Source organism: Rousettus aegyptiacus, unplaced genomic scaffold (genome assembly GCF_014176215.1).
Source record: "Rousettus aegyptiacus isolate mRouAeg1 unplaced genomic scaffold, mRouAeg1.p scaffold_m13_p_8, whole genome shotgun sequence".
NCBI classification, from domain to species: domain Eukaryota; kingdom Metazoa; phylum Chordata; class Mammalia; order Chiroptera; family Pteropodidae; genus Rousettus; species Rousettus aegyptiacus.
In genome coordinates, this window is record NW_023416311.1 from 1271058 (window position 1) to 1531387 (window position 260330).

The window sequence follows — 260330 nt, forward strand, 5'->3', positions numbered from 1 at the left end:
GCGTTTTCATCGCCCTGAATGAAAAGCCTCACACCAGGAAGCAGTCCAGACCGCCCGCTGCCCCTCGCCCGCGAATCTGCTTGCTGTGTCGATGGGTTCCCCCACGCAGGACACCCCCGCTCGGGACGCCTCCCACGAACGGAGTGCTCCAACGTGCGGCCCCTCCCGTGCGCCTCCTTCCGCCCAGCATCTCACGCTTTGTTTATCTGTTCGTCGGCAGACGTCGGAGTGGCTTCCACTTCTCGGCTACTGCGAACGATGCTGCCGGGAACCCTGCGGCACGAGTTATTGTTTGAAGGACCCGTTTGCGGCTCCGGGAGGGGCCCCACGGGGTCACGGGGCAAGCCCACGTTTCAAATTGCTGAGGAACTGCCACACCCTGCCCTGTTCTGCCCCCTCAGGCATCCTCTGAGGAGCAGCCAAAGTGACTTCTTTAAAACAGATCATGTCACGGCCCCTCTTAAACCTGTCCCATGACTCCCCATGTCTCTTGTGGTGAAACCCAAACTCCCCCCCACGGAATACGACCCCAGCTCCTCCTTCCAGGTACACCCTACCTGTGTCCCCACTGGCCTCTCTTTCTGTTCCTGCCTCAGGACCTTTGTCCTTGCTCTCGGTCCGGCTGGCGTGCCCTTCCCCCTGACCTTTCCATCGCTGGCTTAGCTAGCCCCCTGGAGCCTCGCCCCCTTAAAGAGGCCCTCCCCGCCCCCGGCCCCGCAGCCACTGCCTAGACAATCGCCTGCTTTGTTTCTTTATAGCGTTTATCTTTATTTGCACTTAACCTTTTTTATATAATTATTTGTTGCAGCTTCCGCCTCCCTCTCTGAAATGCTCACTCTGCGACTGTGGGACTGTTTATGTTGCTAATCCCTGTGACACTTTCGGCTCAGTGCCTGGCATGTCAGGGACTTAATAAATATCGATAATTAATTAAGTAATCATTTGCTCAAAACCGACTCTGAAAATATCACTCAGAGTCGGGAAAGGGGTCGGTAGGGGTTTCAAAGAGAAGTCAGTGGTCTGAGTGTCAAATAACTTTTATGAATTACTTGGGTGCCAGGGAGTGACAAATGGGCCTCTTAAACATCGAATGAGTTTACACAAGTATAATTATGGGAATTCATATATAAAATCAGAGGAAAGTTGGAAAGAATGTTTCATTAAAACGGACATGATGGGACTGGCAAACAGCCATTGCTCACCGGTCGGAACGGCTCAGTGGTTCCGAGCGAGCACTGTGGACTCCTCCACTTAGCGGGAGCAGGACATTGAGACTGTCTCTAACATCCATAACGTGGGGTTAATACGAAAAACGTACCTAACCCGCAGGTTGCCTGTCAGAATTAAGCGAGGGCTTAGCTCAGCGAGAAGCAGCCATCGCTGCTGCATCTTCACAGCCACGACGTAGAAGCAGACGTGGAGTCAGGAGGGCAGAGGTTAGGGGGAAGAGGCGGGGGTGCAGGGTCGGCCAGAGATTCTTGGGCCGCCATGCGGGTCTGGCTAAGTTTCAGCCAGCCCGACGGGCACTTCTGGAACATAGTGTCCCAGTTAAGAGGTCCCGAGAAGGAGGGATATTGGCCGGACCCTTGCGCCTTGCTCGGTCCTTGGCTGGGGCTGTCTGAGAAGCGTGGCCTCAGCTTGGGGGCTGGGACAGACTCCGAAGGGGTCAAGGGGAATCTTGACCTGAAGGTCAAGTATCTTATTGAAGAGAGCCACCCTGCAATCTGTTTGTGCGCCCATAATTGTTCTCTTAGGATAAATTCCTAGAAGTGAGAGTTCTGGGTCCACGAGCTGCGGCCACGCTGAAGGCTTCTGATACAGAAAGCCAGACCGAGCCTCAGAAGGATCGTGGCTTTACTTAGAACCGAACCAGCACCGAACATTTTTGTCTGCTTTCGGACGTTTATGTATGTATATATTTTAAAAATGCCTCACCTGTGTCTTTGCCCATGTGATGTTCCCTTTTCCTAATGGATTTCAAAGAGCTGTTTGTATGTAGAAGGCTTTAACCCTTTGTCTGGTGCACATAACGCAAACTGTTCTCTCGCTTCCCTTTGTCTTAAAATGTCTGAATGTTGCTTTGGACGTGCAGAAAACCTTTTCCTTTATACAGTAAACACTTGATATTTTCCTCGATTTCTTTAGGAAAGCCTTGGGCACCTTGAGATTACATTAATGTTCAGCTTCATCTTATTTCTAAACCGTTGGCCTGAGTCATCCGCCTCACCCACGGGGACACTCCCGGGCCCCGGGGGACGCCCGAAACCCCGCACGGTGCCGAGCCGGACGCGGGCCACGTCGCCCTCTGCGCACACATCCCTGGGACGGAGTTTCCCCCGCAACCTGGGCAGTAAGGGGCGGACGGCAGCAACTCGGGAACGCAGCACCACACAGCGCAGCGCGACGGGAGCTGCGCGAACGACGCTCCCCCGATGCCGACCACACCGCGCTGTGCTCCCGTCCACGCCGCACGGTCCTCCCGTCCACGCCGCCCCGTCCTCCCGTCCACCCCGCACGGTCCTCCCGTCCCCGCCGCACGGTCCTCCCGTCCACGCCGCACGGTCCTCCCGTCCACGCCGCACGGTCCTCCCGTCCACCCCGCCCCGTCCTCCCGCCCACCCCGCACGGTCCTCCCGTCCACGCCGCACGGTCCTCCCGTCCACCCCGCACGGTCCTCCCGTCCACGCCGCACGGTCCTCCCGTCCACGCCGCACGGTCCTCCCGTCCACGCCGCACGGTCCTCCCGTCCACCCCGCCCCGTCCTCCCGTCCACCCCGCACGGTCCTCCCGTCCACGCCGCCCCGTCCTCCCGCCCACGCCGCACGGTCCTCCCGTCCACGCCGCCCCGTCCTCCCGTCCACGCCGCCCCGTCCTCCCGTCCACGCCGCACGGTCCTCCCGTCCACGCCGCACGGTCCTCCCGTCCACGCCGCCCCGTCCTCCCGTCCACGCCGCACGGTCCTCCCGCCCACGCCGCACGGTCCTCCCGTCCACGCCGCACGGTCCTCCCGCCACCGCCGCACGGTCCTCCCGTCCACGACGCACGGTCCTCCCGTCCACCCCGCCAGGGTCCTCCCGGCCCACCCGCAAGGTCCTCCCGCCCACCCCGCACGGTCCTCCCGCCCACCCCGCACGGTTCCTCCCGACCACGCCGCACGGGTACTCCCGTCCACCCCGCACGGTCTCCCGACCACGCCGCCGGCGTCCTCCCGCCCACGCCGCCGCGGGTACACTTACCGACCACGACGCGGCGGTTCTCCCCCCCACGCAGCGCGGGTCCTCACCGTCCACGCCGCGCGGTCCTCCCGTCCACCGCGCGTTCTCCTCAGTCACGCCGCGCGGTCTCCTCAGTCAACGAGCGCGGTCCGTCCCGTCCACCACGCAGCAGCGGGTTCCTCCCGTCCTACGCCGCCGCCGGGTCCTCCCGTCCAAGCCCCGCACGGTCCTTACCGTCACCACCGCAGGGTCTCCGTCCACGCCGCACGCCGTCCTCCCGGCCCACGCCGCACGGTCCTCCAGCCCCCACGCGCACGAGTCCTCCCGTCCACGCCGCCTCCCGTCCTCCCGCCACGCCGCGCGCACGGTCATCCCGGACCCCACCCCGCGCTGTGCTCACCTTCAGCTTGTGCCGATGGTCGCTGAGGGCCACACCGTCCCCACCTCCGTGTGGCCTCCCTGACAGGCAGCGCGTGGCCGGGTCCTGCACGTCCCGGGTCCCTGGCCGAGGTCCCCGCGGGGGCTGGGTGCCACCCGTGGTCACACAACGTCTGAGGTTGGATAAGGAGCAAAAGGGAGAAACGCACCCTTCTTTACAGGGCCGGGTACGGGGTGGTTAGTAACCCGCCTTACGGCACGTGGGGAAGGCGGGCGGGGACGAGGTGGCAGCGGGGGGCCCCGCGGTCTCCCCTCTGGGGCTGGTGCCTGTGGGGAGGTCTGGGAAGGAAGACCACGCCGACATTTCAGAGGTGTGTCAGAGGCATGAGGACAGGGAACAGGGCTCGCTGAAGGTTACGCTCGACCTTCGCTGAGGAAGCCCTGGGCCTGAAACCCATTTGCCATCGTGGCCTGCCCAGTTAGGAATTTGCAATCCGACCATCCCATGTGGGCACTTTGGGTTAGCGAGGCCTGCCATGCTGGCCGCTCCTGAGCTTGTCCAGTGTGTGGCCTCTTTTTTGTTCACAATAAAGTCTGAAATGTCAGATAGTCATTTTTCCAGCCTCTCTGACGACGGGAGGCCTTCTTGCTCTGACCAACGAGAAGTAAAGCGTGGTCTGCGATGGGGGCTACACTCCTGGCGGACACGTTCCTCGATGATCACAACCGAGGGCCATAAAAGGAGCGATCCCTGGTTGCCCTGGCCACCCATGCAGACACCTGTTCCAGAAACTGTTCCCACAGGGCTGTGATGGCGGGAGCAACGGAAGCCACCCTGTAACTGTGAGTCAGCAATTGAAAAGCCACTGTGCTAAGCCATAAATATGAAAAAGATCTTGGATCCTTAACAAAAGGGTCGAGCCACTCAAGTGTAGGACTGCTTACCACCAGAAACAGAATGTGAGAGAATTGTCTTAATTGTTTCCAGTGGCCCCTAAGCTTTCTGGCCCCAGGGCCCGGGGCTCCTATGAGCACCTCAGGCCTGATGGTCTGAGGCGGGGCTGAGGCGGTGATGCTGGCGCTGGGGGCGGCGGCAGACACAGACGAAGCTTCGCTTGCTGGCCCGCCACTCACCTCCTGCTGTGCGGCCCAGTTCCTAACAGGCCACAGACTGGTACTGGTCCACAGCCCAGGAGTGAAGCCACTGTTAATTGGTGATTCTGTTATTTGTAGCCCAAACCAAACTAACTGATACATAGTTATCTGCAGATTTTGCCTGTCCTGCACAATACACACACACACACACACACACACACACACACACACGCCACATTGGGTTTAAGTGAGGTTGCACACTCCAGTCCCGGGGGAGCGCGTGACCGGGTCTAGTCAGTCAGAGCAGTACATCCCCCTGGCCACGGCGAGGAGGCCGAGGCTCGCGTCTGTGGGTTTTGGCTCTCCTGTCATCGGGATTGTGACTTAAGAAGCAGGAATGAAGCCAGGGAGCATTCGAGATACTGCTCTTCAGCATACGTCGTCAGTTTGGCTCAAATAAACGCTTAGAAAAAAAGAAAAAAGAAAAGAAAGAAGGAAGAGAAGGTGGGAGGGAAGGAAGAGAGAGAGAGAGAAAGAGAGAAGGGAGGGAGGACGGGAGGGAGGGAGGGAGGGAGGGAGGGAGAGAGAGAGGGAGACGCCAGCACAGGGCAAAGCGGAGTCGAGCTGGAACGGACCCATTTCCGACGACATCGTGGAGCTCCGGGCACTGGAATCCACCTGGTCTACCTTTGGACTTTTCTTTCAGTTATATGAACCAATAAATTTTTATTCTTCCATAAGCCAGTTAACAAGAGCAAAATCCCTGACGATCACAGAGCAGAGTCCTCATTTACCGATAAAGCCGAGAGGCCCCGGCTGAAGCCAGGCGGGGCCGGGGTGGGGGTAGGGGGGAGGACAGGGGGACAGCTCCGTCAGGTGGCTGCCGTTATTGTCCATCTCTTTCCCAGGTCACAGCGGCCGAGACACTGAAGGGCAAAGTGCCTTACCCGAGGCTGCCGGGTCAGCCACCCGCACTGTCCCCTCCGAGCCTCACCGACCCTCACGGGAGGTCTACGCCAGGACCGGGTCTGGACAGAGAGCTTTACCGGTGTTGGCTGGGAGGGGCTGAGGCCGGCCCAGAGCCTCCTTGCAAGTGAGAGTCGAGTTCGGAATTCTGAACTGCTTCCCGATGGCAGCCAAGGTCAGGTCTGCCCAATGCCACTCACCATCACCACCAGCCCCCAGGGCTCCCTACGCGCACTGTCCCCTCGGCGAGGAGAGGCTTCCTCCGGAACGCGCATCTTCGGGATGTGTAGATGGCTCGTCCAGAAACTCCAGGTCAGCGAAGGCCTTCCCAGCAGCCCTGTGGAAAAGGCTGGACAGCGCCGTGCCCCTCCCACACTGCTCCGGAAGCCCCTCAGGTGCCGAGAGCACCTGCCCCTCCCCTGAGACCTTAGTCCAGCGTGGCGGCAGGGACTCAGGCCCCAAGTCCACGCTCACAGTCGTGCCGGGGCCGGAGGCAGACGGCAGCAGAGGGCTGTCGCGGCCAGCACCTCCAGCCCCTTCATAAAGAATCGCCCCGACACCCTGCCGCTTGTCCCCGGGCCGGCCTTGGCGAGCGGACCCCGTTTCAGGGGTTGACCTCTGCAGACCCCGTCTGACCAGCAGCCGGCCTGGGCATGGGGTGTCCAGCCCACTCACAGCTGCATTCAAATGGCCCCCGCAGGAGAGAGGGTCCCCCCTGAACCACTTCCCACAGCCCCCGTGAACCGGTGATCACCCCACTCACACCCCCACGACGATTCTCGGCGGGAGCCCACGGCTTCGAATCTCAGAGGAAAGACTGTCCCCTCTCGATTTCTTTCCTCCTTCGGACCTCCGAAGACGAGCTCTGTTCAGGGCAGCTTGCTTTTAACAAGTCCGGCACGTGCTAACCTCTCTCTCGGCATTTTCGGGTGTGTCTGTGTATGTGGCATATCTGTGTGGTTATTCTATTTACGGTAGTTGGGGCTGGTTTCTAATCTATGGGAAGCTGTTCAATTTCCTTCATAAGCTCTAACAGATACATGTTAAACGAGATCATTCATAGGTGAATGACAGGTAAGTCATGGCGCAGATCATAGGAGCTGTGTGGCCACTCCTGCTCACGGCACAGGGACTCCCCACCGGGGCCACGAGGCCCCCGCGAACAAATCCACAAGTGACTCTGGCTGATTCCAAGAGGGTGAGGTTCAGACAGCTCATGCCGCGGCCCTGGGGCTGGTGGTCCTTCCCGCAATGCCATGCATGGTCTCCGACCTCCCCGGTCCCAGCAGGACCGGGGGACCTCCGTGCTAAAGAGGGGTAGGAACAGTTTGCTCCCCCGTCCACCAGAACAGCAAGAAAAGTCCTGGGGGATCCCTCAGCCCCAAAAAACTGTCAGGAGGACAGGAGCACTGGTCATTGTCACAGTGGACAGGAGCAGCCGGGAGGCCTCCCCCGAGAGGCCGAGGGCCAGGTCCTGCTCTGCGCTTCGTGGACGGTGGACAACCTTCTGTAAACAGCTGTCACCAGGAGCCCAGCCACAAGGTCTGTCTAGGTCACTGTTTCTAAAAGGTGGGTCCTTGCGCCTCCAACAACAGCATCACTTATTTAAAATAAAGACTTCCCTGGAGACTCAGATACCGGAACTCTCAAATGGGCCAAAGCATCTGAACTTTGTAATTATGATTTTGACCATCAATGCAATATTTGAGAAACGTTCTAATGGAAAAAAAGACCAGTCGTAAAGAAATCCCGCTTCTCTCCTTCTCCCTCTCCCCTCTCCCCCCCCACCCCAACTTCTTCTATTTCTATGTACAAGTCTCCCCCAATGGTACCTGAAAAAAAAAACAGCCATTTAGTGAGTTTTATACCCCGTTTTTAATAGACCCCACGACTAAACAAACATTTCCCAGTCGTCAGGTCTTGGTTCATGTGACAATCCTCTGACAAAAATCACAAAACCCCCCCAGAAACCAAACACCTTCTTTGCCTCCCTCCATCGACTGTGAGACCAGCTGTCAGAATCCCACCGCGATCAAACACGCGGAAGAGAGAACGGGGTCGATGTTCCACCCAGACGGTCCCCCGTTGCAGGACCCCCAAACGCGTGGTCTTTACACGACCTCACGCCCCTTCGAGTCGGCCAGGGCCAGGAGCCGGACAGTCACCTGACACGGTGCTCCCTCAACGCGGCCCTCCAGGGGCCCACAAGCGCGAGGCGCGTGAGCTGCGATCTGGAAGGCCCACGGGCCGGGCTTCTCCAGAAAACACCAGAGACGAGGATTTGGGAGCAGGTTGTTTATTGGGGGAGGGGGGGTGGCCCAGGGAGCTCCGACAGGGGTGGAAAACTGAGACAGGGACGAAAGGAGCAGGAACGGGGGGTGGGGGGTGCCGTCGCCAGCTGGTTACAGCCGTGGGCCGCAGCTGCTGTGGACGTCGGAGCAGGACGAGGACGTTGCCCATGTGAGGGGTCAGGAAACAGGGTCGGCTTCCAGTTTCCGGCCGTCACCGGTCATTAGCTCGCCGGCACCTCGGCCGGGCCCTCGCCCAGGCTGAGTGCGGGTTCGCGCCAGGCAAAGCCCTCAGGCCGGCACCTGCCACCAGCGCTTATAGGAAGAAGCCAAAATTTCCCCCCAAATGGAAACAGAACCACCGCGAGATCCAGCAATCCCACTCCTCGCCTCCATCAGAGAAACGAAATTCACTCTCTCAGAGAGACGGCTTCACTCCCACGCTCACCGTAGCGTTATCCACGGTCGCCAAGACACGGCCCGACCCAAACGTCCGTCACCAGGTACATGCACGACGGAGCATCGTTCTGCTTCCAGAAAGAGGAAAATCCTACCAGTCGTGACACCCAGGTGGACGCGTTATGCTGAGAGAAATGAGTCGGTCGCGGGAAGAACCATGGCAAGATCGTGCTCACGTGAGACGTCTAAGAACCGTCCGAGGCATAGAGGGGGACAGAGGAACTCTGGCTACGGGGCGGGGGAGGGGCGCGGGGCTGCCGCCCCATCTGGCACAAAGTCACAGTTACGGCACAAAGTCACAGTTACGCAAGGCCGGTTCCGGGGCTCGGGAATTGTACACTCGAAACTTTGTTACGCAGGTAGACCTCACGGTAAGTGTTCTTACCACGCAGATACCAAAAAAAAAAAAAAAAATCCTAAAAAAACAAAGGGGTGCAAGGACATTTTTGGAGATGATGGATGTGTTTATCACCTCGTTTATGTTCAAATGCATCCCACTTACGCATTAACGACATGCAGTTTTTGTTTGTTTGTTTTGTTTTTTTTAGGAGAGGCAACCCTCGGTTGACCTCACGGATGGCAAGGACCTTGTCGGCTTACAATCCCTTATTTTTTATATTTTATGCCTACAGCACCCAGTCTTCCTGGGTGGTCTCCCATCCAAGGACTAACCAGGCCCGACCCTGCCTAGCTCCCGAGGTTGGATGGGGTCGGGCGTGTTCAGGGTGGCGTGGCCGCAGACCACGTGGTTTTCTGCACACCTCAGGCGAGCTGTGGGGGAAGCCCCCGGCGACGGGCTGAGCGCCGGGCTCCCCTGAGCGGACAGGCCTGGCCTCTTGCGTCTCTGGCTTATTTGTTCCCACCGCAGCCAGTTTCGAGCATCTCTCACGTGTTCATGGCAGACGACTCGGGCTCGGCCCCGGGAGGGGACATGGGCAGGGCTCCGACGGCACCCCCAGAGGGAGCGCCGGACGCTTTGCTGCGGACCTAGACCCTCGTGATTTTACGTGACATTCACGCTCTTGTTATGACATGTCGACGCTCGAACATCTTAACATTTGTAAAAAATAGAATTACTCTGCAAACCTTCGAATCACGTCCTGCTCCAAGACGGCGTGTCTCGCCGAGGCTTTTCTCGTCACCACCGCGCCCCACTTCCTCCCCGTCACACTGTCGTGCACCCGTGGGACCAGCGGAAGCCCGCCTGCAAAGCCAGACTTCACGGCTCTGTCGGGGGGACCTCGCAGTAACGAAAGCTGTTTCGCCTGCCAGGCGCCAATTCCCCTTCTCCTGCCAATAGCATCGTCCTTTAAGCCGCCAGCCCTGACCCCGTCCTGAGTCCTCAGGCCCCATTTCCTGGCGCCAGCAGTTAGCACAGGAACACTTACCGACTGGAACGTTCCAGTCCCCTAGAGAAGGGACAAATCCCAGTTGAGAGGATGACACTCCTTTCTTGAAAGTATTGAAAAAGAAGTCCTGTCCCACTGGATTACGGGGCTAAGGGGATGGAAGCCCGGCCCTGCTGGAGGCCACTGTCCACCCCGAGGTGCGAGCCCCCGAGGACGAAGCCAGCGCAGGGGGAATCTGGGCCCGGCGACGCGGAGTGGCTGAGCCCAGGCAGCACCCTCCGCCCGAGGACCCAGCCCCGCATGAAGACACTTGTCCGGTATTCTGAAGACACTTCCAGACTTTATCATTACGTGAGCCCATAAAATCCCTTTTTGAAGCCAAGTCCCTATGATTTGGGGTTTCAGTCACTCACAACCAGAAGATCGTTGGCCGATTCATGGATCTGAGGTCAAATGAGCGAGTCTCCCCCCCACCCCCGTCTCCATCTGGCTTTCTCTCCTTGGCCCCGACCAGGGCTGGGCGAGCGCAGGGTTTCTGGGCTGTGTGTCTCCTGGGGGCTGAGGCTGAAGCCCAGGCAGCCCTGGGCAGGAAGGTCACTTCAGGATCCGAATGCTCATTTTCTGCTCGATGTCCATCTTCTCCAAGGACTGGGGGAGACGGGTGCTGGTCAAGGGGACTTGAAGTCTCCGACCCCCTGAGCTTCCAGCCTCCTCTCCGGCCTCCAAGGCCCTGCCGTTCCCTGGGGTCCCTCCTGCTCTGCCTCCCTCCTCCCGGCTTCGCGCCCCCGTCCATCTGTGCTGGGGTCTCCTGCCCTCAACGCCCCAGGCCCTGAGGATGCTCTGACCTTGGCAAACTCCAGGAAGGACACAGCCCCGTCGCCGTCTTCATCGGCCTCCTGCACCGTGCGGTCGGCAATGCTCTCCAACTGCTCCTCAGTCACCTGGACCCCGACCATCAGCCTGAGTACCTGGGAGGTGGGGGAGGGGACGGCCGGAAAGAGGAGGCACAGGGCCCAGGGGCGTCATCCCCGGACCTGGCCAGCATCACCCCCAAAGCTATTCCTAGTTTCACAACCCATCCTTCATCCGTTTTTGAGCCCATTCTCATCACCTGCCGATAATTCCCCCCCTCGCCTCTCTGTCTGAACCCCCGTCTGTCTGGCCCTGTCCCACACGCACCCCAACAATGTGCCCAGGCTCATCGCTCAACCGCGGTCTTAGGGCCTGACCTCCATCTGTCCCCTGCCCCCGGCCCCACCTCGCTCCCCAGCTGCCCTCGAACCCGCCCCCTCTTCTCATCTGTCCCAGAGCCCCTCCGTCTCAGCACCGTGGACCCTCGGGGCAGGGGGAGGGGACTGTCCTGCGTATCCTGAGACGTTTCCCAGCATTCCTCACCTTCGCCCACTGAGGGCCAGCTGTGCCGGCCCCTCCCCAGTGGTGACAACTAAAAATGTCTCCAGATAGTGCCATTCAGCGAGCAAAATCACCCCCAGGAGGGGGCCCCAATCTCCTCCCAATCTCATACCCAACTGGTCCCTGCCCCATCTCCCAGCGAACCCACACTCCAGCCCCCCCATCGCTTTTGCCCGCCCGACACCCCAATCACCAGCCAAGGCCCCCCCCCGCCCCCAACCACCGTCATCTCTGCTGCCCGTCCAACCTGCAGCATCTCCTGTTGCGAGATCTTCCCATCCCTGTCCAGGTCGTAGAGCTGAAATGCAACTGGGAGGGGAAGAAGGCAGGCGGGTCTCCCCGGCTCCCCCCTCCCCAGGCAGAAGGCCACCCGGAGGAGTAGGGAGGCCCTCCACAGGCTCACAGGGGGTGGGAGTTGCCTGGGGCCTCTCACTGGTGTGCTAACTCTGGGGTCTCGCTTGGGGGAACCCCACAAGCTTACAGCGAAGTTTGTTCATTCTGCTGTTGAAGGGTTCGGGCTCATCGGGGCCCCGGGTTCTGGCGCCCTCCTCATCTACAGGTCGGAAGTGTGCCAGGACCCTGACGAAGCCTGGGAAGTCCACGGTCAGATTCCTGGGGGTGGGGGGAGGCAGTGGTCACCCGGGCCCTCCCTCTGCCTTGGGCCCCAGCCTCTCCCCTCCCCCCCGGCTTTCCCCTCTGTCTTCTGTCCCAGCCTGCCCCGCCTGCAACACCTCACCCTTCAGGGAAAAAGCTGTCTATGATGCGGTCCCCTAGGGGGTTCACGGCCAGCGCCCCGATCCGCTGCAGATCCACGCGTCTGGAAAGGAAATTCAAAGCAGATGGGGCGAAGGGGGGCCACGCAGAATCAACACAGGGGAGGGGGAGGCGAGGTCAGAGAGACGGAGGGGTGCTCAGGGGCGGGGCCCCCACCTCAGGTAGCCCTTCTGGCTGCTGTCCAGGTTCTGAAATCGGCGGTAGAGGCGCAGCAGACAGGCCTGCGAGACTGGGGGGGAGGCAGAGGGTGATGCCGAGGGTCGGGGCGTCCGCTGGGGGCGCGGCCAGCTGGATGCTGGAGGGGCTGAGGAGGCTTTCCCCGCCCCCAGCTCCTCTCTGAGAAATTGGGGGACCAAATCCGATCTCCTCCATCTGAACTTGGGGATCCCCAAGCCCGGGAACCCGGCCCCGCCTCAAACCTGGACTCTGGGCGCCCCATCCCGTGACCACTCTCGGATCTCGGGGGCTCGCCTGCCCACCCCTCCGCCCTGCCCCCTGCTCCCGGCCCCTCGTGCCCCGCTCACAGCCCGTCTCCCGTCGCAGGCTGTCGGCGTCGGGGATCTCGCTGGAGCTGCCAGAGCCCATGGCCGCGCTGTTGACCAGATCTGCACACCCCTCCACCCCCGCACTGGGGCGCGGCCGCGAACGCCCCGGGGCCAAGGCCAGATGCTTGGCAGGGAGCCCGCCTCCGAACAGGGGCCAAGGGCAGGAAGCGACGCCCCAGGCAGGCGGCGGGGCCAGAGGGGGCGCGGACAAGCAGCCGGTGCGCCCCGAGGTCCTGAGGTCGAGGTAGGCGCGGGGGAGGCTGGCCGAGACAGGTCGCATCCCGGTTCCCACACTCCACCAGGCGCCCCGCCCCCAGACTCCCAGGCGGGGCTCTCCCAGTGCCTGCGAGTGAGGCTGGGGCCCCAGACCTTCTTCCTCTGCAGACGGAATCCAGGTCTCTCTGGAAAGGGGGTGGTGGGTGGAAAGGGGGCTGCACCCCTTGCTCCCGGTCTGGAATTGCCCCGGCCTGGACACCCACCCTAGGCGGGAGGGAGAAGGTAGAGGGGCCCCCAAGAAGGGGTGCGGTGGGGAGGGTCCTGAGGCACTGACTCCATCCCTAAGCCTTGGGCTGGAGCTCCAGCCATGAGGTGAGCTCAGGGGCCAGCTCCCCACCAGCCCCTGTGTCCTGGTTCTGACTCTTTTCTTGGGTTGTTGTTTGAGCCAACAATGCTTACACATCAAGACCGAACCGAACATTCGGATTCCTGGCTCCGCCTGAGAGGTGAGAAGCCAGCCCCACGGGGCCCGGGCGCGGTGGGCAGTCAGGGTCCTGGTCCCCACCCGGCTCCGCTCTGTCCCCGTGAGCCCTGCATTGGCTCACACACCTCCTAGCACCAGCTTTGCTGCCTTCTTCCTGTCCCCTCCCCCCGCGAGGCTGGCAGGGGGCCAGGGTGGGCTATTATTACAAAGCCTGTATCCTCAGTGGGGACCACATGGCCCCCAAGGGGGCAAAACTCGTATCCTTCTGATGGATAAAGCACAGGTGCACATTCGGTACATGAACAGACAAACCAGCGGTATTAAAATTTCATAAGAGAGGGGTGATGGGGGTTAGGGGGAAGTGTCAACATCCTCCTCGGGTGGGGGTGATGATGACAAGGGGTGAGAAACTCAGCAACAAAGGAACAAGCACCCCAGGTGTCCAGTCGTGAATCTAGGTTTCCTCCACTTCCCCCATCATAATCTCACATATACACAAATTTCCCAGGGGGGCGGGGGGGCCATGCAAGGCATTCATTACAAAGGTTCAAGTTCATCTCCACCCTGGAGAGAGAGAGAAGGGAGAGACACAGTTGATTCTCCTGCCCCAGGCCAAGGCTTGCATCAGACAAGGCTTGAAACTATTGATCTAAGAAGTGCTTGCTTCTCTTTCAGACGCCTCCCCAAGGACAAAAATAAAGCTCACAGAAGAGCAAGCTGCTCTCTAATGAAGCCAGGCAGCACCCCAGTTCATAGCTGGGGGCCAGGCTATGGGTGCGGTGCAGGTTGAGCTCTGAAACCAGTGGACCGTGGGTCCCATGCATGGTACAGTCATCACTCAGGCCGATGTGGGAGGCTGATCTTGGAAAGAGCATCCCCAGCCTTAATCTCTGAGTCAGCGCTGCTCAGAGTGACCCAGGCCAGAGCGTATGAAGTTCGCCCAGTCACACGCCATCACCGGCCGCAGGAACATGTTGTGCTGGGACCCGCTCCAGCTCCACGCACATGGGCGGGGTCTAAATCAGCTCTGCGTACGTGGCCACGCCCACGGAAAAGGAGATGCTTCGTGAAGAGTTTCATCTGCAGAATCCGATGAACTGGATCCAGGATGAACATTTGTTTCTGTTTTGTCTTTTGCTTTTGAGCCACATAAAAATTGGTAGCCATTCTCAAGGGAGCTCAACAATTCAATAACAAGACAAATAACTGCTTTTCAAATGTTTTCATTGTTTTATTTTTTTACCATACTGGTCTGCTTGAAACTTTGTAAATGTTACAATTTAATGCAAGGCAACATTGTTTCATTTTTTATGATACTGGTCCACTTGAAACTTTGCAAATGTTACAATTTAATGCAAGGCAAATTATATAAATTTCAACTATTAGCTAAGCAAACATTAACCTATGTCTCTCAAAAAGAACTTGAAAGCTTTAAAGAGTTTTGGAGCTCCTTTAAAGTTTTTCATTTCCAGCAGTATAGCAAAATAAACATTCCTACTTAATGTTTATTAAGAGTTTGGCTGAAGTGTGAAATGTTCATTGTGTAGTAAAATGGATCGAAGAGCTGGGAACCAAGGTCATATGACTTTGTTTTCCAACGGGGTGACAAATGATGTCAGTGAGGAAAAATATAAATTATGTAAATTATCGAGTGCCTTACGATATACATATTTACCTAGCTCTTGCTTGGTACGTTATAAGATGGCACATTCCAAAAATTATTATTGGTAGAGAGCAAGCCCTTTCTACGCCTTTATGTCCTTCTGTTCCCAGGGGTGGCATATTAACGTGTCATCTGCCTTGAGCTCAGTCGAGGTACGGCATGCCTTTGACGTGAATCCTTCACTGTCCTGTAAGGTCGCGGCATAACCGATTTAATGTAGAACAGGTAGGATGCCTTTTTCCAGACACCTGCTGGGGAAGGACATGGGCTGTGCATACAGGGGATGCGTGGTGCCCAGTTTCGGTCACGCAGTCCCATAAGACCTGTGAACGGCATGACTTAAAAACCCGTCCCCTGGGACGTCGCCACCTGGACATCGGAGAGCTACTTCCTCCGCCGTTACAGGAGGTTCTTCAGGTAAATCGGGAAGCCCCCGAGAGGGCTGCTCAAGGTGGCGACACCGTGGTTCAAGGCTGGGGTGAGCTCCGTCTCCTTGCTGCCTCTCCGCCTGACGTTTCAAACAACGTCCGACTCTCGATTTCAAGCACCGAACCGTCATCACCCCCAGTTTCTGACCACCGCTTGACTTCCGGGTTTCACCTGTCACCTGCTAAAAGCACTTCTCCAGGCTTCCTGTTTCATTGCCAGGTGAGGCTTTAAACAGTCTCTCTGTATCCGCTGCCCCTTTCGCTCAGGGCCTCTCGCTGTCTTCTCACAGGCTTTTTGCCTTTTCTCCTTCTTCTCTGCTTCTTTCAGAGAAGCCGGGGAAACTCTAAACGAGCTAAGCCATGAAGTAGTCACAGAAATAATTAAAGCAAGAAGCAAACAGTAAGAACGCCAACCACATGGCAAAATCGTTGTTTTTAATTCCTAGATCCGGATCCCACGTCGGAGCTCCAGACGCAAGAGAGACAAATGCCAGCCACCCCACGGGACGCCGCCATGGTGGCGGAAGCTCCGTGTCCGGGAGGAAGGAACTCGATTTCCCAATGAGCCAAGAAACTTGAGCAGACATTTCTCCGAACACAGACAAATGGCCAATAAGCACACAGACACGCTCGGGAAAAGAAATAAATAAATAAAAGGCGCCCAACATCATTAGTCACCAGGAAAACACAAACAAAACCACGCCGAGATGTCACTTCACACCCACTAGTCTGGCTGGAAATGAAAAACAAAACAAACGAAAAAGAACAATGGAAAGTAAGTCTTGGCCCGCGCGTGGAGAACGCGGAGCCCCAACGCGCTGCTGGCAGGACCGTGAAATGCGCGGCCGCTGGGGGAAGCGGATTGGTCAGTCCGCGGCGCGTCCAACCGAACCGTCGTCGGACGAGCAACCCCGGGCGACCCCGCTCCCAGGTCAAGACCCGAAAGGGCGGAAAACGGGTGCCCCAAAAACACTCGCCCGTGCGCGTGCGCAGCGGCTGCCAGGTGGGCCGCCCACATGTCCGCTGGTGGAGGAGTCAACCAAGCGCGGTGCGTCCAGACACTGGGGCTTTCTCCGGCCATGAAAAGGGACGAGGTACTGACGCGCCCCACGACCTGGGGGAGCCTTGGGAGCACACACCTCGCTACGGAAAATAAACCAGTCACCAAAGGCCACGTGTTTCCCGATTCCATTTATCATGAAAAGTCCACAAGAGGCAAGTCTGTAGAGAGGAGAGTGGAGGAGGGGTTGTCAGGGGCTGCGCGACCGGGCGGAAAGGGGGTGTCACAGCTAAAGGGTACGAGGTTTATTTTTGAAGTGGTGAAAATGTCCTGACATTGACTGGTGACAGCTGTGGGGATATTAAATCTATTGAATTCTACACTTTAAAAGGTAAATTAATTGTACACTGCGTGAATTACGTCTTAATAAAGTTGTCGTTGGTTTTTAATTAAAATGAGAATTGCCCGGATAATTCCGGAAAGTAAAAGTACTGAGAGTGAACCGGTTCTAGCAGGTTTTTAAATATATTATAAAGGTACAATAAGATATGTGGTAATAACACAGGAATATACAGACAGACAAGAAACAGACAAGAAAGTCAGAAATAGACCCAAATACATATGGGAATTTGGCATGTGATAAAAGTCACTTTTCAAATCAGTGGGGGAAATGTGGATTGCTCAATAAATAACATTTGGGACATCTGTCTTTTGGGAGAAAAAATAAAGCTGTACCCCCTACCTTCTTATACCAAAATTAATCCCAGATAAAATAAAGGCTTAAATGCAAATGAAACCATACAATACAAGAGGAAAGATAGATTTTGTTATAATCTTGAGCTGGAGGAGGCCTTTCCGAGCATGAAATAGAGCAAAGAAACTGTGGGGAAAAGATTGGCAAATTCGACTGTGTGAAAATTAAAATGTCTGGATGGATGGATATTTATACATATATATTTGAAGCCAAAAAGACAAATTAGGAAACATTCACGGTCTATATAAAAGATAAAAGATCATTTCCTTAAAATATAAAGATCCCTTAAAAATCAAAAAGACAATGACAGAACAACAAAACAAAAACACAGATTAGGAAAAATGGGATAAAAGGTGTAATAGAAACAGTAAAAAAAAAAAAAGCATAAAGAGATGCTCAACTTCACCAAGGTTACAAATACAAATTAAAGGAGACATTATTTTCATCTCTGATGGCGAGGACAGAGATCGCGAACTTCAAGTAGGCAGGGTCTTGCAGAGTCTTTAAGGAGTCTTATTTTATTCATTTTATTTTAGGACGCAGTCGTAGGGTTTTAAGCTGGAGAGTGAGATAACTCAATTTCTGTTTTAATAGCATCACAAGATTCACTCTGGCCATTATCCGGAGACTTAACTGGGGCAACGCGGAAGCTGGGAGACTGTTGTAAGAATTCAAGTGAAAGATCACGGTGGATCAAGATGCCGGCCGCGGAGCTCGTGCAAAGGTCCCTTTGGAAGAGGCGTCTATGAGATTTGCTGACGCGTTGGATGTAAGGTGTGAGAGAGAGAGAGAGAGGCCCCAAGGACAAGTCCCAGATGCCGGCACTAAACATCTGGAAGGCACCATTAGCTGAGATGGTGAAGACGGAAAGGAACACATTTCCAAAGGAGAAATTGTGCAAGTCCCTGAGCTTCTTGCTAAACTTCCTGATAAAGAGTAGTCAGCTGGATGTGGGAGCTGGGATTTCGAGAGAGACACTGGGACCCTCTGACACTTAGAAGTGGGGTGAGGAGCTGGAGGGGTTGGCCACGGGAGTGGAGAGGAGCACCCAGTGACGTAGAAGGAAAATCAGGAGCGTGGTTGTCCAGCCAAGTGGAGACAATGAGTCTGGTAATGAGAATCGATACGGCATTGAGAAGCGAAAGGTCACGGCTCCCACGTGGACGGTCGCAGCTCAGTGTGGGACTCCCGGGTCTGCTATGCGTTTCAAACCGAGAAGCGAAAACCACCACCTCCCCTCGTGCTGACTCACGCCAGGCCAGCGGGGAACGAGCTCTACCGAGGCTGGCACGCGTCTTCCGTGACGGGCTGGGCAGCAAACACGCGAGGCCTGGAGCAGCCCGTGGCTCTGTCACAGCTACATGGCCCCGCCGCTGGGCAGCGGAACCGGCCGCAGACGACTCAGCAACACACAGACATGGCCGCGTGCCAACTCGCCTCGACTCAGGAGCGTGCGAACTTGAAACCTGCATCGTTTCCATGTGTCACGAAATATTACTCCCCCCCACCCCACAACCAGCCAAAAATGTCAACGCTACTTTTAGCTTATGGGCCGTATTAAAACAGGCAGCAGGCTGGGTTCCGCCCAGAGGCGACTCTGCTCTAGGCTGTAACTTCCGCCTTCTCTACAGACCTGTGTTCGGAAGAAGACTGAGATGCTTTCTCCTCCCCCAGAGAAACTAAAATCCGGCATGAGGACCGGCATAAACCGGCTTGCACCCAGAAGCACAAGCCATGGTTTCGATTGACCCGTAGGACAATTTTGCCCATCTGGGGAAGGGATCACAGAACTAACATCGAACCGTTTTTTTGTTTTTGTTTTTGTTTTTTTTTGCGGGGGGGGGGTTGAATCAGGTTTGGAAAGGGTCATAAAACAGGACAGTTTTGGACAGCGTGACAGCGGTAATCGTCACAAAACAGTGCAACAATGACCTGACTGTCCCCGAAGGTATCTGCAAAGTATACCTGATGAATAGGTAAATAAAATGGCTCTATGAAAAAAAATTAAAAGGGACACTTCCTCCAAGCCAATATGGAGAGATCGCCGAGATAGTTTAAGTTAAAAAAAAAATGCAAGTTGTAGAACGGTGTGAAAACTCGTACGCTTTGTAAGCTTGGGCGAATTACTTAATGCCTATGAAAGTTAGTTTGCCCACCTGTAGAATGGGGACCTTGAAACCTTCGCAAGTCAGTCAGCAGATTGAGGAAGGTAATATGCATGAGGCAAGGAGAGGGTCTTACGTATTTTTTTTTTCAGCACTCACTACTTTCAGGCCCAAAGGGTGAAGGGAAGACCGTGAAGGCATTCTGATGGGCTGACATGCTCCGAGCGCATGGGGATTAAAATCGCTCTTGGGCGAGGGCTCATGCACACTAACGCATTCACACTCACCACAGAGACAGCCACTTCTGCATAAATGGATGGACACGCGATGATACTTTGTTGAATGGCAATTTTTTTAAATCTTTTTTTCTTCTTTGCTGCGTTTACCCCTTCTACCAGTCTACCGTAGTCTGTTTGCCATTATAAACCTTTTAAAATAGATATTGTATATGTTAAGACATATTTTTACGTAAAGATGTTTTATTTTTATGGAAATGGTCCCTAAGTGTGGGTTTTCCAGGTCGAAGGGGGCGTTTGCGTGTTTGGTTTTAAACAACTTCTCAGATTGCATTCAAAAACGTCTGTGAGATTGACATTTTCACCGGCTTCATATGAAAGTGTGCTCTTCACCCAACGCCTGGCAGCCATAGGCTCGGTGCTTGTCTGTTTGTTCAAAGGTGGTTTTTTTTTTTTTATATTATAAACATTTCCAAACGTTTTGAACGGAGATGGAGTAGTATAATGAGCCCCCCAATACTCACAACTCAGCCTCGGCAATCATCAACATCTCACCATTACTGGACCATTTTTTTTACTTTTTGAACACTTACAGGCATATATATGCGATATATACTTGCTACTTTTTTTAAAACTTGTTTAAAATTTTCTCTGACCGCTAGTGGTTTTGGACGCACTTTCTTGATGTCCGGCATTGTTCTGACACTAGGCGCCCGTTCGCAGCCTTTGCATGCTTCTTGTTCGTTTTTTTCTTGTCGATTCGTAGCTGCAGTTTGTATGTTATAAACGTTCGTCTTCATTTATCTTCCTCGTTGCCCGTATTTTCCTAATCAGGTGTGTGTTTAGGGTGCTGTTTCCCCTCTAACACTTTTGATTTTTTATATGTGGTCAAATATATCTTTTTAAAATCTTATATAGCTTCTACATCTTCCGCTTTGCATAAAAAACAACCCACCATCACCACCACGATAAGCTGGTACACGCACTTTGGAGAATCTCCTAAGCCTCCTGGAGTTGAACCTACACGTGCTCCATGACCCTAAATATGCACGCGACAGAAGCCGGGTGCGAGAATGTTCCGAGCACTCTTCACGACAGCCCAAACCCCAAATGCCCGTCGCCTTTGAGACGGACGCGTAAATTGCGGGATATTCACACCGCGTGATGAGAGTGAACGCGGCTGCACGCGATGGCACGTGAAGCCACGAACAAGCTCGTAAAAATAACGCGGAAAAGAGAAGCCAGGCGTCGCAGAGGACGCGCCGTGTGCTTCCATTCAAGTACCTATCCAAAATGACCAAAAACTCACTAACCAGCGGCGTGAGAAGTCGACGTAGCAGTTGCTCTTAGAATAGGGTCCAGGGCACTTTCGGGGTGGCTGGTCAGGTTCTGTTTCTTGATCTGTGCACAGGTTACGTGGTTGTGGTCACTATGTGACCTATGATTTGTACACTTTCCTGTAGGTGTGACATAAACCTGTAGGTGGATGTTTGTCGTAGCTTTACTCATAACTGCCAAGACTTGGAAGCAACCAGAACGTTCTTCGTTCTTCGGTGGGTGAAGAGACAAATGCGCTGTGGTCTCCCCCATACAATGGAACGTTATTCAGCGCCAAAAAGAAACGAGCTGTCAAAGAGGGAGGCTTTCGATCGTGTTGGTGGGGCAGGAAGCACTGTGCGCACCTCCTCCCAGACACATCAGAATTACAACTAAACTACAGAACGACCGTCCTTGGGAAACACCTGTAGTCTAGCTGAACAGAAGTCCTACAACTAAGGACACGGAGAAGCAGCCACGTCGAGACTGGTAGGAGGGGAAGAGCTGCAGAATGGGCTGGTCTGCCCCCACGTGGGGCAGTTAAGAATCGGGAGCAATATCTCAGCTGCGGAGGACCCCCCGGCATTGCACGCCGGATCCCCAGCCCCGGGTTCCAGTGCTGGGGAGAGAAGTCCCCACAACCTCTGGCCGTGCAAACCGGGGGAGATTCTGTCTGAGGGAGACGGAGGGCAGCTGGAGAGCCGGCAATCCTGGTAAAGGGCCCGTGCTCATGGACTTACTTGTTGACGGACTCTCTTGCTCTGAACTCCAGCAAGCTCAAATGGCACAGGGGACAGCTGGGGTGGGGGAGGACTGAATTGTCTGGCTTCAGGGCGAGGGCCGAAGGGGTGGCTTCTTCCTGAGAGAGGTGCCGGCAGTACCCACGGTTCCTGTGTGGAGCCCGCCCCCTTCCGGATGCGGGCAGGTGCCCTGAGTCTCCAGCAACCTGACCAACACTCATGGCCCCGCCCCGGTGATCCCCTGAGACCCCACCCCGGTGATCCCCTGAGACCCCACCCCGCCCAATGTGTGGGCCCACCCAAGCCACTTCCAGTGGCCTTTCCATACAAAAGATCTGTCTGGGCTCATGCTGTGGACTTTCCTAAAGTCTGTCGAATATTCTCAAACTCCAAACAAGCAGCATCTGGCCTTGGTGGGCCCCGCACCTCTTGCTAAGCAGCCCCCAGCCCAGCCCTAGCGCCAGCTGGCCTCCGCTCGCAGCTGCTCAGCCTCTCCCAGGCACCTCCGAGCCCAGCTCAAGTGGTGACATCTGCAGATCACTTTGTAGCTCATAACAAGTAGCCCCGGGCAGGCCACAGGCAGCAGCCAGACTTGACCTGCAACAAGCCCCTCCCAAGAGGCCCCAGGACCAACACAGCTGGAGGCCAGTTTCAGGCCACGCCAGAGCCCCACCCAACCACCTCCACAAACAACACGCCCAAAGGGCAGACTGGCAGGCACCAGAGCCCCGGTAAAGCGAAGCCCACTCCATAGGGTCAGCCTCTGCCCAACAGCTCCTCCCTGTGGTCACCAGCCAGTCCTTAAAAACATATCAGCCTGAGGGGCCATCCGTACTGCTGAGGGGCTCTAAGAACCAAAATCTATTTTTCAGAAGAGAAGGGTTTACTTTCCTTCTGATGGATAATGATGCCAAGGCGTTTATTAAATTTTCCAGTGAGTTAAAATATCATCTTTGTTATTTATTAAATTCTCACAAATGCTGATATATATTTCTGGATTCTCTGTTGGGTCCAACAGATCTATTTCTCTATTTGCCAGTTCCTGTGCTGAGACTATACTGACATTGTGGCTTTATAGCATATTCTGATACCTGGTAAGAGAAGCCTCTTCTCATTAATTATTCTTTATGTGCACACTTCTTTGGTCTGCTCTCGGGCGTTAATTCTCACTTGTAATTTTTATTTTGGCCAAATCTCGAAAACCGTGGGTTCATAGAATTCCATTATACTTATAATTTGATTCGCAGAGAATGGACATTTTAATTGCATTAGTGACTCTGCCCACACAGGGCCATAGCTTTTCATTGGCCGACATTTCGTTTTACGTCCCTCGTAAGATTTTATAGTTTTCTTCACATGGGTCTCGAGCCTTTCTAGTTACATTTGTTTCCAAGCCTCTTCTTTTCGCTGCTGTCATGACCGGAATACTTTTCCCGCGGGCGCGTCTGCTTCCTCCTTCCTGTGCTAGGATGGAGGAAGGCTATGGGTTCATGCGTCCGCACGCAGGAGCAGGGCACCCACGGGCTCGAACTGCGCTGAGAAGAACACACGTCACTTTCTTTCTTTGCAATTCGGTTTCACTTTCTATAGCAAGCTCCCTTTGTGCCGAGCACGAGGAACGCAGGTCCCATCTTGCTCCTCGAAGCCTTTCTGCGTGGAGTTCACAGAGTCCCGGGAGGCCGAAGGGCGCCGAGTCCCCGTTGTCGTCTGTTACAGACGGCGGCCGCCGGGGTGCCCCGGCTTCCCTGGTCTCTGCTCTATGCCCCTCTTCGCTTTCTGAAATCTCTCTCTCTCTCTCTCTCTCTGCCCCCTGCATGTAAAAAGCGTTCACTCACCTCCATATCACACCTCCCCATCCTCCCGCCCCCCGCCCCCGCCCAGACGGAGCGTGCAGCTCCTCCGGGTGGGCTGCCCCCGCCCCAGGCTCTACCCAGGAAGCCAGACACGGGGCCCTTCTGCCCTTCAACCCCGCAAACCTACACGGGGTCCTGTCTTTCTCAGGGACCTGCTGTGCCTTCTCACCCCTTGTCCCTCCTCACCCCTCCTCCGGTCCGGCGCTGAGGTCTGTGCGACTCCATATTCATGCTCTCAAGTCGGGGCCCACGCCCGAGTTCCTCGAACACGCGAAGCTGACAGGAACTGCACGTCCTGTCTTTCCGCCGCCTCATCCCTCTCGGGAGGAAATAAATTCAGAGCAGCCTGGATAGGAGAAGGGCTGTGTGGGGGAGGGGGACATTTATAAATGAGTAGATTACAATTATCTATTCACGTCTAAAGAGAGAGGGTCACTGTGTCCCATGAACATGGGGAGATAAGGCTCTGGAAGCTTCTGTCTGGGGAGGGAAGGTGCAGGGATGTGAGGGGCATCACACGTGACGGGCTCACTTCAGTCAGGAAGGTAGGAGGACTTGCCGGTGCCGTCATGAGTCTGGAGGGGACGTGGCCTCTAAGGGAACTGAGAGAGCGAAGAGGAAGATGACCGAGCGGGGGACTCACGAAGTGACCGATGGGTGGACTGGGCTGCGGACCCTGGGACTGGAGCAAAGCAGGTTGGCAGCATCTTTCCGGGTCAGGATTTTGTCGGCGGGAGAGGCAGAGCCAGGGACCTGGGGTTGCTGATCGTCCTGGACGCTGCCGCGGACTGTCCAGGTCCCCTCAGAGAGCCGGGCGCCCCTCCCCGAGTCGCTGAGACTGTTCGCCTCTAAGGGCTCAAATAGACCCCATTCTGCAAACACTCACCCTCAGCCAGCAGGCGCTGTTTGCCTGGGAGATCGCAGCCAGACCAGGGAGGGACCAGCGGCCAGCGGTTGGCAGACCAGGAGCACAGAGGGCCGGCCCCGCCCCCCATGACACCGGACTGAAGTGCGACTCCAGCTGAGACCCCTCCTCTGCCCCACCCTTCTCTAGAGAGCGTGACCTCATCAGTCACTTCCACGAAAAGCCCCTGCCGGGCTCTGCTCCTAGGAAACCCAGGTTAAGACCACGGCAGAGTCCAGGTGGTTGGCCGGGCCCGGGATGGGGCGAGAGACCGAGGCCCGAGGCATCGCTGAGGCATCACACGGGAGGATGGAGGGAGGGGGCGGCCGCGAGCACGGGAAGCTGTCGCCGGAGCAGGAGCTGAAGGAGGGAACGTGTGTGACGAGGTCCAAGTGTGGCCGCGCAGTGGGCGGCGTGGCCATTAAGTCACTTGCGAGGCGCAGTCCTCCACCCGAGAGGCTGGACTGTCCCCGGCGAGTCCCCGGAGCGTCCAGGACTCGGGGTGGAGGCGAAGGCTGGGGCCGGCTAGCGAAGCCTTCCGTGGCTGCGGGTGCGACGAGGAAGGGCCAGAATGGCAAAGGGGAGTCGGGGTTCGCGGTCCTCAAACCGCCAGAGGTTTGCACACACGGATGGAGGAGAAATGCGTGGGGGCAAACTCGGAAGCTGGCGGGACCCCGCAGGCCCTCCCGAGCCGGGCCAGTGAGGTCTGCCTGCCGCAAGGACTGTCACGGCCAAAGCCAGGCCTCGCCGGCCGCTGTACTGTCCAACACTCAACACACAGGGACACTGTACCGTCCAACCCGCAGTGGACAGGGGTGTGTGAGCCCGACGGGCTCAGTGACTACAGCCCTCCCGCCGCCCAGAGACGGCAAATATTTACCGAGCAGGTAACTGAGTCAGCCCATCAGCCTTGGGCAGAGGCCCCTGGCTCGGTGACAGAGCCAGCCCTGAGGGGGACGCGGGAGCCTGACTTGCAGGTCTGAGCGCAAGGGAGCTAAGGCCGGCACAGCACCTGTCCTTAAGGGCCTGGCTGGCGAATCCCTCCCCCGGGCAAGCCCAGAGCTCTCCTTGCGGGGAGACTGGGGGATGGGCTCCACAGTGTGACAGGAGAGGTGGGAAGGGGGAGGAGGTCGCGCGCCGGCCTCTGCCCAGGCCAGTGCGGGGTCTCCTCAGGGCTGGACGGCCCGCGCTGTCCCCTGGAGGCACCGAGGGACCCGGCCGGCGCCGCGCACGCACTTTGCTATGGAGAACGCGGCCCGGGGATCCGGCCGGTGGCCACCGCTCCCGCTCCGGCTCCGGCTGCAGCTGGCGGCGCTGCTGGGGGCGCTCGCGCCGCAGGTGAGGTTCCCGGCGGACGCGCGGCGCAAAGGGCTGAGACGCAGGGCGGGCAGCAGGGGCGCTTCGCCGCGCCTCACCCCCCCTGCGAGCAGGGGTGGCCCCCAGTTGGCCCCTGGCGAGCGGAAACCTCCCAGCTTTGGGGCGTGGCCAGTCGCCCCCAAGAACCCCCAGCTGGAGAGATGCGCCAGCCTGGAGGGGCAAAGGGGACCCGACGCCTGCCCCGCCTGCAGCTGGGGCACGTAGCGACGCCAGGCCGGGGCGGGGGAGGGGGGGTCGGCCCTGGCTCTCCTGCAGGGCCTCGTGCGCCCTCTGGGACCCCCGCTGCCTCAGCAAATGCCTCAGTTTAAGGGTCCCTGGGAAATGCGCCCACGCGCCCAGTTCCACAGACAAACCAGGAGGCTCGCAACACGCCCCTTACCCACCACCCCACGCAGGGATAAGTGAGGGGGGGGGCGCATGGGGCAGGGCCGGGGAGCGGGAGGGTCCAGACACAGATGCCGCCGGAAGGCAAAAGCCGCGCCTTCGGCCCCTCCCCCCACCCCCGGCCTGGATGGAGTCTCCCCTGCTGAGCGGCTGAGCAGTCCAGTCCGGAGCCTGCTGAACCGTTATGGGTACCAAGCAGAGCCAGGCACCCCCACACCCCGGATTCCGGCTCTGAGCTCACCCCGCGTTTGCCAAGTAGACGTGTGAGTCCAGTGTGGTGACAGAAGGAAGAGCACTAGAAATGAGGAAAATTAGACATCCAGGTTTTTTCAAGCCAAGTCTTTCCAATGTTGTAATTGGCCGTTAATTCCACGCGAAATTTTAAACACCGTTTTGGTCAAACAAACCTCGGCTGCCGGCTCGGGCAGCGCGCGGCTGGCTTCTTTCCTGCCGCGTTGCAGGTCACAAAGGTCACAAAGCCGCCAGGGGAGCCAGAGGGGCTGGGGGTGGTTTCCTGATTCTCTCCCCAGACCTGAGGGTCCTGAGCCCCGGGGTGGCCTCTGCAGGGGTGTGGCTGGGCCACCCGGATGTGAAGCTTCCTGCCAGGAGCTCTGGCCGCACCCTGTTTGCTCAAGGAGGGACCGGAGCTGGGGAGTTAGCCCCACGGGGCCCAGATGCGAGGGCAGCTCCAGCCCCCGCCCCCCTCGGCCACCCCGGCCTCGGCCCAGGGTCCCACTGGGGCCTGGCACGGGAAGCAGCCAGGCTGGTTTGGGGAGGCCGAAGGGCGTCTCCGGAGAGGCGGAGAGGCGGACCCTGTGGGGAAGGAGGAAGGGAGAGGGGGCTGGAGTCTCGAAGAGGGGGGCCCAGCCCCGGTCTGCTGGTCTGCCGTTTGCCACCTGTGTGGCGTGAGGCCCGACCACCCTATCCCTCTCAGCCGCCGTCTCCCTCACCTGCCCCAAGGTGAGGACACAGCAGGGGTCTCCCAGGCAGGCTGCGAGGGCCAGCGCCAGTGACCTCATTCCTCCTCGGGAAACCAGAGGCCCTGGGGCGGGGGCGGGGTGGGACTTGGGACGCAGAGGCAGCCGGGGGAGGGCTTCCCCCATCGTCCTTCCTCCTTCCTCTGTCCTGCGGCGATGGGGGGCGGGTCCCTGGCCTCTCAGGGTTCGGGACCGTTTCCCGCCGCAGGCCCAGACGCTCAGGCCCGAGAGCCTCCTGCTGGTATCCACCCTGGACGGAAGTCTCCACGCTCTGAGCAAGCAGACGGGTGACCTGAAGTGGACGCTGAGGGACGGTGAGCAGGGGGGTCACCGCTCGGCCCCCGAGTTGGAGTGGTGTCAGCGTGTCATAGAGGGCGAGGACAAGGGGTCTGGAATCCCACAGGCCAGGTCTGCAGGCGACTTCAGCGCGTAGCGGCTGTGCGGCCTGGGGACAGTCGCTCTGCCTCTCTGAGCCTCAGTGTCTCCACTCGTCAAATGAAGCCACGGGTAACGGCCCCGCCTCCCGGAGCTGCTGGGAGGGTCACAGTCTATGCGCGTCGGGTGCTTGGCGTGGGGTCTGGTGCACGATACGCGCTCAGGCCCCGTGCCCCTGTCCTTACAGATCCCGCCGTCCAAGGCCCTACATACGTTACAGAGTAAGTGAGCCTGTGGCCCTCGTTGGGGGGCCGCTGGGGGCCAGGGGGCCCTCACTGTCTGGAGGGTGTTCGTGGATGGGGATGAGGGGGCATGTTCGAAGTATGGGAGCAGAGCTGGGCCTGCCAAGGTGCTTCCCACTAGCTGGGGAGTGGAGAGAAAGGGGCCTTCGTGAAAGCGGGGGGCGTGCACCCAACCCCCCGCCCCCCGCCCCTCTCTGCTTCACAGAACGGCCTTTCTCTCAGACCCCGCCGATGGCAGCCTGTACATCTTGGGGAGCCAGAAACAACAGGGACTCATGGTGCGTTTCCGGCGTGCGTGGGGTGGGAGAGGGCCGGGCTTCCGTGAGGCAGACCATGAGGGTCGAAGGGGCTTTGCCAGGACTGTGAGGGTTTTAAGGGGAAAACCTATGATTCTGTTACTTTTTGCTGAGTAGCAAATCACCCCACACTCAGTGGCTTAAAACCCAGACAGTGTATTGAACTCACAGCTTTGCAGGGTGACCGTTTGGGCTGGGGCGTCTTGCCTGAGCTTGTTCAAGCATCTGTGGTCGGCCACCCGGCAGCTAGACGGCTTCATGTCTGCAAGCTGGTGGGTGGCGGCGGCTTTTGACAGAGGTCACTGGGCCGTGCGTCTTGTCCTGCAGCGGGCAAACCCGGGCCCGTTCCCATGGCGCCAACCAGGGGGCCGGAAGCGCGAGCACTTTTCGAGCTTCGCTTGTGCCGCTTGCGAGGGCCTCGTCAGAGACGTCATGCGGCCAGGCTCAGAGGGCGAGGAGGAATGGGTGGCCGCGTTCTCTCGTCTTCCACGCCAGGGCTGTCGAACACGACTCCGGATTCCTCACGGGGAATGGGGTGGGGTCAGAGTTCAGCCGGGAAGGCCCGGAGTGTGCAGTTTAGGGGCGAAATTCATGAGAAATTTAAGGTCCCAGGGCAAACAGCCAGCACAATGAAAGAGGCTAACTTGAAGAGGTCCTGCTAAAGGGGTCGCTTAGCAAGGCGGGGGCGGAGTGTGGGAGATGAGTCAGGTGGCCCATCACAGTGGGGGCCGTTATCTGCCCTAAGCTGGGGGGAGCAGTAACCACAATCGGGCACCAGAGGGAGCCTGTGAGAGGGTCACCTGCCGGGAGCCAAGGCCTTGTGGGCGGGAAATGGCCAATCCATGAAGACCCTGCAGAGAGGCGATGGGGAGCACATGGCCCATCTCACCCCCTCCCCACCATCCCAACCTGACTGGAAGTCAGAGCTCGGGCACCCACTGACGTCCTCCGAACAAGCATGTCCCTGCGAGAGCAGGGCGTGGAGGGGGGGTCATCAGCAGGGCTTTAGTGTGGCATGTGTGGTGGTCAGCCACATCGCCCCCACTGCACCTGGGATAAAGCCCAGACCTGCTCTCCGATAGATGATGGATGGATGATAGATGAATGATAGATAGATACATCGATGCTAGATAGAGATAGATAGATAAATAGATAGATAGACAGACAGATACATACATACATACATACATACATACATACATAGATGATGGATAAATGCTAGATTATGGACAGATGGATGGGTGATGGATGGATGGATAGATAAATAGCTGATAGGTGATAGATGATAGATGGATGATAGATGGACAGATAATAGATAGAATACGAAAGATATTACATATATATTATGTAATTACATATATATATATAATTTCTTCTTCTGAGACCTTCGAGAGTGAGTTGCAGCCAGCGTACCCTTTACTCCTGAAGCATCATCACGTATTTCTAAGAACAAAGACTTTCTCCCACATAGTTGAATATAAATGATCAGACCCAGGAAATTTAACATTGATGCAGTAGCGTTAACCTAACCCACAGCCCATATTAACATCGTCAAGTACCTCAGTCGTATCCTTGATGGTTTTCCTAGTCCAGGACCCACACCAGGACCGCCGCTGCCCTTGGCCAGCGTGCCCGTCGGGTGTCTTTAAAGCCGGCACCGTCCCCAGCTTCTCTGAGACACAGCCCAGCGTCTCGGGAAGTGTTGCAATTACACCCAATGCGCAGCCTGCACGGGGCTCCGCTGAGACGTGCCCCTCTCCGCAGAAACTGCCCTTCACCATCCCGGAGCTGGTCCACGCCTCCCCGTGCCGCAGCTCGGACGGCGTCTTCTACACCGGTAAACGTCTCTCCCGCCGGCGGGGCCAGGTCCGGCCAGGAGGGACTGGGACCCAGGTCACGATGGGCCAGCCGGGCACCGGACAGAGGAGCGGCACCGCCCCCTCCCAGGCCACTGAGGGGCGGGCACGCTTTCCTCCCTGCAGGCCGGAAGCAGGACGCCTGGTTTGTGGTGGACCCTGAGTCGGGGGAGACGCAGATGGCACTGGCCACAGAGAGCCCCTCCACCCCCCGCCTCTACATCGGCCGAACACGTGAGCTCTGGGCAGCCCCCCTCTTTGCTCTGCCTAGACCTGGCAATTACTGTCCAAGCCGAAACAGCCCGTCAAACTGTCAGTCAGTAGACATGTCCCTGAGCACTGAACGAAGAGCCGGGGACAGAGCAGTAACCTGGATTCTGCCCTCGTGATGCTCATGGCTCCACCCCCAGGGCTGGGTGCTGGCGGCCCCCACCCCCACAAGACGCCAGCCCCTGGGATGGGGAGGGGCGGGCCACCAGGCGGGTGTGGCCGCTAACCCGCTTCTGGGCGTCCCCAGAGTACACGGTCACCATGCATGACCCCCGGGCCCCTGCCCTGCGCTGGAACACCACCTACCGCCGCTACTCAGCACCCCACATGGATGGCCCGCCTGGGAAATGTGAGTGCCACCCTCCTCTGGCCCTGCCCCGGAGAAACTGCCGAACTCGGGGGACCCCGAGTGCCATCCATGACCAGGCCCACTGCACTCTGGCCTGCTGACCTCCTCAGAGACCCCACATGCTCAATGACACACCCTCGATGGACAGCCCTACATGACCCCCTCAACACCCTCCTGCACCCTGAGCAGCCCTGACGTCCTCCATACTCCACGTGAGCCCCAACCAGGTCACCCTGGGTGACTCCCTACATCCTAGGTGACCCCGAGCAACCCCCACACACTGAGTGGTCCCCATACGTCTTAATTAACCCGCACTGTTGAATGACCCCTGACAAATGACCCTAAGCGACCTCCCCCCCAGGTAACCCTGACCACTTCTTGGAATTGAGTATTCTACCAACGGCCTGAGTGGCCTCACAGTGCCCCTAAGCGGTCCCTGGTACCCCGACTCCATCATCCCACATGAGAACCCGCACAGGTGACCCTGACCCATCACGAGTGACACCTCCACGGCCCCGACTCACCCCTTCGCACTCCCGAGTGACCCACGTGCCTCTGGAGCAGCCTGGGTGGCCATCGGCACATGAGCGACTACCCCACACCCTAAGTGACCTCTCTCAAGGGACGGGGACTGATTCTCACACCTGAGTCACCTTTGGATGACCCTGCCTCACCTCTACATCCTACGGAGCTCCCAGGTGACCCTGACTGGTCAAAGGGACGCAATGAACTCAGACTGATGTTCTCATGTCCTGCTAACTCTCCAGGTGCTCTCACCTGACCTCCACACACCTGAGTGGCCCTCCTGATGGCCCATACTCCGAGCAGCTCCCCCACACCCCAAGACACAGTGAGGCGCCTCGCGTCAGACCTCCCCGACTGCGTCTCCCCAGCCATTTTTCTTGGCAGACACGAGCCACCTGGCATCCTGTGGGATGGGCCTGCTGCTGACTGTGGACCCGGGCAGCGGGGCGGTGCTGTGGACGCAGGACCTGGGCGTGCCTGTGATGGGCATCTACGCCTGGCACCAGGACGGCCTGCGCCAGCTGCCGCACCTCACCCTGGCTCGGGACACCCTGCACTTCCTCGCCTTGCGCTGGGGCCACATCCGGCTGCCTGCCTTGGGCCCGCAGGACGCACCCGAACGCTTCTCCGCCTTGGACGTCCAGCTGCTGTAGGTGCCGACGCCTGGGAACTGGAGAGGCCCCTCTGGAAGTGTGGTAGCCCGAGTCCCAGGGGCAGGCGTGGCGTCTGACCATAACACTAGCACCGCTGAACCAGGGGTTGGTCAAAGTATTTCAAGCTGGTCATTTATCAAACTGGTTGGTAAATAACCAGTGCCCTGCACTCCCCATGTGATCCCAGGACCCCCTAGATCGCCCCACTGCTCAACGATTGATGGGCTAAAGTCTGGCCTAGGAGGGGTGCCCCCAGGTGTCTGCTCCCATGCTCCGGCTGACACCTGTTCTGCTCAGTAGCCTTACTGGTTGTTAAAGGCCACCCTTCCTTACAGCACTGAAAACCTGAGTCACCATCTCGGGGGACCAAGAGATAGATGGGGAAAATTGGGGACTATCCATTCCTTCGGTTTGTTCCACAAATGTTAAATGAGCATTTACTATGTATTAGTCACTGTTAGGCCCAGTGTTCCTACCTACAGGAATCTGAGAGTCTAGTAGAGGAGACAGGTGTGTAAAGAGGCAATTAGGGTATGATAAAGGCTGAGACACAGAGAATACATTTGCTGTGGGAATGTATAGGAGATGTACCTACACTGAAGACAGGTGGCAGGAGCCAAATCATAGAAAGCTTCCTGGAGGAAGGGACATCTAAGTTGAAACCTAAAGGATTAGTGGGGGAGAGGGGAGGGAGGAAGGGGAGAGAAAGAGAAACAGAGGAAGGAGAGAGAGAGAGAGAGAGAGAGAGAGAGAGAGAGAGAGAATATGACATCGAGGTAACAGAAAAAATTAAGTAGGTTGGAGCATTAATCCGAGCAAGAAATAAGGCCTGAGGTTAAGTTAAGTGGGGATCTTGTGGCAAAGTGTTCATGGAGAAGTCGTTGGAGGGTTTTAAGCAAAGAAGTGATTCGATGATGTTTTCTTTTCGTAAAAATAGGGGGCTGCAGTGTGAAGAGTATCTCAGTGGTATGGGGGAGGAAGCATGCACTTACGAAGCATTGCACTAGCTCAGGCAAGAGAGGAAGACACTTTGGACTAGGGCAGAAACACTAGAGATGGAAATAAATGGCAGGGAAGAGGTATTAAGGAAAACACAGTAAGATTTGGTGATGAGGGAGTTCGGTGATTGCGAGCAAGGAGTCAAGCATCATGCTCGGGTCTCTAGAAGTGCATGGGTTCTGTCGTTTTCAGAGGTAGGGAGCATTACGGGAGGAGGAGGAGGCAAGGAATGCAGTGGTGAGTTCAGAATTAGAAAGCAGCTCTCGAAAGAGGTCTGGGCTAGGCATAGATTCAGACACAGTGCCTATGGAGTTTGTTGGTTAGCTTCTGCTGTATAACGAACCACCTCCCGAAACTTAAGAGCTTCAAAACAACAAACATTTATTATTTTTCAATATTCTGTGGGTCAGCTGGGTGGTTTTCTGGGCTGGGCACTCTTGGCTAATACGTGCAGTCAGCTGATAACTTGGATGATCTAGGATGGTCTGGTTCACCTGTCTCATAGTCAGTGGCCTGTTTGGCCTGGAGAGTGTCAGATAAGGTCTGTCATGGTCCCAGCAGGCTAGGCTGGGTCTCCTCCCATACTGGTCTTGGGGTTCCAAAGGACAATACAAGAGGACGAACTCCAGTGCATAAGAATTTCTCAAGCTTCTCCTTGTATCACATTTGCCATCATCTCAATGTCCAAAGCAAGTCACGCGGCCAAGCCCAGAGTCGACGTGGAAAGGGACGATGAGAGAACATGGGAGCAGTGGTAACTGAAACTACCCACCACCATCGCTCATCCTTCTCCCCCTTTCCTGTCCCCCACTAGGACGACGCTGTACGTGGGGAAGGGTGAAGCTGGCTTCTATGTTTCCAAAGCACTGGTTCACACAGGGACGGCCCTGGTGGTGAGAAGGGGTCTCTGAGGGGCTGGAAAGAGGGGATGGAGCCGGGGGGAGCCTCCCTCATGCGTGATTCTCCTCCTGCTGTAGCCTCGGGGACTGACCCTGGCCCCCATGGATGGCCCCACCACAGACGAGGTGACACTCCAAGTCTCAGGAGAGCGCGAGGGCTCACCTAGCACAGCTGTCAGATACCCCTCAGGCAGTGTGGCCCTCCCTAGCCAGTGGCTGCTCATCGGTGAGACCCTCTAGCTCAAATTTGGAACAGACGAAGATGAAGGACCTGGGGTCCTGGCTTCCGAGCCATAAGGCTGAAGTCGCCTTCAGCCCGCTGACTCGTTCTGTGTCCCTCAGGACACCATGAGCCACCCCCGGTCCTGCACACCACCATGCTGAGAGTCCATCCCCCCCCAGGGAGTGGGACTCCTGAGACCAGACCTTCAGGGAGTACGCAGCCCCCAGCCCCCTTCCCGGAGGTCAGTGCTAGAAGGGCAGAGGGCTTGGGGGGCAGACTTGGAAGATGGGCGGGCAGCCGCTGGAGCTTTACTACAGGCTTCTGTGAATAACGCTTGGAGGTGGGTCAGTTGACATCACACAGTACCCCTTTTTTTGTTGTTATTGTTGCCAGAAACTTGTTAGACATGTCGACATGATATTGGCTATCTAAATTGTGAAACACGAGTTGGTTTCCTTTACTCTTCTTCGATGTAAAAGTCACAAAATGTTTATCGATGGAGGAAATGAAAGCAAAGAAGAACTATAAAAGCATGTCCTCCTGGGCGAGGGCTGGACAAGCATCTCTCGGTTACAAAGGAACAGCCCTGCCCTGGAGCAATAATCCTTAAATCTGATTGCTCATTAGAAATACGTGGATAGCACTCTAGCCCCACTGAATTCAGAATCTCCGGAGGTGGCTATCTGCACTTTTTTGCTGATGCCCCAAGAGCACCTGTAATTTTTAGTGACGTCCCAGGAGATGCTGGCCATTAGCTAGGTTTGGAAGACCAATCTCCTGAGGCGCCACGATGTTTCAGCACCACGGAGAGCGCACACCATCCGCACCATAGACCACACACTCGCTCCTTCGGCACCATGGAGAGCACCGGGGGGGGGGGGTGAGATGTCCCACCCCACACACCCCCGCTCGGCGCCCCTTCAGCACCATGGAAAGCGCCACCCCGCACAGACCACACTCGCTCCTTCAGCACCACGGAGAGCGCCACAGCCCCGCCAAGACCCCCGCTCACTGAGCCCTTCAGCACCACGGAAAGAGCCACGCTCCACACCACAAAGACCACACACTCGCTCCGTCAGCACCACGGAGAGCGCCACGTCCCACCCACAGACCGCACCCACCCAGTTAGCCCAGCCCTGTACTGGGTGATAAAGAAGAGTTAGGGGGAAAGTTGCTAAGAGTGAAAGCCCGTTTTTCCCCAGCTCCTGAGCCAGAACCAACCTTGGGCCCTGGAGCCACATCCTGAAGAGAAAGCCCCAGACTTGTATCCAGGGCTGGGACCTCAAGACCTGCTGGCAGCCAGCCTCACAGCTGTCCTCCTGGGAGGGTGGATTCTCTTTTTGATGAGGCAGGTAAGCCCACCACCCCAACCTCAGGACCATTTTAGGGTGTCCTAGAGGGAACTCTGTTCCGCCTCTCCAAGACCACCCCGCTCCGATTCGGCCCTTTCCCTCCCGGCAGCTCCCCAAGCCCTTGCTACTGTGTGTGCTCTGTGTTCCTGGTCCAGCGCCAGCCCCCCTCGGGCACAGCTGCTAGGCCCACCATGGGACAGGGCCTGGCAGGGGCTGGGCTCTTAGGCCGTCATGTTTTAGCAGCAGCAGCAGCAGCTGGCAGAGAAGCAGCAGGCTCCCCCAGCACCTGCGCACCCTCCTCTCACCGCACAGAATGTTCTGTCCCAGCCCGCGGGGGCCACCCCGCAGGACAAGAAGAGGCTGCAAAGCCCCTCGGAGCCAACTGAAGACCCCGAAGGTGAGCTGAGGTGAACAGGAAGGGGCGGAGTCAGGGACAGAGGAAAGAAAGGGCATGGTTTAGCTTCGGTCGGTTTGTTAGAAGACAAACCTTGGGATAGTGAAGCCTAAATGAGTTTAGAGTATTTTGAATAGTGCCTGCTATGTAGTTCAGCATTCTGGAAATTTCTGCCATCCTTTTCTATTGTCATTAATTTCCAGGACTCTGGATGCAGAAAGAACCGGATATAGATGTAATTCCACAGTTCGTTAACTTTGATGCATTGCTCACTCCCCTGAGCCTCAGTATTCTCATTTGTCATATGAGAATAGTAATGCCCGCTTGGTTATATCGCCTCGTGGGGAGAGGTCACCACCATCTTTATTATTAAATCATATTGAGGGGTTATTAACACATGAACTAAAATAGCGTATGTGGTAAATTACCCAGGTGCCACTTGGGACCTTTCCCCCTCTTTAGAGGTTTTTATTTTTAAAACATTTCTCTCTTCTTTTCTCAATTCGCTCCCATAAACATGCCCTTCAAGCCTCCTTCGGTATCTGTGGGATGCCCCTGGGAGATCCTACGTGTCTTCACTAGTCAGTCCAGGCTGTGGGCTGGGCCGGCCTTTGGTCCTTTGCGGGAACTGTTGCTGGCAACCCCTGGCCACTGCTCAAACCACGACCTCGTGCCCTGGAGCCACTCTGCTGTCACCTTAACTAGGGCTGAAGCCCGCCCCACATGTGACTCGATGCTCTAATATGGCCACCTGTGTTCACCTTCATGTTTGCCGTGCCTCTGCTGGGGGAGCAGCTCCCCTCCTCAGGGGTCGACCCCCACTGCGGGGTTGCCTGAGCCCTGAGTGTTGCAGTTCATGCCACGTTACTGGCTCTGGGGGATACCACTGCACCCCAAAACAATCATCTCCTTGGACTCCTGACTTGAGCCAAGTCTGGCTTATTTTACCCCAGACTCCATCTTTTCCCAGGTAGTCCTGCAGTTGGCCCTCACCACCACTGTCCCTTAGACCTGTCACTGAGGTGACACGATTCCTTCCCCAGACACCTCACTTCCCTTATGCGTCAGTAGATGCCAATAATCCTTGGAGGAGAAAAGAGGGTGTTAAACCCCAGCCCTGGCTCAGCCAGGGCACCTCATTATAGAAAACACCTAAACTTCTTTACCCACCCTAAGGAATCAAAGCGATATCAATGCTTCGGGACAAGAGCCCCAGAAAATAAAGCACCCAGACGGAGCATGGGACCGCTCCTAAAACCCAGTGACAACAGTCTCTATGTAACACTGAGTTGCTCCTGTGTTTAAAGGCGCACTTTGCCATCTTCATGACCTCTAGGCAGAGCCTAAGAGGGTCCGGGCAGGTTTTGGGCAGTGTGATAAATGCTGTCTCATGGGGGGCTGTGCGAACAGAAGTGTCCTGGAGTAGATGGGTAAGCTGCGCCCCCAAGCATGAGAAGGAATTACCCGAGTGACCAGAGGGGAAGTAGAGCGGGAGCATCCAGGCGGCACCAACAGCCCAGGCAAAGGTTCTGAGGAGAGAGGAAACGGGGGGTACATTTCGGAAGCCGACGGGAAGGCCGCACACTCACGCCCGTGGATAAAGTAAATGAGCGAAGCAGGCGTGTGGGAGAGTAGGGAGTGATGGGGACTGTGGCAAATTGGAGAACAGGTGCCTTGTCTGCACTGCTTTACGGATGGGAAAATGCAGGGCGTGGCAGTTAAAAAACGTGCCCAAACACGCACACAGAGCAGTACCAGGCTTGGGACCCGGGCAGCCTGGCGCCAGGCCGGGCAGGGCAGTGTGGGCGTCTGGAGGAAGGGGGCGGCGGTGGCTCCTGACACCCACCGTTTCTCCGCCTAGCTGAGCAGCTCACTGTGGTCGGCAAGATTTCCTTCAACCCCAGGGACGTGCTGGGCCGCGGGGCAGGGGGCACCTTCGTGTTCCGGTGAGTGGCAGCCAGGAGCCGGGCTGGACATGTGGCTCTCACAGCCCTTTCGGCCACTGTCCTCCAGAGAGCCATTCTTTCAAAGAATCCCCGAGGCGGGTGCAGGCTTCAACCCCTTCCTCTGTCTGCCCTCTCTGAACCTCACCCCCCGCCTCCCAGGGGACGGTTTGAGGGGCGGGCGGTGGCTGTCAAGCGGCTCCTCCGTGAATGCTTCGGCCTGGTTCGGCGGGAGGTCGAGCTGCTGCAAGAGTCGGACCGGCACCCCAACGTGCTCCGCTACTTCTGTACCGAGCGGGGACCCCAGTTCCACTACATCGCCCTGGAGCTCTGCCAGGCCTCCTTGCGGGAGGTGAGCCGGGGCCAGGGGTTGGGGGCGGGGCGGGGCGCGTGCCGGCCTGGAGGGGCCAGTTGCAGAGTGACGCTTGGCCCCTCGCTGCTCCTCAGTACGTGGAAAACCCAGAGCCGGACCGCTGGGGCCTGGAGCCCGTGACGGCGCTGCGGCAGCTCACGTCCGGCCTGGCGCACCTGCATGCCCTGCACATAGGTACCGCCCGCCTCCTCCTCTCCCCGCCCGCCCGCCCTGCCCCGCCCGCCTCGCTCTCACCGGCTCTCCGCCCTCACAGTGCACCGGGACCTGAAGCCCGCCAACGTCCTCGTCTCGGGGCCCGACAGCCAGGGCCGAGGCAGGGTGGTCCTCTCCGACTTCGGCCTCTGCAAGAAGCTGCCTGCCGGTCGCTGCAGCTTCAGCCTGTGCTCGGGCGTCCCCGGCACGGAGGGCTGGATGGCGCCCGAGCTCCTGCAGCCGCAGCCCCCGGAGAGCCCTGTGAGTCCTCCCGCCGCCCCGGCCCAGGGCCTCGGCCGCCAGGCGCTGGGGCACCTGCCGCGCGAGCCTGAGCCACGCCCCCCCCGCCTGTTCCTTCCTCTGCAAAGTGGGATGATGGATCCCTTCCTTGAGCAGGGGCTTCCTCCAGGCACTATTTCGCCGCCCGGGGGACACTGGCCCATGTCTGGAGACACGCTGGGGTTGTCATGCTTGGCGGGGCGGGGTCGCTACTGGCTTCTGGTGGGCGGAGGCCAGGGCTGCCACCCCACGTCCTGCCACGCCCAGGACAGGCCCCGCAACGAAGAATCACCAGGCCCAAACCGTCTGCCGCCTGACGCTGAGGAACCCTGAGCGCTAAGTGTGTTCAGCGGTCACCGTGCTGCGGAGTCACCGGGCACTTAAAAGAAAGCCGCTGCCCGGGCCCACGGCCAGCGATTCTAACCTGACGAGCTGGGCCAGGGCCTGGGGGGATGTTGATGCGTAGCCGGGGCGGAGGGTTTGGGGCGCATCGGATGAGCTAACACAGTCTAAGCACAGAGTGGAATCTGACCCCCCCCTGCCCCAGATGCTTACCTTTGGGGCCCCGGGGCTGTAGATGTTTTTTTTTTTTTGTCAGCGAGTGGGTAGAAGCTGGTCATGGGCGTGGATGAGAGTAATAGGAAAGGTCAGTCACTAGGCAAATCCGCCTGTGCCTCGGAAGTCTAGAGGAAGCCGGAGCGGCCCCCCTAGGCCCGAGGACCGCAGGCGCCGTGCGAGGCCTGTTCGGGTTTTGTTTTCTCAATTAGTGGCCAATATTTTAACTTTGGGGAAGTTGCACAAGGAAATCTGGATTTCTGGGTTCTTGGGAAATGGAACTCTGCCACGCCAAGAGGGTGGCCCGGAGGCAACCAGCAGAGCCAGGTGCCAGGTGCTGCCCGTGCCAGAGCGTGCGGTCCTCGCCGCCGCCTCACTGCCACCTGCCCAGCTAGCTTCGCACCTGGAGGAGTGACAGTTGGAACCCTGAACTAGCTCAGCGGGGCCAGAGATTCTGGATGAAAACCACGGGCCCCTTTCAATGGCACAAAGGGGAGGCCGGGTGGCTCGGCCCGGGGGGAGGCCACTCAGGAAGTGGCCTTGGGTTCCGCTCCGGCCCAAACCCGCACAGGAGAACTCAGCCAGGCAGACTTCCCGGAGGCGGCGACCTCCTCCTCACGCTCTTCTCCCTGGCCCCAGACCAGCGCAGTGGACATCTTCTCCGCGGGCTGCGTGTTCTACTATGTGCTCTCTGGAGGTGGCCACCCCTTCGGAGAGAGTCTGTATCGCCAGGCCAACATCCTTGCGGGGGCTCCCCGTCTGGCCCACCTGGAGGAGGAGGCCCATGGTGAGGGGACCTGGCCCAGCAGACTTCGGGGAGCCGGGCACGAGGCCGGGCGGGCCTGAAGCCACCCCGTTTCCCTCCAGACCAGGTGGTGGCCCGGAGCCTGGTGGAGGCCATGCTGAGCCGGCTGCCGCAGGCGCGCCCCTCTGCCCCCGAGGTGCTGGCCCACCCCTTCTTCTGGAGCAGAGCCAAGCAGCTCCAGTTCTTCCAGGTCAGGGGGGGACCACGGGACCAGCCCCAGAACGTCCCAAGTTTGGGTTCTGTGCAACTTCCCCAGGGAGAGGGGAAGCCGGGCGGGGACTTGCCTCCTGGGCCAGGTGGCCTGGCCCCTTATTTCAGATCGGACAGAGCGTGAAGCCTCGTCGGGGCTGCCTCGGCACCGTGGCCTGCTCGATACGCTCCTGGCCCAGCTGCCCGTCCCTCTCGGCCCCCGTGGCTCACGCCGTGCCTGTGAGCCCGCTCAGACTTGTGCGACCTTGAGCAGTGGCTTCGTGCTGGGGGCTCGGTTTGCTCATCTGTGAGCAGGGGCGACAGCACCTCCTTCGTGGGCCAGGGAGGACTGGGAGGGACACCGCAGGGTGGGCGCTTGGCCTTGTGGCCTCTGAAGCCAGGCACAGGCTCAGGAGTGCTCTGGGGTCCCAGGACGTCAGCGACTGGCTGGAGAAGGAGTCCGAGCAGGCGCCCCTGGTGATGGGGCTGGAGGCGGGGGGCTCCATGGTGGTCCGTGGCGACTGGTACAAGCACATCTCAGTGCCACTGCAGACAGGTACCGGCCAGGCACGGGCGGGCAGGAGAGGGGGGGCGAGGGGACCCGGCAGGGCAGCCCCGCCCACACCTCCCATGCCCACAGACCTGAGGAGGTTCCGGACCTATCAGGGGACGTCGGTGCGAGACCTACTGCGGGCCGTGAGGAACAAGGTGCGTTCCAGGGCCGGGGTCGTGGGGGCCCTCGAGGGGCCGGGCTGCCGCTGAGCCCCACCTGCCCTCCGCTCTGACCCCTGCAGAGGCACCACTACAGGGAGCTGCCGGCCGAGCTGCGGCAGGCGCTGGGCCACGTGCCCGACGGCTTCGTCCAGTACTTCACCGCCCGCTTCCCGCGGCTGCTCCTGCACACGCACCAGGCCATGAGCGGCTGCGCCTCCGAGAGCCTCTTCCGGCCCTACTACCCGCCGGCCGCGGGCGCCGCAGGGAGCTGAGGCCGGCCTCGGCGTCGGGAAGGACCCAGAGGCCTGGCAGCCGGGGGACGGACGCTGGGGCGGAGCCGTGCCCAGGGAACACGAGAGGACAAAGATTCACGTGTGTTTAATGTATATAAAGAAAGGCAAGGAGAGGACAGTCCCGAATCCAATCACAATGTTCTGTACAATTCACGTGGTGGGGCCGGGGAAAAGGAGGGGCCACAGAACCCACACCTGAGCATGTACAACCATAACTTACACAGCAGCCCCCACCTGTGAGGGTGACAGCGCCGTCCCCAGCCCCCAGGGCCGGGGACACGCTATGAAAACCGACACCGTGGGCGCGGAGCAGAGGGGCCCCGGCCCGGGGCGGCCTACGAGGAGGCCTTGAGGCGGGTGGAGGCCGAGCGCGAGCCCAGCAGCTTGTCCACCATGGTGCGGGCGTAGCGCAGCCGGCTGGCCAGCTCCCGGGAGCAGCCGTGCTCCTCCAGCAGGCTCAGGCGGTACGTGCGGAAGTCCCGCTTCTCGTTGATGTAGGTCACGGCGGCCATCAGGGGGCACAGGATGAGCTTGGTGTGGTCCTGGCGGGCAGGCGGAGGGTGGTTAGCGCAGGCAGGCGGGGCAGGGCGTGCAGGCGGGGCGACATCCAGCCGGGAGGCGGCCCCGCCCCACAGCCCCCGCGCCCCGCCGCCCGCGCCCCCCGCAACCCCCGCGCCCCGCCCCCCGCAGTCCCCGCAGCCCCCACCTGGAAGAAGTTGACCTGCACGCAGCCGTTGCTCAGGTGCAGGACGATGGCGCTGCGCGTGCGGAACCAGGTGCGCAGGTACGGCAGCCGCGCCAGCTCGTCGCCCTCCCGCGGCGTGATGTTGGCCCCCGCCTTCAGCAGGTGCTCGCTCATGTAGTTCCGGAAATACTTGAGGAGGGTGATCTGGTCGTGGGGGGGGAGAAGGGGCTCAGTCAGAGGCCGGCGGCGCCCCGCGCCCCACGGCAGGCCTGGCGCGGCCGGCACTCACCTTCTTCATCAGGGCGCTGGGGTGTGAGTTCACAGTGAGGTAGGACTCGGTGCCGTCGCGCTCGATGTACTGCAGGCTGACGCCGTCGTTGTAGAGGATGAGGCGTGTGGAGTCGTTGAAGAGCACCCCCACGCTGTTGTCACACAGCTGGTACCCTGGCGGCGGAGAGAGACCTCAGGAAGCGGGCGGGGAGCGGGGGGCCCTGGGGGCCTGGGCTGGAGACAGCAGAGTGGAGGGTGCGCGGGCCAGGGGCTCACGCGGCCACGCCTGGGCCACCTGCCCGCCTGGCAGAGACCTACCGAGGCCGTACTTGTCCGAATAGTCCACCCACTTGCTGACCCAGAAGATGGGGATGCAGGCGGGGTCCTCTGCCTCCTCTGGAATGGAAACAGACACACGACCGGTCAGCACCAGCCTCGCCCCTTGGGCGGCCCGTGCCACAACGCCCCGCCTGCTCCGCCAAGCGGCCCGTGCCGCCGCCGGGCTCAGCCGAGCGGCTGTGCCAAGTGCCACTCGCTCGCTCCGCTGACTCAGCTAATCAGAGGCTGACCGTGTGCCACACCCTGTCACCGGTACAGGGAGCAGTGACAGAGACCCAGCCTCCACGGTGCGCATTCTGGTGACAAGGACAGAGCTCATAAATAAACGTGGACAAAATATACAGAAGCTGCTTCCATCACGGGGAGAGTCAGCAGCTGACAGGTCACCGTTTTCCAGGTCTGAGCAATTAAAAACTGGTGAGAAGATGAGCGATTCCAAACGTTACGCTCAGGGTCTGCAATAACCGCTTCTTCTAAGACAGGAAACCAACAGGAAAACTTAGACCGCGTCAGGCGAGGAGCGGGGGCCAGGGGGCTGCGCGGGGAGGGGACATGGGGACAGACACTCGAGGGCGGCAAGAGCGCGAGCCTCGCAGGCAGCTGGAGGGGGGACGGTGCGAGCCAAGCCCTGAGGCGTCTGCGTCTGTCACTCCAGCTGTCTTGGTGGCTAACCAGAAACTCATCGGACACGAGAGAGGGTGTGTGCAAGTGCCCAAAGGCGGCAAGCTGAGCAGGGCACTCGGGGAGACGAGGGACGGGTCAGGGGAGGGGAAGCGCCAGACCACAGAGCGCCTGGGTGTCAGGCTAACTCAGTGGGGTTTCCCCCTGTGAGAAGTGGAGGAACTAGGCCCGTGGACGCGGGCCCGGCCAGGCCGGCACGCCCTGCTGGGGGGCTTCCCCCCCCTCCCCGGACCCCTCCCCCGCCCCCAGACCGCCGCCGTGCCCACCTTGCCTCACCAGCCCCCGCTCCGAGGGCTTGGAGGCGTTGACGCTGTGGAGCTGCTGCAGCATGTCGCCGAGGTGGCAGTCGGCCGCCTCGCTGGTCTCCCGAACCGCTGGCTCCTCTTTCTCCCGGGGCCGCTCAGGCACGGGGTTCTCGGTGCCTGGGAAGAAGGTGGACGTGGTCATTAGCTGGGCACAAACGCGGCAGGTTGGGAGGGGCACGGGACCCCACGCCACGGCTGGTACTCGCCCAGGAAAAGAACTCTTTTAGCAGCCACTGCTCTGGGTAAACTGAGTCAGCGCCTGGTTATCAGCGTGCATGCTCCAAGGACAGGCACATGGCACCCCCTGGCACCTCTGGGACCAGGCTAAGCCCCTCAGGACACACAGTATCAGAGACCCAGGCCTCTGACCCTGCAGGACTCCACCGGTCACTCAGGGAGACACCAGCAGCTCGGAGCTGCCCACTCTAAGCCAAGAATTAAAAATGTCTTTGGTAGTCAAAGTTCAGTAAATTAGACCAGCAGGATGAGTTAGGCAGGCATTCAACAAAAACGTAAGAGAGTTTCCCACCCTAAAATTTGCTTTATCTGCTCATGTGACCAGAGAGAGAGCCTGCAGAGACCCACGGTGAAACTTCAGCACGGGTCACGGCTAACGGCAGAGGCGTGGATTTTCGTTTTCTTTACGCTTAAATGTTTATTCTTTCCCCACCAACGTGTGCTCATCCTCCTTGCGTGATATGAAGTTCTTCTTAAATATATGTAAAGATCAGTTTTCGATTTTGAAAAACTAGGCTACGGTAAGAGCTTGAGTATGAGTAATATTTGAGATTTGCTCTTAAAACTCTACCCAGAAAAGGGGGAGGAGGTGGCGTAGATAAAAATGTGGGCAAAGGTTGCTGACTATATTGAAAAATGCTGACTTCATGGGGGATCATCACAGAGTTCGCACGACTTTCGATTAAATCTGAAAATTTCCAGCATAAGAAGCTTTTTAAAAATGTTTTCTATCCAAAAATTAAAACCATAAGGGAAAAAAAAAGCAATCCTTAAAATATCGATATGGCATGATATAGCCCAAAGAATAAACAACCAAATACGCAACCCCGTGGGAGAGAAGCGACCGCCCTCCCTTTAATAAACAAGACTCTGGTTAATAAAGGCGGGGGGAGCGAGGGAGACCCCACCGTCAGCAAGTGCTGCAGGTGACTCCCGCCATAGGGGCTGGAGTCGCTGGGCAGAGGTCCGGGGAGGCACTGGGCCGTCTGAGTAGCCCCCAGAGAGGCACGTATAATTGCAAAGGGGAAAAAGCCCCTCCACATCAGCGATGCCCACCAGACACCACCGCGAGCAGGTGACCAAGACCAGCATCGCCACGAAAAGAGATGTCGAAAATTAATGCCAAAACAAGGTAATCCTTAAAACAGCAGTCTTAAATCACGACTGAAACAAACGAACGTATGTAGTAAATTGGTGTGTATTAAATGGGTGCTTATAGCCACACAGAGGAAAAAAAAGCATTTCAAGTGATCTTGTTGTTTAAAACTATATATCTTTGGTGAAATATATTCCAAGGTCAAATAGAACTGTAAGAAAACAAAACATCATTTAGAACTAGTTTACACATGCTGAAAAACATGAATGTTAATGTAAGGAAATAAGGTTTTCAGCTTAAAAAAAAAAAACACGAATGTAAAATCAGAGAAGTAAAAATCCTATCATCATATTTGAATCAGATACTCAGATCACCAAAAGGAGTGATGTCGCAGCGGAGAGGACCACGGTAGCACGGGGTGAGCCGGGTCGACTTCCTGAGCCTGACCGCCGTGCGCCGTGCCGCGCTGGTGTAGAGGAATCTTTGTTTTTAGGAAATATAGATTGAGGTGCTAAGTTTTAAAGGACAGGATGTACACAATTGACTCTGAAGTAGTGTGGGAGGAAGGAAGAGAGGGAAGAAGGGAGGAGGGAGGGGAGGGAGGGAGGGAGGGAGGGATAAACTGGAGCAAATGTGGGAAAAAACGTTCATTGTGGATCTGGGTAAAGTGGATATCGCAGACGCATATCTATTCTCATACCTTTTCACGAGTTTAAAATAACCACAAAAAAAAAAATGTTGAAAATCATGAATTGGAAACATCACCATAAACTCAGTGGCCGCCCCTCCTAATTCTGTCCTCTTAAGAGACCTGGACACGATGACAATCTCATCGACACGTGGTTTTGTAGTACAACGTCCACCCTTTTAAAGACACGCACACTGAGGCTCGCAGGGGTCAAATGGCCAGACGTGTGGGATGAGCTCTGAAGGAACGAAGAGGAGGGACAAACCAACGGGACAGTCCTGACAGCGGCCGCGTCTGGCAGCTGTGTGGGAGCCCGCCGCCCTGTGCTCTGTGTGTGTATTTGAACATTTTCACAGTTTTTCAAAGGACCATAAAGGTGTGTTAGGAACTTTTTTGACTGATAAGGACTTTCCAGGTGTGGAGTATGGTCCACTCTCTTTTTGGGCCTGACGGGTCTGATTCGGCCACGGTGAGGTCTGTCTTTCCCAGGAGGCCGAGGGGAAGGGCATTTCCCGCGGGAGGACCGGGGCCTGTCCCACTGCTCAGCGGGCTCTGGGGGCCACGCACCCACGGGTGAGGCCGAGGCCCTCCCTGGGGCCTGCTGTTGCCCAGGGCCCCATTTTACCTTTGTTGAGGATGGAGAGAGGCTTCCGGCTGCTGGGGTCCAGGCTGCTGGGGGCGAGGGAAAACCTGGGCGGGACGGTGAGGCAGGTGATGGGCAGCCGGGCGGGGATGTAGCCGGAAGTGAAGAACTCCTCGTTCAGCAGCTCGTGAATGGTGGGGCGGGCGGCGGGGTCTGTCTGGAGCATCTTCTGGATGAGGGAGGCGGCCACGGGGTTGATGTGCTGGGGCAGAGGGCGGGAGAGCCGTCAGACCCGGGCCGGAGTGCAGACCGCCACATGCCGCACAGTCTCGACTATGCCCCCGTCGGCGACTGAGAACAACGCCGAACTCCCCATGGTCGGCTTCACGCAGCTGTGAGGAGGGCTGTCTGCCCCTCCCGGAACCTCAGATGGATGTGAGGGCGTTTTGCCCTGAGCGTGCTCGGGCATAATTCGAGCTGCTCACCACCAGAGTGCCGCGTGAGACACAGGCTTTGAGGCCCCAGAGACAAGGAGCCAGCTTTCTAGGGCCTCTATGTCTTCACCTATGAAATGGGGACACGGCACCATGCCTGGAGCCCTCGTGAGGACACAGCCCAGCACAGCCACACGCCTCGTAAGAGCCTAGCCTCAACTCTGCACTCACTGCACACCAGGAGGGAAGTCCAGGCACGTCACATGTGTGAGTGCACACAGAAATGCTTCTGGGGTGGAGACCTGACAGCTCCTGCAGACGAGGAAACTGAGGCAGGGTGCGGCCGAGCCCACGCCCACAGCGACACCGTGCAGGCGGCTCCAGCGCCCACGAACCCCGCCACGCCGCGTCCGTCTGACAGCCAGCCAGGCTTCCGTAGGAACGGGCCCGCCCCTCGATGCATTCAGGCTGCGGGTTGTGGAAACCGCTCACGCTGCCCACGACTCAGCGCTCACCGCGTGCGAGGCACTCCGCCAGGAGCCACGGGCAGGGCTCACGTTACAGATGAGGCCACGGCTCAGAAGGGCCGGGCCACCTGCCGCTGGAATCCAGACAGTCACTTCCGGAGCTTAGGCAGCACAGAGGTAGTCCTGCCTCGTGTGTGTGTGTGTGTGTGTGTGTGTGTGTGTGTGTGCGTGCTCGACATCTTTTGGGTTATCTGCCCAACCTCTGAGAATCTGCACTCTCTCTCCACCCTGGAAGAACTGCCTTTGTGCACACGTGTCTGGTTCTGCATGCCAGTTCAGACGAGCCACCCGAGGGGTGCAGCGGACCTGTCTCTGTCCCCAGGGTCTAGCTGGGCTCAGGAAACAGCTTTTGGGGGGAAAAAAGAATGAAATAAATTTCAACTACAAGTGCTTTAGTCACCTTAGGAATACTGTACTCATTCTTCTTGATCCGGAGGTAGGTCTCTTTTAGGCAAGATGTCTCAAAAGGTGGTTTGCCCACTAACAAAGTATACCTGTAAGCACAAGGTGGGACTGGGCTCAGACGCAGGGGGAAGCAGCTCAGGGCCAGAACGGAGGCCAGGCATCCTCTGGACCCTCACTCTGACACTGAGGATAGTCCCCAAGCCCACTGAGCAACCCCCGGAACCAGGACCCTGGTGGGAGAGCCCCCAGGGGAACACAGGCCCTGAGACCAGGGCGCTCATAGGCCGGCACCCCTCTTGGGCTGAGGGGCCGCCAGCCAGAACGAGGCAGGTCAGAGTGGGTGGGCGGCGTGTTCCTGTGATGGCAGCCCATGTATGACAGCTCTGCGCCTACGGCCTGGAGCTGCCACGCGTGAAAAGTCCACTGGAGATAAGTGTGAAAGCCGCCGCCACGCTCACCCTAACTCCGTACCCGGACGACCATGAAGGCGACAGCTGAGAAGGGCCCCTGCCCACCACCCGCCTCTGTCGGCCTTGACCCAGACAGACCACAGGCACCTCCCCCCGCCAGCCGCAACCCCGATTCCTCCCGCCCGATGCTGCTTTCTACATCGGCGGTTCTGAAAGCTTATTGTATGCGAGAATCAGCCAGGGGTCGGGTTGAAACCCAGGTTCTGATCCAGCAGCCTGGGTCCAAGGCCCTCACGTCTAACAGGTTCCTAGATGACGGTGCTGCTGGCCTATGGGCCACACCTTGAGTAGCAAGGGGCCAGAGCACGTGTGGGGAGACCCCCCCTTCCCCTTCCCAGACTGGCCCGGGCTGCAGGAAGCCCACAGGACACGCCGGTGACAGGAAACAGATGGACATTAGGCTCTGTTTGGGGCGCTCTGCTCTCCGGAGTGGCCTTCCCACAGGCAGGTGGGCTCACAGGTGGCACATCCACGAGGGCACCTGCTGCGGCCCGGTGGGGCCCGAGTCAGCCCCAACTTACATGATGCACCCGATGGACCACACGTCCACCTCGAAGCTGTGCCCCTTCTTGCTCAGCACCTCAGGGGCTATGTAATTCGGGGTCCCGCACAGGGTCTTCTTCCGCTCTCCGTCATATTCGACTTTGGTTGCCAGTCCGAAATCCCCTAGGACCGAGGGGAAGAGGTGCTCAGAGGCCGGCACGTCACGTCGGTGCAGACAGCTGGTCCAGGCCTGGGCGCCGAGAGCCAGGGTCCTCTGACCCCTCAGGCCTCGGGCCTGGGACACAGATGGCCTTGCCCAGGCGTCCCCCCACCAAGCAGGTCCCAGGAGGGGCCTCCCGGCGACCATCCTGTCCCCCTGGAAAGGAGGGCCAAGCGTCTAGGAAGGAACTCAATCGCCTTCCGGGACCCACCGAGCAAGCAAACTTCACGACTGCTGCTAGGCCAGTCTGTGAGGATAAGGGCGAGGGGTGGGGACGTGGGGGGTCTAAGGGGACAGCGGCTGCCCCGCCCGCAGAGCCGCCCCAAGCGAATGCTGCCCGGTGCTGCTGGAGCCCCCAACGGGTCGAAAGGCACTCCGAGGCAAAAATTCTGTGCCAGGCCTCCTGATTTAAAACGTGGGCAGGAATTCAAATTCTTTTTTTTTTTTTTTTTTTTTAAAAAAAAGACTGTGTAAGAAATAACAAGTGCTAGTGAGGATCTGGAGAAAAGGGGACCCTCGCACGCTGCTGGCAGGGACGGAACTGGCTGCAGGCTCCGTGGACACCCAGACAGAGGGGCCTCAAAATATCAAGACCAGAGCTACCGGACGACCCAGCAATTCCACTTCTGGGGCTCTTCCTGCCAAATCTGAAAACACTTGAAGACGTCCGCACCCTGATGCTCACTGCAGCTACATTCGCATTGGGCGACACTGGAAACAACCCAGGTGTCCCTAGATGAGGAACGGATGAGGAAGGGGTGGCGCACGTCGCAAGGGAATACTACTCGGCCGTTAAAAAGATGAATGCTGCCGTTTGGGGCGGCGCGGACGGATCCTGAGAGCGTCACGCTGAGGGGAGTCGTCCGATGGAAAAGAGCTGGGACCATGTGATTCTCCTCACACGTGGGACACAGAACAGAGAGCAACGAACGAAAGCAAAGCAGCTCGGAGACACCGGACAACAGCAAGGGGTGGGCGGCCAGGGAGGCAGAGGGTCACGGGGGTCAAACGCGGTGGCGGTGGCGGGAGGAAAGCACAGGCCGCCGGCATGGATGCATTTCAGCCTAGAGAACCCATGACAGCCCTGGGCTCCTGCCTCCCCCGCCCCCCGCCGCCCCCCGCCGCCCTCCCCTTCCCACTGCTCCGCAGCATCAGCGCCCGCAGGCCCAGCGCCTCACCTATTTTCACCTCCAGGTCCTCGTTCAGGAAGAGGTTGCCCAGCTTCAGGTCCCGGTGGATGACGCGGTTCCGGTGCAGGTACTGGCAGCCCAGGACGATCTGCCGCAGGTAGTAGCGGGCCTCGGGCTCCGTGAGCGCTTTCCTGCGCTTGTGCAGCTCCAGGAGCGACTGGGGGGGCAGGGGAGGGGAGGAGGAGCGGGTGGGTGCTGAGATCCACGGGTGGGGCGGACCATTTGGGGGAGGCAGCCCAGGACCCCCGCCGTTTCTTCTCCAGGACCCGGACCCTCCCCTAAGCCCAGCCACCACTGTCCACAGCACCCCTTTTCCTGCTAGCTGCCCCCCAGCCCCTGACCCGGGGTCCCTATGCCAGCCCCATTGCGTAAGCGCAGAGTCCGCAGCAGCCCCTCCCCCGCCGCTCTGCAGCAGCGGACTCCCTTCCTGCACCTCGGGGTTCTGGCCCCACCAGTCTCCCTGCCCCAACGCCACTCTGGAGGCTGCAGGTCCGCGGCGCCCCTGCCCGGGCTTAACCCCACCCTTAACCGGTTACTGCCCGCGCCGCGCCCCGCCCTCCGCCCCACGCCCGGCGTGCGGGAGGCTCCTTCCCTAGCAGCGGCGTGCCTCCGCTCGGCTCAGCCGGGACCCCTCCCCCAGCGGCTCCGAGCGCGGCCCCAGATCTCCCCACGCCTAGTTCGAGGGGCCCAGCAGCTCCTCCCTAGCAGCTCCGAGCCCCCGGCGCCCCTCCTCCGCAGCTGCGGGGCCAGGCGCTCCAACCCCGGCCCCGGGGCAGCTCCGGCCCCCCCAGCAGCGACACTCACCCTCCGCCGGCAGAGCTCCAGCACCACGAACACGAAGTCGTTGTCCTCGAAAAAGCCGTGGAAGCCCACGACATGCTGGTGTGCGAGGCTGCGGTGAATGGAGATCTCCATGGACATCTTCTCCTTCTGGTGCGGCTTGAGCAGCAGCGACTTGGGCACGATCTTGCCCGCGAACACCTCCTTAGTGTCGGCGTCCGAGATTTCGAAGCACTTGGCAAAGCCCCCCTTGCCCAGGAAGCGGCCCCGCAGGTAGCGCCGCCGACTGCGCGGGTCCACTAGGACCTCCGGGATCTCCTTCGCCGGCGGGGCGGCCGCCGGGGCCCCGGGCGCTGCAGCTGCGGGGCCCCCGGCCTTCCCGGGCTCACCTGGCGCCCGCGCCAGCTTCCCTGCTGTGGCCGCGGCACTCATGCTCCCGGAATTGCTCGGCGGACCTAGCAGGGTCTGGGCAGAGGTTTGACACCGTTCGGCTCCTCCTCGAATTCAAACGCGGCGCCGGGAACGTTACAAAAGCCTGCGCGCCACTGATTGGCCGCGGGGATTTAAAATCCAAACCCGCCCGCCGCGCGGCACTCTGGGAGCGCTGCGCTCCGCAGCCGCCTTTAAACCTCACCCAGCCGGGGTGCGGGGGAGAGAAGCAAACTTGATTGACAGCCACTCACGTACAGCCGACACGTGGGGGGCCTGGGAAAGCAGCCCGAGCAGAGCGGGAGTTCAGGGTTTCTCCCCTTCTCCGTTCCGGAAAGCTCCGGCAGTTCCCGTGCACGCCGGGAGGTCTTTCCTAAGACCTTCCCCTGCCCCTGCCGCCTTACAGAATAAACTCAGGTTAGAGCTCATTAATAAGCCTGCCAAGAGACAGCTTGGGAGAGCCTCAGCACCCGCCTCCCATGTCATCAGCTCTCTTCCCAGAAGCCCCAAATAAACTAAAACCTAAGTAAAAACAGGACGCTTGCCAGGAACTCGCACCTTCGTGGCAAGGCTCCGACTCTCAGGCTCATAGCTGCTGCTGGGCCCCTCAGCTTACAGAGCAACTAACTCGACGCAAACTGGTCCAGGGACGCCAGCATCTCCATCACCTGGGAGCTTGTTAGAAAGGTAATGCTCCAGCCTCCCGCAGGCCTCCCAGGCAGAAATCTGCCTTTCAACACGCCTGCCCAATTGAGCCCTACACACACTGAAGTCTGAGGGGCACCGGGCTTCCCCCCACTGTACGAGCAAGTCCGGCCTGCTCACTGCTGCAGTTACCATGCCCAAAACACTGGACCCTCGGTGACTGGTCTGAGGGAGACCCCATCGGTTGGCTGAGTACCTGGCGAACCTGAAGGCCAAGGCAAGATCTGGCCTGCGGGGGTGGTTTGGCCCCGTTTTTTAAAAATTGGACGCATTTTTAGCTCTTAAAAATCAAGAGAGCTCACATAAATTCAGATCTGTGGTTTTTCCTAAAAACAAACAAACAAAAACTAGCAGCTCTGGCAACTCTATGCCTAGTACCTTCCCAGCCTGCCTGTTCCCAGCTCTCCCCGCTCTGCCCAGTCGCCTGTCTGGCCACCACAGATCGGTGAGCGGCAGCCCTGGAATGGCAAAATGCTCAAGGCAGAGGCCCTTTCTGTGCGCCCCTAGCGCCCTGCGATGTCTGACAGAATCCGCAAACGTGGACCGCACACAGTGTCTCTTCGCCTGCCTACCAATAACCTGCAGCAATGACATGCTTCCCGCCGTATCCCAAGCCCCCAGGGCAACGCCTGGTAAAAAGGGGTGACAAGTTTGCTAGAGAAAACAGAGTTTGAAAAAAGTTATTACTTTTTATCCTGTGGTGTACAGTCTTTTTATTGAAGTTGATGCTATTTACAGAGACAGTACATTTCACAATGGTGCCGCTCCGTGAATTTTCACAAACTGAACACACCCCATGTGAACAGCACCCAGACTCAGCAAGAGTGCACTGCTGACGCCCTAGCAGCACTGTGCATTGCGCTGGGGTCCCCAAGACCGCCCCCCAGCTCGATGGTGCACTAGGAGGCGCAGGTGCTCTGCACACAGCCCGCTCTGGGCCGGCCAGGCTCCGCTCCAGCGGAAGGCTGCGAAGCCAGATCAGCCAGGGGGCAGGCGCGCAGAGCAGAGTCCGGACGACCCCAGGGCCCAGCTTCCCAGCGCCCTCGCACTGGACACGCTTTACTCTTCCAGCAGGACGCTGTGGCCACGCGTGCGACAGCTCTCCTGGGGGCTGCTGGCGCAGCGCCCTCGGCCGCGCACACGCTGCCCTCCAGACTCCTGGAGCGACAGCGGGTGTTCGGCAAAACCACGCTGCTGGCACAAATGGCTCGGGCAGAGTGAGGGAAGGACGCGAAGCCAAGTGCAAGCTCCCCGTCGCCAGCCCGGGGCCACCTCTGCGTGCAGGCCTTGCCAAGCAGAGCGGGCGCAGGCCTGCGCTGTCGACGTTCTTGGGCACGGCTCCCCCCTTGGCCCTGGGCCCAGGCTGCTGGACACCAAAATCGTCAGAGGGCCGCGCACACAGGGGTGCGGCCACCCTGCAGGCCTGCTCTCACCCACTGTTAGGGGCCCTGGACCTAGCCAGTTAAAATGAAATGGCTCCATTAACCCCGCGAGTCTGTCGGGGAGCCAGGCGGCCTCCCCGTTTCCATCCGGCTCACTTGTGCCTGGCCCGCGGCATGGGTACAGCGCGGCTGTGGCCAGAGAGTTCAAGCCGACCTGCAGTCTTCCAGGGCGGGGCTGGTGTGGTGACGGGCACCTCCGGTCCCCCTGGAAGCAGGTTCACGACGTTAGGGCACCCCGGGCAGGACACACGCCAGTAGGCCCAGCGTAGCCGCCGCCCATGGGCCTCCCGCCCCGGCGCCTCCAGACCAACGTGAGAAGTTGCTCCAGTCCTCGGTGTCCGGGACTGCCAAGGCCCCCGAGGAGTCGGCTCCAAAGTGCTGCTTGTCCGTGGCACCCGTCTGGCCACCTCATGAGTGGGGACGGCACTGGCCGTGTCCTGCCAGGAGGGTGCAGCGCCCACCCCCACCCCGTGGTCACAGTTGGCCCTGCCAGGCAGCACTGGAGAGGCTTCCAGAGGTTTCCATCACGAAGACATAAAGCATCCAGGAATAGTTCTGGACAGCAAAGCCCAGAAAGCTCCTCCCCTGCCCAGGGCGCCCCGGGTGCCAGATGCTCGTGTTTGCTCCCCGGCCACCACGCTGGCACGCCCCGCCCACCAGCAATCCGACTTTTCAGTCCCCTCCCCCCATCCAGACCTCTCACCTGGAAGGACAGCACACAAAAGGCCTAAAGGCGCTCAGCCAGTAAGACCTGCTCAGGAACCGGTTGAGTCACAGACTGAACTGTCCAACCCCCAAAGCCACGTGCTGAAGCCCTCACCCTCTGCTCCCGGCCCTCAGCACACAGCTGTATCAGGAGAGGGCCCTTAGAGAGGTGACTGAGGTAAAAGGTGGCCATTAGGGTGGGTCCTGATCCAGTATGACAGACGTCCTTAGAGGAGGAGAGCAAGACACAGACAACACAGAGGGGTGACCACGCGAGGACAGCCAGAGGGCGGCCATCTGCACGCCAAGGGGAGAGTCGGGAGAAAGCCGCCCACACCTTGATTCTGGCTTCCGGTCTGGCACTGTGAGAGGAGACCTCTCTGTTGCTTAGGTGACCCGTCTGTGTGTCTGCGATGGCGGTCCTGGCAGACTAACAGAGAATGAAATCCCAAATTTTCAGAAACTGCACAATGGGTCTGCATAAGCCCCTACCCCTTACCCAGAAGGCAGCCTAAAGGGGACCACCCCTTCCTAGAGACAGGGAGGTCTGAGGGATGGGCCTACCTTAGCACGGTGAAGGTGAGGAGGCCGTGTCTGGCTGTCAGCACACCGGCGAGTGCGCCTCATCCAGAAACTGGTGAGTCAGAGGCCCAGAGGCTGATCTGTCAAAAGCTGCAGGAGGGGTCCCAGTCCCTGGGATGTGGCCTCCCCTGCCTGGCAGCGCTTGGCGGGGATCGGCAGTCAGGATGCAGTCAGCTCTGCATCAGAGCAGAGCCGGCCAGCTGCGTGGAGAGCAGGCCCTGCGCTGCAGGCTCCCGACGGACCCCAGGTGGTCCAGCCAGCACCCGCAACGCGTGTTTTCATAATTCAGATGGGCCTAGTCCGCGGTGGTCCCAGGGCCTGGTCCGGGGCACGGCGGCCAGTCTGTTTTCAGCTTGAGGTCAGGCCCCAGCAGCAGGATGAGTGCATCTGGGGATCCGAATGAGCCAGCTGCTCGCCTCCGGCAGAGCCAGCCAGCCGTGGACCAAGTCCAAGTGACGAGCCAGGCTTCCTTTGTATCTTGCCCATCTTAGAGTCCAAACTGTCCCACTCAAAAATAAGACGCCAGCCTGGGCGTTCATCAGCCAACGTGGGTCAGACATTTGATGTCGGTAAGGGCTCATCAGCAATTTAACTGCTTTTCACACTCCAAGTGTGCATTTCCACAGGGCACTCGGCTCTCGCTCGTGCTGTCTCCGTCTCTCCAGGGACCCGACAGACACAGATCACAGCAGAAACCCCCAGTTACGGAGACTGGTTCTGGTTCCAGGACCCGAAGAGTTTAAATCCTAGTTTACTGGTAGCGAAACGCAAGGAAGCTATATCCCACCAACATCGGCTCGATTTTATTTTGCTGCATCTTTCTTTGATTGGGATGAAACCCCCCCTAGCATTTACGAAATTGTAAGCATGTTAAGTTAACTTTATCATATGTCCAAATACGATAGCCACGAAATACAAAGCCATCTTTAAAAACGCCCCCCTTTGCTCACTGCAAACTCACGCACACCCCAGCAGTGAATTCAGCATTTACAGGGTTACGATCTTGCAGGCCCTCAGCATTACCTCCTTCCTGCACAGGCCCCTCCAGGAACCAGCCCCCACACATCCACTGTGCATCCGCTGTTGTAGGGCCAGATCTAAGCAAGGGCCTCGACCAAAAACGTTTTCATCCACACATCTGAACGAGACTGAATGCCTGAGGGAAGAGTGACCACCTTCAAAAGACTTATTTCGTGTGTCGGTTTTTTAATTTGCAACATAAAAAACAATGACGAACCAAACAGTTTTATAAACTGAATCGCATAGCGAGAACTATGTTAGCTGATTCTGCAAACCTCACAGCTGGGTATCAAGTCGAGAAACTCTTGCTCGACCTTGGCCTTCAAGGCTGCACCAAGGAATCAGACCTAAGCAAGGCCAGCCTTCTTGCACCTTTGCTTCTAAGGCCTCCTCCTAAGCCAAGAGGTCAGAGCAGGGCCAAGATGGGTTATGCTGTCCCCCAGAGTACGGCACGAGTGGCCCTGGCAACTCGCTGCTCGTGGCTCCATGCCCACAGAACGGTTCCAAGAGGCCGCCATGTGGACATGTGACTGGGCCCAAGCGCAGACACCCAGTCCGGACAGTGAGGGTTACAGCAGACGTGGGCGGGCGACAGCAGGTTCAGGGCCCAGGAACAAGATCACGCTTTGTCTTCAGTGAAATCAGTGAGACAAGGCGCGTCCTGCGACCCCAAATGCCTGAGGCAAGGAGAGGCGGCCAGACCAGCCATCCGCATGGGAGCCTCAAACCTAGGACTTCGCAAAATCAAAAACTGGGTGCTGAGGGTCCCCCTTTCAGTAAACACCGAAGGCCCTAGAACAGAACAGAATGCTACAAAGTCTCCTCTGAGTCCCCTTGGTTAAATGACAGTTACGGTCCCTCGGGGAAGAGGAGAGATACTAACCACCCCTCCCCTTCATGGTTCAGTAACCAAATGAAGCTGGGCTCTAAAAAGCCGCACCCCCCCCCCCCCAAGATTGTGAGCAACTGTGGCAACTGACCAAATGTGCCAGTGGCAGGGAAGCTGAGCGTGAGCCTGGCGCGTGGCGCTGGCAGCGGGGAGCGGATGGGTGGCGTGAGCAGCATGGCAGCCGCGTGCCCGCCCCACGGGGCAGGGCGCTCTGCTCTGCGGCCTGTTCAGGCAGGGCCCAGCCACCCGCAGGACCGAGGGCGGGAGTGCTGGGCACAGATGACTTTGTCCCACAGATCATGGTGTGACACGACCGCCAAAAGAGACACCGGAAGCACCGCGTCTGGAGACAACCCGACATTCTTTTGTGAAAATCTGAAGAGCTCAGGGCCTGAGAACCCTAAGGAATCAGAAAGACGGCGACGGCGACAAAGGCAGGCAGGAGTCAACGACACGGAGCTCAGCCACCGCGGACCGGCTCGCTTTGTCCCCGAGTTCGTCTTAGAGCTCGCGCGAACTCAGGGCGTGAGGCAGAGACATCAGACCTGCGTCAAGGGCAGGAACTTCTGGTAGTAGCTCTTGGTGACGTCGATCATCAGCTCCTGCGTGCATTCGGGGAGCTCCCCGGAGAAGAGTCCTGCGGAAAGACGGACCCGGTCAGCGCGAGGCCGGGCGGAGTACTTCCACTGACCACGTCTCCTAGGTGACGTGGGGGACACAGAGCCCCGCTCCCAAGGTGCGGCCCCTTGCAGGGGAGAGGTGGGCACGGCGCTGCACGGCCTGAGCAGGTTAAGGCGTCTCTGCCCACAGCAGACAGCGTCCGGCAAGGACTGGGCCACGCCTTGGGCTCTGCTGTGGCGCCTGCTGGGCGAGCCCTGGTGGGCGCCCAAGGTAAGAAGCTGTCCTGCTGTTCACCGCGAGACCGAACCCCACGCCGCACGTGCCAGATACAGGCCCATGACGGCGGGAGCAGGACAGAACCGCCCGACGGGGATGGGCCAGCGAACCGAAGAACCGCAACACTAACGACGGCTCTCGAGCGCAGCGCAGTGCGCCTAGCGGAGCCTTCACGAGCTCACGTCCTGGGACCTGACGATTCAGCGTCTAAGGCCCTGTTCCACAGATAACGTCGCCCAGTCGTGACGCATGGACAGGAGCGTCAGTGCGGCAGTTTCTGATCGTGACAAACCAGGTGTCATGCAACTTCTAACGACCCTCTATACTAGGGCACCGACTGGCTGCACTGTGGGACTCTTACGCAGCGGAAAGCACACGACCATTAGGAGGAGCCAGGTGACTCTGCCTGCCGGCAAGGAAGAAGGCGAGCTCCCGAACAGTGTGACGCAGGTACAATCTCACGTATCTGTATCAACACACAAATCTACACACTCATATACACACAAACACACGCGAATCCGCTTGTACGCATATATAGAGAAAATCACAAGTAGAATAGAAAAAATGGTGTAAAAACACAAAATTCTCATATGCACCTTTTGCAAATTGGCAGTCCATGTTAGATTTGCAAACATGTTTAGGCTGCTGTATTTAATCTTCCTTAAAAACCAGTAGCAAACATTTGAAAATTCCGATCTTCCTCTCTCACGCAATACCAGAAGCGCTTGTGACACCGGGCTTGCACCCCTGAACAGCTACGACAGGCCATCCAGCCATTCGCACGACCTGCCTGGCTCCCGGGGCCTGAGGTTTGGGTTCCCGGCCCAGACTCTTTCTGGATGGTTCGCCCTTCAGTCCGGTCCGTTCCCTGACGTAGCTGCGTGCCATGGGGCTTCCTGCAACCCAGAGCCTCTCTGTTAAAGATGGACACGGCCAACGGCCGCCTCTAGACGGTGAGCACTTGTGGAACCACATGAACAGACGCGGGGCGTGTCCTCACAGGGCCAAGAGGACTAGACTCCACGTGAGGGGTCTCAAAGGCCCCCTCGCTGAGCGGCTCTGACGCCCTGGGCAACCCACCTTCTCTGCGCCTGCTTTCTCACTTACGCGACGGTCGCTAAGGCGAGTCCTTCGCCAGAGCCGCCGAGCCCGGTGTCCGTGGGGGCTGGAGGCGCGTGGCAGTGCTGCCCTGCCCTCCGCTGTCAGCGCGCAGTCAGCGCGAGCCGGCTGTAAGGACCGTCCGTAGCGTAGGAAAGATTAAGACGGTCCTCCAGCCACGCACCTGTCGCCTCAGGTCACACTGACCATCTGACCTCGCACTCGCTAAGAAGAATGATGCTTTCTTGTGGCGGGGACCCAAGACGGGGAGACTTACTGAATAAGCCTCTTCCTGCTCTGCAGACACAGAGGCGCAAGAAACGGCAGAACGGCCCGTTCCTCCCAGGGGACCTGAGAGGACGATGCTGTACGCCTCTGAGACTCACACCCAACGATCTGAGTAAGGAGATATTTTTTAACTGGAAAAACAATTAAACCACCCAGTGGTAGGCATTGCAGTCTGTGGCTCTCTCTTCGTATGACCCTCCACGTGAATCTGGGACGTGCCTCTGAGTGCGCCACGTGACTCCAACTGTGTGGAACGGCGTGTGAAGAGGCTCTCCCAGGGTGAGGTGGGGTGGGGTGGGGTGGGAGGTCCTGGTCCTCCTTCGATCTTCAGTGTTTCCTCACATGCTGTATCACTGGGGACTCCGAGCTCACGAGGGGCTAGACCCAAGGGCACTCTGCCAGCCAAGGTCCAAAAGCGACATGTGAGCTACTCTCACGTGGCCCAGAACATCGCAGCTCACGTTCTGTTAACCCTGAGACGCGGGCGTTCTTGGGCAGGGTGGGAAGTACAGGCTCAAACCCCAGCCACCGAGAGGGTCGGGCCGTACTCAGAACTACCTGGAGGCCTTCTTTTCCCTCCCAGAGCCCAGGCCAGCAGAGGCGGGCTTCCCAGTGCTCTCCCTGCGCCGGGGGCGGGCCTGTTCTATGTCACCTACTGGGCATAACCCTTCGAGGGGGTCTCTGCCGTGTGTGGGCGCACGGTGTTCTCTCAGCCCCGCACGACATCGACCCCTGAGCCACTCTACACTGGGGACGGCATCGGCCCACGCACCCTCACAGCGTCCAGTTAGTCAGCTCTTTGCTTCCTACCCTTGACGATTTCCTCATCCCGTTAACGCATTTAAAACGATACTTGTCGTGTTTTGGAGAGTACTCCCAGGTACTCTGTAACAGAAGCTTTAAGTTAGCTGGACACACTTACACTGTCAGAGCCAGAAATTGCATGCATTACTTTTGTGAAGGAAAATGAACTTGAGCAGTAACATCACCACCCAAGGTTACCTGGGCAGCCTGAGAAGACGGTGAACGGGGGGACCACAGTCTCTGGGGGTAATACTGTGTTGTCGAGAATTCTGCAGCAGTCTTTCAGCACGCACCGGCGCCCCTGAAATTAAAACGTTGTTACTAGGGTGTAGATAAGGGAACGGAAGTGAAGTTGTCTCGTCTGCCGTGTGGAAGGCCATTTTATACTTTCTCCATTCACGGTATCATGTAATAGCCAGGAACAGTGACAAGAGAAGTGGCCACAATTCTCTACTTCAGATGGGACCTGCCAAGCAGGAGGAGGTGGTGTGTGTGTGTGTGTGTGCGCGCGCGCGCGCATGCGTGCACGCTCCTGATGCAGCCTGCTTAGCATCCCTGAGCCTTGGCTTCCGCATCCGTGAAACAAGCCGTTAAACCAAAGGGCAGGGGCGCTGCCAGGGCCGCACGGCCCACGTGCACGCGGCACACGACGGCAGGGCCCACCGCGACGGCCTGCAGCCCGGGCCCCCCGCGGCCCCGGCTCACGGGTCCGCCGTCACGCAGACAGAGGCGTCGGCTGCCCGCCACGCAGGATGCTGCGGGAGGATCTCCGTGTCACGGGGCCGCGAGCTCCGAGGAAGGACCTTTCTCCCGAGACGACCGGGGAATCTGTAAAGGCTCAGGAACCAAGGACCAATACTGAGCGTCGATGTCGCGAGTCAATGGCGAGGGGCACAGGTGACAGGACTAGAGCTCCCCAAGCTCGGGGACAGCACGTGGGTGTTAACCCTTCGGGCTCCCCGCTCGGGGAGTGAGTGCGGCTCTGTGGTGTGCCTGCTGAGCTGAGGGAATCCTCGGAACAACGCCGCTGTGGCGTGGAAAGCCAGCCCTGTCCCCCTTCCGCACGGCGGGCCCTGCCGAACACCTTTGGTCTCGAGTACGTACTCAGGGCCTGAGGGGACACTGGCAGGACGGCCACGGGTCGGGCTGCAACGTTTTCGCAGCACGTGGCCCCGTGGCTCCTGCAGCGCCACCTGCGGGTCTCTGGGTACTTCAGGGTCCGAGTCGTACTCAGAGCAGGCAGCTGGCTCCTCGCCCCCACCGGCCTGGGAGCTCCCTGGGGTACGGCCACGGGGAGGCCAGACCGCAGCACGGCCATTAGCACCGCCTGGCTGCAAATCCCAGCTCTACCGCCTCAGAGCCCCGTCAAGTCCCCTAACACCTAAGGTCTCCGGCCTTGTCCTCTGCAGGGAGGGTAACAACAGCAATCGCAACCCTGGTTGTGAGGTCGACGGATGCGAAGAGTAAATGAGAAAAATCAGAGGGAAGTGTTCGCCATCGTGTGGAAGACATTCGATAAAGATGAGCTACGATTACCGATGCCAGGAAGACGCTCAAAACCCAGTAATTCCAGTAGGCCAAACACTACTTCTACCCTGCCTACCCGCGGAAGCGGAGGCCCTCTGCTGTGGGGGACGGGAGCTGGGTGGGAAGTGAGGCCACTTGGCCAGCCGAGCTGCCATACTCACAATTACACAGTTCTTGCCGACGTGAACGTAAGAGCCGATCTGAGCTGCGTTGACCACACAATCCTCCTCAATGAAGACGTGGTCCCCGATGTGCAAAGGGAAGAACGCGACACTACGGGAAGATGAACAAGGGAGGTCAAGGCCGGATGCCTGGTCAGGACACGCAGAACTGCAGGCTGTGATCCGGACCGCGGCACCCTGTCTCAGTAAGTCTGTTCCCAGCAGGAAAGAATCCTCAGGCTAGAGAGAGGCTATGATGTAGGAGATGCGAGGGACTATGAGCTCAAAATCAGAAACGTCAGACCAAGAAATGTGCAAGGAAACAGCAAGGCAGAGGGGCAAGACTTTCAAAGCTAAAAGAACCGGTGCCAAGTAGAAATGAATGAGCGTTTGCTCACTCCTGCTCCGCTGCGCACGCTCACAGGTCAGCTTTGGTGATCTGCTCTAGAATGTGTCAGGGGACTGACGTCAGGTTCATGGGCTACGGATTCAAGCACCCGACGTTCTGAAAACGTAAGTATTCACCGTTCTCCCTGGGTGCCTGCAATATGCCACATGCTCTGCTAGGACCTGGGGCTGTGACGGCAACTAACGGGATGCGACCCTGGCGGGGGGCCACAGTCGGGACTGGATGAGAGCACCAATGATCACTCAGGAATTAGCTGCATCCGTGACAGCACCGCACAGGAAGAGCACGTCGTGTGAGCACGTGACAAGGGGACCATGCGGCCCGCAGGCTGGGGGAGCCTTCGCTGAAGGCGGCACGCAGGCCAAGACCTGAAGGATGAGCAGGGGTCAGCAGGCTTCTTCCAGACTTCTGACGCGGTCCCGACGTGCAGGACCCCTCAAATGCGGCAACGTTTACAGGAGACTTCAGCACCGTGGACAGACGCTATCCGGCCTGGGACGCGTGCGTGCACAGCAGCTGGGTGCTCCCTGGCTCTGTCCCGAGCGTTCTGTCAGAGACGCCGCCTGCCCTCCTGGTCTGCGGTTTCCCTACGCCGGCCCTAATGCACCCGGGTCTGCGGCCTGAGCTCCGTGCGTGGCAGTGGAGTCCTCGCGCCCCTCACGGTCTACGGCGGGACTGCCAGTTCTCCACTTCGCATCGCAGCTCCCGACTTGGTGCCGCGGCGTGGCTCTGGCACGGGAACCCGCGCGGGGAAGCCCACGCCCCCCTCTGCTCAGGGGGCGCGCCCCGTACCTTCCTGCTTCTGTGTGACCTCGACACATCCCTCCACCGCCGACAACCGCGCTTTTCCTGGACCGCGTCTAGCCCAGCGGTGCCTTTATCAGAAGGTGGGGTCGACACCTCGCGCAGAGTATGGGTCACTCCGTGAAACCAGGAGCCTCGGACCCAGTGAGCGCACGCTCCCCGTGAACGACCTCCGGCGGCTCCCGGAGCCGAGCCCGGCGTGCCAGGGGACCCCTGGAGCCCAGCGTGGCTATGGGAGACGCGGGACTATGCCTGCACAATACCTCTAGTAGTAGCTGTTGGAAACTAAATGAAGAAGCGATATACATGAGGGGCTAAGGCAGCATGGCTGGCCCACGAGGAAACGGGGAAGATACAGCCGACCTGGGAGAGAAGAGAGGGAAGTGGAAGTGCAGAGAGACAGACAGACAGACAGCGTAATCGGAGACAGGGAGTGGCAGGCAGACGGAACAGGTGTCTCGATTCGGGATGGCCGCCCAGTTCCAGGGTTTGGCCCTGGTGGAGCTGGGCCCCTTTCTCTACCTGTAGATTCCACCGGACATGCACGTGTCTGTTTAATCAGAACCCCTTTACTTTTGCCAGCGTAGTGGATTCTGTCTCTGCAACCAACTGGACCAAGAGTATCACCACCAGGGGTGTGTTCGTTACGGTGAAACCAACGTCCCAAACAACAGCACAGGCCTGCTCCTTATACCACGACCCAACACTGAGAAAACATGTGTTATCTACACCAGGAGCGGCAGCCCCCCAAGACTGAAACGAGATAATCCAATTACATACCCTTTGCTGAATTTCTTGAACGGTGGCCTTATGACACTCCGACTTTTCACAACGCAATGACGTCCAACCCGGACATTCGCCAGATCCCCCCGGATGATGCAGTCGTTCATCACGACGGTCTGTGAACGAGGCACACTCAGAAGCTGCCGGCACAGCCGACGCTCAGCACAACGGAGCAGGGGGCGAGACGCCGAGAGGGAGTCACGCGGGGACCTAGGAGTCACGTTCTGTCAGATGGCGTAACTTGTGATTGGACAGCCAGTTTGGATCCTGATTTGAACCAACCAACCATAAAAACATCTTGAGATGCTGGAAGGGCTGAACATGAACTGAGGATGAGAGGACTCTAGGGAAATACAGGCCTATAATCTCACATGGCAGCGCCCGGCTTGGGTGGCGCGCATCCTCCCCTTCACTAGGCCCACGACTTTACACTCATTTGACCTGTCTCCCCCTGCAGGTGCTGTGACACCTGATAGGGCTCAGAAAAACAGAAACGTCAAAGTCCTGAAAGGGACAGGGGCTGGAAACACACATATATTGTTCATAATAGCAAAAAATTAGACACAAAATACCTATCCACTGACAGGAGTTGTACACAGCTGTGCAAACACACACGCCACAATGAATCTTAAAAACAGATAGTGTGATACACATTTTTTTGTTGTTATTGTTATAATAATTGTGTATAAAAAAATTAAGTCTTAGAAAACCAAGTAAAGCTAAACATGTATTATCCAGGGATACATTAGTACGCAGCAAAACTTTTTTTCAAAGGAATAATTTCCAAGACAAAAGATTCAGGGTGGTGGTTTCCTCCTGGATGGAGGCAAAGGAAGGGACAGGGGAGGCACACAAAGGTGGCACTGAATGACCTCGCGTTAAGTTCCAGCTCCGTGCTGGGTTCATGGTGTTGACTTCGTTTTTATGCTGCATAATACATGTGTCATATGTTAATTACTCTTTTGTATACGCCAAATACTGCCAAATAAAACATCTTTTTAAAAAGAAACGGACGGAGGGCCTGAACAACCAAAACAATTTTGAAAAAGAACAAAGGTGGAAGATTCGAAAGCTACTACGAAGCTACAGTAACCGAAACAGTGCACTGCTGACATGAGAACAGATGTAACGACCAATGGAACAGAACTGAGGGTCCACGAATGAGCGCACACATCTATGCCAACTGATTTTCTGCGATGGGGCCAAGAACATCCGATGGGGAAGGAGCAGTCTCTTTAACAAATGGTACTGGAAAAACTAAACTTCCAATTAATTAAGGCCCCCTACGCCGCACTATATATGTAAATTAACTCAAAATGAATCAATGACCTAAATATAAGCACTAAAACCATAAAGCAGAAAAATAGGAGTAAATCTTCGTGGCCTTGGGTTTGGCAATGGTTGCTTAGATATGACAACAAAAACTTGAGCGACAAAAGAAAAAATAGATATGTTTGGCTTCATCCAAATTAAAACCTTTTGTGCATCAAAGGACATTATCAGGAAAATGAAAAAACTACAGAATGGTAGAAAGTATACACAATCAGATGTCTCATAAAGACGTAAAATCCAGAACATGTAGAGAACTCCCGCGAGTCAACAACAAAAACACAATTTAAAAATGGGCAACGGACTGAACAGACATTTCTCCAAGGAAGGATACAAATGGCCAATAAGCACATGAACAGATGTTCATCATTAGTCACTGGGGAAATGCAAATCAGAACCGCAATGAGATTTCCTTTCATATCCACATCCAAAAAAAAGAAAATGACAAGGGTTGGGGAGGATTCGGAGAAGCTGGGACTCTCCTGCATGGCAGTTGGGATGTAAAATGGTTCAGCCCTTGTGGAAACCAACTGCAAAGTCACAAAGGCAAACAAAGAACTATCACTCCTAGGTCTATACTCGAAGGAACTGAAAACTGACTCAAACGGAGACTCCAACACCATGTTCATTACAGTGTTGCCCACAACCGCCACGAGGCAGAAACCACCCATCCATCTACCAACAGATGAATGGATAAACAAAGTGAGACAAAGTGCGATCTATACCTGCAACAATATCGCCAAGCCATGAAAAAAACCCATAACTCTGATATACGTTACATGGATGAATCTTGAAAACATTACACCAAGTGAAATAAGCCGGACCAAGGAAAGTAAAACATAGTATGATTCCACTTAAATAAAATATCTAGAACAGACAAACTTACAAAAACAGAAGGAAGACTGAGGTGACCAGGGCCTGGGGGAGATGGGAATGAGAGTTATTCCTTAACAGGTACAGAGTTTCTGTCTGGGTAACGGAAGAATTTTGGAGAAAGAGTGGTGATGGTTGTACAACACTGACTATAATTAAAGCCAATGAACTGCGCACTTAAAATGGTTAAAACGACAAACTGTGTCATAGATATGTTACCACAGTAAAAATAAAATCTTCTCTGCCAAATCACAGAGAATGTTTTGGAATTGAGGAGTAAGATGGAGTTAACTGAACTTCCTAATTCTGTGCAAAAGAGTGCTTATAATTCCTAATCATACCTAAGTCTGAACTATATGTCTTTTCCATCAAATCTCATGATGTTAGGGGCTAATGGAGGCGGAGACTGAGTCTCACCTGAAAAGACCTGTGACCTTCTGATTATGGTGTGACTCTTTTCCCTCTGGAGGTTATTCCGCATGGTAGGAAAAAAACAGACTCTCGTGTTATCAAAAGCAAATATGTCTCGATATTTTCTCTGGTTCTGAAATGTTCTAATATTATTCCTAAGGTTATATTCATCTATTTCAATTTATTCAGACTACAAGATTCTGAGCCTTCCATATTCCATTTTGCAAATCTGCCTCATATTGTAGTAACTTTCCAAATTCTCCCCTTAATTTTAAGAGTTTCAGTTAATACAAAATCATCATTAAACAGATAATGATATTAGTACTACCATAGTTTCTGCACTAAAATATTTTGTTACCTATTTGTGTTTTGTGTCCGGTAGTTTAGGGCACACTATGATACTGTAAAGCAATTTCAGTTTTGGGTACCACTGTATTTTGTTTCCGGCAAAAAAGGAAAAAGGCTTTCTGTTGCCTCCTTTCATTAATTTTTTTTTGTATTCAGTAAAGCCAACTTGGAGAATGAAAAAAAAAAAAGATGATTTTTTTAAATGCGCAGCAATAAACAGGAGACCTGACAAGATTCTATCTGCCCTACTCATGTGCTAATTTATGGAAAGAAAGGAAAGGTACGCATCCTGGCACTGGCTTCGCCCCTTACCTTGCCATTGAGAACGATGTTCTGACTTCCACACAGCACTGACTGGCGGCTAACTTTGTTCCCAGACGCCTGAAAGGAAGAAACAGCAGCAAAGAAGGCTGAGCAAACTGAGTGCGTTCTGGGCTGCAGGTCTGCATCAAGAGAGCTCATATTGGAAAGAAAAGTACTTGAAATGGGGTGTAGTCTTCAATAGAATGAGTCCGGGATATCGAAAAATCAGGGATGGATCAGGAAACTAGAGATTCAAGGACTGCACCCAGAATTTGGAAGTGCTGGGTCTGTCTACAGCCCAAGGCCGTCAGAGACATCGATCCAGGTCCCAATTCTATACCTGGGTTTTACAGCCCTGAACCCAGGAGAACAACTTTACCAATATCATAAAATTATGAGAATTCAGTGAAAAACTAAATAATAGTAGTAGCGCTGATTGAGCACCTTACACACAACATATGTTGATTATAAAGAGCGTAACACTCTTCAGAACATAGTGATAAACTGCGACAGGTTAGTTCTCAAAAATAGGTATTAGAAGCCCTGGAGCTGTCATTGATAGTAGATGGATGAGGCTTGTGCTGCGGTCTGGAGGGCGTTGTAATTTGCGAGGAAATCACGAAAGAATAGAAAAGCCTAACTGGCCACGCAAGGGAGAAAATAACAAAGCCAGACCATCCGTCCACGCCCATCACGCCCAGGGACCCGCCGCGGTGGGGCTGGGGACAGGACCGCCCTCCGCGGGACACAGGCCTGGAAAGCGGGGGACACACGCACCGTCTCGATGTACTCGGACTTGTTGTAGAGCAGCTCGCCCAACTCCATGGCCCCCAAGCCCCGGCCGCGGCCCCGGCGGCTGTCAAAGCCTGTCAGCGGGTCTGCGGGTCGGCGACGACGAGCACTTCCGGCGGCCCCCGCACTTCCGCTCCCAGGAGGCCTCGGGCCTCGTCCGCGGCTCGGCGGCCCCGCCCCGTCGCGCGGCGGGCCCGACTGCGCGTGCGCAGGCCGCGCGCTGCGTGTCAGGCCGGGTGGACGGCGCGCGCTGCCGGCCGGAAGCGCGGTGCGCACGTCCCCGGTGTCCGGTCCCTTCGCGGGGCACCTCCCGCGCCCGGGGTGGGCAGCGGCAGCCCCGGGGCCGGCGGCGGCTGCTCTTCTCGTTCGGCCGCCGGCCCGATGGAAGAGGCTCCCGGAAAGCCCCTCAGCTGTGAGGAGAAGGAAAAGGTGCCGGGGGCGCGGGGCGGGCTGGCGCGGAGCTCCGACCTCCTTCCCGGGGTTCTAGGCCGGCGCGTGACCCCGGCCGGCCGGGGTGCCTCTGACCTCTGACCTTTGCCCTGCGGCCCGAGCGTCCCGGGGAGAGCTGGGGTGGAAGCGCAGCTGCATCCGGCACCGATGCCGACGGCCCCGTTGGCACCCTCCCCACCCCACCCTGGCCTCTCCCCTCGCACCCCTTAAGTCTCCTCACGTCTGGTCCTGCAGATCCGTTCGGGGGTGCGGAGTGGTGCGGTTGCCTTCTCTAGCCCCCGGAAGTAACATGTGTCTCGTCACGGGGTTTGGTGTGGGGGGCCCTGCAGCGTCCCCCCCTCCCCTTGTCCTCCGACATCCGTGTTAGGACTTGTTTGCCTACCGTTTTTTTAAAGTTCTGTACAGCAGCCTGGAGTGTGGCGGCGGCATCGTTTCTGGACGTCTTACTCTGCTCGAGAGGCTAAGCTCGTCCCGGCTTTGGCTTCCACGACAGTGCCAGTCTTTCTCCAACCGCCCCTGTCCCTGCCACCTTGTGCTTGGGCGGGTGACGGTGGTGTGAACTCCTGTGTGCCGGCTGCTGCAGGCCGTGCGGTCTCCCCTGCTGCGCATGGACTGATCAGCCCTCTTACCCCAGTCTGCCTTCCAGTGGGGGTGAGAAAGGGCACTTACCAGGCAATGTCACTGCCAGATGCCGACATTCGTGGTGCCGAATAGGACACGCGAGAGCAGTCGAGCAGATTGCTTAAAAGCACGGACTGCAGCAGCACTGCGTGGGTTAGAGTCACCCCGTCCGTGAACTGTGTGGTCTCGGACAAACCGCTTTGCCTCTGATCTTCCCTCGCCAGCTCCTTCCTCCTCTGGGTCTGGGTTCAGTGGGTGGGCCTCAGCAACATCTCCTTGGCCACCCTACCCAAGGGAGCCCACTCCCACGATGCGGGGCTCTCACATCGCCCTGGTTATCCAAGTATCGGTAACCATGTGGGATCATCTCATTTGTTTTCTTGTTGTCCATGTCATTCACCACATGCAGCTGTGTCTCTAGCACCTGGAACAGCAACTGGTACATGGGGGGGGGGGTCGTCTGTTTCCAGGTGCTAGAGATACCTGGGCCAATAACTTGACAGCTCCCGCTACCTTCCAGGAACTCGCGGTGTGGGCGGCAAACAAGTAAACAGACAGCTTGGTATAATAAGTACTGTGATAAAGGAAGCACAGGGGAGAACTGGGGTGTCATTCTTGGATTTGGAGAAGGACTTAGAAATCTACTCCAGGGAAATGGGCGTCTAAACTGAGGCTTGAGGAGTCGGTAGGCACGAGCAGCGTGAGCTGGGAGGCAATGCCGTCAGTGACAGGCACGGCCTGCACGGAGGATCCGAGACGGCAGAGGGCCGGCTGCTTTGTGAGAACTGGGGGCAGGACGGGCCGGTGCTGCTCCCTCCGCTGCCTCATGCTGAGGGGCTCACGGAGCACGGCACCCTCACGTCTGGCAGGCTCTGCACCCTGTCCTCCGACGTCTGCCCACCTGCTCAGTACTGTCTGGTGTTTTTCTTCTTCCAGTTGAAGGAAAAATTAGCATTCTTGAAAAGGGAATACAGCAAGACGTTGGCCCGCCTTCAGGTAAGTCGGTCTTATTCTCCGATGTGGTGGTGGTGTAGTACCAACTGTATACAAACAATTCTTCATAATGAAGCTTTAAAAAACTTTTTTCCCCCTTAAATTTATTCCGTGAGCTGTGTTTGCTTTCTCTAGCGTGCCCAAAGAGCTGAGAAGGTCAAGAATTCTATTCAGAAAACAGTGCAAGAACAAGACTGCTTGGTCCAGCAGGAAGCCTCGCCACAGCTAAACCACTCAGGTAAAGCTAGCCCGTCCGCTTACGCTTGCTTTTGGATTCATTTCCCTGGTATGTGTGGCTGCGGTTCTTCTTCTCACGGTTAGGAGAGAAGGATGGAGTAGACTCTTTAAGATGTGCAATTTGATGGTTCTTTGTATAGGCACAAGATTGTGCAATCATCATCACTGTCTAATTCCGGAATATTTTCACCACCCCCAAAGAAATCCCGTACCCATCCCGCCGCTAACCCCTGGCCACCACTAGTCTACTTTCTGTTTCCGTGCATTAACCTGTTCTGGCCATCTTACTGTATAAGAGGAAGCACACAGTGGGTTCCCTTGGCATAGTGTTCTCAGCGGTCCCCCGCGAGCATCATCCAGGCATGCACCAGCTCTCATTCCGTCTTGCGGCCGAACGACGGTCCGCTGTGCAGGTGTTCCGTACGTAAGTCTTCCGGTCCTCAGGTGATGGGCATTTGGGTTGTTTCTGCGTTTCGGCTCTTATGAATTTGGGCCGTCAAGCTGCAGTGAACATTCACGCGTAGGCATTTGTGTAGACGCGTTTTCGTTTCCTAGGGGCATGCGGCTGGGGCTGGACTTGCTGGGTCGTGTGGGAATCGTTTCACTTGCTGCCGCAGCTGCGCTCCGTGCTTTCCCACCGCGGCACGGAAGGGCCCTGGTTTCTCTGCATCCTCGTCCGTACTCGAGATTTGCCATTGCACATCCTGGCGGACGCGAAGCGGCGTCTCACTGTGGTTTTGATCTGCATTTCCTAGTGACTAATGATGTCGAGCATCTTTTCGCGTGCTTAGAGGCCATTTTTATATCTTCTTTGGAGAAATGTCTATTCGAGCCCTTTGTCAGTATTTTAATTAGGCCATTCGTCTTTTTATTCCGGGGTCTAAAGGTTCTTCATGTATTATTGTAGCTATTCAGCCCTTATCAGATACATGGTTCGTGAACACTTCCCATTCTGGGAACAATAAACCATACTTTTCGTTGCATCATTTATATGGGTGCTCTTTTCTTGCTTAATCATTGGAAAGGTTTTTTTTTTTTAAATTTAATTTCTACATATGGACAGAGAAACATGTCTGACTGGAAATACTCTGAAAAACTGGTCTTTTCTCATTGATACTTAGGTAATTTGTAATCATAAAATTGGAGGCTGTTGAAATAGAAAAGAGATATTAAAATTATTTAAGCAAAAAAAAAGACGTGAAATCAAAAATAAGATGAAATATGGAGGAAATAGGAGGATGTTGGTCAAAGGGTTCAGAGTTTCACTTACTCTGAGTAAGTTCTGGAGATCTGATATATACCAATTATAGAGATGACAGGTAACACTATGTGTGTATTGTGTATACTTGAAATTTGCTCAGAGGATTTAAGTGTTCACACCACACACACAAAAAAGTATGCGAAACCGAAGGATATGTAATTACCTTGATTGTGGTGACATTTCACAGTATATTTATATATCAGAACATCGCATTGTAAACCTGAACCTTATACAATTTTTATTTGTCGATTGTACCTTAATAAAGCTGGGGAAAAAACTAAAAGATCATCGCAATAAAGAGTAGATAGCCTTTTTGTTTAAAAAATCATTTTTTTCTAGCACAATCGTATTTGTTCACATTTACTTAAAATTATTAGTTTATCAGATTGCTCAGAACTTGAATTTTGCTCTGCCTGAATGAAATACTATTGACTGTTTCTTAAGTAAATGTTTGGTAATATTTATATTTATCATTTTAAAATAAACACGGAGTACTTTGGTTTCAAAAGAGAAATAGTAATCCCATAATTTTTTCTCCTCAGAGCACAAAACTAAAATATCTTCATGTGACACGTTACACATCGACACCCACCTCAGTGGAGAAATTGCAGACGCTGAGCCTGAGTGTTCAGACGCTGGACTCAGCCCAGTGGAAGGGCTCCAGGGACAGAGAAGAGATGACACCCAGGAACTCCCAGCCCACGGGCTCCATGGCCCCGACGGTGAGAAAAGGCAGAGGAAGCTGCCGGCGAGAAGGCGGCAGCAGGAGGGAACATTCGTTTCCCAAGAGGGAGACTCTCGATTTGCCTCCGATTCGCACGTGTCTGCCAAACGACTAAAAGAGCAAGAAGAGGTCAAGAGAGGGGACCCCGGGACCCCTGGAACCGGAATCAGAAGTGGCCTTCCAAGGCCTGCGTCTGATGTTCCGGATTCTCGAGCACTGGTTACAGAAACGAGCGGAGGGAGTGTGTTAACGCCCCCACCTGCCAAACCGCAGGGCGACGTGGATGCCCCTGTGACAGGAAGTCACTGCTCCCCGGCGGCTTTGCTTCCTTGGCCCGCCCCAGCAGAGAGCGGTCACACTCAGCACCTTCAACATCAGCCTCCTAAAGCTGCCTCTGAACTTACTGCTCACGGTTTAGAAAACATTAGCCCTACCTCACCTATATCCATAGAGGCACGCTACAAAAAAGAGGCTGTCTCTACAGGTAACCCAGAGATAAATAAAGCTTCAGGTGCAAGCAGCCAGCTGCTTAGAAGTCCTAACTTACAGGCAGATAATGCACGTCCTATGGATGAACTCTCTTGTGATACCTTACTGGCAAATGACGACCAAAACCTAAAAGAACAGAACTTCACAGAGAAGTGTCCAGAATCCTCCAGTAATGCTCCTGACGGCAGAACTGAAAGTCTTCAGGAAGACGAGGGTCTCAGTCGAGCTGAGAGTCTTGGCCTAGAAGGAATCTCTCCTATTCCTACAGAAAACCAAACACATTCTTGCACAGCGCTCGAGGGCCTTCTTTTCCCAGCAGAATACTATGTTAGAACAACACGACGCATGTCAAGTTGCCAGAGGAAGAGAGCCGTGGAGGCTGTCATTCAGAGTCATTTGGGTGTCAGAAAGAAAGGGTTTAAAAATTCAAATAAGGAAGCTGCTACAAATGTGAACCTTTCCGATGGAGAAGCTAACCAAAGCGAAGTTAGGATGTCTGATCCATCCCCACGACGGCCAAGTTCAAGAAGTCCTTTTCAGAAACTTCTCTCGGCAGCTGAGGTCAGCTCTCCCCCTGGGCCGCCTAAAAATGACTTCTTTGAGAAGGCGGTTACCCAGCCATCTGGTAGGAGACGCAGAGGAAAAAAGAAGTCAGTCCGCACCCCTGCATTAGATCATCAGGGACCACTTTTGCACTCTCCTGGGACATCAGGTGCTAATAGGCCCAAGCAAGATGTCGCTGCGCACAAAGACCAGGATGAAAAAGCAGCTGTCCACAGTAAAAAGAGGGTCACAGGTAAATTGGGGCGTTGGGGGTGATGGGGACCATGATCGCAGCAAACACTTCCTATGTGCCTGGCACTTTCTAAATGTACAGATGCTTGTCAAATCCTCACAGCAACCCTACGTCAAGTAGCCTGTTTTCATCCTCACTGTGCAGACGAGGAAACTGAGGCACAAAGAGAGTGACGTGCTGTCATTGGTGTGTCAGAGCCGGGATTCAAACCTGGCTGCGTGGTGCCAGCGTTCACTAACGCGGCTGAAAAATTTGACACTGAGATGGAAAACGTATTGGCCGTTTACCTAAAGTTAGTATTTGTTCAGGTACAACATAATCTTTATCCGTGGTTAGAAGCTTTATAACTGATACAGGAAGTGTTTTGAAGTAAAATGAAACACGTGTCAGAGCCAGAGGTCACTGACAAACTCAGGAATGATCACAAAATACAATAGGACTGAGCAGGTTTTTTTAGATAAAATATCTAATATAGTCTCTCTAAGGTGTGTGGGACACAAGGTTTTGGAGGATAGCTAAGTGACACGTTGTAATTTAAACTTTTATTCGTTTACTCAGGAGTTATCTGATCCACTAAGCATAAAAACTACACAGTTCACACTGGTTTTACGCTAAAGACCAGCAAACTTTCTGTAGGAGGCCAGATGGTGAATAGCATCTTTGTGCGCTGTCACAGCTACTCAGTAGTGCGCAAGTAGCCACAGATGACATGTAAATGTGACAGTGCCCCAATAAAAGCTTTATTTATAAAAACAGGTAGCCAGCTGCTCTCTGCCCATGGACACAGGCTCTGCTCTGTGACCTGCAGTTAACTAGAGTCATCCAGTAATAGGCCAGAGACATTCTTTTACGTACTTTAAAGTCATCTGCCATTTTAATAACCTGCAGCCACAGTAAAAAAATTTTCATCTTGAGGTAGCCTTCCCGTAGCATAGCATTAACCAGTTTAAGTTAAGTGAACAATTCAGTGACATTTAGTACATTCGGAATGCTCACTCGTGATCCGACCTGGTTCCCAGACATTTTTGTCACCCCAAACGGGAACCCCAAACCCATGAAGCACTTGCTCCCCTTTCCTCTCCCTCCAGCCCCTGTAACCGCCAGTTGGTACCGTTTGTGGATTTACATACGTGGGATACTTCGTATCGGTTGGATCATGCGACGTGCGACCTTTGGTGTCGTAGCTGGTAGCTCATATCAGTGCTCCGTTCTTTGATGGCTGAGCACTGTCGCGTCGTAGAGACGTGCCACAGTTTGGCCGTTTATTAGGTGATGGCTGCAGCTACATTTTGAAGTGGGTAGAAGTCCAGTTGTTTTAAGGGTAGTGAATAACTGCTTGGAAAGGGGCTGAGCCCTCTTCAGTGAGACGAGCCAGCATCTTGTAGGCTGTCCTCTTGTAGCCTGTTGGAATCAGATGGAGAGCAGAAAGCACTTTAGAGACTTTTAGTCCAGTTCCCTTAGGAGACACGAGGGGACAGGAAGAGAGTTGACTGGTGCCAGGTGACAGCAAACCAGTGGCTGAGCTGCTACCCGACCCCCGTCTCTCGTCCCCCAGCCGATGCTGGCGGTACCATGTGGGGTCGGGTGCTGCAGAGGGCGCGGCTGGCCCCCCGCCCGCCCGCGGCTGAGCTCTGCGCTGTTCACCGAGGCTGCAGCGCGGCGGGTGGGAGAAGTAAGGAGCACGCTGCTCTCTGCCGGGGTTCGGGACTCACTCCTTGCTGGGCGTTCACGTCCCCCGCTGGGTATTATTTGTTGTTGCTTTCTATTTTAGGAAAGGAAATTCGCCGTCAGAAAGGGGACCCCCTTCCTTCCAGCGGCCATGCTGCATCGGCTTCGGATGGTGACGACTTCGGTGTTCTGTCCCCTAAGGATAAAGTGTTAATGTCGAAGCGGCTGTTGTCTTTCCTGAAAATCACAGACTTTCAGTTACCCGAAGAGGACTTTGGACCTCTTAAACTCGAAAAGCTGCGGTGCTGCTCAGAGCGGCAGGTCGTGCATCTGCAGTCCAGGCCGGCCTCAGGGCGGCGGCGCAGGGCGGGCCGGTGTGCGGGCGCTGCGGGGCCGGCACCTGTTTGTGTCGGTCTGGACGTGGGGCGCTGGGAGGAGGGCCCGGCTGCCCTGCCGGGACAAGCGCACCCTGAAGTGCCAGGGCGTGCACGCCAGGCTCAGGAGGGCCTGTCCCCGTCCATGGTACTGCTCACGCCCGGTGAGGACGACAGGCCGGCGGCGGACCCGTGCTCGCCCGCCTTCCCCGTCTTGGGCACTACCCCAGTGCCTGGCTCCCAGGCACGCTGTGCCAGAGCGTCAGCGGCCGTGGCCGGGAACTCGCACTCCACACCCCCGCTTTCCCACTCGAGAGCCACAGTCGGCCTCGCCGGTGACCGTAGACAGTGCGACACTCGCAGCAGCCCACGGAAATCGGAGAGCAGCCCGCGCGCGGCAGGACGGCCTTCCCGTGACTGCGCTCCTGGGCCCCGGGCGACGCCGCCGCCCACCGAGTCGCTCGCTCTCAGAGGCAGTCAGTGCTCCGGACTCGCGCGCCTGGACCCGCGGCGGAGTCCCGTCCAGCAGGTATAACCCGCTTCCTTCGTGACGTGCCCTCTGAAGGAACGGAGCCCCTTAGCGAACGCGGACGGCCCGACGCCCTCGCAGTGGCTCCTCGGGGTTCGTTTTAACGTCTCCTCGATGCGATTTTACTGTGAGCATTAAATTCATTCTGGGAAGTTCAGATGAATTAAAAAATATATTTTTAAAATGGGGGGGGTCCTCCTCTCTTTGTTCTCAGCGAAGCAGTGTGCCACGTAAAATAGACAACGCGATAACACACGTGAGAAAATAAAGCGCGAACGACATCGCGGCGCAGGAAGCGTAGACTAACGGTGCGACTTTTGTCCCCACAGCCTGGGATGGCAGACGCGCCTGCCTGTGACAGCTTCGTCCCGGGCGACCTGCGGCTGGTTTCGAGGTTAAAGGTCAGGCGCTTTCCTCACACCGCATCTCGCATCCCATGTGAAGGACGTAGTGGACTGAGGGGGGCGTTGCGAAGAATTTAGTGAGACGGCTTCTCATTCTTAACAGAAAACTGTTCAATGAACTTGGTCGAACAGATTCAGAATACAGATTTAGAGCCTTTGTTTTTCGCAGTATTTACCTGGACTTGTGTTTTGAGGTCATGCCCTGAAGAAATTTATAGTTGGGCCATCGTCTGAGTGTCTGCCGTTCTTTTGTGCATGTGCGCTCAGTGAAGCCTCCCTCCTGCACCCCCTGTTCCTAAAAACAGTTCTTTCCTACACCAGACCTGAGAGGTTCGCCCCTTCTGTTGGTCTTCTAGAAAAACGACGTTTTGGTTGTATTGATAATTGAGGTTTTCTTATTTCTCACTTTGTTTATTTCTGGTTTTGTCCTTACTAACGCCTTCTGTTTTTCATCGTGTGTCTTTCATTGTTCTTTCACTCACTTTATTGAGCTGCTCGCTTTGCTCGGTCTTTCTTGCTTTTCGATAAATGCCGTTACGACAACGCATTTTGGGGGAACCTCGCTTTGGCCACGCACTGTGTGGTGTTCGAGTGCCTGGCACTCTCCTTGCTGTTTGCGTAGACAGTATGTTGTTTCAACCCACGGGCGGTTCCCTGGGAGGTTTAATTTCTAAACGGGTTTTTATGGGCCGTCCGTTGTGCTTAAATCTGAATCTATTCCATTCTGGAGCTGTGCTTTTAAATTACATCGTAATGTGAATGTGTGTGGCCAGTGACAAGACCCACAGAGCCCTTTATTTCGACCTGCGTAACACTTTAATTACGTTTACTTGGTATTTCTTCTAACCCACATAATCCACCGCTCTCCACATTCTTTTTACGAAACGGACCCCGAGTGCCCGTCCCGCGTAACCGTTGTCACTGTTCTGTGTCAGGACCCATCGGCTCCCTGTGCCGTGGACGTGAGTGCCCTGTGGTGGGACGTGGCCGGTCTCAAGGAGCCGTGTATCGTAACTGCTTGCGAATACGCAGTTTCTCTCTGGAAACCTCTGGATACTTGGCAGTGGGAAAAAATCTATTCCTGGGACTTCACGGAGGTGAGTCCAAACCTGAGCACCGGAAGAGGCCATTGCAGTCCTTTGGGTGATGATGTAGGTGGGCAGCTCACCACAAACGGGATCTGTGACCATGGGAGACGGGACAGACAGATGACGCCTCCCAGCATTTTATTATGAAAATTTTCACACGTACAGAAAGTCGTACAGTGAGTCTCTGTACACTCGCTAGCTTTATTAAGGCTATAACAGACAAAATTGTGAAGTATCTAAAGCATACACTGTGATCATTCGATACACATACATGTTGTGAAGACTCCCACGATGAAGTCCATCAACACATCGAGCCTCTCGCAGTTACCTGTTTTTCTTAACGTTTGGCGAGAACACTTACGATCTACTGTGTTCGCAGATTTCGGTCTCGCTCTCCAGCACACCGCCACTCTGGCTCTGCTCTGCGTGGTGCCACTCAGGTGCTTGGTCGGGGGACAGGCTTATTTTAAATGGCTGCGTAGCGTTCCGTTCATCCACCTCCCAGGATCTGCTCGCGCCCCTGTCGCTGCGGGGGGGAGGCCGCACGGAATAAATTGCGCAGCAAACGCTCATTTAGGTTGAGGGTTCGTCGAGGGGGCGTGTGTCCGGACGTGGGAAACCACCCTGGGACGGCGGGGGTAGAAGGGGTGCAGCCGACTCCGGGAAATGTAGATGGACTGAAAACGGAACAAGCGAACCCGTTCGTGGCCCTCGTTCCATCCAGGTTCCAGTGCTGCAGATCGTGCCCCTGCCCGACGTTCGCGACCTCGTGTGTGTGGCTTTGGGGAATCTGGAAATCCAAGAAATCAGGTGTGCAATTCCCGAGGACTGGTGCTTCCTTTTGCCTTTGTCTCTGGCGGCCTGTTCTGAGTGCCAGTTACAGCGTGGACTTGGGTCTTGAGAGAATGTCACTTTACGTCTAAAAAGAGGTTTGTTGTTTTAAAAAAACTGTCGTTAGGATGACTTCCCGGACTGAAGTTTCCGCGTAAGCTCGAACCCTGCCCTTCCCCGTTGAGGGCTCACTCCCGCTTCTCCGCACTTCTCCTTGTGTTGGCTTCAGGGCGCTACTTTGTCCCTCGGACGGTGAAGCTGGAAAGCAGGTGCTCCTGAGCTCGGGGCACATCCAGGCCGTGCTTGGCTTGACCAAGAGGAGGCTCGCCAGCAGCCGCGGGACGCTGTGCGATCAGCAGGTCGAAGTCGTGACGTTGGCGGAGAGCGGAGGGTGAGGAAACCCTGGTCGCCCCTGCCGTCAGAGGAGAGCGGTTTTCCCCCAGGGTGCTGCTCCGTCGGCTCCACAGCGGCTTGGCGTCTGTGCTGTCAGTGGAGCTGGGCGCAGCTGGGAGAAACGGGGGTTGGGGGGGGGGGACCCCGCAGCTGGCAGGGCGTGTCCTTCTGGCTGAATCTCTCTGTGCCCGTTGCTGGTTCCCCGGCCTTAGCACAGGCTTGGTTTCCGTTCATTCGGTCGCCATCTAGCGGCTGGCTGCTGGAACATGCGTGTCTGGCTCCCAGCCCTTCCTCGGCCTCGAGACCTGAAGGCTGACTTAGTAGACCTCCTGCGGTTCCCCCCAATCCAGCACGTGGAAAACAGAACCCTTAGCGTCCTCGGTGCCTGCCGTATACGCATTACACTTCGCTACACAGATCGCTTCCCTGTCTTTCTGAACAACCGAGGGCCTGGACCTTGTTTGCCTTATTCACGACCTGTCACAGTCATCCAGACAAGAGACAGAACTGTTTGCTTAGATTGGGAAAGTGTTAGTGAAGATGGGGAGAGGCCAGCTGACCTGAGGGAGAGGGCATGCTGAAATCGCCAGGACCCGGTGGCTGAGTGCTTAGGGAAGGAGATAGAGACAGGGTCCAGGTTTCTGCACTGGTCACCGGAGTCGATGGTGGTGCACTCCGTTGAGCTTGGAATGCAGAAACAAACACGGGGCTTCGGGGGAGCTGGCGGGCGTAATTTTGCTTGGATGAATTTGAGGCGCTTGCACTATATCCAGACAGATGATGTTAAAGTAGTATCTGTTCATTGGAGAAAGTTCAATTAGGCTACGTGTTTTCTGGTGGACACTTTTCTCTGGTATTAGGCTTATTACACAGAGTTCAGTAATACGTAGAAGGGCTACTTAGTAACCGCTTTGGTACAAAGTGCTGATTTTCAATACTGTTTTAAATGCAGAAGCAAAGAAAAACGGCTTCTGATGCCCCCTGAAGAGACTGTTCTAACTTTCGCCGAGGTTCAGGGAATGCAGGACGCCCTGCTCGCCAGCACCGCAGCGAACAGCATTGTCATTTGGTGAGTTCCCTCTCAGGGCCTTGGTTCCCTCATCCAAAACGTAAGACGTGCCTCTCACGTCACAGGGCTGTGAAGATCGAAGCAGAGACTCTAAGTCCGATTGTATTTTTGTGGGTTTACTGTCAGGTGTCACATACTTGTCTTAACGAGAGCGTCACATTAATTCAGACATCGTGAAAAAGATTAGTCTGAGTAGGCCATTTTAAAATAGATGTGGTTTTGTTGTCAAAAACTGTTCTGTTTCTGGTTAATGACTGAGCAGCTTCTATCAGACCAGCTGTCCTACCTCAAATAACTATAAACTCTGGACAAAATGCTAAAAAGCAAGCATCGGAAGGCACTGGAGAGGGAGTAAAGGGGAAAGGTACTGGGGTTCAGCACCGGGCGAGTCCCCCGACCTTACACGTCTAGTCGGAGGGCAGGCCCCGTCTGCACGCGGGGTGGCCAACATGGTGATTGACCGCCTCTGGCCTCCTGGCTCAGAGAGCCGGTGGACAGAGTTCAAGGTGACCGCAGCAGCCAGGAGAGGGAGGCGGCCCCCACCAAGTGGAGCTGGAGGAGAGCCGACCGCCGGCCGTGGTCTCTGCCTAAATGCCCGGCCAGCTCTCAGACTCCTTCACAGGTCTCACGAAGTCCGGGTGGCGGGAATCTGGACAGGTCCTTGGAGTGCAGAGAAAGGTGCTAACCCTGGGCTCCCTCCCATGAGGAGACCCTCGTGAGAGTTTAGCTCATCTTCAGCCTTGTACACGGTACCTGGGCCGTAGAAAGTTCAGATGTATTGTTGAGTGAATGTCTCACACCCTGTTGAGTTTATAGCAAATAAGACTTGAGGCACGGGGCAGTACCTGTGGTGTTGGACGTGAGATTTGACCGGGCGGACGGGGCAGCAGGGAATCTCGCATGGGCTCGTGCAGCTGGGAGGGGGCGGGATGTGATCCGGGCCGTAAGGAACGGGTGGGCACTGGTCAGCGGGGGCGAGAAAGGGCGGTGATGTGGAGGGCAGGGGTGGCTGGAACAAGGCACGCGCCAGGGACATGCCCAGCACCCTGTGCGGGCAGCGAGAGCCCAACTCCGGGAGCCCCGAGTGATCGTGTTGCAGCCGCGTTCCTGAGGGTTGGCGTGCCGTGAAAAGTAACTCAGACTTTCTCTGTGGCCAGCGGGAGCCCACGGGACGCTTCATCAGAGAGCCTGTGACAGAGCAGTTGTCAGTGCCGCGAGCCCTCGGCCAAGCGCAGGCGCGGGTCCGACACGCTCCGTGTTCCTCTTGCGCGTTCGCCCCCTGCTGCCCCCTCTGCCTTTGCCCACTGCTCGCCCCGGCGCCGTCTTCCCTTCTCTCCCATCACCCGGGCCCGGCTCTGGCGGGGGCGCACGCGATGGAGACGTGATCACACGCGTCTCAGGCGGCGTCTCCCGCCTGGCCGAGCTCGGTTTCCCGAGCATCGTCCTCCGTGGAAAAGTTAGGCATGACCAGGATCGTGACAAACTCGTGGTGACAGCCGGACCACGTGCCTAATTTCAGTGCCAAGTAAAACGAGAGCGTGGAAACCTTTTCTCCCGGAACGTGGGCCGATTTCCCCCCCAGGGCATAGCAGGTTCGCTCTGAAGCTGCACTGCCGCAGTAAACCCCCGGCACAGTTAAACAGCTCTGTCTTCAGCTCTGTCCGTGACTAAACACAACGAGGGCCCTCCGCCCCTTCGCCTGTCCCCTGGGTCCCCTCCTAAAGGACGCCGTGATGAACGCGAGAACGTTAGTGGGAGCCGGGCCGCCGGGAGAGTGCTCCCAGCTTATTGATTTTTGGTGTCTCAGGAATTTAAAAACGGGCCAGCTCCTGAGAAAGGTGCACATTGGCGATTCCTACCAGGCGTCCGTCTGTCACAAAGCCTATTCGGAAATGGTAAGTGCCGATCCGGGGCACCTGTGTGTCCTGCGGGTGCCCCTCGTGGGTGAGCACGATAGCTCGGTGGGCGGGGTAAGCTCACTCCCTCTGCCCCCCCCACACCCGGTTCCTTATTTTTTCAAAATTAGATAGCACCGTTCGTCCTTTCTATAAATGTATGGGTGAAAGTAAGTGTTAATACAGGGTGATTGCTTGGTAGGGTCGCTGGCCGCGTCACCTGGGGGCAGACATTTATTTCTAGCTGTGAATTTGCACCGAGGAACGTCGTGCCCATTTTCAGAGCCGGCTCCCAACCACCTTGCCATTTGAGATGTGAATGAATAACGCGGAAAGGTTATTGTCTGAGAGGTTTCACTGGCACAGAGACAAAAAAGGTTATTCAGACAAGAACCTTTGCCATCGGCCTGAGGGCGGATGACGCCGTGGTCCTGGACGTGTTTTCCCGTGAGGCTTTAGTGTTCTAGAGCAGGTACCCGGCCGGTTAGGGGCCGGGCCGCGCAGCAGCAAGTGGGCGGCGGGCCGGCGGGCGAAGCTGCATCTGTATCTGAGTCCGCAGCTGCCTCCAGCGCCGGCATCGCCGCCTCAGCCCCGCCTCAGATCCTCAGGCGTGAGATGCTCATGGGGGCACTGGGCCCTGGTGCCACAAAGGTTGGGGACCGCTGCCTAGAGAAATGAACCTGGCGTCTCAGCCCGTGTAACGAGGCCGGTGTCCAGTCTGGCCCGTGGACAGGGTGGGGCAGTTGTCCGGGCAGCAGAGATGACTGCCCAGGTGTCCACTGCTGAACCAGGAGCAGAGGCAGTGGTGGCCAGCTCAGCACTGTGGACATCGGCTCCCAGAGGCTCTGGACACAAAAGGTGCATCTCTCCCAGCCCGGCAGCATCTGCGGGGTGAACTCAAAGGTTGTGTGGTCACAGGTAACTGTCACCTGGTCTCGAGGCGCTTTTCATCCGAAAACGAGGGGGTCGAATTCATCTCTGGAAGTGTTAAATCTACCTAGTAGGCTGCATTTAAATAACTTATCTCTTCGTTATTGCAACGTTAACACCTATTTGCTTTTCGAACATTTAACACTGAAATGGATAAGTTAAGTAAAAGTTCCCCGTGAAGCCAATCTCCAGAAATGACCGTTCACAGTGTAGTGCGGGATCGGCCAACGTTCTCTGTAAAGGGCCAGCTGGTAAATGCTTTCAGCCTGGCGGGCCACGGGGTCTGCTGCGCCTCGTCCACTCTGCTGGTGTCGCCCAGAGGTGATAATGACCAGTGGTGTGGCTCCGTGCCCGTGCAACCTTCCAGACAGGGCCCTTTCCCCAGAACTTCCTGAAACTTGAGTTTCACGTGACTTTCATACATCACGTTATATCTTTCCTCTCTCTTTTTTTCTAACCATTTCGAAATGCAAAAACCATTCATGGCTCATGGGCCGTACAGGAATAAGTGTTGAGCCAGCTTTGACTCGGGCCACAGTTCGCTGACCCCTACATACCAGTTTTTTGATTCTTAGCTGTTTTCTAGTTATAAAGGCAGCCTGTTCTCATTGTAAAAATTCAGTCATTCTGGAAAAGTATAAAGGAGAAATGATCGTTATTAATCCTAAGATGGCCGTGTATATAATTTTCCCCCCAAAGATAATTATTTTTAACACGTAACGTACAGGTAGACGCATGTATATAGATGTGCGACATATATCTTCATACAGCAATGTTTTTAGAGCATGTAATTTAAAAGCTGGAAGAGATCGTAACACATTTTCCGACAGAAACAACCATTCGTGATGACATCCCTTTTTGGTCACTCTTACTCTACAAATGTAAATAAATAACCTACTGTGGACCAGCCTGAAATTCCGTCACCGCTTGTAAGATCGCTTTTACGTGAAAGCGGGTTCTGAATGACAAGCGATCGTGTCTGGTTTGAGGACTCCCTGTGCCGGCATGGCCCGAGGGGGTGGCGCGAGGTTCGCACTGAGGAGGGGGCCGCTGATGCAGCCGCTGGCGTCACGCCCGCCAAGGCCGCTGACAGATCGTCGGGAGCCCCGGGCCACGCCTGAGAAACGGGGCCGGCGAGGGAGCCCGGCTTCCCACGCGCTGCCACCCCGTGGGCCTTCAGCCCGTTCTTCCCAGCGTCCTCTTGGTGATTTCTCACCTGTTACCTTTTCTCCTGAATCAGGGGCTCCTGTTTGTCGTCCTGAGTCATCCCTGTGCCAAAGAGAGTGAGCCGGCGGGGAGCCCTGTGTTTCGGCTGATCGCGATGAACCCGAAGACGACCCTGAGTGCGGGCGTGGCGCTCTGCTGTCTTCCCCGGGGGCAGCCTGGCAGGCGAGTGCGCGACCCCGGCCAGCCAGGGTGCCGTCTTGACAGCACCTGTGCAGACCTGAAGACCATGAGTTTCTGCGTCGCTCCCAGGAGTGGAAACAAGACACACGGGAGGTGGTGGTGAGGGGGGTCAGGAGGTGGGGTGAAGGGCAGCGTCGAGTGGATCTCAGTCGCACCTCAGGCTCCCTGTGTCCAGAGCCTCACCCGGCCCGTGGTGGACAGGCGTCTTACGTGTATTCGAGCCATGCTTTTTCCCATAACGAAAACATTTTAAATACAAACAGTAATTAGTGTGTTCTACAAAAACAAAAAAAAGCCCTTATACTTTTTGTTCTTCCGGTTAAGTTCCGAGTGTACTTCAGGAAGGCGTCTTTACTGTGGCGTCTAAGTGGCCTCCATCGCATGGGCAGTCCCTGCCTGCCGGCTGCGAGGAGGCCCATCTGTCAGCGGCGCTGTGCGGGGCGCTGGAGAGCGGGCCGGAGGGGTGACACCTCATGCTCATCGGTCCCTTCCTGTGTGTCACGTGCTGTGCTACCGCAGGGAACCCCTCAGCCCTGGGACGTGGGCGCTCGCATCACCGCACCCCTGTTCTACGGGTGGAGTTAAACAGCCTGCCCAGAGCCACACGGCTCTTACTCTGTTGGCATCCGGAGCCACGTGGCCAACGGCAGAGCCGCCGTCTTAAAACGCGACCAGATTTCTTTCTCGTTACGTGTTCGTGGGAGATGCCTACCAAGCGTGGGGGCGGGGTCGTCTCAGACAGTGCGGGGTGCAGGAGGGGAAACAGGGCGGTGGCCGCGGGAGCAGAACATGTGTGTGCGCGGCCCCGGGGCGGTGGTTGGCTGTGGCCCTCTGCACTCTGCCGAGGTGCAGGCCTGCGCGAGCACGGAGGCCCAGCCGTGCCGAGACCTGGGCTGAGAGCCTGCCAAGGGGAGGGACTGGCAGAGCGAGGACACCGAGGGGGCCTGAGCCTGGCGACTTCGGGGAGCGGAAGGCAGGCCCCGGGGGGCTGGGCCGCGGGGACCGCGTGCAGTTCTGCCCCAGACTGCGGCCCGGGGGCGCAAGCAGGCGCTCGTAGTTGCGGGAGTTTTTGTTCTGTGGCCTCGGGGAGCATGGTTCTGGCCTACCAAAAAGCATTTTTTTTTTCCCGAACATGTGATTTGAACCGTCTTTCTGTGCTCCACGCCAGGTTCCTGGAAGGCGACGTGAAGGGGAACTTGGCCGCGGCGGTGCTGACGTCTGGAACGGTCGCCGTCTGGAACCTCCTTCTGGGTCGCCCCGCCGCTCTCCTCCCGCCCGCCTCCGGCCAGAGTTGGTCTTTCGTAAAATGGTCAGGGACACATTCTCATTTGCTGGCTGGACAAAAAGATGGAAGTATATTTGTGTATTTGATCGGTTAGGGCGAGGCGGAAACACGGCGTTCTGGACGTGGTTGGCCGCCTGGCGCTTCCTGGAGCTGTAGCGATACGGGAAGCTCTCTGCCTGACATCAGAATAATTGCTTGTGCTCATTAATCAGGCCTTTCATTCTGCTGGTGGCGGCACTTCTGATCTTTCACGGTATCTGCTCTTGGGGGAAGGGCTTTAGGGTGATTTTTGTAATTCATCTGCACATTCGCTTTTAAAGGTGTACATAAAGCTTCAAATATGAATAAATATTTATTTTGCTACATTCTGCTTGGCATATTATTTTTCCACATCCTATTAAGATCATCTTCAGAAACAAGAACTAACTTTTACAACTAGAATAGTTGACGTTTCCAGCGTAAGTGTGTTTTTTAGCTAACTTGCTCTACTAATGTGCAATCTGTTATTCTGCTGTTCGCAATGCTTTATTTTCACACACCCACTGAAAGCAATACAGGGGCTGTGGAAACATGCCAGTTTAGAAACGCGCTTTTTCCTTCTCACGCGCATCTGTGGCCCAAGTGGCAGCCTTATCACTCGTCTCTCTGAGTCGGCGGCACGTTCGTCCTGAGTCCATCATCTTCACCGTTGCCTCGGTGACTTGAGAGACGGGTTTTGAAAGTCCTAATCTGGTGGCAGCTCTGGAAATTTTATCCCCAGCTACAAGGATTTATTTGCCTAACATTCTTATTGAGAGTATATGTTCACGAGCCGTATGATATAACTATTTGCTCTATATTCTGTTAAGTACATCCTTTTATGATGTTTACTGGTTTTTGCTAACTTCATTATTACCCTCTGATATATTTACGTAAAAGACTTAACTTTCCTATACTAATTCCGTCCCCACAAATGACATCCTGATGTCACATTAGATAATTTGCTAGCACATCATGGATAACAGCTTTTCACAAAGACTTAAGAATCCTGAGGGACACACATTATCTTGATTTAAGGGCTAGGAACACTGAGCAGGGCAAAGCCCTAATGCAGTTAGTTCAGTAACGGCCGGACAAATGCCGGGCACAGACCTGTTGACGTGGTGGGTGCGAAGGTGGTGGCCATGAGGCCACTGCTGTTCAGGAAGACAGTGATGAGGACAGCCATACAGAGCAATGTCAACTCTGTGTGTTGGATTAACATGGCATGCAGGGTGCTGCTGTGGGAGCCGCAAGGACGGGCAGCTGGCACAACACGGGGAGCTCCAGAGACGCCCCACAAAGCGAGCCTTGCGGAGTGCGTGGGCCAGAGCAGGCGCAGAGGGTGGTCCAGGCGGAAAGGGCGGCATGCTGTGCACCGCAAACAGGCCGATGCCCCAGGAGGTGCCGCGCAGAGTGGGGCGGGAAGCTGGAAAAGTGGCGGGCGGGCTCGGGGGGCGTGTGAACCACGCTGGGCTTTATCCTGCAGGTGGGCGGTGGAGGAGGAGGAGGAAGCAGATGCGTGATGAGAGGGAAGGAGGAGTCTCGCGTGTCTGCCTTTGTGGGTGTTGGTGTCAGAAACAGGACGTGGGGGAAAGAGCTCACTTGAGTGCTTACAGGTCGTGTGGTACCAGACAGTTGGGCACAGGGCTGTGAATCTCGGAGAAGATGCCGGAGCCAGGGGCAGGTAGGAATTAAAACCTCTGCAGTGAGGGAACCAGTTTCGAAAAATGTATTTTTAAAGTCAAGCCTGGGCCGAGGCACTCAGGGCCAGTGTCTAAATGATGAGTGGGAGAGATGAGGGCCACGAGCAAGGCAGGAAAGGACGGGCCAGAAAGGCATATCCATCGGACGTGGCCACCTAAGATGCAGCGGTGAGCTGTACGACAGGCTTCGCTGGTTGCCGAGGTCGGGGTCTAGTAGAATCCAGGTTCGGGTGCATTAGCAGGTGACTAGGGAGTGGGGAATTAAAGACTGAACGTGTAGATTATTTTTCCAAGAAGCTTGACTGACAGGAAGGACTGGTAGTGTTGGAGGTGCAGAGGCCAGTGGACGAGGCCCGTGCAGGAGAAACCGGCATGTTTATGGACTCGAATGAGAGGAAAGAGAGGGTGAAGATGGCGGTGCATGGTCCCAGGGGAACGCGACAGGCAGGGTCCACAGTGACAACGGGCTGGAAGTCGGGAGGGACGGCTGCCGGGTCGGGGGGGGTGACGTGCGCAGTCAGCCGACGTGTTCATGCTTGCACAGCCTTTGACGGGCCGCTGGGGACAACACCAGTGTCCTCTCGAATCTTCCCCGCCTGCTGAGGACTCGGCTCAGTCTTAATGTCGAACTTTCTACCTCGGTGACCAGGGCGGGCCGGCATTTGCTCTGCTGAAGGGAAAGCTAGCTCCCTCAAACTAGTCATTTAAGTAAGAGGTGATTTATTATGTTTGACTAAAAGGATGAAATGGAACACGGAAATACAGATAGATCAGGGGAAGGGGGTTCCTCAGGCTCCTCCCGAGTCCTCCCGCTAATGCTGAACACTGCCATCATCGCTCTGTGCCAAGGCTCCGCCCTGAAGATGGCCGGGAAGTTATGATCGGAGAGGCTGGTGTGTCGCTGGGGCCTTAGATCTGACGGGCCCCGATCCACTTAGATCTCAGATGCCAATCAGTTTTCTGCCGCACAGAGTGGAGTTGGCCACTTACTCACTGACCGCTCTGACTAGGTGGCACCTCTTCCAGCCCTGAGGTGGTGGCCCGGTGCCGATGGAGCCCGGGGGTGACCGCCAGCACTGCCCTGAGACCCCGGTGGCCTCACCAGAGCGGGGGATTCCTGAGGTGGCTTCCTTCCCCGCTGATGAAATCAAATATACGTCCTAAGCGAGGCCTGCATTCAGGGCCCACCGTGTCCAAAACGACACACCTGCGCTCCCTCCCTGTCCCCTTCCCTGCTTAATTGTTCGTCATTGTGGTTATCGCTACTTCCTGGAGTTTTTTTTGGGGGGGGGCACGGGGTACATTTTGTTTGTCCATCATCTCTCTTCCCGCTGGAATGTAGACTACGGGAACGGTTTTGCCTGGCTGGCTCGCTGCTGTGGCCTGGACCACTGGCACAGGGTGGATCCGAGAGTGTTCAGTGAACACGTGGAAACAATTTTACTGCAGAGGCGCACAATGTGCATCCTCTTTTTAAAAGAGAGGCACTGCGCTTTAAATTTAACAAAAATGAAAGCAAGCAAAACTGAAGGTATCGTTGGGATGGTTCAGAGTTCGGAGTCGTTTTCCTGTTTGGGTTTCAGTAAGTAGCCTTGGGCTCCCTGCTAAGAAATGTGGGCGAATTAGCACACACACTGACCCTGCACCCCCAGCCCGTTCTTGTCAGCTACGCTTTATACGTCGTCAGCTTTTAAAACATGCATGTGGTTTTTTATCGCGGTGCCCAGAGTCACATGGTTAAACAGGCTCGTGTTCACATTCTTATTTTATGCTGTTTTTTGACCTCTTAAGTAATTGTATTACCCATGGAAGAATCGCGGTATCAGCACGTGTAAATAAACGTATTTGAGGACGTTCACGGCGTAGATGAACTAAGATCCTCTCTCGTGTCAGCGACGGTGTCTAGGGAAGGACAGCCCCGCGCGGCGTTGGCCTTGGCCGCAGCCGCCGCGCTCCCGCGCCCGGGGCGCAGTGCCGCCAGGGGCCGCCAGGGGCCGCCAGCGCCCGGGCCGCGGCGCCGTCCGCGCGCCGCGCGGGGGCCGACGGGCGCGCGCAGTGCACGCTGGGTCGGCGTAGCCATGGCGGCTCGTGTCCTTTCAGCCTGTGTCCGCCGCCTGCCCGCGGCCTTCGCGTCGCTGCCCCGGGTCCCCTCGCTGGCCGCGGCCCGGCCGCTCAGCAGCACGCTGTGCCCCGCGGGGACCCAGACGAGGCCCGGGGCTCCGCAGCCGGCCTCCGCGCTCGCGCAGGTGACTCGCGGTGACTTTGCTGGAGCTTGACAGGGGTCAGGGCACGGGCCCGCCCGGGGTGGGGGCGGGGCAGGCCGCGGGCCGCGCCGGCGCGGGCGGGGTCGCCGGGGCCGTGTGGCCGAGCGCGGCTCGGATGACCCCTGACCCGGGGCTGCGCGACCTAGTGGGCGCCGACGCCCCTGGGTCCGCGTGCCCGCTGCCGCTCCCCGAAGCCTCGTGCAAGGCGCATCCCCGCACGGGGAGCCGGGGCGCCGGCCGCTGCCGTGGGCGGTGCAGGCGGTGCGGGCGGTGCAGGCGGTGCAGCGGAGCCCGGGCCGGTGCAGCGCCCGGGGCCGCTGAGCGGGTTTGCGGAGTTGGTCGCCGCCAGCCGTAGTGGCAGGGCGCAGAGAGGAAGCCACGCGGGCCACAGCCTTCTCCGGAGCGGCCCTCGCAGTACTGCAGCCCCCTTTCGCCTGTTCCTGGCCCTCCAGGAAGTAAGGACAGGAAACACCGTCCCCGGCTTTTGTTAGGGACCGCAGCTCTCCCTTAGGGCAGTGATTGCCAAGCCTAGTGCACATTCAGGTCACCTGGGGAGCGTCCAAGAGAGAGAAAAGTGAGTCTTCCTGTGCCCCGCCCTTCCAGTTCCAATTTTCTCTCTGGGGTGAGGCCCTGGTTCCCACGAGGCTTTGAGGTGCACCAAGATTAAGAGCTGCTGTCCTAAGGTGGGTTAGACTCCCAAGGTCAAGTTGAGAAACCCCCTTTTCAAACTCAGAGACAGCACTGTAATTGTGGTTTCAGACTCGACTAACATGTTGGAATAAAAACCAAGGATGCCCGGGGCCAGATCAGTCCAAGTCTGTAGAGCGGGGCCCGGATGCCTGGGTGTCGGTTCTGACAAGTCACCGGGTGCTGCTTTGTGCAGCAGGTGTTGAGATTAACTGACAGCGTTGTGGAGTCACGTATAGGGCACTGTCCCGTTGCCTGAATCAAAGGTTAAAAGCCACCTTGGAGTTAAGGAGCAGTCAGTACTGCAGCCCCCGAGCATCTCGTTCCTGATTCTGACTTAGGCGTGAGGCTGAGTAGGGGACTGTCCCTGTTAGAGCTTTGCTCCTCAGAGCTGACGGTGCAATCGCCTGGGTCAACCCAGAGCGTCTTGGAGGGGGCCTCGGCGCCTGCATGACAAAGGGCTTCCAGGAGCCCCCGCTGCTGTGTGCCCCTGGACTGTGCCTTGCACGGCGGGGGCACCGTCTCAGACGTGCTCAGTGGCTGTGACTCGGTGCTCCCATGTCACCACCATGTGCCCTCTGAATCAGAGATGCTGAAGGACCCTGCGTGCCAGGGCTCATGCTGGCTGCTGCGGGATGCAGAGGCGGCCGCATTGGGCGCGTTGCAGCCGTGACGGTCAAGTGGCCAGTCCGTTCCCCGCTGCTCCATCTTCCCGAGGCTGTTCTCATGCTCTTTTCCCTGGGCTTGTCATCCTTCTCTCTGAACCTTTGTGGGCACTTGCTCTGCCTGATCCTTAAATGTGGCTCAGCTCCAGCTCTCCCACACCTTCCCTGGACTGTCCTCCCTCCTGATTTCCGGCAGTGGCTATACGCCAGGCACCCCAGACCTCCGCCTCGGGCCCGCGCTCATCTCATGCCGGCGGCTCACTCCGCCATTCCCTCAAATCCATCCACTGTGCCGGCCCCAGGGCAAGTAGTTGCTCATTTATAGCCTAAGTTTTCCCCCCAAAAGGGGCTAAAGCAGTTTTTCCTGGGTATAAAAATTTAACAAGACTGTAAAAATAGAAGATCAGAGAAACAAGGGCAGTGGTCTACAGTCAGCCCGAATCTGAACAGTCTGGCAACCAGACCACCAAGAGCATTTCCAGAGAGTTCTGTGGGACGCGGTGCCCGGATGAAGACGAGGCGCGTGTGCACGGAGGGCTGGACGGTTCCAGCCCTGGAGCCAGGCGGCACGCACGGCAGCGATGGGCGCGGGCTGCGTCGGTCACAGACCTCGTCTCGCTCTGCGGCCTCACAGCCCCGCGGAGCACCACCCGCCCTTAGACCCCCGGCGACGCCAGCTCACTGCTCCCCACGCGGACACACTGCGCTTCACGGCCCCTTTCCTTGCTCAGCCTGTCCCTCCCTAAAAAGATCTGTCGCTGTCTTCCTGGCTGACCTCCCCGCTTCCCCGGGCGGCACGTCCCTCATGTTCCCCACGCAGCCCATACACACCTTGGTCGTGGCTCGGCTCCGTTTTCATCACAACCGAAGCGGCATGTTGGGGTCGGGCTGTTCTGGTAGAGTGTGGCTTCTCTGAGGGGACAGGTCCCGCCTTATCCTTGTGGTCCCAGCCCATAGCACGGTGTGTGGCACCCAGGTCGGGCTCCGGGCTGCCGAGACGGTCATGGCAGTGGAAGCAGGCCGTTGCCACGCAGGACAGGTGTGTGTGCTGTGCAGCAGCAGGAGGGACTCACCTGATCCCCGTGAGCAGGGACTTTGCAGGCTGCGTTTTGGGGCCCGGGGGCCGCAGCAGGCACGCTGTGAAGGGGTGTGGGCGTTCTCTGTCTAGGCCGCAGGGCGTGGACCTTGAACAAGGCCCGTGGGGGTTGAAACCTGGCCTCCCGGGCGGCGGGCTGCTGGCCAGGCCAACACGGCGGTGAGCGTGGCAGTGTGGTGGGGGCCCGAGCGTCCGGCCAGGGCCCCAGGTGGCGCAGGAGGGTTAGAGGCCGGGGGGCAGGTGAGCGGCTTGTTCCCAGTGGCGTCCAGGGCAGCTTGTGGGGGCCTTTAAAGCCTCCCCTTCGGTGCCCCTGGGCACCCCACAGTCAGGCACAGGCAGAAGGCAGGCCCTGAGGGCAGAGTCCGGCTTGGGTGGTCTCCCCTCACCCAGAGGCTTCGGCCTCCCTGTGACAGCGCCTCCCAGGGCCTGTGGGGACGGTTTGTCGCCGTGGTTAAGCGCAGACCCTGGGGAAAACCAGCGGGCGCAGCTGGACGACCGTGACTTTCTCAGGCAGGACAGCAGGCAGGAGGCAGAAGGCCTCCAGGTGCCGGTCCGCCTGTTCCCCCTGGGAAACAGGGTACAGCGCTGCCTGCCCCACGGCGGGTCAGAGGTGACAGAGGTGGTGTCTGGAGGGGCTGCGCAGCTGGGGCGGGAGAGCAGGGGCGGCCCCGGCCCGTGGGCATGCCAGGCCGCGGGCTCAGCCCTCGCGCCTGAGCCTCCCGCAGCCAGCCTGCCCGCCGGCTGTTTCTGCCTCGCTGATGGGTCTGCAGACGGAGGCACAGGAGGGCCCGTGAGCGCGCCGGAGCCGGCACCAGCGGTAGCCTCGTCCCGATCTGAGCTCGTGCCAGCCTGCAGCAGTCGGGCGGAGCCCCCTCCTGTGATTGCTCGGTGCCCCCCGGCCTCCAGGCTGCCGGGGCAGTGTCGTGGACCACGCGAGTAGCCGGGCCGGGCCTCCCCTGGGGCTCTGCGCGCAGCCCTCTGCCCCACAGCACGGGCCCTGGGCGCCCAGGGGTCCTCCCCATTCCCTCACTTCATGTGTGGCTTGGAACCTCCAGCCGTTGGTAAGGGGCCCGGCTTTCTCAATGTGGAGGTCTCCTTGGCCCGCACTGTCCCCGACAGGAAAGGGGACAGCAACCCTAGACAGCGGAGCCTGTGCCAGGAGCCCCCCCACCCCCCGGAACTCCGTGAGTCCCTGGGCAGTGTTCTCATTGCGATGCCCACAGGCCTCTGAGTCTTGGTGACCTGAGCCCAACAAGCAAAACCTGCTTCCTGTGGGAAATGCCCTCAGGACTGTGGCCGCAGGTGAGCCCCACTGCGGAAGGTGGCCGGGCCCGTCCAGGCCGGGGACCTGTAGGAGCAGGACCGTGACCGCCACTGTGCCCTCTTGCTCCGCACCTTGCTGTCCCTGGCATTGAGCGCTGACTTGGGAGTGGAGCCCTCGCCACCCCGGAAGGGACTGTTGGGACCCGAGACCCAGCTGAACATCAGGCGGGCAAACGTCAGAGATTCGAGACTGTCCCCATCATGGCAGAGCTCTGGCTAGTGGCAGGGAGGCAGGCCTAGCGGGGACAGACTGGACCGGGATGACAGCCAGCCCCGTCACCTTCCCCTGTGGCTGGCATCCGCGGGGGCCGGTCAGGCCCCCCCAGTGCGTGGCCCTCTGCGGGCTGGCCGTGTTCCCTCGGGCCGGCCGTGCGCTGGAGGGGCTGCCGCAGGAGCCACCAGCAGATGTGGGCTCCTCTGCGGGCCCCGGACGACTCGAGTCTCCCTGGGGCCTGCACAGAGGAGTCGGAGGGGAGGAGGCGTCCACGCTGCCAGACTGCTGTGCTCGAGATGCCCAGCACTGTGCCCCTGGAGCCTGGTGGCCACGGTTCCAGTCACATGAGGCCCTGTCTCTGGGGCCCTGAAGGCTTTGTGGAAGATGGCCCCGGGCACTGTCCTCGCGTCCATTCCGTGCTCACCGCCTGTCCCCGTCCGTGCCGCAGGTCCCCGGCCGGGTCACACAGCCGTGCCGCCTGTACAGCGACGCTCCCCCCCTGACCTTGGAGGGCATCAAGGACCGGGTCCTTTACGTCCTGAAGCTCTACGACAAGATCGACCCGGAGAAGGTACTGGGCGCCGTCTGAACGTTCTTTAAATGAGCGTCCGATCACCAGTGCGGAGTTCAGAGGGTCCAAGCAGACGTTCCGCAGTCTCCCTGTGCCGGCCGCCCAGGCCCCTCTGGGAGGCGGCATGGAGCCTGCGTCTTGTGCCTTCCGGCTTCAGGGTGCAGACGCAAGGACAGGCACACGTGCACCCCAAGCGCCGTGCGCCGGGCAGGCGGTGGCACGCAGGGCTTGCACTGTGTTCTAGTGGCACGGGAACCCCTTATTCGGTGGTCGACTCTGCCGGGTGGGTTTTCGGTTTGTTTTTTTGAGGTGTAAGCGACATACGTCAGCTTCGGGTGTGCGACCCGGGATGGGACGCTTGCGCGTATTGTGACTTGATCACGGTAAGCCTGGGCGCACCAAGCCCCGTGCAGTTACGGACGTTTTTCCTTGTGACGGACTTTTACGGCCCAGTGTCTCGGCGATGCTGGAACGCGCAGCACAGTGCAGGCCCCGTGCTGCCCCCTGCACCCCCGTGCGCGCTGGCGCTGACGGGGGTCCCGACAGGCCGGAACTAGTGTGGCGGCAAGCGCCGCCCGCCGCTCGTGGGGCAGAGGGCTGTCGCCTCTGCGGGGTGGAGTCTTGTCGATAAGGCAGCAAGAGAGCCCGGACTCCGATGCCGTTCAGAGCAGTGGGCAGAGGTCTGCGTAAGGTGTGTAAAGCGAAATCCATCGCTGGGTTTTCACTAACCCCTTCAGACCAGGGTTAGCGAGTCGCCACACAGAGCACACCAAGCACCTGCCTGCGTGGGTGGCGCTCGGGCTCCTCTGCTTGTCACTCCAGGCAACGATTGGGTCACCCTGGGAGCGAAGCGCTCACGGAATCTCGTGTTCGCTGCCTTTTCTTGCAGCTCTCGGTAAACTCGCATTTCATGAAGGACCTGGGTTTAGACAGCTTGGACCAAGTGGAGATTATCATGGCCATGGAGGACGAGTTCGGTAATGCGCGCGGAGCCCCGGGGTGCAGCACGCTCCTGGTTTAGGGGGATTGGCGTGACAGGGATGCTGGGAGTGAGCTGGGATCCGCATTGGATACGTGAACGGGAGCCCCGCACACGCACACGCACGCACACACGCACACGCGCCTTGGTTGCCTGCAGTGTCCTGCGCACGCTCCCAGTCAGCCACGTTCTGCAAATACCTTTCAAGGCTCCACACCTCATGTTTTTGGGTGGTTGTGCCAGCCTCCTGAGCCGTCCTGAGTTAGAATCCCTCGCGGTATGCTAGCTGGGGGGTGATCTGTTAGGGGAGGGGCGGGAACGGGATTTACGGTGAGGGTCGCACCACCTTGTTAATGCACCAGAAACCAGGACTACAGCTCACGTGGGAGCGTTTTCTGTTACGTGAGCTACACGTTAAAGGGACCAGGTGTTTACCCAGGACGATGCACGTGTCGTCCAGAGCGTGACTGGCTCGCAGCTAGATGGGCTTCGGCGTTGTTAGAGGTCGGGTGCTTTCAAGTCTGAAGCATCTGCTGTTTCTGTGCTCAAGTACTGTTCAAAATGTTACTTTCTAGGATTTGAAATTCCTGACATAGATGCGGAGAAGTTGATGTGTCCACAGGAAATTGTAGATTACATTGCAGATAAGAAAGATGTGTACGAATAAAGTATCAGGTAAGCAATCCGACTGCGGAACGATACTCCCCCATACAGTCGGTCTCTCTAGGGTTCTTCAGCAAAGTAAGACGTGGGAAGAAAGGAAAGATGGGGATACTTGACAGAGTGGCCCTCGGGGGGCGGGGCCGCCTCAGGGACTGTTGTTCTCAGGAGGGGCTCAGCGGTTCAGGCCTGGACAGGGCCCTCACGAAGCTGCCTTGTGGAGAATCATGAGCACGCAGCCCCGCAGCAGAGACTCGTCTCCGTCTGCCACCCCAGGGCCGGCCCCGCTGCTGTACAGTCAGGCGGGACGGCCTGGTGCTCACTCAGGCTGCAGGGGCAGGAGGACGCTGGAGTCAGACACCTGCTCGCCTGTCCCAGCTCCGCCACGTCCCGCAAGCCCGGCGACCTCGGGCAGGCCGCCTGGCCTCTGTGAGCGCCAGGCCCCTCACCCGTAAACCCGAGATGGAGGTGGAACCCAGCAGTGCAGGCAGCCACTACTGCCAGCGCCTGGCGGGAGGGGCCTGCCAGGAAGGTGTCGCTGCGGGGATCGAGGGAAGGCGTGAGACGGAACGCTGCCCGCGCGCCTGGCACCGGTCACTCCGGGGGCAGCACCTCGGACAGCGCCACCGAGAGCCCATGGCTGCGCCGGCTGACCTGACCTTGCTGTGTCTTTGCTGTGTCTTCGCCAGGCCCCGTTCTCGCCGGAGAGGACGCGGAAGAGAGAGGCGCGAGTCCGGCAGCGGGGACGCGGCCGGCGGCGTCGCCGACGGGGCTGGGCTGGTTCTGTGTAGACTTGTATTTAAGTTGTCTATGTTTTCGCCCTTTGAAAATAAATCTATAAAATCAACACCTCTCAGTCTTCAGTTCTCAGTGATGTTTGCAAAGTGCTTTTTAGACTGACTTTGCACATGTTTTTAAAGCTGTCACGGGTAGTCCCGTAGGTCAAATGCGTGACTGCCAGCAGTGCATCTGAATTAAGTTTCTCCCCCGTCGCCTTCAGGGCAAGGCACGGACGTGCTAGTGAGAAAAAGGCTTTGCCTCAGACCTTTTCCTCCATCAGTCCATGGCTTCTCAGAGGCTGCGTTTTCACCCCTGTCCTAAGGCTCTTTCCTCCGCGTTAACAGAATTTAATCGTTTTAGAGGACAGAACATTCTGTGTCCGGGAAGGTCAGCGCGGCGCGGTGTGCCCCGTCAGGCGTCAGCAGTGGCAGCTCGCCCCTCACCCGCAGCACCGTGGTGGGCCTGCTCGGCGGGGTGCACCTGACGGGGCGCACCTCAGCCGTCACAACACAGCTGCCCAGCTGAGGGCAGCAGCTGGGGCCTGCGGGGGGCGGGGCCTGACGTGCGCCCCGCCCCGTCCGTGTGGCTGACGGGTGTCCCCGGCAGGAAGGGCGTGGGCGGCTGGGCCTGGGGTTCCAGACGTGGCTGGGACCTCAGTCTGTTGTTGGCGGTGGGGGCGAGTTTTCTGCAGGGGAGATGGAGGGTCGGATGGCGTGTGCTCAGCTGCCGGTGGCCGTGCAGACGGCCAGCGGGGATAAAGGTGGGGGCTGTGGCCAGAGCCCACCAGGGGATGCGGGGGCGCTGGGCGGACGGTCGGAATAAAATGGCGCCATGAGAAGGGCGCAAGGCGAGGACATCTCCCCGGCGGGGCGGGGGGGGGGCGGCCTGGAGCCGGGCTGGAGGGAGTCCTCCCCGAGCAGGCGCCTCGTGCCTCCGTCCATCGGTGACAGGCCTGGCCCGGCTAAGCCACTTCTCTGATGAGTGAAGTGGGGGTGACGAGGGACGTGGTGGGGTGCCGAGAGCGTAATGCAGACGCCTCCGACTCTCTGGATGGGGGTCGGCCGGCACGTGCCGCCACGAGCGTCGCGTCTGTGTGGAGGGCAGGGGTGACGAGCCCACGAGGGCCCGGCTGGTTCCTGCCTGGGACGCGTCGGGGGGAAAACTCCCTTCCCCTGGGGTCGCTAGTCGGGTGGGGTTCAGCCCAAGGGTTAGGTGCCCGAAGGCCGCCAGGAGCACCTGCCCTGGGCCAGGCTGACGGGACTCAGCCGAGTCACGCGGACTGGCTCGTCACTGAGAACAGGAGTCCTGCGTCACGGGCCCCTGGAGTCTGTGAGCCCCGACCTGGGTGAGCCCCGAGAGGACTGCCTTCGAGGACCGCAGCCGCAGCTGGGCACGGGGAACCCGCGACGAGTAACACTCGGGACGAGGAGGGAGGGGACCGACCAGGCTCGACGGGGAGACGCCCGGCAGGGAGGGGCAGAGCCACGACTCGGCCCGCCGGGAGCGTGGGAAAGGCGCGAGGCTGGGTGCGAGACAGCCGGCGGACCGAGCGGGGAAAGGCGCCCGAGGTACTTCGGTCTCGGCGTCGGGGGACGGCACTGAGCCGACCCTGCCCTCACAGGAGGCGTCCGCTGTGCTAGGTCTGCGCGTCCTCGTGCGTGGACGACGGGCGGAGCGCCACGGCGTCCCCCTGGGCTGCCGGACGCTTCAGCGACCCGCAGTGCACGGGGCTGGAGAGGGGGCAGAAGGGGGGGCAGGTGCGGCCGCTCCGCGAGGACCGGAGAGCCCCGGCCGAGGGGTGAGGTTGCTGTGGCCTGCTTCAGCTTTCTGTAGGCTCGAACATTTTCCAGCGCAGGAGAGGGAAACGACGAGGTGTTCGTGAGCAGGGGGAGGGGCGCAGACGAGCAGGAGAGCTGGAGGTTATAAAGTGGGTGCGCAGCAGGGAAGGCGTACCCCGAGAACAGAGGCCAGCAAGGCCCGCACACACACGGCCGTGACGAGGCAGGGAGGGCGGCTTAGTCCCGGCTGGGAGCACCCGGTGGCGGTGGCTCAGGGGTCCTGGGCAGGAAGCCTCTCCTGCCCCCACGCCACGGGCTGGACACGCCGCCTCCGGCGAAAGCAGAAGTCGTTGCTTCTCGCCCCGACGACTGGCTCACCGGGTCCCTGCTGCCGAAAAGGCTACTACCCACGGCTGGAAAGCGCCAGCCCCCGCCCCAGAGGCTCTGCTAAGACCTTCAGACTGGGGTTTATGTCACATGCCACTGCGCGCCCTGTGCGCTGAGGGGGACGGCGCCCGGAGCAGCGGCTGACAGCTGGGACCACAGCCAGACGCCCTGTGTGCAGACAGACGAGGCGGGCGTGGCTGCTGCCCGTTCCCCGCCCCGTCCCTCTCTGTCAGTCTGACCCTTGAGCTGAGAGCCCGGCCACGGGGTCAGGAGGCTGCAGAAGGGCAGGAAGGGGCGGGCAGCCCAGACCCTGCAGGAAGGCTCGCCATGCACGGAGGACCAGGGCCCGCGGGAGTGGCGCTGGCCAGACCGGAAGTGACAAGCTGCAAGCGCGTCTCCGTGCCCAGAGCACCGGGCCTCCCCTCCCTCCGGGGTCTCTGGGGCTCGTGGCTTAGAGCTTGAGCTCCGTTGCAGTATGTGAGTGAATGTGTCCTCTGAAGCTAAAGGGCTGGGTGTCGTCACACGAGGCACGGGGACTGGAGGCCAGAGCAGGTGGAGGGGGGCCGTCCTGACGAGCGCGGCCTGGGCCACGACTAAGAGGGAGGAACCCGAATCCTGAATCAAGTGTTTTCCGCAGGATACACTCAAAGCCAAGTAAGCAGGACAGCAAAGCGGCTGACCCCAGCAGGCAGAAACATGGCTCCGGCCAGCGTCGGTCAAGCCCCAGCCCCGATCAGGCGCAGGAAGAAATTGAAAAGGAGACACGATTCGTTACCAAATTTTAATTCATAGACTAATCTTACAGGACAAACAATAAGACAGCTAGTCAAGGTTACACTTCAAAAAGTCCAGCAGCACAAACCTAACAGACTACACGTGCTCATCTCCCCAACGGGCATCTGCTTCAACACACACCAGGACAGAGCGCGGCCCAAGGGGACACGGACCTTCGTGCACGGCTGGTCAGCCCTGCAGAGCTCCGAGGGGTACAGAGGCTCCGAGCAGCCTGGCAGGAAGCCGCCAGGCCCCGCTGAGGAGACAGGCACCCGTCCTGGCTGAGGGTGACTGTCACGAAGGCCTAAGACAAAGCGACCGTTCTGTCCCCAGACAACAGGCAGGAGCAGGCGCGAGGGGCGAGAAGGTGCGCCTCGGAAGACGGGGGGCAGCGGGCTGGCCCTGGCACGCCGCGCGCCCACTGGGGTGGGGGGCACGTGCCCCCCCGCGGAATGGGGCGGCTTCTCAGCCCCGAGGCTGAGCTCGGGCCCTCGTAAGCACAAGCAGTGGGGAAGAGCAGAGTGTGCCCGCGCCCGGCTGCCCTGCCGCCGCCCTCCACGCGGCCGCTGCGGGGCCGTGAGGCCGTGAGCAGACCCCGGCCCTGCCGGCTCCTCCGCTCACCACGGGGCCTCCGCGGGAACAGCCTGCCCTGACGCTGAAGGCTGCACGGGAGCCATGCCGAGGGACGGTCCCAGGACGCCACCTAACGGGGCGCGCTCCAGCCTGCAACAGACCTGGTACGTTCCGGAAGAGACCGCACACAGGACCAGGAGACACGAGCCCACACCGCTGGGACCCAGATGGTCTATGTCAGAGGCCAGGTCCCCACGCAGCCTGGGGCAGGAGCCAGCACTCGGGGTGGTCCCACGGACCGGGGTGCCCTGGGCCACGCGGGGCCCGAGCAGCTCTGTCTGGAGAGACGTCACTTACGCTGCTCTTTATACATAGCATCTCGAAGGAAAGAAGCACCATTTTACTTAGAAGTGATAACAGAAAAAGGCTCACACAGGCTTTGGTCCTGTCTCGAGATGGCACCAGCCTCAGGGAGAAGCAGTTTGGCCCCTGGGGAGCGGAGGGTGGGGGGGGGGGTGCGACGGGACACACACAGTCACTGGGAGAAGGGACGTCACAGGGCAGGCACGGGCGGCCAGGCGGGCGGGGCAGGCCTCAGCGAGCAGCGCCACCCGGACAAGCGTCCAGGACGGGGACGCTGGCCAGGCCAAGAGGACGCCGTGCTGGCCGCGTGATGAGGCCGTCTCCCTTCAGGCCTGGCCGGGCAGGAGACCCGCCCCCTCCGCAGAGCTTCCGGGGCGCTGCGCCCCACAGCTGGGCCGGATGTCCCCCCAGCTGCGTCAGCCGGCACTGCCCACTCCGGAAGCGTGAGCCTGTCTACGCGGCTGGGCTCCTAACGGGCAGCTCAGGGGAAGGGGGGCGCAGTGTCCTCACGAACGGGCTCACGGGGACAGTCACCAGCGGCAAACACATGCTCAAACGTGTCACAGGGCGAAGGGGACACCGAGAACTCAGCACGCATTCCGGAAACCTCTCGCCAACCTCACCGCGCGGCCGGCCGCCAGCGAGGCGGCTGCACGAGGAGGCCGCTCGCCGAGGGGCGTTCCGGAGCCGAGGGGACAACGGAGCTCGCGTGCGTGAGCGCCGGGCGCCAGGCCCGGGGCCGGCATTCCCGCCCTCGCCACGCTCGGCCGCCTCGGCCCACCCGCGCGGGGCAGTGACCCCGGGAGAAGCGCAGCGCCTCCGAGGCTGGGATGGACACGTGAACACAACGCACGAGCAGAGGGGCCACACGGAGACGCACAGTCAGAACACGCGCTGGGCTGCTCACGAGTTTCTTGAAACTTCCAAAAAAAAAGGGTCTGGGCCGCGGCTCCACGGCGGCGTGAGCCGTCTTCCGCCTGACCCCACTCCGCCCGGGGCCCCTGCAGCCCCGAGCCGGTCTGGGCGTCAAGGCCAAGGGCAGAGGCTGCAGACACACGGCCCGCAGGGCGAGGCGCTCAGACAGGAGTCACCGCGGGGCACACGGCTGCTCGCCAGACGCCCTGGCAAGCGAGGCAGCCCCCCGAGCGAGACCCGCCACGCCTCCCCCCCCCCGCCACACACACCAGCAGCAGCGTGGCAGGCGGGAAGCCGGGAGGGGCAGCGATGATGAGGTACGAAAGGAGGAACCGACATCTTTGGGTTTTCAAAACAAAAACTCAAATCAAGGAAGTGAGAGAAAAAAAAAGGCAAAGAAATTGGAATCAATGGACAGAAAAATATGGCTTACTAACCCGCCCACTTTGCATACAATTTCATATGAAAAACACCCCAATTCATCACAACACAGTCCAAATGTTTGCAACCAAAGATTTATGAAAATATTTCAGTTGAAATCACTTAAAAAAAAAACCCAGAAAGCTTTTGATCATTCCTTTCTAAACACACTGGCAGGCCTACTCTCGAACACACGCTAAGAGTATTCCACACATGTTCGGAATTCAGATTTATTGATTCCCCCCGTACTGACTTAAAAATGATATGAAGCTGACTGCAAGAAAGGGAACCGGTGGTTTAAGTTAAAATTAAGCTAATGGTGAAAGAACATCACCTCTGGCTTCGGTCACCACATCGCCTTAGATTGGATATAGACTGTTTTTTTGAACAAAGTTCCAGAACTCTGAAATCCAGGGATGCTGCAGGCCTCTCCCGGCAATGTCCTTCCCTTTGGGTCAGTCTCCTGGGCCAGAGGTGAAAGTGCTTTCAAAAATACTGCCACTTCCCCAGCACAGTGTCTTTGATTGCGTCCACATATTGAGTTGGAACCCAGTACACCCAGTAGTAAGAGGCTTCCGTGGGGCCCAACTGAAACGCCTGGAAGGGAGAGAGGAAAACCAAGCGACACTTCAGAGGCGGGCGGCTGGGTGGCCGGCGACGCACGCGGGCAGGCGGAGCCGCGCGGGCCCCGGGGGCGTCGGGGCAGACGGCGCCGCTCTGAGCTTCCGGGCCGGGGCCCGAGGGTCTGCGCCCCGCCGAGGTCCCGGGGGCTCCGACGCCGCTGACCCGGACGCCGGGTCGGAACCGCTGCCCCGGAGGATGGCCGCACGTGCACAAGGACGCGGGGGGGGGACCGTCGGGAACGGCGAGCGCCTGGGAACGGCCTCCACGCCCACCGGCGAGCGGGCGAAAATTAAAAGTGCCACAGCCAATTCACGGGAATCCTGGGTCGCTTAAAAGGCGTGAACTGGATCTATGGTAATTACAGACACAGCGAAAACGATAGCATGACGTGGAGGGTACGAACCATGACACCACTCGGGACACGAGCAAACCCGCGCCGGGGCCGGGCCAGGGCGGGGTGTGCGTGCCGAGAGGCGCCGGGGACGTGCCCGGCGCTGGGAAACTTCCCTCGCTATTTAAAGGAAGTCGCAGGCTCTCTGCAGCGGTCGCTTCTCGGCGGTGAACACGAGGCGCCGCCGGGCGCCCTGTTCTTCCCGGTCTCCGAGACTTCCCTGACGACAGAGCGCGGCCACCCCCAGGGTGACTCCGGCGCACCAGCCCAGCCGCGGGCTGGCGTCTGGAGAGGGCACAGCGCCCCGTCCCCAGACGAGGCGAGGGTGCTGAATGGCACTCGGAGGAGAGGGGCGAGCGGGGCCGCCCGCTGCGGGGAGCGACTCGGGGAAGAAACGAGCTCGGGAGCCGGCCCCGCGGCGAGCCCCCGCCACACCGGCCCCTCCGCGCGGCTCCACGTGGCCCGGCCGCCTGAAAACCTGGGCTGCAAACCCCACAGGGCCGGACTGGGAGGCAGTGACGGCCCCGGTCGGAAAGATTAACGCCCAGCTCTCAAAAGCAAAAACAGAACAGCTGAGCGGCCAAAGCCATCCACCTGCGTCCCTGGGACAGAGACGTGGTGGCAGGGCCGCGGGGGGCGGGGAGGGGCCCGCACACCGTCCGCCCCACTGCCAGAGGCTCGACCGGCTCTGCGTCCTGACCGGGCGGCGCCCCGGACGGGCCGGGGGTGGAACAGCTCCCCCGGAGCCTGGGGATCCACCACACGTCTGGGAGCCCGGCCCCGCACCGCCTCTGCCGTGGACCGGGCCACCCCGGCCTCCCCGGCCCCCGGGGACGAGGACCGCGCTGACACGGCTGCGGCCCTGCTGGCTGGCCGCTGGAGAGCTGCCTGCCCCTCAGACGGAGAATGGCAGAGGGGCGCCTCGCCCCGTCGCAGCGGCTTCGGGGTGTGGGCGCCTAAGCTTCGTTTGTAAAGAGCCTGGGAGGCGGGAGGGGCGCCCTTGCTCTGCGGCCTGGGCACTGCCTCCTGCCTTCCGCCTCGGGACACAAGCTCTGAGACAGACCCCGTGGGGTCCTGGGAGAGGCGACAGGGACCCAGAGGGGCAGCGCCTGGCGCCCCGCACGCCCGGGCTCGGGGGAGCTGCTCTACGCAAGACAGAAGTTAAAATGAAACCCACAAGCCGTTCCTCCTCTTCACGTTTATTTTCCTGGTCTAAAAACAGGTCGGTACAAAGGGGAGGGAGGCCGAGGTCTGGCAGCTCTTACGCTGCGGGAAGGCGGGCTCAAGAGCCCGGGGCTCGCCCCCCGCCACGCTGCGCCGCGAGCCCCCTGCTCGGCACTCACCATCATGTGGTAGTCCTCGTGTCCCTCGATGGGCTCGCTGACCACGTTCTTGATGGAGCCCATGGGCAGCTTCTCCGTCCGCTCTGAGGCGAGAGGAGTGACACTCGTCATTCAGAGCCCACCCGCTGTCCCCGTGACCCAGGTGCCTCACGCCCTCGCGGGGACAGGACGTGGCGATGGCGCAGGCAAGGTCTGAGGACAGAGACGCCTCCTTCCTGGTGGTTTCGGAAGCGGACAAGTGACGGATGCCCGAGCCACCCCACTGCACCCCCACTGCCCGCGCCGGCGGTGGGCAGGTCCCTGGTGCCAGGACAGTGAGGGGGATGACGGACAAAGGGGCAGGGGGTCCACGACCGGCCTCGCCCCGATCCTGCGCACGCGCCCCTCCCTCCCTGACCCCCACCCCCCACACACTCTAAGTTCTCATGAAGCGTCTGTAACCTCTTCCGGGGCCAGGAGACATGCTGCGAGTTTAAGGGTGGCAGGTGGGGGGGCGGCAGCGAGGGAGGGGTCTGCTGGGGGTGCACGGGGCGGCAGGAGACGGCGGGGCGCCTGCGCCACAGGGAGCCACCACCCAGCAGCAGCAGACGCCTCGGGGACGGTTAAGATTCTCAGCAAATACAAACCAAGCTCAAACAAGCAAACATTAAAGCCTCTGCAGGGAGAATGTCTGGAAATGGCAGAATCTTAACACAGAAAACCTGACCAGACAGACCGGAAACTCAGAACCAGGGTTCTAGCCTAGGTGGTGACTTGAGACGTTTCGTTTCTGTCCTGCGGGCCTCAGTCTCAAAAACAGGGATGGGACCCGCAGATACTCATCAGGTTTCGACTTTCAGCGGCTGTAAACCAGTGACCACAGGCAGGACCTGTCCGGCAGGTATTGTTATGATGAAACATCTTAAAATACCAGCCATCTGGAGACATCCAGAGTTTTCACACAAAAATAAGGGCTTCTGGCTTCTCTTGAAAATGCGAAGCATGTAACAGTCACGGACACACCCTCCTGAGGGGCGATCGGCTAGATGAGAGGCGACTCCCCCGCCATGCGCCCCTCCTGGAGCTGTCCTCCGTGGGGCCCGCGGCCGAGTCCTGCCCTGCGCACAAGGTGCCACAGAGTTTACACCAAACAGGAGCCCCTGGCGTGACTCCGGAAAGCACCATGGAAAAGGCGGCCAGCCCGCCGGGGGGGGGGGGGGGGGTCCGCACGGCGTCTCGCTCGCAGGAGGATGACAACGAGCTGCCCTCCAGCACTCGGGCGGCAGGGTCCCCGGGCAGGCGACGGGGTGCCCAAGGCGTGTGGAGCGGGGCTCTGGTGGGGCGAGGCCAGCCCTGACACGTGGGCACTTCACGCCCACACTGGCCAGTGAGAGGCTCTCACGGTGACACCCAACACACCAGCATCCTTCTAGAACCCTCCTCAGGCCGCGGCAGGAGGTTCTCGTTTACCCTGCCGTCATGGCGTGGCGCCCACACTGGTCCCTAACCAGAGACTTCCGTGGAACCCACGGGCCTCAGATTGGCTCTCGTGACCGGCTGCACCTACCCGCCGGGCCTCAGATTGGCTCTCGTGACCGGCTGCACCTACCCGCCGGGACACCAGAGTGTCTCTGGTCGGCCTCGGCCACTGCCTCCCATTGGGCTGCCGAAGCGACAGTCTCTGGAGAGGCAGAGCCTCGGTGAGGCCACGACAGGGGACGGAGCCCAGCCAACTGCCAACAGGAAGGGAGGCGCTGACTGCAGACGCTCCAGGCAGGGGACGACGGAGCGGCTGGGCGGAGGCCGGCGACCCAGGGGGCGGGCTGGAGGGCCCTGAAGAGCCGGGGGCCCTGGAGTTTGCACAGTGCACTCTGGCCATGTGCTCAAGTCACACTTGAGACGAGGAATGTAGCAGGTCATCACACAACTGCTAGAAAACTCAAGTGTTTTTGCCATTACAGTCTTTGTTTTAAGGACCACGATAGGATCAAAAACGAAACGTTTTTTCCGCATCTTAGATGATAAAAGTCTTACTCTCCATCACCCCGACCTAGCTATTTTAAGACTTTGGTGCCATCTGAAGCAGAATCACACTAATGGCCTGGCCCTGGAACCAGCTGACCCCCGAGGCCGGAGTCCCCTGAACTTCTCTTTAGCGTTTACCTCACACGCTGAACACCTGCAGTACTGGCCAGACGCCAGGAGTGTTTTTTTTTTTCAGGCGAGGCGACCTTTGGTTGACCTAACAGATTGCAAGAACCTCATCAGCTTACAATCCCTTATATTTTTACTTTTTATGCCTATGGCGCCTGGTCTTCCGAGGTGGTCTCCCACCCAAGGACTAACCAGGCCCGACCCTGCTCAGCTTCTGAGATCAGACGGGATCGGGCGCGTTCAGGGCGGCGTGGCCGCAAAGACACCCGGAGTCATAAGCGGCACGATGGAGTGGTGAAGAGACAGGCGGTTCTGGAGTGGAGGGGACAGAACCCTGACCCACCTGGGGAAGGGCGAGGGAGGAGACCGGCTTCCCGCAAACAGCAAGCTGGACCCGCTGTGCACGGGCGCGGAGGGCAGGGCCCAGTACTAGAGGGGTGCACGGGGCAAACTGACCCACAGTGGCCAGGCAGGTGACCCTGACACTACGTGTTAGACAAAGGGACAGCAGGCCCTCGCCTGGCCCATCTGAAAGCATGGCGCGGCGGCAGCCGACACCCGCTGAGGATGCAGGTCCCAGGCGGCTTTCAGAAGCCAAAAAATTCCGATCAAGTAAAATCTCCTGATTTTTATAGACTACAAACCCAGAAAATCCTCTACCTGTGGACCAGACCTGCCCCCCAGGCCACACGACTGGGGTCTCTGGTTTCGGGTTCCAGTCTGTGATGGACGGCCCTGACACAGACTGGGAAGGATGAGGGGGAGGGTCCACGCAGAAGGCGAGCATCTGGAGCAAAATGAGAAGCCGGGGGCAGGCAGAGCAGAGGGAAACCCTGGGACGAGGAGCAGAGTCGGGCCCGAGACGCGGCGCCAGGAGCGGCGAGGGCCGCGCATACCTTTTGTGCCGATCCACAGCTGGTCCTGCTCGAGCTTGAAGGTGAGCCTCACTTTTCCTCCGGACTTGTTGTACATGCCGGACAGGGGCACTGTTGGCAGGCGCTCCTGGAGCACAGGAGTGAGTTAAGGGACGGAGGGACCAGAAACGAGGTGGGACAGGAAAAGGACAAGGACCGGACACGGCGCGAGGGCGGGAGCACGGGGGCCGCGCGCAGCGGCTCACCTGGGCGCCCTTCACGGAGGGCATCGCGTCCTCCGGCTTCCCTTTGTCCAGCACTTTCCTGTGTTGCTGTAACACAAGTCGGACGGGCCAGTAAATGAAAAGTGGCCCGCACTTTCGTCACGTCGCTACCTCTGAAAAAGGGGACGAAGAAGGCCTCGCTTTTCGGGGTCAAAAGCCTTTCCTCTCTACAGGTGACGGGTCCTTCCACGCCAGAGCAGCGCTGCCCACGGACGTGTCTGTGACGGCGGGAGTGCCACCCCGGGCAGCAGCCGTGAGCCCCGCGTGCAGCGGAAAGGGGGCTGGTGTGCCCGAGGGCCGAAACCTTCGTGTCACTGAATTTTAACCAGCCACGTGTGGCGACCACATTAGACGCCAAAGGTCTAGAGCAAACGGTGTCCCGGCTGATGCGAATCAGCCACCCGCCCCCCCATCGCCACCGAGAGGATCAGACATCAGGCTGAGACAGCCACGAAGGATGCTGCCTGCACGGGGACACACGACGACGGCCACTGCTGCCAACCTGAAGTCCCGAAGGAGCCTCTAGCGATGCAGGCCGATGCAGGCCGGAGCCTGACTGTCCAGAAGGGGCATTTCTGCAACGGACGGAGACCGGCCCCGCCCTCAACCCTGGCCACGAGAAAGCCGGAGGGACCACATTCCCAGAGAAGCGCTGATCACGCTGCGGGCTGACATTAAGACCTCTACCCCCAGGCGGTTCATCATGGGCTCTCACTAGACCTGGGGCCCCCAAAGCAGCTCCTGACCGGCCCGAACGCCGAGTCCTGTTTTGCTCCACCTGCGCCTTTACAGGTACGATCACTGCCTGACAAACCTAGGACTATGGGACGATCAGCTGGCACAGAGCACAAGTTTAATCAATCGTAAGCACTGGTGGCCATGAGCCAGCTCAAACCCTCAGGGCACAGCAGAAACCCTCTGGAAGAAATAAACTCGGCCGTGCCACACTGCTAGCAAAGGGTCACCACGGACACCAGCCCCCGGTCCCTGACCAGTTGAGGAAAAGCCGGGACGAGAGGCACCTCTTCTGAGGCCACGCCCCTTCCCGGGCTTCAGTGGGACGCAGCACGGGGACTGGAAGCTTGATGTGACTCATGTCTCACAAGTCCCTTGTGAAGGGCCCTCCTTGCACCGTGGGGGGCAGTGCTGAGCCTGTCGCGCAACCCTCAGTCACGCAAACCTGTACCTAAGGGGCACGTGTGCTCCGGCGTGAGGCCAGTGGCACGCTCCCTCGCGGCTGCCTCCGCGAACCTGACGCTTTCGTGCACGTGGCGGAGGAAGACCAGGAACCCGACAGGAACTCATCTGGTTACAAACCTTATGACCCCGTGTTTCGGGGTCAAAGTGTCCAAATAAATACCTTTTGGGTATTAACACAGTTTTTTAATCCCTTAGCTGAAACCCTGTGACAGACGTTTTGAACTTTTGTAAAGCCTGAAAGTTTTGGTGGCTTTAAAATGTGATAAAGTTTTAAAATACGTTATGTCACATCTGGGTCTGGGGAAGCACCCTGTCACCAAACACATCAACATTTTAAGGGACAAACGTGAACATTCACACTAATCCTAGTCAGGTTTTGCTGCCATGATTCTATAAACAAGTGGGGTCACACTCTTTTGGGGTTTTGGAAGCACACGGAAGGAGACGTGGGCCTATAACAGAAAACTGTGTCCTTCTCACTGCTGGTCATGTGCCTTGGTGCCTGTGGTCACTAAAACCAGTGCTGTTCCAGCTGACCCACCACTAAGGGTGCCAGCAGGCCCCCCAACAATAAGTAGGATCTACTAAGTGATGAGATCACGAGTGACGGTTCCTTTGACAGTGACGTCCTCTCACCCATCCTAAGTACGAAAAGAATTTTAACGGCTCCGACAAGCACGAGGCAAGGCCCCAGCCCCTGCACCCAAAGTGAGCAACAGGGAGTGAAAAATCAGGCCCGTGTTTCACGGACCAGGAGGGGGAAAAGCGCAGGCCTTCCCGGTGAGCTTCGCTCGGCTTCCGGAAACGGCCAGTTTTAGAGGAACCCCTGAAAGCGACGGCTCTCCACGCCGCTCCAGAAGCAGGCTTGTGGACTTGGGGAAGCCACACGCCAAAAAATAAACGTGCGCACTGGCGCGGCGTGGAGTTGGGTCTAGCAAAGGCGCTTTCCCGTGGCGGGAGACGCGGGAGCGACGCGAGCCAGACTCCGCGGCCTGCCTTCGCAGAGGCCTTATCCTACAGGAGATAGACTTGAGACACACTGACCAGCCAGATGAGACAAAGCTGCAAATCTCGGGTAGTTGTCACCTCCACTCAACAGCCAGCTGCACCCAACCGCTGCCATAAATTTCCATCATGGGCCCTGTCCGAGAAGGAGCTTATTCTAGGGAGGGAGGACACGCAGGCCGCGGCTCCGCGGGGCCGGGCCGCGTGCGGACTCGCCTTCTGCCTGCACAGCGGCTCCTTCTTGCTCTCCTCGGCCTTCGCGTCCTGCTGCGCAGCATCTTTGGGCGTGTTCACGGCTAAGACGTCGTTTATCGTGGAGCCGACCACCATGATCTTGGCTCCGCTGGTCACTCTGATTTCCCTCAACGTCTTCTCCTCAGGGACGAGGCCCTTATACATGACCTTCTGCATGGCCGGCGGGAGACCTTGGGAAAAGGCAGCAGACAGACAGTGAGGAGAAGGAACGAAGACCGCACCTGGCCCACAGCCCTTCGGCGATCGGACTCCAAAGTGAATACTGCTTGCCCACTTTGGTTTGTGTGCCCGGGTAATTCACAGCCTGACTCGGCCTCAGTTTCCAGAACTCTAAACAGTGATCGCACTAGTTCCTCTTGTAAGAACTTATTTTAAGGATTAAGAGACAGATTTGTGCGCAGTTCGATGCTGGGCGTTCAGTAACTATTTAACAAACATTAGCTGACAGTCATTCCAAGTTTTCCTCAAGCTTCCAATTGCTCAAATCTTAAGTCCACAGACCTTAAGGATACAGAAACCATCAAGAACCAAATCCCTGTTTTTATGGAGTTCATAAGGGGCAAGGAGATACGCCAAAAAAAAAAAAACCAAAAAACAAAAAAAAAATGCTTCACATAGCAAAAGTGCTGTAAATGAAAGTTAAGTGATACCGGCATCTGTGAAGGGACCAAAGCAGTTTTTCCTAAACTCCTTTATAAGAATTACCTGACACATTTGTGAAAATAAAATCCCGGCCACATTCCAGACCCACTGAATCAAAATCTCCAAAACGAAGGCCCTAGAGGCTGTTAGCCCATCAAGCGCCCACTGCGTTTTTTATCAGAGATGCTTGGGCAGCACTGATTAACCGCTTGGGCCTACAAGTCACACTCCGGCCTCAATCCCAGCTCCGCGACCTCGGGTCTCATTCCGCTCACTGAATGATGGGCACCCTAGGACCCGCTTCGGAGGGCTGCGGTGAGCAGAGGGCCTGCCGAGAGGGGAGCGGCCCGCGCGGGGGGCCGGCGGGCCGGGGCCGTCAGGGCGGCGGGGAGTACCTGTGATCGAGTGAATCTTCTGCTTCAGCTCGGAGCCCGTGCTGTCCAGCGGGAACTTCACGTCGTGCTTGGTCTTGTTCCAGATGATCTTCAGGTCCACCAGCTCGCGGTCCGCGCCGCCGCCCGCGTCCTCGCCGTTGCTGACCGAGGCCTGGCCGGCGGGGTCGCCAGGGGGCTGGGCCGGGGCGGGCTGCAGGCTGCCTCGCGCCGCGCACGGGTCCTCGGCCGCCGCCCCCGCCGCGGCTTCCGCCTCCACGCAGTTGAGGGGCCGCGCGGGCGCCTCGGCCGCCACGGTCTCGGCCTCCGTGTCCATGCCAGGCTCCTCCATGCCTGCAGGGGGGGCAGGGGGTGGGCGCTCGCCGCGGGCCTGGCCTCGGGCCGGACTCCGCCCGGGCGCCGCCGCAGCCCCGCTCCCGAGCCGGGCCGCAGTCCCCCCGCCCCGCCCCCGGGCCAGGCCGCACCCCCGCGGCGCCCGCTTCCCCGCGCCCGAGCCGGGCGCCCACCGCCCCGCCAGCCCGCACACTAACCATCCGGGGCTTCGGCCGCCGCCATGATGATTATGTACAACACCCGCCGCGCCGCAGAGGCCGCCGGGAAAAGGCGAGCTGGCGGAGATTGGCCCCCGAGGCAGCCCCTAACCTCGCACAGCCTGGCCGGAAACAGGCTGGGGTTTCTATGGAGACCCGCCTCCTCCGCTTCCCCGGCCCGGCCCCTGCCACGCTTCAGCTTCGGGCAGCCGAGCGGGGCGGGCCCGGGCTCTCGCCCGCCCACCGGCTCTGCCCCTGGAGGCCGAGCCGGGCCGCGGCCGTGCAGGGGGCGTGGGCTCGCGGCCTGCGCCTTTAAGGGGCGGGGCTTCGCCCGCTGTGGCGGGAGCGGATTGGCTGGGAGGAGTCCCCGGAAATGATGCACGAGGAGCCCACGTGGTCGAGTCCACCCCACATGGCGGCGCTCCTGAGGCGGCTGCTGCGGCCGGACGGGCCCCCGGCGGCCTTGGGCCGCTCGTTGGGACGGCGCGAGGCCAGCCTGGGCATTGACCCCGGGGCTGCGGTGCGAGTGCGGTTCGCTCCCAGCCCCACAGGTAACCTTGGCGGCCGTGACGCTGCAGGCCGAGGCCCACTGTCGCGTGCCCGCCCCCCGAACGCGCTAGAACGAACCCCTTCCGGTGGAGTCAGACTGGGCGGGCAGTGCGACCCCATTTTACAGAGACTGAAACAGGCCCACGAGCGGAAATTACTCGCATTGCCAAGAGTTTCTTTGTGTCCATTAGTCTGTACCGTCTCTTTCGGTCTTTTTCACGTGTTCGGTAAATGTGTGCGAAGTAGAAACTGCCAGGCACTGCTCCGCTGGCGTACAGTGGTGCCGAGAAAGTGGGGCCCCTGCTCCCACTGAGCCTACACGTAGTGACCGCGACAAGCACGTATAAAAATACTGGCAGTCACGGGTGCCATGCGGGAAATGAAGCGGCGTAGGGGACCCGGGTTAGGTAGGATGCTCAGGAAGGCCTTGCTGACGTCTGAGCAGAGACTCCGCGAAGCCCACAGGAGGAGCCTTCTGGGCAGAAGAAACTGCGGGGGCACAGGCCCTGTGGTTGGTGTTGGAGCTCAGCACCAACAAGAGCGGGGCAGGGGCCCAGTGTATGCTATTGGGGATCTTGTCAGGACCCCCACCAGTTCCCACAATTCTGTTGTCACCAAGGCTACACTCTCACTGCCTTCCCCACAAAGAGCAGGCCTCTCATTCTGGGCCCCAGCGTCTGTCTAAGCCTACTTTTGTGGCATGGTCGCGGCCACCCAGAGTGACAGGATCTTCCTTGGTAGGCAGTATACTGTAGAGAGTGCGTCTCAGACCATCCATGGTAAAAAGATTGGTTTCTAATTTACAATCGATTATGAACCAATACTTTTACAAAATTAAGTGAATTACAAGGAAGATGAAAACCTTAAAATATGGGTCTTCCTTTTTATTAGTTTAAACAGTTAGAAAATGATTGTCAGATTGCTGTGAGTTTCTGAACATTTCATTCTCAACTTCCGTACTTATTTGCTTGTGAACTAGTGACAGTTTGCAGACCAGTACCTGTGGGCAGTTTGCATTGAGGAGCAAGGCCTGGGATGGTCTGGGTCCAAATTTTTGGCTTCCTAATTTGTCCAAGTCACACCTTTCTTAGCTGTATGACTTGGGCAAATTACTTAACTCTTTCTGAGCCTCTGAGTTTTACCATCTGTCAAACAGGGCGGGTGATAGTACCTGTTCCATGAGTTTGAGCTGATGTAGCTGAAGCACTTAGCAAAGTCTGGTACTCACAGGAAGCACTTAATAAACAGTAACTTCTATTGTGATGATTATAATTCGTGTTTCCTTGCTGATTTGCAGGAAAAGGGCATATAGGAAAGGCGATTGACTATAGACAGAGGAAACTAAGCAATAAGCAGATCATTACAATAGCTAAAATTAATCGAAGGGTATACTTTGGTCAGCATTTAGGCCTCCCAGCAGGCCTTTTAGGAAGGTTTCAAATTTCTGTTTTTGATCCCTCTAAGAGATGAAGACGTTGAGACTCACAAAAGTAGAGTGCCCAAGGGATAGCGACTAGTAAATGGTGGATGCAGATTTTGAATTCAGGTCCATTTGATGTAAGAGGCCTCGCTTTCAACTCCTGGACCCCTTGTCTTCTATCTTAGGGACCACTGGTTTTCTGGTGACCTTGCAATAACCAGCTGGAGGGTCACACACATAGCGTTGCGTCTGCCTGACCCCATCAGCGCTTTTCCTGTCCTGGGCCCCCGTCGATACCTGGAGATGCAGCTCCGCTCATTGTGGAGGCAGGGCTGTGGGCTGGACCGCAGACGGAAAGGGAAGCGGAAGTGACAGCCCTGGGAAAACTTCATTTTAAGTTTTCAGTCGGGAGTGATGTAAAAGTAAAATCTTAGGAGTTTAAACTTGGCCGAGGAGAAGTATCATGGAATCGAATGTCACTTTCGGTCAGTGTTTAAAGTCAGCACTGAAGGTAAACGTCTAGAGTAGATAAAATCCGAGGTATAGGACGAGGTTAGTCATGACAGTGCATAGAAGCTACAGGCAAGATGTCACTTTACCGTGTTTTTAGTTTGTAATTAATTTTTTTTGCTCACGTACATCGTTGAATCTGCATAAGTTGTACGCACGTGTGAATAACTTCAGCGAATAATCCCTCTGCTTCTCCTCTGGGTGACGCTTGGCCTTGAGGCAAATCTCAAAGTAGAATGATGGGTGCAGCTGGAGCCTTTTTGCAAAGTGACATGCTCCCCAATGGCACACCACCCCTGTCCTCTGTGGTGGTCTGACTGGGTGCTGGTCGGACAGATGCGACAGGGCTGGGGGTAGCTGTTTCTCGGGCTTTGCTATTCGTTGCGACATTCTGTCGCAAGCTTGCTGCTCGGCTGAAACCCGTCAGCTCACGTCCCGTCTTGTGTCCCATCAGGCTTCTTGCACCTGGGCGGCCTCCGCACTGCCCTGTACAACTACATCTTCGCCAAGAAGCATGGAGGTAGCTTCATTCTGCGGCTGGAGGACACGGACCAGACCCGCCTCGTGCCCGGGGCAGCGGAGAATATTGAGGACATGCTGGAGTGGGCAGGTGAGGCTGGCAGGGAAGGGGCCCTGCTCTAGGGAGGGAAGAGGGAGCAGGAAGGGAGCCCGGATGGAGAACTCCTAGAGGCGTGGGTACACGTGTGCCGCCCAGGGTGGCAGGAGCCACCTGAAGAGATGCCGAAGCTCCTGGAAGTCAAACTCCAGGGCTGTTTTGAGAGTCCTGTTGCTCCCTGCGCGGGAGCGCTGGGCCCGCCGGTGAGCTCTGCTCATTTCCCAGTGCGGCCAGGCTCTGGGTTTTTTTGGTCATCATTGTTTTTTAGTGACTGTTTCCCTGTTAAAATCTAAACTCAGGTTTTGGGGACTTTTGTTGTTTTTAACCACGTTGCATGAGCTGACAAAACAGTGTGCAGCCCCTGAAGTCCTCCTCCTCGTGGGCAGGCCGGCCCTGAGCACAGCCAGGCTCAGGAGGACAAGGACGGGTGCAATGCGTCCTCCAGGCCCACAGTTGCCTGCCTGCCGGACAGGTATGACTAGTTAAGCGCCCCCAGAAGAAATACCAAGACTATTTTGAGATGTGTATTTTATCTCAGGTGAACTATTAACTCTGGATTCATAAAGGGCAGAAGCCGATTTCCTTACTGACTTCTGTTGTTGAAGTGGTAGCAGTCAAGGTGAGCCAGATAAAGACAGGCACTCACCAAGGTCACGTCCTGTGGCCCAGGCAGTGTTCCAGCTCTGTGCTCAGTGAGTCGGGGCAGCGGGCAAACTGCCGAAGGCATGCTCTTCACGACGCCGAGTGACAGTGCCGCTGGGGGAGGGGCGGGCTGGGAGCCCGGGGGTGCTGCTTTTGGATGTGGTGGCCTTCACCGCAGAGGTGACCCGTGGCAGGAGAGCAGAGACGTGCGGGAAGTCAGGGGCCAGCCCTGTTTCTTCCCTGGGGGGAGGGTGACAGGGCCGCAGGAACAGCAGGTGCACAGGCCCCGTGGACCTGCCTGCTGGTCGCCCAGCTGCTGTGCGCACCAGCCGAGCAGCCCAGGGCCCGTGCGGCCCACGCGCGGTGAGCGGAGCGGCCGCCGGAGGGGCGAGGGCAGCCAGGGTGGCAGGAGGCAGAGCGTGAACGCCGCGAGGCCCCAGCGAGGACCCGGTTGCCTGTGGACACCCTCCTGGGCATGAGGGGTGCGGCGAGGCGCCTGTCCCCCCTCCCGGAGCCCCTCGTGCAGCGCGGCCGTGCGGGAGGCCCGCAGCCCCTCGGCCGAGCTGCCCACCCCGCGTTTGCGGGGGCAGAGAGGCAGTGCAGTGAGTGGGTCGGGGCGTGGACTCGAGGTCAGCCGCCGGGGCGCGAAATCTCGTCACGCCCCTTGTCCTTGGCCACACAGTGTGAGCAGGCCTCCCTGTGCCTCAGCATCCTCCTTAACGAGTGGGGACAAGGGCTTCTACCTGGCACGGTGGTTCAGAGGCTTCACGGGGGTCACAGAACAGAAATGCAGCCGGCAGGCGCTGGACGCTGGGCGCTCTCACACCCGGCGACTTGTCACGGGCAGAGCCAGGAGCCCAGAAGCACGCTGCTTTCCCCGGACCCGGCCTTCTAGGCCTGCACAGTTCCCCTCCCAGCGGAACAGTGGGCGGAAGAGTGTGGACAGGAGCCTCACGCCTCCGCCCAAGCTCCGTCCACCAGGCCATGCGGCCGGGGCGCTGGCCGCTGCTGTGGCTTTTCATCTGTGAGAGGGAAGCGGAGGCGGTGCCAAGCTCGGGGCCGCTGCGAGGCCCGGAGGGTCACGTGCTGGGGAACCGGCGCCGCGAGCATCCCGGTCACTGTGGGGACCGTTCTCTGTCTGTGCCCCAGGCATCCCACCTGATGAGAGCCCGCGCCGGGGAGGCCCTGCCGGGCCCTACCTGCAGTCCCAGCGGCTGGAGCTGTACGCCCAGGCTGCGGACGCGCTGCTGCGGACGGGCGCCGCGTACCGCTGCTTCTGCTCCCTGCAGCGGCTGGAGCTGCTGAAGAAGGAGGCGCTGAGGAGCCGGCAGACGCCCCGGTGAGAGCCCCGGCCCACCACGGCCGCGCGTGTCCGTGAGCTGTTACCCCAGACTTCAGACCGCACGGTTTCTGGGGGTCCAGAGTCTGGGCTCGGCTCACCTGGACCTTGAGCTCAGGGTTTCTCTCAACACTGCGGTCAAGGTCCAGGCCAGCGTGCTGTCACCTCAAGGCTCTGCTCGCCAGGGTCGGCCCCCGCGTCCCCACAAGGCTGTCAGCAGCGCTCCGGGGTTCTCACGTGTGCGGGGAGCTCTCCCAGCCCTGACTCTGGCTGCCTGGTTCTCTCCCCAGAGACAGGTGGCGTTGGAGCCGGCTCACATCTCTCGGAGTCACCGCATGCACGCTGACAAGTGTGTGTGCCTCCTCCTCTCCCCCATTCACACGGTGGCGCCCGGCACACGGATCGGGCAACTTCCTGTCCCGAGGGCCGGGCCCCGTCAGTCCACGGTGTTTCCTCGGCCCGTGTAGCGTTGCCCGGCTGTGTGGGGGTGTCATCGTCACGCAGTCAGTCCCGTACCAGGGATCCCCGATGCCACTTCCGATCTTGTTATAAAACCAGTGGTGACTTTGCACACGTGGGTGTGTTGGGGACCTGCCGAGATGTGGCTTGCGGGGTCACGTGTGCCCCCGCTTGCACCCCCATCAGTGGCATCGTGCCCCAAGCTCCAGTTTTGGTGGCCTGGTAGACGAGGTCACGACATTTGCCACAGCATTGGCCTGGTAGACGAGGTCACGACGTTTGCCGCAGCATTGGCCTGGTAGACGAGGTCACGACGTTTGCTGCTCTTTCATCAGGAACGGTGCCCTTGCGCCCCGACAGAGGCCGTGCTTTTCGCCAAGGCCGTCCGGTTATCGGACGTAGGCAGGGCTCGTGCCCGTCACGGTGCTCTTACCCTGTGCCGCCCCGCTTCCCAACAGGTACGACAATCGGTGCCGGGACCTGAGCCCGCGGCAGGTGGCCGAGAAGCTGGCCAAGCACCCCAAGCCCGCCGTCCGCTTCCGGCTGGAGGAGGAGGCGCCAGCCTTCCAGGACCTGGTGTACGGCTGGAATCGGCACGAAGTGGCCAGCGTGGAGGGGGACCCGGTCATCCTGAAGAGCGACGGCTTCCCCACGTACCACCTGGCCTGCGTGGTGGACGACCACCACATGGGCGTGAGCCACGTGCTGCGGGGCTCGGAGTGGCTGGTGTCCACCTCCAAGCACCTGCTCCTCTACCGGGCCCTGGGCTGGCGGCCGCCGCGCTTCGCGCACCTGCCACTGCTCCTCAACAGAGACGGCAGCAAGCTGTCCAAGAGGCAGGGCGACATCTTCCTGGAGCGCTTCGCCGCCGCCGGCTTCCTGCCGGGCGCCCTGCTCGACATCATCACCAACTGCGGCTCGGGGTTCGCAGGTAGGTGCCCCCACCGCGAGGAGCTGGGCCTTCGGCTCGGGCCCACCCGATCCCCGGTCCTGCCGTGCCACCCACAGCTCTGGGGACCAGCACAAGCTGGTCCTTCACCCCACAGATGTTTATTGAGCCAGGTGCTGCTGAGCGCTGCGGCCTCTGAGACAAGATGGACGTAGCCCCCGCTCCCAGGGAGCGCGCGGTCCCCGGACCTCTGCTGCTTGTCTGTGAGACGCGGCCAAGTGTCCGCCTCGGGCCTCTGTGAGGTTCAGTGAGCGCAAGGCGCCCAGCACCGCTCCCGGGGTTATGGCGGTTACGTCCGCACTAGGACAGGTCCATCCGCTGACGGAATCACTGGTGTTTCTGCGACCCCAGTACATTCCAAGCTGAGCCCCAGATCCTAGAGAGGCACCGAATAGGGGGACCTCTGTGGAGGAACTTCCAAAATGCGACAGTAGCAGTTTGCTTGTCGTTCATCCTGCTCGTATTTAATCCTTAGAAGACCTTCGAGAGGTGTTTGTCACCTCTGTTTGTAAGAGGGTCGCGAGGCTCAGAGGGGTGAAGTAGGTAGCCAGTGTCACCCATCTGGTTAGAGACGGAGCAAGAACAGCCCCGGGACAGTCACAGTCGACGCTGCTGTCCTCAGAGTCACCCAGGAAGCTTGTGCCTTGCGCCTTGGGCCCCACCCAGACCCCTGGGGTCAGGGTCCCCGGGCACTGCTGGGCGGTGAGCACATCTGTGGGCAGCAAGGGCGGGTTTAGCCTGACCATCTCAGACTCTTTTTTCCTTAATGACAATTTCTTCTGTAATTGAAAGCTCTCTCGGGCCTTTGATGTGTAAAGTAGCTAGAAGTGAATCCTTAGGTCAGGCTGGGAGGGGGAACCCAGGGAGTGCCCACTCAGCCTCCCTCAGGGTTGAAAGTGGGGGTGGGGCGGAGGGGGAGGGGGAAGGAGGGAGCGAGCTGAGGGGCCGGGCCTGCCTCCCTCACAGAGAACCAGATGGGCAGGACCTTGCCCGAGCTGATTGCGCAGTTCGACCTGACCCGGATCAGCAGCCACTCCGCCCTGCTGGATCTGGAGAAGCTCCCGGAGTTCAACAGGTGCGTGGGAGCCTGGCGGGGCCTGGCAGGGGAGGGCCCTCTGGCTGAGGACCGGTCCATAGCCAAGGGTCCTGTGCACTCCGGAGCCGCGCACACCTGGTACTGGCCGGGGTCCCAGGTGTCTGGTGCCGTGTGCCCACGGGTCGGTTACCTGAGGTCTTCAAGCTACTGCTTCCTCTCCTCTAAAAGTGGCTAATCACAGGACCCCCACCCCCACCCCTGTGCCGCATCGTGAGAGTCGGACTGAATTGGCTGCCCGATCTCAGCCCTTGGCACAGCCTGGACTCAGCGGGGGCATGCCTGCCATGCTGGCACGCCCGGCCGCCCCACACATGCCGGCCACCCCCGCCTGGCAGGAGCGTTGTCACTTCCGAACCCCCGCGCACACCTGCCGACCCCGGACAGGCACCGTCCGTGGCATCGGTCCCGTGTTCCCAGCGGTCCTTCCCCGGGCCCTCCAAACACAGTCGCTGTCGGCTCGCTGTGGACAGGCCCCGCGGCGCTGGACCAGCAGGCCAGCTGGGACTTGGGGGACGGGACCTGCCAATGCCCCCCCGAGCGCTGGTTTGGAGGCGGGGGCTTCCGGGTGCTCCCGGGTGGCCCAGGGACTCACAGTGGCGTGCACGGCTGCCACTTCACCTCCGTCCCTCAGGCCCGCGAGGTCAGCTGAGTGCTTTTGCCCCGTCATACACCTGAGCCGAGGTGCAGGGGAGTCACGTGGCCGGCCCCGGGTCACGCAGCACACGGCGGGCGGCTCTCGAATGGGGCGTTTGAGGGCGGAGGCAGCACCTGCTGCCCGAGGCGTGCCCTTCCTCGAAGCCAGCGCCGCGACCATCCCAGGCACGGTGGCGAGGACAGCAGCAGTGGTCATCACAGCACCGCAGGCCTAGTGTCCGGAAGCAGGACGGGGACTGAGCGTCACGCGGCGCTGGCTTGTCCCAGGCACTGACCCACGCGTGTGATCGCGAGCAGGGACAGAGGGTCGTCGGTCTTTCCCTCCCTGCTGCCGCCTCCCCCCGGGACCAGCCTCAACACCAGCTTCACGCGCTTTTCCTTAATTCCTTTGAAAAACCCTGGCGCGTTTAGGCCGCCCGCTGACACACTGGCACGCCGCAGCCTGCGCTCAGTCCCCCGTCCGCAGCTGCCGGCCTGTGCTCGGTGCTCACGGCCCGCCGCCCAGCCTGCACGCACCCATCAGGGAGGCCCGCTGTCGTCCCCACACGACAGGCGGCCCTCCTGGCTCCCGGTGGTCATGCGAATCGCTGAGGAGGCCTGGCGGGCTGGCCTCCCTCGCAAGCCTGTCCAATTCCAGGGCCTGTGGGGCGTCCCCACCCCGGGCCGCCTGCCTCCTGTGCCGGGGACCGGGGTCGGGCTCCTGCAGGGTGGCCCTCAGCCCGCCACCTCTCATTCTCTCCCACTCGAGTCCGTCTGGTCGAGGCAGCCGAGGGGATCGAGGACTGACGGGGTCTAGCCGCAGGGTTGGACCGCAAGAGGCTTTGCTGCTTCTGAAGGAAGAAACCAGGCAGGTAGGAGAATTCTGGAAGACAGAAAATTGGAGCTGACGGGCAAACCTGAACTTTTTCACAGGGAGCACTGAATTCATGCAGCTCTGCCCTCTAGTTGTCGAATGGCCCGGAATCTTAAAGACTCGCGTCCTTGGCCTCCGCCCTTTGTGCTGCAGCCCCCCCTCAAGCTGTGCGAGGAAGCTGGCAGTCTGCTTCCACGTTGTGAACGGGTGCCTGCAGGGGCCGGGCAGACGGCCCGGGTGACACACGGGGCAGGGGACTGCAGATGAGCGACCTGTCGGTCCAAACGGGGCCGCCTCCGCTGCGCTCGGGCTAGCCGAAGTCTGGGCCATGGGGGCCCTTTGCAGCCAGAAATCTCCGTGTGTGTGTGCCCTCTTCCTAGTTTAAAACGGTACCTACGGTCTGTGGCCAGGCCGCCCTGAACAGGCCCTACCTCGTCTGACCTCTGAAGCTAAGCAGGGTCAGACCTGGTTAGTACTTGGATGGGAGACCACCTAGGAAGACCAGGTGCTGTAGGCATTAAACAAAAAAAACGGTACCTACAGCTTTAAAAGCACTGGACGCCTGTCTCCAGGGCGCTTGGGGCCCTTAGGGCACCTGCTTCAGGCCTTGCCCAGACCCCTTTCTTTCTTCCTACAAGTGAAAAGAGATTCTTGGCCCCTGCTGCAGGCTGCACCTCCGCCGGCTGGTGGGCGACGAGACCCAGAGGCGTCAGCTGGTGCAGCAGCTGCAGGTGCTCGTGGGGGAGGCGTTCGGGGGCCAGCATCTGGATAGCGCTGTCCTGGACCCCGCCTACGTGGAGAGGGTCATCCTGCTGAGACAGGTGTGGAGACGGGCGTGGGTGGCCCCCGCTCTCCCCGTCCGGAGTGCCAGCCCTGTCCTCAGTGCATCCGGTGGCTGCCTCTTCCCCCAGGGTCACATCTGCCGCCTGCAGGACTTGGTGTCGCCAGCGCACGCGTACCTGTGGGCTCGCCCGGCCGTGGGGCGAGCCCAGCTGGGCGCCCTCTCAGAGCAGGTGGACGTGATCGCCACGCGCGTGCTGGGGTGAGTCTCCGCGGGCCGCGGCTCTGTACCCTTCTTCCCTCCCAGGGCCCCCTTGTCCCAGGGCTTGGCCGTTGCACCCACAGCACAGCCCGGTGGCTGGTGAGAGGCACTTGGTAGGGGGAGCCCCGAGGAGCCGAGGGTCCCCTGAAGAGGTGGCGTGCTCAGGCTCCGGGCTGCGACCACCTGGGCCCATCTGGCTCCACCTGTCATCACCGCGCTGTTTCACCTGCCAGATGGTGTCACCTGGGCCGAGTCAGGCACCTCTCTGAGTTTCTGTTTGTTCAGCTCCAAGGCGCCGCCGAGCGGGTTCTCGCTGTGACAGTGCAGCGTGCTTGCGGTGACGAGGGCGGCGCCCAGCCGGAGGAGGGAGCGACTGGTCTGTGCGATCACGGTGGCCAGGACAGGGCTGACTTGAGGCTTAATGCAGGAGCCCAAAGTTGATCACCTAGACTTAATTTCTCTCTGCGTCCCTTTGACTGTGTGCCCCACGCCGGCCACTGCATTGGCCGCGGACAAGCGGACGGGGGGGCGGGTTCCCCCCCAGGCGCAGGAGTGCGCCGCCCTGAGCGGGCTGTTCAGGGCGGGCGGCTTTTCTCCATGTCGCTGCCACCCCGGGTTTCGCTCCTGTCTGCGTGGTTCACGGTGGCTCCCGGGCCAGCCATGGTTCAGCCAGAGGCGGAAGGAGGCAAGGGGAGGGGCACAAAGTGTTCCTTGCCCCCAAGCACCCGACTTACAAGTGACGCCGTTTCCACCCGTACCCGCGGGTCAAAACGCCTGTCTGGTGGCCACGCCGCGCTGCAAGGGAGTCTGGAAGGCGCGGTCCGAGCTGCCCTGTGTGCGTGGGGGTTGATCTTAGAGGCACTCGGGCTGGAAAGCTGACACACAAACCATCAGAAGCTGCCAGGTCGGCCGAAGTCCCCTCTGCCCACACCACGGCCTGGGCCACGCCCTGGGCCAGCTCCCACGTGTCCTGAGCTGCCACTGCTGGCTGCCTGGGACCTGTCCCTCTTCACCGGCTGGCTCCTCGCCGGGCTGCTTCCCCTCCGCCGACACCGAGGCGGGTCTCTTTTTTCCCACGTGACGTTTTATGTCATCGATGCTTCTCTCTCCCACGTTGTAATAAGAGCAATCACGGGGCCTAGCTAACAACGCAGTGAGAGTTACTTTTGTCTCGAGTTGGGACTCGGTCGCTCAGGTCCGGGGTTAGTGAGGAAGCCCGCACTCCCAGGCTCGAGCCAGCAGGTCTGCACACCGCCGGCCTTGGCGTGGGGCTGTCTGGACCAGTCCTGAGCCTGCTGGTCAGAGCGGGCGTGGCGGGCCGCTTGTCCGCAGCAGTGACGAGCTCCTGCTCAGCCTGTCTTCGGGGCGGGCACACTTACCCCCCGCCGCACCCTGCTCTTGTCCTGTGTCGGAATCAGGCTGGAGGAGGTTTCTGTAAGTCCAGCTTCAACAGAGCAGTGAGCTCTCAGCTGGACGGCCAGGACGGTGGGCGGTGGCCGCTGGCCCGCCGGACCTCGACCCCGAAGTGCTCTGGACTGTGGGCAGGCGAGAGTCGCAGCAAGTTGGCGGCAGGGCCCTTCCTGGGGCGGAGTCTCCTCAGCTCTCTCTCCCTGCCCCTCTGTGCTGCGTCCCCGTGCCCCGGGCCTGGCGCTGCGTCAGGCTGTCCCAGAGGGCTTCATCTGTCCGCCCTGCGCCCTGCGTCTAACCCGACCCCGGGTTTCTCTTCAGGTCCTCGTGCGATATGTCTGAGCTCTTGGGTGTCGTGGGTGTTGGCTAATGGTTTTTATTGAAACGTGAGTTCTGGCACTGCGGGGTGCTGACCACGTGTTCAGCCAACGTGCTTAGTGCTTTGAGTTTTGACGTAGCCCCCGGTAGCCCTGTGAGGTTCAGATGCTCTTGTCATCCCCGCTTGACAGGTGAGCAGACCGAGGCCCGGGGCCTGCGCAGAGGGGGCAGGCAGTAAACCCTCCTGTCACGGCTCCCGCCCAGTCCGCCCGTGTGACGCCCACGTGCCGGGGTCCTCCGTGGGTGGTCTCCCACGTGTCTTTTCTTCCCTAACTCAGAAGGGGTGGGGGAGCGGAGGTACCCCACCCCCTCCCTGGGCAGGCTCGAATGGTGGTTGCGCCGCCGCGTCGTAGCTGATCGATAATCTGCAGCGTCCCCTCCCACCCGCGTGCCGCGGCCTTGCAGCCTCTCACAGACTGGCCTCTTCTAGGCTTTTCGAAGGACCCGCTGGGAGCTTAACTCAGGACACACTGAACGCTGAGCTGAAGAAGATGTCAGACGGCCTGGAAGGCACCAAACACAGTCACGTGATGAAACTCCTCCGCGTGGCCCTCAGTGGACAGCCGGTGAGGCGGGCCGGTGGCCGGGCTGCTCCCTGCAGCCCTCGTGTGGCAGGCACTGAGCTCGGGTGGGGGTTACAGTGATGAATGCGACATGACTGCTCCCCTCTCAGTCCGCGAACACTCCCCGCTGAGCGCCCGCTGTGCGCGCTCCGGGCTAGGCCCAGAGAGGAAAGGCGCATACGCCCCGCCTTCGTGCCTCAGGGAGCTGGCTGGCTGCCCATGGGGCTGACAGGCACATCAGCAGGGGGAGAGCAGGCCTGGCCTGGCCCTTAGAGACAGTGAGATGCAGGCTCTGCGCCTTCGGGTGCGGGCGGCCGTGTCGGGGTGGCCCGGGGAGTGACTCCCGCAGGCCATGTATGCCATGGCCAATGTTTTCTCTCTTTGTAGCAAGGACCCCCTGTCGCTGAGATGATGGTGTTCTTGGGGCCCAAGGAAGTGCGGGAGCGGATTCAGAAGGCGCTGTCCAGCTAATGGGACGAGCGGCGGCGGAGCTGGCCCTGGGGACCTGTGCGCGTGGACGCTGCCTTCGGGGCTGGGTGGCAGCCGCCCCAGGCCAGCAGGGCGCTGGCCCAAGGACCCGAGCGGGGCAGTCTGGGCACACACAGGTGCACTGACACCCCCGCCGTAGGCCAGGGAAGCCAGCCCCGTATCCCCCTGAGGCCCGGGGGAGGCCTGGGTCTCGTCCTGGCTCTGCCCCCGCAGCGGGGGCGGGAGCCCGTTTCCAGAGCGGCCCATGCGGCTCGTGTCTCGGCGTGCTCGGGCCGGCACGTCAGCACGCTGCCGTCGGGGGGCCTCACCCAGCAGAAGGTTATTTTCTGACTTCCGGAGGCCAGAGTCCGACATCAGGGTGTTCACAGGCTTCGCTTCTCACGAGCCCTCCCCTTGGCTTGCCGACGGCTGCTTTCCACTGTCCTCACACGGGTGCCTCAGTGTGCTAACATTCTCTGTGTACGGGGGTACAGATGGGGTGGACGCCCACCCCGATGGCCCGAGGTGCCAGGGGAAGGGCTTTGAGGGAACACAGCGGAGCCTGTCACCGCGTGGCAGCAGCCCGGACTCGTGGGTTCCGCTTTGCAGGCCCCCATGGGAGTTGGAGCAATAAAGGGTGATCGACAAGCAGGGCGGAAGTGGACGCCAGACCGTCTTTGGGGCTGTGAAGAGAGGGCCCCCAGCGGCCGAGGCGCCGCACACGCGTCTCACGCTGCTCTGCTTTTGCGCGGGGCCGGCCTGCGTCTCCCTCCCCGAACGCCTGTCTGCCCCTCTCTTCCAGCTCTCCAGACCGGTCCTTGGACTGGAGCCCGTCACTCTGCCTGTTCTGCGTCTGTCGCTTCCCATCCGCCTCCTGTAAGTCACTGTCTGGGCTTCCGGCGTGAGGCGTGCTGCGTGGGGCGGATAGGAGCGGCTCAGTGAAGGAGGGTGGCGGCTGGCGGCCAGGGCTCCTCCAGGGCTTCCAGGCCCCCCACCCCCCACATGGCAGCCAACCTCGGGCGGCCCAGCCCTCGCCCCCCCTGGAATCAGGTCGAGCGGGCTGGCGGCCGACGTGGCCTCCATCTCATCCCCTGGGTCCCTCTCTGCGGGAGGCCGGCTGGCACGGCACGCAGACCTCGGGCAGCCCTGTGGAGACGCCGTGTGGCAGCCTCCTGCCAGCGAGGCCTCCCTCATTGGCCAGGGGAGTGCCCGGCTTGGGGCTCGGTCCTCCAGCCCCAGACCAGCCTTCAGGTGGCCGTGCCCTGGCCGGCGTCGCGGGCCACCGCCACTGAGCAAAGCTGCTCGGGTGTCAGACGCGCCGACTGGGAGATGACCCATGCCCACTGTTTAAAGCCGCTGGCTTTGCGGTCATCGTCACCCATCAGAGCATATACGCGCTCGTCCGGGGCCGGGAAGGGGGCTCGGGAACTTGTCACGCTTCGTGGAGACCTCGTCTTTGCTTTAACGGTGTATCAGCTGACGTTCTTTGCTCACACAGTGGGAAGCCAGGCCACTTGCACACCTGTGTGGAGACTGTGGGCTCCTAGACGGTCTGATTTTGTGGGAGTTTAAGTCTGGGAGAGCCAGAGGCCCGACAAGAAAGGAAATCGAGGGTGCTTTTTCCAGGAAAAGGGACGGTGGAGACGGGGACACAGAACGGTGCCCGCGGTTTACGGTGCGTTTACGCAAGGCACAGCCACGTCTGAGGCGCGAGTCCCCGTGGCAGACGCTTTAGCGCGTCGCTATGCTGGGTCTTCAAAACCCCGTGGGAGAGATGTCGTCAGCGTCGTCATCGTCTCCACGTCAGAACAGGCCGACTGAGGCTCGGGAAAGTTAACGAGCTCTCCCGAGGCAACAGTGTGAGGCAAAGCGGGGGTTTAAGCTCAGCCCCAACGCTGTCCAGGGTCCAAGCTCAGCTTTCAAGTCCAGGGTGGCGCCAGAGCCGCGCGCGCGTGTGCAGGACAGTTACGGGACGCCGGCTCGGGTCGGGGAGAGTGGTGCCCACGCACGGCGCGCGGTCGGGATGCTGAGCCGGGGGCGTGACTCGTCTAAGAAGCAGCGCGCGCCCTCCGCACTTTTTGTTTGTTTGTTTTTTAAAGAAAAACCGGGTTTAAAATAAGCGCAGGTCCGTCCCTTGGCAGATCCGAGACCACAGTGTGGCGACAGGGGCCGTGGGGCCAACGCCTGCGCTCAGGAGCCCGCCCTGCCGCTTACTGCGCGGCTCCCGAGCCTCGGCTCCCCCGTCTGTGAACCGGGAATAGTGTTTGTACCCATCTCACAGAGCTGCGAGGGCGGAAGTAGATGCGTGTAAAGTTCCTAAAACGGCACCTGGCCCGTGACGAGTGTGATCTGGCACCACCGCTGCCGTCACCGGGAGTGCGTTCTCCAAATCGGGGATCTTGCTTGTGCGACGTGGAAACGTGCCCAGACGGAGGCGGATCCAAAGGGCAGGCCTCGCGGCCGGCCTCACGGGAGACCGGCACCCGTCCCTGGGAGCCAGCAGGGCCCGCGGCGCTCCCTTCACCCCACAGGCCTCACCCTCTAACACATGTCTCTCTCCGTCTGCTCCCCTTCCTCTCTCTCCTCCTCTCTGCGCTTGGCCAGCAACTCCCCCAGCGCTGCAGCTGAGCCGTCTCTTCTCCTGCTCTCACAGTTAAAGAGTGAGAAGTCCACGTCCAACCTCCCAGGGGAGAATCCGATTGGCCCAGCCTGGGTCAGCCGTCTGCCCCTGGTCCAATCACCTGGCCAGGGGAGTGCGCTCTGGGCGTGCCCTTTCGGTGCAGTTACAGAACATCCTTTCTAGGAGAGACCGCCGTTCTATAGCAAATTTGGAGTCTCGTTCACACAGCTCTTGGCCAACTGTATTGTTTTCTCCTTGTTACCCCTGTATCAAATTCTGTGGTGTATTTGTGCATGGTTACTGTATCTTTAACGAGTACAAGATTAAAAGATAGGTTTTTCTTACTCTTGGTGATTACCGTAACAGCTGGTACACGTCCTGACACGTAGTAGGGAGTCAAGTAGATATCTCGTGATGAAAAGAATGAGGGCTCCCGTCAGTCAGGTCGGCTTCTTCAGACACGGCAGTCACCAGCTGGTCTGACGGCCAGATTCCAGCAGTTCCCCAGTTTGGGTCATCAACTCCGGGAAGTCTCATCTCTTTTGCACGATTTTCAACTGTGCTCAGCAGTCTGGGCTGTGGCCTGTTACTTGCACCGAATCCAGCTATCTGCGAGAGAGCGATCTCTGACAGAGACCAAAGGATGGCGACAGGTAGAACGTTTCAACACGGAGGAACGTATTGTGGGGACCAGGATGAGAAGTTGTTTGTTCGTCAGTTTGTCTTACGATAAAATTGCTTCTTCCCCAGGGGCAGGATAATAAATATTCAGAAAGCGAGGACCCTCTGCATGATACCTGTTCAGGGAGGGGTGTCGGAGGGTGACCCTCAGTCTGGGCTCTGAGGGATGAGTAGGAGTTTCCCAGCTGTAGGGGAATTGGACGGATGCTCCAAGCAGGGGAACGAAAACGAGAACTTCGCAAAGTTGGACGTGACTGGAGCCGTGAGTAGGAGCTGGAGGAGTGGGACAAGAGGCTAAGAAGCCAGACAGAGAGGTGCAAACAGCCTTTGCGGACTGAAAGTATCGAAGTGCCATCCGACGCAAATGGCCAAACTCAAGATTCAGACCAGGTTACACAGGAAGACGTAGCGTCCCACCTAACGGGAAACGTGGGGCGAGGCAGGCTCGAGGGTTGGCTGAGCGTTGGGTGAGGTCGCTGAGGACCCAAGGTCTTCCCATTTCTCTGCTGGCCCCAGGTCGGCAACAGCCTCGATCTGGCTCCCTCGGCTCGTAACTGGCTGCCGAGAGTCCCAGGCCGTCTGCGCTTCCTCCTTCCTGTCTGGTGGGAGACCGAGTGGTTTCCTGTGGCTCTCCCTGAAAGCAAGGAAACTTGTCTCTAAACTCCCTCCCCCACTTGACTTCCCCATTCTTGAACCCATCACTGCCGGGAAGTGGGCGGGGGTCCCCACAGATCAGTCAGACCCAGTGCTGCGGCCCGAGTGGGGTCGGTGAGCCGTGGGTGGGTACCTGAACAAAGTGGGGGTTCGGTTAGTGAAGGTAAGAGTGGCGTGTTCGTGAGGTGGGAAGTGAGAAGCCGCTGAAGTGCTTTAAGCAGGGAAGTGACGTGATCACATCAGTGTCTTTTTCAAGGATCCTTCTGGCAGCTACGCCAAAGAGGTCGGAGCAGGCCCGACCGAGACGCGTGGAGACCTGGCAGGGATGGCTGGAAGGGAAGCGTGGCGGAGGCCGGTGTCACAGCGAGGCCATGTTCCCCCGTCACGGCCCGACCCTGTCTTTCCAGCTGCGGTTCTCCCGTTCCCGCCACACAGGGTGCTCTTGTCCACTTGCTCTTCTCGCCCTTTGCCCGGTCACCTCCTTCCCAGCCTCCAGGTCTCGGCTCCAGGTTGCCTCCTCGAGGAAGCCTCCGACTTCCCCCCAGGACCCCTTCCTGTCATTTATCACCAGCACCCTGTGCTTTTCCCCAGCACATGATTGACATCGGTTGTGCAAATAATTGTGTAAGTAATCAGGTCTGCAGTCACTCGTTAGTGTCGTTGTAAAGCCCACGAGAACAGGGGCCTCAGCTGCCATGGTCACCAGTGCCCCTAGTCCCTAATAAACGCAGAGTGACAGGCTGGACACGCATCCGATTGGGTGGGATGGCCAGGATGTGTCTTGAGTGCACAGGTGCTGGCCCTGCCAGAGTCACCACGTTTAGTTAGGATGCTGTTTTCGCGTCGCTCAGGAACTCGTGCTTGCTATTTTTGTTAGTGAAACACAGGATATGAATGTTTTTACATTTAGAAGGCTGTGCAAGTTTGGTTCGGGGGATCTCCAGCTTATGCTTCATATCTGGGCAATATGTTGGGGTCACAGTCTTCTCGCAGGCCTGTCTCTTCGGCTCTGTCCCCTGCTCCACCTCCCCCAATCCTGACTGCAGTAGGAGGGCCCCAGGAAAGGAGACACAGACCACGGGCCACACACATGACACGTGGAAAGCAGGGGGGCCGGGCAGGAAGGGCTGCAAGAGCATCAACGAGGGGGCCCGGAAGGCCCGGCGGGGGCGACAACGTGGTTCTGTCTGAAGCCAAAGCCCGTGCACCCGATGGCTGCCCTGAACCCCCAAAACCCTCAACACCCACTTACCCTTTAACCTTTCCATTGTGGTCCCCAGACCAGCAACATCAGCATCGCCTGAGACTAATTAGAAAGACAGCTTCTGGCCCGCCCTCCCCACCCCCAGATCCGCTGAATCAGAAACTGGGGCGAGCCCTGCGTTCTGGGTTTGAACAAGCTCTCCTGCAGCTGATTCCGACAAATGTTTGAAAACCACTGATCCACATGCCAAAGTGTGAGTCGTGTGGAGGTGCTTGCAAGAAGGAACATCAGGCAGGTACAAGAAATATTAGAATACTTGGCAAAGCGACCCTGCCTGCCGGGGTGGGGCACGGTGGGCGTCTGGTCACCTCCGGGCATTGTCGCGCTGAAAAAACCAGCCCCCGTGTGGTCAGATGTTTAGAATTTTCAAGAGGCAAACATGTTAAAGATTTTACTCAAGTCTCAGTGAAGAAACGTGAGACGAGGCACTTTTATAGGTCAGGAATATTGACATGAATGTGCAAATGGAGGCAAAACTGGATTTTCCACAGAGAGGGTGTGCCCTACACCCCCACTACCCCCACCCCCACCCCGCGGAATTCTTTCGCATGTCTCTAGGTAAGAATGACTCTACTGCTTTCTGTCATGCACAGTTTAGGACGTGCAAGGTAATTCCCAAGAACCACGACCAGCTAACAGAAGTGCGTGCTCTACACAAAGCATAGTTTCCATTGAAATACAGAATTTCCTCTGCCCGGGGAAGCCCACAGCCAGGAAAGCCAGTCCGGCCTTTGCAAACCAGGAAGTGGGTTCACACCAGCCACCCCGGCTGCAGCACCTGTATCCTGGATGTCCAGCCTCCGGAGCTGTGGGAAATGATGTCGTCGCCTGGGCCACCCACTCTGTGGTACGTCGTTACGGCAGCCCAGGTTTGCTAAGATAACAATGGTAACAGGTGTATGTGGAGGAGAACCCGGCACAGCAAGCGGGTCAGCCGCTCGCCCTTCAGGGGAAGGTTCGGGGTGATTTCCGCATAGAGAGGTGCTTTGGGCACCCATCAGATGGAGACGTGTGGAGCCAGGCTCATTCTGGAGCTGAGGTGGCACGGGAAACACACTTTTTGACTTTGTGTCTTTATCTGGGGTCGGGCTGGGACCTAAAGTCCCATGGAAGCTACCTCTTACTCCTTCCACGGTTCAGTTGGCCGTTCATCAGAAACTTGTTGGTACTGGTGTGCCGGGCACCATTCTAGGTCCTGGGATGCAGAGGTGGACAGAGCAAAGCCCCTGCTCGTATTCGCGGGGTGAGACAGGTCATGGAGTGCAGGGACGAGTTCGTACTTCGAGGGAGATTATGCCTGGCATGGACAGCACACCGTCCTTCCACGTCCTGGCCTTTCATGGTCGCAGCTGTCTCACACTCTGTTCTAGGTAGCTTTCAGCACGGTAAGCGATTCTTACCTAGGGACATGTGAATCAACCCTGCCAGCCGGAAGGACAGCCCTCGCTGCTGGCAGAAACGCTCGCTTTGTGTCTGCTCGCGCATCTGTTCTGACATTCTTCTGTCTGAATTTGCCCTTTTTCTGACTTCTCTGGAACGGATTATAGCATTTGCTGGGTTCCCTTGCTTCGTTAAAGCTGAAGAGAATATTTAACACGTGTCCGTTTCATAATGTACGAGAACCATGACTTTTTGGGGGGTGGAACTCCCCTTTAACTGATAGCAAGAAATAGCACGCCGATGGTGTAATGTGTTACGGTTTAAATAAAGCAGGAGGCGGAGGGAATGAAAGCGCCGAAAGAATCAGCCCGTGTCAAACCTCGCACTTTAGCGGTCGCGTCCTGCCCTTTGCCTGGCATGTCTGCTTGCGAAGGGCCGGGGGCCGCCGGCCTCGGAGGGGTTGTTGGCTCCCTTGGCTTGGCCCCGGGGGCCGGTGGGCGGGGCACCGGGGCGGCGCGCAGGGCGCCTGCGCGGGGCGGGGCCGGGCGGGCGTGTCCGCGCAGGCCCCGCCCCCGTCACGTGCGGCCCCGCGCCCGCCGCGTCGGCAGCCGGAGCGCGCCAGCCGGCGGAGGCAGCTGGAGGCAGGGGTTCCCGGGCCTCACCATGGCGACGGCGACGGCAACATCGGTGGCGGCCGGGGCAGGGCCCGCGACGGGGGCCGAGCCGGCCGGGGGGCCCCCGGGGGCGGCGGCGGCACTGGAGCTGTGGCTCAGTGAGTAGCGGGCGCCCCGCGCGCGAGGCCCCCTGCCCGCCTCCCTCCCCGCAGGCCGGGCGTGTGGGTCACCGGGGACCCGAGGGAGGCCCCGCCGTCCCGCGGCGGTGCGGGAGCAGTACTGCAACGGCCGCCGTCGGCCGGGACTTCAGTGCCCGCCCAGCACCGAGCCGACGCCTCTCAGCCGCGGCCAACGGGGTGTGCACCGCGCTGTAGCCACGGGGACGCTTAGGCCCGAAGGGACCCCTGTACCCTTGGGAGCTGGGAAGGGTCTCTGCTGCCGCCTTTCAAGTCGGAACCAGCCCTTCTGACCGTGGGTGCCCACTCTGCGCGGACCGCTTGCGGGTCGCGCCTCGCGCAGGTGGACGCCCGTCCTGGGGGGCCAGGTGTCACTACTGTCCCCGTGCTGCCGAGGAGGGCTTGAGCGTCAGAGGATGAAGAATGCGTGCCTTGTATCGGGCCAGCTCGGTGCCTAACACGGCGTCCTGCCCGCAGGCATTTCTCGGGGTGGGGGGAGTCCCAGCCGGTTAGAACAGCGCTGGGGGCAGTGCGCAGAGGGGCGCGCCTGCGTGGCCAGCGGTGGCAGGAGCTGGTTTGTTTTCCTGGGCACTGTCTTAGCAGACATAGCATTTGAGTGGACAGTGGAGGTGACAACGTTTCAGACACAGGAAATGGCGTGTGCAAAAGCTGGGGACAGGAGGCTGGAGCGTTCTGGGAGCAGGAGGTCCGTGCTGCTGGGGGGCAGAGCCTCAGGAGTCCGCAGAGGACGCAGCCGGCTGACGGGGACCCCTCCCCAAGGGGCCGAGGGCTGCCGCAAGTCCCTTAGTTTATCCTGTTGGGGGCCGTTAGTTTATCCCGCTGGGGGCGGGAGCATCGGAGTTTTAGTGGGAGAATTCCTGGTCAGGGATACCTGTTAAGTCATCACCTGCAGCCCCGTGGAGCTGAGCTGGTTAAGGAGCTGAGGCTCCAGGCAGGGAGAGTGGGTTGAGAGCCCTCTTGGAGGTAGGGCCAAGGCACTGGGGTGGAGAGAGGGAGTAACAGGCAGGCTCGGCCGGCAGACAGGAGGCCAGAGACGTGGGGGAGTGGGTGCGGGTCCCAAGTGTCAGCCCCGGCCGCCGGGGGCTGGCAGATGCCTCCCCGGGAGCAGGGGCTGGTTTAAGGAGGAGACGACGGCTGAGTCGTGGAGGTCGGGTGCTGTGGCCCAGGTGGACACCGAGCCCCAGGTTGCGTGAGGGCTGGGGGGAGCTCGGTCTTCGGCGAGCCTGCCCAGGGAGCCGCGAGTGTGGAAAGCAGCGGCTGCAGTGGCCGGCGGGGGGCTGGGCAGTGAAGCGGACGGGAGCAGTAGCCTGAAGAGTCAGATGGCAGACGCGGGCAGGGGCAGAGAGCCGGGACGGGGGGCGTCCGGGTCTCGGGAGGGCTGCAGTGGTAGGTGGCTTCGCGGCTGACGGGCGGACTAGAATGAGGAAGAAGGGGCCCGGGGCCCTGGCAGCGAAAAGCCCCGTGGTGAGACATCTGTGAGCTGAGTGGCTGGACGAGGGAGCCCCAGAGGAGGAGGCTTAGGCCGGACTTGCGGGAAGGTCAGGTGGGCTGGGTCAGAGGACAGGCAGCAGCTGCCCTGCAGGAGGGGAGAGGGAACTGTGAACCAAGGCGGTTCTTCCAGCCGTGCTGGGCTGATGCCCGCGGTGGCCGGATCTTCCGGCTGGGAACTGATCTTTTTATGTGAGGTCTCTTGAGTTTTTAAAAGCTGGCCCTGGCTTTGAAATGCCCCAGGAGGAGCGGAGAAGGTGGACTGTGGTTTAAGCCGGGCGCTGAGGGTGGCGTGCGGCCACTAGAGGTGGCACAGCAGAAGGACAGGGCCAGAGGGGTGGCAAGGCGGGAGTCGTGGAAGGACTGCGCTGTGGACCCAGGCTGGACGGAGAGGGACGCCGCTGAGGGGGCTCCGGGGGCCGCTGTGCTGCGGCACCGACTCCGGCCCTGCGTGTCTGAGACGGAAACGAGCCCGAACCCGCCCGCCGGTCGTGAGGGCCGAAGGGCTTAACGCCGGCCGGCACGCAGGGCAGCGCCTGGCACACGCCTGGCACACGCCCGACCGCGCGTGGCACACGGCACACAGGACGTGTCGGCCGTCGTCCTCGTCAGTCTCCTCAGTTGCGAGGGGCAGAAAGCAGAGGCGTGTCGGCGCACCACGAGAAGTGAAGGAAGGGCGCCGGACCGGGGACCTGGGACCTGGGACCTGGGACGGGGAGGGACGGTGCCCCGGGGGCATGCCGGAGCCGGCCCGGAGGCTCGTGCTTTGAAGGCGCACACAGCAGCCTCTGCGCACCCAGGGCCCCCCCACGTGGTGGTTTTGGCCATCGCTCGTGTGGCTGCACACGTAGCTGCCTCCTCCTCCCAGATGCCTAGTGGGCTGTCGTCGGCCTGAGCAGTCCCCGGCAGAGCGCGCTGTCCCGCGCTCGGGGACGCTGGGCCTGCCAGTGAGCGTGGCCCGGGGTCGGTCTCTGAGCCCCTTGCGGCCATCGCCTGGACCCCTCCCCACTGCTGTCGCGCCTCTGTCCGGCTTCCCTCGGGGGTCAGCAGCGTTAGGATGGCAGCGTGTTCCTGTCCCCCAGCTGCTCAGGGGCTGAGCCCATTCTTTACCTTGGAGGCCAGCGCGGGTCAGCCCTGCGCCGGGTTCAGCCTTCAGCGAGTGCCTTGTGGAGTGACTGCTGGCTGGGCGGGTCGCCATGCGCCTCCTGCAGGGGGACCCCCCCTCCAGGGGCTGCTGTGGAAGGATCGAGTTCCAGATGTTCCCTGGAGACTGCCACCCACAGCCTCGGGGCTCCCAGAACAGCGCAGGCTGCTCCTTGGGCAGGGTCGGGGCCTGGCCCTGGAGGTCGGGTGGCAGCTGGTGCGAGATGATGCTGCTTCTGCCTTAGGCACCCTAGAGGGGCGACGTCACTCCCAGCTGGAGTCTCAGCTGGCTCCTTAACGCCAGCTCACTGTGTAGCCCCCTCGAAGTGACCGAGACGTTGCCGTCTTCAAGGCCGTCTGTGGCAGCAGGGTGCGCCTCGTCCTGCCCCCGTGCTGGACGAGTAAACCACCTTGGTGGCAGGGGTGGCCGTGCTCAGTGCCTGCGGGCCGTGACCGAGCCGAGAAGCAGGGCAGGGCTTCTTTGCGTCTGTCCCTGGCCATGCCCACTCTGACCCCTAGCTGCTCCTTGGGGTCACTGGTGCCAGCAGCTGTGGCTGGTGGCTGTGGCCGGTCCTCTGGGAGTCGTGTCCCCTGGAGAAGCTCCAGGCTTCTGAAATAGCTTGGCAGCTGGGCTTGCGTGTGCGAAGCCCCAGTGACTTCAGAACGGAGTGGCCATCTCCCGGACCAGCACCGTGTCCAGCCAACTGGCCGGAGTCTCATCGTAGAGGACGAACCATCCATTCGTTCATTCAGTAAACGTCGAGCCGACACCTGTCCTAGGCTCGGAGCCTGTGAGGGTGGTGGGCCTCGCCTTGGGCAGCTGATAACTCAGTGGCCAGCTCCCAGAGAGGGGGCTAGGACCCCACCGAGGGCCGCGTGGGCCCTGGCGTCGGGCAGGCCCGGGACCGCATTCGTGATGGCCGCTGTCTCGTTCGTGGCAGGCGGGTTTCTCCTGTGAGGTGGTGAGGTCACAGGACCAGCCTCGGTTCTGGGGGTTTCAGGACAGGGGTCCTCGGGAAGCGCCTGGCGTGGCATCCGGCTCACAGCAGCTGCTCGCGGACGGCGGGTGTGGTGACCGTTGCTGTTCTGCGGGGCTCTGGGAAACCTTGCGCGAATCCTCACGTCGCATAGAAGAGCTGCGCTCACACCTCACGGCTCTCCCCGCAGCGTCCCCGGGCGTCCGGCTCCGGGCCGTGGCCGGGCCACCCAGAGGCTCCTCCCTCTCCCAGGAGGACTGGCGCCCTTCGTCCTCCCTGCACCGGGGGCGGGCGTGCCGCCTGCCCGGTCTGCTCCCCGACGCCTGCTGAATGCCTCTGAGGAGCCAGCCGCTGACCGCGCGGGGAGAGGGAAACAGGATGCTTGCTCGTGCGGAGTTATTTTAGGCGGGTCAGACCCCCTGACCAGGACCTCTGGGAATCACGCCTTCTGTGACCCATTTTGTGAGTGACTGTCCTGCGCTCGCGGGCAGGGGTTTTCCCTGGCTCTGCGGGGAACGGGGGCTCCTGCCATGGCGCGTTGGAGGCCCCCGAGGGGCGGAAAGGCGTGAGCGCGTGTTTGTGACGGGGACGGCGGAGACGGAGTGTCCTAACGAACGACGAGGGTAGCTGTTCCTTATTGATCACCTAGTATCGGCTGCTGTACCGAGCGCTTCAGACACCGTCTCCTTTAAGTCTTGTGACTGTCCCGGGGGGAAGACACCGGGTCCTGACTAGTTGAGGAGCAGGCTCAGGGAGCCCGGGGACGGAACCGGAACCGGCAAGGGGCGGAGCTAGAGCGCCTTGTAAGTGGACAGGGAGAAAGGGTCTTCGGAGGGGGCAGAGGCGGCTCCCGTTTTGGGGGTGGGGGGAGGAGAAGAGAGGCCCGGGGAGTGTTGGAGACGGAGGGGCTGGGACCCGAAGGGTGGGCGGTGTTCCCAGACGAGCCTGGGAGAGGAGCCTGGAGGAGGGGGACTGTGCGGGAGTCGGCAGTCCCAACCCTCGCTCTCCTTTGCCACCGTCTCTCACTGAGAAGGAGCCGGCGGGTGGGAGGACGGGCGACTGCCTGCCCTTCGAGTCTCGCTGTTGAGCTGGGGACACCCAGGACGTCCACGTGACGGGAGCGTGGCCGCAGCGGGAAGTCACGTGACGGGAGCGTGGCCGCAGCGGGAAGTCACGTGACTGGAGCGTGGCCGTAGTGGCAGGGGCTTCACCGCGGTCCCCAGGGGTCTGGAGGAACCGGAAGGGGAGGGGATCAGGGGCCGGTGGTGGGGAAGGGGGTCGAGGGGGGAGATGGTGTCCAGTGGCCCGGACGTCTTCGCAGAGCTGGGAGGGCCTCGGTCAGGGCCAGGAAGCTGTTCACTGGAGAGGCAGGGGCCCGGCTGGACGTGGGGTCTCAGCGACTCTGTGTGGGTGCGGCTTGTGGGCGGAGACAGCAGGGAGAGGGGAAGAAGCCGTGGCCGCCCGCACCAGGGAGGTGCGCACCCCAAACTCCAGGACGGTGGGGGGGTGTGCGCCCCAAACTCCAGGACTGGGGGGCGTTGCACGCCCCGAACTCCAGGACTGGGGGTTGCGCGCCCTGAACTCCAGGACCGGGGGGTGCGTGCCCCGAACTCCAGGACCAGGGGGTGCGCTCCCCGAACTCCAGGACCGGGGGGGTGGGTGCGCGCCCCGAACTCCAGGCGGCAAGGACGGCCCGCCCTCGGTGGGCCGTGGCCTCCCGTCAGGTGTCCGGCAAAGCCGCCCTGGGTCCCTGCTGCTCCTGGCTGTGCCCTGATGCCCTGCCACGCTCAGTGTCCTCGGGTTTCCCCGAGCCTGGGGACCCTGGCGTGGGTGGCTCGGGGTCCCTGGAACGTGGGCGGTGGCAGGGATAGCGTCTGAGGAGCGGGGGCGAGCAGGTTCCCTGCTCAGACTGGACGCGCCGCGGTGTGTGGCGAGGCGTCTCATGCGGCCTGGCTAGGGAGGGCATCACACGCCGCGGCTTTCGTGTGGGGTCCCGCGTTTGCAGAGGTGGTCGGAGGGCCGGGTGGAGCCGCCCAGAGCCTCGCGGTGTGTTCCATTCTCCTGTCACAGCTAAGAAACGTACACGTGGCCTCCAGGGGCTGGCCCCGCGCGTCCTGGTCACAGGGCCGTCACAGGGCCGCAGCGGGGGAGCCCGGACGAGGGCGCAGGGCGGCAACAGCAGCCTGTGTGGTTGGGGCCGCGTCGCGTGCCACACCCTGCACCCGGGCCCTGGCGGCACGGGCGTGGCCCTCCGCGTCTGCCTGCTTGGTCCCGTCCCCTCGGGGTGCGATGTCACAGCCCTGGGCTGCCGTGCGTTTGGGGGGAGGAGATGCGTGTCTTTCATCATGCTTGCTGTAATCGTTTTATTTTCTCGGCAGATAAAGCCACAGACCCAAGCGTGTCGGAACAGGACTGGGCTGCCATCCAGAACTTCTGTGAGCAGGTGAACACGGACCCCAACGGGTAAGGCGGCCTCCGCGCACGCCGGGCTCCGGGGCGCCTCCAGCGGAGCGGGCGCCGCTTCTCAGGGCCGCTTCAGCAGCGAGGCTTTCTCTTGTCTCGTCCCCTTCGCGGTCCGCTGGCGGTGTTTTTCTAGAAATAGCAAATTCATGTATATTTTTCTTCTAAATATTAGAATAGGCGGTTTGTGACTGGCAGTCTAAAAAAAGTTGAATAGCGCCTTGAACAGTCCGCGGAGGCGACCTCGAGGGTGCGTTGGGAGGGGCGGAGGGCAGGAGATGCGTGCCTGCCCCTCGGCCGAGGGTGCCCCTCCCGGAGACAAGGCGGGGGGCGGGGCTGGGTCGCTGTCGGCCCGTCTCCAGAGCATGTGGTGGGACCGAGAGGCGAAACCGTTAGTCCGGCCGCTCACTCGGCACGTGGCTGAGTGCGCAGCGTTGCGAGATGAGCAGGAAGTTCGCTCGTGTTTACCAGATGTTCACCGTCCCGCAGGCCGGGCCCGAGCAGCTCACGACGGTGCCCCAGCCCGGCCCCCTGCTCAGTTCGCAGCCTCAGGGGTGCGCTGGCCGGGCCGGGGCGGGGCGGGAAGGGGCTGGCCGCCTCCAGAGGCCGGTGCGTGGGCTGCGAGCCCGTCACGTCCCACCTGTGTTCTGGGGCCGCGCTGGAGGGGCATCGACCCGGCCCGGTGGGCGAGTTCCTCGTCTCCGCCCGGAGTACAGGCGTCTTTGTCCCCCGCAGCCCGACCCACGCACCCTGGCTGCTGGCCCACAAGATCCAGTCCCCGCAAGAGAGGGAAGCTCTGCACGCCCTGACGGTGAGCTTGCCCCGCGCCTCAGGCCGCTGTCCTGAGCCAGGGAGGGCCGGCCCCCGCCCCGTTTCCGTGTGGCGGGTGCCTGCGGTTCCCGCTTGCTGCCCATGAGAAAGCAGGCCGCGGGGAGCCTGGGCTCCGATGCCTGCCTCGATCTCCCTGGGGGGCAGCCCCGAGCCCGCTGCAGGGAGGCGGGGGCAGGTTCTGCGCCTTCTGGCCTTCGTGGATCAGGGCTGGCGAGGTCAGGGCCCAGGGGCCAGACCAGTGACAGAGGAGCCGCCCTGGGTGAGGCCCGGAGCCCTGCGGCACACACGCCTGGTCTGGGGCGCAGCCGCTGTTGCCAGACGTGCGTCTGGGCCCTTCGTTGCAGGAACCTCCTGCTTTTGAAGAAAAACTAAAAAGTGTAGATCTTCACCCGAATCCCCTGGATCCGTACCAGTGATTAATTTAAAAGGTGGAACAGGGTGGGCCGTGTGGTACCCTTGGCCCTGAGTGCCAGCGGGAGGCTGTGGCTTAGCAGGCTCGGGCCTCACCCACCTCCGTGCCATGCACCCGACGAGTCTTCTTAAAAGATGGGGTCCCCTCAGGGGGCACGTCCCCCTGGGCTGTTTCCTGGGCACGGACCTGTCGCAGCAAGAACAGACAGATGTCTTTTTCTTAATCTGAAAACGTCACCACTTCTCTCAAACTCCGTGCCCTCGCAGTCTGAGCAAACGCTGCCCTGGCTCCGGGGGGCGCCGCCAGACTGGGGTGCTGCTGGAGCCAGCGGCTGCCCCGTACCGGGGCCCTGTGTCCGCAGGTGCTGGAGACGTGCGTGAACCACTGCGGGGAGAAGTTCCACGGGGAGGTGGCCAAGTTCCGCTTCCTGAACGAGCTGATCAAAGTGCTGTCCCCGAAGGTGGGTGTCCTGGGCCTGACCGCCTGCCCCGGCCCTCTTGCTCCTGCAGGCCCGATGGTGCCCAGGCCCCACAGCTGTCTCAGGCTCGCGGGGGCGGAGGGAGGTGGCCTGGCACGCGGAGCCTGCTCACCCCGATCACTGCCCTTTGCGGGCAGCATCTCCCAGCCCCCGGTGGGGGTGGCTGGGCGCGTGGGCGGGTGGGCGAGGAGCGAGGGGCTCACGCTGGGAGGCCAGTGTCTTGGGAGAGATGGCACGGGGCACCAGGTGTGGCTCGAAGTTCACGGCACTTCCGGCCTCGTCCTCTGCACCCTCCGTCCTGCACCTTCTCACCTGCCGTCTCACCTGCCGTCCTGGGTGACCACCCCCGCGTCCGCTGTGTGTCCTCCAGCGGAATGCAGTCCCTTCTGGCACCGGCCGCCCGGTCAGGGCAGACCCTGCTCGTGCAGGGCTCAGCCCGCCCAGACCACTCCGGCTTCAGACGCAGCCGCGAGTCTCAGGTGTCCCCAAGTCACTGCTCTTCTGCCTGACCAACTCCAAAGTTAGGGGTCCTGGGACCCCTGCCCCGGCTCCATCGTTACTGGGGAGACCAGCACGCAGGACAGCGTTGCACTCCGCTTTCCCTGGGGGCAGGGGCAGGGGGCGGCAGGGGCAAGGGCAGGGGGCAGCTGCCGCCGGAGTGGCGTGGGCACGGCCGATCCGAGCCTCAGCCGTCGTCTTAGACTCTGACAGCTCGAACCCCTGGGGAGGAGCCCTGGGCCCGCAGACCGGCCCCTCCCCCGCGCGGTCCCCCCGGCCGCTGTAGTTCTCGCTCCTCCCTTCAGTACCTGGGGTCCTGGACCACGGACAAGGTCAAAGGGAGAGTCATCGAAATGCTGTTCAGCTGGACGGTCTGGTTCCCAGAGGACATCAAGATCCGCGACGCCTACCAGATGCTGAAGAAGCAAGGTGCCCCCCGGTCGCTCCCATGCCTCCCCTCGCGGCCCTGGTTCCTCCTTGCGGTTTTGTGCGTCTAGCGCTGGGCACCTTGTTGGTCAGCGGAGACGGAGGCGCGTGGCGACCGGGAAGGGCAGGCCGTGCCTTGCAGTGGGCGGCCCTCCCTGCGCCCGGTCTCTGCTGCGGGCCGCCGCCGGCAGGTGGTGGCCCCGCCCTCGCGGCCGCTGTTGCTCAGTACTCGGCTGGCCACCCCGGGGCCGGTGGCATCTTCGCGGCTCTCCTGAGCCTCGTCTGAGGGCAGCACCTGGTCCCTGGTAGCGGCGGGGCTGCCGGTCATCCTGCTGCACCCTGCCTGTGACACCGACCCCTCTCCGTTCTGCCTTCCCGCTGCAGTGGGGTGTCAGGGCTGCTCTGGGGGCCTGGCCCCTAGCGGTCTCAAGCTTTCAGTCTGGAGGGGGAGCAGCCTCCGTGGGCCGCGTGGCCTCTGCCACCTCTCCCCAGAGGCCTCGCCCGGCCCAGAAGCGGGTGTTGCCACGTGGGCGGAGCCCCCCGTGGTGGTGGAGGTGCCATCCCTCTCCCCCACGGCACGTCCCTCCTCAAGCTTTGGGCCGCACGCTTGTCACCCCGAGCCCTCGGCTCCCTGTGGGCTGCAGAAGAGCCCGTCGCTGCCCCGTGTCCTGTCTGGGTCAGAGGGTGCAGCGCGCCTTGCTGTGTAGGACCCGGGGTCACGTGCCCCTTGTCTCGGGTCCCGCGGAGGAAGGAGCCGGCCTGTGGCAGACCAATTCCCCTGTCACGTGCCCTCGCACGGCTGCTCCTGGGGTGCTGGGGCCCTGAAAGGATCTGAGCCCCGGGAGGGCATAGCCAGCAGAGTGCTCGGTACGCTCACGGCCACAGACCGCTGGCCGAGCCCGCGGCTCTGCCCTTAGTCGTGCTGACGGCCCGGTCTGTGTGCCGGTTCCCTGGGCTTTGCCGGGGCGGACGTGGGGCTGTGGGCGGGTCCGGGGCCCGCCCCCTTCAGCAGTGTTGGCCCCCCAGGAGGTGGTGGGTCCCGCCTGGGTTCTTAACTCCATGAACCGCACGTTTTAGGGATCGTAAAGCAAGATCCCAAGCTGCCCGCGGACAGGATCCTGCCCCCGCCCTCCCCCCGGCCCAGGAGTTCCATCTTCGATGCCGATGAAGAAAAGTCGAAGGTGAGGACCTCCTCTCGGGCCCGGGGCCAGCCCGGAGTCTGCCCACAGCCCTTCTCGTCGGGCCTCTGGCCCCGGGAGGATAGGGGAGGGCCCCGCGGGCTCTCCGGGGCGGGTTCTCAGGAGCGAGGTGGCACCAGCTCGGGGTGCTGTCTTCGTGGGTGGCTGTCAGGTTACCTGCCACGTTCTTGGCGCCTGCACGTCCTCTGCAGGGGGCCCCGTGGAAGGAGGGCACACAGGGTGACCCGGGTGGGCAGTGCCGTGTCGGTCACATGTTGTGGGCACCAGGCCGGGAGGAGGCTGGGCATGCGTTGGCCTGGGTCCCCTCTGGCACCAGTGAGCCTGGGCCCACCCCTCCTGCCGCACCTCAGGATGGCTGCCCCTCAGACACCAGTGGGGAAAGGGGTAAGGGAGGGGGCGAAGCAGAGGCCTGGACCCCGGGAGCCTCGAGTGGGGAGGCGCCCGGGGACACCGGTGGGCAGTATGCAGGTCTGGAGCGTGCAGGCCGCGAAAGTTCCTGGCTGCGGGTGTCCCTGGGTCCCCAGTGCTTTGCAGCTGTGCCTCTCCCGTGCCCCACCTTCGGGTCCAGTGGTCTGTGGCTGCGCGGTCCCCACAGGCCGCTGAGCGGGGCCATGCTGCGTCCTGGCTGCTGTGGCCTCAGTGACGGGGGCGGGGGGGAGCAGGGAAGGAGCAGGCGGGACTCCGAGTCCCGAGTCCCGTGTCCCGTGCACAGCTGCCCCCACTCCTTGGGGCTCGGCGTCCCCACCCGTCCCACAGAGCGGATGAGCTCTGCACGCCAGGCCTTCTGCGGGGCGCCGGGGGGAAGGGAACAGGGTCCCCAATGCCTGCCAAGTCGTAGGGCCCACGGTCTGGGACAGCCTTGGCCCTGCGACGACGGGGCCGGAGAGTTCTCTCGCTGCGAGTCCCCAGCACCCCGGTCTCTACCCACTGGATGCCAGCAGCATCCCCAGTTGTGCCAACCACAGTGTCTCCGACGTGTCCAGGTGTCCCAGGGGATGGAGTCCCCCCCCCGCCCTGTGCCCACTGAGCGCGGGTCTGTGGGGGTAGTTGTGACGCTCGTGGCCCCGCCGCACTGCGGGGGTTCGGCCGGGTGCCGCAGCTGGAAGGTGTTGGCTCCTCTTGCTGACGCTGCCTCCGGCGTTGACACGGACGGCTCAGCCACCTGCTCTGTCACTCTGCAGCTTCTGACGAGGCTCCTGAAGAGCAGCCACCCCGAGGACCTGCAGGCCGCGAACCGGCTGATCAAGAATCTGGTCCAGGAGGTGGGTGTCTGCCGCGCCCCGCAGGCTGGCGTGCAAGGCCGGGCAGTGCACGTGTGCGTGTGTGTGCGCATGCACTTGTGTGTGTGCACTTGTGCGTGTGTGCATGTGCAAGTGTGTGTGTGTGCATGTGCACGTGTGCTGGGCTGGGAGCAGGCGCGGCCTCCTGGCCCTGAGCTGGGACAGGGGCTCCCAGGCATGTGCGACGGATCCGGGTGTGGGAACCAGTTTCTCAGGGATTAAGGCAGGAGGGACAGAGGAGGAGGTCGCCGTCCCCAGCGGCATGGTCCCCTGCGGGAAGCTGGGCCCTTCGCACGGTCTTCCCCCACTGAGCAGACTCTGCCTTGCACGCGGTGGCTTCCTGACGCCCCTGCCGCCCTCCGCCCCGGCTTTCTCCAGGGCTTCCGCCCCCTCACGTCCTCACGTCCGTCCTCCTCCCCCACAGGAGCAGGAGAGGTCGGAGAAGGCCTCCAGGAGAGCCGGCACTGTGAGCGAGGTGCGCAGCCACGTGGCAGCCCTGCGGGAGATGCTGGGCGCCCACCGCAGGCCCGGGCCGGCGCCGCCGGACCAGGGGGCCCTACAGGTAGCCGCACGCGGGAGGCGGGGGGCCGCATGCGTGGGGGGCGTGGTCGTGGGCTTCGACGCGTGTACGTCCTCGCGCCGTCACCAAGATCGGGCGTCTGCACGGGCCTTGGCGCCCCTCCCTCGCCTCCCGGTCCCCAGGCAGCCGGCCGGCTGCGCGTTCCCATTCGTCTGCATTTCCCAGACTCGTGCCAGTGCAGCACGGCGGCTCGCACCCCCTGCACTCCCCGCAGCCCCCGCACCCCCGCCCCGGCGTCAGTGCCAGCCCCGCCGACAGCCGTCGCCCCCCGCGGTTCTGCTCGTGTGGCCCGTGCTCCGCGTCCCTGCGCGTCCGTCGGCCACACACGCCGTGTCTGGAGAGGCGTCTGCTCACGTCACTGGCCCGTTTTTTGTTGGGTCGTCTCCCTGATTTTCAGTCGGCAGAGCTCTTTATCCTGGGTGCAAAGCCCTTACCGATTTCCTCCCATTGTGGGGGCTGCATTTCCACCGTTTTGACTGTGTTTTGAGCAGCTCGGTCTTTCGTTTTCTGGTCTGTTGCTGCGGCCTCGGCGTCACGGCTCAGAGGCGCCGCCTGGCGGAGGCAGGCGGCGGTGACAGGGACGCACGTCTGAGGCTCCCGCGGGCCTCTGGGCGCAGCGCTCTGCCTCCCCCTGCAGGCCGCCTGCACCTCCGCGCACGTGCCAGCTCCCCGTCACCCCGGTGCCACGGGGCGGAGCCACAGCGGGCGGAGCCCTTCCCGGGTCCACGCCCCCGGGGGATAGCAAGCCCCGTGTGGCCCGCAGGGCTCATGGACCTGCCTGGCCAGGCAGCGCTGACCAGGATCGCGCCGAGCTGTAGAGGGGACCGCGCCGGCCGTCCCCTGTGGGAGGAGGGGACTGCGCTCGGGGCGGTCGGTGGCCTTGGGCTGGGCAGATGCTGCAGAGCGGGTCCCCTGTGGCGAGGCCGCAGCAGCGCTCCGGGCGGTTGGCGTGGTGGGCTTCAGAGCGCCTCAGCCCAGGCGGTCAGCCGCTGCGAGGCAGGAAACAGAATCCCCACGGGTAAAGCCGAGGCCGGGAAACGCGGCACGTCGGCGTCGCCAGCGGCTTCCTGAGCCGAACCCGAGTCAGGCCGGCTCGCTGACCCCGCGGGGGCGCTGTCCACTGCGCCCCACATCAGGGTCCCTTCTGCAGGCCGCTCAGCAGGAGGGGCGGAGCCACCGCAGCAGGCGGAAGGGGGGCCTTCCTGCTGCCTCCCATTCTCTCGGGCTGCACGCCCCGCCCCCCCGGGCGGGGACGCAGCAGGGGCCCGGAGCGTGAGAGAGTCGCTGGGCTCACTTGCTGGCGGGAAGCCTGAGGTGCCTAAGCTGCACACCCTCCCCCACAGTGCACCCCAGGGTGGGGGGACCCCGCCAGGCGTTGGGGGTGGTTCTGGGGAGCCAGCGGGGTCGTGGGAGTATCACGAAAGGTGCCCTGGTATCAGCAGCATTCGGCGGGGAGTCCCATCAGTGACGTTCGGGGGCGGGGTGTCAAGTGGGAGCAGGCTCGCCACCCCCGTCGCGGGGCCCTCTCTGCACGGAGGCCTGGTGCCTTTATCTGTTGGTTGAAAACCACGAGGTTGGCCCTGCCCCTCTCTGAGCAGCAGCTGCCGTGTGACTTCAGACCCACAGCCCTGCCCATGGGGCCGGCGAGGGGCCTGGAGCCTGTGCCGCGTGCCCGGGGGACGCCCGGGCCGGCCGGGCGCGAGGGCCGACGCCGAGCTCTGTCTTCTAGGTCGTGTACGAGCGCTGTGAGAAGCTGCGGCCCGTCCTCTTCCGGCTGGCGAGCGATGCCACCGACGACGACGCCGCCCTGGGTAACACGTCCTGCTCGGCCCGGGGGGCGCCCGGGGGCGGCTGGGCCATGCCGCGCGCCCCACCGCGGGGCCGGGAGCCAGGCCGCGTGGGCGTCGGGTTTCATGGCGTCCGGCTAGGGAAGCGCGTCGTGGCCCGCGTTGACTTGAAACTGATTTCGAGAAGAATCTAGATTGGGCAAGAAATCAACAGCAGGTCTGGGGCCTGGGGGGTGGAGATCACCCGTGTGGACCGGCGGGAGGCGGGCAGAAGGAGCAGACTCCACCCAAGGCCGGGGGAAAGGGCGGCTGCCCCAGGGGGCCGGCTGCAGCTGCACGTGGTCATCTCGGAGGGCCCCGCACCTGCGGGCACTGGGCAGGCGCCCCAAGGGGGCGGGCTGATGGCCTGGGGGGATAGCGGGCCATTCTGCCCAGCACCTGTGCACGGCACCGACGCCTCTGAAACTTCCACGTGGAACAGCGCCGAACCCCTCAGGTGGGTCTCGGAGTCACTCGGCGCAGGCATCCTGCAGGCTGTCACTAGCGACCTGCTCAGGCCCGTCGTCCGATCTGTTCAGTCTGTTTGAAGCAAATGCCGAGCATTTCAAAGGACGCAGCAGCCGGCGCTCGGGGCCCTGCTCTCCGTCTCTCGCCGGCCTCCCCTCGGCTCTTAGCAGCTCGTTCAAAATCAGAGCCAGAAGGAAAAGCCACGCTCGGCTGACGTCCTCCAGGCCTCGGCGACGCCACCCTCCCTCTCCGTTCTGCGCGGGGAGCCGGCCTTTGGCTCGTGGCCTTTCTCGCGCCCGTTTTCTGACGCGTCCCCTGTGGCGTTCAGCCTCGTACGTTCCTGATGCTTCTAGTAAGTGGTCAGATTCGGGTTCAGTTGTGGCGGCGGGGCCCGTGGTGTGTGCCGCTGTTTTCTGAGGCGTAGGCGTTGTCTAAATCCTCGGTGTTTTCTCTGATTGCCGTGGAGTCGGAGGTGATTCCGGTTCTAAGCAGCCTGTCCTGCCAGGTAAAACACTTTGCCGGGTGAACGGGACCGCACGTTGTCAGTTCGCAGCCTCTGTCCCGTTAACGGCTGGCAGGAACTGATGGTTGGTCATTCTCGAGAAGTGGCCCCTAGCTCTCGGCCCACGGACCCCCCGGCCCTGTTGCTCTTCCGTCCCCGGCGAGAGGTGTTTTGGGGTAAAGCAGGCCGCGAGAGGCACGTGAAGTCTTTGGAATCCAGGGCGCGTCTCATGCTCCGGGGCGTCTCGATTCGGGTGTCAGGTCCTCGCCGGGGCTGCTTGGCTCATGTTCAGGACGCGTGCGGCGTACAGGTGGGAAGGTAGATCGGCATCCGCACCACGTCGACACAGCAGCTTTCGGTTCAGTTCTAGATGAATTACAGCAAGGCCGTCGTTTCTCGGCGGTAGGAGCCACGTTTCCGGTGCCGTGCCAGGTAGTGCGGACGTGGGCGGTGAAAACATTCGGTTCCTCCTTTAGCCGGGGCACGGAGAGCGTCGGGGTCCAGGGGCCGAGTGCCTGGGCCCGTCGGGGTCTGGCGCGCGACCTGGTGGCGAGCCGTGTGGCAGCCGCTCCGCGGAGCAGCGCGCAGAATCGGAGGTGCTCGCTAGCCCAGCCCGGGCCCCTCTCTCCTCTCGTCCTCCAGCGGAGATCCTGCAGGCGAACGACCTCCTCACCCAGGGCGTCCTGCTGTACAAGCAGGTGATGGAGGGCCGCGTCACCCCCGGGGACACAGGCGCCAGCGCAGCGGGGGACGCGCCCGTCGCCAGAGGTGTGTGCCGAGCGCCCCCGTCCCTGCCCTCTGCCTGGGCCTCAGGGCGTTCCGGGCGGGTGGTGGGGATGGGGGGACGTGCCCTCGCTCCCTTCCTCGAGAGAGGTGCATTTATCACCCAGCCGTCGCGCGTGCCGTCGTGAGCCCACTTCCAGGCTGGCTGTAGGCAGAAGCAGGCGGCCGTGTTGCCTCCCGGCTACCCTCCCCGCCTCGTGAGAGCCGGCCGACAGGAGCTGCGGCCCGGGCATGGCCTCCCCGTGGTCCCCAGTGCCAGGCACCAGGGCGCTGGAGTCCTGCTGAAAACGCAGGTCCTCGGGTCCCGGGCGGGAGCCCCTGAATCCAGGCGGCCTGGAGCCGGGCCTGGGGCTCTGCCCTTTTTCAGGCACTCCAGGAGAATCTGATGAAGTCCCGGAGGGCTCTGGGCAGGAGAGGGCAGCTCCGCCACTGTGTGGGGCGACCAGGCCGTCGGGGGAGCCTGAGTGCTGGGGCAGAGGGGGGCAGACCTCTGCTCCTTCATGTTCCCGATGCCAGCCGCGGGGCTGGGAGGCTCTGGGGGTGCAGGGCGGGGTGGGGTGCCGCCTCTGACCCAGAGGCTGTGGGCGGACTGCAGGCTGACTGCCCTGACCTTTCAGCCTTTCAGACTGCGGCAGGCTGTGCGGGGGGCTGCCTGATCGACCTGGGGGCAGGCGACGGGCCGGAGCAGGCGGGGCCCGAGACGCCGTCTTTGCTTGGCCAGGACCTGGCAGCCTTAGGTGAGCCGGGGTGTCTGCCGGGGGGTGGGGCGCAGCTGGCCCGGCTCGCTGCTTTGGGGGCCCTTAGGGGCGCGTACCCGTGTTCAGGGGCGGCGGCGCACAGAGAGGTCAGCCCAGCCCGCCCCGCGCTTGGTCTCGGCTTCGTGGATGAGCGGGGTGGCTGGCAGCTCGCGCGCCGTGGCTCCGTCTGTGTTCCAGGAGGCAGGCGGGGCGCCCTCTCCGGCCACACGGGTGGGGTCACCGGCATGTCTCTCTGCTCCCACAGGCATCGGCGAAGCTGCAGCTCCCAGCAAGGTGAGGACGCTCGGCCCTGGGCCGCGGGCCTGCCCTCGGGGTGCCGTGGCGGCAGGGACCACGGCCTGGCCAGAGCCTGCCTCAGCTCTGCCGTGCGCTGCCTCCGGCACCCCGCCCCCCCCTCTCGCAGCCCTGCGTGTCTCGGCCCGGGCTGCGGGGGCTTCGGCGGGGCCCGGAGGGCGGTGCCACACCGCCACCTGGCTCGTGGTCCCTCACACCGGGCCTCACGCCAGCCCTTCCCGGCTTGACAGGGCGCCGGCCCAGGCTGCCGTCAGGAGAGGCGGAGCCCCGCCGCCGGCGCCACGTCGGGCCACAGTGCCCAGAGCCCCTCCGCGGAGAGCAGCCTCCTGGACCTCCTCACCCCGCAGCCCCCCGCCGGCCCGCCGTGAGTCCCCTAGGCGGGGGGCAGGTGGCGGGGAGCACTCCGGGCTGCTGTCCCTGCCCGGGGCCCCGGGGCCGGGCCTCTTGGGTGCGCACCTCTCCTTCCCGCTCATTGCTGTTGGGGACGAGCCCGCCTCGGCCAGGACCTCGGAAAACGGCTTTGTCGAAGGGTGTCGCACTCGTGATGTGGCTTGGTGTTTGCAGGCTGGGCTTTTCCTCTTGATTACAGTGTAATTGGAAATTAACACGACTTGATCAGCAGGAGAATAGTTAACATAGAAAGTTCCAATTATCACCTCAAAGACAATGTCAAATGTTCTCACTTTGCTTTTTTCCGTACGCGTAGTAGAATGTGACTGGCTTATTTTTACACAAATGTAATCATGGTTTACAAACCACGCCAATGGGTATTTTTTCATACCCCATAATATCTTTGGCACACCTCCATATCAGTTTATGTAAATTTGCCTCATTTTTTCTGCGGGTCACGTAATAATTCGCACACGCGCACACACTCTCACTATGCACACACATTTGTATCTTTTCCTCCTTGTCTTGCTCTTCAGAACCTGATCCCAGGTCCCTGGGATTCTCCGCTGTCCTTGCTAGTCTGGACCCCTCCTCTTCCTTTCAGGAATTACGTTCCACAGAAGAGTGTCCCTGAGGAGGTGGCGCCAGGCACCAGGCCGTGCCCAGGCTGGTCGTGGGATGCCGGCCCCCTGGCCTCGTCCCCGTCCTCCCAGGACACACCCCTGGCGCACGTGTCTGTGCCCCTGGAGTCCGTTAAGCCCAGTGAGTGCCGTCTCCCCGTTTGCTTTCTTCCTCTCTGTTGGACGCGCGGCCCGTCCACCCTGGGTTTGGAGGGCGGCTCGTAAGCTGGGGGAGCCCAGTGGGGAGCTGGCCTGGGGACGGAGGGCAGGAGGTGGCGTCTGGTCTCTCAGCTAGTGCTTTTCGTGCCCTGTGCTCGGTCTTGGCTTACCCTGGAGGCTGTTGGCAGGCAGGTCCGCGTGGGGCCTGGGGCCGCGGGTTGCAGCTCCAAGGACTCTGAGCGCAGATGGCCTCACCTCCCTCTCTGTGTCCGTCGCCTTTTCCTTGTGTTTCCTAATTGAGAGTTAAAACGGTCCCAGGGGGTTTCTGCTGGAACGCCATCCCAGGCGTCACTGCGAAGGGCTCGGCCGCCTGTACGGCTTCGTGAAGCCAGACGTGAGCGGGGTGTGCGTGTGGTCGCCCAGGGGCCCCGGGGGCCAGGCCCAGGCACCAGCAGCGCTCGTCCCTGGGTGGGACCCAGGGTGTCTTCAGTGCATTCTGTGACGTCCGGTGTTTTCCATAGCGTTCTTAACATGATTTAGTCGGGATCACGTCCCTCTTCAGACCCGAAAGCGGCAGCGAGCTCAGGGTGGGGCGGGGGGGGGGGGGGTCGGTTTGGAGGGTCGGGAGGCCGAGCAGAGGGCGCGGGTGGTGACGCGCGCCCTCCCCGCAGGCGGCCTGCCTCCCGTCGTGGTGTGCGACCGCAGCGGCTTCCGGGTCCTGCTGCACTTTGCCCAGACCGGGGCCCCCGGCCACCCCGGGGTGCAGGTGCTGCTGCTGACCATGATGAGCACGGCCCCCCAGCCCGTGCAGGACGTCATGTTTCAGGTGGCCGTGCCCAAGGTGAGTGTCCGCCGCCCGGGCCTGTGACCCGGGGCCTTTGCCGGGATGTTGTCTTTCGGTCAGGTGCGAAGGGCAGAGCCGTCGCTCCGAGCAGTTCGAGGTGACTGGGGAACCGTATTGGCGCGTGTGCTGGGGACTCCGGGACCCTGGCTTCGGGTGCGGCTGGACCCCGGTGGGTTCCCAGGTGGTTCCTTAAGAACCGGTCCCTTGTCATCCGCCTCTGTCCTCCTCGTTGGGGCCCGGTCTCCACAGCTGTCAGCAGAGCTGCACAGCCACGTGGTCCTTGACCTTTCACCTTGAAAGCAGCTGCCTGGCACGAGGCCTGCGCACGCTCGCCCGGGAGAGAGGGCTCCAGCCAGCTTGGGTGTTGGGCTCCCCATTCTCAAGGGCCCCAGGGCCCCCCGGTCAACATCTGTGCCCGAGTCACCAGATTCAGGGCGGGGCCGGTGCCGAGAGGAAGGGCTCAGGGCAGAGACAGGTGCGGGAGCGCCAGCCCCGGGGGGCATCTCTGTGACCGCCGCTGTGCTGCGAGCCAGTAGCCCGAGGCTCAGGAAGGCTGCTCCTTCTGCCCAAGGTCACTGAGCTCCGGAGAGACAGAGTTAGGGTTCAGGCTCACCCTTGGTGTGCAAGGTGCTGGCGTGTGGGCCCTGCCATCGGGGCCGGGGTGCTTGGCTGCTGGCACTGGGGCTGCAGCCCACCAGGCCTGACTGACTGACACATGCTGGATCCCCCCACCCCCCGCAGTCGATGAGGGTCAAGCTGCAGCCGGCGTCCAGCTCCCAGCTGCCCGCGTTCAGCCCTCTGACACCACCAGCCGTCATCTCGCAGGTGCTGCTGCTCGACAATCCCCACAAAGTATGTGCTGGCGTCTCAGGCAGCGGGAGGCGGGGCCCCGGACGCGGGAGGCGGGCCCTGGACGCGGGGGGCGGGGCCCGGGCGCGGGAGGCGGGCGGAGGTGCATGAGGCCTTGCCCTGCCATCTCCGGGGTGGTGGGCGGTGCTGGCGCGCTGTCCCCTCTGCCAGCCTGTTTTCCCCTGGGGCTTATTGAAAGACACCCTGTGACCAGATCCTCTTGACTGGGAGCCGAGGGAGTGGCACACCCTCCCCAGTGCGTGTGGTCCTCTGAAAGGGCGGGGCCCGTCTGCCTGCCTGGGCTGGCCTCTGAGCAGAGCAGTGGGCACCCGGGAACGCACAGTGTGCCCGGCCCCCCAGGTCGCGTGCCCGGTTCTCCCGGTATGTGTAGTCCCCCGGGGCCTGGCCAGGGCGTCCCGTCATCGTTGGGGGAGCCCGCACCTGGGTCGGGTTGACGTGCACCCAGAGCGCCTTGGTGACCGTGGGGCAGGGAGCTTTTCCTCTGGGCTGGTCTGTCGCTCCCACGGAGTCCCCGTCTGTCCTCACCCAGGAGCCCGTCCGGCTGCGGTACAAGCTGACCTTCAAGCAGGGCGGACAGCCCTTCAGCGAGGTGGGAGAGGTGAAGGACTTCCCCGACCTGGCGGTCCCGGGCACCGCCTGACTTATCCCGAGACACAGACTCGTCCTGACGTCAGGCACTGCAGGCCGACCTCTGCCCTCTCCTGCAGACGTGTGTGCGCGCGTGTGACTGCGTGTGCACGTGCGCGGGGTGGGGTGCGGGCACCGGCGGGGCCGAGCCTGCCCGCAGCCCCTGTGCCCCAGCCCCGTGCGCGCCGTGCGCCGGGCGCCGAGCCCACCTCGCTCCGGGTTCCGATGGGCCGCCGGGGTCGCCCTCCGTGTGCTGTTGCCTTGTCCTTCGTCCGCTCTGTGCCTTGTCAGCCTCTGAGGCTCGGCGGAGCCCGGGCTGCTGTCCTGGGGTCTGGTCTCCGGGCAGAGTGGCCGCGGGGGCTGCTTCCGGGGAAGCCCCGACCGCACCCCAGCAGGGTGCCGCGCGCTGGGGTTCGGCAGCTCTTCTCCGTGGAACGCTGTCGCGCCGTGTCCCCAGCAAGGGCAGACGGGCCGGCCACACCCTTCACCCTGTGCCTTCGGCGCCCCGTTTCCCCGGCAGACGGGAGGGCGGGGCCCCCGCGCCCTGGGCCGGGCATCCTGTCCGCGCTCTCACTCAGGACCCTCACCCCCGCCCTCACCCCCTTTCTCGCCGAGCATTCACTCAGAGCCCTTCGATGGTGACACAGTGCCAGTCATCGTAAGTCCTGGCTCGCAGGCCCCCCCCCACCCCCCGTCTGTCACCGTCACCAGCCGAGATGAAGGACCGATGCAGATAGACGTGAGGAGAGCCCAGAGTGACCCAAGTGGTGACACAGGGGGCCGTGAATAAATGCCGTGTGGCAGGCGCACTTCACGGCGTGTTGTGAGTGGGGGGCGTGAGCCCCTGCGCTTGGGCCAGCAGGCCTGCGGGGAGCCGTCGCCTGAGGGCAGAGGCGGGCTTCGGGGAGGGCGGGACCTGACGCCCCACATCAGCGGAGACGAGGCCCGAGGCTATGAGCCAAGCGGGAGAAGAGACGTGGATTTCTGCCACACTCCTGGTTTGCAGAGAAATTCAAGTTTCCAGTCAGGACTGAGCGCCCGCCGCATGCTGGGCTGTGCGCTGGGCCTCCCACGGGGAGGAGGAGGGGCACTGGCTGCCGGGCACGGCCGGGGACCTCAAAACCCCAGCCGCTGCCCCCTGGGCAGGATTCTACCTCAAACCAGAAGGCTTGTTTGGGGCTTTTTATCACAGAATCTGGCACTATACAGTCCGACCTTTCCACTTCAACATACAGTGGGAAGTCCACACACACTGGGGTCCGGGCCAGGTGCTGGCAGCCGGCGGTCCCCAGCCTTTGTGGCGCCAGGGCCCGTGCCCGATGGGCTGAGGCGGGGCTGAGGCGCTGGCCAGCGGCTGCAGATACCGATGGAGCTTCGCCCGCTTGCATTCTGCTCTGCGGCCCGGTTCCTAACAGGCCACGGGCCAGTCCCGGGACCGGTCCCAGGGGTTGGGGACCCCTGCTTTAAAAGGTCACTGGGGGTTGCTGATTTCTAAGCAAATGTGAAAACTCATAAAACAGATAAACGATGGGACGAGCTCCTCATTTAGCATAACGCACGTGAGACTTATTTTCACCTGAAGTTACTTCGATGTAGCTTTTTTGGCTCTAGCGATTTCATATTCTGTAAGCGATGCTGGGCCTGCGAGGATGTTCCAACCGGCCGGCAAGGCTCCTGTCCCACGGTCCAGAGGAGAGCCCGCGTGTGTGTTGGAGCTCGCTTCTGGGGGGGCGGGCACCCCGCCTGGGTGCAGTGGGCGGGTGGGGGCCAAAGCGGCCCTGGTGCATGTCATCAGGTTTAGTCACGTTTAGTGACCGCGCAGCGTGTGGCCATCTGCCCAGAGCCGGGTGCTGCAGCACTGGACTCCGCAGGGAAAGCTCCCTGCCCGCCCCCCATGCTGGCGGGAGACCCGGCCCTCCGGCCAGTGTTTCCTGCCCTGAACCCCTGTTCTGGGGTCCTCACCCCCAGTTCCTGCCTCGCCCCTGCAACTGCTCCCCTTCCTCTGTCCCTTAAACAAGTGTCCTCGCGGCTTAGTGCGTAGGGCCGTCCTGAGCACATGTGGGCCGTCGTCCACCAGGAGGTCCTGGACCTCCATCTCAGCCCTCCCCCTCCGTGCTGACGTCAGAGCCGGGCTTTGCGTCAGGGATGTCCGTCCCGATGGCCGCCCCTGCCTCCAACCCAGATGCTTCCAGTGGAGCCCGGCCGCCTCTCCTCCTCCCTCTCACTCTTACCTGAAAGCACCCATCTGGACCCTCGATCCCGTTCCGCCTACACCCACTGTGTGCTCGCCTCATCTGGTCTGCATAGCTAATGTTACCACACCTCGCCTTCCCCGAATTCACGGCCGTCACCTGCTTCTCAGTCCTCTGGGCCAGCACACTTGCCACCACCAGAATTCCCTAACTAAGCCCTGGATCCACCGCTGAAAAGTTACGAATTGCTTCCGAATGACCGAAAAATGATGCAATCTAGTTGAAGTTGCTCACGCTGGCCCTCGGTGCCCTGTAACTATGCGCCTTCCCCTCCTGCCATCATCTGCCAAGGACAGGGGACACACTCCACAGCCACAGGGAAGGCCTTTCCTGTTATGACAAGGCCACGTTTCTTCCTGTCCCTTTGGCTACACCCGTAGTTACCGCCCCCCTTCACCCCTCCAGTGACCCTAAGCCTGGGCTGACGCCAGTCCACCTGTGTGCCTCTGGGCGGAAGTGGGCTGCGGAGAGCGTAAATGCGGCAAACAGGATAAATGCTTAGTTAAGGACCAAAAGAACCTGCCTGTTACCCACAACATGTCAACAGAGCGGGCGCTAAAGGCGGAAAGCAAGGTGACGTTCTAAAACAGCTCAGCCGCCAGTGTTTACATATCACAGATTCCTTACGTTGCAGTCAAGCACGCTTACCCAGCCCTGAAATGTGAGATGCTGTCAGCCAGGTGCGCTGCTTTTTAAACGAAGAGTGTCCTGAAATGCTAGGTATGACTGGATTTTTGTTTTTTAAAAACATGGCCTGACACTTTTTTTCCGCCTGGAAAGAGGCAGAACAAAGCAGGGACAAAGCAGGTGTGCATGTCCTCCGAGAAGATGAGCCACACCTCGTGTCACACTGTGGAGGCGCCAAGGCCACGTTCCCATCGCGCGGTTAATGGCAGCCGGAATGAAAACATCCTGGCCTTTTGCTGCCCATGTCCAGTGCAGTCCCAGTGGCACCACACTAATTCCAAGAAAGCTCGCATTTTGAAAACCTTGAGTATTCTTTGCCTGTCTGAATATTTCATTCCACTCCTATGGGTAATTACTGAGGTCAACACTGGAAAACCATGCCAGTGTTACAGGCCCCAGACACATCGGCTTTTAAAGTTTGCAGTCTGAACCTACAACAGTTGGAAGTCATTAAGTCACCCTCTGCTGTCATTCTGTTCTTTAGCTTCACCACGGCTTCTGAGCGGCCATGTGACCTAGGGCCAGTGGTCCACCCTCTTCAGATCCCTCCCCCGTAAAGTGGACAGTAGGGTGGTTTGTGTTTTGAGAATTGAATGAGGTGATGTGTGTAAAGGAGCACTGAGCTAAGACATTTCACTTCCAGTTTGCCGTTAGCCTGTCCAGCTGGCTTCCGGCACGTGAGGATATTAGACGGGCCCGTAACTATTTAAAGCTTACCTCAAAATAAATGCAAGCAAATATTTAAAATTTTGGCGAGGTTCGAAATAAGACAGTAAAGGCCAAAAGATACAAGGTAAATGTATAAAATATGTAAAAATTAATTGTTCTATAACAAGAAACAAAATACTAAAATTTATTCACAATAGCATTAAAACAAATACAATACTTTGAAATAAATTTAACAGAAAGCACAAGACATTTACCACGAACAACTACAAAATGTTTCTGAGAGAAATGAAAGATCCGAATTAGATTCTAAACCAGAGGTGCTTGTTCTCGGTAAGGGATACTTGGCAATGTGTGGAGACTTTTAGTTGTTGCAACTTTTGTGTGTGTGTGTGTGTTGGGGGGTATGCTACTGGCAAGTGGAGACCAGGGGAGCAGCTAAACATTGTGCAATGCATGGTACAGCCCCCACAACAAACAGTTATCCAGCCCTGATGTTAATAGTGCCAAGGTTGAGCTTCATGATTTTATTTAATAAGTGGAGAGGCATTTTATGTTCATATATTAAAGACTCAATATTGTCAAGATATCGCTAGTTCTCAAGTTGATCTATAAATTCAATATAATTCCTATTCCAGTAGGACTTTTTTTTTTAGTAGAAATTGATAAAGTGATCATAAGATGTACATGGAAATGCAAAGGGTCTAAAGTAGCAAGTCAATATTTTAAAATTACAGTGGGAAGAGTTATAACTATAAACTACAGTAATCAAGACAGTTTGGTATTGGTATAAGAATAGATATATAGATGATGGAACAATTAAGAGTCTAAAACCCTTAGGTCTATGTCACTTGATTTTCGACAAAGATCTAAAGGCAATTCAGTGGAGAAAGGAAAGTTTTCAACAAATGATCCTGGGATAATTGTTTATCTGACACACAAAAACAGACCTTTGCCTCGCACAAAAAATGAACTCAACCTGGATCACAGACTTAAATGTAAGAGCTAGAACTTTAAAGCTTCTAGAAGAAAATTTAGGAGAAATTCTTCGTGATTTCGAGTTGACGATTTTTTAGATATAATAACCAAAGCATGATCTGTTCAAGAAAATGATAATGGACTATCAAAATAAAAAACTTTTTTACCACAAAAATTACCATTAAGAAAATGAAAAGCAACAGTTTGGGAGGAAGTATTTGCAAACCACATCTTTGGTAAAGGAACTGTATACAGAATATGTAAACTTGACAGCTCAGCAATATGGAAACAACCCCATTTTAAAGTGGACAAAAAAAATAGACATTTTAACAAAGAAGATATCAATAATGGCTAATAAGCACATGAAAAGATGTTTAATATCATTGGTTGTTAGGGAAATGAAATGACAACACTACATGTTATTGGTGAGGCTGCAGAGAAAGAAACTGGACCCTCGGACGTTAATGGCAATGTAGAACGATATAATTGCCCTGGATAAGTCTGGGAGTTTAAAAAGTTAAACGGATTTCTTAATGAAAGTGCGTCCGCACAAAGACGTGTTGTGAATGTTCATAGCAGCGTTTTTCAGGATACCTTTAAGCTAGAGGGCACGAATGCCAATCAACTGGTGAGTGGATAAGGTTATATCCACACAGTGGAACACTTCAGCAGCATGAACAAACTACTCATAGGCGCTCAGTGAAATGAAGAGATGCAGGACCGCCCGGCGTATGATGCCAAGTACCTGAAATGCCCAGAAAGGTCAATTTCGGGACAGGAAGCGGAGGGGTGGTTTCCCGAGGCTGGAGGTGGGAGCAGAGCTTAGGTGCAAATGGGCAGCAAGAGACTTTTTGGCTGGTGGAACCGTTCTTGTGGAGGAACCACGACGCTCGAAATGTACTGAAAATCATTGCATTGTATACTTAACACTGCATGAGCTTTGAGTCTTGTGAAATTGATTGCTCAATAAAGCTGTTTTTAAAACGGGTCAGCCTGTGGGAAAGGCGAGGGGGCATGCTGGAGGCGCCTAAGGCGTCCGTCGCATCCGTCTGCTCCCACGAGGTAGGGTCCAGCTTTCCTCACTGATGGACTTCGGTTCCTACATTGATACAGCCTTCCCGAGCCGCGCGCGAAGGAGGTCCTCCGAGGTGTCGGTGCTGTAGGCTAGAGGACGCCGTGCGGACCGCAGAGTCCCCGCGCGGCCAGAGCGGCGGGGTAGGAACGCGAGGAGCGCGGGCCAGACGCCGGGCGGACAGGGCCGCGCGGGGCCCGGGGCCGGCGGAAGGGGCGTTCCTCAGCCGGACTTCCGGAGCGCCGCAGTCGCTATGGTAACGCGCCCACTTCCGGGAGGAGTACGGCGCGCGGCGAGGGCCTTCTGACGGCTGCGGCCCGGCGAGTGGCGCTGCTGCAGCCCCCGGCGCGGCCCCCAGGCCCGCCCCGCCCCGCGGCGACCGCAGGGCCGCCCGCAGCCCGCGCGCGAGTCCCGGGCGCCGGGCCGAGGCGGCGTGGCCATGGACTTCTCCAGGTTCCTGGCGGAAGACTTCGACGTGAAGGAGTGGATCAACGCGGCCTTCAGGGCCGGCCCCAAGGAGGCGGCGGCAGGGAAGGCGGACGGCCACGCGGCCACCCTGGTGATGAAGCTGCAGCTGTTCATCCAGGAGGTGAACCACGCCGTGGAGGGTGAGCGGCCGCGGGGCGGGCGGGGGTCGGGGGCCGAGCGGGGGGACGGCGGCGCCCCGCGGCCGCCTCGCGCCTCGCAGGGAAGCCGGCCCTGGAGAACCGCGCGCCGCAGCCGGGCGGGGACCTCGCGGACCCGGCTCCGTGCTGCGCTGCCCGCCGCCCCCGGCCGGCCCGGGCGGGCCCCGCAGGGTCGCTAGTGTCCCTCGCAGCTGCGCTCGTTCCGGAGCGTCCGCCGTGCGTGTGCCGGGAGTGGCGCTGCGGCGGGGAGCGCCCGGTCTGGGGCTTGCTGTCACGGCTGGGTTGCAGCGGGGTGTGGCCTTCCTGAGTCTGGAGCCCCGGCTGGGAGAGCCCGGGCCCCGGGAGCGTCGTGGAGGACTTGACTTCCCCACCAGGCCTTGAAGGAGGGGCGGACGTTAATTCCAGGACAGCAGACATCGAGGTCCCTGGTGTGGCGGGCCCCGTTTTACGTGCTGCGTGTGTCAGGGGATTCTCAGCCGGGGGTGGTAACGCCTGCCCCTCTCCCTGGAATATTTGGAAATGGATAGGAATCTTTTCAGTAGTTAACACGGTGAGGAACATCACAGTGGTGGGCAGTGGGAGGACCCAGCGGTGCGCAGTGCGGAACTGTCCCGGCCAGCGTGTTCGGGACGCCCCTTTGGGGCACGAGCATCTCATTGAAGCCGCACAGTAGTCCTCAGACGTGGGCCCGGCGGCTACTTGCACGTCCTGGTGGCCGAACGGTCGGAGAGGCCAGCCTGCCTGCATCGCGTTGCTAATGCGTCGCAGAGCCTGGGTTTGAACCCAGGCGATGGGTTGCAGTGCCCAGGCCCTAGCAGTATGCCTTGCTACCCGTCCTGTGTAAGGGGACAGGGAACAGCACGCAGAGGCTCGTGGCTGTGAGTCGCCCTCGCCGGTGCAGAGAAAGACGAGACGTCGGCCGGTGTCGTTAGTAGTATCGTCCTGAGTATTGCTAGGGTCGAGGCAGAGGAGTGGATCGGGCCAGACAATGACAGGCCCTGCTGGCCATCCTCAGGGCCGGCGCTTCATTCCGGAGGCGGCGACAAGCCCTCGGAGGCTTGCGGCTGCGTGTTCACGGGGCTGAGGCAAGGGCCCAGGTCTGCGGCAAAGGGAAGTTCGAGTGGGGGATGCTGGGGGCCCCCGACTGGAGGGTCGGTTCGCTTGTGCGCTCAGTCAGCAGGTGTTTATTGGGCATGAACTTTCTCAGGGTGCAGAGACACACTGTTGATAAGACCTAGGAGCGGCTGGAGGGGCCAGTGGGCCCTGGTTCCTCAGGGACTTTAATGTCACATTAAGGAGTTTGAGTTTTATTTAAAACGGCTGTAATGGGAAGGCACTGGAGGGTTTATAAGCCGGGGGGGGGGGGGACATGGTTAGGTTTCTGTCCCCATTCTGGAGGCTACTGCTGTAGTCAGAAGAGGGATGATAGTGGTTTCAGCTGGGGCTGTGGTCGTGGAGTGGGAAATGGGTGGGTTTGAGATATGTTTAGGAGGAAGAAAAGGGAGAACTTGCCGATGGGCTGGAACGAAGACTGAGATGGGGAGAGGGTCAAGAACGAGACAGAGCCCTGGCTTGGAGCTGTGGACGGAGGCGCCACACAGGGGCGTCGAGACGGTTTGCGGTGGACGCCGCTCACCCGCCGTCTGGACCCTGCAGTCGGCGCTCCCCTCCGCCTGCCGTATCACAGCGCTGCCCCTCGCTTGTGCCCGACGCATCTTATTTTCTGGCGTACATTTCAGAGTAGTTGCAGACACCAGTAAACTTCATCCCTAAACGTTTCGGTTCAGACCCTGAACAGTAGAATTAGAATCCAGCATTTGTCCACAGCTCGTTTTTGAAGTTAGAGTAAATTAACACACAGTGACGCGCATGGATCTTATCGGATGAGTTGGGTGAGTTTTCACAAATGTGGCAGCTAGCGTAACTCGAACCCTCCTCAAGACAGAGAACGTTACTGTCACCCAAAAAAGAGTCCCTGTGTCCCTTTGCAGTGAAATCTGACCCTTACCCTCCCAGAGGCAACCACTGGAGGTGGAAGTTTTAAAATGTATGCGTGAGCAGACTACATTTCGGGGGGCTGTGGAGAGGGAGAAAGAGGTAAACAGGGAGCCAGCCAGACCAGACTGCATGTGACTTGGAGGTTCGGCAGGTGGGGGACTGGGCCGGGCCGTAATGGTGCCGTCAGAGTGAAGTGTGTGTGTTGGGGACGTGTGTTCTGTTCTCCGTGTGTTCTGTCTGTTTCCTTGAACTTCACCAGGGTCAGGGCCGGAAACGTTGCCAGTCAGGGCAGAGCTGGACGGGCAGGTCCCTGGAGCATGGCTTCTGGGGGTGACGTCCGTCTGCGCCGGGGGGCCCTGGCTTTTTCAGCTGACAGCCAGGGAACTTCTCACAAGAAGGTCGAAGGGCTGTGCCGTGAACCCTCCCCTGCCAGCTCTGCAGAGAGGGTCAACTTTTACCCTACACTGGGGACATTAGAACATGCGGACCCCTTGGGCTCAGGCGATCTCCTGTTGTGCGTACAGCATAGGACCCTGGTCGGTGGCCCGGGGGCCTGCGTCATCACTGCGCTCCAGCTGCGGGGGCGGGTTGCAGGCTGCGTTCTGAAGGCTGAGGAGAGCAGGTGCCGGGGCCAGACGCGCGTCAGGCTTGGTCGCGGCTCGGAAATCTCTGAGCCGACGGTTGCCGGCCCGTGAGGGGCGGCTGCTCGTGACGCCGTGACAGTGAGCGACGTGATGGACGTGAAGCACCTGCCGCGTAGCGGGCACCACCCGCTCTCGGCGCCCCACACCCTGCTCCTGGAAAGGCACTTGGGGTCGAACTCGGTGGTGGAGGGCGGTTGGTGTTGGGTCAGGTCGATGGGTCCTTCCCATAAACCGCACGCCCACAGCCACCAGTCTGGGGGGCCTGGTCAGCGGAGGCCAGCTCCCTGCCCAGCCCCCCGCCCAGCCCCGAGCTCCAGGCTCGGAAGCCAGCGAGGGGGGTCAGAATCCCCTCCCGTGTGACTGCTGGTCCCGTCCCGGGCCGGTGCTCACCTGCGGTGCGTGTGTCTGCCCTGGCGCAGAGACGAGCCTCCAGGCCCTGCAGAACATGCCCCGCGTGCTCCGCGACGTGGAGGCCCTGACCCAGGAGGCGGCCTTCCTGAGGGAGCAGATGGTGCTCGTCAAGGAGGACATCAGGAAGTTCGAGCAGGACACGGCTCAGTCCATGCAGGTACTGGGGCTCCCGTCCCAGCGCCGCTTCTGGGTCTGGGAGGTGCTGTGCGCAGACCCCTCTCTGGCCGGGTCCTGCCAGCTTCTTCGCTCTTCAGCACCCGCTCAATGCCAGCCCGAGGCTGTGGCGGGCACGGGGCTCCCCAGGGCAGGTGGCGGGCACGGGGCTCCCCAGGGCAGGTGGCGGGCACGGGGCTCCCCAGGGCAGGCGTGCGGCGGCCCCAGCTCAGGCTGCCCTCCCTCGGTTCCCACGCCCCTTGGCCCCTTTCCCGCTCAGGTGCTGGTGGACATCGACCAGGTGAAGTCCCGGATGCAGCTGGCCGTGCAGTCCCTCCAGGAGGCGGACAAGTGGAGCACACTGAGCGCCGACATCGAGGAGACGTTCAAGACCCAGGTGGGTTCCCTGTTTACGGCTGTGGCGAAGTCCCTTCTGGTGAGGCAGCCGGTCACTCAGCACCCTGACACCCTGATGGGGCGGACAGTGCGCAGGCCTGGGGAGGGGCGGGCCCGAGGCCCTGGGCTTCCACTCCGGCGCCTTGCACCCCCTGCTTGCCCGCAGCCGCTCAGTCCCCGGGTGGCTCAGAAGCCCCGGAACAAAAGGCGGGACACGGAGCAAACGGCCCCTTGGAGCGCGGGCTCCCGGGCCCTGGGCTGCGGGCAGGCGACACGTAACGCCACCGCTCTGGCTCACCGGGGCGACGTGAGCTGGTGCCGCGGGAGAAGCGCTCTCGCTTGTAAAGCACGATGAGCTGCTGGTCATCTCTTCTGCTACCTAAAAGACCTTTTTAAGGTTTTTAAAGTTATAAATGCACGGGAGAAGATTTGTGAACAGGAATAAACAGCAAAAAGTGTCTTTCTCGTGGCCCTGACGCCCCCGGCCCCCGGCTCCCCGTCCCCGCCGCCCGTTTCTCTCCAGTCGTCCGTCCTTGTCACCCCCGGTCACGCCTGCTTGCGTTTTGCCCCAGACCACTGCAGCAGCCGTCCGGGGGTCTCCTGGCTGCGAGTCGCCCCACACTCCAGTTTGTCCTCCGCGTGGCGGGGGATCTTCTGAGGCAGAGATGGGCACGGGTCATTTCCCTGTCCCTCGCCCTCCCACGTTAGCCGCTAAGGACTGGCAGATAGCGCCCGGCCCCCTCAGGACTCAGCCTGTCTCCACACCGTGCGGCTTTCTAGCCTTTCTCCGGTCACTCCGTCGGGAATGCCTTGGCGACTGCTCATGACGGCCACCGCACGCCCCTTCACGCCTCGCTCTGCCCGAACGGTCCTTCCGCTCCTTTTCCTCACCCTGCGGTAGACCTCCGCTGGCCCCTCAAGGTGCAGCTGAGGCGTCACCTCCTGGCCAGCCCTCCCGCCGGCCCCCTCCGTTGTCCGCACTCCTGTGACACCGAGCCACGCCTCTCAGGGTGCGCTGTGCCCTGCAGGGCCACGCTGTGCGCCCCCTCGTCCTGTGTCCCAGACAGCGCAGGCCTGATGGCTGCACTCAGTCACCGCCCTCTCACGTAGCACGCACTTCTCGTTACGGACTTAATTTAGGCGTGTCGTAGGAGGGTTGGACAGTTCGGAAGAATACACAGAGGAAAACAAAATGATCTTCATTCCTCTTCTGTAGTGACGGTTTTTATGTCTGTTAGGTATTTTCCTGTGTATTTGTACATGTTTGTGCTTGCGTGTGTATTTCGTATGTATCGTATGTTATAGGTAATAGACATTTACACATGTTCGTGTCCACGTGCTTTTTTATCTTATTGCACCTAATAGTTGTATTTTCCTGTGTAATTAATACTTTTCTAAAACATTGTTTTTCATGGCTGCACAATATTCCCCGTACCATTACGAGTGACCTGTAATTTCCGCTTTATTTGTTACTAAGGAAGATTAGGTTACTTCAAGGTTTATGTTATTATGACTCTAAAATCACGCTAATTATAATACATTAATATCTTTTTGTCCCTCTGATTATTGCCTTAGACCGATTTCTAGAAGAGGTAGTACCAGATCGGAGGGCTGAAATTTTTAAGGCTCTTGATGCAAGTTGCCAAATTGCCTTCCAGAAAGACAGTGTGAATTTACGGGGTCCTCACTAACAGTAGCCGTTGTAATTTTCAAGAGTTCTTCCCGTTAGGAAAGTGGCACTTTCTCCTTTTAATTTCTGTTTATTCGAGTACTGATCATATTAAACATGCTCACGGGCCATTTCCTTACCTTACGGTTTTTCACGTGCTTTGTCCATTATCAATTGAAGTGCTGGGGTGTTTAGAAAGGTCCCGTCTGTGCTGGTCGTCTTCCAGGACGTGGCCGTGATCTCTGCCAAGCTCACCGGCATGCAGAGCAGCTTGGCCATGCTCGTCGACACGGCGGACTACTCAGAGAAGTGCGTGCACCTGGAGGCCCTGAAGAACAGGCTGGAGGCCTTGGCCAGCCCCCAGATCGTGGCCGCGTTCACCTCGCAGTCTGTGGGTGAGTGCCGGCCGCCCCTCGTCTCCATGGACCCTCTTGACCAGGGCGAGGCTTCCCGAATCTCCAGTCTGCAGAATGTCTCGGTGTTGCTTGGATCATGCAGATCGGTAGTAGAACTGTAACGATGGTGGCTGCTTTTTTTCAGCATCTTATAGGGAAATTTTCAAAATACAGAAACGTTGAAATAACCGTACAGCGAGCGCACCATCTAATCCTAGCGTTAGCATTGAGCCACGCCCGCTTTGTCCCGTGTCCCCCCACCCGGCCTCCTCTCCGCCCATCGTCTTGTTCTTTGCTGCATTTCAAAGTAAATTGCAGACCTGGGGACGTGTCACTCCGAAACGCTTCAGCGTTCATGTCGCTACCCAGTGCTCAGTGTTGGTTTCCGATGCTTTTGTGCATGTAGAGAAACGTGCAGATCTGCAGTGTGCTGTTCGATGAGTTGCACCTTGTCAAGGAGCTTATGAGGGCATGTCATTTCCCGGTGGCATTTGAACACGCTTCCCTGTCATCCGCGAAACGGTTGGGTAGCCGGAGGAGGCCGCCGGAAGCCGTTGGCTCCCCTTCCCGGCCGTCTCTGCGGGACAGCGCCGTCTGCAGCCACTACCGCTGCTCCCGCTGCTCCCGAACGTGCGGTGTCCCCAGGCCCGGCGGTGTCAGCAGCACAGCGCAGCCCGCCGGCCGCGTGGCCGTCTCTCACAGTAGCCGACGGGTCACCTCCCTCGGCTGCCGAGAGGCGGTGGCAGTTTTGTGCGTGCGGTGGGACGTTTCCATCGGTGACAGAAAGTCACAGGAGGGTCTGTGATCTTAACACTTCCTTGTGGTGCCTGACATTTGCTTTAGGTTGGTTGGGTGTGCTGCAGATCTGTCTGTCTAGCCTAATGTTCTAATCTTAATTTTGAAAAATTTTTTATACTTTTATTTTTTCTATCATAGTTGACATACAATATCATATTAGTTTCAGGTGTGCAACACAGTGATTAGATATTTACGTAACTTACGAAGTGATCCCCCTGATAAATCCAGTGCCCACCTGACACCGTGCGGAGTTGTTACAGTACCGCTGACTACGTGACTGTTTTGTACCTACTGATTTGTACCTCTTAATCCTCCCCTCTTTCCCCATCCCTCACCCCCCATTTGACAGCCATCAAATTGCCATTTTTATGAGCTTAATGCACCAATTTTGAAAACCTTTAATTCCTCTGTGAGGGCCAAAGACCCACCTATGTGATTACTTTTAAGTTTTCACATCACTTTTATTAAATGGGTTTGCTGTATTGCCAAATTCTACCTTATCATTTGTTTCAAGGAATAACACATCCTGTTTTGGGTAGAGATTTTAGAGTCGTGATTATGTTCAGAGCAGTAAACACTATAGCAGTTTCTGTCCAAAACCATTCTGTGAATACACACGAAAATATTGACCGTGTTTAACAGCGTGTGATAGGGTTGTAGGCAGGTTTTTTCTTATCCTCAGCTTTCTCTTGATTTCACCATGAACCTGCTGCTTACATTGTTGCAAAACGGTGCTGTCAAAAACAGTCATTTAGAGCGCCTCCCTGTGCTATGCAAATTTCCAGGAACAGTGACACAAGGCAGGACAGGTCACAGTCCTCGTGGAGCTTCCACCTCTGAGGGTGAGGAGGACGATTAGCCGTTACAAAGGACCTAAGGAGAGTGTGGGTGGTGACTGGTTCCGGGGAGGGGAAGGCGTGGTAGGGAAAGGCCCTTGAGAGGGGGCGGGCGGCCCACCGAGAGCCGAAGGGCAGACAGGCCGCGCAGAGGCCCTGGGCAGCAACGCGCGGGCCGGTTCTTGCGCCTGGCGGGAGGTCTGCTGGTCCCGTGCTTGCCGGCCTTAGACCGAGCCGTGTGCGGTGGCGCTCTCCGTACGTGGGGAGTGGCCGAGTAGCGGCGGCCTCACGCGGTCCAGCCTGCGCCGTTTTAATGGCTTCCGCTCGGGGCTGCAGGCTCCGTCTGTAAAACGAGGTTGCCTGATGGTCATTTCAGACGCCTCTGATGTCGCGTTCCGTGGCTCTGCCTCAGGGCCGGGACGAGGCGGGATGCAGGCGCCCACCTGCCCCTGCGTGGCAGTCAGGGCGAGGGTCGCCCTCAGCTGCAAGGTCCGGGCCTCCCTGCCCTTTTCCGTTCCTGTGCTGCGGTGACCTTGCCGATGGTCGGTCGTGATGCTCAGGAAGCCGAGGCGTGCAGTGTCTGTGGGGCGCGCTCTGTCCTTCGCGCTGCCTCCTGTCCGCGGTCACGTCCTCGCACGGGGGTCACTTCGCTGTCCAGGCGGGAACCGTCGGGTCCTGGCTGCCGCGCGTGCACGCCGGCCCCGACAGCAGGCGACACGCTTTCTGTCGTTCTCCCCAGACCAGGCCAAGGTGTTCGTGAAGGTCTTTACCGAAATCGACCGGATGCCCCAGCTGCTCGCCTACTACTACAGATGCCACAAGGTGAGCCGCTGAGTGAGCCGCCCCCGGCCGCTCAGCCTGGGCTTCTCGCAGGCGACGCTGGCCTCCTCGCGCCGGCCGTGTTCTCTTAGTCAGCCAGTAGGGGGTGCTCTTGGCCCAGCTCTGGATCCCTTTACCTGCCACTGGAAAAAGCAGCAGCAGCGTTTGTCTTGTCTGTTCACAAACACTGTGAGCCTGGGTTTCGTTTACAGACTGAGAAGTTGTTCGGTTTTTCCCGTTTTGGTGTTCTAAGGGGGAGTCCTGTCGTGACTTTTGTCACGCCCTCCGCAGGCGAGCAGGTGCCGCGGGCGACTCTCCTGAAGAATTAAACACACTCTCTGGGGCCGTCGGGGTCCGGTTCCTAGAGACCTGACGTCCTCCTGGGCCGACCCGATTCCTTCCGGCCAACAGTCACGTGTGTTTAAAGCAGTAGGGTTAGGACCTGATGCCGAACCTCCGCTCACGGCCCCTCTGAGGCCTGTCCGGCGGGGCGAAGCTGCTGAGTGGACGTCCGTTGGCCCCTTTGGGACACGGTCAAGGGGAGAGGACAGAGGGCCACAGACTCCGGCTTCGCTCGCTGGTCGGAGCGGGGTTTTCCGCCTTGTGCTGGAGGGCCTGGCCACCGGTGGGGGGCGCTCAGGCCGGAGAGTAGGCCGCGGCCCGCTGGTGGCCTTGCAGGAGGGCTGGTCGGAGGGCAGCGTGCCCTGGCGCACCCCTCACGCCCCCTTCGTTCTGCCGGTGTAGGCGCAGCTCTTGGCGGCCTGGCAGGAGCTCTGCCAGAGTGACCTGCCCCTGGACCAGCAGCTCACCGGGCTCTACGACACCCTGCTCGGAGCTTGGCACACACAGATCCAGTGGGCCGCGCAGGTAACAGCTCGCTCGGGTTCTGGGGACAGCAGGGCCTGGGTGACAAGGGGACGGTGACCGCCCTGGGGCTTGTCTGTCAGCTGCAGGGCACTGCGTGAGGAACCTCCTGGTTTTCTGCCACCCCCTAAGGGGTTAAAGGACAAGCTTCCAAACCCAAGGCTGTCAGACCTTTAGGTCTCCAGTGAAGCTCTTATCACCATTCCTGTCTGCATCTTAAACAGAATCTAATTGCTTCAGCAGGGGGCCCTGGAATTCGGAAGGCCTTATCTTCCATCTAAGAGAGGCGGCCCTGGGTCAGGTGGTGTGCGAGTCAGCAGGTCCTTTTTATCTTAACTTTCAGTAAAATGTACCTGCTCTAACTTGGTTTCCCTTGATGGGACACGGCCTCCAGAGGAGAGTGCGATTTTAAAGGCGCCTCTGACTTGGGGCGGACGCGAGACTGGGGGACTGAACTCGCCACTTACTCTCCCCGAGTTCGTAGGCCTTTCCAGCCACAGGAGTGTGAAGTGTCGTCCCTGGGTCTTGATGCCGGGAGGGGGCTTTGTCCTCTCTCAGAAGGGAGGCCACCCTGCTCTGAGTGATGGCTGACTGGGCCTGTTTATGGTGTGGCTTAGTATATGTATTTTTTAATTAGTTGTGACTCACTCTTCAAATGTTTGTCATTCATTTGCTGGAATGAACTTGACTACAGTTGGAGCGAATTCTTCATACAGGTGATGTCATGCAAGGTACTTGCTCCTTGAACCGGCTTAATCCAGCCTTAAAAATAAAAAAGAGAGAAAAGACGATGAAAACCAGCGTCCCGTCAAAGCGGCGCAGTTTCTGCGTCGTCTTCGCTCCCAGTGGCCCCGTCTGTCCGTCCTTGCTCGCGTGGCCCGGCCTCTTCCCCTGCTGCCGCCGTGAGGCTACACACAGTCCGGGCCCAGATGCACACGCTCTCGCCACCCAGAAGGGGCTCGGGCTTCCCGCGCCCCCGCTCAGGCCTCGTCCCACATTCGGGAGGGCGCGAGCGTGTGCGGATCCACGCTGTCCGAGACGCGAGCGTGGCGGGCGCGGCGCGCGCTCACACGTCTGTCGGGTCTCTTCTTCTTTTTTTTGGTAAAGAGGGAGACGTGCATTCATCCCATGTGCGCCCTTCGATTAGTTTCGGCACGGGCTTGGCGCCATCCCCGTGAAGACGGAGAGCAGCGCCGTCGCCCTGGAAGATGGCGCCGTGCGGCCCCCCGACGGCCGCGCGACCCCGTGAGCCCTGCCGCTGGCCTCAGCGTCCGCGTCAGTGGGACGTCGCCGTGCGTTTCTCCGTCCAGTGGGCGTTCCTTGGGCTTACTTATGCCGTATGCGTTAGTGGCTTGTCCCTTTTTGTCACCGAGTCCTGCCCCACGACACGAAGGTGCCACGGTTTGTTCTCCCTCCCCTTGCCGGCGGGCACCTGGGCGGCCTGCAGTAGGAGCGCGGCCGCTCTGAGCGTTGTCCCTGAGGTCTCTGGACACGCACTCCTGCCTCTTGGGGACGTGCCCGGGGGTGGCACTGCTGGCTCGCGGGGCACGCGTGCGTTCGGGTCTGTGGAAACCCGAGTGGCCCTGCTTTCTGCGCGCCCACAGCACACGCCGTGAGAGCGCCGGTCGCCGCGCATCCTGGCCGGCGTCGGGGGCTGTCGGTCTTGTCCATCTCGGCGGTTCTGGCGGGCCCGTGGTGGCCTCGCATCGCGCTTTGTGACTTCAGGGGACCTCTTCCTCACGCGCTCAGCTCTCTTCCTCTGCAAAGTGTCCGTTCGGCTTTTCTGCCCATTTGAAAAACCCGGGTGTCGCCTCTCCGTTGCTCGTCGTAGGGGCGCTTCATGTATGTGGGTGCAAGTCCCAGCCAGGCTCCGGGCGTATCCCTCCCAGTCCGTGGCTTGAGCAGAGGTATTGATTCTGACAGAGCCTAATTTATTAGTTTTTATTTTATGGTCGTTGGTTGCTGTGTCCTGGAAACCGTCGCCAACCCCCAGATCGCACAGATACTCTACTGTGTTTTCTTCCAGAAGCTTTGGCTTCGACAGTTTGGTCTGTGGTCCGCCTCGAACTAATCCTTACGTGTAGCGTCAGGTGGCTTTTCTGGGGGCTGGTGAGATCAATCCAGTAGCTCTCATTCTGCAGCCTGCGAACCTTTGGATTGTTCCTTGGCCCGTGGCCAGAGACCCCCCTTTTCCCCGGTCGTTTAAAGGAGAGGGGCCACCCGAGCACGAGGGAGCCTGTGCGTTTAAGGCAGACACGCAGAAAGCGTGCTGGGGCGGTCTGGGATGTATTTCAAGTTCGCCTGGCCAACCAGTTGGAACTCCCCGGAGCTGAGCTTTTGGTCTGACCGGCCCAGGTGGGTGGCGGGAGCCAGGCTGGCCCTGTCCCCTCTGCCCTTCCTCAAGCACCCAGAGGGGATGCATGGCCTCCCCCTAGACAGAGCAGCGCCGTCTCGTCCTTTCTCAGAGCGGTGCTCCCTCTGCCGCGCGAGGACGTCGGCCGAGCTGGGCGGTCCGGAAGGCCTGCGTGGCCCCTTCCGTGGCGCGTTCGGGGTCGCCAGGGAAGAGCTGTCTGGGGCGGGGGCCGTGTCCCACTGCGGCAGTGCGGGGCCGGGGCACGGTGGACGGCTTCGGATGCAGCACGCCGGAGTCTGGGGTTCCCCGGAGGACAGAGTCTAGAGCGGGAGGCTGGGTGACGTGGTCGGCCCAGGAATGGCTTTGGTGTCCGAACATCGCTGTATGGTTTCCCCGCCCGGGAGGCTTAGCCCTGTCGCTATCACGGAAAACACGCAGAAACATCCAAACTAAGGACTGTTTTGAGCAACAGCTGTCCTGAGTCCTTCAGAAATGCCACCGTCATGACAGGAAAGACGTTGGGGAATTGTTTTCAAACGAAGGGAGACCGAGAAGATGTGACAGCCCAGTGCGGCCACATCTCCCTGACTGGGCGCTGCACGGTGACAGATGCCATCCAGGGCGTTAGAGAGACAATGGGGAAATCCCGGGCCTGACAGCCCAGTGCGGCCGCATCTCCCTGACTGGGCGCTGCACGGTGACAGAAGCCATCCAGGGCGTTAGAGAGACAATGGGGAAATCTCGGCGCAGCCCGAGTAGTCGGTGTTACGCCAAGGCTAAGCGTGACTCACCGGCCTGTTGTAAGGTAAGAGGATGTCCTCATTTTTGAGCGGTAAGTGCCCAAGCGACATCATGAGGTCCGTGACAGAAATAAAGCCTGTGTGACGAAACGTTAACAACTCATGAGTCTTGCAATGTTTAAGCATTTAAAACGGAAGTAAAAATTTAAAAACGGTCGACGTGGTGGTGACTCGTAGGGCGAGCCGCGGAGGGAAGACGAGGGAGGGCGGCGGGCTTCGTCTGGCGGGGATGGTGACCGTGACGCCGTGAAGGCCTCCGGCTCCAGAGCAGACCGTCGTCAGGAGCTGGTGCGGGAGAGAGGGGGCCGAAGGGGTCCTGCGCCGGTCGCACGGGGCGCTGCTGTCGGGGGGGACGGGTCTGGAGGTCAGTGGGGAAACCAGCATCTCCACCTGCGGGCACTTTTTTTTTCGTCCTTCCGTCTGGCTCACCTCACTGAGCAGGTTTCCAGGCGTCATCCACGTTGTAACGTGCACCGGAGTTTCCCTTTTCCTGGCTGGGTAGTGTTCCGCTCACGCGTACACCGCAGCCTGGCCCCCGTCCGTCGGCCGGTGGACGGGTGGCTCTGTCTTCCCGCTGCCGGGCACGTGGGCGCGCAGAGGCCCGCGTCCCCGTTCCCAGTGCCGGGTGCGTGTCCCGGGATGGACTCGCCGGGCCGCAGAGTCGCTGGCCGTTTGCACGGCCGCAGCTCATTTCACGTCCCCACCAGCCGCGCGCGCGAGCTCGTTTCTCCACGTCCTCTCAACACGTGGCATTTTCCGTTTTTTTGACGGTGGCCAGCCTAGTGGGTATGAAGTGGCATCTCGTCGTGGTTTTGACTGGTGTTCCCTGGTGGCTAAAGACGGATCACCTGTTCACGTGCTCATCAGCCATTGGTGTGTCTCCTTTGGAGAAATGTCTGCTAAAGCCTTCTGGAGCAGGGCGGGTTGTTTTTGTTACTGAGTTGCAGGAGTTCTTTGCATGTTCTGGGTAGTAGTAATCGCTTATCAGATACAAGATTCGCAAATGTCTCCATTCTGTGCGTCGTCATTTTACTCTCTCGATAGCATCTTTCGATGCACAAAATTTTTAAATTTTCAGGTTGTCCAGTTTATTTTTTCTTTTGTGGTCTGCGCTTTTGGCATCATAAACTGTTGTTAAATCAAAAGTCATGAGAATTCTCCGCTATGTTTTCTTTTATAGTTTAGCTCTTGATGTTTGCGTCTGGTTAATTTTGAGTTAGTTTTTTATGTAGGGCACAGTAAGGGTCCAGCTTTTTTCTTTGCATGTGGAATCCAGTTTTCTGAGCACCGTTTGTTGATAATGTTATCCTTTCTCCGTCGAATTGTCTTGGCACCCTTGTTGAAAATAATTTGGCCATGCACGTGAAGGTTTATTAATGGGCTTGCCATTCTATTCCGTAGGTCTCTATGTCTGTCCTTAAGCTGGTACCATACAGTTTTGATTATCAGAGCTTCATAGTAAGTTTTGAAATGAGAAGTGTGAGATTGTCAATGATATTCTTCTTTTGCAGGGTTGTTTTGGCTATTTGGCACCCCCTGAAATTCCCTGTGAATTTCAGGATGTTTTTTTCTCTTTTTCCAGAAAACGTCATCAGGATTGTGACAGGCTTGCCTGGAATCTGTAGGTCGCTTTGGGCAGCATTACCATCCTGACAGTAGTAAGCCTTCCAGGTCATGAGCACGGGATGTTTTCCATTTTATTTATGTCTTTTATAATTTCTTTCAGCCGTGTTTTGTTGTATTGGGTGTACAAGTCTTCCAGCTGCTTGGTTATATTTATTCATAAGTATTTTATTCTTTTTGATGCTATTGTGAATGGTATTGTCTTCTTAATTTCCTTTTCAGATTGCTCATTGTTAGCATACAGAAACGGCTAGTTTTTGTTTGTCTCTTTTACATCCTGCAACTTTGCTGAACTTGTTTAACTCTTAACAGCATTTTTGTGAATTCTGTAGGGTTTTCTACATATAAGATTGTGTCATTTGTGAGCCAAGATAACTTTACTTCTTCTTTTCCAATTTGGTTGCATTTTATTTAATGTTCTTGCCCAATTGCTCTGCCTAGAGCAATGTGTTGTATAGAAGTGGCAAAAGCCAGCATCCTGGTCTTGTTCCCGACCTGAGGGGAAAGGCTGTCAGTCCCTCACCCCGTGAGTGTGGTGTTAGCTGCGTAGACCGAGTGGTGTAAACAAGATTCGCTTTCTCGGGTCCGGAGGCCGGAAGACCAAGATCACGGCGTCAGCGGGGCGGGCTCCTCTGAGGCCTCGCTCCTGGGCTCGCGGATGGCATCTTCTCCCCACGTCCTCACGCGGTCACCCTCTGTGTGTGTCCTTGTCCTGATCTCTTCTCACAGGGACTGCGGTCGGATTGGGTTCGGGCCCCCCAGATGACTTCCTTTTGCCTTAGTTGTCTGTTCAGAGTCCCTGGCACCAAGTACAGTCACATTCTCAGGAGTTGGGGGGGGGGGGGGCTTCAGGAAAGGTCACAGTTCAGACCGTAGCATGTCCCTTCCCCTTCAGGTGTTTTGGTAGAGTTTGAGAATAATTTGTGTTAATTCTTCTTTATGTTTGGCAGAAATTCACCAGTGAAGCCACCTGGCTCTGAGTTTTTCTTTCTCGGAAGGGTTTTGATTACCGAGTCAATCTCCTTACTAGTTATAGAAAATCTGTTCAGATTTTTATTTCTTTTTGAGTCAGTGCTGATAAATTGTTTTTCCAGTAGTTTGCCTCTTTCATCTAAGTGATTTAATTTGTTGGCCTACAGTTGTTCATCATAGTCTCTCCTAATCCTTTATTTCTATAAAGTTGGTAACAATGTCCTCGTTTTCATATTTGACTGTCGTATTTGAGTCTCCGTTTTATTCTTAGTCTAGATAAAGTTTAGTCAATTCTGTTGATCTTTTCAAAGAGCCAGTTTTTAGCTTTGTAGAATTTTTTTCTAATTGATGTTTCTATTTCATTTGCCTCTGCTCTATCTTTATTATTTTTGTTTTTCTGCTACTGGGTTTAATTTCTTTGTCTTTTTCTGATTCCTGACTGTGTGTAGTTAGGGTGTTGATCTGACGTTTCTTTCCCGACGCGTGCGCCCACGGCTGTAGATTCCCTCATGGCGCTGCCTTTGCTGCGGCCCCTAATTCGCTGTTCACTGTGTCCATTTTCGTTTATCTCAGGGTATTTTCTAATAAAGTTTTGAATTGATTGGTTCTATAGTTCTTAGACTCGCACCTGTTGTGGTCTCAGAGTTGCGTAAGAGTGGTCCTCTGTCTTGATTCACGGCCCTGCATGTTCGAGCTGCGCTGTGGGGTCTGTGAGGCCCCGCTAAACCCACACAGCGAGGCTTTGTCCAGACACCTGCAGTCCGTGGTACGGAAAACGGCCTCAGTGAGTAGGTGGGCCTGTGACCTAAAAGGCTTGGGACACGCCACACCCTTCCCGGTGGCCCTGAGAGTAGAAGGTGGCCCCGACCTTACTGAGGGCCTGTGTGGGGGGCAGGGTGGCCGCGGGCTCTGACGCCCGACCCGCTCTGCTTAGCTCTGGTTGCCACCTCCTGCCCCGTCCCGAGCCCCACACTGTCCCCGTCACAGCCCTCTCTCCAGCCAGCGTGTGGTGACCGTCTAGGGACTGCATTCCACAGATCTGAAAGTAGCCGGGTGCTTGGGGCCAGCGACAGACGCCAAGTAGCCAGCTGCCCTGGGCACGCGCAAGCCCCGCCAGCCCCCGCCGCGCTCCGCACACGGTCACGTGGCGCTCTCGCCCGGGGGACCCAGGCGCCGTGTGCCCGTCTGGCCGCGGGCGCCGACCGCAGACCTCCCTCCCGCCGCAGGTCTTTAGGAACCCGCACGAGGTGGCGACGGTGCTGCTCATCCAAACGCTGGGCGACTTGTCGCCGTCGCTGCCCGCCTGCCTGGCCGCCGGCGTGGAGCAGGCGGGGCCGGAGCTGGAGCTCGCCAAGCTGCTGGACTTCCACGCCGCCACCACCCACTTCGCCAAGGCGCTGGAGACGGCGCTGCTGTCCCACTCACGTAAGCAGCCTGGCCTCGCTGGGAGGCGACAGACCCGGGCCTCGGGGCGGCCGGGGCAGAGGTTACTGGGGCGGGTCCCTCTGCCTGGCCCGGCATCGTGAGACCTCAGTTCAGCCCAGAGTGCACTCGCGGGAGCAGCCGGGCCGAGGAGCTTTAGGAGTGGCAGCGGCTCTGAGGGAGGGCTGCTGAGTGAGGGCTGGCGGTGGCCCTAGGGACAGCTGGCGCCCGCCCCACTGTCATGGGGGAGCGGAGCCCACCCTGGCGCATTGGGGCAGACAGCGCGGGTGCGGCCGCATCCCCGGCTGTTTTCCGTCTGTGGTGGAAGCAGCGTGAGCCTGTAGGGAACACCGACCTCGTGACACACGCTGCTGTCAGCTCAGGAGGTGGCTGGGAAGGCCCGTCCTGCCGTGTGGCCGCCGCGGCACCACCCGGGCCCATTCCGTAGTCGTCCTCTCTGATCACACCTGCAGGGCGTTGCCTCGGGCCCTCCAGAGGCCGTGTGTGTGGTCCGGGTTCCCAGTGATTCATGGGTGTTCTTGGCACGCTCACTGCTCAGGCCGAGGTTGCGGGAGAGGCTCGGCGGCGGTGGGCGGCCTCCAGGGGCAGGTGCCCTTCCAAGTGGCCGGAGGGTTTGCGGCTGCGCGTCCAGCTGGGGCAGACTGGGGCAGACCTTCCTGCTTGGGTGACCTCTGAAGAGCCCGGGGGGTGTGTTGCTAGCCGCGAGGCTCTTTCATCCTACTGAGTTGTTCGAGAAAGCATTTCTTAAGTTTAAAAAACCGTGGAAACACAGACAGAAATGAGAAAGAGTAGAAATGATCCGTAACGTTATCACTGGGAGAGAGCCACCGCGTTCTGTCATGTTTCTCCCAGTGATTAAACGTAGGTTCTTCATAAACACATGTGCTTTATGTGCACACACACATTTATACACGTTTTTAAATACTGGCTGCATACAATCTTAATGCTTTTTTTGCTCAAAATAACGAGAATTTTTTCATGTTTGATGACCACTTAATAACTGTGGGTTAGTATAAAAAGGTGGCAGCCCGAGGGGCGGCCACTGACCAGACGGGCAACGGCGGGTCCCAGCACAGCGGGTCCCAGCGCCATGAGCGAAGGGCCCCGTGCGTTCGCAGTGGCGTTCGGAAGGGAGAGTGAGCGGCGCAGGCGGGGGGGGGGGCGGGAGGAGCAGCCCTCGGCCGGCGACAGCGGCGCGCATTCAGGCCACGCGTGCCGGGCGCTGGGAGCCAGCGCCTGACGGGCTGTGCGCTGCACCACGGGCGCTGGGACCTCTGACGCCAGCGCGCGTGCGGTCTCCGCAGCCGCACGCCGGGCCCGGGGGCGCCCGGCACAGCACCCGCGTCTGCCGCGTCCTGGGAAGGCGAGGCGCAAGGCGTTCTCCTGTGGCGCCTTTGCGCCCTGGCCGGCTCGAGCCTGACCGCCAAGGGATGGCACGTCAGGGTCCTCGGCCACGACGGGCCTGGTGTCCTCAGCGTGCTTGAGACCCTGGCACGGCAGGTCCACACTTGCTGGGCAGGGACCGCAGCGCCTGTCACACCCGCCCTCAGTGGAGCAGGTGGCAGAGCGCTGTCCCTCACGAGGACGCGGTCCTGGCGCCGGCCCGGCCCCGCGCCCGCTCCCAGCCCTTCACTCATCGCCGCCTCTCTCTTCTGATCCTGAAGACGAGCCCAGCCTGGGGAGAGTGGCGGAGCTGGTGGACGCCGTGTACGGCCCGTATGCGCCGTACCAGCTCAAGTACGGCGACCTGGAAGCCAGCAGCCTCCTCATCCAGATGAGCGCGGTGCCCCTGGTACGTCGCGCCCCGCCCGCTCTCGGGGCGTCCTGGGGCGGGGTGCGCGGGCCTCGGGGGGAGGCGGCATCGGGGGCAGGAGCGGCTCCGAGGGCCGCGTGGAGAAGGAGCGCAGGCCGCGCCAGCGCCCGTTCAGGACGAGGCGGTCACCTCCGCGACTGGAGGCTTTCTCGCCGCGGCAGCGCTGAGTGTGAGGCAGGCAGGCCGATGGGGACAGCAGGCAGCCGCGCGCTCACGGCCAGCGCCTCGCGGCCTCGTTCTGCGTGTGGGCCGGGCGCCGCGAGGCCGCGTCCAGTGCGGCTGTTACGGTGTCCGGCGGGGTCGGCCGACAGGGTCTACAGAAGCTGCCGAGAAGGTCCGCCCCGCCCCGGCGGTGCCCTCGCCCTGCAGGGAGCACTGTTTCCACCGTGTCCTTTTGGAACGTCTGGCGCGGAGACTTGGGTTCCGGCCTGAGCCTCGGGAGCCAGGCCTTGTCAGTCACGGAGACAGGAGCCGCAGCCACGGGGGTGGGCGCCGGGGTGTGATCGCGCCCTCCTGCCGTGCGCGGGTGAAGTTCCCTCATCTCGCCGGCCCCTGAGACGGCTCCTGTGGCCCAGGTCCAGGGGCACTGTCCCACGTGCGGACCGCATTCCTGCGGATGGCGCCGGGGGCCCCCTCGGGGTTCCAGGCGCCCCAGCCTGAGGCGGCTTCCCTTTGTCCACACTTGCCGACCAGGAGCACGGGGAGCTCATCGACTGCGTGCAGGAGCTCGGCCACTCGGTGAACAAGCTCTTCGGCCTGGCGTCGGCAGCTGTGGACAGATGCGTCCAATTCACCAACGGCCTGGGGACCTGCGGCCTGCTGACGGCCCTTAAATCCCTCTTTGCCAAGTAAGGCGGGGGTGGGGGGGCAGGGCGGGCCACAGGGAGGGCAGTGTCTGTCCCAGCAAGAATGTGTGTCCCGGACCTCTGCTGGGAACCCGCGGAAGCCCTGGCAGCCGAGCGCCGGGGGCGCTCCGAGGGGGTTCCGTGGGGCGCTGTGTGTGGCGCCGTGGCCCTCGAGCAGCCGGGCCACCCGTTGCTCCTCCGGGCTGCCCGGGGACCGCGTGTGCCCACACGGGGCTCAGCTAACACGTGCCAGCGCAGGTGGACCTGACGACTTACTCCTGGGTGAATGCAGACAAGGTGCAGAGGGCCCCGCGGTCTCACGGCGCATGTGGAGGGAGCACGTGACGCGCGGGCGGCGGCGTCCGGGCGGGCGGGGGGGCAGCTGCTCCGCGAGGGCCGCGGCGCGGGGCGGGCGTGGCCGTGTCCCCACACGCCTCCCTGTGCACCACGGCGCGCGCCCGCCCCGGCCCCGTAGCTCAGGACGCTTTTATAGCCGAAGCGCTTCACAGTTTAAAAGGTTGTGTTCTTGTAAAACAGGGCTTGGCGCGCTGGCTCAGGAGCACGGCCTGGCGCGCCACCCGTCTCCGTCAGCGGCGCTTTATGGGAGCGCGCCCGGGCTCGCCCGCCGGCCCCGCCCGTGCTGCCCCGGCACCGCGGAGGTCGAGTCGAGTGGTTCAGACAGGGGCCTGTGCCTCTCAGAGCCCGGACTACACGGCCCGTGGCCCAGAGAGTTCGCTGAGCCCCGACGGGGAGGGCAGCAGCGCACTCTGGGGAGATGGGGAGGGGCGGGTGGTGGCATTCGTCCGTTTCTGGCTTTTTAAAGAAGGCGCATAAATTCACACATTTCCTGTCTAATTAGAAATGTAAGATAAGAACATGTGTAAACGTCCATGTAAATGAAAGAAGCCCGTCGTAAGAGACCACACGTGGCGTGGTTCCTTCTACGCGAACTGGTCCGCGGCCGGCAGACTTGGAGACAGAGGGGGCCTAGCGGCTGCCTGGGGCCGGGGAGAGCGGAGGCGACGGCTAAGGGTGACAGGGTTTCTCTTTGGGGCGGCGAGAACGTTTTAAAGTCAGACGTGGCGATGGCTGCACAGCTGTGATGACCCTAAAAACCGCGGACTTGTGCTCGTTAAGTGGGTGGAGTGTGTGGTCTGTGAGCTCCAGCGCAATAAAGCTGCTAAAGAACAGGGGAAACTGAAAGTCAGCTGGAGAAGGGAGCAGCGCGAGGCCGCACCCCCGACCCGCGGGGTGGGGGCGCCAGGGCCCTCGGCAGCTCACGGGCCGCGCTGTCAGAGACCGGCGAATGCGTGCCCAGGCCCCGGGAGACCTTCCCGGACAGCCTGTTCTAGAATGACGTCAGCGCGAGTCCCAAGAAGTTCCTTTTATCGGGCCGAATGTTGTTTGCTGGGCAAGCGTGGAGCGCTGTGGTCCTGTGAGTCCCGAGGGCCCCGGGACCAGCGCCGGTCGTGGCCGTGGGCAGTCAGTGGCTTCCGAGGGCGGAGCCCGGCGCGGCCACTGCGTCCATCAGGGACGTGTCTCCTGCTCACAGGCGGCATGGGATGGGGCCCGGGTTCACGTGTCTCCTGCTCACGGGCGGCATGGGACGGGGCCTGGGTTCTCCTGTAGAGAGAGTGTCAGCGACGTGTTCAATCGAGTAGAATTTGACCCCCCTTTCTCTGCTGCCAGCCCGGATTTTGTGGCCAGAAAAACATTTTTCGAGTTCTAGAAGTTTCATTACAAAACAAAAGCCATGCTTTTGGAAATAGTTTTCAACAGCGTGGGACGGCGTGAGCGCGTGGAGCCTGCCTCCTCGCCCCCGCGGGGTCGGGCGCTGTGTGCGCTGTGCGAGGGCGGGGGGCCTTTCTCTCGCGGCGGCGGTGGTTCGCTGGCTTGTTCGTGTTTTTGCTGGGAAAGGCCGGGCCGGGCCTCGCAGCTCCTGGGAGGTGCACTTTCCTTCCCGCGCGCTGTTGGCGGTTGCAAGCACTCGGTTCCTAAAAGCATCTGTGGTGAAGCCCGGTCAGCTGTTTGGGAAGGGAAGAGTTTGAAGCTACCAAGACGACTCATGTCTAAGATTAGGGAAACCGGGGTGAAGCCAGCTTGTGCGGGGTTCAGATGGGACCTCCTTCAGCAGAGGGAGAGCAGGTCGAGCAGGGGACGCAAGGCGGCAGCCTAGGAAGTGGCATCTGGCCAGGCGTTAGAGACTCGGGGCTTCACGGCTGTGACGGAGCCGGGGTCGGGGCTGTGGAGCTGGAGCCCCTGGGCTCAGAGCGGCACCTCGGGTGGGTTAGTGCACACGTCACGGGCTTTCGGGGAGCCCCTCGGCTCCCAGGGAACCCCGCCACAGCGCTGTCCTCCCAGGCTCCTCCGCCGGCCGCTGGGTTCCAGGCACTGCGCCCTTGCGAGCGGCGCCCCGCCCCGGCCCTCGTTCCGCGCTGCTCAGGGGGCCTCTGCGCACGTCGCCTTGTTCGTTTCGCCGTCACGACTCCGCTACACCGTCTTTCTAAGTTTTCAATAAAACACTTCGTTGTGAATTTTGTCACATCCAAGTAATTTAAGTTGGTGATGACTTTAGTGGTTTACCTGCTCTGCTGGTGCATTCTGGATCTACGACAGCACGAGGAAACTGAGGCATCGCGAGGTTTCTTGAAAAAGCCTTGTGACCTGACGGGTGCCACTTTAATGCTCCCTGTCTGCATCTGCTTTCCTTCGGGGACTTTGTGACGACAGGTTTGGCAGCATGATGGAGAGCCAGGGTCAGGGAGGGCCCGACACCGTCTCACGGAGGCGACCGGACCGTGACGAGTGAGGGGGCGGGCAGCGAGGCAGGCCCAGAGCTGTCCCGATGGTCCGCGTGCGGCCTGCGAGTCCGTTCCAGAGATGGGGAAACCGAGGCTGGAAGGCGTGGGTGTCGGCGGCGACGGCGGTCCCGTGTGCATCCAGGGCCTGGTTCCTGGGGCCGCGAGGGTGCGGCGGGACGGTCCCCGCGTCCCTCCCCGCGCTGCGTCCCCCGGGGGTCCAGCTCTTAAACATCAGGGGGCAGGATGCTGCAGCCGTGCTCGGGATGCCGGCGACCTGCCCTGTCGCACCCCGGTGACGGGTTCCGTGGGACCCCACCGTTTCAACAGGTCCTGGCCCCGCGTGCCCAGGATCGCGTGTGTGAGGACGCGGGAGCGCTACAGCAGCGTCACCCCAAGGCTGGCCGCGGCCAGGGTCGCGGTGCTCGCGGCCGCCCCCGCTCCTCGCCGCACGGAGAAGGCCCCCCGTCCCGCGGGCAGGTTGGGGGCAGCGTCGTGAGCGCTGTCGGAACTGCGTTTCCTGGGGGCCTTCGGTCTGGGGACGGCGCCCACACCCTGCGGCCCTGCCCTCTCCCCGCAGGTACGCGTCTGACTTCAGCAGCGCGCTCCACTCGGTGCGGAGGAAATGCCGGCTGGACGGGGCCGCCCCCGACGCCCTCTTCCAGGAGGACTGGACGGCCTTCCAGAACTCCATCAGGTGAGGCCCAGCGGCTCGGCACCCACGCGGGCTGCTTTTCACTTTTTTCTTTCACTGCCTTGTTTTTTGAGAAAGCAAATAGTCTAGACAAACTCACGAACAAAAAAACAATGAGGCAAACACCGAAAAGACCCCTCTCGCTCTCAGAATAGCTGCGCAGATGCTTGATGAACTCCTCAGCCTCTTTGGTGACTTGAACTTGTCACGTTTGGTTTGAGAGGTTTCCCCCTTAGTCTCTAGTTGTTACAGATGTAAGATGACGTAGAGCTCGCACTGCAGAAGGCGCACAGCGGACAGCACCCCGTCTCCGCCTGGCTGCGAGGCGGTGCCGTTTGGCTGGGAAGGGGCTGCTGACGAGCTCCGTGCAAGGCACCGAGGGGACCCTCCCGGGGTGTCGCTGGCAGCCCGGTTCCGCCGTGCCCGTGCGACCTGTGGGCCCGTCCCTGTGGCCCCGGTGGCCTGAGATGTTCGGCCCGCGCTGTGTCCAGCCAGTGTGCAGACGGCCAGGCTGTGGCTGGACCTGCCCGTGGCTCGCTCCGTTGGCTCACAGTACTGAGAACGGGTTGGGCCGGGCACCCACAGTTAGGAATGGGTTTCAGACACGGGTGTGTAACGTCGCTGCAGAATTGGAAGCTCTGGGTCCACTGGGCCCACGTCGTGCAAGGCCGTGACCCCAGGGGCGTGGCAGCGAAGTCTCCGGCAGACCAGGCACGTGCGCCTGTTGTGCATGGGTCCCCACCCCACGTGGCCTCGCAGCCGTCCTGTGAGGCTGAAGCGAAAAGGGATCTGGACACGTCGTTCCTTTAGAACCGTGCTTCGCAGATCCACGTTCTGAGAGACACTGCTCGGCTCCCGCGTACTCTCCCGCCCGACCCCTAGCCCGGGTGGTGTGCAGGGTGCCCGCAACACATGGGGGTCTCAGAGCCGCGGCACCCCGAGCGGACCAGGCCCTCCTCGGGCCATCTCTGAGCACAGTGGGTCAGACCTCCGGAGTCCACCTGGATCATCCGCTCATAGGCTTCAATCGAGACTTGAAGTTTCTTGAAGGAATTTAATGTTCTAGAGGACGCCTGTGTCCACTGCCATCCGTGGTGGCTCAGGGTGTGAGAAAGTACTGTGCACAGTCGTCCACTGTACCTGAGGCCAGCGGGCCAGCTCGCTTTCTCACAAACCTTCCTCACGATGGAATGCTAGATACGCTGGCGATGACAGGTCCTTCTCGAGGGAGGTAAAAGTTAACTAGGCTTAAGAGGTTTTTAATCCTGGGATTTGTCCTGACATTATGGTTTCGTGTTGAAGGACCCCGTCGCTGGAGTTTGAGGCCCAGCATAAAACGACTTGAAAATTAAGACATCGTTGACTACGGATCAGGGGGCCAGTCCGGGTTGTCTCTGAGGAACGAGCGGTTTAACCTTCCCCAGCCTTTCACGTGATCAGAGAGAGAGGGTTTTCTAGTGTCAAGACAGCGTTCTCTTCTATGGCTGCCAGACGGCGGGCATCTGACCGACGTCAGATAATGAGTTTGGGCTTTTAAATTTTAGACACAAAATATTTCCAGTCCATTTTCTCAAGGATAGAGCCCAAAAGCACCTGAGTAGTTTGAGAATGTAAAATTAAACCAGATTGTAACGTATAGAGCTGAGACGCGTAGCCAAGACGTGAAGGTATTAGAAGGGACCGGCATTCACTTTTCGTGTTAATTTCTCGTTAATGAAACAGTTCATCAAACGGTTAAGCCTTTCACAGCACCCAGCACTCAGCACACCACCCGAGGAGTGAATAGTTAGAATTTTTATGAATGAGACAATGTTTGTGCTGCAAATGTTGGCATTCCAGATACTTGAACTTGAAGTGCTTTTTGTTTTGCTTAGGATAATAGCCACCTGTGGAGAGCTCTTGAGGCAGTGCGGGGACTTCGAGCAGCAGCTGGCAAACAGGTAGGACAGAGCCGGGCCGTCCCTGGCTTCTCGGGGGGGGGCAGGGCTGACACAGCACAGCAGCTGTGGCGTATGGTCAGACGCGAGGCCACGGGGCGAGAACCGTCCGTGCCTAGCTGCCAGGTGCCTCCGCTGCCATCATCGAGCATTTACGGGGCCCCTGGGAAGGGCAAGGCTCTGAGCTACTTGGCCGTGCTCGCGTAATTTTTATTGGATTGCGGGCGTTTTAGTCTAAATGAGGAAACAGTACACGTTGTCTCCAAACTGCGGGCGGGTTGGGTTCCACCGCCTGTTTGCGAGGCAGTTCCCGGGGCTCAGGGTGAATTTCCCCGTGGAGACGGTGTGTGCCGGGGCGTGACGGCGCCCGCCAGCCCGCCTCTGGGCCCGTGCCTGGAGCAGGCCGCGCTCGGCCCGGAGAAGGCCCTCCGCCCCTCTGCTGCCGCTGCCCCAAGCGCCGCATTCAGGCGGTGTCCCCGCAGGCCCAGCCCCCCAGATCGCCTCCCCCTCCCCCGGCACAGCGGGCGTCCGTCCTCTGCAGGAGCCTGGAGACGGGCGGGCGCGACGGGCGGGGGCCACGTGGGAGCAGGTCACACGGGGCGGCGGGCCACGGCGCTCGCGCCTCTGCGCGCTCGGTTCCGGGCCCGTGCCGGCCCTCGGGGCCCCGGGGTCCTCACGCTGGGTGTCGCGGGGCGGGGGGCTGAGCTGCGTCACTCCCGCACAGCCCGCTCAGAAGGACCGCGGCCGCCTCGAGCCAGCACGCTGAGGCGCCGCTGGGGCGGGCGCCTGTCGCCTGCGTGATGGAGTCCCCACACCCGTGCTCACACGCCCGCACCCGCGTGCAGCGGGGAGCCCGAGGCTCAGAAGACCCAAGGGTGAGAGCGGAATGTCTACGTGTGTGAGAGAAGGGGCTGCGGCGTGTTCTCACCATTTTCTTAAATTCAGCAGCAGTGACAGCCTGGCCACACTCGTCGCGCGCACGAAAACAGCCCACGAAGTAACAGCACAAAAGCTGCAAATCTGTCTCGGTAGAAACAGTGACAGCTTTTCGCTCGGGTCACCGCGGGAAGGAGCGCGCGGATCCTCCCAGCGAGGGCGTGGGAGGGGGAGACAGCACTTTCGTCCCCGTTTCACAGGTGGAGAGGCCGTGAGGCCCGGGGTTTGGCCCGGGAGTAACTTTGAGGAGAAGAATGTCCGCGGAACTAGCCGCGTCTCGGGACAGGGCGGTGACGCGACCCCGGACACGGGCCGCGCCGTCCAGCCTGGCGCCCCCGCACGCGTGTGCCCCGGACGTCTGTCCACGTCCGAACGTGCAGGCTCGCCCTGGTCCCTGAGGGAAGGCGTCCGGCGCGTCCCGAAGGGCAGGGAAGCCATAGCAGGCAGCCGGCCAGGCCGCGACACCAAGCAGGGGCCCGCGAGGCCGGAAGCCGGGCCGCGCGTTGGCGCGGGGCGCGGACTCTCTGGGTGTTGCCGGGGCGTCCTGGAAGGGAAGGGCGACCGTCCCCAGCGGTCTGGGGCTAGGACACCGCGCAGTGGCCCTGTGAGGAGGGCTGACTTCCCAGGGGACAGAGCCGGACGCTCGGCTCTCCCTCCCGCTCACCCACCCAGGCCGACCCGCCGTGCGCCAGGCCCCGTGCTAGGCGCCAGGAACGCAGAGGTGGAGGACACCGCTTTGTCTTCACCGTCTGGCCAAGAAGTGAGGCAGGTGTGATAGTGCCACGGGGGGGGGGGGGGTAGCTGACAGTGCCAGGTGAGGTGGGGCGCGTCGGGAAAGACGCGGCAGAGAAGCCCCTGGGCAGCGCCCAGCCAAGAGGTGGGGCTGTCCCCAGGGCGCAGTGCAGGGCTCGCCGGGCGGGGAGGGCCTGGGGTACCCAGCCGAGGCAGGTTCCTTTTCCCCCGGCGGCACTGCGGGGTCTTTGGGGAAGAAAACACCAGAGTTGTTTTTGGAGAGAGCGTTCTGTGGGCCCCTGGGAGCACAGAGCAAGTGGCACGGGGAAGGCCCGGAGGAGGTGGCGGGCGCAGACAGGGACCGTGACCACGTGGAGGCTCGGCGGCGGCCGGGTCGGCTGTGTTTGGCAGATAAGAGCCCCAGCCGAAAGGAACAGGGAGAACTCGGGGCCATTTGAGATCATGCCCCTGGCATAGTCATCAGCGTGGCCTCGAACAAACTCATAAAAATCCAAAAAAAGAAAAAGGAACACGCTGTACCTTGACCTTGCTGGCAGAGACAGGTGTGTGCGTGTGTAAGCAACGGTCCTGAGGGAGGGCCTGTCCCTCGGGCCAGCTCGCAAGTGCAGCACTTCGTTCCGTGATGGACTCGTGGGATTCGTTTTTGAAAAAAAGAAAGGTGCGCGCAGCCTCCGGGCCGCCCTGTGCGGAGCAGCGACTTCCGTGAGGAGTCGTGGAGGCGGAGGGCTCGGCGCCGGCCACACGTGGGGCCCGCAGCGTGGCTGCTCTGGCCGCGTTTGTTCGTGCAGCTCTGTGGCCGCGTCAACGAGCAGGCGGAGGGCGGGGCCCGGGGCAGACGGGGCTCCGCCAGCAGCACCAGAGACTGGTGGTCGCCTAGAAGCTGCTCAGGGCACTCCTTTTCTCGGAGGAACTGGGAAGGGCCAGCCCCTCGGGGGGCCTCCCTGCAGCACCCACACCCCGAAAGCCGTCCGCACAGCACGGGTGCCGCACGAGCCTGGGCGTGTGGCCACGAGCCCTCTGGGGGGAGGCGGGCAGCGAGCCGCCGTCCCTGCCGCAGGGGCCAGCGTCCCCACGACTGAGGTGCTGGTGGCGCGCGTGGCCCGACCCCCGCCGACGGCGATGCTCACGTGGCAGGGAGCGTCTGCACACACACCGCGTGGCGTCCCGGGTCACGCGCGGCGACGGCTGCCCGCCCAGGCCGTGCGTCGTGCTGGGCAGCGGCACGTTCCGGTGGGCCGGGTGTGGTGGTTAGCAGTGACAGCGCCTGCTCTCTGCGCCTGGCCCAGCGCGGTCCCGAGGGACGAGGACGTCTCCACTCCCTCAGGAGCGGGACCCCGGATCCGCCCGCCCCGCGACGGTGCCCAGGGCGTCACGCTCACCCCCGTCCTTGCAGGATCCTGTCCACAGCTGGGAGGTACCTGTCTGACTCCTACAGCCCCCGGAGCCTGACCGGGCTCCAGGACAGCGTCCTGGCGGACAGGAAGGCCCCCGGCAGGAACCCCTGGCAGGAGCACAACTATCTGCAGCAGGGGAACCCCGCCGAGTTCGCCAGCCTGATGGAGACCCTGTACGCCCTCAAGGTACGGGCCGGCCCCGCGTCCTGGCGAGTGGGAGCTTTTCCCGCCACCGTCCTGCCCCGTCCAGGCCTCGGGCCCTGCGTGCGGCCTCGGGCCGTGGCGAGTCCTGCTGCCACTCCCGTCGTGGCCACGGCGCCGCCTCGGGCTGACGCGCCCCGCAGCACAGACGCAGGAGTTGGGTGCAGGGCGGGCTGGGGGTGCGGCTTCAGCTCCGCGGCGGGGCGCGTGGCGGGACTCCCCGCCTCCGCCAGGCCTGTCGGCAGCCCCTGCCCCCTGCCGGGGCAGACCCCTTCCCCCATAATGGCGGGCCCTGCCCAGCCGTTGGAGAGTCGGGCCCCGTCCCCTGGGAGGAACGAGGGTGGGCGGCGGGAAGCGGGAGCCCCTCGCACAGCCTCCCCCAGGTGGCCGTGTGATGGGGCACATTCCTCCTGGCTGTTCCTTCAGGTAAGACTCGGCGTGTCCACCGCGAGGCTGCCCCGGACCTGGAGCTTGAACCACGTGCCCCCCAGGATCTGAAGGGGCCTCAGGCACCCTTCCCAGAGCCCCCCGCCCCCGCACCCTCTCCTCCTGGTTTGACCCAGTGGAGCCACCGCCGCTCCCATAGCACCCAGCACAATCCAGAATTGTCCCCACGGGCTTGGGCTGTGGGGCGGCCACAGGGGAGGCCGCACCCCCCTTCGCTCTGGCCCCCCAGTGGGCTGCGGTCGAGCTTGACCGGGCCTCGCCAGAGCGGTTCCGCCCGCCCCCGCCCCCGCGCCTCGGGTCAGGGCAGAGCGGCTCTGCTGATCTTCACTGCTGATCCGACTCGTTTCTGTTGGTTGTAATCGGTTCATTTACAATAGCAAAGCGAGGTGCATGTCCGCTCTGCGCTTTCCCAGGCTCCGTGGGGTCCTTGGGGCGCGCCTGGGGGTGTGGGCGCTGGCGCACGGCCCAGCGCAGTGGCCCGATGTGCTGGGGGCCGGGCTGCGGCCCTCGCGCTCGCTTATCGTGACGCTGCCGGTCCTGTGCGCCCCTTGCCCCTGAGGGCCAGTCACAGGTGCATTTTCCTAGACTGCCGACTGATGAGCTTGTCTCAGCTCGGGCGAGTGAATCGCATACGCAGACTTTTGGGCCAGTGCCCTGCTGGCCCCCAGTCCGGCAGCTGCAGGCTGGACCTGGGTTCCTGTGACGCGCCCCCGGGCCCTGGTGTGGGAACCAGCGCGGTAGAGAACCCCCCCCCCCCCCACTGTTTTCCTCTCACACATTCAAAACGCGTGAGGAGCGACGGCCCCGGCCGGACCTGTGCCTCACACGCTGCCTCTGCGCCCGTCCCAGGAGAGGGGCCCCGGCAGCCACGGCCTGCTGTCGGCGTCGCAGGCCGCCCTGATGCGGCTCACCCAGCAGGCCCACCAGCTGGCCTTCGACGCGGTCTTCCTGCGCATCAAGCAGCAGCTGCTGCTGGTGCCCAAGATGGAGGTGAGTCCCCGCCCTGCCCCGGCCCCAGGGGGAGGGCCCCCTGTGGTCCCTGCTCCCTTGCAGCTCGCTGCTTAGCAAGAATGTCTTATCTTGATTGCAGCTACGGTGACAGTGACGCCTGTTTCGGGCCGTCCCTTGGGATTGGTGCTTGGTTAGCTGTGGCGTGGCCCCCTCTGGGAGGAGGCAGGGGGTCTGCCCCCGGGGAGGTCAGGGCAGGTCACAGGTGCCGACTAGTGAGGTCGTCCATGGCTTCTTGGGCGAGGCCTGGCATTCTGAGGGGTGGTGACCCCGGAAGAGAGCCGCCACTCTCACTGCGCAGCAGGTGCGTGTGGCTGTCCGCGGCTTGTCCACACACTGCCCGTCCGCGTGTGACCTCGTCTTCAGAAGGGCGACACGGCCATGCTCGCTGTGCAGGCGTGTGAGGCCGCGTGGGGTTCAGCCCAGCCGCTGCTGCAGGGCTGCAAAGTGGGGTGGTTTTCTCCCTTTCTGTGGTTCTCGTGTTTCAGGAGGAATGACAGTTCTTGAAAACAAAAAGTACGTGTATCCATTTTCGGAAATCAGGCAATACAAGAAAGTACAAAAGGAAAAAGCAGTAAATCCCTTCGAAACCCCCTGCTCAGAAATAAGTGGTGTGGACACTTGCCGTTCGCCCCCAGACCTGTCGCTGTGCCCCTCACGTGCGGAAGGCAGGCGGCCCGCAGGGAGCAGCGGGGCCGCGTGACACGGGCTGTCCGAAGGACGAAGCGTGTGCCGTGCACGTTTTATTCTGGCTTCGCTAGGAAAAGACGAAGTAAATGAAGCCAAGGGATGGTTGACCTTGAGACACTAGTTCCATCACCACAAAAGAAATGAGTTCTCAGCTCTGTCCGAGCTTAAGCCCAGAGATTATGGAGCCTGTTGGAGATGGGGCTCATCGCCCGGGCCGATCAGGTTTCCCTTTTAGCAACGGGCTGTTGACACTGAGTCATCTGGAGAGGCCCGGGGATTAGCGGGCGCCGCAGCCCGCCCCCCGCCCCGTCCCTGCCTCCGGCGGGGCTGCCTTTATTATTTTCATTGTGTCGCAGCTGAACGTCCTGACCTTTCCTGACCTTCCGCTCTGAACTCTTCACTCCTTTAGTCGTAGCCGTACACGGAGCCAGGTGCGCGGCCCCCACCCGCCCTTCACATGCACCCCGTGGCCCCGAGCTCCGGCCGGTGGGGGCGGGGCGGGCAACTCTGAGGTCAGGCGCTGCCCACCAGGGTCGGCAGGGAAGGCGCCACGAAGGCAAGGGCCTGGCCCTGAGGGTTGGGAAACTCGACGCTGGTGGCGAGACGTTTGTTTTTGATGTTTGCTGGCAAGTCGTCCCGCCCTCCTGCCTGGCCGGGCTATAGAGCCCCACTCGGCCCCATTGCAGAGGAGACCGTGAAGCTCGCCCGTCTCAGCTGGCGGCAGAGGGGCGGAAAAGCCCATCCGAAGGAAACTGTAAATTAAGTTTTTGACAATTGACAAGTAATCGCAGCGTTTCCCGGCTGCCGTCCTCCAGCCCACCTGTGGCCGCTTTTTAAGGCCCTACAGCCCAGCGGGGGGCGCTGGTCGCACCCGACCGCATCCCACGCCGCCCCCCTCCCCTCCACCTGGTCACCTGCCCCGGCTCTGCCCGTCCACAGTGCTGGTCCCCTGGACGCTCAGTGGTGACCCAGCTCAGGCCCCGCTGCGTCCTGCCCTCTCCCCTCTGTGCCCCTCCCCACCGGCGGCTTTACCATCAAGCGGCCACTGCTCCTTCTTTTTAAATATGGCTCCCGTCTGTTCCCAGGGCCACCGCCCCAGTTTGGGGGCTCCCCGCCTCTGAACCGCTTCTCCAGCTTCGTAGGCACCTGCCCCCCAGGCCTCCTCTCAAACGGCTGCATTGACCTCCAGCACCTGTGCTGAGCTCCCCAGGGCCCGGGGTCAAGGGCCAAGACTCCCGTTTCCCTTGTCCCCTTTCTGCACAGCCCAGTGCAGGGCGCTGCACACCCCGGGCCCTGGCGTGTGGGTGACAGGGTGTCCCTTCAGTGGGCTGGGCACTAACTGAAAGGAAGTAGGATATCTTGAAATGAAAGGGTTCTCAAGCAAGAACGGGGTGTTTAGAACTTTGTAGGGACGGGGCGGGGAAAGGGGAGCTGGTCCAGAGCAAAGGAAATTGGAATGGCGTCGTGCCGGAGAGCCCGGGGGCCGGGGCACATGGCCCTCCATTCCCGGCTTGCCGCTTGGAGGGTCAGGCGACAGACCAGGCCCGGGAGGCTGTGGATCGTGGCAGCAGTGTGACCCGGGATCCCTCCAGGAGTCCGTCCCGAAAGGGCCCTGGGTTCCAGGCTGGCTGTAGGGTGACTCCGGCCGCAATTAAGAGGGCGCCTGCCACTCTGAAATCCGTAACCACGTGCATGCTGGTGATTTGCCTGCGTCTTCGCTTGCCCACGTGGTGAGATCATAGGCATCCCCACTCTAAGTGGTGGAGGAAGACGTGTTGGTGCTGAGGGTGTCCCCAGACAGGGCTCCGGGAGGGGACAGAGGGCTGCCAGCAGGGTTTGGAGGCCCCTCCCTTCCCTCCCCTCCTCTCTGATCAGTTGAAAAACAGAGGCAGACGGGGGCAGAAATGCAGGCGGCAGCCCGGCCCAGCGGGGCGGGTGTTCCTGCACTCCGAACGGGCCTCCCCGGCCTCCCACTCAGGGTGAGGGCTTGTGTGTGGCCCCCGTGGCGGATTCGGGGGTCTGCGAGCAGAGGGCGCTGGCTCGCCACCCCACTTCCTGAACGGGAGGCCCTGCCCCGAGTCCGCAGGAGAGCCAGGAGAGGGGGTGCCTCCCTCAGTGGTTGGCCGCGGTGCTGGTTTGGGGCGAGACGTCCCTCGGCTGCCGGCTCTGCTGCGTGACGCTGACCGCTTCCTCCCTCCTCCCTAGAGCTGGAGCACCGCCGGCGTCGGAGAAAGCCTGGCCGACGGGCTGCCGGCCTTCAGCCTCACCCCCCTGGAGTACATCAGCAACGTAAGAGCCCCCCGCGCCCCCCGCCGCTCCGCGCGCGGTCCCCGCCTTCCTGGGCGAAGTGGTCACCCCCCCATCGGGCCTGTCTGCACCTTGCTTTCGGGTGGTCCCCATCCACACCCTAGAGGAAATGCGGCTGCTGTTCTTAAAGCAGCCGGTTCCGGAACCCAGCAGCGCCCACCCTGCCCGTCTCCCCACTGGGAGGCGTGGCCGGCACCCGAGCGGCTCGGCCGGAGTCCAGCAGGAGGTTCTGACGCAGGAAGACGGGATGCAGGTGGCGAGTTCTCTGTAGCTCTTCTGTGTGTGCGTGGCAGACTTGTGGTGAGCACCTACTGTGTGCCAGGGCCCCACGCGCTCAGAGGGACCTGCCGCGGGGCCAGCCGAGCATCCTCTGGCTTAGCCTGCAGAATCGGTGTCAACTCTGAATTGAGGCAATGTCTAGACTGTGGATCCAGAAGAAACGAACAGGCTCAAAGCCCTTTTAAGTGGTGTTGTTGTAACCTGAAAATCAACCTTATTTTGAAACAAATAATCAATCTTAAGACACAGAACAGTTCCGAGTTGTAATAGAAAGAGATGTCCAAGATGTGCCCATGATGAGTCACGCGTCTCCGACAGACCCGACGTCGTTTGTGGGCTTGTCCCCAGAGTCTTGTAATCCTGCCTTTTAAGATGTCCCATCAGCCAAGAATGTTTTGTCAGTGTTTCCTAGAGTTCGTATTACGAAAACGATTTAGTGTTTTCCTCCAAATTAATTTATAATCACATATGGCTTTTTTCCAATGAAATCCCTTCCTTCACCTGGTTAAACAACGTGGACGGGAGGAGACCCAGACCCGAACCCGGAAGCCCGTCAGGACACGAGGGCCGTCAGTTTTGCAGAGTGCTCTGCGCGCACGCGGCCCCCGGGCGTGTGCGGAGTCGCCGTGCCCAGCCTCGGCGCGCCGGGAGGGTCAGGCTGGGCCGGCGCCCGGCGTGGGCACCGCGCCTGCCCGTGCCTGCCTTCACGCGCACGCGCCGCGTGACAGACGCTCGCCGGGAGCGTCGTGCCGGGCCAGACGTGCCGCCCCGTGTTTCAGATCGGGCAGTACGTCATGTCCCTCCCGCTGAACCTGGAGCCCTTCGTGACCCAGGAGGACTCCGCCTTGGAGCTGGCGCTGCATGCCGGGAAGCTGCCGTTCCCGCCGGAGCAGGGTGAGGCGCGGGGCGGGGGCGCACCCTGGGCATGTGATTCTGCGCTGGGCCCTGGGGGGGCCTGGGGGCCAGCTCCAGGAGGGTCGCCCGGCGCAGGGTGCGGCCTCTCCCGTGAGCTGCTGCTGTGCGCGTGGCCCTCGGCCTTCGCCTGCCTGTGGGGACCGCGGCTCGGGACAAGGCCGCATGCAGCCCTTGTGGCCGGACCATTCCCGAACTCGGGTGCGGGAGCTCGTGCCGCTGGGCCTCGCACCCCCCCGCCGGGCCTTTTCACGCCTCCTGTGGGCTGCTTTTCTCTCCTGCATTCTGTCCAGTTCCTGGCCCTTGTCCTCGCCCTCTGACGAGCCCTGCCTGCCGGGGCCATGGAGAACCTCGGTGGCCCTGTGGGGACAGAATCCAACCCCTCTGAGGCCAGGCGCTGGGGGCCCCTCCCGGGTGCCCCCCACCCAGGTGCCCCCCACCTATGCTCACATTCCGGCCGCCCAGGGTTTCTCCTCTGGTTGAAAACCTGCCCTGAGGGGCCACCGGTGCCGTGCGAGGGGCCTTTCTGCAGGGCCACGTGCGCCCCCTCGGCAGCAGCCTGTCTCGCATGCTACGTGCCGCGTGCGTCTGGGGCATGGCCCGAGCACCGTGCTGTTCTCGGGCTCCCGTCGCTGTCGGCTCGTGGCCGCGGTGCAGCCGGACCTCGCTGCCTGGGGCCTTCCTCCCTGGCCGGACGCGGCATCGGGGCAGGGCCCCCAGCGCCAGCACCCGAGTGGCGCAAGGCCCGGCGGGGACTCGGGCAGTGACCAGGTGCCGGCCTCCGCCCTCGTCCGGGGAGGGCGCCTCTCCCCACCTCGAGCGCCCCCCGGGGTGCTGGCCTCACGCATTTCCGTGTCTCGTCGGCTTCCGTGTCTGTCCAGCGACCCTGGAATCTCGGGGTTCGGGGCGCGGCCTTGGAGGCCCAGCCCTTTCTGGGTTTCTGCCATCAGGTCAGAGGCCGCAGGAGGAGCTCCTTCCCCCGGCCCCGCCTCCTTGCCGCGCGGTTCCGGCCGCGCGCACCGGCCCAGCTGTCCGTCCCCGAGGCGGAGGCCCTGAGTCACAGGTCGCTCTCCACGGGCTCATTTGCATGTGCCCTGTTCTTAATCGTCTAGTTTGTATTTGCACAGATGTTAGATGCAAAACAAGGTGCTGAGTCTAAAAGAATAAGCCGCAGCTCCCCACCCAGCTGCGCTCGGGGCACCTCCGGCTCTGCTCCGTGTGCCGTCGCGGGAGGCGCCGCGGCCGCTCGGCTCCTCTCCTGCCGCGTTGCTCTGCACCTGCCTCGGTCTCTCCTCGTTTAAACGTTGCTCCCACCGCCTCCCGCCTCGCCGTTCCCGCTGTCACTGTCCCCTGCCCCGCGGGGGTGGCCGCCCCATCTCCCTGCTTCTCCGTGCCGCGGCCCGACCGACTGCGTGCACGGGCTGCCACGACGCACCCTTGCGGGCCCCCCCTTCACGCCTGTTTCCTCTCTGCTCTCTGGCCCACGGGGTTCTCGGGTGCCGTCCGCGGCCGGCGCTCTGGCCAGCACCGCCTCCCACGCCCGCTGCGTGTTCGCGCCCTCCCGCGTGCCATCCTCGGCCACCAACAGCGGCCGCGCACCGAGCGAGCGGCGGCTCTGCCGGGGGCCGGGCCTGTTCCCACGGCGGCCCTGAGGTGCCGGGACCATGGCGTCTCCGGGCCGCGAGCGGCTAGGTCCCGCCCAGCCCAGTGCTGGGGGGTCGGCCCTGAGCCCAGGCCTGTGCCGGCGTGCCCCCCGAGTCTTGACCGGGGCCGTGGGTCTGGGCTGTGCCGGCGGGTGACGCAGCGTGGGGCTCCTGCTCACCGGCTGCCCCTCCCGCAGGGGTTCCGCAGCGTGGCTGCACGGCCCGCCCAGCCTCGGGGACGCCAGCCTGAGTGGGGCTGTTCTGGCGCCCGGGCCTCCCGTCCGACCGTCGGCGCCCTGGCCCGGCCGCGTGTGCAGCACCGGCCGCGGGCCAGCCCCAGCGGGCTCCGAGACGCCGCCGCCGCCGGGCTTGTCCCGAGCAGGTCCTGCGCTCCTTGGTGACCTTCTTTCCTTTGCAGGCGACGAGCTGCCTGAGCTGGACAACATGGCCGACAGCTGGCTGGGCTCGATCGCCAGGGCCACCATGCAGACCTACTGCGACGTGGTCCTGCAGATCCCCGCGCTCAGCCCGCACGCCACCAGGCAGCTGGCCACCGACATCGGTGCGTCCCCCCCCCCCCCCCGGGAGTCTCCTCCAGGGCCAGCCCCGGGCCTGGCTCCCAAGCTCCTTAAGCCTGCAGCCAGCCCTCTGGAGCCCAGCCCCAGGGTCCTGACCTGGGTCTGGCTGCAGCCCAGACGCCCACATGCTGCAGACGTCCCCGGAGTTCTGTGGGGCCGCGGAGGCGGAGGGCGTCAGCGGGGGTCAGCGGGGCGCCTGGAAATGGGCGAGCGGACGCGTGTGCGCAGCCTCGCCCGGCCCGGCCCCCGGCTCCGCGTGCTCAGGGAGCAGCCAGGCGCGTGCGGTAGGTCTCACCCCGCGGCGGGCCCGCAGGCGCAGGGCCGGTGCAGCCTCAGCCTGCTCCACGCGCTGAGGAGGACGCGGAAGCGCGGAGCCCCGCGTACGAGCCACCGGGACCCTCGGGCCCGCCCGCCTCCCAGGGAGAAGAGGGTGACCTGGGCAGCCATGGAGAGGAAGGGGTGCCTGCGGGGGTGGGGGGCTGTCCCCGTCCTCTGGAGCAGGGAGAGGGAGGGGCTCAGGGCGCTGCTCCCTCGGGCCTGGGCCGCACCCACCCAGGAAGGGGGGGGAAAGGCCGCGTCCCCTCATCGGTCACCTGCAGCTGACAGGTGCCCCCCTGGCCTCTGCCCCTGTTCCCTGTCTTCACGCACAGCCCGATGGCGTGACCTGCGTGAGCAGCTGGGTAGGCGCTGGGCGCGGGTGGGGGGGCTCATCAGGTCCCCAGGCCACCGGAGCTGGTCTGCCCCTCCCGCACTCTGCCACCAGGGCCCAAGCTCGTGGACAGGCCCCTCAGGCCCTCCCCGGGAGACCCCGACGTGGTCTGGGGTGGGCTCGGGAGCTAAGCACCCAAGGGTGTCTGGGAAGTGCGGGGACCCGCAGCACTGCCCTTGTCTTCCTGGGGTGCTACTGGGAGGTCTTGGGTCGCTGCTCAGATGAGCTTGTGGTTCTCCTGACCCCTTGGGTCATCCTGCGGTCAGTGGGGTACTCTGGGCGGCGGGGCGGGGCGGGGCCCGGAGATCCCAGTGCAGAGCACCGTGTCCGGTGAGGTCGGCTGGAGGGCCGCGTGTGCCGCTGGGCCTTTGCCGGCTCGGGCTCCTGGCACCGGCCGGGCTCGGCCAGGTCTCCCCCTCAGAGTAGCGGCGCCAGCCAAGGGGCCTCCGGGGCCTGGGGACATCTCGGGCTGCCCCCTGCCTGGCGCTGAGTCCGTCCGCCCCGCCCACAGACTACCTGATCAACGTGATGGACGCGCTGGGCCTGCAGCCCTCCCGCCCGCTCCAGAGCGTCGCCACGCTCCTGAAGGCCAAGCCCGAGGACTTCCGCCTGGCCAGCAGGGGCCAGCCCCGGCGCCTTGTCACCACGGTGGCCGCCATGCGCGGCGTGGACTGCTGAGCCTGTATCCCCCGCTGGGGCCGGGCCGGGCTTCGGGGTCACGGCCACCCCAGAACGGCCTCGCTCTAAAGCTCTGCTGGGATGGGGCAGTGGGGTGTGCCAAGCGTCGGTGTGTTTGTACGATGAGGAAAAGGTGGTGAGTCTGGGGTGTGTTACCTGTTAGAAAGGAATTTTCAGATGACTCTTGAAATGATCCGATATTGAAAATGGAAATCAATAAACATTCAAAGTGCAAAAAGGCTGCTTCTTGGTCCTTAGTTGACATCCAGGCACTTGCGTGTGCTGAGCTGACCCCGGGGGCGTGGGCTTGGAGGGGTCTCAGGGCCTGGCCGGGAGTCACAGCTCCCACGCTGCAGGGCTGCGGGGCGGAGTGAGCCCACGCTCCCGGGCCGGGCGGTCAGCGCACAGCACCACACCTCGTCCTGCAGGGACTTCCCGCCCGCGCCTCCGGAGGGAAACACCGTGCCCAGGACCTTGGGGACCCAGCCCCACCAGGCGGCCAGGTCCGCGTCCTGCTGGGTCCCCTGCATGTCACACTTCCTGGGGGAACCTCGGCTGTGAGCTCACCCCAAGAGCAGCACCTCGACTTCCTGTGGCGGATCCCAGGCTGGCCTGGCTGGCGGGGGTGGACCCTGGCTCCCGCCCCGGGGAGCTGAGGCCGGGGGCCCAGGAGCTGCTCTGACCCGCTGCCCCGTGCGGAGGGCGGGGGAACCACCGGGGGCCGCCCTCTGGGTCGTTCGGGCCCCGACAGCAGGTCCTTCAGCCCTGACGGCTCTGGGAGGGGGCGCACAGGCCAGGAACGGGACAAGACTGCACCCCGGTCTGGCCCGCTGCCCGCCCAGAGCCTGCTTCCAGACGCGGACCGGCACCCGCCCTCACCGGGCCCTCCGTGCCCCCTGGGGAGGGGGCAGCAAGGCCCAGCACCAGCCTGGCCCCCCGCCCACGCCTGGTCTCGACTTCCAGGCAAGGTAGGGGAGGCGAACGCCGTGCTGGCCCCCGAGACCACATCGAAGTACAGTGGTCTCGGGGCACCAGACGTGCGAGACCCATCGAAGACCAGCCGAACGGAAGTCCTGTGACGAAGGCCGTTCAGGAGAAGCCACGTCGCGGCTAGATGTCAACCGTGACTGAAAACCAGGACGACTCCCAACAGAGCGCTGCACAGGGGTCGGCAAGGCGCTGCTCCCCGCGGGGCCCCCCAGTCCCAGCCGAGCCCCTGGTCCAGGCAGAGGCAAGCGAGCCTCGCTCTCGGGGCCGCCGGCCAGGGGACGGACCTGGGCCCGTGGCGAGGGAAACGCAGCCCGCGGCGGGAGACGCCCCGGCTCTCGGCGACCCCTGGATGCAGCCGGGCCTGAAGTCCCTGGGCTCCCACGGCAGGGACCCGTGTGTTCCCTTTCTAGCTTACGGCAGTTCGAGTTACCTTGTGACCCACACGCTGGCAGAGCACCCCGATAACCATTGCTCTCCGGCCCCGTAACGTCGGCCAAGACAAGCACGGAAGCCCCGGGCTCCTGTGACCCCCAGAGTGGGGATTGTGACCTCGCCTCGCCTCTCCGAGCCTCCCTCCGCTCACCTGTAAAGGGACGCGCTGCGGGTTCTCAGGGGTCATGAGAATTAAATGGACGAAGACTCGTAAAGCCCTGGGCCTGGTGCCTGGCGTGTGGGCAAGTGCTTGGCACAATGTAGCCATTGTCTGGTGAGGACCAGTGACCCTACTTGGTGTGGTGACAAGAGCTGTTCCCGCTGACCGCGAAAGCAGGAGCCACGTCGGCAGCGTGGTGACCGCCGAGCGCCGCAGCCCGGCCGGGCCCTGGGCGGGGACTCTGGCTCCCGCCAGGCCTGTGGCCAGAGTGGCACCAAGTCTGTGGTACCCCCTTTCCGCACGGGCGCCCCCTTGGCACTCAGTGGGAGGCCAGTCGGTTTGCCCTCCAGGCCGAGAGCCCAGGTGTCGGCGACCACAGCTCCTTGGCCAGCGGGGACAGCGGTCAGCTGTCTGCCCTCGCCACGGCGACCCGTGCTTCAGGAAGCGCTCCCTGGCCCCCCTGTCGGGAGCCATTAGGGTTGGCGTGTTTAACGGTTGAAAACAGAGGACGCTCAGTTAATTCGAATTTCGGAAAAACGAGTAATTGATTAGAAGATATCACAGGTATTATGTGGACATACGAATTCGTCGTTTATCCGAAATTCTTATTTAACGTGGCGGCCTGCATTTTATCCAGCACCCCTGAGAGCCTGCGTCCTCACCGCCCTCGCCCGGTGTGATTCTGCTGGGGGCCAGGTGGCCTCGGGTGGCCGGGGCCTGACCCATCCGCGCAGCCTGTCCAGCTGGCCACTGATTGGTCCCGAGGCTGGCACGTGACGCCATCAGTGACCACTGAGAGTCCTCCTGGGACCTCGCTGTGGCTGGAAGGCAGCGGCTCCCTGTCCCCGCTGTGCGTGCCGAGCCTGGAGTGCAGGTGGCCTTTCTGGGCTGCAGCGTGAGGACAGCCTGGCCTGCAAAGCCGAGACGGACCGAGACTGGAGGACCCTGAGCTTAAGCCAGAGAGGGTAACTTCCCCCCACCCCCCTCCCTCCCTCCCTGTCCTCGTGACCCAGAGAAGCACGTTGGGGGACGTGAAGAGACTCGGAAGGCCCCTACTTCAGGGGCGACTGGACCACGCCGTTCCTTGGCCGGGCCTTGGCTCTCAAGCCAGCAAGGGAGTCCTCCTGCCCCGAGATGGGCCCGGCACTCTGGCCGCCCAGCCGGACAAAGAACACAGCTCGACTCAGTGTTTTCTACTTTTATTTTCTAGAACAAACGCCGTGCCCCCTGGCAGGCCCCGCTCCACAAGCACTGCCCTCGCCAGCCCTACCCGGAGGCCGGCCAAGGCCAGGAAGGAGAAGGCCGCTGATGCTGGGGACAGCCCACGTGGCATGACCGTCTGTCTCTGGCACAGGCCGTGACTGGAGCTGAGAGGGGCGTGGCTCAACCCCCAGGGAAGGGTGTTCCGGGGTCTCGAGCCGGGCTGGGGACATCCCGGGCCGAGGCTCTGGTTGGTTTGCGGTGTGGGCAGGAACCAAGTGACCACACGGTTCCCACATTCGTGCCGGCACCATGATCCTATGGGCCCTCAGTCTGGGACCGGCCAGGAGCTCCCGGACACAGGGAGTATCATCCCGGCCCTTTGCGGGTCCAGTTCTGGGACTGCCCAGGGTGGGCAGGGACTGAGCCTAGATGGCATCGCCGTCACTGTCAGACTCGATGATGTCCAGCGGCCGCAGGCGCAAGGAGTCGTAGTTGGGGGGCGGCGTGCCCGGGATGGGCAGGATCTGCCCGTCGGCGTAGGCCCTGGGCTCGGGGCCGTGGTCGCCCGTGTCGGGCTGGAAGGTGAAGTTGGTGTGAGCCTCCACCAGCTCGGCCACGGTGGGCGGCGGACCGGAGTAGCGGGCCTGGGCCCGCTTCTGCCGCAGGCCCTTGCCGAAGGCCACCAGCTTGATGATGGTGATCCACACGAAGTCGATGATGATCTCAGCAAACTCGATGAGGCACAGCACCGAGCCCCCCATCCAGAAGCCGAACTGGCCACCCAGGTTGGAGAGCAGCCAGACGACCTGCGGGAGCAGCGGTCTGAGCGCCCGGCGGGGGTGCGGTCGGCCCAGAGGGCCTGCCCGGAGCCCAGCCTCACGGCTCCGGTGAGGCAGGCGGGCGGGTGGTGGGCTGGAAAGGGGCCGGGGACCAGTTTGGGACCGCTTTCAGGACCTCCCTAATTCCTCTGTGGGGCCGGGAACCCTCGTCGCCCCCAGGTGCTGGCCGGAGGCGTCTGGAGCCCCCCAACTCACGTTATAGGCTGCCGACTCCTCGATGGTGCGGTAGTTGAATTCTTGGAAGTAGATATTGAGCTTGACGACCCCCTTCCTGCGGGAGAGAGCGAGAAGTGCCGGCGCCCTCTCCCCGACACACGCGCGTGCACACATGCACACGCACGCACACACACATGAGCAAACACACCTGCACACACGTGCATGCACGCACGCACATGCGCACATGCATGAAAGGCCACCAAGGGGCCGGCCGCCGCAGCAACCCTCTGCCCGAGCTCGCAGGCCCTACTCCCACGAGCGGCGAGGTTCAAACAGGGGCCGACAGGGGACCCTCCCTGGCCCCACAGGCCCCAGCACCCCTCCTGTGGGCCAGTCCCGAACCAGCGTCCTAAAGGGTGCTCTGAGCTCCCGTCTCCCACCCACCCCCAGGGCGGCCCCGCCCTTGTGCAGAAGACTCTCGTAGATCCTGAGCCTCGCCCCTCGGCTAGGGGATGGGCAGGGAAGGGTGGGGGGGGTGGGAGCTTCCCGGCTGCACCTGCTGGTCCTCAGCCTGCGCTCTCCCCTTCTGGCTCCTGCCTGGACGTCTTTGCCTCACACTCGCCTCAAGAGCTCCTCCTTGGAGGTTAGCTCAAGCGCCACCCCCCTACAGTCCCTCAGGCACGTGGAGGCTCCCGCCCTGCTGTGCTCCCACAGGGACGGTCTGGTCCAGACGCGTCACCGTCACCGTGGGGAGGCCTGGCTGCATCTCCCTGCTCTCCGGGCTGGAGCTTCCTGGGCCTTGTGTCTTCCTTGTGCCAGTGTATGCTTGTGTTGAGTGGATGGAAAGATGGATGAAGGAATGGAGCTTGGGTGGGTAGATGGGCGAGTGGATGGATGGGTAGAAGATTGGAAGGATGGTGATGGATGGATGGACGGATGGACGGATGGACGGATGGACGGACGAACAGGGGACGGAGGGAGGAACAGGCCCTCCTCTGGGGGTGGCATGCTGAGTCCCCTTGGCCGGCCTCCTGCTCCCCGTGATTCCGCTCCCGGGCTTACTCCCGGGTCTGGCCGGCGTGAGGCGTCAGCAGCTGCCCCGGGCCCACGCCCTCCCCGAGGCGCGAGTCTCTGCCCACTTCTGCCCCGCCCGACGCCAGGCTCACCTGCTCACGGTGATGTTGGTGCTTTGGTCCCGCTCCTGAGACAAGACGTGGAAAATCCAGTCCTGCAACCCAAGAAGGCGGCTGAGAGCGGCGGCTCCTGCGCGCCCCCCAGCCACGGGCCCGCGACCGCGGGGGGCAGGCCGCAGCCCCGCGTCTTCCCGGCAGGGGCCGCGTGGGGCCGAGGAGGAGAAGGCAGGCGCCGGAGCACAGGGTGGCCGCCGTCACGGGGAGGACGCCCCGCGGTCTCCAGACCCTCCCCCCAGAGGCCCAGCCGCCCCCCGCCGGCTCGCTCCCGCAGCTGCCTCTGGTCCCTGCTGCTCCGCTGCCCGGTCCTCCTCCCCGCCCCCGCCGCGGCTGGCTCCACCTTCCTGTTTTAACTCAGAGGTCGCCTTCACAGAGGGTCCCAGCCTGACCCCCCATCTGAGAGGTTTCCCTGTTGCTCTCTCGTCACCGTGTAGGCCCTTCACAGCGTGACCGCGCTTGGAGATGATCTTACTTCTGTGTATCACCTGTTCTCGGACTGGACCGTCAGCGCCATAGGGACAAAGGACTGTGTCTGTCCAGGTCACTGCTGGGTGCCCTGCACAGTGCCGGGGGGCACACTGGTGCAGGGGAACGGCGAGGGAGGGCAGAGAGGGGGCACCCTCTCCAGGGCTCCAGGCGGCCTGCAGACCCATGCCCAGACCTGTCCCTAGCCCCAGGACGGAAGGCCAGGAGCTTGGCCACTCCACCGTCTCACCTCAGAAGCTTCAGACGGCCAATCGGCCATGGAGATGGTCATCTTATACTGGGTGTCACTGGAAGAGAGAAGGCAGCATGGTGGCTGTCCCAGCCAGCAGCGCCCGCCGCCCGCCCCGCCGCCCGCCCCGCCGCCGCATCGTGCCCACACCGCACTCACTTGCAGGACTCCTTGCACATCTCAATGCAGGATTCCCTCTGCTCCAAGCTCCCGCGCAGCTCCGAGTAGCAGTAGACTGAGCGGGAGAGGGAGGGGCAGAGACCCTGAGCTGGCTTTTCAGGGGCTTTTCTCCCTACTCTGAGCCCCTGGGTGTCCTCTGCCCTCCGCGCCCTGGGCCACCTAAGGTCTGCAGTTGCTGGTAGGAGAGTCGTCTCAATCCAACTCCCACTGTGCAGAAGCACCCGGCCCCCAGCCCGGCCTGGGGGACCCTCTCCCCGCACACGCAGACCCAGCTCGACAGACCGAGGCACCTTCCACCTGCCAGGTGGGGCCCAGGCAGCCGGGGTCATGTTGAAGGGGCGGGGGCTGGAAGGGATGACGTTTTCCCCTCTCGGACCATATCGTGTTGGCTTCTCTGCCACTCACGACACCCCCCCAAGGCGTGTGGGCGGCAGCCGTCTGAGCCCGGCAGACCGGCACCGCGGTCCCGAGGGCGCCTTCGCGCCCAGACACACAGACACCTTCCCCCCTGCGCGTGCGAGCACGTGAGCGCACACACGTGTGCCCGCCAGCACGAGGACGGGCGCGCGCGCACACGCTTCAAGCGTGCGCTTCTCGGAGCCGCGGTGGGGAGGGGAGCCAGCCCCGGGGGGGGGTGCGGGGCCCCCCCTGGGCCCTGCGGGGGGCGCGCGGCTGCCGGGCCCCGCACCCCAGTCCGGGAAGTCCTTGTCGTTGCAGCGTCTCGCCCCCTGGGGCAGCGGGTACAGGTAGTGGCCGCAGCTGCAGTTCTGGATCATGTGGTCTTGGAAGCACGAGCGAATACAGGCCTGGGGGTGGCGGGGGGGACACAGACGTGACTGGCGACCCCCCCCTCGCCCCCCCGGGGCCGAGCGATGAGGCCGCTCTCCTGCTGGGCTTCCGGGTCACTGCGGCCCGGCTGCCGTCCACCCAGAGGCCAGCCGTGCGTCCTGCAGCCAGCCGCCAGCCTCTCGGCCTCAGTTTACTCACAGGTGGGACAGGGTGACACCCAGCCGAGGTGGTCGGGAAGGCTGGACTTGGCCTCGGCAAGGGCGGGGCGGGGCTGGGCAGGAGGTGCCCGCCTCGGGGAGGGTCGAAAGCACCGAGTGGTGGCGGGGTGCACGCCAGCCCCTAGCACAGCATCCCGCACACTAGGATTCTCCCCGGGGGACCCCGGAGTGCGACCCCTCCAGTGCTCGGCCTCCCCAAGGGCACACCTGCTGGGTGGGGAAGGGAGGGGCGGCCCTGGGCCCCGGGGAGAACCCAGGGGCTGGACCGGCTTCGTAGATGCAAGTGTCACGAAGTCCAGGACATCACCCTGTGGTCACGGAAACCCAGCAGCGCCGGCCCTGCTGGGGCCGACGTGCCCAGAGACGGGCGCCTCGGGCCGTGACGTGGGCGGGCCCCTGGGTCGGGAGGCCTGCGCCGTCCGCCCACCTGGATGGAGTAGGTCGTGTTCTGGTCGCTGTAGAGGTTGTGGACGGGGACGTCGGAGCCGTTCACCGTGCAGTTGCTATAGGGTTCGCCTTTGCGCTCCAGCTTGTCCTGGGTGCGCAGGGTGTTTGTGGGGACCCCCGGTCACTCCTAGGGAGCCCCCCGTGCCTGCCTCCCAGTAAGCATGTGGGTCTCGGGGTGCCGAAAGGGGGTGGCGAGCAGTGGGCCCCAGCAGGAGGGGTCACCTCCCCCTCCCCCCGAGCACGGCCGCCTGTCTGGGCGCCAGCGGACGGTGAGGGAGGCCAGGCTGGGCGGCCCGGCGCCCCCCTCCCAGGCCGCCCCGGGCCGCGGCCGTACCACCAGCACGCCGATGGACGTCTCGGTCCCAGACATGGCGTAGATGCCCTCGTCTTTGACGAAGGGGTACGACCTCTGCTCGTGCAGCAGCAGCCGGGCGCCCGCCGTGGACGTGAGGAAGGGCACGTAGTCCTCCTGGCCTATGTCCAGGATCAGCTTCAGGCCTGTGGGGCAGGGGGCCAAGGACTGAAGGGGGCCCAGCCCCGAGGACCTACTCCACCCCGCCCAGGGCACCCCGTGGCTGGCCCGGGAAGCCGGCTCCCCTCGCGAAAATCGAGGCTGTCTGCTGCATGGCCTCTTCGCTGGGCTCCTCCTGCCCCCCACAAGCCTGCGCCCCCCATGACCTCTCTTCCGGCCCCTCTCCCGCACGGTGGGAGGTGTAGGGGCTCACGCAGCCCCGCCCCGCCCCCCACGTCCGCCCATGACCTCCGCCCTGCCCCTTCCTGCTGCTGAGCCCTCGGGGTGCTGAGCCCTCAGGGTGCCGTTCCCACCTCACCATGGTGGGGCGTCTCAAGCCTCATGGTTCTGCCCCCAGGAGGAACCAAGCTTACCGAACTCGACTCCGGGGTTGGCCGAAGGGAGGGCCTTCTCCGTCACGCCCCAGTTGAAGGTGTAGCAGTTGCCGTAATCCGGGTGGAAGAGGCTGGTGAAGTTCCTAAGAGAGACACCCGCAGCTGGAGCACAGGCCCCCCCACCTGGCCTTGCTGCTCAGAGAGGCTCAGGAGGGCGGCGGCGAGAAATGGGGCTCTCCGTCCGCCCCCCCGCGGCAGCGCACGAGGGACGGGAGTGTTGACACACGCAGAGCAGAGGCCCCGGGGTGCCCGAGGCACAGACGTCACTGCGGTGCCTTTGCTCGGGGCCAGGCCGTGCCGCGTAGGCTGTGACGGCCTGGCGTGTGGGCCTCCGGTAGCCCCTGGGGGCGGCTGCCCGTGCCCCTGTGCTGGGACGAGGGAGCCGTTCCCTCCGTCCGCGGCAGGAGGCTGAAGGGCCCGGGGCGGGCTGTGACGTCTGGCCCTCGGGGGGGACAGGGAGGCCGGGAAGCCCACGCTCCTTCACCCGACCAGCGTTCACGGGGACGGGCCCTGGGCCGGGGTCGCGAAGGCCAGCGACGTGGGCCGGCCCTCGTCCTCGTCGGGGGACATGGCACAGGGTCGGGCAGTGCCCCCGTCCAGGGCGTCCTGTCGGGCCAGCCGGGACTGAGCCACCGGGGCCAGACCCCCTCCTCGCTCGCTTACAGCCCCCCAACCCCGCACGGCGACCAGACCCCTCCCCCACAGCCGCCGCCCGGCCCGGGGGCCCCTCTCCCCAGAGCTTCCTTGGCAGCACGCGCCGAGACCCGGAGCCGCCCGGTCCTCGACTGCTGGCCGACAGCCGCCTCCTTCCTGCCCCGCACGTGAGGCCGGTGAAGGCGGCCGCGTGCGCTTGAGGAAGGGACGCCGTGGCCGAGAGCCCAGGCCTGGCCAGCTGGCCGGCTCGGGGCAGCGGCCTCGCCTCCCGGCCCGCCTGCCCTGCCCGTCACGCCGGGCGACACGGCCCGCCCCTGGAGGCCCGAGGGGAGGCCTGGGTGCCATGCATGTGGGAGCCCAGCAGCCGCCGGCTGCCCACGCCCTCCGTGCCCTCAGCGCCACATGCGGGAGACGGAGGAGGCTCCGTAAACACTCGTCAGTATCACGGATCGTGATGGGTGCTGAGCCCCCGCAGCAACAGCGTGAGGAGACGCCTTGCTCCCCCGGGCGGGTCAGGGGAGGCCGCTTGGGTGGGTCCGGGACCGAGTGAGCCAGAGGGGAGCCCCGGGAGGGGCAGGGAGAAAGGGCGGGGGCCGGAGGCCCGGAGGGCAGAGCCGGCTCTGAGTGTCAGTGTGGAGTCAGGGCTATGGCCACAGGGCAGGTACGGAGCAGCGCAAACCGGCCAGAGCCGGGCACTGCTCAGGAGGGCCGGTCCCCGCCCAGCCCGTGGGGACACAGTGTTCTCGGCAAACTGTCCAGGACACCTGCGGCCCAGGCGCAGGAGGCTGCCCGGGGTGTGGCCGCAGCCCCTCCCGCCGCGGTTGCACCCAGCGCTGGCCACCTCCGGCCTCAGACACAGGCGTCTCCCTGCGAAACCTCCCCGGGGCCGGGTTGCGGGCGCCGGGCGCACAGATAGGGCCAGCAGGCCCCGGCAGAGACGGGGGACGAGCGCCCAGCGGCTCTGCGTGGCGGGGCTCAGGGCAGGCTCCCCGGGCCAGGCCACGCGAGCCACACGTGAGCATCATGGCTGCTCCTGCTCGTGGGGGGAGCAGCCGCAGGAGTCGTTGGCTCTGCCCAGCTCAGGTTCCCAGCCAGCAGCTCCCGCAAGGAACCAGGGCTCCCGGGACACACGGCCGGGCCTGGGGTGAGGGCCTCGTGCACGGCCCGGGAAGTAAGGGGTGCTCAAGGTAAACGACCGAGACATGTCAGAGCAGCTGAAGACGCTCCCGTGAGCGGCGGGGGTCCTCGATAAAACCGACGAGCCCAGTGGCAGACGGTCACCTCGCCGCGTGAGCCGACGGTGACTTCCTCGCTGGGCAGGCCACAGAGGGTGGTCACGCCCCAGGCCTGTGACTGCTCAAGCGCGAGCCCCATCCCGGCCGTGAGCGAGCCCGGCCGGGGTTTCTGGGCACCCGGGTTGGCACACCTGTGGGGTGCCAGGGCGAGCCTCCCGCCAGGCCGCTCGGCAGACCCCCGCCAGAGAGCGGGTCCTGTCCCGGCCTCCGCGCGGGCTTCCTCACGTTCTGTCCAGTACATGACACTGGATCACGACCTGAACACACACACGTCCACACGGGTAGAAACGAAGGCTGGAGCAAGCGGCCAGAGGGAGAGGCAGCCTGCCCGCCTCGCGGAGGGCTCCGGACAGCTCGTGTCCCCGCTCCGGGCGCTGGGGCCGGCCCCACCCCCTGCTGCCCCCGCCGCCCCCTCCCCGAGGGGAGGCTGGGCCTGGCGACGCGCCCCCACAGGGCAGACCGTGGACGCCGTGCCTCACGGTGGGGAAGCCGGGCCCGCGGTGGCCCCCCGAATCGGGGGAGGAGGGAGGGTCCCCATCGTGGGCGGTGCATGCGCTTGACCCGCACCCCCGATATGACGCGGCGAGGACGGCACCTTGCCTCCGAGGTCGTCCCCCAAACCCACCCGTCTGCAGCAACCCTGATCGACCCCTTTCTGCAAAGCACCCGGCCAGACGCTGCCTGTCAGCCGGGCTGAGCGAGGCCCGCACGCTGTCCCAGGGCAGAGGCGGCCACGGAGATGCCGTCGCTGGACACAGGGGTGGGGGGCCCTGGGCGAGTTCCGGGACAGGGAGGCGGCACCGGGCAAGGCCGGTGCACTCTCAGGCTGAGTTTGGTGGACGGCCACACGCCGGCCAGCGCAGACGTGAGGCGGCAGCCGCGGCGGGCGCGGAAGGCGAAGGCGCCCTACGAGCCGCGGTGTTGCCGCCAGCCCGCGACCACCCCAGGACGCGGAGCGGGTCTGTGCCCTGCCCCCGCGCCCCGCACCGCGGGGGACCCCGGGACCCCGACCTCCGCGGAGGCGTGGCGGGGGGCGGGGGCGGCCGCGCCTCACCTGTGGCTGCAGGGCTCCGCCCCGAACAGGCAGGCCAGGATCAGCTGCTCGCCCGCGTAGCCCATCGCCGCCAGCTCCTCGGTCGGCACCTGCGAGAAGACGTTGGTGGCCTGCACGGTGTACCACTCCGTGACGGCCTGGGTGACGCTGCTGAAGTTCCGGAAGGTGCACACGGTCCCGTTGAGAGAGCACTGCAGGGGCGAGAGGGGTTCCGTGGGCGGGGCTGCTGGCGGGCGCCCGTCACGGCCCGGGGGGCGAGGGCCGGAGCACCCTGGCCGCCCCCGGGACTGGGCCGCCAGCCGTGGCCAGTGGAGACGTGTTTACACATGTGCACACGCGTGTGCTCAGGGCTGCCACGCACATCCTGCTGCCCGGTGACAAGGGCTCACACAGACACCACCTCGTACGCGACCTTACCACATGAGTGAACATGATGCACACCCATACACACGCGCACACACACGCACAACCATGCACGCACGCGCACACCCCGCACACGCGTGCACACATGCACACCTGTGTGCGTGCACACACACGGACGCACACACGCACAACCATGCATGCACACATGCACACACCCATGCACACACATACATGCGCACACATGCATGCATGCACATGCATGCACACATGCATGTGCATGCATGCACACATGCACACTCATGCAAGTGCACACACGCACACTCATGCGCACACACACATGCATACCTGTGCCCGCACACACCCACTGGCGCCCACTTCGTCACCCGCCACCACATGCTGCCTTGGTCACGACCGTGCACACACGCCACACCCCGCCCCCAGGCCCAGACACGTGGGTGCAGGCGGGTGGCATGTGCTCCTGTGGGCCGAGGCCGACACGGACCTCCAGCCCAACCCCCTCTGCAGCCCCTCCCAGGACCCCGGACTCTGCCTCCCCCTCCGCTGGGGCAGGGGCCGGGGTGCAGGGCCCTCCACCTCCCTGCGCCCACCCCCCACGGGCTCCACCCCCCACGGGGACCGGCCCCCCACGCAGATGTGGCTGACAGGGCCCTGGGACGGACGGCGGCACTCGGCCTCCGGACGTGGGACATGCTGACCGCCCGCCCCGCCCGCCCTACCCCCGCCCTCCCGCTCTCCATCTCTCGCCCACTCGAGCCTCAGGGCAGCCCTGCCCCGGTCGTGGGGAAACTGAGGCCCACACACATGCACACGGGGCCTCCCCTGAGAGCTGCTGTGGCCCCAGGGACAAGCCCACTCCACAGGTGAGCACACAGGCCTTGGTGGCCGGGGGGCACCAGGCCGCCCCCGCGGGTGCTACGTGCGGATTGTGGGGAGTCGCAGGGTGGGTGGGTCCTGACCTCGGGGGTGGCATGGGAGGCAGCGGCCTCCTTCTGGGGCGCGTGTGGCCCCAGCCTGGGTCCCCGACCCACGGTGACCATCAGAGTCACCGAGGAGCCTGTTAACCAGGCAGACCCCTGGGCCGGGCCCCGCGCTGTGTGTCGGGAGTCACCAGGGCCTCCCGTCCAGAGCGAGCCTGCCAGGGAGCGGAGTCGACTGAGGGAAACGCGGGACCAGGACGGAGACACGATGTGTGGGAACGCCTGGACCCCGCCCCACCGGAGGCCTCGGGACCCCGCAGTGCGAGCGAGACCCGGCGAGTCCTCGCTGTGCTTGAGCTTGTTCGAGCTGGGCCGTTCGCGTCCCAAAGTGCCTTGACTCCTGTTCTTTTGAAAGCCTGGCAAACATGAGCCGTGGGCACCGGCTTCCAGCCGGCCTTCTCCCCGGGGAGACCCAGATCGCCGAGGGGCCGAGGCTCCCACCGGCCCCGCTGCGCGCGGCCCATGGCCTCGCTTACCAGTCTCATGGCCACTTTGCACCCCGGGGCGTTGCAGATCCTCCCTGGCGCGGAGCTGTTGTCATTGTGACTGTCTGCGAAGAGGTCGAGGACCACTGGGTGGCCGGGGTTCTGCTCGTCGATAAGGACCAGGGGCGTGTGGTTCCAGATGGCGAAGTTCAGGGCCACGGAGTCGTTGGCGTGGCTCGGCTCGGAAGCCACGATCCTCTCCAGGACCGCCTCCATCAGCTCGTCCAGGTCCTTCAGCAGGTGCTTGACCTTGGAGTACCTGGGTGGGGCGAGGGCAGGTCAGGGGGGCCAGGGGACGGCACGGAGGGTTTAGCGGGGCCATGCTTACAAAGTGCTGGGAGCAGTTCCTGGAGAGAGCATCGTCGTCACTGTAATTATTAAGGGATCTTTTGAGTGTCCGCGGAGGGCCCCCCAAGTAGGCGGGAGACCTGTCGCTAGAGAGAAGGGTCTCTGCTGCATGGAGCCCGCCCCGGGCCTTATTTTGGACGGGAATGCTCTCTGTGACTCAAGCCACACTGGCCTTTTTTTGTTTCCTTGAACGCACCAAGCTCCGCCTCACCCCGGGGCCTTTGCGCATGCTCTGCACACCCTTCACCCCGCCCGGCTGCCTTCCCCTCGTTCCTGGGGCATCTTTCTCCGACCTTCCTCAAGCCCGACGAGGCTGGGCCCCTTGCGTGACCCCCTCATAGGCCTTGTCATCAATGGTTAAACAGTGGATTCAGGTCGGGCCTGAGTTCGGATCCCACCGTCGGCCGCTGAGTGTCTCTGGGCGAGTCCCCTGACCTCTCTGAATCTCCATTTCCTGACCTGTAAATCGGGGCAATTACCGGAGTGCCCGCCCCGAGGGTGGTCGTGTGGACCGGAATTACGGGTTCCCCGAAGATCAGTCGACACGCTGCTGGTCATTCCGTGAGCACTCGACGCAAGGTCGCTAGATTTATTTTTTATCGTCATGTTATAATGACTATTAAAATTAATTCTATACTTAAGGAAAAAAGGATTAGTGTCTGTTTTCTCGGGTAGATCGTGAAGAGAGCGTGAACTTCGTTTTGTTCACCCGCAGTGCCTAGAACAGTGCCTGGCACATAGTAGGTGCTCAGTACACACATACCGAATCATGGCTCAGGCCCTGGTGGGCACCAAGCCCCGAATGCTAAGCCGAGGAGGTTTGCGAATTTTGAATCTTACTCACTTTGCCAAAGCACAAAAGCAAAGAGGGGAAGGAAGGAAAGAAAAGAAATGGGGAGAGCAAGGAGGGAAGAAAGGGGAGCAAGAGAAAGAGGGAGAAGGGGACAGAGGAGGGGAGGAAGGAAAGGAAGCTGGGAGGCAGGGGGACAAAGGAAGGAGGAAGACGGCCGGCCGCCCCGGAGGGCGGGGGCGCGCGCCACGGACCGCCTACCGGAAGGGGCTGGCGTTGCAGATGGTGACGGCGGGGAAGTCCATGGCCTTGAAGCCGACGGAGAGCGAGACGCTGACCTCCCAGCTCAGGTAGGTCTGGATGAAGACGCCCCACTGCCAGAGGACCAGGGAGGCGAAGAGCAGGGTGAGCAGGAGCCACATGGCCTGCTTCTTGGGCCCCTCGCAGATGATGCGCTTGGGGCCGTGGGTGTTGGTGTTGTCGCAGTACCACACCAGCAGCTCCTTGTACGTGTAGCCGGGGCCCTTCTGCAGCCGGTGCAGGCACTTCAGCAGGTACTTCTTCACCTGCATCGTGGCAGCTGCGGAGAGACACGGGGGGGCCAGGTCAGACGCGACGCCAGCCTCGCGTCGTCCGAGGATGCCCCACTCACCAGGGACAGGCAGGCCAGGCTGCGGTCACGGCCGGCCCTCCCCCCCTCCTGGGCGCTTCTCTTCCTTCCTGCCAACTATATCATCCACCACCCACCCACCCATCCATCCATCCATCTCTCCATTATCCATCCACCACCCATCCATCCATCATCCTTCTATCCATTATCTGTCCATCCATCATCCACCCATCCATCCACCCATCCATCCATCCATCCATCCATCCATCCATCATCCATCCACATATCTATCCAGCACCCATACATCCATCCAGCACCCATAAATCCATCCACCCATCCATCCACCCATCCGTCTACCCATCCATCATCCACCCATCCACCCATCCATCCATCCATCCACCCATCCATCCATCCATCCACCCATCCATCCATCCATCTCTCCATTATCCATCCACCACCCATCCACCCATCCATCCATCCACCACCCATCCACCCATCCATCCACCCATCCATCATCCATCCACCCACCCATCCACCCATCCACCCATCCATCCATCTCTCCATTATCCATCCACCACCCATCCACCCATCCACCCATCCATCCATCCATCCACCACCCATACATCCATCCACCCATCCATCCACCCATCCATCATCCATCCACCCACCCATCCACCCATCCACCCATCCATCCACCATCTACCACCCATCCATCCATCATCCTTCTATCCATTATCTGTCCATCCATCCATCCACCACCCATACATCCATCCACCCATCCATCCACCCATCCATCTATCCATCCACCACCCATCCACCCATCCACCCATCCATCCACCCATCCACCCATCCATCCACCCATCCACCACACATACATCCAAACAAAAAGCATTTATTGAGTGCCTCCTGTGTGCCACGCACCGAATTAGCCCCTCTGGACTCGATGGGCAAAATGAACAAGGTTTCTGGCCTCTGGGAATTCCCAGCCTAGCGGACCCATTAACCTCTCACCCCTCAGGTTCTCAGGCTGCACCTGACTTATGCGGTTGCCGAGAGGGTGAAATTAGCTGATGCATGAAAGTGCTCGGCTGCCGTTCACACGAGTCATCGGCAGGTGGACAGGCATTAATGAAATAGCCCATTGAAAACGTGCGGTTACAGAACATGACAGAAAGATCGGGATCCTGTGGCCTGAGCTCCCAGCGGCAGTGCGTAGGGTGACGGGTAAGATTGAGGACCCCGAATCCGAAATGCCTGGCCTCGAGTCTCGACTCTGCCTCTTTCTCGCTGTGCGACTTTGAGCAAATTGCTTTCTTCGTGCCTCAATGTCCTCATCTGTCAAAGGGGGGCGGTCATAGTGTCTACCTCATAGGGTTGCTGTGAAGACGAGGAAAATATGGAGACATTGCTGACATTTGAACACCTGGATCCAGCCATTCCTGAAGCCATTTATTCCTGGACTCATCAGATATGGGAACCGACGAGTCTCCCTTCTTCCTTATGCTGAGCCAGACTGGGTGTCTGCTGTTTGCAACCACTAGAATCTTAACGAAAAGGCAACTCGCGTCGTTCCGCCTGTGTCGTAGTGACTTCTGCTTGCTGCTTCTCCTCCTGCGAGGTCCTAGACCTCTGAGGGAAGAGGCTCCGGACCCCCGCCAGGCCCGGCCTGGTGCTGGAACTCCACCGGGCCGAATGCCAGGCCTTCGCAGCTACACAGGGATCCTGGACTTGCCCGAGCACGTTCACTCATTTTCTCGCCTTCCCGGTCAGTTTGTCCGAGGCTCCCTCTCTAGCCCCAGTGCCTCTGCTCTGCGATGGAAATGAAGCTCCTCGCGCTCGCCCAAGCCATCGCGGCCGTGAGACGGACGTCCCCAGACCCAGCCAACCCCCACCGTCCCCAGAGGGCCCGTCCCCGGCTCGGGGGTAATAAAGTGCTACGTGTTTAATTATCCGGGCTCTACGAGGCGCTTCTAAAGTTATTTCACTCTTATGTGCCATTATCCACAACGGTCGGGTCAGAAGCAATAGGGTCCATCTGTCCTGGGCGGCCCGGGTCCCCAAGGCCCGGGCCCGCACCTGGGGCCCTAACAAAGAGCTGTGGAGGAAACGGACAAAGGACTTCTCCAGCGTCCACCCTTTTCTAGCCTCCTGCAACCATTCTGATTCAGTCCAGGGAGAAGTCTCGGCTCAGTCCAAGTGGGTCCTAACGCCCGTCTGAGGCCCCGCGGCCCCCCAGTTTGTCAGCGAAGCCTGAGGCAGTGGTGTCTAGGCAGGTGGTAACAATACTCTGTTTCCTCCAGGTTTCGTTTTAAGCGGGATCATCTACTTATGTCGCGAGAGACCGGCTTTTACTGTAGCTTCTTAAATACACTAAGTCAGAAAAGAAAAGATGCTCGGTAAACAGTAGGCAGCCAAAATGGTGACTGTGGCAGGGAAACGGCAGGAGTTCGCTGAGTGCCGGCTCAGCCTCTAACTACGGTTTGGCCCGTTGGGAGATCAGCCGAGTGAGAATCAATTAATGCTACAAAAAAAATTTGACGTCGGATTCCATCCCTGAGACGGTCTGTGTTTGGGACGTACGCACAGCTCGAGGGCAAAGGTTTAAATCCCCTCATGGCTTCAGCCAGGCGGAGATGGGGTCCATAGCACGGACGTGGGCGGAGTGGATGCCCTCACGTCTGGGGGAGTCACGGACTGCCACCCGCACCCGGGCCCCCCGCCTGCGGCCGGCGGTGCTGGCCTCGGGCTCGGCGACCGTCGTGTGCCTCCGTTCGTGATTTCTTCCAAGAGAATGAGAGGCTGCGTATGAATGACCCAAAGATACCCCGGGTTCGCCCGAGTCTTGTTTATTTTTCTCCTTAGCACAGTATTTTTTTTATAAATCCTTTAAAAAAAATAATAGCTTCATTGTGATATATAATCCACACATAATGCCGCAAAACTTCCCGGTTTACAAGGGTGAATCCGGTGGATTTTAGTATATTCACAGAGTTCCTCGACCGTCACGATACATTTAAAAACGTTCAGATTGTCAATTCGATCTCAGTCAAAACCTCAGCAGGCTTTTTGCGGAAATCAACAAGCCGATGCTAAACTCTATGTGGAAAAGCAATAGAACTAAAATAGAAAAAAAAAAAAAACTTTGAAAAAGAACCAAGTCGAAGGACATAGACGATCTGAGCCTCGATTTACCGTGAGGCCTAGGAATCAGAACAGCGAGACGCTGGTGTTTACGGCAGACGCAGTGATTAATGGGACAGGGCGGGAGAAAGGCCCGGGAGGCGCCCAGGTAATGCGATTCGGAAAGGATGGTCTTTTTGACAAGAAATGCTGAAACACACAGATGTCCACATACGAAAACGAGAATTTCAACCCCTACCCTATGCGACGTACAAAAATCAACCGGAAATGGATCAGACGTCCAAACACAGGAGCTAATGCTGCAGGATGTCCGGAGGAAGTACGGGAGAACGTCTCGGCCACCTCGGGGTGGGCAAAGGTCTTTAAGATGAGGGACTAACTCACGAATCATAAGGAAAAAAGCCTTATAACCCATACTTTATCAAAATCGAGATCTTCTCTTCAAAAGACATGTTTAAGAAAGCAAAAGGGCCAGCCATGGGGAGAGGCTACTTGCAATGACATGCCTGGCAGAGAATTTGTCTGCAGAACACATCACGAGTTCTCAGAACCCAGGACGAAGAAGACAAAGGACCCAGCGAAAAACGGGCAGAAGTCACGAAAAGACAGTTCGTAAGGGATGCCGCATGGACGACCCACGGCCCACGAGAAGGGGCCGAACCCCGGCAGTCGCAGGGGAAACGCACATCGGAGCCGCGGCGAGGTGCCACCCGCCACCCGCGGGGGCTGACAGCGCCCGGGGACGGCGAGGGCGGGGGCCGGCGAGCGCCCCCACGTGACCGGCGGGGGTGGGAATGGTGCAGCGGAGCCGGAACACCCTCTGGCAGTTGCTCATCCAGTGGAAGGTGCACTCGGCCTACGACCCTGGTATTTACGCGCGAGAACTGGAAGCGCATTCGCGTGAAGTCGTTTCCGCACGAATCCACGGCAGCCTCATTCGTTCGTGACCCCGGGCGCACGCGCCAACGCCCACCAGCGGGTGACTGCACAAACGGGTCGGGGCCTGTCCACACCCTGGGAAACTCCGCATCGAGAAAAAGGAGCCGACGACGACGCACAGGCGCGCAAACAACACAGGTGGATATACAGGATTGCACAAAGCTCACGTCCTGTCCCGTGGGATGGCATGTCCGCGAATCAAGAAAGGACTATTAACCATTGTGCTATTGTACTACGAGGAAGCTACGCACGCCCCGAGGGCCACGGCGCTGAGCCGGGCGCGCACCTCTGTGGAAACGCACGCTCTGCTCGCAACGGCCGCATCTCGCCGTGCGTGAGCGACAGCTAAATGAAGTTTGAACAGAAACTTAAACCCACCACCATGGCAAGGTTGCCAGCGCACATTTTTTTAAAAATTGAGATTTTCTGCATCTTTTGAAAATCAGGAAGACCCGGCAGCTGCCCCCACACAGCTACATCCTGCTAGGACTGACCAGCGGCTGCCCGCCGAGGTGGACCTGCTCCCCGGGTCCCCCGCAGGTCCCCCATTCCCTGTTTTCTTGTTCCGAGCCCGCTTTCCTCATTGTTCGTTGCCTGCTTTGACACACGTGGACGTCTGACTTCGTGACCCCTGTAAATTGCAGGTTAGCTGCTTTCATTAAAAACCCCTATATTTATTTTTGCAGCGAAACCTCAATTACCCAAAGGTTATCAGGGAATACACGTTCTGGGCGGCTGGGTTTGCACAGTTAATTGAAGGTTCTCCTGGGTTTGACTCCGGTTAGTGAAGAATCTTTCATGTTCCCGCCCCTGTGAGGACAGCCCCTCGCCGGGGGGTCCGTGTAGCTGGGGCGCCCTGTCCCCAGGCCAGACACGGTGAAAGGCAGCTTCGGGGGCGGGTCGTGCTCTCTCCAGGGCCCAGGACGTAGGCCGCAGGCCGCTTCGTTCATGAACGCTCATAGTAAACTCCCGGATTCTGGCCTCGGTAAGCTTTTCCCAATGGAAAGACGCCAGGCTTCGCACAGACATGGCCGCTGTCAAACGGGGTGCAGGGAAGTACAAGACAAACCTCCTCACGCCCAGAAAGCCGAGGAAGGCACCGAAGACGGCCGGGGTCACTCGGAAGTGCTCCCTGAAGAGTCCTCACCGGCAAAGACGGGGCAGTGTTTTGAAAAGAAGAGTTGCCTACCCCTCGGCTGGAATGTGGGGGTGCATTCTCCCCCGTACGGGAAAATAATCCCATAAGGAGGGACCGTGCGGACGGCCTGCCCATGCGTGGGTGCTGGGGCCGGGCGTGGGCGCTAATCCAACCGGCCGCGCGGGTCTCGGAGCTCCGCTTCCTGGTCGGCCCGGGGACAGCGCGAACCCCGCCTCTGTGGGCGTTGGAGCCGTGCCCGGTCGCAGCGCGTGGCTGGTGTGTCAGGCCTCTCCGGCTTCCTTGCTTCGGCGGCCTCCGCACGCGAACAAAAAAGAGACTTTTTCCAAAATGCCAAAAGGACGCGGCAGGGTTCACACTGGACACACAATCCGACGAGCGTCCGCGGCACAATGCGACCGGAGAGCAGACCGACGCCCCGCGGCTCGGGGTGCCGGTTATGCTTTCGCGGCCTCCGTATCTTCCTTTACGCCGACTCACGCTTGTCCTTACGGAAACGCCTCCGTGAGCTTTGTTCGAAGTGAGACTGCCCTCGAAATCACAGCCTCGATGTCGCTAACTATGTGTTTTCTGATACGACACGGACAGTTACCGGCGAGACGAAACACGGGCCAGCGCCGTGGTGACGCCGCCCGCACACGCCGCGCCGCGCCGGGAGATGCGCAGCAGACCCCGCCTGTCTTCGCGCAGTCCCCAGGTTACGGATCAGATGCGGCACCGGCCACGGCCCTCGCGGGGACGACCGTCCGTCCGTCCACGCAACCCCCCCGGCCCCCGCGGCCATGCGCGGCTGCGCCCTTACCTAACCCGTGTTGCTGGCTTCTCCACTTAAACCAGGCTCCATCCCAGGAGTGGCCCGATACGTGACCCACGACCCTCAACTCCAAGACACCGGATGTGGCTGCCCGAGACACACTTTCCTTTTGAGCGGGCCTCTGGAGGAGCGACCTGCGCCGTCTGGCCTTCGGCCGACGCGCCGAGCCTCGGGGGGCCTGCCCGTGCCGTTGGCGGACACCCAGCCGCACGGCGGGGCAGAGGGGCACGAGGAACGGGCGTGCGGCGGGAGGTCAGGTCGCCGTGCGGACGGGTGGGCAACCGTTTTAGTGAAGGAAGCAAAGCAGCCACCGGATTTATAGGCATCTACGTGCCCGGGGATAGCAATCGGATGGGGTCAACTAGAAGGTTTACGGCGACCGTCTCTGGGCGGAAGGATCTGCGATTTCTATTTTTTAAAATGTTTTTAGCTTATCTGTGTTTCATACCTTTCCTGTGGTGAGCATACATTGCTTGTGTGATTAAAAAAAAAAATGAACAAGCGAGAAAATTTTTTTATGGCAACACGGTACAAAGCTTACGATAGAGTATCGCTTGATAAAAGTGAGATTGTGGCTATGGGGAAAAATCGATCGTCAGGAAAAATGGTCGTCGGGGCAGTGGGAATGACAGGAGAATTTTTTAAAAGTGTACGCGTTAAAAAAAAGAAAAAACGTGTGCCTTTCAGGGTTTAGGCGCACCCCCGGGAGAGGGGCAGAGGGGGTGCTGGATCGATCCGGGTTAGGTGTGACCGCGAGGGAGGTTCCGACCGGACGTCCACTTACCGCGGTTTGCGCTCTAATGGCTGTAACCATGTTCCAAAATTTCGGTTACTTTTATAGTCTGCTTTTACAAGTAAAAAATTAAAAAAGCATAAGGGTGGGGGGGGCGGTGTTCAATCGACTAGAGAATCTTCCTGGGAACACTGTCCAGCAGCTGGACGCTCTGTCCCACGGGCGGGGGGACCCTCCTTTCCTGCTGGGGACGGAGTGAGCCGAAGGTGGGCTTCAGGGGATTTCCCACGCCGGGCTTTCTCAGGTGTCATTTCAGGGGAGAGTGCCTCCCCCGCCGGGCCCCGCGCCAGGGGCCGCACCCCAGTGGGCGGACGCCCGGAGGGTGCCAAGCGGGACCACGCAAGCCCACGGCCCTGCCCCTCGCCAGCCGCGCAAGTGGCCACTTGCCCGGGGCGGGTGGCGTGTGTTGGCAGCCGGCGGGGAAGAACGTGGCCAGTTCCTTTGCTCCCTCCTTCTCCCCCTCCCTCCGCCCCTGCCAAGGCTGGAGGTGGCGTGGAGCCGAGAGCCTCTGGGAGCCCTGGACGGGGCCAGGGGTGAGGGGGGCGGACGTGGAAGGGGAGGCGGCTGCTGTGCTAGGAAGGCCATGCGGTGCCCCTGGCCGGAGTCACACACACAGGGACACCCCCGCGGTCAGGTCTGGGGGCTCACGCAGCGGGTCCAGCCGCACAGCCGCTCTGGGAAACACGGATCATTCTGTTTTTACCAGAACGCGAGTTTCGGGGTCAGACTGGGGTGGCGTCTTGGGCTGGGCACAGCAGCTCTGGGCCTCGGTCGTGCCGTCCGTGAACGGGGTGGCACAGGGCCCCAGTCCCGGGAGCTTGCGGGTAGGGGGTGCAGGCAGAGCTCGTTGCTGGGGAGGGAACGATGGAGGCTCGGGGGCGGCTGCTCGGTGTCCACACCCACCTGCGAGGCAAGCTCAGGGGTGCAAGGGGCCGTTCTGGCTCGGGAGGCGGCTGCTTCGGGTTCGGACGGCCCTTCCTGCGGGCTCGGCCGGCGGCGTCCCACTTGTCAGAAAGGGCGTCTGCGGGACAAGAGCAAAGCCTCAGCGGGCCCCGGCCCACCGCGGGCTCCCGCCCCCTCCCCCCCCTTCGACGGTGGGTGGTGCTGGGGAGCCCGGTTCGAACCCCACGCTCAGCACTGTGCAACCTTGTGGCTGGACCCACCCTCTCTGCACCCTGGTCTCCCTGCCTGTAAAACGGGGGGAACACAGCCCCCGCTTCATTTCCTGGCCCCTCTCTCCTCTTCCTGTCGCCCCCACGTTTTCTGGGGACTGATCCCCACCGCGGCGACTTGCGGCCCCCTCTGGCCCCTTCTGCTGGTGGGGGGCTGGTGGCAAGTGTCGGTTATGCTGGAAACCGTCCCGTTGGGGAGGCTGTTCCCCAACGTCCCAACATGGCTGGAGTTTGTGGGGGTGCAGTGGGTCTCCCTCCAGCCACCTGCCACCTGGAGCCAAATTGGATCCCCCCAAAGTTTGTGTGCTGAACCCCCGACCCCCCGGACCTCAGAGGCCCTTTGAAGAGGTGATTAAGTCACAGCGAGGCCATGAGGGGAGTTCTGACCCCATCTGATGGCCTCCTGATAAGAAGGGGAAGACCGGACGCCCAGGAGACCAGCGGCGTCTCCCACACAGCGGGAAGGCAGCGTCCAAAGGCGGGGGCGGGGGGCAGCCCTGCTGACCCCTCGACCTGGGACTTCAGGCCTGGGCAATAACAAACAAACAGGACTTGAGAGACTCGGAGGGTGGCGGGTCCGCCCCCTGCTTAGGGGAGAATCTATTCTCCCGCCCCCAGCCCACGGGCTCCAGACCCTTCTGCAGAAACACCCCGCGTTTAACCGCCTGCCTCGTGCCAAGCTCGCGCACCAGGTGCGGCACCTCGAACCTGCGGCCGTCCTTCTGCTTAGGCAGAGACTAAGAGTGGCGTCCAGAACGCTCGTCCAGAGGCCTCGTGTCCGAATCAAACCCAGACTCCCCCGGCAGACCCCGCAGCCCCCCGCAGCCCCCCGTCCCACCCCCGCCTGGCCGCCTCTGCCCGTCCACCGCGCCAAGACAGTGCACCCCAGGTGCTCGCACTCGCTGTCCCTGGCGCGTGCAGCAGGGCCCCCCGGATCGCCGGTCCCCAGCAGCGGCCCCGGCTCTCCCGGTCCCTCGGCGAGCAGCCACACGCGTACACGCGCACACGCGCACACGCGCACGCGCGCACACACACGCACACACACGCGTGTCGGCACCCGGCACCCACACACGCGCGGTTAGGCTCGCGCAGGGGCAGGTGGGGCTGCACCGCCCTGGTCTTCACGGCGCTTCTGCGGCTCCTCGGCTCACATGCCGCCTCCCGGAGGCCCCTGCGGCCCCCGCGCCCCGAGCCCCCCGCCCCCCGCATCTCCTCGCGGGACCCGCACCGCCCAGCCCTCCGGCCTGCTCGCTTCCCGCGGGCTGTCCCTCCTGCTCCGCCCCGGCCCCGGCCCCGCTCTGCACAGTCCGGTGAGAAGACAAGAGGCCAGAACCTTCCCGGCCAGCGAGACAGAGTGAGCCCTGCGGAGGGCGGCGCCACCGAGCGGCGGGGTGACCGGTCCGCGCCCGCGACGTGCTGACCGTTAAAAAAGTCCAACGACTTTTCGTATTGATCACGTGTCCCACTGATATTTTGAATGTAGGGGTTCAATAAAATACATTCTGAAAATTAATTTCTCCTGTTCGTTTTTCCTTTTTTTTTTTTTTTTTAGTGTGGATTTTAGAACGTCTAAAGTTGCTTACGTGGCTCAGACTTGCGGCTTGTGCGGTGTCTGTTTTGGATGGTGCCAACCGTGGCCGGCACACAGTAGGCACTTAAAAACGCATTGCCTCTCAGAACACACAGAGAGGTGCTTCTCTGTCTGGCCCGGCCCAGCCTGGCCCAGCCCGGCCCGCTGGCGAGGCTCGAGGTCCCCACCAGTGCCTCCTGAGACGCCCACAACGCATCCACCGTGTGCACTCACACGGCCACCACGTGGTGGGAGCTGTCACAGCACGTGACCCGTGGCACCTTGCTTAATCCTCCAGCCGACCTTGCAGAGGGTCGCCCCCGCCCCAAGGTCACCGGCTGCTGCCCCAAGGTCACCAGCCGCTGAGTGCAGAGCCGGCGCGGGCTCCCGCTGCCCGAGCCTCCCCAGTGCGCCTGCCATACCGCCCGCCACGCCGGGCCGGGCCCCGCACGCTGCTCTGTCCCACGGGACTGCCCGGGACAACAGGAGCCCCCGCGGGGCGGCCGGTCCCTGCCCCCAAGGGCCCAGAAGAGAATGAAATGATTCATAGTCTCCGGCCGGCTCCAGCTCGCCCGTCCAGACCTGCCGCCAGCCCTCTCAGGTTCGAGGGTTCCAGGAAACCGGTCCTGACCCCCATGGACGTTCTCGTTCAAGGCGGCTGTGGGCTGTGGCAGGCGGCGCTGGGCCCAGCCAGGCCCGCGAGGGGGCCCTGCCCCGCCTGGGCGCTGCGGGCGTGGCCTCCGCCTCCCGCCCTGGGGCTGCAGGGCCGAGCCCACCAGGACGCCGGACCTGGGGCTGGGATCTGCTTGCACAGGCCACCACGGGCACCCAACGTGACAGCTCCGTGGGGGGCGGGGATGGGGCTCGGATCAGCGCCCTTCGGAAAGGGAAAGCGGTTTGCTCGGACGGAAAATTCCGCCGTCTCCAGGCCCCAGTTATGTCTTCCAGCTGCGGGCGTGAACTTGAGCAGACCGCCTGGGTCTGGTTGAAGTCGCCCGAAGGAGCCAAGAGAGACCAGGTTCCCTCAGGGACACCAGGCGGCTGACAGCAGAGAGACAGAGACTCGCCGTCTGGGGGGCCCGGAGTCCCTCGCGCCAGGCGGCACCAACGTGTCCAGCCCCGGAGCCCGGCCGCAGACCAGCCGCGGGGCCGCCTCGCCTGCGAAGGCAAACCCCCGGCCGCCCGGCCTTCCGAACCGGAAACTGCGTTCTCACGGCCCCCGGAAGGTCCCGGGCCACGCCTGAGCGTGAGGATCGGGGCTTTGCCACTCAGAGGCCCGAGACTCACGTCTTCCAGCAGCTTGTCAGAGACAGGGCATCCAGGCCCCACCTGGCCCTCCGAGGCAGACTCCGCCGCCCCTGCCAGCACCCCCGGGGGGGCGTGCAAGCATGCTCAAACTTGGGGTGCGCTGGCCCAGACCTCCTTACCCTTGGGCCGGGGGTCTCAAACACGAATGTTTTCAGGGGCCGAGCAGGTGATGTTAGGAAACAAAGCTGAGCTGAGTCGGACCCAGCCGCCGGCTACCCTTGGATGTGCGGGCTCGGGATGGCCCGGGCTGCCACTTTGTTAGAGAGCAGGTGGAGACCCAGAGGCCAGAGTGGAATTCCCTGACTTAAACGTCACTGTGTGAGGCACCCAGAACGAGGCCTGCAGGGGCCAGCCTGAGACCCTGCCCACAGGCCCGGGGCAGCAAAGGCGGCCTAAGCCCTGGGCGAGCGGGCAGAGCTGGGCGGCTGTCCCGGGCGGGCCGGGAGGCACACAGCTGGGGCTCTAATCGGGCCGGAGGGTCCCAAGCTCCATGACAGAATCGCCTGCAGTGCTTAAAATACTGACGACGGGCCCCAGCGCCAGCCGGTCTGAGTGACCTGGTCTGAGGTGTGACCCGAGCAGCGAGCCGTTCGGTCCCCGGGTGATTCCGAGGTGCAGCAGGGGTCGGGGGACCGCCCCAGTGACAGTTCAGGCTTCGTGGGCCCCGCGGTCTCTGCCAGGGCAAGGCCACGCTGCCGGCGTGGCCCTGTTTCCGGGACATTCTCTTCATGCACACCGAGTGTGAACGTCGTGGGATCTGCACACGTCCTGGGGGGTTCTTTTCCTCCTGGTTTTTTCCCAAGCAGGGGAAAACCATCCTTAGCTCACAGCAACAGGTGGTGGGCTGAACGCGGCCTTGGGGCTGTGGGTTCTGACCACCGGGCTGAGGAGCGAGTTGGCGGAACGGAGGCTCGGGCCGCGTGGGCCTCCTCCTTCCCGGCACAAACTCTGAAACTTTAGAAGCACTTGATGATGGAAAGGTTATGTTAACAGGGCCCGAGCGGGTGGTGGCTGGATCCGGCTCTGGGCCAAAGACTTCAGCTGAGGCCCCAAATCCCTCATCGGCCTGGCGGGATGGTGGGGAGCCGCCTTCCAATGGGGGGCGCCGAGCCCCAGCTCCCCGGCCGGTGACTTCACCTGCCTCCGTGGTGGACACTGTGCTTAGAGCTCGACCCGACCCGCCGGGCTTCCTCGCCACGGTAGCGGCCAGCAAGAGGCCTGGGACGTGCCACGCGCGGGGTCCCCCCGCTGTCCTCCAGGCGGAGAGGCAGGTGTGCCCGGAGCCGCACGGCGAGTGGTGTGGACGTGAGCCGCGCCTGCCTGACCCCAGGGCCCGCCCGCCAACGACCCGTGCTAACGACAGCCCGCACCCCGTCGCCGGCACCGGCGCCCTCACGCAGCCTTCTCGAGGACAGGCCTCGGGCAGCAGGGCTCGCTGAGCCTGACTGGCACCCAGACCTGGGGCACCCAAGGGAGACGGCGCCCTCCGAAGGCCCTGTGTGGCTACGTGCGGCCCACCTGGGGGGCCCCGTTACCATGTGTTCTGTGCGGATGGTGCCCCTGAGCTGGGGAGCGCGTGGCCCGCACAGCCGTCCGCGGCAGGCCTGGAGGCTGCAGGTGGGTGCTCAGGGTGCCTGCATGGCCCTTGGGTGCCGCTGTGCAAAACTTCATCGAAAAGGCAGCAGGGTCCAGAGTGGCGCCGGGGCTGGTGGGGGTCGGGCTGGCAGCTTCAGGGAGCGCTGTGGGTCAGGAGCGGGGGGTGGCTGGGACCCCTTCTGTCCAGCTCGGGAAAGGGCCCTGCTCCCGGCCCTCTCGCAGACCGCACAGAGGGCAGCGCCAGCTCCGAGCCCTCGCCCTGCTGCAGGTGGGGAGCTGCCCTCTCGTTCCTCCACGCCCTGCCCTCTTCGGGAAGAAAGAAGGGCCCTCGAGTGGTCTCTCTGGGCCGGCCCCCAAGCCGCCGCCCAGGCCCTCGGTGCTGTTCCCACGCTGGCCGGCAGCACCTGGGCTGCTGGGCACGCCCAGCCCAGTGCCCCGAGCTCGCCCCTCCGCTGCGGCTCCCCGGCCAGTGTCCTGGGTTTGCTCCGTTTTTGTGATTGGAGCCAGGCCCTGTGCCAGCTCCTGGGACCCTCGTCACGAGCCTCTGAGGCAGAAACCGTAATCGGCCCCATCTCACAGACAAGGCTATGAGGTTCAGAGAGGTTGGGTCACTTGCCCAAAGTCACGTGGCTAGAATGTGTCAGAGCTGGGGCTCCGGTCTGGGTCTTTCAGACTTTGGAGCCGAAACTCTGAACACGTTCCAGGGAATGGATGTGTCACGTCCACGATGTCACTGCTGGTGACGATGGAGGTGACAGTGGCCGTGGTGACGATGGCGGTGACGGTGGTGACGGTGATCCTGATCATGCACCTGCCCGATGGGGTTACTGTGCAGATGAAGTGAGGTGACTCAGGCAAAACGCCGCTCGCCATGCCTGTCCCACAGCCAGCAGCCGGGCTCCCCGCGCCTCCGGAGCGGGTTCCACTGCTTTGGAGTTTATTAAACAAACACCTTCCTCCTTAAATGCTGGGTGAGAGGCATGAATCCGAGACAGGAAGAGGAAAATGGTTGCCGTTTTTTCTCCCTTGGCTCCTCCCACTTCCTGCTGAGTCTGCCAGCCTCCGAAATCCAGCTCGGTGGGTCCGGGCCTCGGACCCAGGCTCTGTGGACGGCCAGCTCCCAGGTGTCCAGGAAGGCCTGGAGGCTGAGGACCTGGTGCCAGGGGAGAGAGGGGCTGCTGCCCACAGCCACGTGCAAGCTGGCCTCTGGCCTGGCCCCGGGCGGGGGAGGTCGCAGCGAGGGACGGCAGCTCCCGGGGGAGTGACCGCTGGAACCTGACACTTGGCTGCAGGCGAGCCAAGGCCTCCGAGAGCCCTGTCATGCAGTAAAACTTCCCGCCCCTCCGCGCTCACCTCCCAAAAGGCACCTGGGAGCCGAGAGGGCGGAGAGCAGGGTGGGCTCTGCGCCCCGCGGTTTGGGCGTGATTCCCCACCCCACCCTCCGCTAGCTCCGCGTGACCTCTGGCAAGTCACCCGACCTCTGTGAGCCCCTTTCTTATCTGCAGAATGCAGACACCCGGCGTGGCAGTGCCAGGGCCCGTTGGAAGGTACGGCGAGGTCACACGGTGAGAGGGCTCGGTCTCCCCACCTGTCGGCCGGGGAGGGGACCCGTGCCTGCCCTTGGTGACTGCGTAGGGTCCCATGGCACGGCTCACGTGCCCGGCAGGTAGCGGGTACTTAAAAACGCTGCCCGTTACGGTTATTGTCGCCGCGGAGGAGAAGGCCACGGGCTCCTCTGCATGTCCTTGACCAGTCGCATCGATCAGGGGTGGAGGAGAACCGAGGCCCGTTCATCGCTGCCTGTGAGCTCGCAAAACCACACGCAGCGACCGCGCCTCCGCCAACGAATGAGACGCGGCCGGGAGGGGTCTTCGGGGCACGGGGTTCAGCCAACTAGACCATAAGATCTAACCAGAATGCAGCCGACCCATCTCTGCGTTTAGGGGTCCAGCGGGAGCGCAGGGGTTGGAATGGGGGTGGACAGCGGGTTTCCGGGTAGGAGCCCGAGGAGTCCCCTGGGGCTGAGGCATGTGGCTTGCTCACCATATCTTGTGTCTTCAGTGCCTGACCAACCCATTGCTGGCCCTCACCCTCCATCATCCATCATCCATCATCCATCCATCCATCATCCATCCGTCCATCCATCCACCTATCCATCCATCCATCCATCCGTCCATCACCCACCCACCCACCCATCTATCCATCAGTCCGTCCGTCCATCATTCACTTGACAAACACTCACTGAGAGCTCACGGGAGCTGGGCCCGCACAGAGAAGCAGTGACCAGAACGGAACAAAGCTGTGCTCTCTAGAAGTCTAAATTCCTGTGAACCAGGAATCACCCCCTGCAGAATCCCGAACGCCGAGAAGCGAGTCCCCCCTACCCCCCGCCAGGTTCCACATTCTGTGTTCCCAGGGCCTGTCCTGCCCAGTGGCAGGCCTGTCACCTGCCGTCTGGTGTCGGTGGGGTCAGACAGCCCGGTCAGGCTCTGCCCTTGGATGTCACCCCTCCCCCAGCGCACACACCCAGGCTCTGATTCTGATCTTTCAACTTTCCCTGAATTCTGCAGGTGAAGGTGTTTGTGGCTTTTCAGCGAAGCCTCGCCTCCCGAGGCCCCACCCTCACCCTTTCTAGGCTGGGAGAACAAGGCAGCTTTTCCGGAGTTGATCCGGGCAGCCAGCGGGCGGGGCCCGAGGCTGGGGGTCAGTTACCTGCCGGCCACTGGGCTCAGGAGCTGCATCCGAGGGACTGCTGTCCCCAGTCCACGGGGGAGGGGAGGAGGTTGTGTCTTGCACACAGCCACACACAGCTGAGCTTCGAGCCCAGCCTGTCTGACTCACAGACTGCCCGTGTGGGGCTGAGAGCTGTGGCCTCTGGGGGGTTTTAACACCTGAACCTCAGCCATAAAGCTTTGCGGCCCAATCGTCCCAGGGCGCCCTGGGCCCAGGAAGAGGCCCCTCCTTGCTCAGGGAGCACCGAGGCTGTGCCCAGCACACTTCTCAACATTTCACACACACCCACCCCCCACACTGTCTAAGACACACCCCAAGGACTGGCTCACGGCCTAGGACCCCACGGCTCTTTGTGGCCGAAAGGCAAGGCCTCCATCCAAATTCTTTTCACTTGGGTGCAAATCACTGACAAAGGACGAGAGTGATCCTCCAGATTTGGGGGCGGTGCCTGTTGACAGGCAACGTCAACACAGTCCACACGCAGGCCCTGGGAAGGCCCTCGGAGGAATTTCAGGAATCGGCCTGCGGTGGGGGGCTTGTTTGGGGAGGCGCAGCCCTGCCCTGCTCAAACCCTCGAGGGGGCCAGGCCAGGTGAGGCAGGAGGCCTGGGTCCTGGCCTGGGTCCCGGCCTGGGTCTCCGCCTGGGTCCCCGCCTGGGTCCCAGCCTGGGTCCCCATCTGGGTCCCCGCCTGGGTCCCGGCCTGGTTTCCTGCCTGGGTCCCGGCCTGGGTCTCCGCCCTCCTGCTAGAGCCCGGTGGGCAGTGAGCTCCCGGCTCACCATGAGACAGCAGAGCTGCCGGGCTTGTCCCGTGGTCTGCACAGGGAGAGCCGTCTGCCCTTGGGCCGCTGGCGGTCCCTGACTCCCAGCCTCCAAATCCTCAGGACTCGTGCAGGCAGAGAGGCTCTGGGGACAGGAGAACTCCAGGGCCAAATCTCGTCCTGTCGTTGCTGCTGTGTGGCCTCTTGGGCAAGTCCCTGGACCCCCGGAGCCTCCCTCCGTCTCCGACGCACCCCCATAGCTGGGCACCCCTTACCTCGGCGTCCCACGCCCCTTCCCCACCCCCCAGGAACTCCCCCGGGTCAGCTCGGCCCCACGACTGTGTCATGGCTAGAACACCGTTTTCTTAGTGTAAAATGTCAATTTCTCTTTTAAAAAACAAAATGGCTAAGACTTTCGGGCTTACTTCAAGTTAGCAAGCATTTATTTAGGACTTGCTGAGTGCCGGGCACTCTTCTAAGCTCCTGGGACATTTACCCCTCACAACACCCTGACACATCGTCTCTGCTTTACCGATGAGGAACCCAAAGCACAGAGAGGCCAAGCGACCAGCCTGAGGTCACACAGCATGGCGCAGCAGAGCCAGGACGCGACTCGCTCTGAGGGGCTCACAGGCCCCTTTGCATATTCTCAGCGAGGGGGGTGTGTCTGACTCCCCCATTTTGCAATTTACGTTAAGAAAACAAGAAAGTATTTTGTTTTGCAAATGCGAAGAGACGTAAAAATATAGAAAATATAGACGAGGCTTTTACGAGTTCCCTAGACACCGGGTGAGGTTAATACTGGGTCCTGAGGCTGATTCCCGGCTCCCTTCCCCCTGAGTCCTGACCTCCGGTCACAGTCCGGGGACTCGGCACAAACGCCTCCTACGGACAAAGCCATCTAGTCCTTGCGGGGCACCTGTGAGCCAGGCCCTGACAGCCCCGTTTTGCAGGTGGGAAGACGGAGGCTTAGAAAAGTCCACCCACTCGGTCGCGAGCACACACAGCTGAGAGGCGGCCCAGCGAGGACCGGACCCCACACGAGGAGGTCGAAGTCACTACTTTTCTTTTTTTCGGTCACCCCTACGTTTTTTCTTTGTGGCAAAACACACAGCCCAAAAGCGACCCTTCTAGCCATTTTAAGTGTGAGCGCCATTAAACTGAACCACCACCCCCGTCCACCTCCAGGATGAAACGCGGGCCTCCCCTCCGCCGGCCTGCGGTGACATCGGGTCCACGGCCGGCCTCTCTGAATGCGCCTTCTCCCGGTGCCTTGTGCACGTAGAATCCCACAATATTTGCTCCTTTGTGACCAAAAGAGAAGAGGCCGCCCACAGAGGCCCGTGGGCACGGAGAGCCTCTAATGACAGGCCTTTCCTGGGGGGGACGGGTCCTCTGGAGGCTGCCGGGGTGTCCCCCACGCGGAATGCAGCTCCTCACAGAGGGAAGACTGGCCCTGGGCCCTCGGGGCGGGCAGGCCAGAGCCAGCAGGACCAGGAGGCAGAGAGAGTTTTAAGGAATGAAACCCTGGGGCCTTGCTAGGCCCCTCAGGGACTTTGGTTCTGTGCAGCGGCCCGAGCCAGGGGATGTAGGGACATGCCCTCTGCCTTTGCTCTTTGCGGAGGCCGGAAGCCCCGCTGCCTACCCAGAGCCCGAGGTGGATGCAGGTGGCCCCAGGGGTCTCGCCCGAGGTCCTTCTCTAGGCCAGTGACTCAGAAGTTACAGGGGGCACGGGGGGGGGGGGCTGCTTCAAAGGCAGACGCTGGACAACGCCCAGAGTCTCTGATTCACGGGGTCGCGGCGGGCCTGGAAATCTGCATTTCTAACAGCTCCGGGAGATGCACCTGCTTCCGGTCCACGGCCACACTCTGAGACCCACGGGCCCAGGTCACTCCCTCCCTGGGCCCCCCTCTGAGGCTGGGCAGCGGTGTGCGTCAGGCCGAGAGGCCTCGTTCCAGTCGACCCCCTGGGCCAGCGACGGTGCCCAGGGCTGTGGCTCCTCTGCTCATCTCAGCGTGGCAATACTCCTCCAAGCGGGGTTCACCGGCACGTCCCCGCTGTACGGCCGGATGCCGGGCTCCGCGGGGCTCAGACAGACCCACGGCGCCGGCCTCCTGCCCCGAGCCCCTCCCTCGTCAGCACGCGAGGGTCCCGGGGGCGTTCTGGGGACTGACTACGGGGCGGTGATTATAAGAGTGGCCGCGCAGAGCAGGTGCACAAGAAATCTTTGTCCCCTTTCCCGCCACAAGTCCCACCGTGACCTCGGGTCCTGGCCCGGCCCCCGAGCCTCCTCTTCCTGCCCCCCCCCTTACGCTTTGAGATGCCTTGGTGGGGGCCACTCTTACCCCCCACACCTGTTTCATGCCTCCGAAAAGCCTGTCCCCTGCCTGCGAACGCCCGTCCCACTCTCTGGGACACTCCAAAACACAGCTGAGAAGTCCCCTCCTCTCTGCAGCTGTCCTTGAAAGGTCATCTTCCTGTCCTTGGGCGGGACAGGGACCTAGGACGGCAGCCCCTTCCTTGAAGAGGGAGCTCGCGTTCCCCCTTCCCCCCTCCCTTCCTTCCTTCCCATCTCCGCCTCCACAGCCTTCCACACGGGGGCTGTGCTTCCACGGGGACCGGGCAGCTCACCGCCACCGTCAGCGAGCGGCGTCTGCCCCGAGACGGTGCTGGCCATGCACCAGGCCCTGTTCTAGGAGGTCAGGGCCGCTGACTCACGTAATGCCGAAAATCACCTGTTGAGACGTGGTACTTGTCACCCCTGGTTTACACATGAGGAAACTGAGTCACGAAAGTGCTGAAGGATTTGCCTTAGACCGGGCTGGGGGAGCTGGCCGTGGCGTCCAGCTTTTTATGAATGAGGGGCGGGCCAGCGGGGTCGGGGGCGCAGGGAGGGCGCCTGCCCCGTTTCAGGGGGAAGCCGCGTGTTGGGGCTGGTGTTTTCTGAACTTCTTTCCTCGAGAGGATCCGGAAGCAGAACGTTTTAGGGGACATCTCCCACTTTTTTAAATCTTGGGAGTAAGCTCACATTTCTAAAGGAGCTTGGGCCTCGTAAAAGCTGTCCACAGGCCTCCTTTGCGACTTCCGTGGTCTCCCGTACCTCCAAGGTCGGACCTCGCTGGCTTAGCTTAGCTCAGGGCCAGGCACGCAGTAGGCCCTTCGTAGGCGCCAGGACACTTCCGGACTTCCTGAGAGCCGGGCTTGGCTCTCGACGAGCAGAAACCTCGCCCTCAGCCCCGCTGCACACTCAGGACTCTGCCTGCACTTGGGGTCACAAATGGTGGCTCCGAGTGGCCCCCTACCCCGGGCCATCGCTGGGTCTGCCCCGCCCGGGACGAGACCGCCTGCTCCCAGTGCTTAGTTCCCATCATCCCCCTGGCCCAGCGACAGTCTGGGGAGACTGCTTGTCACCGTCCCCGCGTCACGGATGTGAACGCTGGCTCAGACAGGGGCGGGGACGGCATGGTGGAGTGGGGCTGTAATGGCACGGTCCCCGAGTCCCGCCGCCCCCACCCGGCTGTTCGCAGGCATTCCGGAGAGGCCCTGGACACTGTCCCCTACGGGAACCCGCCCTCTGGGGCCTGCACGGGCCGGGCGCGTGGCCTGCCTCACTGTCAGGGGCTGGGCAGGGGCCACGGCTGGAGGGGGCGTGGCGCTTGTCCTTGTCACGCGCAGACTGGATAGAGGTGTGCGCACACGCACCTGTGTGTGTGTGTGCGTGTGTGTGTAGACACGTGCGTGTGCAGTGGGGAAGAGGCGGACTTGTCCCCCAAGTTCAGATCCCGCGAAGTTAGTTTAGGACGGAGAACGAAGACGTCTCCCTTAACCCAGAGGTGCCGATCTACACAAAAGGCTGAAACACAAACCCGTCGCCCCGATGTTGGTCACCCGGACCCCCGTCAGGGGACGTAGCCAGGGTGGAGCATCGCGCGGCGGGTGAAATAACTCAGCTGGCCGAGACACGGCTGGAGGAAATGATGGGGGGCGGGGGAGCTGCCGAACGCGTGGGGGAGCATTCGCCCCGTTCCCATGAGACGGCCGCCCACAGCCGCAGCCCCCACACTTCCCACAGGCGGGGGTTGGTCTGGGGAGGACACCCCGAGTTGTGGCGGGTGCCTCCGGGGGCGGGGAGCGTGGGGTTGGGGGTGTACTCCTCAGGTGTGTAGGAGGGACGGGCCACCTGTGGATGTCACCTTGGGCCACAAGGATGCTTCAGCCTGGGGGAGCATTCACACGGGGTCCCCCGCGGACTCTGTGCGGACAGCCTGTGCCCCCTGGTGCAGATGGGGGGGGGCTGTTGTGCCTCTGGACGGGAGAACCTCTGCTGCTCCCTCCCTAAACAGCCCAGTGCCTCAGTTTCCCCTTTATGCTGGAGGGAGCAGGTCGAGCTCCCTGTGTGCACCCTCTGTTCCCAGCTCCCCCTCTCCTCCCACACGCCCCGGCCACACCTCCTCTGGACATTCCCCCTGGAATGTCCAGCAGCCCCATGGGGGACCCTCCGACCCCCCAGAGGCGCTTAACGGGGAGGCTCTGGGTCACTCTCCCTGGGTTCCGATCTGGCCTCGGCCACTTGTCAGTTGGACCCAGGGGCGCTTCTCCACCCTCTGACTCTCAGCGCTCCCCTTGGCACGAGGGGAGCAGCAGGGGGGCCGCGCGGGCCGTTGCGCAGCGGAGCCGCTTCCCCCAGCGCCCCGCGGGGCTCCGCGGCGCCCCGCGCCCAGTCCGCCCGCGCCGCGCCCGCGCTCCCGGCGGCGCTCCGTGCCCCTCCGTGCTCGGCTGCCCCACGCGCCCCCGGTGCCCTCGCCCCGCACCCTGGGGGCCCGTCGTGCCCCGCAGTCCTCCTCCGGCGCCCCGCGGTGCCCAAGCGCCCGCGCCCCGCCGGGAAACTGAGGCCGGGGCGGCGGAGGGGCGGGCGCCGGCCGGGGTCGCCGTCCTACCTGCGGTCGGCGGCGGCTCGCGGCGACGGGGACGCGGGCTGCAGGCGGTGACCGGGGCGGCTGTGGCGCCGCGCTGGGCGCGCGCGGCGACCGGGACGCGGGGGCGGGGAGCCCGGCGCGCCCGCGGGCGGAGCTTGGCGGGGCCCGAGGCCCGGCCGCCGCGCGTCCCTCCGCCCCTCCGTCCCGCCCTGGCCCCCGCGGAGTCCCGGCCCCGCGCCGCGTCGCGCGCACCTCCCCTGCGCCCCGCACGGCGGCCCCCAACGCGCGCCGCGCCCCGGACGGAGCGTCGCCAAGCCCGCGTGTCCCCCGGACACGGGCCCCAGTGCGCATCGCGTGCCGCGCGCAACACCGCCGACGGCCCGCAGTGTGGAAACGCGCACACCCCCGCAGGCGCAGGGTGTCCCCCCGGGGGGGGGGGCCCCGGGGGCACCGCGGGCCGGGTGCGGAGGAGCCGGCTCCTGCGCCCACCTTCCCAGGAACTGTCCCCGCCCCTCGCCCCACCTCTGAGTTGGCTCACCCGGGCTTTCCCCGGGCTTCCCGGGCTACCACCACCCCCCAAGGTCACTCCCCGATCCCTGTCACCCCCGGAAGGCCCCACCCTTGCCTTAGGAATTCGAGCTGCCTGCCTGGTGGCTGGGCCTCTGAGTTCCTCCCCCAACTCCCACTACGCCGGCACCCTTGCCGGCCTCCAAGCACCGCGACCCGACCTGCACCCCTTTCCTCCGGCCTTCCCCCGCCCCCTGTCGCCCCGCCCCGTGCCCCTCCCTCTCCCCCTCCATCAGGTCAGGCGTCCCACACCATGGCTTCGACCACCTTCTTCCCTAATCCGTAACACAGGGGTCTTTATTTCCCACGGCCGACCCAGACGTCAGCCTTCTCTCCCCCGCCATTGACCGGCTGGTCCTTTTCCCAATGGCCACAGATGTGCAGGCCACACAGATGTGCAGTCCACACACACACTCACTATCTTATGGCTCTGGAGGGTCAGAGGTCCCACACCCCCAAAACCAGGCAATGGTAGGAGGGGCTGCGTTCCTTCTGGAAGCTCTAGGGAGAACCCACTTGCTTGCCTGTCCAGCTCCCAGGTACCACCTACGCGCCTTGGCTTGTGGCCTCCTCTGTCTCCAGAGTGAACGAGGCCGGGTCTTTCCCACATGCCATCTCTCCCGGTCTGCCTCCGCCTGCCACTTCCAGAGACCCCGTGATTGCACCTGGCTTACCCAGACAGCCCAGCCGCTCTCCGTTTCTAGGTCAGCTGACAACCAAACTTAGTTCTACCTGCAATCTGAATTCCCCTTTGTCACGCAAGTTAACGTAGTCACGGGTTCTGGGAATGAGGGCACAGGCGTTTTGGAGAGGGGTTGTTACTCTGTCTACCACGTCGCTGAGCCTGTGGGAGGCTGAGCCTTGCTGGAGAAAATATGTCAGCTTAGATTTTTGATGCCGTGAATGGATGCACCTCTACCAGGAGAAGGATGTTTACCATTGTCGTTATGCGTCGTAGAGAAATAAGGAAATAAAACAGGAAATGGTTAGGTGACGAAATACTATACAGCACTGAACAAGGATATACTTTGTCTAAGTGCATGGATGTTCATGGACTTCAAAATGGTGAGGAAAGCAAGAGATCAGACTAATAATGAGAGCAAACGCTTTAATTGTGCTCACTCCGTGCCAGACGCTGTTCCCGGCACGTATATTAAAACTCGCAGCAACCCTGTGGGGTAGGGACCAGTATTATCCGTATTTTATAGACTGGGAACCTCTGGCACAGAGAGGCCGAGTAACTTACCCAGCGTCACACAACTAGCAGGCGTCAGGCCGGGGTTGGAAGCCAGGTGGTCTCAAGCCAGAGCCTATGCACGTAAACGCAACTGATTAATTTGTACAGTATAAATTATTTCATATAAAAATTTTTAAAGCACATGAAAAACAATTCCCTACAGAGACCAACGGGACTCGAGCTTTAGCTGGAAGATTTAATAATTAGTTAATTAATTAAAAACATTAAAAGCAAATATTACGAAATGCGGAATGTTAACGTTTAGTTATGGGTGATGAGGCCCCGAGTGACTGTTCCATTATTTTTTGTACTTTTCTGTATTCGTACTTTTCTCTAAAAAATGCTGTGGTCTCTGAATTCAGAGACATTGCCTCATTTTTATATGTTCTCTTATTGTTCTGATGGTTTTCGCTTCATTTCAGGTCTATTTCCCTGTAGATTGTCCTCACATAGGACTTCTCAACGTTTTTGCTCTTAGGAATACATTTAAAAATTACCGAAGACCCCAGAGAGATTTTGTATCTGTGGGTTACATCTACTGATGCTTACTTACCATGTTAGAAATTTAAAATATTAGATGCTGTCAAAATATTAAAATATAACACTCCTAAGCCCATTACATGGTAGCATACATAAAGTGCCTCTATGAAAAATATTTTCCAAATTAAAAAAAAAAAAAATACCGGGAAGAACGGTATTGCTTCACATTTTTGCAAACCTGTTCAATGCCTGGCTTAATGAAAGACGGGCAGATCCGCATAGCTGCTCCTACGCTCGGCCTTTTGCGGGCTGTTGCTTAGTTGGAATGAATGAAGGAAACGCAGCCTCATGGAATTTTTCCCAACACTGCTCTTGTCAATCATAGCGGTCGTCAGCGTAAACGTCAACATGGCGAAGAAGGCAAATAACGCCTTAGTGTTATCATGAAAATAATTTCGACCTCACGCTCTTCTTGCAAGTGTCTCTGAGACACATTCTCCCTCCCTCCCGAGATCTGCGGGCCACACTTTGAGAACTACTGTCTGGTATATCCAGTTGTGACCAGATGAAATTGTTGATGTTGGACTGTTAGGACCTCCGATGAGGGCCATATCATGGGCGTCCAAACCCAATGTGTTTTATGTCGGAGGGTTTTGTTTTTGGTCCACATACTGTTTTCTTGGCCAGGCCCCACTGTTGGACATTATCGGGGTATAGACATTATCGGGGTACAGATCCTCCAGACTGTGTTGATGTGAGCTGCTTTGAACAAGTGGCAAGTCTTTCTCTGTGTCCTGAGTTCCAATCTGGCGGCGCTGGAGTTTGGGGGGCGTGAAGGGACCGTGGACTGGGGTGGCGTCAGACCGAAGGAGAGCTGTGAGTGTTGGCTCGACATCGCTCGGGCGGATGGGCTTCCTCTCCGTTTCGACAGGGACTCTGGGCCAAAGGTTGCCAGCGAGAGGCCACGTGGACTTCGGCCAGGTGTTTAACGTGACGGATCATTTGGTCCTGTTAAGAAGAGAGAAACAAAACCCTCTTTTTCTAGATGGAGACGTGTGGGCTGGGTTGTGGCGTGGCAGAACAGCCCGTGTGGGTAGATTCATGGCTGGTTTGGGAGGCCTCTAAGTGCCCCCCTCTAAAAGTTCTGTGGGAGATTCGTTTACCATCATCGAAGTCAGTCTCCCTGCTTTCGAGTTCGTGCAGTTCTAGGAAACGGTGAGCAGGAGAGTGGATCCACGGGCCGAGCGGGAGCCACGTGGGGCCCTGCGAGCCATCGGGAGGGTCGGAGGCGGTGCGCTTCATGCCCACGATTTAAACGATTCTTTGCACGAGGCAAGGTGACTATCCTTTGCTTTTCCTTTTTTTTTTTTTGTTTTCATAGAGAGAGGGGCAGGGAATATCTATTCATTCTACGTCAGGCGACTGCACCTGATTTAGCTCTGGGGTCACCACCCCTTCCCTACCCCGAGCCCGTAGTTTGATCCTGGGGACATTGATTTCGTTCCTCACCATTGGGTGCACGAGGCCATAAATCTTCTGGCTGAGACGTGGGGTTTCTGGGCGTTTGCAACCAAAAGACCCCTCACTGATTCTGGCGAAAATTTTATCCAGACGACAAAAGAATTACGTCGGGAGGGGCAGTTAATAGGCTCTCGACGTCCCAGAATGTCAAGGCCCCAAACTATGAGGGCGAAGGACAGAAGCATGGACGTAAAGCCCCCAGTCGGGCTCGGACGGATGGCCGCGGTGCTTCAGGACGGAATTGGGAAGCCCTGGGTTGGGGCCAGAGTCGCCCCCTGCCACACAGAGCCTCTCAGAGGGGCAGCGCCGCCTGCAGCCCGCAGGCCCCAGGCGCTGGTCCTTGGCTTGGCCGGCAGTTCGTGGAATCCACAGGTGGGGTCCACTGATCGAAGGCGGGGGCCTACACCGTCAGACTCAAGTCCCCGGCCGCAGCACGGCGAGTCCGTCTCGTTGTTCCTCTCTCTCCCCGGCACGCCCCAGGCCCTCTGCTGTCTGTCCGTCTCTCCCTCCCTGCCCCCGCCACCGCTGTCTGCCAGGCACCTGCTCCGTCTCCTCCTGGGTGATCTGATGAGGTAGGTTCTATTTTTGTCCCCATTTTACAGATAAAGAAACGGACTCTCAGAGGTCAGGGAACGGGTCCAAAGCCAGGCCTCTCCGGAAGTGTCCATGTCCTCGAGCGTTTCTGCTAAACCTCAGAGTCGGAAACTGGTCGTCCTGGAGTGGGGAGGGGGGGGCGGGGGGTGGGGAGACCCAGTTTTCAGGTGTGTTCTGTCAGATCACATGCTTTTTTTAAAAAATTCGAACCAATGTTTAACAATGAGGAACCAGCGCCTGGAAACCCACTTCCTGATTGTCTGGAAAATGAGCAGGCGGAGGTCTGGTGACACAGGCCTTCCGTCCCTGCTTGGCCTGGGTCCCCTGGCTCCCCGTGACCCCCGCTCAGCCAGCCCGCTTGTTTCCGCCTGCCGGGCGTCTGAGCGTGGGGCCTCAGTTCCCGGTCCATCGAGGCCGTCCCTCCTCGGCCATCCCCTCCCGGCCAGTCTGCCATAAACGCCTCCGGCCACCGCCAGGCCTGGCAGTTTTTATTTTGTTCCCAGAAATCCAGCCGCAGAGCCCAGATCGCACAGGACGCAGCCGGGCTGGCGCGCGGGGCACATTCCTTCCGCGGTTATCTCCCCGCCGGCCCAGACGCAAGATGCCATCGGCTCCTGGGAACTTGACCTGGGGAAGGAGATCTGGGAACCGACTCGGCGACTTCGCTGTTGCAGTTTTCGGTGGCATCCGGGTCAGGTGACGTCTGCGAGACTTTCGAACGTGCTGCCGTCCTGGCGAGGGACGACAGCCCGTAAACACACGAGGTCCAGAATCTTTGAGATTCTTCATCAATTTAGATAAAGCTTCTTTAGAATCTTTATCAATTTTCAAACTGTGATAAAACACGCATAACACAAAGTTTACCGTTTCCACCGTTTTTCAGCATGCGGTTCGGGGCGTAAGGCACATTCGCGTCGTTGCTTCTCTGTCACCGCCGCCCGTCTCCGGAGCGTCTGCGTCTTCCCAAACCGGAACTCGGGCCCCGTGAGACGGTGATTCGCCAGTGCCCGCCCCCCGGGCCCCCCCCCCCGGTCACCGATCTCCCACGTTCCGTCTCTGAGAATTGGACTCCGCTCGGCACCTCACGTAAGAGGAACCCTGCGGCCTTTGCGTCTCTGCGTCTGGCTTACGTCACTGGTCATAACACCGTCAAGGTTCATCCGTGCGGTAGCAGGTGCCGGAATGTCCTTCCTGTTCAAGGCTGAGTAATATTCCGCCGTGCGGATGGACCGCGCTGTGTTGCGTCTGTGGCCAACGGGCCATTGCCACTTTGGACCGCCGTGAATAGTGCTGCAGTGAACGTGGGTGTGCAAACACCTATGGAGTCCCCACTTTTAGTGACGTTGGGTATACCCCACTGAAGGCCGAAAAGGTTCACTGTGCCAGAATTGTGGAAAATGGGCCACGGGGGCGGGGGGGGGCAAGGACAGGAGCAGGGGCCGGCGTGGGTGACATGGACGTGGTGAGAAGGGGGAGGGGTCTGGAAGCATTTTCCGGGACAGCCGACATCACCTGCCGAGCCGTCGGATGTGAGGCGTGTGAGAATTCGGGACCAAGTCCTGCCAGACGACTGAGTGTTTAGTGAGTCAGGCTCACGTTCGGAGCTATTTAATGATGACCGAAGTGGCCGGAAATCACCTGTCCGGCTCGGTCTACCGAAAGAGAAAACCTGTCCAGACGGCGAGGGCCTACCGCCCACGGTGGGCCAGGTGGCCTCCCAGAAGTCGGCACAGAGGTGGCCTTAAAAATGACAGTTCAGTCGCCTACGTAACGACAATCACCCCGACAACCGCAGAAGCAACGAACCACACCTAGCGGGACCGGAGGTGCCAGCCACTGCGCCCCACATCTCATACCCACGAACCCCTGTGACCCTCACGACGGTCCGGCAAGGTCAGCACGATGGCTCCCGCTTTGCAGAGAGGAAGTGAAGGCACACAGATTTCCGCCGGCGGCAAACCCGGGAGGTCACGTCCACCTCCCGCGGCCGCCTCCCTGCGCTGAGGAGGCTCGGGGCGTATGGAGATGTTTAGTACCGAACCAGCGCACGCGGAGGCTGTGGGGGTGTTTCCGGCAGGTGAGTTTGCTTTCTTCCCTGCACATGGATCTATTCCGGCCGATGAGATAATGGAAGAATAAAGGGTCGACACTTTGAAACGTGTGACGAATTCGTGGATCCAGGCAAGGACCCTAGGCGGCCGCTCAGGTCACGCGACAAGGGGCCTTGGAACAGTGTGCATCTCCTGATGAAAGTACCCACCGCCGTCTGTACAGGAGTCTTGCAAAATTAAAAAGAAAAAAATGCGAACTTGAGTCTGAGCAGGTCTCGAGACAGAACTGTCCATTTACAAAAAAAAAAAAAAAAATCCTGGAAACAGAAATGTGTCCAATGACACCGTGACATGTAACCAGCAAAATTCGGACGGTGAAAAACTCTACAGGACGAATGACCCAGTTTTTCAACAGAAAAAAAAAATGGAAAGAAACAAAGAAAGGTCGAAGATAATCCTAGAGGTGGAAAGAGCCTTAAGAGCCAGTTCGAGAATTGTGAATCACGGCTCTCGTTCGGAGGTCGATTCATGTAAACTCTATGTAAATGATGGATAAGTCAGGGCATTTGAGCGCTAAAGAGTTTGTGATGTTTAGGAGTTATTGTCAATTTTCTAGGTACGACAGTGGTTCCGTGTTGAGTTTTCAGGAAGGGATCTAATATTTTAACGATACATGCACAAAATCTTGAGCGGCGGAATGATGAGCTGTTTGGGTTTAACCTTCCAACCGACCCGCCGTGGGGGTGCGGGAAGGTAGCCCGTGAGTCGGTGCCAAAGCTGCGAGCTGGGTACCCCAGGGCTCATTCTCTCAACCGTGGTGCGTTTACACCTCGCCGCAAGAATACCCGAAGGAACAAAGTCAGCCCATGTCCGTTTTCCGTCTCAGAGTGAGCGCCGAAGGGCCGGGAGGGCTCCCCGCCGACCGCAACGCCCCACCCGCTGCTCCCTGATCCGAGCTCGCCTGCCCCCATGTGCTGCCTCGTGCAGGCCTGGGAGCCTCGCTGGCCCCCCGCGGCCCATGGGCACCCCCGGGCACGCTGCCACCGCAGGGCCTTTGCGCGGCCTTATGCGTTCAGCTCCTGCTGGGATCCCAGTGGCTGCTTTCCTCACTCCTCTGAGGTCTCTGCTTCATCGTCGGCCCCTCGGAGAGGCCGTCCCTGATTATCCCGCGCAAAACAGCGATCTCTTCCCCTGCAGGGATTCTTCCTGTCCTTGTTTTTTTTTTTTTTTTTTTTTGCCTCGTTTTTCCTTAGGACTTGTCACTTCGTCTGCTCGGTTTATTGATTGTCTCCCTTCTTCAGCTGCATGTAATTCTAGGAGGGCGAGGACTTCTAAAAAAAAGAAAAAAAAAACTCTGTTACTTTAGATCCGTGCCTGGCACATAGTAGGTGCTCAACAGAGATTTGTGGAATAAATGGATGGTCGTTTAGCCTGCACTTTCGTTCTTTATCACAAATCGTTTCCAACGTACAGAAAAGCAGAGGAAATCGTATCGCGAACATCTGTGACCCATCACGCAGATGTTACGGTTGTGAATGTTGTGCCGTATTTGTGGATCTGCTTCTTTGTTTCTTTGTTTCTTTGTTTCTTTGTTTCTTTGTTTCTTTCTTTCTTTCTTTCTTTGTTTCTTTCTTTCTTTCTTTCTTCCCTCCTTCCCTCCCTCCCTCCCTTCCTTCTTGCTTGCTGTAGACTTTTAAAGTATTGGAGTCAACGTGACACTTTATCCCTAAATACTTCCGTGCGTATGTATCCTTAAACACGGGAGACGCTTCTCTCCTGGGCTTCGACGTCCCTCAAGCGGCTCACGACGGGAAGCCCACGTTCATGGTGTCACTGAGTTCCCCCACGTCCCGTGTCCCCCGCTGCGCCCCAAACGCCTTTTTACATTCGACTCAAGCCAGGACCCGGTGGAGCCCGCGAGCTGCGTTTGCTCACATCTCGTGTCTCCTTCGGTCCAGGCTCCTCCTCCCTTTCCGTCCCGGCTCGTCGACTTGCCGAGGAGCCAAGTCCACTGCCGTGCGGGTGGGCGCCCTGTTTTCCCGGCTCTGTCCGATGGCTCCCTCACGGCGCATTTACCTATCCTTCTAGCTCTGGTATTTCCTGTAAACTCGGAGCCAGATCTAATGGTTTGATAGGGTGTCGGCTACACATTTTGGGCAAAAACTCTCCCCGGGTGATGCTGTGAGCAACCTGTCGGGCCACACGAGAGGCTTACGACCACGGGCTGTCTCATTAACGAAGCTAAGATGGGTCGGTGGGTTCAGCGGTGGTGGCGACAGCCTGATCCCTGTGTAGAGTCCTTTCTCGGAGCCACTACCTTCTCCGTGGGCTGCTGATTGGCACCTGTGACTCCCCTGTCTTCCTTCACCTTCCCCCCCCCCACCCCCGTGGCCTCGGCACCCATCGGCGATGGCTCCCTGAGTCAGTGATTTCATCCGGAGATGCAAAATTCCCGGGCCATCCCTCCCTCGACATTGAGGAGCCGCAGCTCTTCTGCAAGGAAGGTCTTCCTTCCTCCACCCACGGGGGCAGGACGAAGCCTCCCTCTTGAACGTCTGCTTTTTTAGAGTAAAGATTTGATGCAATAACTTCCTCCAGCGCTGACGATTAGTTCTTCTTCTTCTTCTTCTTCTTCTTCTTCTTCTTCTTCTTCTTCTTCTTCTTCTTCTTCTTCTTCTTCTTCTCAGTATCACTGTGAACCCATTAATCTCGAAAAATAAAGTTACGGCGCCTCATTCGATTGCATGGGTCATTTTGTTTTGTTTTGTTGTTTTAATGAAGCGTTTATTTGGGAGCGATTTTAGCCTTGCGGAAAAGCCGCAGACAGTACGAGAGTTCCCGTACGCCCTTACCCAGTCACCCCGACGGCCTGGTGTGACCGGGATGCCAGGCTGTCATTGCCGATAAGCTTCTTTCTGGCCTCAAAAGAAACCCAAACTCATCCGGATTGGATTTCTTTGCCACCACTTGAAAAGCAGTGTATTTAACCCCAAAGTCAGGCGCTTCTCCCGAAAAGTAAGCAAATCTGGTGACGCCGAACCCACATTCCTGCCTGGAAGAAGCTGGCCCCGGCTTGGCGGGGCGCCCCACTCCGAGAGGACGTGCAGCTCCAGTCCGACCGGGTCCCCAGCACGCCCTGCAACCGGAAAGGCCCCGCCTTCGCAGAAGCCACCTGGCCGCGGCCGGCTTCTGGGCTTGCTGCCTGGGTCGGGCCGGGAGCGGGCTCCGGTTTCTAGCCGCCCGTCCCTCTCCGGCCCATCCCTCCCGCCGTTCACGGAGGCCTCGTCCACACCAGGCGCTACGTGCGCCGCTGGGCCCCGAAGGCAGGCGGGGCACGTAGGCAGCTCCCCGGCCTGTTTGGATCCTAGACCCGGCCCCCTTCCTCCTTCCTCTGCAGCCTGCATTTCCCGGGCACCCTCGCCTACTGGCTGACCGGCTCCTAGCTACGTTGAGCCCCATGAGCCCCAGAACGGCACCGGCAGGAACTGGGTGGGGGGCAGAGGGAGGACCGGGGAGGCCCCCCCCTCCCCGGCTTCGGAGAGCGTCTCCTGCAGGGCGCTCGCTGGGCACCCCTGCCGCGGCCCCCTGTGCCCCAGCAGGGCGCCCAGGCCTCCCGCCGCTGCCGAGCCCAGGGTCGCTTCGCGGTCACCTGCCTTCCCAGCCGTGGGCTCCTTTTCGCGGTCGTTTCCCTGTGCGAAGCCCCAGCGCGGGCCACGCCCCGCCCCGACCTCACGGAGCACGTGCCGGCCGCTCCGCGCCCTCCGCGTTTGCTCGCTCTGTGGCTCCCGGCAAGCGACTCGGTCTCTTTACCCTCATCTTCCTACCGAGAAGACAGGGGACTAATGGAACCCATCTCGATATCGCCGTGAGGATTCAGCGCCCGGAAGGCACGTAGCTCATTAGTCCCTGGAGCCTAACACGCCTTGGGAACGCTGCCGGCCCTTGGTCTCGGCCGTAGGGCGCGGACCGCGCCTGGCCCCAGCAGACACGCGGCTGCTGCCCGGGGAGCACCTGCCGCCCTCGGCATCTTAGTTTAGTGACTCTGGACGGATCTCGTCGAGGCGGAGGCATTGCCGTTCTCCCACCTTTCAGGCGAGGCAATCGCAGCACGGAGCGGCCGAGTGACTCGCTCGAGGCTCCGCGGCTCACGCGGAAGCAGAGGCGTGACCGGAGCCCGAGCCCGGACGTCCTCGTGGCGTCCGGCCGCATCGTCCCCGTGTGTCAGAAGGGGTCTGTCCTTCCCTTGAGCGGCTCGCGGCCCAGCCGGAGAGACAGGCCGGATGACGACTCAGCTCAGCGCGATGCGATGCGGCTTAGGCCTTCTTCCGTGTGCGCGTTCACTCACGCAGTCATTCGGCAGGCTCCGGACGGCAATTATGTGCCGACCCCTGTGCCGAGGGCTGGAGAGGAGGCTCGTGGTGGCCTCGAGGGACCCAGGCCTGCACGCCTCCTCCAGCCGCCGGGTGCTGAGGGCGGGGCGGGAGGCTCAGCGTCTTCTGTGTTTACTTCTCCCAAGCACGGGCCTTCCTTCCTTCATTCGTTCATGTGCTGTGTGACCTTAAGTAGATCGCTTGCCCTTTCTGTGCTTGTTCGTACATGTAAAGGTGGCGCCGATCAGGATGCCCGCCTCACAGGCTTAACGCCAGCGCAGAGAGGGGATGAGCGCAGAGCCCGGGGGAGCGTGCCGGCCGCCGGGAAGGGCTGAGCGGTCAGCCGTCACCGCTGTTTGCCGGTGACGGCTGTCGATTGCTCTTGACTGCCCACAGTGGAGGACTGTTCCTCTGCTCACGGCATCCCTCAGTGGCCCAGTTTGGCTGGTCTGACTAACCAGATGCCTTCCTCTGGCTCTGCAGACGGACAAGTCCCAGCAGGCAGGACAGACGGACAGCCATGGGAGACAAGGCGGCTGCTGTTCTCCGGGAGCTGCCCGGACACGGTGGAGAGAGCCCCGCCCTGCCCGCCCGCCCGGCGCCTCGGCGGCGGCCGCCACTGCTGTGGCTCTGCTGGAGGAGGCCGAGTCCCCCCCCCACGCACGCGGGCCCGTGTGACCCAGGAAGCTGTTTACTTTTCTGCGACGACGCGATTTCTGTTTCTGGCCTCTTCTGCCAGGAAACGGAAACTCGGCGCCGGCCGGGTCCGGGCGCGAGGACGAGCAGTCTGCCACAGGGTCCCCGACGTCTCCGCCCCCCGCCCCCCCCAGAGTCCCCACACGCACGTCGACCTGCGCGCCCGACGGGCTCACGCCATGCTCACCAGGCTCCCCCCACCCGTCCGCCTCCCACACTGCACCCCATGGTTTCCTTCCCGGGCCTGTTCCTTCTAGAGTCTTCTCTACCTCAGCGGATAGATGGCAGCCCGTTCTTCAAGTCTGCAGACATTGGCGTCGTTGTTTAAAGAAAAAAAACGTGGTTTTTTTTTTATTATTATTGCGGCGAAATTCACACGACACAAAATGAACCATTTCCCAGTGAGCGGCGGAGGGGCATTTAGTTCAGTCCTCGCGCCGGGACCACTCGCGCCTCGGCAGGCCGGTCCCTCCCCGCGGCTCCACGGCGCCCGGCTCACGCCCTGCGTGCCCTGCGCCTGGCCGTTCCGGTTCCGATGCCCGGCGCGTGCCGCCTGCTCTGCCCCCTGTCACGCCGGCCGGTCACAGGTTGCGCCCCAAACTCCCCTCTCTGCTCGCCCTGAAGGGAGCGCGTTGGCTCTGTCCTCGGCTTAGTCTTTAGACCCACTTATAGAGCCCTCTCCCCACACGTCCCACGGGCGCCGCAAACTCGGGCCTCCGGGGAAAGCGACCGGCTTCCACGCAGCCAGGCCTGTCCTCGTGGCGGCCGAAATCGCCAGCCCTCCGGCCGCCGACTCGCCGACCCGGCCCGGAGCTCCGCGCGCCCCGGCTCAGTGGCCCGCCCCCTCCTCCGGTCCCCTTCCGACCCATTCTCCGCACGGGAAACCAAAGCGATCGTCCTAGAACGCAGACTCGATCCTCGACGGATAAACCTCCCACGGCTCCGGTCACCCCTGTGGCCAGGTCCTTGCCCCGCGGCCGCCCCGCGCTCCCCGCGGCCTGCCTTCTGCCCTCCCGACCACAGACGAGCAGAACTTCTTCCTTCCCCTCCACGTGCCACATTCCCGCTTGTCTGCAGGACGCCCCGCCCCAGCTTCCCCTGCCCCCCTTCATGGGGGAGCGCGGGTGAGCCCCAGGTGCCAGCTTCCCCGTCCCCCCAAGTCTGGTGCGGCCATGTGCTCGCCAAACCCTGGCTCTCTCTCTTCCCGGCTCACGGTCCCCAGGCGCCTGTGCAAACGGCGGGACCGTGAGCCCGAGCGCTGGGCAGGGCAGGATGACGAATTCGAGGCCCGACCGATGAAAACCCCCCTGGTCTTCCTCCCCGGCCCCCCCTGCTCCGCCAGGCGTGAAGCCGGGGACGCCTGCCCCCTTGGGGAGAGGGCGGTGGGACCATTCGTCAGCAGGAGCCTGGGGCCCCGGGCGACGGTGGCTCGGAGCCCTCTCCCCACCCAGCCCCCGACGGCGACGTGACTGAGAGGTCCCCGATCTGCGTCCGTCACCGGGCCTTGGCGGTCATTTGTCACAGCAGGGAGCCCCCCCCATGCCTGTGTCTGGGTCCCGCGTTCGCCCCCAGAACCCGCGCCCCCCACGCCGCCGTAGAAACAGCAGCGGCCTCTCCCCGGACCGTCTCTGCCTGAACCGTGACGCTGCGGGAGGACAGGGTTGGATCGCGCCTGTCCCGTCCCAGGTGTAGACCGGCGCTCGGCTTAGCACCTGGCTTGTCACAACCCCTGAGCAAATATTTGTGCAGTCGTTTTGTGGTCGTTGACTTGTCCCTTCGGGACTGCTGATCTTGGGAACCCGCCCAGGGCTGGGATTCCTCCGGCCTCTCGCCAGCCCTCCCCTGACGCCCGCATCGGCAGACCGCGGCTGCACCACGGGTCGGGTGGCCGGGGCTCCCGGGTGACGCGGCTCCCGAGGCTGGCCCACCTCCTGGCGGACGCGGCAGACACCGGGAAATGCCGTTAGCACAGAAAAGTCGGGGGCAGGAAGTGGGGCGTACGGCGCGCAATCGTTTGCAAACACAATGAGAAAGATAAAGGCACACGGGGGTTTGCATAAAACGCTTCGGAAGAGCCCATCGGAGCCTGGGGACAGTGTGTGCGGGGTGGGGGGGGACGGGGGCTTATCCTCTGCTCCTTCGTCCGGCGTCGTGGACGGTGCGGGCTCCCCGCCCTGCTGCCTGTGCCAAGCTGTCACACTCTCGCTCCTGGGACCTGTGGACAGGTTGCCTTGGGGGGCAGAAGGGAATTTGAAGATGGAATTAAGTTAAGGACCTGGAGGTGGGGGGGGTCTCCTGCATTATCTGGGTGGGCGCGATGTGATCACAAGGGTCTCTCCTCCTCAGAGGGAGGCGGGGCGAGGAGACTCGGAGAAGGAGGGGGCCGGAGGGGGAGGGAGAGCCCTCGGCAGGCGCCGGCCCCGTTTCTGGCTGTGGAGGCTTTTCCCTCTGCACCTGCTCACACTTTCAGGTACAGGTCCCTCGCTCCCGAGTCTGGGGTGTCTGAGGCGAAAAGAAACCCCAAGGGAGTCCCCATCGCGTGTCCCCCGGGGCCCGATGTCCCCAGCCTGCCTGCCTTCTCCTCTGCCGCCGGCGGTCAGCCGATGCCCGCGTGACAGACAGTGTGCAGAGTTTTCCGTTACACTTCGCGGGGCGAATAGCGCCAAGGGCTTCCATCGTCCTTCTGGACGTAAGGCACGGGCATCTGCAGAAGGCTCACCAGGCGATCTGGCAGCCAGAGGTGACAGTCGCTGGGGAAGCTGGGCGGGTGGAGGGGGGCCGACTTCGGAACGCAGACGGATCTGCGTAACGGGGTGCGGAGGGGAAGGCGGCAGGAAACGGAGCAGTGGCGAGATTAGGAGCCGCTTTTAAGCCAAAGCTTCCTATTTCGAAGCAGCTCAAGGCTCCCAGGAAATCGTGAAGGTAGCTCGGTGCTCACTGGGCTTCTCGCAGGGCGACTCGTCCCTGGGCCCCCCGGGGTGGCCTCAGAGTCGGCTTGCCCACGCCCACGGGGCAGAGCGATGAGCAGGAGGCAGGGCTTTGCGGTAGGGGAAGGAAGGAACGGTTTCGCAGGGAGCTGGCCGCCCCGGAGGCGGGGGGCTCGAGCTCGGGAAGCCCAACGCCCCGCTGGTGTGCGGGTTTCAGAGTCCATGGGGCAGAATCAGGGTTGGGGGTCCAGGCTGGCGGTCCCAGGCGAGGCGAGGGTAATAAACCCCGTCTGCAGGGCGGAAGGCCAGTGCTGAGGTCTGCACTGGCGACTCTCTGTCCAGTCCCACAGGAAAGCAGATGCTATCTTCAGCCTGCCAGAGGCATGTGAGCACCGGCCGGGTCCGGGGCCCCTGCGCTTGGCTGCCCTGGGTTGCCGACTGCCCGGGGGGAAGGGCTGCGTCCCCAGGGGCGAGTGGGGAAGGATGGGGTCTCTAGGGCTGGGGCTGAACGCCAAATGTGACCCAAGTCAGAAGGACCCTCGGTCGCAACACCGCACATGGGACCCACGACAATGCCATGCACTCTGGGACAGACAGTTAGGTCTCGTCGGACACAAAAAAAATAAATTCCGCCGAGTGAGTTTTAAAGATCTACGTGGCCATGTGGGAGAATTCGGGAATCGGGCGGCACCCCGTCTCGCGAGGACAAACACGTTCTGAGGGGCCGTACAAAGAAAGGCTCGGGTCCCCTGCCTTTGGGGGACCGAGGGGGGCTTTGTGGCCGCGACCTCACTGGCACTGGCCAGAAAAATCCCAGCCTGCCCGGTTCCTTACGGTTATGTTCCTGGGGAGGTCGTAACCACGGTTAGGTATTAATTAAGTCTTGGTCGCAAATACGGGGCTTTTAGCGCAAGCGACTCCATTTACGAGGGGAGCGGGGGGAGGGCCGTTGTCTTTTTTTTTTTTTTAAACACAGGCCATTTTTACCTCCTCTCGCTTGTTGACCTGAATATACCGCCTGCGTCACGAGAATCGTTTCTGAAAGGATCCACTCCTTTGGTGGCGTCTGAACTCGCCGTCCTGCCTCTCGGGGGCTTCCCTGTGTTTGCCTTGGGCTCCATCTCGCCCCCCAGATCCTTGAGACCCACACAGGACAGCCCTGGGAAGGGAGGTATGGGGGGGCAGACCTTCCCTGTCCTGAACATTCATTCGTTCATTCATTCGTTCATTCATTCAATAAATATTTTTGACGTGCTCACCACAGGCCGGGGATCCATGGAGAGAAACCGCAAGGTGGCTCGGTGCTGTTCGTGGTTTTTTTATTTTCTGCATATTATGATGCTTTGGCATCGTAAAAAAACCGTTCTGGCTGGGGAGAGGCTGCCGCCCTCCCGGGCCAGCCCTTCTCAGAGATAGCCAGGGCCTTTGATATGCGGACTAACCAATCAGGAGCCGCAGCTCGGCTCTCCGGCCTATATAACCGGGGGAGCCACAGTCCTCAGCCTCCATCACGCCAGGGCCCGATGTCAGACAACTGGAGACCCCCCCCCCCAATTGCTAAGAGCCTCCCGAAAGCGCTCCAAGCGGCCAGTCCTAGCCAAGCCTCCCCCAGCGCCCGCTGTGGCCTCCCGGTCACGACCACGCCGAGGCGTCCCCACGGGGCCCTGCTCATCCGGGCGGCAGGGCCGTAGGTGGTGGGGCTTCGGGGACGAGGCCTGCTTCCCCTGACCTCTCCAGTGTTCCCTCTGGTGGCCGCACCTGACTGACCATCACGCGTGCGAACCCAGGACACCCAAGGGCAGGAGATCGACGCCGAGAAGGTATCGCGCCCTTCGACGCCCCCCCGGGAACGGGGCAGGAATTCTATGAGGGGGAAGCCCGCAGCACTACGGGGGCGTGGGACGGAGGCACCAGGGACCGGAGCAGGTCTCCCCGGAGGAATGACGAGGAAGGGTGCTGAGCAGGACGGATCGGGCAGGCGGGGAGGTCCCCGGGTTGGGGACGGCGGGTGGGGGGTCGGTGGGAGCCGAAGCCCTCTGGGGGCGGAGCTCCTTCTCTGGGAGACCGCGGCGTCTGCTCCGGAGGCGGTGACCGGCTCGATCGAAGCCCACCCTTCGCTCGATGTCGCCCGGCCGTGGGTGGCAAGCAAACGCCTTTGTGGCCACACTTGGGTTAGTATTTGATCGAGTCGCTGGGCGCTGTCGCCCGACCGAGTGGACGCACCAAACCCCTCGAGCCGGCGAGCACTGTGGGCAGTGGGTGCGCCCCAGAGACGCCACGGCACACGGGCGGGGGCCCGGGGTATCCGCACCCTGACTCTCACCCACCATTCCTGTGGGCTGCGGGGGCGGGGGAGGCAGGCACTGAGGGGGGCAGGAGGAGGGGCCGGGGTCGTGTCCTCTACAGCAGGGGCCACGGCGCCTCGTAAGCCACGTGCGGACTCGAGTCTCGTATCGGGACCCGTGGCAAGGCGTTCATGTTGGGGGGCGGGGTGAGGAGAGGCCCAGCGACCAGGTCCGCGTTTGCGAAGGAGCTTTAGGCCGTGATGAGGAGACCGTGTCGGAGAGGGGCAGTGAGCGCGTGTGCCCCGTCCAGGGAGGCCTTGCTGGCGCCCGGGCGGCAGACGGTGCAGCTGGGGACAGAGCGGTGACAGTGAGGAGGGAGAGAAGGCCGGGGACAGCGCCACCCGGGGGCGTCGCGGGTCTCGGTTACGGCCCGGGACACCGGCAGGCAGGGGGATGACGGAGGCGTCGAAGCCACCCCGCTCCAGGAATGCTTAGATTCGTAATTATATATATATATATATATTTTTTTTTTGGAGTGGGGGAGGGGAAGGCGGGCCCCCCTATGGGCACAAACCCCGGTTTCCCCCGTGGCAGTGACCTCAGGCTGACCTTGCCTGCTGCCTGATCTGCTCCCACATCCGCCGACGCCTCTTGCGTAACCAGAAATCTGCTGAAAATACAGCTGGGAGACACAGTGTAAACGGAGGGGGACGGGGAAACACCCCTTCGGGCTCCGGGTGCCGAGGGCCCATCCCGCAATGAGACCGGGGGCGGCGAGGAATTGGACACCCAGAGCCTGTCGCCTTGGAACGGGCACCTTCACCCGAACGTCGGATGCTCCTGGAATTCCCACCTGCCTTCCGGGCCGACCTGTGTTTTGTCCACTGTGGGGAACAAAGGAGGATTTACCCGCCCCGCGGGGGAGGGGGCAGCAATGTCGGCCTCGGCCTTCGGAGCCAGGTGTGAGGAGAAAGCGCCTGCCTGTTGGGGGAGCCGTGGCATGATGACCGGGCCCCCCACCGCCGGCCCCAGCACCGCGAAGCCTCCTTCTGGGCCGGGGGGACCTCGGCCCCGCGGGGATGGGTCATTGTGACCAGACCCGAGAAGAGACTAGAAAAACAAGCCGGGCTGCGACTTCGCCCGGCGCCTGTGCCCAGACCCCGCGGTTTCTCGTTTCTTCTCCAGCCAGCGTGTTCAAGCTGGAAATCTGGGCGGGGGGGGGGGCGTGGAAGACCCCATGAGGCACACCCCGGTCTCCGCGTCCTCGGAGGATCACCGCCCACCCTGTGCCGTGACGGATCTGTGCGGCGGGCAGGGCAGCGGCCTCCAGAGGTAGCCGCGTCTGAATTCCCCGGACCTGTGAACACCTGAGGTCGCAAGGCAGGGGAGCTGAGGCTGCAGGTGGAATTAGCTTGTTGACCTTGTTACTCAGTTCACCTGGGCGGGAGGGCTCGCTCCGGTGTTGCAGGTGGTGCCTGCAGGTGTATGTAATCTAAGGGCCCGTAGATGGGGACGAGGGAGGCAGAAGAGTCAGAACGGGGGGGCGGCGGCTGCGTTCAAGAGACCCGGCCGGGCGCTGCTGGCTGTGACGGTGGCCGGGGCATGACCCAACGACGCCGGCAGCCTCCAGACCCCGACAGGGTCCCCCGAGGGCCCGCCGACGCCGTGAGGGTAGCCCGGGGAGACGCGTGCCAGACCTCCGTCGTCCGGAACGGTAGAGGGTGCGTGCACGCCGCTCAGACAGACGCCTTCGGTTTGTAACGGGACCTCGCGCTGCAGGGTGGCGACCGGCCCGGGGCAGGACGTGGCCGCGCGTGTGGTCGCTGAGACTAGGTTTGGAAGACAGGCGCGCGCCCTTCGCCCCGTCTCGTCGCTCCGTCTGGGGACCCCACGGCGAGGCCCACATCCCGGGGGACTGAAGTGGCTCCCCCAGCCCCAGAGAGGGCTGCCCTGGCCAACGGGCGATGGCCCCTGAGCCAGGCCCGGCCGGCGCAGCAGCTCCCCGGTCCTTGACCGTCAGGCACCGAGACGATGCGCACCCTCCGTTCTCAGCCTCGGAAGCGGACGCGCGGCCCTAGGCGGCGAGCTCGGGGTTATTCCGCGCCTCTCTCAGGCTTCAGGGAGCACTGTTTCGACCGGCACCGAGTCCCGCAGACTCCTGCCTGGTGAGCGCGGCAGCCGTGGCCTGACTTGCTGGACTACCGCAGGGTCTCTCATGCCTCGGGACCTCCGCGCCGGCCGTCCCGAGCGCCAGGAACGGTCCGGTGGGGTCGCCCCACGGCTGGTGACCTCTCGGCAGGTCTCGGGTTAAAGGTCGCGTGGAGAGGTCTTCCCTGGGTCACGCTGCTGTTTTATTTCAAGTGGAGCACATAACAGTCCGACATCATCTTTTAAAAATCCTCTTGTTTTATTTGTAAATTGTCTAAGCATGAGCTCTATGGGGTGGGGGGGTCGGGGAGCTTCCTGGTCTGTGTCCCCAGCACGCTACCACAAGGCCGGTACGCAGAGGGTGTGGGAGACAGAAAGTGGCCCCCGAAGAGGTCCACATCCCGAACCCCAGAGCCTGTGAGTGCGCAACCTTATGGCAAGGGGGAGTTACAGCTGCAGATGGAATTAGGGTTACACCTCAGGGGGCCTCGGGATGGACAGACTCCTCTGGGTCATCCGGCGGACCTGGTTCCTACGAGGTGACCTCGCCGCCGCTGCCCATGCGCCTTAAATCACCTCCCTTTGGCTGAAGGACGAGCCGAAGCCTCTTGAGACCCTCAGGACACTGGCCCACCCCCCTCCCCAGCCTCAGCAGCTGCCCCACCGGGGGAGGGCCCACCCAGACACATCGCCCGGCCCCGCGCCCTTCCTGGGACTCGCCCCCCAGGCCTGGCGGACTCCTCCTCGCCCTTCAAGGTTAGGCTCAGAGGTCACTTCCTCTGGCCACTCAGGTCAGAATTAGTGCCCACGGAGCCTGCCACGCACCCCGTCTGTCTGTTTCCAGTACCCCGTGTGTAGTGGTGCTGGCGTCTTAGCTGTCTGTGCCTGCACTGGGACGAGGACCCCCAAACACGGGGGGCCAGCCCAGGAACCCTAGCTCCTCCTTCCCTGATCGCTCCTCTGGAGATTAATCACAACGGAGTCACCTCTTTAAAAATAAAATAAGTAAGTAGCCTTTCCTCGACGGCCAGCCCTAATCACTGTCTATCAGAAACAGACATTTACGCAGAAGACGCCCCCCGCCCAGGCGCCCGTCGCCCACCCTGACCGGGAGCTGACGTTTCTCTGGCCCTTGCCGGTTGCCAGGCACCGAGGCGAGCTCGCGGCCCTGCAGCTTCCCTCAGGAACGCCGGGGGCCGACAGGAGGGGAAACCGAGGCCCGGGAGGGCGGCGGGGGAGCCGCGGTTCCCACGCTGCGTCCTCTGGGTCCATGTGTCTGCACGGGCGGCAGGCAGGTCCCTCCCTGTCACCGTCGTCTGTGTTGTCATCATCCTTAATTATCGCGAATTCTCCCCTCTCTCAAATTAGAAGCGTAAAAGGTAAAGATAAAGACCGGAAAGGAAGATTTGTACCCCAGGTAGCAACCTCGGCGGCCTCGGGGTGGGGGCGGGGGGTCGGACAGCATCCCTCATTGGCGAGGGGCCCGGGGGGCTCTGCGAGACGTGGTTTTTAATAACTTTGTTTATGGGTTTTTTTTTTCTTTTTTTGAACCATATAGCAGGTTTGAAGTTTTATGTCCCCCGATTCATCGGTCTCTTTCCCCCTTACGGCTTCGGGGTTCGCTGCGAGGCGGAGCGGGGCCTCCCTCCCTCCCTCCCCGGTCAGGCACGCCCCCTCCTCCGCTCCCCTCCTCTTCCCCCCAGTTTTCATTTCTCCTGCGTAGACGTGTAACTCTCACCGATCTTTTAGAGTGTCTGAGGGCGCGATCGTGATTTTTCCCAACAAAAAAGTCAAGTGTCTCCATACTTTTCTCGGCGTTTCCCCACGGGTTTGAAAAACCTTTTTTTTTTTTTTAAAGAAAATTTTTTTTTTATCTTGAAAGTGTCAGATCACATGAAATTAGCATAATGATATGATGAGCCGCCAAAGTCCTGTCTGCCGACGTAAACACTGATCTGCGAAGGGACGATCAGGGTTCTGTTTGCGACATGCGCTCCGCACGCAGTCTGCCGTCCGGACTGCTTTCGAGCGCGCCGCTCAGCAGTGTCCGGGCGTGCGACAGGTCTCCCGAAGGCCAGTTCTGCATCCTGGCTACCTCGGCCGTCGGGGCCGGTCCCGGCGCCCGACTCTTGCAAAGTCATCGCGCAACGACGCTGCCCTGCGGGCGGCAGCTGGTGCCCCGACTCTTCACGCACGTGCGTGTGCGGGTCGCTGTCACCGGGACCGGAGACGGAGCCCCGCCGGCACCCTGAAAACCGCGCCACCTCGTGGCCCGCCCCGCCCCGGCCCACCCGCCAGGCGACCGCGATCTGCTCCGTGTTGCCGTGTTTCCTCGAGCCCAGAACGCCGTGCGGACGGGGCTGGCCGGGTCGCGCCCTTCTGAGGTCGGCTTCGCTCGCGTGCCACGTGGTCTCTGAGGTCCGTCCGGGTCGCGGGTGTCGACGGCGCGTGCCCCGTTGTCGCTGGGTCCCGTGGGTGGCTGTCCCCCCGCACGGCGGCTGCCTCACGGCCTTCAGGACCGCGGCTGAGCGAGGATTCCTACCGCCGCTCAGTGAGTTTCGAGCCGCGGCCGTTAGCCCCGTGGTCTGTGTTTTCCGGGCGTCTTGGCCCGTCCGGGGTCCCGATTCCTCCGCGTTCCGTGGTCGTGCTCGCTGCCGCCATTCCTCCGGCCACGATCCCAGTGGGGACCACGACGGTCCCCGGGACTAAAGCGGATGAACACTGGGTCCGATCCAGGTGATGGTCCGGGAAGCCCCGAGCAGCAGCTTTAACGCGTGGTCCCACACGCTCCTCGAGGCGAAGGCTCAGGTCGAAGGACGGTTTTTTTTTTTCTTTGCTTTCCGAGTTGACCAAGACGTTTTGTAGATTTAATTGATTTGAATCTTTTTTCATCAATATTTTCAAATTAATATCATAAAATAGTGATGGGAAAAAAAAAAATCGTGTCTCTCTCCTTCGGATGGCTGTTCCCGGCCCTCGCTTCTTCCCGAAAGCTGTGTCTGTATTTCCTTCTTTTGGGCGTAACCGTAACCCAGCTCTGCCCGGGGACGCACGTGGCTGGTCTCGGAGCGCATGAGGGGGGGGGCGGGGGGGTGTGTGTGCTTCGCGGAAAGGCCATGCCTCTCCCCCGAGCTCGGGACACGCCCCGCCGAGGCAGGAAGGGGAATCCGATCAGGCCGCGTGCTGCCAGGAGCCACGGCTTCCTCGAGCGGCCCCGGCGGCCTCGCTGCCGCCCCGCGGGCTCGTCGGGCCCTGTCCCCACCCCTTGTTTCAGAGTCCCATGACCAGGTTGGTCATGATCGTTACATGAACTGTCACAGTTCGGTGTTCACGATGGGGAGAGGACGGGGTTAAATGGGAAAGACGGAAATACAGGATGTCGAGCATCGGTGGGAAAGACAGATTGCGTTTGTGGATACGATCGCACGCGCGTGTGCGCACACACGCAGGACTACTGGCCGGTCCTTTCGCGTGAACGGCCCTTGGTTTTACCAGTTTTACCCCTTTCGCCTTCCTCTGTTGCTCGTCACGTCCATTTTCTCCTTTCTTTTGGTTTATTTTGTTTTTTCCCCTAATTTCTTCCGTGGAACGCACAGGTCCTTCATTTTGAAATCATGCATTTCTTCTACGAGCCCCGAGGTGGGGCGTTTCCCCCCAAACCCCAGCCTGGGTGGCAGTCTTCTCCAAAGCCATCGATGGTTCCCGGGGCCCTGGGGTGGCAACGTCCCCTTCACGTGGGAAGCCGCCTGTGCCACACGCACGAATGTGGGGGCCCTGCAGGTGGAGTCACGCACCCGAAGTCCCCAGCAAGTCGGACTGGCCCTCCTCCGGGGTGGGGGGGGGGCGGGGGACGTGGACCAGCTTTGCTGTGACTTCTGCTTCTGACCTGAACCCATAGAGCCTGTCTGTGTGTCCGCTCCGTCCCCCGCAAGCGTGGGCACAAGACCAGGCCCTTCGGGGATTACTTGAGGCCACGTGGCACTCGTCCGCGGGGCTTGTGGGGTGTGCTTGGCGCTCCTTAACCCCGGGTCCAAACCGCCCGGTGTTCCTCAGAGTTTTGTGCTGTGATGTTGAGGCCTTTTTCAAATCCACGTAGATGGTTGGTTTTTTTTTGGTTTTGGTTTTTTCTTTCCCCCATTACGAAGTTCTTTTGGGGGTATACTTGGAGGGGCTTTTCGTCGGTCCGTATTTTGGTTTTGAAAACTATGTCCTGTATCGGCGGTCTCTCAAGGTGACAGACGCCCGACTCGAACTGGCTTGCGCCAGAGAAAGGGATTTGCTGCAGTCGATCGACGTTCATGCGTTAGGGGGTATCGCTCCCCGGGGGCCGGTGCCCTCAGAGACCCTCCTGTGTCCATCTCCCGGCTCTCTCCCGCCCAGGCCGGCCCTCCACCCCGTGCGGCTCTGGGCGGGGTCGCGGGCGCCTGCCCGGCCGAGCACCTGGTGTCCGGCGTAGGGCTTACGTGGCTGTCCAGCTCCTAAAGCACCGCTTGAGTCACGGCCAGACCCACCTCGAAATTGGGGCTGCCTCCCGCCGGACAGGGCGGGCTCCCCGCGCCCCGCCCCGCTCTTTACGGCTGCCCCTCCCGGCTCGCGGCCTCTCTCCACGCCCTGTGTTCCCGGGCAGCCACCTACTCCCCATTTCCAAACAAACCCGTCCTTCCGTCCCCTGCCTCTGGACGCGCCGTCCGCTTTCCAGGAATACCCTCTTCCCTCTTACTCATTCTCCAAGATCCCAAGTCGCGCCCGGATCCCCGGCCGCTGCGGCGTGTCCCGCCTGGGCCCCCGCCGGCCTCTGTCCCCGTGCCCCCCGTGCGGGACTGTGCCACGTGACCGTCGGCCCGTCGGGACCCCCGAGGGCGCGGGCTCTGCCTGCACCGTGTCCAGGCGGTGTCTGTAACGTCATGCGCACCCGGGACGCGTCCGCGGGCAGGGCGTGGGCACGCTCTCCCGTGCCCTTTCGATTCCTCGGCCACCGTCCTGCACCGTGGGCTCCCGCCTGCCTGTAGCGCCCAGAGCCGGTACCGGTACCGTCGTCCCTCCGGCCAAGGGCTGCCTTCGCGGCCGGAACCTGCTTTAGCGAGGAATGCCTAAGAGGTTTCACACCTGGGGACTCTGGCTCCTCTGTTCGAATTTGACACCTCTGTCCCCAGAGCTCACTTGCTCGGGCTCCTTCCCTCCCCTGCCCCCGGCCTGTTCTTCCTGCAGGCACTTCCCGGTAAATCCCCTCCACATGACCCCGGATCTCGGGACCCCCCCAGTTCTGCTTCTGAGAGACCCAGCCCAAGGCGGAGTTGGTGAAGGGAAGGAGAAGAAGCCAGAAACTAGTGGCCCAGAAACCAGCTGCCTGGAAGACACACGAGCAGCCCCGGGTGCCCCTGATTTACACGTTTCGAGGACGAGCCGATGGCCGAGAGGAGGCGTGGTGAAGACTGAGGGGTGTGAGGCTCAGGGAAGCAGGGGCCGGTTTGGACACAGAGGACGTCGGGCCGCTCGGGCTTCCCAGGCAGGAGTGGGATTCGGGCCCCGCCGGAAGGGAGGCCGAGCCGCCTGGGGTGATGTGGCGGCGTGCGGAGCCGTGGCGGTGGTCAGAGGAAGCCCGGGAATGCATGCAAACGAGTCTGGACTTCACCCGACGAGGTGGCGGTGGGGGCTAACGTGGCTTTGTTCACTCGACAAACATTTATTGCGTGCCCGTAACGCGGGGCACGCCCAGACGGGAACACGGTGTACTGCAGGAGAGGCCTGCTCCCTGGCCGGCTGTTCCGGCCACGGGAACCTTGACCGTAGGTATGGCTTGGACCCACCTCTCGTTCCCGGAGAGTTTTGTTTTTTTTCTCGCATGGTTGTGAGCATACGTGTATGTGTCCTTTCTGATTATAGAGCAAAACGTCGTCGCGATAAAAGCGCGAACGTGTGGAGGGCTGTGGGGAAGGCGCCTTCTGTTGGATGGACGGGGCCGGGTGTCGTCGTGAACGGGGCTGGGATGAAGCCCGAGTGGTTAAAACGGCACAGAGACCAGCAAACACGTGCCTCGGGCCGCGCGGCCCCGTCCCCGGCAGCCTCGGGTCAGGGCGCGGGGGCGTGCGGCAAGGGACCCGGAACGGAACGCCGGGGCGTCCCTTGGAGGGCCGGGAGCAGGGCGCAGACTCCCCCTGCGCTGTCCAGGGGTGTGGACTGCGTGCGGTCAGCGGGAGGGACCCCCATCCACTGCGGCTCCGTGTGCAGGCCCAGGCGCAGGGGACGGGGTGCCTGGCCACGGCCGACTCCGTTCGTGGGGAGCGCAAACGCCCCCGGGGCCGGCCCCCTGCCCGCGAGCGTCCGCTTCGATCACGCCCGCCACAGCCGCGTCCCACGGGGGAGGCTGGGAAGGCGAGCTGCTTAGGAAGAGGGGGGCGGGTCCCCACAGACACCCGGGAGCGCTGGCCGGGACGCAGCCGGTCCCACCAGCACCGCCACAAATAACCGGATTAATAAATAAATTGGGACCGTGTTAAAGCTAAGACCGTCTGACCGTTCGTCAAATAACTCCGCAAGGGGAGAGAGAAGGCAAAGAGCCCCGAGGAGGAAAGGTGCTGACCGTACCAAGGCCTGGACGTCAGCAAGAAAAGGGCAGGCGACCCAGCAGGAAAAAAGGCGTCTCTGTGCTTATGGGCCCCCCTCCCTCCCCGACTCCAGCCCCGTCCCGAAAGAGAGTGTCCCAGGTGGTTCGCAGACATTCGGAAACGTGCGCGCCATCCTTAGTTGTTAGAGAAATACCCGCTAAAACCCCCGGTCACCGTTACGTGCATCTACCCGCAAGCGTGGCTACCACGAAGGACGGGAGTCGCGGAGCGTCCTCCGCGCAGACGGCGCGGCGTCGGGGACGAGGCCCGGCCTCCGCCGGCCGCACAGCGGACGCTGACCCCGCCACCCCGCCCGTCGCCGCGGCTGGATCTGGGCGGGAGCGCCCCGCGCAGGACAGACCGTGTAACACGTGGTGTTTATTTCTTTCTTTGAGACGACGCGAGGACTGGAATATTCCGAGCGGCACCGTCGCGACGGCCCTGAGCCGGGGGCCGCCGAGAGCCTGTCGGTGACGCGTTCCTGCCCGGGAGCCCTCGGCACCGAGAACGAGCCCCCGCGAGCACACGCGAGGACACGCGAGGACACGCAGGGATCGCAAACCCGACGTGGCACAGGAGACGCGCCCGGCGCACACGGCGCTCTTCGCGCGTGGGGAGGGGGGCGGGGCGGCCTGCGCCCTTGGAAGGCAGGTGGGGGAAGGGCGGCAAGGAGCGGGGGTCGCTGGGGACGGAGGGGCACGCGAGGCGGGCGTCTGGAGGGGGCCGGCGGCGCCCTCTCGACCCATGTGCTGGGCGCACAGGTGTGTTCGGTGCGCGACGACTCATCGCGCTGCGTGTCTACGCGATGCTGGCTTCTCCGCACGCAGGGGGCACTCCGACGGAGAAAACGACGGTTTTTAAAACGCGCCCACCACCCCAGGTCTGAGACCCGAAAGGCTGCCGACCCCACCTGCCCGGGGACGGCTCTGCCCACCCGCCGCAGTCTCCAGGTGCGACGCTCTGAGGCAGGTGCATTGACGACCCCTGCCCTGCCCCCACCTACCGACCCAGACGGAAGGACGCAGGTGGCAGTCACTCGATGACTCTCGTCCACGGCCGGGACCCCACGCCGAAGTGCCCACAGGGCCCGGGTGGGCTAGGGGCGCGAGCGAGCGAGGCGGCTTCGGAAGGGGGCGGCTGCACTGCGCCCTCCCCGGAGCGCGGGCCGGCGGTGTCGGCCTGCCCGGGTGTTTTTAAAGGGGAGCTGGAAACCCAGGTTGCTCCAGGAAACCCTTCGGGTTTTCCCTTTCGCAATTCTTCCCAGTGAAATGGGACGAGGAAGAGAAGCCCGCGGGCCCGGCGTAGCCGAGAGGCCTCTGGCGAGCAGCCTCCGGCCTCATAATCCCGCCGGAAGCGCGATTATTATTGGAGCTGCAGAAACCGAAATGGCGGGACCTTCGCCATATTTTCTGGCTTCTAAACCACTCGTGCAAGAACAGTTTTCCAGGAAAAGCAAGCGAAAAAGGGGAAAGAGAAAAAAAGCCCTACCTTACCACCCGCTAGAAGACACGCCTCGGTTTCAGAAATGTTCAAACGTGAACAAAACAGAACCGAGGTCCCCGCCTACAGAGCGAGGCCGACATGCGACACTTGCCCATTCGGTTCCTACGGAGCCCCAGGGGGGCGGTTGGTGGCGCCTTCCGGTCCTTTCTACAGCGTGAGGCTCCGCGAGGTGGAGTAACGTCCCAAGTTCACACATCGGACAAGTGACGGGGCCGGGGCTGACTTAACCCTGGATCCGCCCCGCACCCCACACCGTGGCCTTAATTGCCGGGCTCCAGGCTCCCCTCGGCGGCACGAGAATTGGGGTGCACGGAGGCCCCGGTTCGGGAGGGCCCCGCGGCGGCCACAACCGACAGCCCCAGACGTGTGATGTGTGACGGAATGCGAGTGTGTTTCTTTCTCCTGGAATAGATTCTGGGGCGGCCCCGGGGTTGGGGGGGTGACTCCCACGCGGTCCTCGTGAGGGGCCGGTCCGTCATTCACCGACACGTGGCTTCTGCGACGTCGCCAGCCGAGTGAGCTGGAAGTGGGGGAAGGGAGAGGAGGCCCCCGAAGTCTTAGAAGTCCTTGGGCGGGCATCCACTCACATTCTAGCCGGAAGGAGGCGGATCACGCGAGGCCTCCCGCGTGGCCGAGCCGGGCGCCGCCCGCTCGCCGGGGGAGGGAGGGGCGTTCCGGCCACGGCGGCGCTGGTCTCTCGCACGCAACGGCTCACGGGCACACGCGGCACACGCGGCCCTGCGTGGCAGAGGGCGGCGGCCCCCGGCACCGGCGGGCCGCGCCCACGTCCCCGTCGTTCCGTCTTCGCTGGCTTCCGTTTGTGTTTCTGGCGATGAGCGCGTCCGCACAGCTGGCTGACCTCGTCTGTTTTCACGCCAGTTTACGGTCGCCGCCTCCTTTGGGCGACGGACGCTGGGGAGCGTTATGAGTTAACGCGTTCGAATTGGGAGCAGCCGGGAGGTGTCCTGAGCCGTCACGCGATGCCGTGGAAGCATCTGGATGTGAGGAAAACGGTGAGGGGGCCTCGCCAACGACCGAGCTCCGACGTGCGCCACGCGGCAGGCGGTGTTGCCGAGGCCGGGGGGAGCCACTCGGCCCGCGCCGTGACGTTCAGGCCGAGTCCCAGGGGACCGCGGGCCAGGTCCTCGGGGCGCCGAGGGCCACGTGGGCCCAGCCAGGGGCCTGACGCTCATGCCGGGCAGCTTGCTGATGTCTCCTCGGGCCCCCTGGCCCTTTGTCCCAGCGGGCCGGGCTCCAGAGGCCAGAATTCTCAGGCGCCTCTTAATGAAGGCTCTGTGCTTGGCTCGACGCCTGGCCGGCCGCCGTCCCTTGCCGCAGGCTGCCTCGCTTCCCGAGGGACGGGAGGGGGTGCAGCCGGCCCCCAGCGCTGGAACCAGGTGAGTCTAGACGGCCGCCCGAAGCCCACATCCTCCCTGGAAAAGGCCAGCCGAGGCATTTCTGGGCATTCCTTCAGGCCGGTGACAGAGGACAGTATAGGCCCAGGAAACGGAGGCTCGTGGGAAATCCCTTGGGAGCAGAGGTCCCGGGAGTGGTCGGCTGGGGTTCACGTCCTGAGTCGGGGACTGTGGTGTAGGCGAGCTCCCCGAGTCCCGGGAGGGCATGGCCAGACGGCGTGACGCCCGAGAGGACGTGCCCACCGGTTCCGGAGTCACGCAAACTAGAGCGAGGGGGAGCCGTTCGCGCTTCCGGACGGGCTGAGAGGCTGACGGCGTCAGCGCGAGCCGCGGTGCGGGGGGACGTGGCGCCCTCAAACGCCGGTGGGGGGCGATCTGCGGGCGTTTACGCTGGAGGACAGAGCAGGGCCCCCCAGAACGACGCCGGCGTGCGCCGGCCCCCGCACGCCCCTCCCCCGGGCCCGGGAGGCTCACTTCCCGTCGCTCACCGCGGCCTCCGGTTCCTCGGGACGGGGTGGTCAGCGAGTTCGAGCTCTCTGTTGTCATACAGGCCGCCGTCCCCAGACTCAGTGGCCTCAGGCAGAAACAAACGTCCGTCACGCGCAGAGCGCCCACGAGTCGCGGATTCAAGCGTGGCTTCGTTTTGGGGGTCTCGTCCGGTCAGAGCCAAGCCATCAGCTGGGTGACGGTCACCCAGAGGCGTGGCTGGGGCAGGAGGATCTGATGCTAAGGTGGCTCGCTCATGTTTTAGGGCCGTCGAGTTCACGCTGGCTGTGACAGGCCTGAGCCTCTCCACGGGGCCGCTTGAGCATCCTCACAGCACGGCGGCCGACCACGCCGGAGAGAGCAATCCAGGAGGGCGCAAGGCGGAGGCGTCAGAGAGCAATCCGGGAGGGCGCAAGGCGGAGGCGTCGGTGTCTTAGTCACACGCCACGTTCTTCTGTTCATGAGGAAGAAGTTGCTACGTTCGTCTTGCGTTTAGGGGAAGGTGAATCAGCCTCCATGTTTCCGAGGACAGCATGTCCAAGGATCTGTGGCCGTATTTCACAGCCGGCATCTGTCTCGCTTGATACCGGTAGTTTACATAGTTTAAAATGATACGGTACGGATGCCCGCTCGGCCGGTCAGGGCTTCCCGCCGCCTATGCTGTGGCGATGGCCTCCAGGACGGAATCGTCACACAACTTAGGCCGGTCGGATCGTCCCCGGTCTTGGGTACGACAGAGTCCCGCGTCGTCCTGGGGTCGCTAAGCTCTTCGGCCGTGCATCTCAGACGGTGTGAGCCCACACCCTCCCCGCGGAAGGAAAGGACCTTTCTGAAGGGCCGAGAGAGACAGCCTCGTGGGGCGATCTGAGCCCCTGGGTCGAGACGCGCCTGAAGCCCACGTTACGGTGACGTCAACTCCGCTTTGCGCTTACGCTGGCCGGAGCCGGGTGGCCCTCCCCCGCTGCCACGACTCTCTAGATGACACAATAGTTTGCTGTTTGCTGCAGAGAGAAACAGGGACAATCGGGTGTAGCCGTGGATGTACGTGTGTGTGCGTACACGTGCACAGAGCTGGCTTATGTAGTCACGGAGGCCGGGGCGACTCACCGGCCTGACTGACTCAGGCGCTCCCAAGCCATTAAGCATCAGGGAGATTTTTTTTTTTTTTTATTCTGGCAACAGATAATAAAGGTTTAGCATCCCGACTGGTATTTGTAAAAAAAACGACGTGAGATGTTTAGGTCCCGATCGCGTCTTTCTCTCTTGCGCCGGAGTTTTTTCCTCGTCCCGTCCGTGGGGTCTTTATCGGGCACGGTTTCTGAGGCTGGAGGAATCCTTTGTGAAGTTCATTTCGGGACAGCGCTTGAGCGCCGAACCCTCCCGTGCCAGCTTTTTCTTTCTTTCTTTTTTTTTTTTTTTCTCTTTCGCTCACATGGAAATGGATCGCAAACTCTCCCACGAAAAACCTCGCACGTGTCTCTAGGATAACTGCGGGTCTCGGTCTCAGAAGTCGGCCGACGCCCTAACTTGTCCCTAACCTGGCTTTTCTGCCTTGGTTCTTGCAGACATTTTTCTCTGTGTTTGGAACTTTAAGACGTTTCACCAGGCTGTTTTACCGATCTGGGAGCTGTTTCCATTCATTTTTCTGCCAAATAATCAAGGAACCGTTTTTGCAACACGGACTCGAATGTTTCTTCCGTTCAGTGACGATTTCTTCTGTGTTTCCTCTGATGCTTTCTTCGTCCTGTCCTCCTGGGGGTCCGATTAGATGCACGTTTATCCCGCGAATCTCTCCTTTAATCTGTTTATCTTTTTTTTCCCCTTCATCCTTTCTCTCTGAGCTGTAGACCTTTCGATACGTTCTTCGATCCACTGACTCGATTTTAGGCAACTTCCAGTCCCTGTTAACTGCCACCCGTTATGGCCGGTTCAACTTCAGCAGGTACATTTTTCATCTCCCGGACAGTTTTACGTCCCGGGGTTATATCCTGACGAAGAATTATTCGAGAGATGAGGTGGCCTCTAGCTGTCGAGGCTGCCAATCGGCAAACCCTCTCCCTTCAACTTTGCCCTCTGGGCCGTCGGTGTGACTTACGCTGGGACATGTGCTCTCACCCTTCCTGTCACTATCGTTCCGACCTGCACGACCTCGGTCCGGGCCATCATTCTCTATTTGCTCATTCTTAGAGAAGGAGGCCCCTGTTTGTTCAGCCCGGGGTGTTAAGATGGGTTACACAGTCTGTTTAAACATTGCGGCCCAGGCGGAGAGAGGGGGAGGGCAAAGTGTGCCTTACGGTGCCTTTGCTTTGTCCTATTGGTGCGTCAGCAGCCCACGGGGTGAGGGAGGGGCTTCGGCCCCAGGC

General features: G+C 61.0%; 11 protein-coding genes and 3 pseudogenes across 22 annotated transcripts; 7 read left to right on the plus strand and 7 right to left on the minus strand.

Annotated features, from left to right (window-relative positions):
* Positions 1-9024: 9024 nt before the first annotated feature.
* On the minus strand, positions 9025-9143 carry LOC118607511 (annotated as a pseudogene).
* Positions 9144-10070: 927 nt separating this feature from the next.
* CHP2 (calcineurin like EF-hand protein 2) lies at positions 10071-12551 on the minus strand. The gene is made up of 7 exons (XM_016155458.2): positions 12462-12551; positions 12094-12166; positions 11900-11980; positions 11645-11775; positions 11411-11472; positions 10596-10718; positions 10071-10398 (listed from the first exon to the last, which is right to left on the minus strand). Exons 1-7 carry the CDS (start codon positions 12520-12522, stop codon positions 10345-10347), a joined length of 585 nt encoding a protein of 194 aa, XP_016010944.2. The 5' UTR covers positions 12523-12551; the 3' UTR covers positions 10071-10344.
* Positions 12552-25424: 12873 nt separating this feature from the next.
* On the plus strand, positions 25425-40735 carry ERN2 (endoplasmic reticulum to nucleus signaling 2). The gene is made up of 22 exons (XM_036225864.1): positions 25425-25520; positions 27129-27234; positions 27543-27576; positions 27803-27875; positions 29658-29730; positions 29876-29983; positions 30267-30368; positions 31278-31542; positions 33360-33438; positions 33523-33670; positions 33787-33914; positions 34870-35019; positions 35263-35416; positions 37275-37359; positions 37519-37708; positions 37804-37903; positions 37983-38182; positions 39395-39542; positions 39623-39750; positions 40182-40305; positions 40390-40457; positions 40544-40735. Exons 1-22 carry the CDS (start codon positions 25425-25427, stop codon positions 40733-40735), a joined length of 2751 nt encoding a protein of 916 aa, XP_036081757.1.
* A 90-nt stretch (positions 40736-40825) lies between these two features.
* On the minus strand, positions 40826-55062 carry PLK1 (polo like kinase 1). 2 transcript variants are annotated; one of them, XM_016155509.2, is made up of 11 exons: positions 53995-55062; positions 50174-53860; positions 49358-49526; positions 47998-48142; positions 47002-47095; positions 45683-45902; positions 42998-43153; positions 42030-42107; positions 41731-41885; positions 41463-41645; positions 40826-41298 (listed from the first exon to the last, which is right to left on the minus strand). In XM_016155509.2, exons 2-11 carry the CDS (start codon positions 50579-50581, stop codon positions 41092-41094), a joined length of 1815 nt encoding a protein of 604 aa, XP_016010995.2. In that variant the 5' UTR covers positions 50582-53860; positions 53995-55062; the 3' UTR covers positions 40826-41091. The 2 variants fall into 2 exon arrangements, with proteins under 2 accessions (XP_016010995.2, XP_036081350.1); XM_036225457.1 differs by having other exon boundaries at positions 50174-55062.
* Positions 55063-56263: 1201 nt separating this feature from the next.
* Positions 56264-66885, minus strand: DCTN5 (dynactin subunit 5). The gene is made up of 6 exons (XM_016155511.2): positions 66734-66885; positions 65966-66034; positions 62690-62808; positions 60697-60808; positions 59207-59309; positions 56264-56558 (listed from the first exon to the last, which is right to left on the minus strand). Exons 1-6 carry the CDS (start codon positions 66779-66781, stop codon positions 56461-56463), a joined length of 549 nt encoding a protein of 182 aa, XP_016010997.1. The 5' UTR covers positions 66782-66885; the 3' UTR covers positions 56264-56460.
* A 112-nt stretch (positions 66886-66997) lies between these two features.
* PALB2 (partner and localizer of BRCA2) lies at positions 66998-84557 on the plus strand. Of its 8 annotated transcripts, none has more exons than XR_001598198.2 (13): positions 66998-67177; positions 68756-68815; positions 68948-69050; positions 70853-72319; positions 74091-74890; positions 75220-75291; positions 76230-76391; positions 77107-77192; positions 77443-77604; positions 78559-78675; positions 80483-80570; positions 81130-81488; positions 82741-82873. XR_001598198.2 is itself a non-coding variant. In XM_036225455.1 (13 exons), the coding sequence occupies exons 1-13, from the start codon at positions 67130-67132 to the stop codon at positions 84284-84286; spliced, it is 3642 nt and encodes a 1213-aa protein (XP_036081348.1). In that variant the 5' UTR covers positions 66998-67129; the 3' UTR covers positions 84287-84557. The 8 variants fall into 8 exon arrangements, 6 of the variants coding, with proteins under 6 accessions (XP_036081348.1, XP_016011002.2, XP_016011005.2 ...); XR_004952423.1 differs by having other exon boundaries at positions 81130-81461; positions 82741-82848; XM_036225455.1 differs by lacking the exon at positions 81130-81488 and adding an exon at positions 84076-84557 and having other exon boundaries at positions 82741-83006.
* Positions 84558-87974: 3417 nt separating this feature from the next.
* Positions 87975-95224, plus strand: NDUFAB1 (NADH:ubiquinone oxidoreductase subunit AB1). The gene is made up of 5 exons (XM_016155544.2): positions 87975-88162; positions 92614-92736; positions 93626-93713; positions 94291-94390; positions 95065-95224. Exons 1-4 carry the CDS (start codon positions 87995-87997, stop codon positions 94380-94382), a joined length of 471 nt encoding a protein of 156 aa, XP_016011030.2. The 5' UTR covers positions 87975-87994; the 3' UTR covers positions 94383-94390; positions 95065-95224.
* A 2863-nt stretch (positions 95225-98087) lies between these two features.
* UBFD1 (ubiquitin family domain containing 1) lies at positions 98088-110201 on the minus strand. Its single transcript, XM_016155535.2, has 7 exons — positions 110019-110201; positions 109492-109821; positions 108416-108624; positions 105977-106042; positions 105753-105858; positions 102724-102806; positions 98088-100962 (listed from the first exon to the last, which is right to left on the minus strand). The coding sequence occupies exons 1-7, from the start codon at positions 110041-110043 to the stop codon at positions 100852-100854; spliced, it is 930 nt and encodes a 309-aa protein (XP_016011021.2). The 5' UTR covers positions 110044-110201; the 3' UTR covers positions 98088-100851.
* LOC118607494 lies at positions 105000-105118 on the minus strand (annotated as a pseudogene).
* Positions 110202-110412: 211 nt separating the features above from the next.
* EARS2 (glutamyl-tRNA synthetase 2, mitochondrial) lies at positions 110413-128188 on the plus strand. 2 transcript variants are annotated; one of them, XR_004952333.1, is made up of 10 exons: positions 110413-110569; positions 112952-113107; positions 114905-115094; positions 116012-116484; positions 117469-117577; positions 119773-119926; positions 120017-120147; positions 122363-122498; positions 122883-123100; positions 123766-126362. XR_004952333.1 is itself a non-coding variant. In XM_036225238.1 (9 exons), the coding sequence occupies exons 1-9, from the start codon at positions 110431-110433 to the stop codon at positions 122964-122966; spliced, it is 1572 nt and encodes a 523-aa protein (XP_036081131.1). In that variant the 5' UTR covers positions 110413-110430; the 3' UTR covers positions 122967-128188. The 2 variants fall into 2 exon arrangements, 1 of the variants encoding a protein (XP_036081131.1); XM_036225238.1 differs by having other exon boundaries at positions 122883-128188.
* On the plus strand, positions 119504-119622 carry LOC118607044 (annotated as a pseudogene).
* Positions 128189-130149: 1961 nt separating the features above from the next.
* On the plus strand, positions 130150-151840 carry GGA2 (golgi associated, gamma adaptin ear containing, ARF binding protein 2). Its single transcript, XM_036225237.1, has 17 exons — positions 130150-130334; positions 136360-136444; positions 137177-137252; positions 138046-138144; positions 138966-139089; positions 140164-140267; positions 141467-141547; positions 141990-142127; positions 143875-143956; positions 145584-145709; positions 146342-146461; positions 146727-146755; positions 147007-147140; positions 147771-147928; positions 148617-148786; positions 149531-149641; positions 150189-151840. Exons 1-17 carry the CDS (start codon positions 130226-130228, stop codon positions 150297-150299), a joined length of 1857 nt encoding a protein of 618 aa, XP_036081130.1. The 5' UTR covers positions 130150-130225; the 3' UTR covers positions 150300-151840.
* Positions 151841-156303: 4463 nt separating this feature from the next.
* Positions 156304-193601, plus strand: COG7 (component of oligomeric golgi complex 7). Its single transcript, XM_016155505.2, has 17 exons — positions 156304-156549; positions 159629-159777; positions 160054-160170; positions 162065-162233; positions 164607-164689; positions 165431-165553; positions 172525-172723; positions 174406-174533; positions 175248-175402; positions 178778-178894; positions 180766-180831; positions 183911-184097; positions 185409-185549; positions 188463-188546; positions 189623-189737; positions 191817-191960; positions 193197-193601. Exons 1-17 carry the CDS (start codon positions 156381-156383, stop codon positions 193361-193363), a joined length of 2313 nt encoding a protein of 770 aa, XP_016010991.2. The 5' UTR covers positions 156304-156380; the 3' UTR covers positions 193364-193601.
* Positions 193602-196018: 2417 nt separating this feature from the next.
* On the minus strand, positions 196019-229159 carry SCNN1B (sodium channel epithelial 1 subunit beta). Of its 3 annotated transcripts, none has more exons than XM_016155538.2 (14): positions 229104-229159; positions 215932-216049; positions 207837-208155; positions 206429-206696; positions 204592-204782; positions 201568-201671; positions 201017-201180; positions 200663-200770; positions 199917-200034; positions 199208-199283; positions 199049-199106; positions 198310-198371; positions 197183-197258; positions 196020-196954 (listed from the first exon to the last, which is right to left on the minus strand). In XM_016155538.2, exons 3-14 carry the CDS (start codon positions 208145-208147, stop codon positions 196574-196576), a joined length of 1917 nt encoding a protein of 638 aa, XP_016011024.2. In that variant the 5' UTR covers positions 208148-208155; positions 215932-216049; positions 229104-229159; the 3' UTR covers positions 196020-196573. The 3 variants fall into 3 exon arrangements, with proteins under 3 accessions (XP_016011026.2, XP_016011024.2, XP_016011025.2); XM_016155539.2 differs by lacking the exon at positions 229104-229159 and adding an exon at positions 223387-223730; XM_016155540.2 differs by lacking the exon at positions 215932-216049 and having other exon boundaries at positions 196019-196954; positions 229104-229135.
* Positions 229160-260330: the final 31171 nt, after the last annotated feature.

What these genes read in the sequence shown, in the direction of transcription:
- PLK1 (XM_016155509.2), bottom strand. Translation starts at nt 50,581, where the DNA reads ATGAGTGCCGCGGCCACAGCAGGGAAGCTGGCGCGGGCGCCAGGTGAG. An exon ending in TCTCTCCATCCTCAACAAAG is followed by an intron (nt 43,154 to 45,682) that starts GTAAAATGGGGC and finishes CCTTCTTCCCAG; the next exon opens with GCACCGAGAACCCCGTGCCT. An exon ending in TGCAGGTCAACTTCTTCCAG is followed by an intron (nt 41,299 to 41,462) that starts GTGGGGGCTGCG and finishes CCTGCCCGCCAG; the next exon opens with GACCACACCAAGCTCATCCT.
- GGA2 (XM_036225237.1), top strand. Translation starts at nt 130,226, where the DNA reads ATGGCGACGGCGACGGCAACATCGGTGGCGGCCGGGGCAGGGCCCGCG. An exon ending in AAGCTGCAGCTCCCAGCAAG is followed by an intron (nt 146,756 to 147,006) that starts GTGAGGACGCTC and finishes CCGGCTTGACAG; the next exon opens with GGCGCCGGCCCAGGCTGCCG. An exon ending in CAGCCCCCCGCCGGCCCGCC is followed by an intron (nt 147,141 to 147,770) that starts GTGAGTCCCCTA and finishes TCTTCCTTTCAG; the next exon opens with GAATTACGTTCCACAGAAGA.
- PALB2 (XM_036225455.1), top strand. Translation starts at nt 67,130, where the DNA reads ATGGAAGAGGCTCCCGGAAAGCCCCTCAGCTGTGAGGAGAAGGAAAAG. An exon ending in ACGTTGGCGGAGAGCGGAGG is followed by an intron (nt 77,605 to 78,558) that starts GTGAGGAAACCC and finishes TTTTAAATGCAG; the next exon opens with AAGCAAAGAAAAACGGCTTC. An exon ending in AAGACACACGGGAGGTGGTG is followed by an intron (nt 83,007 to 84,075) that starts GTGAGGGGGGTC and finishes GCTCCACGCCAG; the next exon opens with GTTCCTGGAAGGCGACGTGA.
- DCTN5 (XM_016155511.2), bottom strand. Translation starts at nt 66,781, where the DNA reads ATGGAGTTGGGCGAGCTGCTCTACAACAAGTCCGAGTACATCGAGACG. An exon ending in AGTCCGAGTACATCGAGACG is followed by an intron (nt 66,035 to 66,733) that starts GTGCGTGTGTCC and finishes TCTTCCTTTCAG; the next exon opens with GCGTCTGGGAACAAAGTTAG. An exon ending in TTCAAGAAATTCAGCAAAGG is followed by an intron (nt 60,809 to 62,689) that starts GTATGTAATTGG and finishes ATCTTCCCGTAG; the next exon opens with TGTCGCGTTCTTCCCTTTGC.
- COG7 (XM_016155505.2), top strand. Translation starts at nt 156,381, where the DNA reads ATGGACTTCTCCAGGTTCCTGGCGGAAGACTTCGACGTGAAGGAGTGG. An exon ending in AGATCCAGTGGGCCGCGCAG is followed by an intron (nt 165,554 to 172,524) that starts GTAACAGCTCGC and finishes CTCCCGCCGCAG; the next exon opens with GTCTTTAGGAACCCGCACGA. An exon ending in GCAGCTGGCCACCGACATCG is followed by an intron (nt 191,961 to 193,196) that starts GTGCGTCCCCCC and finishes CCCCGCCCACAG; the next exon opens with ACTACCTGATCAACGTGATG.
- EARS2 (XM_036225238.1), top strand. Translation starts at nt 110,431, where the DNA reads ATGGCGGCGCTCCTGAGGCGGCTGCTGCGGCCGGACGGGCCCCCGGCG. An exon ending in GGACATGCTGGAGTGGGCAG is followed by an intron (nt 113,108 to 114,904) that starts GTGAGGCTGGCA and finishes TCTGTGCCCCAG; the next exon opens with GCATCCCACCTGATGAGAGC. An exon ending in AGGAGCCGGCAGACGCCCCG is followed by an intron (nt 115,095 to 116,011) that starts GTGAGAGCCCCG and finishes GCTTCCCAACAG; the next exon opens with GTACGACAATCGGTGCCGGG.
- CHP2 (XM_016155458.2), bottom strand. Translation starts at nt 12,522, where the DNA reads ATGGGCTCTGGCAGCTCCAGCGAGATCCCCGACGCCGACAGCCTGCGA. An exon ending in CCTGCGACGGGAGACGGGCT is followed by an intron (nt 12,167 to 12,461) that starts GTGAGCGGGGCA and finishes CCTCCCCCCCAG; the next exon opens with TCTCGCAGGCCTGTCTGCTG. An exon ending in CGCAACAGGAGATGCTGCAG is followed by an intron (nt 10,719 to 11,410) that starts GTTGGACGGGCA and finishes CCCACCTCCCAG; the next exon opens with GTACTCAGGCTGATGGTCGG.
- UBFD1 (XM_016155535.2), bottom strand. Translation starts at nt 110,043, where the DNA reads ATGGCGGCGGCCGAAGCCCCGGATG. An exon ending in CCTCCGTGAAGGGCGCCCAG is followed by an intron (nt 105,859 to 105,976) that starts GTGAGCCGCTGC and finishes CCTGTGCTCCAG; the next exon opens with GAGCGCCTGCCAACAGTGCC. An exon ending in GCTGTGGATCGGCACAAAAG is followed by an intron (nt 102,807 to 105,752) that starts GTATGCGCGGCC and finishes CTCTCGCCTCAG; the next exon opens with AGCGGACGGAGAAGCTGCCC.
- SCNN1B (XM_016155540.2), bottom strand. Translation starts at nt 208,147, where the DNA reads ATGCAGGTGAAGAAGTACCTGCTGAAGTGCCTGCACCGGCTGCAGAAG. An exon ending in CAAGGACTTCCCGGACTGGG is followed by an intron (nt 199,284 to 199,916) that starts GTGCGGGGCCCG and finishes TCTCCCGCTCAG; the next exon opens with TCTACTGCTACTCGGAGCTG. An exon ending in ACCAACATCACCGTGAGCAG is followed by an intron (nt 197,259 to 198,309) that starts GTGAGCCTGGCG and finishes TCTCTCCCGCAG; the next exon opens with GAAGGGGGTCGTCAAGCTCA.
- NDUFAB1 (XM_016155544.2), top strand. Translation starts at nt 87,995, where the DNA reads ATGGCGGCTCGTGTCCTTTCAGCCTGTGTCCGCCGCCTGCCCGCGGCC. An exon ending in CGGCCTCCGCGCTCGCGCAG is followed by an intron (nt 88,163 to 92,613) that starts GTGACTCGCGGT and finishes TCCGTGCCGCAG; the next exon opens with GTCCCCGGCCGGGTCACACA. An exon ending in ACAAGATCGACCCGGAGAAG is followed by an intron (nt 92,737 to 93,625) that starts GTACTGGGCGCC and finishes CTTTTCTTGCAG; the next exon opens with CTCTCGGTAAACTCGCATTT.
- ERN2 (XM_036225864.1), top strand. Translation starts at nt 25,425, where the DNA reads ATGGAGAACGCGGCCCGGGGATCCGGCCGGTGGCCACCGCTCCCGCTC. An exon ending in TAGCCAGTGGCTGCTCATCG is followed by an intron (nt 33,671 to 33,786) that starts GTGAGACCCTCT and finishes TGTGTCCCTCAG; the next exon opens with GACACCATGAGCCACCCCCG. An exon ending in CCTGGAGGAGGAGGCCCATG is followed by an intron (nt 39,543 to 39,622) that starts GTGAGGGGACCT and finishes GTTTCCCTCCAG; the next exon opens with ACCAGGTGGTGGCCCGGAGC.